Genomic DNA, 275,740 nt, shown 5'->3' on the forward strand with positions numbered 1-275,740 from the left:
TGTTTGATTTAGGGAATTCATGGAAACAGAAATAAAAAGCAACCAACTCACGACCACATTTCTTTTCATTAAAGTGTCAACAAGTCTTCAAAGCTGATGTCTCCTGTTTCATATAAATGAAAAAAAAGTCTGATGACACAAGGTCAGGAAAGTAAACACTATGTTTATAATTAGAAGTTCTTCCAGTGATCTGTTCATGTCCCTGTGTGATCAAATATAGTCAGAACACTGCCTGATGCACCTGGTGACAAAAAGTCCTCCCTGCAAGGAAAAAGCCCCCCACACATAAGAAAAATGTGCACATTACCCGGCCACCCTTCCACCCAGCTGTGCTGCTGTGGGTAGCATAGAATGGCGGGAAGCATCTCTGGGAATATTTGTCCTACTGCCTTCTCTCCAGTTCTTTAAACTATATCTCTTTCTGTTCAACTAATTAGAGACTTATTAAAAATTATCAGGACATTTACTTTTCCCCTTACCCCAGTAAGGGTAAGCCTATTCCTATTGTATTGTGTATGCAGATTACCATTGGTTATTTCCATTAGGTTTTGTGCAATTTGATTATCTAAAGGCAAAGATTCTGATTGGAACCAAAGTAAGTTGCTGGCTTGAGCTAGCTGCCACGATGAAAGGAGGGCCACAGGTGCCGTTGCAATTGTCACAATGTCTAGTTTTGGGACAACAAAGAGCAGAATGCTAACTGGTACAGAGGGGGCATACTTAGAAGACTGCCAGGGAACCTGAGAGTGGAGAGAAGATTTGTGAAGAGGAAGTGTGTATTATTTTTATCAAGTGCCCTCCTGCAGGCAATTGTTGGGTGTTTTAATTCCTGATAGCTGAAATTCTGCAATGGATGGTCCACTCCCTAATATTCATTTGAAAAAAGTATAGGGCACAATCCCCCAAAAATTTTGTCCAGGCAAAGTTTTGAATGGAGAAAGGGGTTACTACAAGGCTGGAGTAATCAGGGAAGGCTTCCTGGAATAGGTAGTATTTGGCCTTGAGGTCTGGGTAGAGTTGACCAATAGCATAGAAAAGGGAATGGCATCCCAAATAAGAGGCGGAAAAAAAGCAAAGCCACAGAGATAGAAAAGTTCAAGATTTTTTCAATGAAAACTAAGAAAAGTGGCCTGGCTGAAGGGGAGAACTTCAGGAATATAGCTTATTAAATGCACTTAACAGTAATTGAGACAGAGATGCTTTCCAATGACTCACTTCTTAATCAAAAACTTGCTTTTTAACCAGAAGTAATGATAATATCAGAAGCACAAGGGTAAATCTAAGACACCAGAAAAGGCTGGTTTGAGTACAAACCTAATAATAAAGACAATATCCATGTGACTGACAAAAAGCTCCAACCCTAGCTCAACCCATCATCCACCTTCTCCAGGCAGATAGCTGAGCAGATGAGGACTGAGGAGGACATTTTACCCCATAGAACAACAGCTGCCCACTCATCTTTCTATGTTTCTCCAGTCAGCCCATGATTAAATTTCTGTATTATTTCACGTCTTTTCCATTCTCTTCAAACCTTCGATTCAATGAACTTCCACTCCTGAGACAGGCCTGTGAAAAGAAGTTTTAGAAATTAGGTTAATGGATGAATCCAAGTCACTCCCAAGAGCTTGGAACATGTTATCTCTAGTAGCAGTTTTTTTTTTTTTTTTTTTTTGGAGACAAGGTGTCACCCAGTGTCACATGGGCTGGAGTGCAGTGGCACAATCTTGGTTCACCGCAGCCTCCACTTCCCAGGCTTAAGCAATCCTCCCATCTTAGCCTCCCAAGTGGCTGGGGCCACAGGTGTGTGCCATCACACTTGGCTAATTTTATTTTTGATTTTTTTTTTTTTTTTTTGTAGAGACAAGGTTTCACTATATTGCCCAAGTTGTCTAATAGCATCTTTTCTAAGACTTCTCTTGTCCCTTCCTTCCTTTCCTGAATTTCTGCTTCCATACTTTATACACACTAACTCCAAGGCTTTCCTCTGACTTGTCTAGTTTTCCACAGTTGCGTGCTGGTAAGCTGGCTCTCTGAAAAAAATAAAGCCTTCATTGGTATTGTTGGCTGATTTCTCTGGTGTACGTAATTCCACCATGGCCAATTTCAAGCTACTACCATCTTGAAATATGAAACAACTGATCCACAGGAGCAGGCTCTCTGGGTTACCTGTGCTGCATTGTGCAATCTTCTCATTTCTCAGACAACTGTTCCTACAGGCCTCCATTCCCTGGCCTTTATAGGGATTTTGAGCTTGAAAACAGGGTCAAGACAATCAGGATCAGCCAGCTGAAGTATCCTTAAATCACTCACGTTAGACCTTTAGGATGCTAACTACCTGTTCTATGGTTCCACGTGTTGGGGCTCACCTTTTATCGATTACGAAGTCCAATATTCTAGCAGGACCAGGTAATGTTAGGGAAGCACAAAAAGAAGCATTAAAGAGCCCCTTCTCTCCTCAGCAAACGTTTGTTTCCTTAGCATTCTGGGATATTTCTTGTGCTTGCTTAACAAGAGGCAAGAACTCATCTCTTTTGCATACTCCATCAGTGCTTGATAAACTTCAATGTATGTATAATTACCTGGGGACCTTGATAAAATGTAGATCCTAATTTAGGAGGGAGGTCAGGATGCTGAGAGATAGGCATTTTTAACAAGCTCTGAGATGATATGTGGGCTGCTGGTCCAAGGTCTACACTAGCAGTATCTTTAAAACATTCCTCCCATCTGCACCTTCTTTCCCGATAACCAACCGCAATTTCAAGCTCATACTCACTTCCCTGGCTAACGCCCCTGTCTCCAGGTCCTCAATCCAGTTTTAGCAATGCCCTTAGCCCTTATGCATTTTTAATTTGGTCTATTTATATAGTGTCACTTTTCCGTTTGTGTTTGCATGCACATAATAGCTATTTACATCTTCCCTTGAATCTTCAAGAACAGAGGCTATGACTCTTTTTTCCCTTTTCCCCTCTGCTTTGAGCCAGGTATGGAGCTCTACATAGGTCACCTCAGGGGAACAGCATTCATAAATGTCAATCAGTGCCATCTGGTGTCTCATTGTCCCTGTTGCTTTCTAAGTCCTTCCCTGATTGACCCTCTTTTCTCTATGCTATGTACTTCTCTTTCTTCCTCTCCAGTGTGTGTCATTGAAAAAGCCAGCAACTGTGGGTAAACCCAATCCATCCCGCTTCAGCATGTGAGGCAGAAGAGTGTTAAGAGCCCAGAATTTGGGTCTTTTGAGAAAGTCCTGAATGAGTTCAAATCCCACCTTCACCTCTTCTGTTTGAATCAGTTATTTTGCCTCTCTAAGACTCTTTCCTCGTAAAAGGGGAATAGTGGTGTCAAACTCAAGCAGTTATAGGGTTTGAAAAAATAGCTCATGGAAAGCACTTAATACAGTGCCTAGCACAGAGTAAAACTGCGTAGCTTTAAGAAAATTATGTAGGGCAGGGCGCAGTGGCTCACACCTGTAATCCCAGCACTTAGGGAGGCCGAGGCGGGCAGATCACCTGACGCCAGGAGGTTGAGACCAGCCTTGCCAACATGGCAAAACCCCATCTCTACTAAAAATAAAAAATAAATAAATAATAAATTAGCGGGAGCCTGTAATCCCAGCTACTTGGGAGGCTGAGGCAGCAGAATCACTTGAACCCAGGAGGCAGAAGTTGCGGTGAGCCAAGATCATGCCACTGGATTCCAGCCTGGGCAACAGAGCCAGACTCTGTCTCAAAAAAAAAAAACAAAAAATTATGTAAACTGTCTGCATCTTGATTCCCTCGTGGGCAAAATAGGAATAATAGTACCCATCTTACAGGGCATTTGTGAGGATGAAATGAAACACTGCATGTGGGGGGTGTCTCAAGACTCAACCCACACTATCTCCTCTTGATTATCCCCTCTGCCCAGTCCCCTCCGCCATGTGAGTGGAATTCCTGAGGTTGTTGGCAAATTTCCTGCTCTGGATGCATTTTCTCTCCTTCATGGGCCTCTGCTCCCATTCTCTTGGGCTTCCTTCCGTTTCTCCCTTCCCCTTGTGATTTAAGTAGATTGGTAAAGAAAGATAAAAGAGTCCAACTTTATGTGAGAGCAAGTTCTTACTCTTTTTCTGTCCTCCAGCCAAGGCCTCGTTTCAATTCCCAAAATGCATCAACTCTCCCACCCTTCACAAAGATCCTCTGCCTGGAATGATATTCTTCTCTCTTCTGTTTATTCCATTCTGTTCTACCCTAGTTCTAAGACTGAGCTCAAAGACAGCCTTTGCTAACCTAGGCGGTTGTACCCCTTGCTTCTCAAGATTTATTATAAATAATGTAATTTTTAATGATAATATAATATGTAATGAGTTATGTTTTACTTGTGTGCTCTGCCGAAGCAAGAGTTCTCAAAGTACATGGTACCTGGACCAAGAGCATCAGAATCTCCTGGGAAATTGTCAGGGATGTAACTCCTCCAGACCTACTGAATCCCACACTCTGGATGTGGGGCCCAGCATGGAGGGTTTTAAGCAGCCTTCATGTCATTCTGATGCATCCTGAAATTTGAGCACCACTCGGACAGAGTCTTAACTCCTTGAGGGGCAAGGAGCACATCTGCTTGTTTTATTGCCACATCCCCATTGTCTACCTCAGCATCCTGTGAGAGATATGCACCTGATAAATATTTGTTGGATAAATGAGTATATGGCCCATGAACCTGAGGCGGAGCTCTCTGCACCTAGAGGTAGGGGGCATGTTCATTTAGGTTAAAAATAAACTCTCTGTGACATAAAGGCATATGAATTCTGGGAATTTATTTATCCTCAGTCAATGCTGTTGGCCAGGGCCAGCTCACTTAGGGCCTCACAAGACCTCATTAAGGATGTTAGTATTTATCTTAAGAGAAATGGAAAGATATCAAAAGATTTAAACAGTGGAAGGTGGGTTTAAAGGCAGCACAGAAGGTGCTATAGCTAAGAGGCCTAAGCTTCAAAGGAGGAGCTTTGTTCTGAAAGGAAGGGGCAGCAATGGTGACAAGTGGAGAAAAAGGACTCTGGGGAGTGTGAGAGAAGGAGTATGTGCCCCTCAGAAGGGCTGGTGGGAAAAGACCTTGGGGAGACACCCGACTGAGCTAAGGCCAAGGGCAAGAGGAGGGAGAAGACATTGAAGAAGAGGGCAGAGGGAAACGGGGAGCTGGAGGATGCCCCTGGAGGTGCAGGAACACTCTGGAAAGAGGCAAGGGTGTGTCTGCAGGGAGAAAGGGTGGAGTTCCAGGAGGAAGAACGGCATGAATAATGCAATCCCAACGGTCTCTTGCAGGAAGGTGAGCACTGGGCCTAATGGCAGAGGTCAAGGCTTGTGATGGTATCTGCCAGGCAGCACAATCTCAATAAATTGGCTTACGGCTTGTTTAATTTCTAATCAGAAGGAGTTTAGAGTGGCTCAGCATCAAGAGGGTCCTTGTTCTATTAATAGTACTTGGATTCTGCCTTGATTCTTAGAACTTTATACCCCAGATCCAATACGGGTTCTTATCCTCCTAAGTTACTGGATACTTAGTTCAGAATACTGCTAGTATTCTGAAAACTGGGGTTTAAATCCTCCTCCTGAATCATATTCTCATGCCTGGGTCCCCTCTTTCTGAAGCCAGATTTCTTTGATGACAACTATCAAGCACATGACACCTGTTATCATTTCCAGACCTTCAGAGGAGGAGTGCACTCCACCAGGAGCAATGGTCCCAGGATGTCAGCCCATTCCATGGTTTGAGGTCACCAAAAACACCAGCCTCATGCAGGCACTGGATAGAACAATGCTTTGCTCACACAGAGAAGAGACAGAGCAAGATCAGTTTCAACAGTGGGCATCACTCCCCCATGGCCAGCAGCTGATGCGGGGTGAGTATCTGCACACACTCCCCTCATGCTGCAAGCAGAGGACTCAGCTCTCTCCATGTTGGGAATAGATATCGTAGTGTGGTCGGCCAGGTACCAAATGATACACCAGCTTAGGCAAACACAGGAGTCCGTATTGAGTGAAAAGGGAGGTGTTCCCACACAAGGTGATAAGTCCAGCACAGCTGTGATGGCTCTTTAAACTCTCAGTAAAGAAGTGCTCTAGGCCCAAAGCTCATGCTTATGTGTCCAGGCAGACATCTCAGGACTGCATGCACGTGATGGCCTTTCCCAACAATTATCTCACAGAATCTTGCAGGGCTTACAGTTGAAGGAAGTCTTTAGGGTCATTCCATCTACTTTCCTATCCATGTCATTTTGTCCATTGTCTATTTAGATTTGGCTGCCAGACATCAGGATGCTCAATTAGCTGGCCCAACTCTTATGCTGTGTGCCAGTGAATTTACCCAGTTCCCAGCCATCCCTGGGTCTGGTCCAAACAGCTATTACATCACATTTTTGACATTTGAGAGATTGAATATACAAATAAAAAATGGTCAGACCACATATGTCAATAGAACTCTGACGCTCAAGCTCTGCAGCAAGCAAAACCTCAACCTCTAGCAATCCTCCCAGAAAGGTCAGGACTTGGTCAATGACTGTCAGATTCCCTCCTCTTTTATCCCTGCTTCCAACTCAGGACCAGCCAGAGAAAGCCAAATATGCTTTCTGAACCAATCACATAAGAAGCCGTGCTTCTAGTTAGCCTACCTCTGGCTTCCTCATGCCAACAACCTCCAAGCAGAGCGTACCTGAAATTTCCTTTTTTCACTATAAAACTTTCCCACTCCCCTGCCTGCCTCCGAGTCTCTGCCAAACGCCAGTGATGGTGGCTGGCTCCCTTGTTATAGCCAGCTCTGAGTAACCTGTTTGTTCTCAAGTGGTATTCATTTACATCCAAATTCATGGACAATAAATTAAATGAATTTGGAATGATCTCTTAGACATCATGGACGTGGTGGGAGGAAACATGTTGAAAGTAGTCTGAGGTGAACAGCAGTGCATTTTTAAAAAGATATCTAAGTTGATATGGAAACCTGTGGTCAGGTGGATTCCCATACAACAAAGAACGTTTGGTTAGGGATAAAAGGAAAGAGAAAGACACACACTGTTTCTAGAGAATATGCTGTAAGCCACCAAGCCAGGTTAAAGATAAAGGAAATATATTCATAATACAGATTATAGTGCTGGCAAAAAGACAAATTTTGATAAAACATGTGACTTTGAATTATCTATTAGAAATCTATTTTTTTCCAAAATAATCAGATGTATTTCTGACTTTTTTTTAATATTTGAGGTATAAAACAAAACCACAAAACCACAAAACCAAAAAAATTATGGGGAAGTAGGGAAGAAATCAAAGCTAGTAGTTACCTCCTATTAGAAAGTTTGAATATGTGGGAGGAGCTGAGTGAATTGAATTGAACTGAACAGAACCGGAGAATTCACAACTTCGCAACCCACAGACTAGTTAAAATGGCTGTATCTAGTCAGTTAGCTCACTTTTGGAAATTTAACATCCCATTTTTTCTTCTATTTGTCATTACGGTAAAAAGCTCCCACATTTATATATAAAGCACTGAGGTCTCAAGTTATGTCATTTTAACATATGGTCTTATTTCTGATATGCTAATTTTGGTAGATATTTTGGGCAGTTAGTGCTAAAAATTGAGATAAGAAAAGCCACCACCTACGTTCTACTGGTTATATTTTCAATTTGGAGTTAACGTTTTCAAATTGCCTATACTTCATTTTAATCAGTTTTTATTTTCTATTGTCCTATTGTCACTTTACTGAATCAACTTATGAAGTTGGTATTAAAAAACGATGTGTGATCGCTTCTTGGCCTTTTGGCTAAGATCAAGTGTAAAAACAATGTGTGGCCAGGTACGGTGATTCATGCCTATAATCCCAACGCTCTAGGAAGCCAAGGCAGGAGGATCACTTGAGCCCAGAAGTTCAAGTCTGCAGTGAGCTAGAATCACGCCACTACTCTCCAATCTGGGCTGCAGAATGAGATCCTGTCTCTAAAACAAAAACAACATGTGGCATGGTGCATGATTTCAGCAGCTTAGTTATTAGCCTTTTCTAACTAGAGAGAAATTAATCTTGAGATAATGGATCAAGTCAGGTTTCACAAATACATCTCTCCACATGCATACATTTCCAAATTTTCGGCTATATCTCCACTTTAGTGTAGTGGCCAATAGCATGAAGGGAACATTTTAGGAAGCACATCTCATCATACCTGCATCAGACAAGTCATTAGCATTGCACATTGATTTTTTTTTCATGGAAAAACTGAAATTATTCTCGTCTGTTGACAGGTAAATACGCTTCACTAAGTAAATATTTGCAGGGGGTAGGGGTAAAGGGGAGGGAGAACACTAGGACAAATACCTAATGCAAGCAGAGCTTAAAACCTAGATGACAGGTTGATAGGTGCAGCAAACCACCATGGCACATGTATACCTATGTAACAAACCTGCACGTTCAGCACACGTATCCCAGAACTTAAAATAAAATAAAAAATAAAATAAATATTTGCAATCATAAAGTATTTGGATATCAGCTATGTGCAAGACACTGTATATGATACTTTGACAGACTGAATAAAAGATGGAAGATTTATTCTTCAAGTTTCCCAGGTTTTAAAATGTGTTTCCTTGTTTCTACCCTTCAATGTTTCTCTTAGGGACATTCAATTTATGTATCTTGGAATGCCATACAAATGGTCACATTTTTGTCTATTTAGCACATCTTTTTTTTTTTTTTTGACACTTTGGCCAAACCAATTCAGCTGTATTTAAGGTATGTTTTAATTAAAATAAATATTTCTCGTATTTGTATTTTCTGGTGTTGGATTATCTAAGCATGTTTAAAGTTGTCCCCAGAAAATACAACCTGACAAACAGAAAATGTTAATTCTGTGAATAATTCCCCACTTGTTTACTAGATAAAAACCTATGGGTCACTGATGAAATGCACACCAGTATGCCACTCATCCTCCAAAAGTCCCAATTCTCTATGTGACAACACAGTACTTCCATGATTTGGAGGTTATCATTTGTGAAACATACTGTTGATTCAATAACAGATATTTGGGGAAAAATAGGTCATTCTATAAAGCACATATATAGTTGTAAATGTTAAAATAGAGAGGAAAGGTACATCTTAGAATATAGGAAGTAAAACTTTCTCATAAAATACATATACATATACACCATTTTTTCTCATAAGTATACCTATATATATTTCAGTGTATGTCCCTCTCTCCTTCCCTTCCTTTCTCTTTCTCTCTCTCTCTCATTCTCTTCCTCCAACCAACACACATCATCATCATCATCAATGTGGGAAAACACAGTAAATATATTTCGATCTCACATCCTGATTAGCACATGCCATTAGTAGAAGCACACTTCTCACATAAGTGATATAATTCTCACGGTTTGGGTGCCATTTTCCCTTCTTTAAATATTTCAGTGCCAATGAGAATTTCAGCGTGACAATATCATGGGAAGTTTAAATTTACTTTAGGAAATTCCCAAAGTAGATAAAGAACTTCTAAACATCACATTTGCACAAGATAGCTACGTTTAAATAGCAGTGGCAATCCTAACTTTGATTTTCATTGTGGTTAGAGGCTTTTGAATCACATTACAAATGAAACTGGATTCTTTTTATGTTGATTCATCTAATTTTAATTATTTAGGATCAGTCACTTTCTAGAACTCAATAAAGTAAACAGGTTAGATGTGACATTTTGAGGAAAGTTAAACATGGCTCCTAACCACAGGAGAAAAATATAAGGCAGAAGATAGAAGATAAACAAGAATAGAAGATGACATAGCCATCTGTCAGCCTCCCAAAGGATATGTTGTTTTTCATGACAGTGTTTCCTGCTTTCTTTTTCAATTCTATACTGGGCAGCATGTTAGCAACATTCAGGTATAGGATTGAGAGAGACTCAACTGATAATAGTTAACTATCTTTAGGTATTCCTGATATATAGCCCGGCTTGTCCACTAACAGATTTTGGATGGTGGTTTTAAAGCACAGGTTTTAACCCAAGACAGAAATCTTAAAGCTGCTGAAGAAAAATGGACTTTTTTACATGTATGTGTGTGTATACTTTTCAAGTACAAGGCAAGAGATACCATGGACAAAATCATTAGAGAAGGTAAAGACTTCTGGTTTACTAGAATAATCTTAAACTATCTCATGATAAACAACTAAAAAGTCCAGATCAAATAAAGCAGTACATGTTTTTTATAAGTTTATGGAAGTCTCTGTAAGAAAAAGAAATTTGCAGATGCTAGGAAGAAAGAGGGAACTGAAAATCTGAGAGGGAAGAATGTGTTCTGATGGAGCAGCTGTTCTAGAAAATACTTATATAATAACCTAAGGGATTGAGTAATTTTTTTCCCTTTGTGTTGGCTTAAAATTCTGTAAATTTTACCTTAGAATTACAAATCTGATATGCACAGATTTTAAGTATGTAAATTGATGATTTTTGAAAAATGTACACACCCATATAACTCATACCCCCAATCATGATATGGAACATCTCCATCACCCCCAGAAATCTCCCTCAGATCCCCTTCCAGTCCATTTCTACACCCACAGGCAATTATTGTTCTGATTCCTACCACTATATATTCTTATCATTGTCTTCCCCAATTTTATGTAAATAGCATCACAATGTATGTATTCTGTCAGGCACGGAGGTTCACACCTATAATCCCAGCTACTTGGTGAGGTTGAGGTGAGAGGATTACTTGAGGCCAGGAGTTCAAGACCTGCCTGGGCAACATACCAAGATTCCCATTTCTAAAAAATTTTCTTAAATGTATTTTTGTATTCTTTAGTGTATGACTTCTTTCACTCAACATAATGTATTTTTGGAAATTCAAACACGGGGTTGTGCTTCGGTAATTCATTCTTATTTACTGCTGAGTAATGATGCCTTGTATATAAATGGAATACTTGGTCCACTGGATAGACATTTGGTTATTTCTTATTTTTTACTATTACGAATAAAAATGCTATACACATTCTTGCACAAGTCTTTTTTGTTTTCATTTCTTTTGGGTAAATGCCTAAAAGTAGAATTGTTGGGTAACAGAGTAGGTATATGTTTAACTTTTTAAAAAAATTATATATTTTTTTAATGTTTAACTTTTTAAGAAACTACCAAAATGTTTTCCAAAGTTTTTGAAGCAATCTACAGTCTCATCAGCGACGTGTGATAGTTCTAGTTGATCCACAACTTCACCAATATTTGATGTTATCTTATAATAAATATGTAATTTTAGCTGTTCTATGGGGTATAAAATTTTCTCATTTTTAATTGTATTTCCTTAATGACTAATAATTCTGAGAATTTTTTTCTGTTCTCAGAATATGCTCAAGTGACTACTGTATGTCTTCCTTTGTGTGGTGTCTATTCAAGTCTTTCATCCATTTAAAAAATTGGATTGTCTTTTTGTTATTGATTTGTAAGAATTTTTTTTAAGAGATAGGGTCTCACTCCATTGCCCGGGCTAGAGTGCAGTGGCACAGTCAAAGCTCACTGCAGCCTCCAACTCCTGGGCTCAAGTGATCCTCCTGCCTCAGCCTCCTGAGTAAGTGGGACTACAGGCATGATCCACCATGCCTGGCTAATTTTTTGTTTAAGAGATGGGGTCTCACTGTGTTGCCCAGGCTTGTCTTGAACTCCCGGCCTCAAGCTGTCCTCCTGTCATGGCCTCCCAAATTGCTGAGATAACAGGAGTAAGCCACCTTGCCCAGCCTGATTTGTAAGAATTCTTTGTATATTTCAACTGTACACCCTTTAGCAAATATAAATACTTCAAATGTTTTCTCCTATTCTTGGCTTGGCTTTTTATTTTCTTAATGGTGTCTTTTAGTAAGTAGTTTTTAATTTGATGAAAGACAATGTATCATTTTTCTCTACTTCATGCTTTTTGTGTCTTGTCTAAGAAATCTGTGATTACCTCAAGGACATGAAAATATTCTTTCATTTTCTTCTAAAAGCTTTATGGCTTTAGATTTTATGTTTAGGTCTATGATCAATCTCAAACTAATTTTTCTGTTAGGTATAAAGTGAAGAATCAAGGTTTATAGATTTATCCAGTTATTCTGTTGGCTAAAAAGACTTATTCTTTTAATTGAATTGAATTGCCATTGAATTGCCTTGGTCCTATTGCCAAAAATCACTTGGCTATATATATCTGGGTTTATTCTGGACTCTAGTCTGTTGTATTAACGTACTTTGCTGTAATTTTGCCAATATTCTAGTCTTGATTAGTGCAGCTTTGCAGAAAGTATTGAAATCAAGTAATATGTCACCCAACTTTGTTTATTTCAAAATTTTTTGGCTATTTTAGATTCTTTGGATCTCTAATAGCTTTTGGACCAGTTTTCCAATTTCTTACAAAGAAACAGTCTGGGATGGGTGCAGTGGCTCATGCCTGTAATCCCAGCACTTTGGGAGGCTGAGGTAGGAGGATCCCTTGAGCCCATGAGTTTGAGACTCACCTGGGCAACATAGGGAGATCGCGTCTCTATTAAAATATTTTTTAAGAAAAAAATTTTTAAAGTGTGATTGGATTTTATTTGGATTTGCACTGAATATTTGAATAGACTTGGGGTGAACTGGCATCTCAACAATTATGAAGTCTTTCAATCCACGAACACGGTATGTCATTCAATTTATTTAGGTATTTGTTCATTTTTCTCAGCAATGTTTTATAGTGTTAGGTTAGTAGAGATCTTGCTTACCTTTTATTACCCTTATTCTTCTCTTTTTATAATTTTGATGGTGTTGTAAATGTAAATTTTAACATAATTTTTGACTACTAGTTTATGGAAATAAATTTTAATTTTGTATATTGAGTTTTATCCTAAAAATGTGCTAAATTATTTTGATTGCATAGACTTTTTGTAGATTCTTCATGATTTTCTATGTAGATGATCATGTCATCTGCAAATAAAGACAGTTTTACTTACGTTTTTCTGATAAATATGCCTTTTATTTCCTCCTCTCCCATTGCACTGGCTATGACTGTCCTGACATTGTTGAATAGAAATTGTGAGCACAGACATTCTTGCCTTTTTTCTCATCTTATGGGTAAAGCATTCATTATTTTATAATTAAGCATGATATTACCTGTAATTTTTTTTGTAGCTGCTTTTTATTAGATTGAGGAAGTTTTCTTTTATTCCTAGACTGCTGAGAGTTTTTAACCAAAAATGGGCATTGAAATTTGATAAACATTTTTCTGCATTTGTCGAGATGATCACATATTTTTTCTCCTTTTTTCTGTTAATGTGGGGAACTATGTTGATGATAATTGGTTCATTTTTGAATGTTAAGCCAACTTGAATTGGTTTAAACCCCACTTAGTAATGGCCTAACCTAGAGTTTCAGTATGGGAAACACTATCACTGGGTTTAAAACATCCAGTTCACCAATATCACAGGGTACAAGAGAATTTTTGTGTCCTTAAAAAAAGATTCACCTAAGGCTGGGAGCGGTGGCTCACGCCTGTAATCCCAGCACTTTGGGAGGCCAAGGCGGGCGGATTACGAGGTCAGGAGATCGAGACCATCCTGGCTAACATGGTGAAACCCCGTCTCTACTAAAAAATAGAAAAAATTAGCCAGGCGTGGTGGCAGGCGCCTGTAGTCCCAGCTACTCAGGAGGCTGAGGCAGAAGAATGGCGTGAACCCAGGAGGTGGAGCTTGCAGTGAGCCGAGATCGTGCCACTGCACTCCAGCCTGGGCGACAGAGCAAGACTCTGTCTCAAAAAAAAAAAAAAAAAAAAAAAATGCTTCACCTATTACGGAGTGGAGAACATTGCTGTGCAGGAGAATTATATGGGAACAACAGATACTGATAAAAATGGGTCCTGTTAAGGCAGAATTCTGTAAGAGGATAAGGGAGGAGAAGGGGATGGCTGTTTTCTGTGTTTTGTTGATTTTTTTTGCAAATTTTTCAACAATAGGGTATGTTTCAGCCCGTTCAGGCTGCTATAACAAAGTGCTGTACACTGAGTAATTTATAAATGATAGAAATATATTTCTCACATTTCTGGAGGTTGGGAAGTCCAAGATGAAGACACCAGCTGATTCAGTGTCTATAGAAGACTCACTCATAGATTCATAGATGATGCCCCTTGCTGCATTCTTGGCTGAAGGGGCTAGGGTGCTCTCTTCAACCTAAATTATAAGGGCACTAGTCCCATTCATGACAGCAGAGCCCTCATGACCTAATCACCTACCTAAGGCCCCATGTCTTAATATTACTTCATTGAGGATTAAGTTTCAATATATGAATTTGGTGGAGGGAACGCTAATATTCTGACCATAGTGGGGTGGAAAGATTTAGATATCTATATATAAATAAGCCTGAAAGGGTTGTTCAATTCTGATGAAATTTAAAGATAATGAGAAAAAGATTTTTCTGAGCATGGCAACTCCCATTATACTGTACTTTAAAGGGAATGGAGAGGATTCTGGTATTGGTCCCATCTTCTGCCTCTTTAAAAAGCTATTGGTACGCACTCAACACTGGAGTACCCAGATATATAAAGCAAATATTATTAGAGTTAAAGAGAGAGATAGATCCAAATATAATAAGAGTTGGAGATTTCAGCACCCCACTTCTCAGCATTGGACAGATGTCCCAGACAGAAAATCAACAAAGAAACGTTGGACTTAATCTTCACTATAGAACAAATGAACCTAGTAGATATTTACAGAACATTTTATCTAATGGCTGCAGAATACATATTTTTCTCCTCAGTATATGGACCATTCTCAAGAATAGGCCATATGTTAGGTCACAAAGCTAACAAAGTATGTTAGGTCACATACTTCCAAACTCATTCTTGGAGGCTAGTATTATCCTCATGCCACAACCAGACAGAGATACCTCAAAAAAGAAAACTACAGACCAGTCTTCCCGATGAATAGTAATGGAAAAATTCTCAACAAAATACTAGCAAACCAAATTCAACAACACATTAAAAAGATCATTCATCATGACCAAGTGAGATTTATCCCAGGGATGCAAGAACAGTTCAACAAATGCAAATCAAACAATGTGATACATCATTATCAACAGAATGGAGGGCAAAACCAGATGATAATTTCAATTGATGCTGAAAAAGCATTTGATAAAGTCCAACATCCCTTCATGATAAAAACCCTCAAAAAAGGTATAGAAGGAACATACCTCAACATAGTTAAGGCCATATATGACAGACTCACAGTTAGTATCATACTGAATAGGGAAAAATGGAAAGCCTCTTCGATCTGGAACACGATAAGGATGCCCACTCTCACCGTTGTTATTTAACATACTACTGGAAGTCTTAGCTAGAGCAATCAGGCAAGAGAAGAAATAAAGTGCATCCAAATTGGAAAGAAAGAACTCAAATTATCCTTTTTTGCAGATGACATGATCTTATATTTGGAAAAGCCTAAAAATCAACATACAAAAATCAGTAGCATTTCTATATGCCAACAGAGAACAATCTGAAAAAGAAATTTAAAAAGCTATCCCATTTACAATCGCTACAAACAAAATTAAATACCTAGGAATTAACCAAAGAAGTGGAAAGATCTCTACAATTAAAACTATAAAACACTGATGAAAGAAATTGAAGAGGGCACAAAGAAATGGAAAGATATTCCATGTTCATGGATAGGAAGAATCACTATTGTTTAGATATCCATACTACATAAAGCAATATACAGTCTCAATGTAATCTCTATCAAAATACCAATGACACTCTGCATAGAAATAGAAAAAAGTCCTAAAACATATATGGAATCAAAAAAAAAAAACAAAACAAAACTAGAATAGCCAAAGCTATCCTGAGTAAAAGGAAGAAAACTGGAGGAATCATGTTACCTGACTTCAAAGTATACTGCAGATGATGGTAACCAAAACAGCATGGTACTGACATAAATACAGACACATAGACCAATGGAACAGAATAGAGAACCCAGAAACAAATCCACATACCTACAGTGAACTCATTTTTGACAAAGTTGCCAAGAATGTACATTGGGGAAAAGACAGTCTCTTCAATAATTGATGCTGGGAAAACTGGATATCCATATTCAGAAGAATGAAACTGGATCCCTATCTCTCACCTTATACAAAAATCAAATAAATTTAGATTAAAGACTTAAATCTAATACCTCAAACTATGGGCAAAAGTATCTTGAGCAATACCCCCCAAGCACAGGCAACCCTTAGATTTGTTTCCTCTTACCTTTTCTAGAGATGGTGGTGATGACAGCAGTCTACCAACGTTTTTGCATTTCTCTGGCTCTCCAGATATGGTAATGAATGAATGAATAAATAAATAATTTTAAATGCCTGGGAAAAGCAAAGATACCCAAGCATAAATTTCCTATCTTTAAGATTTTGGGCCAAGCATAGTGGCTCACGCCTGTAATCCCAGCACTGTGGGAGGCCGAGGTGGGTGGATTACCTGAAATCAGGAGTTTGAGACCAGCCTGGCTAACATGGCGAAACCCTGTCTCCACTAAAAGTACAAAAATTAGCTGGGCATGGTGGCATGTGCCTATAGTCCCAGCTACTCGGGAAGCTGAGGCAGGAGAATCACTTGAACCTGGGAGGCAGAGGTTGCAGTGAGCCAAGATCGCTCTAACGCACTCCAGTCTGGATGACAGAGCGAGACTCAAAAAAAAAAAAAAAAAAAAAGAAAAAAAATGGATTTGTCTGTGCACATTGCCACATTCAGGTGAGTGAGAGTTTGGCGCTCACTAGGTAATGATTAATGCCAACCCCAAGCAACATATACAGCTGCAGGATGGCCAGCATCCTTCAGATGCTCCACACAAATGGATACATGATTGGTAAACTTCCCCTGCTGAGTTGTTAAGTGGGGCCATGCTAGCTTCCCAGGCTTGAAAAGAAATGAAAAGGACAACCTCCTAGGACAGTTAGGCCACCACACCAAGAAGGTGGCCTTAGCTCAAAAGCTTTCTTATGGCTCCCCACCACATGTAAACATTTCTGTCAATATCCACACTTCCTTCCTCCAAGTGGTCAGATTTTAGATGTCTTAGTGACCCCACAGTGGCAAAGTTTTTCTTTGTTCAGTGCTCCAGGCAAGATTTAATCACAGCATCTTGGAGCTGGCATGGCCCTTAAAAATCTGATCAAATCAAGGCTGCTGGGATTCAGACTTTGTGCCTCCTGGCTTCTCAGTCTACAATGCTATTGAATACCTTCTCTACTCAAGAAGAAGGAGGAAAACATTTCATCTGGGCCTCGGTGAAAGTGAAAAGGAAAAGAGAGGTGAGAATTGACTCTCTACCCCATTGAGTAATGGTAAGTGGAGGAGAAAACAGGCCAGTGAAGACAAGGGGACTGGAATGGATTTGGGGAGGGCAGGGAGAAGCTTAAAACCTATGACTAGGGAAGGTTGCAGTGAACGTTGATAAGAAGCAGACAGGAACCCATGGAAGAGTCCAGGCCATGAGTCAGAAGCAAGAGAGGCTTTTGAGCAGTCACAGTCCAGCAAGCACTACCTTAACGGTAGGCAGCTACTGTGCAGATGCCTGCCTGAGCCTCCCTCTTGGCCAGAGGCAGTCACAGCTGAGTGGTGAGTCAGCACCAAGCAGTCATTCATCCTTTTTTGAAGCCAAGACTCTAGTCATTTCTGAAAAAATAATAAATACAAAAGGATCAAGGAGAAATTATTTTTATTTTTCCTTCATAACGCATGTAAGTGGACCCATTATATGTTTTACTAATAAAAGCAGCCACGTCTTAAGACACCATGGATGCTACATTAATAAATTTCGTCCATCATTGATGCTGCCAGTGGTGCCAAAGGATAGATGTTGTTTGCCCAGCAGTGACATTTGAGGATCTGTCAATGCACCACTGTCCACCAGAAAAACATTTCCAAAACCCAAGTGAGGGCTTTCACTCATTTAAGAGGCCAGAATGAGCCAGCTCACCATCACATGTATTTCAGTAATAGACAAAAATAAATTCTGTGCAACCGATGGTCTCAGCAGGTCCTTCTCCACATCCCCAGAGCCTCTGTCTTATTTCCTAGTGGCACATACCAGCCTCTCCTGTTCCACTAAACCCAGAGTCCACCCTTCTGGGCAGCACTTCCATGCATGAGCCAGTCACAGTACAGGCCCTGTACTCAAATATCCCAGTACAAATCCTGCTTCCACCACTTACCAGCTATGTAAAACTTGGGCATGTTTCTTAATTTCCTTAAGAAAGTTAAGCTTCAATTTCCTCATTTGCATAACAGAAAATATTATAGTACCATGGGGTTTGCATCAAATGTAATCATTTGTATAAAACACATATCACAGTATCTGATGCATCAGTGCTCAGTAAATATCATCACCATTACAATCGTCAACATCACCACCACCACCATCACCATAATCATCACCATCACCATCACCATCACCATCATTACATCATTGTCACAACCACCATCATCATCACTACCACAATCACCATCATAATCACAACTACCAACACCATCACTGTCATCATCACCCTCACCATCATCACCATCTCCATCATTACCATCTCCATCACCATCATCATCATCACCATCACCCTCACCACCACCCTCATCCTCATCATTATCACCACCCTCACCCTCACCTTCACCACCGTCATCACCATCACGATTACCTTCAGCATCATTATCAGCAGCAATAGCAACAGCGGCATCTCAGGTCTTTTCCCCACTCAGGCTATGCCTGTTCTGTATCTTCCTCCCTCAGCGTGCTGTTCTCCAGCACTGGTCTGCTAAATCAATGTGTGCCAAAAGCAGAGGATTTGGACAATGCCGGGACTGAGAAGGAACATGTTTGACCAGACCTTTTAGAACATTTCAAACCACACAAAGCAGGTGAAAGGCTGGTCCCTATTTATTATACTATGGTTCTATCCAATGGAAGGGTGCGATGCCTGGCAAGGGCATCCTAAAAATTTTCGGCCAAATAAATAATATCTGAAACTTTTTGGACAAGCAAACCAAGGCATATGCCTCTTGTTCATATCAAGTGGTTTCTAAGCTGCTTCAAACAGGAAAGCTACTCTTGAATGCAGTCTTGTGTGGGAGACAAGAACATCCACAAGCAACTAACTGTACCATCATGCGATAATGCTACCAGCCAGATGATAACAGTAATAAAAATGGTAATGACAGCTACTATTTATTGAGTCCAACTATATGTCTTGCATTATACTGGTCAATTCCCATATCTCAACATATTTAGTCTTTATAACAACTCTTCACAGATGCTATCATGACCCCAATCATGCAGATGAGGGAACTATAGCAATGTGGTCAACGATCACCCAGTTAGCAAGTGGCAGAGCTACTTCAGTTATTTTTGAGTTAGGTCCATCTGACTCCAAAACTACTAATCCACACTGGGCGGCTGGAAGGCTGAGAGAGGCAGCCATGGGAGAGCACAGCTGAGGAGTGACTGATTTCATAAGAAAGGGAGGTGGGAAAATCTTCACAGAGGGGATGAATTTGACCTTGTAGAAGGAGTTTGCTAGGCCAGCAAGAAAGGACTTTTTAGCAAAAGAAGCCATGTGAACAACCATATGGAAACATCCTGGATTTGGGGACCAGGGAGGGATGTGCACAGCATGATGGCAGCACAGAGCACATGAAATGAGGCCAACATCTTCCAGCCTGATCCCTCTGGGTTGACTATTGTGTCCCAGCACCGGCACAACCACCTCGCTTCTTTTGCAGCTGGTAGGGCATACGATGTTGCCTTGCCCCATTACATTTTCCAATCTCTTCTTGCTCTCCTTGACTCCAGATGCTGTGCAACCTGACATGTAATACTGCCCTGCTGGGACTGGTCCCTGTCTTCCTTTCCTGATCATCATTAATTCCTCCAAATAGTCTGCTTCCTGTCACTCAGAACAATCAGCTCATAGAATCTAGCTTAAGACAGAGGACATTTTCCAAGTGCCGTCTTGAGCCCCCAAAATGGGCTTAGACATTACCTTCTAGGCCAGAGGTTCCTAACTGCAGATACAGAGATGGGCTCCATAGATTCACAAACCATTAGAATACATGCAAAAGTATTGTAGCTGAAGTTTTAAGGGAAAATGAACCTCTCATTAGAGTCTCGAAAGGAAACCTGGCTTTTCCAAAAGATTAAAAATGATATCAGTGCTGGGCTGTTCAATGCCATATGTAGCCACTAGCTACGTGCAACCATTTAAATTATCTAAAATTAAAATAAAATTTAAAATTTAATTTCTCAGTCTCGCTAGCCACATTTCAAATGCGCATGTGGACACTGAACCGCACAGATTCCAGAACATTTCCGTCTTTGCAGAAAGTCCGATTGGAAAGTGCTAGCATAGATAACGGGGAGCCGTTGAGGATGCTGAAGAGGGGAATAACATGATGAGCTACGTGATTGGAGAGGCTAACTGTAGCAGCAAAATGGAGGACAGATTTGGGAGGGAAAAGCCAAAGTCAGGGAAAGCGGCTGGGAGGAACTGATTGTGGTAGCAGTGGGAATGGAGAGGAGGTCACAATTTTGAGGAATGTTTCAGAGCACTTGAGGAAAGACTGAGTGAGGGGATAGAGGCAGAGAAAGAAGACAAGGACAACTCGAAGTTTTCTTATTTGAACAGTAGAAAATGCTGTCTACAGAGCTCCTGTCTGGCCTCCTCTCTTGCCACTGCTCCCTTCATTCACCTTGAACACCCTGGGCCAGGTCCTGTGTCAGGGCCCTCAAGGTGCCATTCCCTCTGCCTGGAATACTCTTGCTCTAGGTCTCCAAATGTCTCCCTCCCTCACCTCCTGCAATGTTCGTTCATTCGTGCCTTTCCTCGTAAGCATGAATAGTAGGAGGTGAGGAGACAGTGAGCGTTGCAAAGCAGATGTGAGGGGTGAGGAAGATGATGAGTCCTTCTGAGTGTGCTGAGTTTGAAGGGGTCCAATAAAATGCTGGTTGTAGGTCAGCTGATCAATATCAGTGACACGTGTTCATCGAAGAAGGGAAGACTGTGTGCTGACAGGCCTGGCCCGGAGCAGACTTGGGAAACAGTCAACGCTGCTCTCTCACCCTGGGTACCCAAGGCCTTCTAGTACCTTCTATCTTTTCAAATCTTCTCCCAGGAAGTGTCCTGATACACTTATTAATACTAAGTCCTAAAACACTAATATGTGCAATGTTAGCCAACCCAAGTAATTTTCATTTTAATGTGGAACAGGGTCCTAAGCTATAAGACTGAATCTTTCATGGTGGGTATTTAAGTATCAATGACGAATCTGTCGAGAACACACTTCCCTACTTCTCCCACTCAGAATACCTCATAGCTGGCTTTCTAATCTCCTCTGAGCTGACTAAAGCAATTTTTGAAAGGCATTCACTAGTGAGTGGACAAAAAAATTCTTTGTGACTAACTCCTCATTACTCAGAAAATTTAAGCGGATCAAACATCCCATCCCCTCACCCTTTGAGTATGTTGGTAATCACAATGTTACTGTATAATGTGAAATTTTCCAAATAGAACTAAACTCAGGTCTATAAATACACATGATTAAGGCTTCAAATATAGCACTGCTTTATTTTCATGGGGGCTATTTCTGTGTGGTGATTGCCTGGCTGATTTGCAATTTCAGAATACAAATGGCTTTTCTCCATAACTAATAGGAAACTTGGCAGGGTGCTGCACACCCAGGCCCTCTGTGAAGAAGTCTGTTCAACAGTGGCAAGTGCTCTTCTTCTGAATTATATAAGCAGGGCTAACAAGAGGCAATGGTACAACTCTATATCCTGCTAAGTTGAAATAGTGTCTGTTTGGTTTTTCTTCTTGTGCGAGAGGAGAACAGACTCTTCCTGCAATAAATGATAACATGATCATGAGCATGTATCCTTATTATGTTCTAAATTAAATACACAAATTAGGTACAAATTAGGAATAAATGCAAATGAAGATTTCTCTGACCTTGGATCCGCAAGGAACTAAAAAATGTTTAAATAAAAATGATGTAACTAAATATTACATCATTCTTAAATAAATTTAAATAATAATGATGTAAATAAATTAACAACCATGGTGACTAAACCAAAGAGGAACTGCATGAAACAACTTATGGCTTTATTAGCAAAACACTGACTAAAGAGTTTATCATCTCCATCTCCATTTAATAGAGAGGAAAGTAGGTTTATGATCTTACTGTACTCTCAATATCATAAAGCAACTTTTCTAATATCATCATAGACAATAAAACCCAACTCTGAGCCAGACCCTTCTAGGTAAACACAACAAAATGGCTATATTTTGAAGTAGCCGAGATAATGACAGACTTTGGAGTCAAAGCTCTAATCCCAGTTCTCTCACTTACTAATTTTGTGGCTTTGGACAAATGTGGCTTAGTGAAGTTTTCTCATAAGTATAATGGTGATTTTAAAGCAGTTTTAGACAATTTGATGTGTCTAAGAAGATAAAAATTAAAGTTGGAAATTGCCAAGGCAATTAGGACTTGTAGAAAATCAAGAAGCCAGAGAGAAGAGGGGTGCAAAAATGTGAGGCCAACATCAGCATCAGTTTTCAAGTTATTTTCTGATTAAATTGTACAAGAGGCTCGAAAGTCAAACAGAAAGTGGGTGCAAGGCAAAGTAGGGTTTCAGGCAGTCTCATAATGTTATGGAGACAAAACCTGAGTTCAGAACTTGTCAAGGAGGACCTGAAAAATATCCCAGGCCCCTAGCTGGGATCTTTACAAGGCTACATCTTAGGAAGAGGGTGAGCCAGAGCTAGATGGACCTTCTCAAAGACAGCAAACCAGCCAGGGAGGGAGCATGGTCCCAAATGGATTGGCATGATCTGCCTCTGGCTCCTTGCAAAAGAAGAAGGTAAATCCTGTCTGGAGGGAGAAAACATCATCCAGAGCCTGTGCAATGATTCAGATAGAATGTCAGGTATTCATTAAAGAATTGTCAGGCATAGCAAGATACAGGACTGAAAGAAAAATCTGACAACAGACAACTCCAGATACTGGAGTAATTGGGCACACTAAAATAACTGTAATCAATATGCTCAAGAAAATTGGTGACAAGAGTTTGCTCAAAGAATTGGAATTTGTTAAAAGAGAATAGAATGAAAATTACGAAGATGAAAAGTACAACTAAAATTAGAACTCAGTAGATGGGTTTAATAGCAAGCAGAGCAGAGCTGAAGAGGGGATTGGTGTGCTGGAAGAAAAGTGAGACGAAAATACACAGACTGCATCTAGGCACCTTCTAGGCAAACTGAGGAAAATCAAAGACAGGCCGGGCATAGTGGTTCACACCTGTAATCCCAGCACTTTAGGAGGCCGAGGCAGGCAGATCACTTGAGGCCAGGAATTTGAGACCAGCCTGGCAACATGGCGGAATCCCATCTCTACTAAAAAATAAAAAGTTAGCCAGATGTGGTGGCACAGGCCTGTAATCCCAGCTATTTGTTGGGAGGCTGAGGCAGGAGAACCGCTTGAACTGGGGAGGCAGAGGTTGCAGTGAGCTGAGATTGTGCCACTGCACTCCAGCCTGCAAGACAGAGTGAGACTCTGTAAAAAAAAAAAAAAAAAAAAAAATTCAAACACAAACATTTTAAAGAGCTGCAAGAGAAAAGAGACATTATCTTCAAAGGAGCAGAAAAAGACTGAGAGCTGACTTTTCCAATGAGAGACAGAGGCATAAGACAATAAACTGACAATTTTTTAAGTGCTTAAATAATTGACAATCTAGACTTCTATACATAGTGAATATACCCTTCAAAATTAAAGGTGAAAAAAAGACATCTCCAGACAGAGAATTTGTCAGCAGCACATTTGCACGAAAGGAAACATTTAAAAGCTTTAATTCTTCATAAAGAAAGAAAAATTATCCAGAAGGAAGCACAAAATGGTAGGAAGGAATGAAGAGCACTGGAAAGGGTGAATCTAAATGAATATTAGCTTATAAAACAATAATAATGTTTTGATTGCAAGGTAGAAAAATTACAGCCATGAGCCAGGTGTAGTGGCTCATGCCTGTAATCCCAGCACTTTGGGAGGCTGAGGTGGGTGGATCACCTGAGGTCAGGAGTTCCAGACCAGCCTGACCAACATGGTGAAACCCTGTCTCTACTAAATACAAAAAATTAGCTGGGCTTGGTGGTGAGTGCCTGTAATCCCAGCTACTTGGGAGGCTAAGGCAGGAGAATCACTTGAACTGGAGAGGCGGAGGTTGCGGCCAGCCGAGATCGTGCCACTGCACTCCAGCCTGGGCAACAAGAGCAAAACTTTGTCTAAAAAAAAAAAAAGGTAGAAAAATCTCTATACAACAATTGCACAAAGCAGTGGCCAAGGTAGTTGTTTTATAAGGTCTTAGCATCGGCAGCATCATCTGGGAAGTGAAATAAGTATCCATTCTTAGTAGACTGCAATAAGCCACAATGCCTGCTGTAATCTTCAGGCTCACTGGTGAAAGAATGAATTACTAACAAACTAATAGAATGGAGAAAATGGAATAATTAAAATTCCTTTATATATCCAAAAGAAGGCAAGAAAGATGAGAAAAAGGAACATAAAACATGGAGAAATAAAACAGTTAAAGTAAATCAAAATACACCAGTAATTACATAAAATTCAAACATACTCTAATTAAAAGACAAAGATAGCTTGACTAATTATATATGTTGCTTACAAAAAATCCTTAAATATAAAGAAACAGAAAGATCAAGCAAGAGGATGAGAATACCTATGCCATGAAAAATCTAACCAAAAGACAAGTGGGGTAGTTATATTGTCATGTAAGACAAGGTACACTTTAAGTCAAAAACCATTACTAGAGTTAAGGACATTTGCTATTGATGAAAAGGCCCATCTACCAGGAATATAATTCTAAATTTGTATATATCGAATAACATAGTCTTGAAATACATCAAGCAAAATATGACAGAATGTCAAAGTGGAAGAAATCAGCTCAACATCATAGAGTACCCCTCCAGGCTCCTGTAGGGTGTGCCAACACAAGGCTGCTCTTTTCTCAGGCCATTTCTCCATAGGGTTGAGTTTGCAGCAAGTAACCTTGAGGGATGAGGTTACGTCTCCTTCTGGGACAAAGAGCAGGCTTGTTTGATGCTTGCTATAAAAGTGGTGCATTGCCCATTATTTCTCTCCTGTAACACAATCCACTGAGCACTCAGGCCTTCAGCTGGACCCTCCACATTGCCTCTGTAGGGCTTGGGGAGGAGGAACTGACAGAGGCAAACATGCTGACACTCATGCTACTTACTGTGCTCAGTGAGCCTTCTGCTTATCACCCAGGAGTCTTATGCCTTCTGCCAGCAATGCATAACTTATTAGCTTGTAAGTAGGTACAATCAAATCCCAAGCCCAACAATATGTTGCTTACAACAGAAAAATCCTAAATACAAAGACACAAGAAGGTTATGTAAGAGTGGAAAAAGTATGCCATTCAAAAAGCAACCAAAAGAAGGCTGGTGAAGCTATACTAATATAAGACAAAGTAGATCTTAAAATGAGAAGCATATTGAGAGTTAAAGACAGACAGTTGTAAATAATAATAATAATAAAGACTATCCATCAGGAAGGTATAATTTTGTTTGTATGCTTTTAATAACACAGCCTCAAAATACACAAGGCAAATTTGATGGAACTAAAAATAGAAATAAACCTGTAATTACACTGAATTTTTTTAAAAACACACATTTCACAGTAACTGATAGAACAAGCAGACAGAAAAAAAACCCATGAAACAATAACCGATAGAACAAGCAGACAGAAAAAAAACCCACGAAACATGAGGGGGTATAAGGGATTTGAACAAAATGATTAACAAACTCGGCCAAATTTTTATATATACCTAAGTACTATAGAATATACAGCACAATCTTTTCAAGTGTACGTGGAACAGGTACTGGAAAAGTCATGAAAAATTTAAAAGGATTATCGTAATACAGGCTAGGTTCTCTGACTGCAGCAGAGAAGCTAGAATTTTTTTTTTTTTTTTTAGAGACAGGGTCTCTCCCTCTGTCGCCTAGGCTAGAGTGCAGTGGCACCATCATGGCTCACAGCAGCCTCGACCTTCCTGGATTCAGGTGATCCTCCTACCTCAGCCTCCCAAGTAGCTGGGACTACAGGTATGTGCCACCATGCCTGGCTAATTTCTTTCATTTTTTGCAGAGACAAACTTTTGCCATGTTGCCCAGGCTGGTTTCAAACTCCTGGGCTCAGTCTGCCCACCTCAGCCTCCCAAAGTGCTAGGATTATAAGCATGAGCCACTGCATGCAGCCGAAGCTAGAAATTAATAACAAAAAGAAGAAAAATGCCCAAATGCTTAGAAATTAAATAATCCACTTTTTTTTTTTTTTTTTTTTTTTTTTTTGAGACAGAGCCTTGCTCTGTCACCTAGGCTGGAGTGCAATGGCGTGATCTTGGCTCACTGCAACCTCCGCCTCCCGGGTTCAAGCGATTCTCCTGCCTCAGCCTCCCAACTAGCTGGGATTACAGGCATGTGCCACCACGCCCAACAAATTTTTGTATTTTTAGTAGAGATGGGGTTTCACCATGTTGGCTGGGCTGGTCTCGAACTCTTGACCTCAGGTGATGCACCCACCTCAGCCTCCCGGAGTGCTGGGATTACAGGCATGAGCCACTGCACGCAGCCCACTTCTTAAAAAGTATTTTTTGTTGAGGTGAAACTCACATAAAACTAACCAATTTAAAGTGAATAATAACATGAAATTTAAAATTTTTCATTTTAAGTGAACAATTTAGTGGCATTTAGTGCATTCCCGATGTTGTGCAACCATCATCTCCATTAATGTTCTAAAACATTTTCAGTGAAAATGAAAAAACATGGGTTAAAAACGAAATCACAATGGAAATTAGAAAACATTTTGAACAGAATGTTAATGAAAATGTGATACAGCATGTGTGGGATATAGCTAAAGCTGTGCTATGAACATATTATATATTACTTTTCCCAATATAAATCTGAAAATTCAGCTTTATAATGGACAAATTCCTAAGATAACACAACTTACCAAAACCAACACAAGAAGAAATAGTGTAGTCTTACATTGATAAATACATTGAATCTGAAATTTAAAATCTTCCCACAAAGAAATCTAGCCTTAGATTGTTTCACTGTTGAATTTTTCCAAGTGTTTAAATAAGAAATAATATCAGTTACAAAAAACACTTCCAGTAAATAAAAATAGAGTACTCAAAAAACAAAAAACAAAAACAAAAACACCCTGCTGCCTGTAATCCTAGCACTTTGGGAGGCCAAGGTAGGCAGACTTCTTGAGTCCAGGAGTTTGAGACCAGCCTGGGCAACATGGTGAAACTCTGTCTCTACAAAAAATACAAAAATTAGCCAGGCATGGTGGTGTGCACCTGTAGTCCCAGCTACTGGGGAGGCTGATGTGGGAGGATCACTTGATCCCAGGAGGTGGAGGTTGCAGTGAGCCAAAATTGCACCATTGCTCTCCAGCCTGGACCACAGAATGAGACCTCGTCTCAAAAAAAAAAAAAAAAAAGTACATCCCAATTCAGTTTATGAAGTCACTCTAATCTTGATATTTAACCTAACAAGTATGGTACAATAATAATAATTATTATTCTGATAGACCAATCTTTCTCATAAACATAAATGCAAGAATGCTAAATAAAATACTAGCAAACGTAATATAGTACTTATAAAAAAAGATTTGGATTGTAAGTTTAATTTAATATTTGAAAAAAAAAACAAAGTCAACTTCTACTTCTGCTCATCCCGTTACATCCCACTATAATCAAGTAAAAGTAGACAAAATATATGAAATATATGAAGCAACTATTTTCAGACATTGACCAACAGGCAGCATACTTTCGTCATCCTGGAGAGGAAGAAAAGGAAAAAGGTTAGCCCTGCGATTGCCCTGGATTTCGCCTACAGGCAATTTTTGAAGAGCAGCACAGTTTGCCTTTACCTAGGGGGAACCTAAGTAGAAGCCCATCAGTCTCACTGAATTTAAGAGACAGAAACTCGGGAAGACTGTGCTGGCTAGAATTTGTAAGGCAGAGTAACAAAAAGGAGGAAGTTACACAAAGAAAGGGCTCCAGAAATCTAAAGAGGGGTCCCCTTGAGTCTTGGCTGAATACTAATCTGTACATGCATGGGGTGAAACTTCATGAGGTCAAAGGACAACTGCCTGCGAGCTCTACTAAACAATTCCTAGAGCTCATACAATAGAAAAGGTTTTAATTTATATCAACCCAAGTAGAAATACTTCATTGAAAACCTGGGGCATCCAACAGGGGCCAGAGAAGGGTCATAGCTTGGTAATAGAGCTAAGTTAGCCCTAGAGTAAAGGTACTCTACACCTGTGTAACAAAGCTTAAAAACAAACATCAGAAAGGTAGATCTAATCCACCTGTAACTGCCTGCCAAAACAAACCTCAACACTCTTTAAAGGAAGACAACAAAATCCAAACATCCAACAACACAGCATTTGTAATGTCTAACATCCAATGAAAAATTACCAGGCATGTGAAGAGTAGCAACTTATGGCCCTAATTAGAAAAAATTCAATCAATAGAAAAAATAAATCAATGTAATCCACCACATTAGCAAAATAAAGAAAAGCATATGATTGGAGAGAGACAGCATCAGGACAAATACCTAATGCATGTGGAGCTTAAAACCTAGATGACGGGTTGATGGGTGCAACAAACCACTATGGCACATGTATACCTACGTAACAAACCTGCACGTTCAGCACAGGTATCCCAGAACTTAAAGGAAAATAAAAATAAATAAATAAAGGAAAGTATATGATCATTTTGATAGATATAGAAAAAGCATTTGTTAGAATTCAGCATACATTAATGATTAAAAAAGAAACACCTAGCAAGCTAGGAATAGAAAGAAATTCTTAAAACCTGATACAGAGTATATGCAAAAACCTATAGCAAACACTATACTTAGTCGTGAAATATTGAAAGCTTACCCCTAAAACTGGGAAGAAACAAAGATACTTGTTCTGACTACCTCTATTCAACATTGTACAGGAGGCCTTCAAAAGGACAATAAGGGCAAAAAAGAAAATGAAAGGCATATAGGTAGAAAAGGAAATTAAAAGTATAAAGATTGAAGAAAAAAACTTTTGTATTCACAGATGACATAATTATGTATGTAGAGAACGAAAATAATCCATTGTCAAATTATAAGAAATAGATGAATTCACTGAGATTGCTAAATACCAGTGCAACATACAAAGATGTATTTCTATATATTAGTAACACACAACTAGAAATGTAATTTTAGAAAGTATCACTTACACTAGTATAAATAAATACCTAGGAATAAATTCAACAAAAAATGACCATGATCTTTATACAAAAAACTATAAAATAATTATTGAATTTAAGAAGGCCTAAGTAAATGGAAAGAGTTACCATATTCCTAGGTTGTAAGATGCCAATTTTCCCAAAATTGATCTATAGATTTAGTGTAATCCCAATAAAAGTCTAGTAAGTTTTTTTGTGGAATTGACAAAATAATTCTAGAATTTATGCAAGGACTAAAAATTGCCAATAATCTTGAAGAATATAGCTAGAGGATATACAAAAGTTAATCAAAACTTATTATAAGTTACAGTAATTAAAACAGTGAAATGTTGGCACAAGAGATGAAATATATATGAAAGAAACAAAGAAATTACAGAAACAGACCCACACATATATAATCACTTGATTTATGACAAAGATGTTACTACATTGTAGTGCAGTGCACTGTAGGATGGTCTTTTGAATAAATAGTACTCAGTTAATCTGCTGAACCCTACCTCACATCATTCAGAGAAGTGTATTTGAGAAGGCAAACACAAATGATTCAACTTATATAAAGATCAAAAACAGGCAAAACTAATTGTGATAGAAGATGGGACCTTAAAGATCAGCCAGTCTGACTTCTGGTTTCAAAGTGGCAGTGTCGAAGCAAGCTGTTCTTATTCCTTCTTGTAGAAAACCAAAAACAAATATACAGCACCAAGATTATCACGAGAAGTATTTTAGAACTCAAGTATGAAGATAGATGGTTCTTGGGGTCACAGAGGAGTGGAAAAACACTGATAAGACTGTAAGAAAATAAGACTCCCCTTTCTACTGGGCACCAAGTCCACAGAAAATTTTCCCCCAACTCACTTGGTCACTCGTTTCTTTTTTCTTTTCTCTTTTTTTTTTTTTTTTTTTTTTTTGAGATGGAGTCTTGCTCTGTCGCCAGGATGGAGTGCAGTGGCAGGATCTCAGCTCACTGCAACCTCTGCCTCCCAGGTTCAAGCAATTCTCCTGCCTCAGCCTCCCGAGTAGCTGGGACTACAGACGCCCGCCACCACATCCAGCTAACTTTTGTATTTTTAGTAGAGACGGGGTTTCACCGTGTTAGCCAGGATGGTCTCGATCTCTGACCTTGTGATCTGCCAACCTCAGCCTCCCACAGTGCTGGGATTACAGGCGTGAGCCACCGCGCCCGGCCTCACTTGTTTCCATATTGGAGAAAGTGAGATTGATGTGGACAATCAGTTTTCCCATGATGCTGAGTTTCCTGGCGGGAGACCTGTCCCTCTCTTAACCTGTAGAAAGTATCTTGAGTGCCTGAAGAGAGAAATATCCCTGAGGACAGGCAGAGACAAAAGGGGAAGATGGGATTACAATCCCCAGCCCTGGAAGCTCTGCTCCATAACTCTGCCAAAGGAGATGCCAAATCAGAGTGGCTGTTCAGCAGCACCATGCTGTAGGAGATCCATCCCACAGATCCCCTGAGCAAAAACCCCTAGCCGGCCTTCCTGCAATGCCAGGACATTCCCTTTGGAACCTCTCCTATTCAGGAAGAGCTGTGCTCGGAGTGTAAGGTGAAACCTGGGCTTAAGGCACCACCTAGAGCTGAAAAGGAGGCAGTGACCTAGCAGTAAAGAACCTCTAACCAAATATATGCAATAAAAACCAAAACAAGTTAGGCAGAGAAGGCCGGAATAGAAACTAATCTTTCAATGCAAAGACATAGATATACATCCACAAGAAACAGCAGCAAACAGGGAACCATGATCTCCCCAAACAAACAAAGCAAGGAATCAGTGACTGACCCTAGCAAGAAGGCATTAGGACAAATGCCTAATGCATGCAGAGAGAGCATTAGGACAGATACCTAATGCATGCAGAGCTTAAAACCTAGATGGCGGGTTGATAGGTGCAGCAAACCACCATGGCACATGTATATCTATGTAACAAACCTGCACGTTCAGCACACATATCCCAGAACTTAAAGTAAAAGAAAAAAAGAAAAGCAAGGCAAGAAGGCGATATATGAACTTTTTAACCAAGAACTCAAAATAGTGGCTTAAGGAAACTCAGTGATTTCTAAGCTAACACAGAAAAGCAATTCAGAAATTTATCAGAAATATTTAATAAAGAGATTGAAATAACACAAAAAAAGAATAGAAATTTTTCAAACTGAGAAATTTATTTGCTAAACTGAACAATTTGTTATAAGCTCTCAACAGTAGAATGGATTAAGTGGAGGAAAGAATCAGAGATTGAAGATAGGCTATTTGAAAATACTCAGAGAAGACAAAAGAAAAATGAATGAAAAGTAATAAAGATCACCTACAAAATAAGGAAAATTACCTCAAAAGATCAAATCTAAGAATTTTGATATTCAAGAGGGAGTTGAGCAAGAGCAAAGGGTAGAAAGTTTATTCAAAGAAATAACAAAACTTGTAAAAACTTGAGAAAGACATAAATATTCAAGGACAGGAAGGTCAGAGAACATCAAACATATTTGACCCAAATAAGAGTACCCCAAGGCATATAATAATCAAACTCTCAAAGGTCAAGGACAAAGAGAGAATCATAAAAGAAGAAAGAGAAAGGAAACAAGTAACATATCAAGGAGCTCCAATTCATCTGGCAACAAACTTCTCAACGGAAAGCATACAGGCCAGGAGTCACAAAACAATCAGAAAATAGGCAACAGTAGTAAGTCCTTATATATCAATAATGATAATGAATGTTAATGGACAAAATTCTTCAATTAAAAGTCAAAGAGTGGCTGAATGGACAAAGAAGCCCCAACTATATGCTGTTTACAAGAAAACCATTTCACCTACAAAGACACATATAGATTGAAAGTAAAAGAGTGGAAAAAGATATTTCATGCAACTAGAAACAACAAAAAAAGGGAGTAGCTATACTTGTATCAGACAAAATAGACTACAAATCAAGACTGTAAAAAGAGACAAAGAAGGTCACTAACTATTAAAGGGTCAATTCAGCAAGAGGATATAACAATTATAAATATCTATGCATCAAACACAAAAGCTCCCAAGCATATAAAGCAAACATTAATAGATTTGAAGGCAGAAATAGACTCCAATACAATAATAATATAGGGAATTTAACACTCCACTCTCAGTGATGGACAGATTATCTAGACAGAAAATCAATAAAGAAACACCAGGGTTAAACTATATATGAGATCTAATAGGTCTAACTGACATTTACAGACATTTCACCCAATTGCTGCAGGATGTACCTTCTTTTCATGGAACATGATTTAGAATAGATTACATCTTATGGCACGAAACAACTTTGAACAAATTCAAAAAAGTAGAAGTCGTATCAAGTATCTGGGTATATACCCAAAGGACTATAAATCATGCTGCTATAAAGACACATGCACATGTATGTTTATTGCAGCACTATTCACAATAGCAAAGACTTGGAACCAACCCAAATGTCCAACAATGATAGATTGGATTAAGAAAATGTAGCACATATACACCATGGAATACTATGCAGCCATAAAAAATGATGAGTTCATGTCCTTTATAGGGACATGGATGAAATTGGAAATCATCATTCTCAGTAAACTATCACAAGGACAAAAAACCAAACACCGCATGTTCTCACTCATAGATGGGAATTGAACAATGAGAACACATGGACACAGGAAGGAGAACATCACACTCTGGGGACCGTTGTGGGGTGGGGGGAGCGGGGAGGGATAGCATTAGGAGATATACCTAAGGCTAAATGGCGAGTTAATGGGTGCAGCACACCAGCATGGCACATGTATACATATGTAACTAACCTGCACATTGTGCACATGTACCCTAAAACTTAAAGTATAATAATAATAATAATAATAATAAAGAAATCATATCAAGTATCTTTTCTGACCACAATGGAATAAAACTAGACATCAATAACAAGAGGAACTTCAGAAACTTCACAAACACATGGAAACTAAACAACATGCCCTTGAACAACCCATGGGTCAATAAAGACTTTAAGAAGGAAATTTAAAACGTCTTGAAACAAATGGAAATGGAAATACAACACACCAAAATCTATGGGATACAGCAGAAGTAGTACTAAGAGGGAAGTTTATAGCAACAAACACCTGTATCAAAAAGGTGGATAACCCAATTATGCACCTCAAGGAACTAGAAAAGCAAGAACAAGCCAAAGCCAAATCCAAAATTAGTAGAAGAAACAATAAAGGTTAGAGCAGAAATAAATGAAATTGAGACTAAAAAACAATAAACAATACAGACCAACAAAATGAAAAGTTGGTTTTTTGGGAAAGATAAATAAAATTGACAAACCTTTGGCTAGACTAGAAAAAAGACACTCTCCTATTGTCATTGTTTTCAAAAAATAAACGTATATGTGTCACAAAACATATTAAATATATCCTTCAGGATCCCAGAATGCCTACTGATATATAGCATGTCCTGCTTCATGCCAGGTCCTGCTAATTAAGGAACTCCTCATAGCTGATACCTTTAATCAGTTATCAGAGCACTGAGGCTGATGTCAGAGATCTTTGCATTCATTTGACTTGCAATCTATCTTTCAGACTAGCCAGAGCAAGAGAAGTTGATTCTAGTCATTGTTAACTCTAGACAAGAACCAACAATTTCACTTAATAATGCCCATTATTAATAGTACATTGGCAAGTTAAGAGATCCACCTGACCAATTTAATTCCTGAGATATCACAGTTGACATTCATGACTTTTTCCCCAAGGTAGGACTGTATTTCTGCAGACCCATTCTCCACTTGCTCAAATGAACCCATTCCTTTAATAAGAGTTAAACTAGATCAAGATTTACAATGATAGCCTTGAAAAAACTTACCACAATTTATTTCTGTAATTACACAAGACTATCTTGGTTTATTTTACAAATAGACTTTTACTCCTGGGAACTTTAACTCACATGGATGTTATTTTCAGCTCCCAAATGCATTAATGCTGGTTTTGTGATAGGAAGTGTAATCAGAAGGCTGACCCAGCTGATGTATAATGATTTAAAATGTAAGTCTTGGTAAATCCTATTTTCCCTTTATTTGAAATCTCCTTTTTTTTTTTTTTTAAATCTTAAAGCCTTTACTTTCAGACATGATGGAAAAATCTTACAGGTACATATGGAACATTGATCTCCACTGAGTGTAAACAATCTAACCAGAAAACTCTGATGCCTGTCAATTAATGTTGAAGCTTAAATTCTGGGAGTAAGACATGTTGCAGGGCTGGAAGGAATGGATAATTAATATTTCTCTCCTCTTTCTCTCCCTCTCCTTTAACAGAATCTATACGAACCTCCTCATAAACTTTCTCAATGGCAGCCATGTCCTCATTGGGCCTCAGAAAACCCTTCTTCTATGCCCCCTCACGAATGTACCAGTGAACAAAGGCATGGTTGGCATACACCAGGTCAAAACTTGTGGTCCAGGTGAGCCCAGGCCTCAGCAAAGCCTGTGGTATTGCTCAGCATGCACACAGCTCTCTGTATCTTGGCCAGGTCTCCACCAGGTACTACCATGGGAAGCTGGTAATAAATGCCAACCTTGAAACCAGTGGGACACCAATCCACAAACTGGATATTGTGCTTGGTCTTTATGGTGGTAACAGCAGCATTGACATCTTTATGGTGTCACCACAGTGCAACAGGCAGGAAGCCATCATTTGCCATGGCGAAGGTCACATTTCATCATGTGGCTGGCTGGCTCAAATCAAGCATTGATGATGTCTGCTACAGAAAGCTGTTCATGATAGACTTTCTCAGCAGAGATAACAGGGGCATATGTGGCCAGAAAAAAGTGGACGTGGGGATAGGCACCAAGTTGGTCTGGAATTCTGTCACATCAGCATTCAGGGAGCCATCAGCTCTAAGGGAAGCAGTGATAGAGGGCATAATCTGATGAATAAGGCAGTTAAAGTTAGTGTAGGTTGAGCAATCAATATTGAGGTTTCTATGACAGATGTCTACCACAAAGGCACACTCAGAGTGCTCCAGGGTAGTGTGGGTGGTGAGAATGGAGTTACAGGGCTCAACTACAGCTGTGGAAACCTGGGACACTGAGTAAATGAACTCCAACTTTGACTTCTCGCCATAATGAACACAGAGACATTCTATCAGCAGGGAAGTGAACCCAGAACCATTTCTCCAACCAAAGCTATGGAAAACGAAGAAGCCCTGAAGACTTGTGCACTGGTTGGCCAGCTTGAGAATTTGGTCCAACATGAAGACAGTGATCTCCTTGCCAATAGTATAGTGCCCTTGGGCATAGTTATTGGCAGCATCTTCCTTGCCTGTGATGAGCTGCTCAGGGTGGAAGAGCTAGTGGTAGATGGCAACGTGAACTTTGTCAATGAATGTGGGCTGCAGGTCTACAAACACTGCCCTGGGCTTATGCTTGCCAGCACCTGTCTCACCAAAGATGTCAAAGGAGTCATCTCCCCCAGTGCTCTTGTCACTTGGCATTTGGCCATCAGGCTGCATGCCGTGTTCCAGGCCGCAGAGCTCTGAGCAGGGATTATCAATCTGGCCATCAACCCGGCCAACGTGGATGGAGATGTGCTCACACATAGTGGCTAGGGATTAAGAGGCAAAGGCAACAGGAGCAGACACCAGGTCCCGGTCACTTTTCCTGAGAAGCTAAGAGTCAAGGTAACACACTCAGAAATCACACTTTTAAAACTATTATTACTTAACATGTTCTGCTTCTGCTTAAATATATAATGACTTTAGGATAATTAGCATTTTGAGGCATACAGTATTACTTACTAGAGTCCCTTTCTATTATGTGTTTCTCATTCCTTTTTCAAAACAAAACAAATACTAATTTGTCTTTCTCCTGTAAGAATAAATATTGTAAACATTGGGACATTCTTTTATTTTCTGCCCTGATTTTGGCAAACCAGTCTTTTTGGTATATTGACCATAAGAGAAATTATTTAGTAGGCTTGTCTTACTCATGCACAGTTGGTGTTGTTCTGTTCTTTAACGTGTCTCAAGCAAAGAAGTTTAAAGAGCAGCACGGTAAGAAATTTGCCTAAGTTATATGATGGTTCTAGTCCCTGTTCAATTAATTGTGGTGTCCCAGGCAAATCACCCAACGCCTTGGTGTTCTCATCTATAAAGTACTAGAGTTGCTTTTGGCATTGCTGCCTGGCACAGAGTTGGCATTCAATAGTCTGTTAATATAAAAATATTAGTTTCATAAATATCTTCAAAAGTTTTATTATATTGAATTCAATTCATTTCTGTGAAAAGTAGTCAACCAACGAAATCGCATGCAAATTAACAAGGTCTACTCCTATTGCAAGCTATTCTCGTGGCAGTCTGAGATTAGAAGAAACTAGCACTGGAAGCAAAAGGGTAATAAAAATACAGTAACAGTGAACACTTTTAGTTCACTTTGTGGACAACTGAACTAGAAACCAGATGGAAAAAACCAACCAACCAACCAACCAATCAAAAATGACCCAAATGAACCAGTGAACTAAAGTAGAAAAGGATCACTTCCCATCCAGAACTGTTTTTTGAAAAATGTCAATAAATTCAGCTTCTTAAAAGAGCTTTTTATATTAAACCAGGCATTTTTCAAAGAGAAGCAGCTACCTTTGAGGTTCTTGAACTTAGATTGCAACACAGAGATAAGTATAATAGAGAGAGTGCACAATGTTAAGTCAAAAGTGGAGGGGAAGAGAATTGTGGGGACAGTTATTCTGGAGATCAAGAAAGAATTCAATATGCTTAATGCAAGGCAACTGCTGGGGTCCTTGTGTGTTAAACATTCTTATGAGAGGAAACTGTCTTCATGTTTTATATTTGCCTTAATTTTCTTTTATTATTTCCAGACCACCTCTATTGGTTATGCTAAGTAATCCTTTTCTCTTTTTGGAATTTAAACTTTTTAAGGAAACAAAAACTAAAGAAGAGAAAGCAAGACACATTGGAAATATGAACTCTTCTTTTACTGCATAAGAAATGAGAAGAAAAACTTAGTGTGAAATTCTGGAGTCTAAAATTAAAATGTAAACAGAGAATGCTCAGTGACCTTTTCTTAGGAGGTTCACATGAAGGAATGTCATGGTACATTGACCAAACTTTTATTCATTTGCATTTTCAGGATGTTGCGATGAATACCACATGACACTCAATAAATTACACTATGACATTTTGTACAAATCACTTCACTTCTGGTTTCCTCTTCAGCTATGTTACTTCACCCTCTGGTTACCTGTAGGGAAAAAAAAAATGTATTTTGGGGCTTTATCTTTAAAGGGCGATTCACAGTTCTAGCCAATGTAAAGATATTGATTCCCAAACTGTGTTCTAAGGAAATAGCTACCTAAGGTATGTTTTTTTGTTTTTTTGTTTGATGGATGCTCGTAGCCCAGGCTGGAGTGCGGTGGCACCATCTCAGCTCACTGCAACCTCCCCATCCCGAGTTCAAGTGATTCTCCTGCCTCAGCCTCCAGAGTAGCTAGGACTACAGGCGTCTGCCACCACACCTGGCTAAGTTTTGTATTTTTAGTAGAGACGGGGTTTCACCATGTTGGGCAGGATGGTCTCGATCTCCTGACCTCAGGTGATCCGCCCACCTGGGCCTCCCAAAGTGCTGGGATTACAGGCGTGAGCCACCGCACCCAGCTCGTGTTCTAAGGAAATAGCTACCTAAGGTATCTTATTAAAACAAAACAAAACAAGTTTCCCAAACTGTGTTCTAACGAAATAGCTACCTATTTAAAAAAAAAAAAAAAAAAAAGTTTTATGCTCTAATAAGTTTGGGAAACGCTAGGTTAAACAAAGCTAAACATGATTCTTTCCAGTGGGACATCTGAGAGTCTTTAATTAGCTAACAGTGCATTGTGATTCTGCAAAGGAGGAACAATAATTCAGTTTCCCAAACTTATCTGACCATAGAACATATTTCTCAGAGTATTTTTCAAGAGTAGTATTTTCTGTAATATATGTTGAAAAATAATGGTATCGGCCATCTTTGTACATAAGCTCAAAATGTCAGCCAGCCCTGAAATAAATGTAAGCCGAAAGGTAGAGAGATAAGTGAATAAAGCTGGCACACTGTCAGTCCGGAGTACCATGCTGCATTCTGAGTGAAGCTCCAGGAAACTGAGCTAGGGTTTCTCTAAGAAGAAAAACTGGAGCGTCCAAAGCTTCTGGATTCCATTTAATTAAAACCCTTTTAAATTAAATCCTTGTAACTGAAGAGTATCGGTGGATGAAGAAAAAATAGTCTCACATGTCTTCATTTCCATCCTTGGCTCAGTACAGCTCCAGTTCCATTATTCTTAAACATCTATTAACATGATTGCTAAATAATTACACAGGCTAACTGCCAAGCATTTTTCACAGGAAGCAAGGCACTGCTCTTCTGGCTTATGCAAAAGGGTCACTGTTTTTGTTTTTTTTTTTTAATCTTTATCTTGTTTTGATTGAAGAAACATCTCTAAAAATACCATGTGAGTGCAAGATAAAAAGGAAATAGCAATTCAAGGCACAAAGCTAAGTACATGCAACAATATAGATGATTTGGGGGTGGGACAGTACAGAATTCAGAACTGATAGCAGTTATCAGCTCCATATTTCAGAAAGACCTAGTGTCTTCCTTCTGCTTATACTGTTCTGCCAGAATTTTAATTTTGGCAGAGATCACTCTCGATGTTATGATGTACTGATTCAGAGGTCCCAAATCAGTAACCTGATCCTAGATAGATCCTCAAAGGTCAGCTGCCACTAGGTGTCCCCTTCTTGATCATCCTTCATGCTCCCTGGATTGGGGCATGGCTAAGCACTCAAGTCAAAGGATTAGTTGGCAATATCCTACATTGTCAACAAAGCTTTGAAGAAAAACAGAGACACAAACTGGTATTTACTAAGTACCTAGGTGATAGATTATTTTCATAAACATTACCCCATAAAACAGACAACTCTCCTGCCCCAAATCCAAACAGATCTTTTTCCTTTATTTACAGATAAAGAAAATGGGGTTAGAGAGGTTATAAAATTTGTCTAAGGTCAAACCAAATGCTGATAAGCAAATTAGGTACAATTCTGAGCCAGGTCTGCATGAGTCCAAAGTGTGTTTTACAATATCATGCTGTCTCTTCATCATTACAAAATTTCATTTGTTTACAGGAGCACAAATGGCCTATTTATGCCTTTTCTCTCAGCATCTAGCAAAACATCTCAACTTTTATTACACCAACTTCAGGAGTCTTGATAATGTTTAAATCTTCTCATTCATTTGCCTAATTCAATAGAGCTATTTATTCTCAACTGTTGGCAATGAACTTTCTTAACTCAGCATTTTGGAAAAAAAAAAAAGAAATTCTAAATACTTGAATTGCTTCATTTCATGCTCATTCTTTTGGGCATGCCTCTTTTTGGTTTTCTTTAAAAAGATTCTAAAATCATGACACATTTAGATATGAAAAATAGGATGGAGAGCAATGGGAACACTAATCTGAAATAGTCACATGGCTAGAGTACCTGTGTCTGTAGTAATCCCAAAACTATATAGAAAACTCTTGAATTTATTAAGCAATCCCTCATGTGTGCTTGATTGAAAAAATAAAACAATGCAGTGCTGTAGAACTGTAGACTTGGATTCTACCCCACTCTTCCATAGTTGCCACCCTGGTTAAGTCTCTCTGATTGTTTCCTCATTATTTAAAATAAGTAGAGCTCTTAAATTCCTTCAAAAATTCCCAAGATTCTACAGTCAACTGCCACTCACTTGCCTTTCCAATGAATAAACAGTTTAAAAGAATTCAAATCCCACCGCCTTTTTTCAAATCCCACCACCTTTACCCTTTTTAAATTCTTTTGACAAGGACAAAGGACTTACCCATCCATCTTCCACCTAACTTTGCTTTTTAGTGACAGAAAAACCAAGCAGCAAAGAAAAAAGTATGGTCACTCATCTAGGCAAGAGTGATGTACATTGCTTGGAAAATAGTTAAGGAGAGAGCGCTTAACAGCCAGCTTATTTTGGTTGCAGGTATCATACCTCATATCCCCTAAGGGAGAGAGAAAAATCAATCTTTTCCAGGAAAGATGGTAATGCAGTAAAGCTTCTTTCCCTTGCTTGGCCTGATACCATATATTTACAAATGAAAATAATTCTATGAGTGCGATTCCCCATACAGATGCCCACAGCACCTGCTTTCAGAATCTTTTATCAGAGAAATTACATAACAGGCTATCTGGCTTGATCCTTACTCTGATAACAAACAGACCTGGGTTTCCTAGTATCGCGTCCTTGGTATTTCACTCCTCTCATCGTCTCATCACTTTCATTTCCCCTCGTCACCTGACATTGACACAAATATCCTGATGCAGTAGGATACATCATAAAATGAGAGTCTGGACCATATTCAACACAGCCTGGTAGAGTTGAGCAAACACTAGTTACTCAAAAATATAACTGACTTGACTTTCTGGGTTTAATTTCCTTATGAAGCAATCATTCCTTCACAATGTCAGGACCAGAAGGATTTCAATGGTAGTGTGCAGTTCTTGCTTGTTTCTTCAAAGATTCCTTGGACGTGGCCAGGCCCATAGGTGGATGCACTAGAGGAGACACTCTGGGGGAAATGCTCCCCTTTAGATACTCTAGCAGATGATCAAAATGGGAAATAGAGAACTAGTGGGCAATTTTCCCCTCTACACATACATATAAACATTTCCTTTCTTTTTTTTTTTTTTTTTTTTTTCCAGTTCTGGGCACCATGCCCAGGGACCTTATAAGCAGAGGTCCCTTGTCAGAAAACATTAGTCACATTCACTGGTAATTCTACCATTATAACCTCATTCATGTGAAGACAACACAGTAATCTTAGTACAGTGCTTCTCAAACTACAAAGTGCCTGTGAATCACCTGGGGACTTCGTTGCAATGTAGATTTAGATTTAATAGGTTTGGAGCAGAGCCCAAACTTCTGCATTTCTATAAATAACAAACTTCAATATGATGTTGATGCTGTTGGTTCACAAATCATACTTCAGTAGCAAGGTCCCAGGTACCTCTGCCTTCCCATATTTGAACCACATTTTACCTGAAGGTCTCCTTGTAGCTGGTTATCCCAAGAAAAATAAGGCAGAAAACTCAGAATTTCTGCCATGGGAAAATTCTATCCTGCACACAGGAGTTCAGTTCTCTGACTCTCGTTGCCCAGACTCAGGATCCTGCTTCTTGCCCAGATCGATTTGGCAGAGTCTTCCTATTTAGCTGATGACAAATCCTGGCTCAGCCTCACCAGCCTTGGCTGATGCCACTCTGCCAGCAACCCAAACATTAGTGGTGTGGAGAACCTCCTAAAATATAGATTCCTGGGCTCTAATCCTGAGATTCTGACTCATTCAGTCTGAGGTGTGCCTCAAGAATAAACAGACATCTTAGGTGATTCTAAGGCATTCTAAGATTTGAGAGAAGGAAATGCATGTAACCAGTTTGATAGACTGGAGAAACCTGTATCTTACTGCTAATAATATCTTGACATAAAGACAGCAAAGAAAGGTTAAGAAAAAAGGAAACAGAATTTAAGCATTTGATAGTATAACAAAAGAAACAAGTTCCTTCCCAATTTGGACACTCAAGGGTATTCATGGTTAAGTCCGGTATATTCTGTCCTCTTCTTTAGAGAAGTTCACTAAAAATATGAAGTATATATTATATATTCTATAGAAAATGATTTTAATGTAGGTATGATTACAGACACACTCGGTGATCAAAACATGAAAGGAATGGTTATTTGCTCTTCTGATTGAACAAATGAAACTAGAATTGTTCATACACATAATTTAAAAAAAATATTCAAGACACTGAAATCAGTTAACAAATGTAAGAACTGAACATTAATTAGTGACAGTAAAATGGCAGAAGCAAATATAAAATACAAAAAATAACTTTACTCAGACTTTTTGAATGCCATGTCCTCCTTTAGAAGGACTACAGTTTGGCTACTTGGTCTCTTGTGGGGCAGATGTGGCATCCTGAGGTGTGTTAGCCTCTGCTGGTGCAGATACAACTCCTGCCATAGTAGGGGTGGTCTCAGATAAAGCAGGGATGGCTTCTGGATTGGAACTGGCTTCTGTCTCACTAGGGGGGGTGTCAGTTTGAAAGGCTGGAGTTTCTTGACTGCAGCTGGTGTCTGTTGGACTGGGTATGATGTCAGCTTGAATAGTCATGGCCTCTTCTTCTGTTTCCAATTCTGTTTCTTGATTTTGAACTTCCTCACCTTCTTCTACCATAGCAGGTGGTAGTTGTAATAAAGTCTAATTAAAAAAAAAAAAAAAAGACAATACCAATATGAAAAACAGCTTATAAAGCTAAGCTCTCACATTACCATTCTAGAGTTCTCCAAAACAGTGCTGACCATTTTATATTACAGATTTAACACCTCTGATGACAATGGTCTAGGTTCTGCTAACACCAAGGAATATGCCTACACAGATGTCATATACTGATAATCAAAATACATATAAAATCCTCAGAGAGGAAAACAACCATGAAAAGCTATTAGATTTTTAAGCAACAGACTTTGCTGTCAACATTTCTGCAAAAAACAGTGACTGATCAGGACTGATTATAAAACTAACTCAAGAAAGGGTCAACTTTAATCAAAGAGCCCTGTGAGCTGGGTGCGGTGGCTCATGGTGGCATTCCCAGCACTTTGGGAGGCCAAGGCAGGCGGATCACTTGAGGCCAGGAGTTCGAGACCAGCCTGGCCAACATGGTGAAACCCCGTCTCTACTAAAAACACAAAAACTAGCTGAGCGTGGTGGCAGGAGCCTGTAATCCCATCTACTCAGGATGCTGAGGCAGGAGAATCACTTGACCCTGAGAGTTGGAGGTTGCAGTGAGTTGAGACTGTGTCACTGCACTCCAGCCTGGGCGACAGAGAGAGATTCCATCTCAAAAAAAAGAAAAAGAAAAGAAAAAGAGCCCTGTGAGAGGTAGAGGGGAGCCTGGCCTTAAGGCAAAGCCATGGGAGAAGGGAGCAGCAAGGAACAAGGTTTCTGTTCCATTCAACCAGAAAACTGGAGCAACTCTATATGCTGCTTAGCTTGCCCTTTGCCCCATGGCAGTCTAGTGGCTTTCTCATCAGGGACTCTGCTTACAATGCTGGAAATTGAATGAATGAATTGATTGATTGATTGATTGATTGATTGAGACAGAGTCTCACTCTGTCGCCCAGGCTGGAGTGCAGTGGTGCCATCTCGGCTCACTGCAACCTCCGTCTCCCAGGTTCAAGCGATTCTCCTGCCTCAGCCTCCCAACTAGCTGGGATTACAGACATGTACCACCATGCCTTGCTAATTTTTGTATTTTTAGTAGAGATGGGGTTTCACCATGTTGGCCAGGCTGGGCTCGAACTCCTGACCGCAGGTGATCCACCCACCTCAGCCTCCCAAAGTGCTGGGATTACAGGCATGAGCCATTGCACCTGGACTTTAAGATTTTTAAAAAGTACCGTGCACGATAGCAGCAAAAAAAAAAGAAAGAAAAAGAAAAAGAAAAATACTTAGCAAAATGTTAACAAAATATGTGTAAGGTTTGTATGTTGAAAACTACAAAATCCTGATGAGAATTTAAAGAAGATCTAAATAAACGAGAGATCTTATTCATGGATAGGAAGACTTAATATGTGAAGATGTTAATCTCCCCAAATGGATTCTAAACAATCCTCCTCTTCAAAATATCCTTTTAAAAACTGCAGCATGCTTTTGGGGGTAGAAACTGACCTGCTGATTCTAAAATGTATATAGAAAAGCAAAGGAACTGGGATAGCTAAGACAATTTCTAAAATGAAGAACAAAGCTAAAGGACTTAATGTTATCTAATTTCCAGACTGACTGTAAAGCTACTATAATCAAGGTAGTACAGTCATGGCAAAGGGACGGATATACAGAACAATGGAACAGAATAGAAAGCCCAGAATTAGACTCTCACATATATAGTCAATTGATATTTTGACTAAGATGACAAGCAAATCAACAAAGAAAAAAATTGCCTATTAGGGAAGTGGTGCTGAAACAACTGCATATCCACAGACAAATGAATAAAACTCAGTCCTACCTGTATCATATAAAAATTAACTCAAAATGCATCATACCTAAGTATCCAACCTAAAACTATGCAACTTCTAGAAAAAATCTTTGTAACTCTGAGTTAGGCTATGTATTTTTAGGATATAAAAAGCATGAATCATAAAAGAACACTTTGATACATTGAACTTCATCATAATTTAAAACTTTTGCTCTTTGAAAGACACTTACAAAATAAATAAACAAGCCAGAATGGGAGAAAATATTTGTAAAATACATATCAGATAAAGGACTTGTAGCAAGAATAAATAAAAACCTCTCGAAACTTAATAAAATATACAACCTAATAAAAAAATGAGCAGGAAACCTGAGCAGACACATCCCCAAAGATATACAGATGGCAAATGACCACATGAAAAGATGCTCATCATCAGTCCTTAGGGAAATGAAAACTAAAACCAGATTGAGATCACTGTATATCTATTAGAACTGCCAAAATTTTAAAAAGACATACCATATCAAGTGAGGGTGAGGAGGTGTAGCAACTAGAACTCTCACACTGCTGCTGAGAGTGTAAAGTGGTTCAACCACTTTGAAAAACAGGTTGGTAGCTTCTTAAAAAGTTAAACACATTCTTAACATAAATTCAGCCATTCCACTCTTAGGTATCTACCCAAGATAAAGTACAAAGACTTGTATAAGCAACAGTAGCCAGAAAAAATAAGAATACATACTGTATGCTTCCATTTATATAAAAATCTAGAAAACAGAAGCAAACCTATCATGACAGAAAGCAGATCCTTGGCTGCCTGGGAAGGTAAAAAGGGGACTGGTGAAGGGCAAGGAGGGATTACAAATGGGCACAAGGGAAAACTCTTGGGCTAATGGATATGCTCTTTATCTTGGCTGTGCTGATGGCTTCACAGGTAAATGCCTATGCCAGAACATATAAAATTTCACACTTTAAGTTTGTGGACTTTATTGTATGTGGAATTCTAACTATATAAAGATGTTTTAAAAATACGAATGTTACATAAATAATAATAGCCTGCTTTAGTTTAGCTGATTTCCCACAAGGAATTAGGTACTAAAGATTTATTCTGAAGAAAAGAAAATTATTTCTACAGCAAGAAAAATAAAAGTCAATTTTGAGAAACTCACCTGATGATAATGATGTGTAGTCTGTATCAAATGCATGTACATGTTGTATACAAAGTTTGCCATCTGGAGCATATTTTTTATTATTTGTACTTCGTGAGATGGTCTCTCTCCATTCTAGAAGAAGGAAAAAAGAACGTTAAGTATCTAGTAAAACAACCCTAGACGGTAACACTTCAACATAAACCCATTTCTTAATCTTATGAATAAGCACAATTAGGGTCTGGAAGACCTAATAGTAAGAGGACATAAAATGCAAGTGTGAAGAGTCCAATGAAGACTTCATGAATGTTAAAAAAAAAGACTTAAATAGAATTAATAAAAAGGGGGCCCAGGTCAGCACGCTCTGCCTGCTGGCCACGTGACTCCCATTAAAAAAAGATTATTTAAAAAAAAAAAAAATTCATGAAGAATAGTGATTCCATTGAAATTTAGAAAGGTTAGAGACTAGAAGAGCTAAGAGTTGCCAGCTTTTAATATAATTTTGGGCTGGTAAGTGAAGTATGGGTTTTAGTCTACTATCTAATATAAAAGAATTAGTACGAGATAAGTAATTATTTGACTAGAGAGAAAAGTCAACACGGTCTGAAACAGCAGTTTCTAAGACCGTGTATGCTCCAAAGACAGTTCATAAGATAATTCAGAATGAAAATATTAACATTCTTTGTCCTACTTACATTTTTCTAAAAAATAAGAGGCCAACATTTACTTTTTATTTAACACATATACTATGAGTCAAGAGGGTGAATATTCAAACGCTCTTTTTAAAATTTTGGTGTCTATCAGAATCATCTGGGGTAGACTGTTAGATTGCAGGTACCTAGGCTCCAGCCCCTATAGATTCGGATTCAGAAGGTCTGGGTGGAATGAGCTGATTCTTCTGTAGCTTCTGACAACAATCTAAGAAACACTGCTCTGTAAGTGTAGGTAAGGCGGTAAAGCAAATCAAGAAAATACAGAATTTGTACTTCTTTTTAAACCACCCTAAAATAGAGATTAATGACTTTCCTATTTATAGTTATTAATAAAATGTTTATAAAGTCTTATCCTTTCTTATGATAGGAACAATTTAGAAAACCATTAAGGTAAAAAACATACCCCAAAAAAGGAGCATTCAATCTTAAAGTGACAAATTATTTAAAGAGTATGAAGTTAGAAATAATTTAGTAAATTAAACAACATTTCTCAGAAGTAAGCAGGATGGCAGCATTCCATCTAAGCAGGTATTCTTTTGATTAATGGTCATTTTCTGCAATGGTCAGAACTCGTATGTACAAATACTGCCATGCTATTATGACTAGGAACATGGAAGAGTTTTTGTTTGTTAGCTTCTTTTCTGGAGTCTTGCCAAGAGCTGCCTTTCCTTGAGATGCAGCACTCTCCGCCCCTCACTATCTCTTGAGGAGAAGATGGGGAGATGTTCTCAGCCCTAACCTCCCCAGGGCCTTGAACTCATGAGTGTTATCTAAAGCATGGGTTTCCGAAATACCTTCTGTTCAGTGATATTGTCTGACCTGCACTCCAGATTTCTTCAGGTGTGATGTGTAGCCCTTACATAGAAAGCACCTGGGGAGCTTGTTACACATGATGACACCTAGGCTCTGTCCCAGACCTCTTGTCAGGAATGTGCCTGTTTACTAGCCCACAAAAGATTGAGAAACTCAGATATAATAGGATTGTGTCTAGACTTGGGCCTGACACTTGAGGCTTTATGTGACCCTACCACCCCATGATCTCTCGCCACCATTTTCCTATTTCTCCACAGCAGCATTTCTTCAAAAATAAGTAAATAAAAAGGCAGTTTTTAAAAAAGTACCTATTATTATTAAACACACAAGACTTAAGTTTTTTTTTAGAGGGGTGGAGGGAAGATGCATACTGTGAACATCTAAAATAATGTTATTTAAAATCCAATGGACCCCCATCCAGGACAATTCATTAAATAAAAAAGCAAAGCCCAAAAGTCTATAGTATAATAACCTTCACGTAAGAAGGAAAATAATATAAAAATAAACATATCTCTTCTCCTTTATACAAAAGGAATATAAGGATAAATGAGAAACTAAAGAGACTGGTTATCTATGGAGGGAAGGTGCTAGGAAAAGGGGAGAAAGAAGGGGGGATAAGAGGGAGTAGTATTTCTCTATCTTTTCTTTAAATATATGTGCTCTCTCCTCCCCCATTTCCCCAAAATGTAAGCTTCTTAAGAACTCAACTATTTATTGCTCTATTTCCAAGTAAGTAGTTAAGTTCTCCTTACAAAACTGAAGACAAACAGTACAGTATAATGATAAATAACATGAACTCTGGGATGTTATTCGAAAAGACCTCCTGGCTTTTCAGATCTTGGATCCTCTATCTGCTAGATGCATGGCCAAACTACTTAGCTTCTCTGACCCTAAGTTTCTCCATTTGTAAAATGGGGTTAATAAAATAATCTAATAACCTAATAGGCTGTTTTTACTGAGATGAAAATGAGATACTGTATGTAAAGAACTGCCTGCCTAATACATGGTAGCTACTAAATGTTGTCTGACATTATTATTTTTAATTTTTAGTTATTTATTTTTTATAGAGATGAGGTCTCGCTATGTTGCCCAGGCTGGTCTCAAACTCCTGGGCTCAAGCAATCCTCCTACCTCGGCCTCCCAAAGTGCTGGGATTACAGGCATAAGCCACTGCGCCCTACCGATATCATTTTTATATAGAAAATCTAACTCATTTCCTCAGTGCAGCACACTCTAAAACAGGGACTAAATTATCTATAATAATGTTCCAAGCTAATGTAGTCACCTATAAGAAAATTCCAATTTCCCACTCTGAGGAATGCTGTTTTATAAAATGAAGAAAGAAATCCTACCTTTCTAGTAGTTGGGAAAGGTTCTGTTGGAATTATATGCAAATGAAGGGGGCGAGCTGTGAGCTGACTGAAAGCTGGAGTCAGTTCAAAACAGTTTTGGAAGAGGGATACTCTGGCAAAGATATAAAGTCCAAGTCTGGCTCTAGACATGGCCACTACCAAGCGACGGACATCCCTTTGGGAAATAAACAAAATAATTAGCACACTTCAAGATTATTAACATTTAAGCAGCTTTTTTTTTTTTTTCACATATTTCATTAGATAGTCCTGTTAAGCCCCGGCAATAAAAAGTTAAGCTTCTTAAAAACTTAATAGAAGTTAATCAATGTTACGTGACTAATAAACCAAACAAAAGTTAAGGCTTTATTACTAACCTCTCGTTGGTTTTTTGAGGAGGAGGATCACAAAATAACCAATGCACTTATTAAAAAGGTCTAAGTAATATATTAATATTACTGTATAGTTCAATTGTCAGTTACTGATTTATTGTATCACTGTCATTGAGTCAATCCGAACTAGCTCTTCTTCCACTTCACCTACCAAAATCCCAGGCTCCATCAAGGTAAAATTTTACTTCCTAGATAACTCTTACCACACTGTTTTATACTTATTTACAATAATAAGTACATATGGAAATATAGGATGATGTTACAAAACAATACAAGTTGAGCATCCCTAATGTGAAAATTCAAAATCTGAAACTTCAGATAAGGGACAGTCAGCCTATAACATGTCTTATCCACGAATTTATTTTACTATTTAGATTCAATGCCTGGCCTATAATAGGTACTCAATATTCATATCAACAGTGATAAAAACGGTTAAACTGAATGATCAAACTACACATGTAGCTGGCTATCTGATGAATGATGTCATTTTTCTTTAATCTATTTTTTTAAAAGAATCTAAGTTTTTTAAAAAAAGGTTTGAATCAAATAAATGTAAACAGGGCTAATGTAATTTCATCTCACTATTAGATAAAATGTGTTTTAGTGAGAAAAAATAATTTTGGTTTCAAATGCAGAGGACAGATTTTTTACTTGAGATGTTTTTAGATGGCTATTTAAATTTTTGAGTACTCTGAAAAAGAGAAGACTTTCATGAAGAATAATAAAGCCTGGGAGAATCACCTCCAATTTCTGAAAGAAAGTGTGAAAGAGTGTGAAAGAGATCTAATGTTACAGAGATTGTTCTCTGTAACATTCAGAGAGACAGAGAGAACCAGGAATTGGAATATTTATCTAATAGCTTTTCTTTGTGTAATGCAAGGTATTTGGGGAGTATCTCTAATTCGGCCTCATTTTCTATGGTGTTTTTTTATGGTCTAGTCTATGGTTTTAAGGAGGTACACAGGTCTAGTCTATGTACCTTAAGGAGGTACAGTGTGACACCAGCATATACTATCACTTATATTCTTGTGTTATGTGTATGTGTGTGAGGGGACAGAGCAGGGATAGGTACCCTTCCCCCAGCAACAAACAAAATTAAGACATGCTCATTTAGGTAGAAGGAAAAGACATACTCCTTTACAGAAACTTTGAGGAATCTCTACATTTGTGACACACTGGATTCATGAAGGAAATATTATTTTCTAAGTTACTGTCAGCCAAATTATTATTTTCACCACATTTCCTTAGAACCCCAAGGGGTCATGCTACAGTTGGGTGGTTCCAACACTGGTAACTGAAGGTACACTGCTAGAAATACCTAGCATAAGTTCTCACACAAATATTATAAATAAAATTATAGTGGAATTTAATGTTGTTAGGCAGAAAAAGGGTTAGTAGTGGAAGCAGGTGACAAACTGTTGCATGGTGACCTCTTACATCCAGAAGGCCCTATCTCTAGACAGGGCACAGATACAGCACTATTGCAATGACCACCGTATGGTCTCTGAGAAAACTTTTCCCCAGCCTTCAGTGCTATAGTACAGTAAAGTGGCTTTTGTAAGTATGATCTCCATTGTACATGAGGAGATTTGAACTAAAAATTTTCTGCAGATTCAAATGTAGGTATCTTCCAAAGATATATTAATGAATCTGTCACTAGACTCTAAACTCCTCAAGGGCAGAGATCATGGATGTTAGATCTATTACTAAATATTAAGAATCTAGCACACTGACAAACAATGGATGGATCTGAAAATGTTTGTTAAATGAATGACCAAATACTATGAACATAACAAACTACCAGGCAAAAAAACAAAGGATAGTAACATGAGTAGGCAGAGTTCCTTGGAATTATGTCTTGAAAGCAGGGCAATGTGGACTAAACATTCTTTCTTAGTCCCCAGAAGATGGCTGGATAGGAAAAGCACTGTTAAACAACAATGCCAACACTCTGATAGAACCCCTATGAGGAAACAACAGAGGAAAGCTGCAGCCTCATTACTTGGCTCAGAACAGGTTACACGCATTTCTATTGGTAGCTAGGCTGTCCAAATCAGTTCGGTACAAGAACAATGAATGCTGGAAAAGGGACCAGAACTGTCCCACTACTCTGGCTACTAAACAACTCCACATTGTCCTAAAACAGGCCTCTGGAACTGAAGCTGGCTCCAACCCAATCACCCAATTAGTCCACCCTGGCTGAAAAAAAGGTGTGAGCAAAAGAAATAAGGCAGGCACTTGGAAAACGGTCTAACAGTTCCCTAAAATGCTAAATACAGAGTTACCATATGACCCAGAAATTCTACTCTTAGGTCTATATCCAAGTGAAAGAAAAACAAGTGTTCACATAAAAATTGTATATGCATATTCATAGCAGCATTATTCATTCTAATAGCCACAAAGTGGAAAAAACCCAATGTCCAATTGATGAATGGATAAATAAAATGTGACACAGCCACACAATGGAATACTATTCGGCAATGAAAAGGAATGAAGCACTGATACATTCTACAACAATGAACCTTGAACATATGTTAAGTGACAGAAGCCAGTAACAAAAGACCACATATTATATGATTCCATTTATATTAAGTGTCCAAAATAGGCAAATCTACAGAGATAAAAAGTAAATTAGTGGTTGCCAAGGGTTTGGGGGAGAGGGGAGGGAAGTAATTGCTAAGTACAGGGTTTCCTGCTACAGTGATGAAAATGTTCTCAAATTGATTGTAGAGATAACTGCATAGCTGTTAATATATAAAAAAATCATTGAATTGTACACTTTAAATAGATAAATTGTATACGCAAATTACAACTCAATAATGTTATTGAAAAAAATGAGATATGGCAGGAAGTAGGTTTCCTTGGTATCCTGAAACAGAAATAGTTTCTTGCCTATATATAAAAGGAAGGATATGAAAGATTAGCTTTCTAAAAATCACAAATTTTTATTAAAAGTTTGATGAAATTCTAGCTAAGATACCTAGGCTAAGCTACCTGGGTAACTGGAATCATAAATAATGAACTGACATATCCCCTCTATGCACAACCACCACCAACACTATCCCCCATGAAGAAGTTGGAGTTTCAAAGGAAAATTTTGGCAAATACAAATAAATTTAACTTATTGGGATAAAGGTATTTTTGCTAGAAAATTTTGATGTTCAAGACAATACTGAAATCAGGTTTTCTTTTAACCCTTCATTCATAAGCATTTTATCCTCAAAATCTTTCTTTTTTTTCTAAGTTTACAGAAAAATTAGGCATAGGGCAGCAAAGAACTAAAGTCACTGGAATTTGAAGACCAAGTACCACAGAGTTAAGAAAAAAGGTAGGGAGAGGAAGGGGGCAGAAGGAGTATTCATATATTCATACTGTAAGTTTTTGAGATGTTAATTATGTAAACCATAGTGACAGCCCATTCAGATGGTAGTTATACATCTCAATGAGAAGAAGGAATTGCTTTTTTAAAAAGTTAAGTCTGTAAATATTGGCTTGACACTTAATATGCAAAAACAAACTATTTTAGAACGCGAAACAATTTTTTAAAACATTACATCTTTACTCACCCTTACATAAAAGTTATCAATTTCATGAAACCTGATCACTGGGTTAGGCTCCAAATAGATCTTAATGACAATATTATGAGAGCTTGGAGAATTTTCTTTTTATGTCTATCCAATAAAGTAATAAAATAAACTCTCTTTAGTTTTGTTAGTATGTCATATGAGATGAAGGTTTACATAAAACTAAATGGATGCTTTATAATAAGAAGATATTATTTCCATAAATCTCTAGCACATAAATACATCATAATAAATGATAAAAGTAGATTACTGTTTGTTTTGACAATTCTTAATCCAGGGAGAACAAATGGCTCCTTTATCCTCTAACACTAAGGCTGCAAGATTGTGTATGACAAAAAATGAGAAAACATATTATACAATGAAAATTTATTCTGAAGACTTTTTACTTCTTTATCTCCTTTAATTTCTGATATTAAGTTTCTAACAGATACAGGACAGATTAAGATTTTATGATAAAACGCTATCTCTGAGTGTTACTAAAGAGTAAAACTGTTAAAATTACTAAAACATTTAAGAGTAAAAAAATCCAGCAGCAATGACAATAGTTACTACAAGGAATTTGATGTTACATTCCAACAAAAAGCAGCAAAAGTTGCCTAGTAATTATAGTTTAAACTTAAAAAATATTTAGAACACTTAGCCACAGAATTTCAAAATTGAAGTACATAGAAAAGTTCAATAAATATTATGGAAGTTTTTTCCTACGTACCTCAGATGGCCCACTGCCCTGGTTCGTACCAGAGAAAGAAGAATATAATCATTCTGTTGACCTTGAAATCTATCAACAGTTGTCACCTAGAAATAAAAAATGGAAAATATGGTGCATTTGCAAAAGCCAAAAAACGCTAGAGATCATTTAAATAATGTGCTAGAAGCAAACATCTTATCCTTAAAATAATCCCAAAAGAAACATGATCATAGGCTTGAAATTCCAAGAACAAGTTAATGAACATTATTAAATAAACCATACTAACCACATCAAACTACATCCTTACGTTATTCACACTTACAGCACTTGTCTTTACCTTTGCTGATAACTAAATAACTATTTTTGGAATTAACAGTCTTCTCCCATTAGACTGCAAAACTTCATGAAAGCAAGGACTGTGTCTAGCTTATTAACTGGTATCCCAGTTTGATGCTCAGCAATATAACTTAGTATGCTTATTTATTACTTAACATATCACTAGTAAATGTCTACAGCATTCCTCCATCAAAGAAAAAAACAAATAATCTTCATTGTACTTTCTGTTCAGTTTGAAAATATATGTACATGGGAGGCCAAGGTGGGCAGATCGCTTGAGCCCAGGAGTTAAAGACCAGCCTGGGCAATGTGGTGAAATCCCATCTCTACAAATCATACAAAAATTAGCTGAGCATGGTGGCATGTGCCTGTAGTTCCAGCTACTCAGAAGGCTAAGTTGGGAGGACTGCTTGAGCCCAGGAGGTGGAGGTTGCAGTGAGTTGAGATCATGACACTACACTCCAGCCTGGGTAACAGAGTAAGACCCTGTTTCTTAAAAAAAAGGAAAAGAAAAAGTGTATGTACAAACAGGGAAGTTCAGAAAGGTTTCGGTCACTAATACTGGCAACTCAGGCATTTATCTTTTCATCAACTCAACAAAAAGTTTATTGCTTACCCTGCAGATACTGTAATTTATAGTCTATCTTTAGGAAGTTTACAAAACACTTTTTAAGTCAACTACATGGAGGTATAGTTTATACACAATAAAATGTGTTCAAGTGTACAATTTGATAAATTTTGACAACACATTTTCCCATGTGACCACTACCACAATAAAAATGTCCATCACCTCAGGCCCCATTTTGGTCAAATCTGCACACCCCAGTCCCAGGCAACCACTGATTTACTTTCTGTCACTACAGATTATTTTTTGCCAGTTCTAGAATTACATAAAAATAGCATAAAAGGGATATATTCTTTTGTGTCCTGTTTCTTTCAATCAGCATGTTTCTGAGATATATTCATGTATGTGTACATGAGAAATTCATACCTTTCTGAGTATTCTTTCACTGAATGAATATACCACAGTTTATCCACTCACCTTTTAATGAAAATTTGGCCTGTTTCTAGTTTGAAGCTATCTTGCATAAAGCTGCAATAAATATTCATGTACAAATATTTTTGTGGACATGTTTACATTGCTCTTGAATAAATACGTAGGAGTGAAATTGCTGAGCTGTACAGGAAGTGCATACTTTATAAGAAACTGTCAAACTTTTCCAAAACTGCTATCCCACTTCACACATTCACCAGCAATGTTCCAGTTCTAGAGTTTCAGTTGTACATCTTTGCCAACACGTGTCATAATGTCAATCTTCATCATTTTACCCATTCTTTTGGGTAGGTAGTGGTATATCATTGTAGTTTTAATTTCTATTTCCTTGACAACTAATGATGGTAAGCACTTTTTCATGACGTATTGGCTACCTGTAGATCTTCCTACGTTAATTGTCTGTTCAAGTCATTTGCCCATTTTGTATTGGTCTGCCTTATTTAGTAATAACTTTTATAGGAGTTCATATATTCTGGATATAAGTCCTTTGTTGTTATGTGTGGATATTATACCTGGGAATTCTGTTGCCACTCCGACCATGTGGAGAACTGGGCTCACACACTGACATTGGCAGGGCAGAATAACATCATTGAGCTACCCTGTAACCCAACCTTGGAACCATCCTATTTCCATCTTGTTATGAGAGAAAGTAACTTTCCTTATTATTTGAGTAAGACTTTCTGTAAAAGGACTCAAATATTGAGGTCTTTCTATTTCTAAACTTGCAAAATTATTAGTTTCTCAGTTTCACTCTATTCCTTATGAAGTATTCTGCACAGTGTCTATTCTTCCCTGTATTCCTTTTGATTTTGTTTTGATTCCTCTGATTTTATTTTCTTCCAGCTTACATTTCATCTCTTTCTGAGTTCTTACATTTCTCTGCTTTGTAGCTTTTCCTCAAAGATATGGGTACTTCATTAAGTATTTTCCAATTTACAGCAAAATGTATATTTGAAAATTTCATCTTTTCCAGGCCAACATGTTTTCTGGAGCATGTATCCTATCTATGTTTTGCTGTTCTTCATTTTTTCCTATAAATTGAGCTTGTGCTAGTTCCCTTTATACTATTCATCACTGAATAAGTAAGTTTCTTAGATTAGCTATGTGGGAGACATGAAGATGGGGTGAGCAAGGCTGTTTTCTGAAGGCTGGATGGTTTTCATAACAAAAGGCCCTCTTTTCTTCTGCTACTGCCCAGATAGTCTATAAAAATAGTTTGTCCCCTCTTTCTCTCATTTTCCTGTTACTTTTGCATAATTTCCAAAAAAGGTGAGCTTTTACATAGCCATGTTCACAGCTAAAATCCTAATTTTATCATTAGTATTATCTTTATGTTTTTTCTAATGTATTCAACCCTTCATTAATGAAAGAATCATTTTATTTGATATTATGCATTTTTCATTATATAAAAAAATATATATTTTTTAAATCCCAAGGTCTGAATACATTTTACAATCTTCCCTTATTCCCAAGACAACTTCCTCCTATACACAGTAAAAAGCAGTCTAAATTATACCTCTGCAAAGCAAAACAAACATACTCCTTGTAACAGTACACATATTATAATGTAATTTTGTTATATATCATTTTATGAACAAAAAGTTTCAGAAACATTTCTGTTACCATCAATAAATATCTTTTATGCGGGTGAAATAGAAAGTCACATCAAACCAGCAAGACTGTCAGTTATTTATAGTTCCCATTATTTCATTTTCTCAAATATCTTAAAAGGAGATAGCAAAGAGACAAAGTAGAACAATATAAACCTTTCCATCTTGCCAAAATGATGAATAAGAGAACATATTATAATTATAAAAGTACCTTGTTTGGTCTTCCAATCAATGGATTGTTTCCACATCGTCTATTGATGATGTCGCGAATAAGATGCTTTTGGCCATTATATGTTGTTAGAATACTGATTTTGTCAGCAGGGTAACCAAGTAAACACATGTACATAAAAAGTGCTACTACATATTCTGCCTCTCCAAGATTCTGTAATGCAAACATAATCAAATTGTGCATTTATTTGCTTTTGTTTCAATTTTATAGAGAAAATATCTCATCTAGATAAGCACAACTTGTTCACTTTGCACACTGCAAGAAGTGAAGACTTAGTAACTTGGATAAATGAGTACCTTTCATAAAACTGAGGGATAATTTTATGCTACATTAACAGTGATAAAAACTTTTAATTTGCAATACATCGAACAATCCTAAAATAAAACTTACCAACTTAAAGGCTTAATATTCCTAAGACCATAACAATCACATTATAGATTAATACTACTCTGGCCAGGCATGGTAGCTCACATCTGTAATCCCAGCACTTTGGGAGGCCTAGGCAGACAGATCGCTTGAGTCCAGGAGTTTGAGACCAGCCTGGACAACATGGTGAAATCCTGTCTCTAATAAAAATACAAAAATTAGCTGGGCATGGTGGTGCATGCCTATAGTCTCAGCTACTCTGGAGACTGAGGTGGGGGAATCGCTCAAGCTTGGGAGGCGGAGGTTGTGGCGAGCTGCAATCGCGCCTCTGCACTCCAGCCTGGTGACAAAAGTGAGACCTCATCTCCAAAAAAAAAAAAAAAAAAAAAAAAAATTCTATACAATGTACCACAACTGTAGTTACACAGAGACACAAAACTATAAAGGAACAAAGTAACTAGAAGCCAATACAATACCCAGTTTAATAGCATATACACCTAGCAGTATTATAATTGACTCAATTTTTGCACAATGCTTTTCCTCCTTCCTCATGTTTCTTAATGTTTTTTGTATGCTTTGTTTCTGTTCTCTGCATAATGGTTGTCACTTCTACTAGATCACTTTAGGTGGGATGAGGATGTGACCTCAAATTGGTCAGTCTGGTTTACTGTTAAATTACAGACTAGTAAGGAGCTTAAAACTAAGGCTTATTCAACTTAAAGGTGAGGAACCACACACAAAGCTGTTTGGTCCAGTTCAGTAGAGACTAAATCCAAAGTACTAGATGAAAGAAGAAAGTAAAATAAGAATATAAACACAATATTAAAAAAAAAAAAGGAAAGCTGGATTTCATGCAAAGGCAACAGAAAGATTACTGGAAGACTTCTAGAAATATCATTTATATTCTGGTTCTTTGTGACACACAGCTTGAGTTACAAGCTCATTTAAGTTTTCTAGTTCTTTAACATTGCCCAATTTGGTACTTTGCCCAAAGGTTAGACATGAAGCATTAACAATAAAACAACATGAACTGTATTGTGACCAAACATTTTAGAACTCGCTCCAAATGAGTCAAGTCACCTTCAAATTAGTGACTTTTATTAATTTATCCACCTAGTCTTTCCCTCTCAACACTAACTCTTCAAATGTTATCACTTAAATGCACAGTACTCTTATTTTGGGGGACAGTGTTTTCAACTCTTCAGAAATATATTTAATAGTGGCAAATCATCATCTGAAAATATATTTATTTCTTGAATCGCTAAAAACTCATCTAGAGTTAGGCTTAATTAGTAAGAAAAACAGGTAACAAATCTGGATAAAAATGTTTCAATCAATACTACACTATGACTCAGGCAATGAAATTGACTCAAAGAAGAAATTCCAAAAAAAATTATGTAATGAAAACATCAGTTGATTACTGATAGAATAATTAATTTCTAAGGTGGCTATTAGGAAACATCACTGATTTGAACTGGGTTCTAATATTTTTAAAGTTATCATTTAAAGGTCACATCTGTTCTCAGGCATTAAGTACACAAATAGAGTAACTTGATTTAATATAACCAAATATTTGGAGGGACAATAAGATCTGCATGAGTTAGATCTACGCATACACATTTAAGCTGATGATAAATGATGCTTTTTCATGAATAACTCAAGATCTCTAATTTATATAACAACCTATATTGGATATTTTGCTGTAAAGAGAGACAGAAAAAAAGAAAAAAATTTAAATAACCCTAAATGCTATCAACCAAAGACTATATTTTGATGTATATGCTGCCAGGTCATTCTGTATAGATTATCTGCACGTACTTCTATATGTATGTATTGCAGCTCCTTTTTAAAATGAGATACTATAGATATACTTTGCAACTTTTTTCCACTTAATATAGCATAAACATTCTTCCTGTTAGTAAATACAATGTTATCATTATTAGTGGCTATCTAGTATTTCTTTTATATGGAATATGTAATAATGCAATTAATCCCTACGGACAGATATTTAGGTTGTTTCTCATTTCCAAAATAATTTGCAGTGATGAACATGAAGCATACAACTCTTTGCAAACTTGCCCAATTATTTTTTTAGGATAAATTCCTAGAAGTGAGAACATTGCTTTTAATACATGCTGACAATTTGTCCACCAAATTATTTTCCTACTAGCATTGTATGAGAATAAAGTTTCCCCAAACCTATCCCAACACTGAGCATTGTTAAAGAAGTGAAAATGTGATTCAGTGATTTATACTTGTTATAAAATATGAATTGCAGATTCATATTTTCCTATTAGTCTTGTTTTTTAAAACAATTTATGAGTTCTATAAATATATTCAGAATTCAACTTGTTTGTTAAATATTGAAATAAATTTTAAATACTGAAAATAAATCTTTTCTCCAATCAATATTTTTCTTTATGATTTCTGCTTTTGTAACAAGCTTAGGAAGACCTTTCTTACTCCAACACTATATATTCATTAATATTTTCTTCTAGTAGTTTCTAGTTTGTTTATAGTTTCTTTAGTGCATGTATTTTTAATCAATCTGAAATCGATTTTTCGTATGCTATGTGTAAGGTGGAGTTCCAACTTTCCTTTTCTCAATGGCCAAATGGTTAAGTATCACTGATTTAGGCATATGTCAGCCAGCAAATGCAAAATAAACTTACAAGCTTCCTATTTTTTCTTACCTGATAGAAGTAAGGATTAGGTTCAGATTCTCCCACTCCTTGAAAATCTTCAACATTAATGAGCTGGAAGTCATACAGTAAGCCAGCATTTGCTGTACTAAACTCTGGCAAGAGCTGCACATGGGGTAAGTTTCCTAGATTCTTGTATCGCCAGTTGTAGAGGTTGCACAAGCTTTCCAAAGACAAATCCCCCACAAACAGAAAATATTAGCAGTGTAAAATCTCTTTTAATATACGTAAGGAGGTTTCTGTTTCTGTGCTTCTTTTAAATTTTCATGTAAGCCATTTTGGCTCATCTTTTAAGCAATAATGCTCTTTCAACCTTAACTTCCCTACTTCAAGTAACCAAGGGTCAGAAGACTGAAGGTACTACGAAAATGAGAGTTCTATTACGCTTTCTGAGGTCAATGCTATCTTTATCCCTTAAATTAAAAAATCAAGGAAGACTAAAAATTGAGGACATTTGGGGGTAACTATGAGATGGGGCCTGCATCCTTTATGAAGTAAGAATTGGTGTGTTCTCCTCTTGTTCACTTTTTTTTTTTAGATTTTAAAATTATATTAACTGTATATCTTTTAGGGACACGAAGAAAGGAGAAGGGACAATGAAAATAAGCCATTAGATTGTAAGTTACTTAAATTAATCTTAATGAATGAAATGAAGGAAATAAATTATTTGGTCTATTCATATCTCTTGCAGAAGTCGACAAAAGTGCTTTTGGATTTATGGATACCCAAGTTCCTGGATAGCCAGGAATGCTAATAGTCTACACAAAAGCTATTCACAAACACTTGGATCATGGAACAAATGTCCTTAAATGGGAATGATTTTTTTTCCTGTCTCTTACCTTGCTCTGGCTCTCCCTTGAGCATCAAGGTCAACAGTTGGAACTCCAACGCGAACAAAGCGAGTGAAGAGAGACTGCTCCATGTTTGAGTACTTTTGAAAGGCCATGTTCTTAATAACTGGAGGTAACTGGTGATGATCCCCAATCATAATCCATCGTTTTAGTCGGCTAAATCCATCCTGAGGATTCTAGAAATGAAAAGTAAGGAAATGGCAAAATACTCTATTATCCTCTCGTCTCCAATTTATTACCCGAGAGACTCACTCTTCATCAAACAGCTTCCTTATCTTACAAATTACTAATCTTTACCAGCTCCACAAAGAGGAGTCTAGCAAATTTACAGAACAATTTGTGAACCAATTTGGACGTTATTATTCCTGGGTGACAGTGGGTGAGGGAGAATGGAGGTATTTACAAGGCAAGCATGGAATTACCCTACTTTAATAGGCAGGGTAATCCAAAGAGGGCTGGAAGGATTAGGTCAGCATTAGGTAACGAGCACACAGAAGGAAACAGAAGCCCAAGAAAAGAAATGGAAAGATGCGAAATAAACATGTTTCGCAATTAGCTGAGGACCAATTCTGAACCCACCAAAGCAGTAAAAACTACCTTCTTTAATTATCTACACTACTACTTCAATTTCCTACTCTATATGTCTCCTAGTTCCTTGAAACATATCTGATAGAATACATTCCAAGTTCCAAGTAGCTTCACTTATAAAAACAACTTTTGGAACTCAATTTATCTGCATATTAGAGTGGTCTCTATCCTTAAGTTGGGAATTTCACATTTTGTTTTTAATGCTTCAATAGTAAAGAATATTGTACAGTAAAAAACATTCTTAAATAGCACAATTTAGCTCAAAAACTTAGGCATAAAGAAAAGCAACGCATTCAGTGAATATGAAAAAATAATTCTACAAACAATTACAACAAAATAAACAAAGAAACAGCTCATCTTCCCACCAAACTGCACAACAATGTAATTTTCTTGATTAAAATTACTAAATCTTTTCAAAACTACAGAAATAAACTATGAATTTTTACATAGTACTTCTGGAAGCAAAACAAGTACTAAATAGCCAGTGAATAGATTCAAGAAAGTTTACAGGCTTAAAATAGAATACCAAACATAATGAAGTTAAGGAAAATACATAACTACGGCAATCAGCACACCCAAACTGTACAACTTTCTGATGCTGTCCTCAGCATTCTTAGAATTCTATTGTCTTTGCCTCAGATCTTTTATTTCTTACCTGTAGAAGAAGAGGGATAAAAGTTTCTATCTCCAGAATCTGAGCAGCCTCTTCCATCAAAATGTTGTCATACTGAGAAAGAAAGAGGAAAGCTTGTCATAAAGACAGCTTAAAAGCCAAACAACTACCATCATAAACATAATCATCAAAAAAACCCCAAATAATTTCAGATAAAAACGACATACAAATTATTCAGACAGATAAAAATAACAACATACACATTATTCAAACAGAAACTTCATGGTCTTATTTATCATTATGCCTCTGCATTTCCAGTTCAAGTATTTGACTTCAGGAAAGTCGCCTAAATATACAACTTTACATTGAAGAGATCCTGTATATCATTTCTTGAATTGCAAATGCCAATTTGGTTCTTTTCAATTTAGTTCTTTATTTCTACATCAGAAAGCATCAATTTATAATTATATATGAGGTCGTTCCCTCTGGTACTCTTACTCTGGTAGCATTTTGGGATAATTTTTTTTCCTACGTGAATCCTACCCATTACAACAATTCACTTCAGTCTCACCCCTGGGCATTCAATCCATCACCAGAGCACGTCAATTTTACCTTCAAAACTCTTGAGTCTATTCATTTTTCTTTATTTCTACCAGCACTACCACTCTAAAAATCCAAGCCACCACTATGACTATGGATAGCAAACTCCTTACTAGTTCCTCCTCTTCCTGTCTTGACTCCTCTAAGGCACTTATACAACTCCTTATTTCAAATCCTTCACACCACTGTTTTAGGGAAAAAAATCCCTTAATATTGCCAGCAAGGATGTATTTACCAAGAACCTATATTCAATCTAGTCCCTGACTTCCTCTTGTACTTTATCTTTCTCCTTACTCACTAAGCTTCAGCCACAATTACCTATTTCAGTTTGTCCGAAATGGCAAAACCTTTCCTGCCTCAGGCCCTTTGCACATGCTATTCTCTTCACTTTTACTCTAGTTGGTTCTTTCTCATCCTTAAAATATCAGCTTAAAAGCCACTTTATCTAGGCCTTCTCTGACCTCCCAATCTAAAACTGATCTCAAAGCACTGAAGTACTATTCTTTTGTCTTGCAGACCTTCACAATTTGTAATTATATCTGTATATTTACTTGTTTAATGTCTGTATCTTTTCCATAGCCCAGTTCCCAGTAATGTTAGATATTACACATCTGTAAAAGAATGAAAAATCAAGTCTTTCTAAAACATGAGAAAATTTCATTCTTTCTTTGATAATTACTACGCTTCTATCTGTCCAATTCTCATTTAGATCTATTCTCAATATGTTTTGTCTTTCCTCTTCACTTTTAATTCTGATCGCTACTTAGTATGACATCTTCCTGTTTTGGTACAAGACCTTCTTCTTGAATCTAAGTACACATTAGAGTTCTGTTGCTTTCTGTTTTTAAAGATTTCTCCCATTATTTTATTTTCCAGGGAGGTGGGAGATGGGGAGAGTGTATTTACTCTGAATGTTTGATTAACTCTCCTCTTTTAAAGTTATGGTTCAATTCTGGACTGTTATCGAAACTACTTGAAGGTGTAGGCATTTCCCTATTATAATGATTAGGTCATTTTTGTGGGAGCTGAACAGAAGGAGGAATTCAAACTCTCACACTTTCTAAGAAGTCCCTGTGTAGACTCTCAAGATAACACGTATAATATGCAAAACAGAGTGGGAGCAACTCAAAAGGAGATAGCTTAAAAAGACTGCTTTCTGAAAATAAATTCTGAAAATATAATGCAATTTTACTTATAAAAACATATTTATAGATTTTGCTTTTTAAAAGGGAGATTTTAATTCCAAAGCAAAATTATCACTACTTTAGCTACTTGCTCCATGCATCTATTAGTCAGATCATTCATTCAACCCTTACTAATTTCTACCAACATATTACATGTTGGGTTGGCACTTGATGCTCCAGGCCAGGGACCAGGCTAGGAGCTAGTCTTTGTGAACTTTCAAAGGATTCCTAAGTTCTACAGCCACCGTTACCAGTTCTATGGTTCTTTAGTGGATTATAGCTGCTAGGATAGGGTCAGGGCACAACAGACTTTAAATTCTTAGAAAACCATGTTTTAATACTAGCTCTGTAACTGATTACCTGTGACTCTAAGGTAATATCTCTCTTGACTCACACTTTCTCAACTATAAAATGGAGATATCTTGGCTGGGCGTGGTGGCTCACAGCTGTAATCCCAGAACTCTGGGAGGCCAAGGCAGGTGGATCCCTTGAGCTCAGGAGTTCGAGACCAGCCTGGCCAACATGGTGAAACCCCGTCTTTACTAAAAATACAGTAAGTTGGTTGGGTGTGGTGGCACATGCCTGTAATCTCAGCTACTCAGAAGATGAGGCACTAGAAGTGCTTGAACCCAAGAGGCAGAGGTTGCAGTGAGCCGAGATCACGCCACTGCACTCCAACCTGGGAAAAAGAATGAGACTGTCTCAAAAAAAAAAAAAAAAAAAGACAAAGCTCATAAAAAGATCTAGTTGTGAAGAAGAGAAATAAATCATTGTAAACACAGAACTTTGTAAACACAGAACTTGGTACATAGCTGACGCTCAACAAATGATGATTATTATCATTGTTCATTTTTGTTATCATTCTGATACATTTCCTTCTACAATTTCTACAACTCGAAACGGGTTTAAGATGATCAACATTGAATTAACAATCCCTGAAAACAGACAAGCAAATTAGAATTAATATTTAACTTCGTGTTTGTAAAAAATTGGGGCCAGGTACAGTGGCTCATGCCTGTAATCCCAGCACTTTGGGAGGCCGAGGCTGGATCACTTGAGGTCAGGAGTTTGAGACCAACCTGGCCAACGTGGTAAAACACTGTCTCTACTAAAAATACAAAAATTAGCTGGGCCTGGTGGTGGGCACCTGTAATCCTAGCTACTTGGGAGGCTGAGGCAGGAGAATCACTTGAACCCAGGAGATGGAGGTTGAAGTGAGCTGAGATGGCGCCACTGCACTCTAGCCTGGGCAACAGAGCAAAGCTCTGTCTCAAAAAAAAAAAAAAAAAAAAAAAAAAAAATAGGCTTCAACAAAATACAAATTGAAACAAGTGATAGACTTCTGTTAAAAGGTGATGAACTGAACACATAATGATCACCGGTATCTCTGGAAACCCCCTAAAATAACACTTGACATTATACAGTGAAATTGTATCCCAAAGAGTTAAAGAAACCAGCAACTAACAGAAATTCTTGAGTTTACAGGATGATAGATAAGAAAAGAAACAACTTGCTGCAAAGCTGAAACTTCCTTTGCTTCTAAGATAATAAAACTGGCTGAAACTGGCTGGAACCAATATAGCCAACTAGAGTGAGCACGGAATGAGCTTGCTTATATCACAACCCAAATTTCTACCATGTTTCATGTTAACTCCTCTAGAATCTACACATGCCATCCAAGAGGTAGCATGAAGAGAGAACTGCACATGCTTGAAGACTTTCCAGACCCCTTTCCTTCCACCAATCACTTACTAATCCCAGAATCCACCCCCTATACCTTTTCTAATAAAATTACTGCCTTAAAGCCAGCATAGGGACATAGATTTGAGCTTGACTATGTTCTTCTCATGAGTCAACTTGTAATAGAAGCTTTTTTTTCCTCAAAAACCTGGTGTTAGAGTATTGGCTTCTAGTGCACCGAGCAGTGAGCCCCTTTTGCTTGGTAACAATAGGAATGGTTTAAAGAGGCAATTAGACTTCCCCACTTCAAGGAACCAAACGAAATGTCCCTCCTCTCTCACCCCCAATAGACGACAGGTTTAGTGTCTGGAGAGGATCTTGGAACTTGGAGAAAGCAGGCAGAGTTAAGAGGGTGGGATCAGAAATGAGCACCATACAGAAAGTGGGAATTATGTCAAAAGTCTGTGTACAAAACTGAATGTGGAGAAGTCTGGCTCTCTTTCTCTATCCATCTCCCACAACCCAGGGACCCAGGAAAGCAAGAGTCCTCTTTCTGCCTTCGTATCCCTAAGACATATCACTGAAATTTCAGAACTCTAGGGACAAAGAAAAGATTGTAGGGCTTCCTGACAGAACAAAAATGTAAAACAAAATACATTTAAAATCACAGCTTTGGGCTTCTGAACAGCTACACTGGAAGACAGAGAAAACGGAACAATTCTTCAGAATTCTGAAGAAAAATTATTTCCAATCTAGAAATCTATACCTAGCCATAATAATTAAATGTGAGAGTAGATTAAAAATAGTTTTTGGACATGGAAAGTCTTAAAAATATTATCTCCTATGCATCCTTTCACATGAAAGATACTGGAGGATGTATTCTACTAAAATACGGAAGAGAAAGACACGGAATGCCCAAAACACAGAATCTGACATATGAGAAAGGCAAAGGCTCAGAATGGATGCAATGTGAACTGAAATAGGTCAGGAATATCTAGGAGAGAGATCTCCAAAAACATGTATGTGATGTGTCTAAAGGTACTAAGAAAATATTTAAAAACTAAACACAGTTTTGGGTTGAATTGGCGGTAAAAACAGAAAACTAAACAAACAAGGTGAAAATCATTAATTCCAGAAAGAAAAAAAAATTGTGCATGAAAGGAAAACTAATCATGGTGTATATTCCCCCTGCTTGGATGTGAAAGTGTTCATGTGTTAATAATGATGTAAACACCCCAAAGTGAGCAAACCAAAGTTATGACATAACTATATTGGGAGCATTAAGGAGGGAAAAGTGCATGCACACATGCATGAATGTGTGTCTATTTGTCCTTTGGGTCAGCACAGAATCAAAAGACAATGCCTAAAATGGAAATTTACCATTCTTGACTGATATAGATGAAAAGGACAAAATCTAAAAGAGTTGAAGGATTGGATAAATGGGACGGATGAGCGGAGTGGGGGACTGCCTTTTTTTGTTAAGTGGACCTACAAGGTTTTTAAAACTCTTAAGTGTGACAAAAATAAAACTTCAAAATCAAAAATATAGAAAACCTATTAGCACTCATGCTAACTATCCTTTGACATGTAGCACGATTTAAATGTAGAAAATGACTACTGAAAATTTGATAAGTAGTATTCTTTAGAACACAGGCAAAAGCTCCATGAAAGCAAAAAATGTTAATTATGGTTGCATTATTTTCCCTTTTTATTAAGCTATGATTTAATATCAAAGTATATTTTATATATCAGCCCCAAGAACAAAATATTTAGGTGAAAAATTCTCACTAATAATTTGCAAAAGGGTAAGTTCACACCACTAGGGTACGTTCACACTACCTTTTAATAAATTGTCGTATGTGTCCTACCTTGCAGCTGAGGAACCTTGCATCCAAGATAACAATTTCATCACCTTGAATTTATTTAGTGCCTATCTTTCAGTGAGCTCGCAACATTTTAAAATTGTCAGTTACTTTAATCAACAAGTGAATTACTAATTTTTAATTCAAACCCGTATACAGAACTCTGTTTTAAACAACAGACAAACCCAGTTGCAGGAAAGTTAAATGACTGTGTTAAAATCTAAGTTCAGATCAGTATCACTAGCAAAGTCACAAAAAATTTGCAAATTCAAATTTACTGCTCAATCATTACATTCCACTTCAAATAAGTCACAGATTAACAGGCTATTTTGTCCTCCTGTTTTCATCATATGATGAAACCATTTTAATATCTCATTTTGCAGTCTAAATAAGAGTATTCCATATCCTTATATGAAAGGCTTTTCATTTGCTAAGTACACAAATAACTGGAATTGTTATATGTTTAATATGTGAATAATCTAAGCATACAGATGTCTAATAGATGAAAACCACTTTGTTTTTTTGTTTGTTTTTGTTTTGAGATGGAGTCTTACTCTGTCACCCAGGCTGGAGGGCAGGGGCACAATCTCGGCTCACTGCAACCTCTGCCTCCTGGGTTCAAGCGATTCTCCTGCCTCAGCTTCCCAAGGAGCTGGGATTACAGGCGCATACCACCATGCTCGGCTAATTTTTGTATTTTTAATAGACAGAGGGTTTCACCATGCTGGCCAGGCTGGTCTCAAACTCCTGACCTCAAGTGGTCCACCCACCTTGGCCTCCCAAAGTGCTGGGATTACAGGAATGAGCCACCACACCTAGCTGAAAACCATTTTGAAACGTTCTTTTTATAGCTTTTACTTCTGTTTGGAGATATCTTTATTATTACTTTTTTTTAATTAGGTGAATTTTAGGTTTTTTTTCATAAGCTTTATTTGGAGATTTTTAAATAAGTGATACTCAGTAAAAACAAAACCTTAACAAGTATGAGAATTTGGTCAGACAACCATATGGTTATAACGTTACCTAATGGACATATTACTAATAAGTAGATTTAGAAAAATTAGATTCAGAGTTCACTAATCACATAAACATGGGATATTATTATCCACTTATAAAAGAAACATTTTAAGGTAATTATAAATATGAACTTCAATAAGAAGTGAGCCAATCTCTGATAATCTTAAAAAAAAAAAAAAAAAAAAAACTACCATAAGTCTTTACCTTGAAACCTAGCTTGACCAAGTCATGTCGTTTTAAGGCAGCATGAGTACAGGTCATAGCAATAATTTTGGCTTCTTTCACTAAAAGGTATTTAGATCTGTCCAGTCCACTTCGAAGCAATTCAGAGGCTCTGAATTCCTATGGAAATGAGGAGCAATGAAAGATAATTTTAGGAAAACGGAGTTTTGCACATAACCATACAATCCAATCAGACTTAATTCCTGAGAAATTAACATAAATATATTATAAACTAAGCCTAATGAATTATAATTCTGTCCATTATGATTTGGGTACTAATTGAGTTTAAATAATAGCTGATATAAAAGTTATAATTCAAGCTTTTTTGTATGTAAGGTAAAATATGTACAATATAAACAAGAATAATGAATAAAATTCAATGATCATTGTACCTGTATTACTCAACGTCCCTCCAGGAAAACAGAAACGATTTCAAGTATTCATATCAAAGGGAATTTTAGCAAGAAACTGGTTATACAAGTGATAGAGGAACTATAAAGGTAATGTAACATAGAAATTAGAGACAGCAGCAGTCACTATCATCCCTAGACTAGAAAGAATAAAGGTAGGAGGTGGTGTTATCAGAGCCCAGGGACTGTAGTCACACAAAAAAAGCTGGAACCACAAGTTTTTCCAGCAGAAACTGGAATCATGAAAGAGATGAAATCCAAGGCAGAGGGAACTGATGAAGAAATACCCTGGCACTCTCTCATCGGCTATACTAAGCAAGAAGTCAGCTGACATAGGAAGCTGGGAAATTAAACCTGCAAGGATAAGCCAGAACATCAACCATGGCAGAGGATCCCCAACAGAACAGAAAAGGGTATGGAAAAACAAAAAACATTTTGTTTTTTAAATAATTAAAATATTACAAATATAGGTGAGGTACCCTGTATAACCTTCTGCCTACGCCCTCCCAAGGCAGCTATTATTATGAATTGAGTATGTTTTTATCCTTTTACTTTGTGTTTATGTAACCATAAACATAATACTTTACATTTATTATTCTGTACCTACCATCCATCCACCTACCCATATACATTTCAATATTTACTGAACATATACTACATATCTGATACTGTTCTAATAAGTAGGTATGTAATCACATCTAAAAGATACAAAGACAAGAAACAATGTCCCTGACCTTTCTACCTTTCTACCTGAAAGTGTAATCTTAAATTTTCTTACTGAGGAGTCTGAGCCTGAATATGATCCCTTTATAGGACCGCTGTAATTTTTCAATGATATTTGCTATCTATTTTTGCAATGATGATCCTGCAATGATGTGGCAAAAACTAGGAGACATATCCAGGGGGCACTGGGTTCCAGACATATTCTCTGTTCCCATTGTGCAGCTATGACTCATTTCACTTTAATAATCAGAATCAATCATCCTGGCTACTACAGCAACCCCACTATTTTACTGATCAAGAGGCACACAGGACTTAGAATGGCCACATGGCAGTCTCAAATTCCAATTCAAAGAACCATTATTGAATTTCTTGATGGAAGCATTCCTTTCTCAAAAATACTAAGACCTTTACATCAGGAAAGCCAGAATAAAGATCCAATTTATATCTTACTTAAAATTAATCTAATTTCTAAGATTTGAATATTTTGGGCCAGGTGTGGTGGCTCACACCTGTAATCCCAGCACTTTGGGAGGCAGAGGCGAGCAGATAACTTGAGGTCAGGAGTTCGAGACTAGCCTGGCTAACATGGTGAAACCCTGTCTCTACTAAAAATACAAAAATTAGCTGGGCATGGTGGTGTGCACCTGTAATCCCAGCTGCTCAGAGGCTGAGGCAGGAGAATTGCCTGAACCTGGGAGGTGGAGGTTGCAGTGAGCCAAGATTGTGCCACTGTACTCCAGCCTGGGCGACAGGGCAAGACTCCGTCTCAAAAAAAAAAAAAAAGATTTGAATATTTCACATTTACTTCAAAAAGAAAAAAAAACTAAATTAAAAACCATTAAAGGGAAGTTCAAAGAACTTGAGAATCCTTACCTCAAGCTGAGTAAAGATTTTCTTAATATGCCTGAAACATCCTTCAGCAATTTCCATGTCTTCTTCATAAGATCTTCCTTTAAAAATGGGTTGAGGAGCATTTGCAAAGTATTCATGGAAAGGGAAGAAAGTGGAGACTTCCGTAACATCTGGCAATGTACTACCTTTATTTTTCACTTTGCTGATATACTCTTCCCAGCGAGACATTACCTGTAGAAAAAAGGAGGACTTGAGGTTAACTGCCAGCTAATTATGATGTTTTAAAGCATAAAATAAATAAATCTTATAAAAATAAGATCTGCTAGGTGAAAAAGAAGAAAAAGAAATTCAGTCTTTGATCCAATATAACTATTCTTCATTCCTGTAACTGACAGATGGCTCTTCTGTTATAAAAGTAACCTTGTCTTTGGAGAAAAAAAGGCTCTTTAATAACAAATCTCTACAAACTGGAAAGAGCCTTAACATCATCTCATGGAACTCTAACTCAGGCAGTTCAGATTCTCCACATAACTCAAGATAGTTTATTACTAACGCTTAAAAGAAACGTAAAGGAAAGAAAGCTCTCTGGACAAAGAAATTTCTCACTTTTTTCATCTCTGTTCCTCTCCATATATGGTAAGTTCAGTTTTAGCAGCTTTTTAATCAATTTAGCACTTGTCAACCCTTCTGTCAGATTTTTAGATCATTCATAAAGAACGTCTGATTAAGCTGCGTGTATATTTGAAAGCTTATCTTATGACTTTTGTGATTATAGTTCAATTATTTTGTATAATGTTAGCTATGCATCTACCAGCCAGTTACTATGTAACTTCAATTTCTATAACTCTCCCAGATCTTTTTTTGTTATAATTTCAGTGTTTCTCAAAAGTGTAGTCCTTAGGCAAAATATCTGAGGAGCTAAATAAAAATGTGGATTCCTGGATTCCACCTCTATTGAATGAGAAGCTATAGGAACAAGGGCTAGGGAATTTGACTTGTAAACAACTTTCCCGATATGATTCTTAAATGTTGAAAATTGCCAATTTACACTGTGAAGCCTCAAGTTCATTTTTCCCAAATTTATTACATAAACCTTCATAATTTGTATGTTATTTTTCCCAATTTTAAACATTATTTCACTGAAAGCCAAGTAATTTTGTGTCAAAAAAGCATTTAAGCATGATCTTTACTTCTTTATGCAAGTCCTAAACAGTCCTGAATCTAATGTACACTATATTATGTATTTTCCCTGCTTCACAAGAAACCATGACAGCTGCTCATTTTGAATGGACTTAACTGGTTTGTGATATCCACTTACAATGAGCTTACAATATTATAATTTAAAATACATAATTGGCATTAGAACAAAGAGAACAAATAAAGTTATACAAAAATCTTCATTAGCCAATTATGTCCTAGTCCATTTAAAATTATTAGTAATCCAACTGACTATTAAAGTTTAGTTTTATTCACTTTATCTGGCTATTTCTCACTGGTTTTCACACTTCCAAAATTAACCCTAACAAAAGTAAAAGTACATCTTTATATTGAAGTCAGAAGCCTTTAACTTCAAGACCCACTGTGCAATTAGTTGTAAGACATAATTTATTTCTGGAAATTTGAAAGAAGAATGTTTTCCTTCATTAGTTGATTAATGTATACAATAAAAGTTAACTGTACTTTGTTGCCACTGGCTAGCTAGAATATTTATTTAGTTGTATTTCTACAGTAAAAAAAGAAAAAAGAGTGACTAGAACTTTGTCAATAGAAAGAAAAAAATGTAAAAAGTAGCAACGCTGGTCTTTCACAGAATGAGTCATCAAGCAAAGTTATTTAGCAAAGAAAACTGAAGATAATACAAAATATACTTAACATTCATAAATATAGCATTTGCAATATCATATACTCTAAACTACTCAAAAAAATAAGCTTTCATGAAGGATCACAAGAACTCATTCCAGCTTCCGACTGGGGTTCATATTATGATGAAGTATGATTCAAAAACCCTTAATATCTTACCTGGTATAAGAAGAAATAGCCTGCAGTTTCACAGGTATATGAGGCATCTCCTGGAACCCCTAGACTCTTTTGCAATCGTTTGACTTCTTCTAAAAGTTCTATTCTTCGAGCCAGAACATAATTAACTCTTCCATACCTAGACATTTCAATTAGGCAAAATGACAAAACTGTAATAAAGAGACTTTGAAGGAAACAATCAGCAAAATTCAAGAAAATCATAATAGCAAAGAAAGGGAAAAAAAACTAGAAGATATGGCTTCTATTTAACTATTGGTGGTAGTTCTTGGGTTACTTTACACAAAAGCTATTTAGAGTAGGCGGGGCACGGAGGTTCACACCTGTAATCCCAACACTTCGAGAGGCTGAGGGGGGCGGATCATGAGGTTAGATAGAGGCCATCGTGGCTAACATGGTGAAACCCTGTCTCTAATAAAAATACAAAAAAATTAGCCGGGCATGGTAGCGGGCGCCTGTAGTCCCAGCTATTCAGGAGGCTGAGGCAAGAGAAGGGCGTGAACCCGGGAGGCGGAGCTTGCAGTGAGCCGAGATGGCACCGCTGCACTCCAGCCTGGGCAACAAAGCAAGACTCTGTCTCAAAAAAAAAAAAAAAAAAGAAAGAAAAAAAAGCTACTTAGAGTATACTCTATGGAACAGCATTGATCTGCAAGGGTGTTACTGGTCTAGGAGGAGGGAAAATCAACTACATCACTAAATACACCATTTAGTTCAGCTCTCAATCTTTCCTCTCACAACAAGACACTTTCACAAAGAAGAAAGCAGGACAGTGCATTCTGGTGCTAGTTCATTTCATCACAGACCAAGAACATGTAAGTTCAGAAATTGGCTGCTTCAAACAGCACTATTTTACACTACATAAAAGTAGATTAGATCTAAAGGCTCTGAAAAGTAATTTTTAAACGTTTTCGATATCTCTGTCATCTATATATCCCAATACATAGCTTGGCACCCAAACCTAGCAGGTTCATAATGTTTGCTGAATCAGTAAGAAAACTGAAGTTTGGAGAGTACCTTGTCCGAAAACCCACAGGGAAGAAAGTAGTGGAACCAGAATTAGATCGCAAATTCCATGCACATTCTTTTCACAACACCACAACAGCAAAGCGTCTCCCATAACTCTTTAATGCTTAAAATAAGACTAAAATAATTTAATTCGTCACTGTTGTTCCCATGTTTAAAGACTCAACATAAGAAGTCATGTTCCTAGCTGTCTGTAGTTCAGAGATTCACATTTGAGGTAACAAGGGATGATTAAGAATTAAAAAGAGATCTAAAACATGATCTATGTTTGAAGAATTTTTCAACTTGGAAGGATATAAACATATGGCAGATAACTTTTTTCTGCTTGCTTATCTATAAACTTTTATCTACAATGAACACTTTGTTAATGAGAAAAAAATCAGGAATGCTTACAGACTCTGTTAATAAAATGCCAAAGTTCTTGTGAAGTAATGTTAAACTTAAAAAGCAATAGACAGGCTGGGCACGATGGCTCACGCCTGTAATCCCAGCACTTTGGGAGGCCGAGGCAGGCAGATCACTTGAGGTCAGGAGTTCAAGACTAGCCTGGCCAACCTGGCAAAACCCCATCTCTACTAAAAATACAAAAATTAGCCGGGTGTGGTGGTGGGTGCCTGTAGTCCCAGCTACTCAGGAGGCTGAGGCATGAGAATCCCTTGAACCCAGGAGGCAGAGGTTACAGTGAACTGAGATCACACCACTACACTCCAGCCTGGGTGACACAGTGAGACTCTGTCTAAATAAATAAATAAATAAAAGAAATATACAGTACAATTAAATTCTATGTACTATCTGCTCAATTAGTACATTATTACATTTAAAAGATAAAGAATTATTTTTAAAAAGCAACATAAGGCTGGGCGCGGTGGCACACACCTGTAATCCTAGCACTTTGGGAGGCCAAGATGGATGGATTGCCTGAGCTCAGGAGTTTGAGACCAGCCTGGGCAACATGGTGAAACTCCATCTCTACTAAAATACAAAAAAATCAGCCAGGCATGGTGGCGGGTACCTGTAATCCCAGCTACTCAGAAGGCTGAGGCAGGAAAATTGCTTGAATCCAGGAAGCGGAGGTTGCAGTGAGCTGAGATGGTGCCACTGCACTCCAGCCTGGGCAACAAAGTGAAACTCTGTCTCAAAATAAACAAAAAAAGCAACATAAAAATTACAAATAACAGCATTACAGAAAAAACTAGCAAAAAGTTGTTTTAGGATAGTGTAATTATGGATAACCACTCCTTCTCTACAACTTCACCAGATTTTACAATTTTTTCTTCAGAGAAAGTGATATTACTTTTATTGTGAAACAAAAGTCGTTTTTCTTTTTAATTGTAAGAGAAAAAAAAAAGTCCAATCAAATATGCAAACTAACAGTATCTAAGTTATGTGTCAGAATAAAAAAGTCTGTTTTTTTCTAACAAATTTGGTGGTACCTGAAATCATCATAAAAATTCTACCCCATTCTAATATTCTTTAAAAACTATAAATTTTACTTCAATATAATTGTAATTATAGTCAAACATTCTATTAGCACTTTCGTGTTCACTGAATTCTGAATTATTAGATTTTAGAGTCTAACCTACCTTTGTAAGTTGGCTTTAAAATGAGGAAATACCTATGGGATGAATTCAAAAGTATTACTGGCTAATCTGAAATTAAGAATATAGAGCCCTAAATAACTTATGGCATGTTGTTCTTTGCCCCTCTGCAACATAGTGACTTTTTAGAAGCTAAGTGTTTGGTAAGCTCTATAATACAAGAACTCAAAATAGACGCACATAATAATTTAAAATTCTTTTAATGTCTACGATCAATTTGTCAAAGATCATGTTTAATAGCCAAAGGACATTAAATATGTCCAGCTGTTAATTGTGCTTATTATCTAAAATTGAGCTTTAAAAATGGATTTAAATATAAATAAAATGAGACATTATGAAGCAACTTTGAAGGAAAAAAATTAAAATACTAATGGCAGAAGAAATCCGACTTGTAAAGTTTTAGTCTTTACAGTATGTAATATCAAAGTCCAGCCAAACTGGCAAGAAGTATCTGAAGTTATACTTATAACCCCAAAGCTTATATTATCATTAATCACTAATTTGCATTTCCTTTTTTTTTTTTTTGAGACAGAGTCTGGCTCTGTCGCCAGGCTGGAGTGTAATGGCACAATCTCGGCTCACTGCAACCTCTGCCTCCCGGGTTCCAGCGATTCTCCTGCGTCAGCCTCCCATAATTTCTATTTCAATAAATAAATCAAACTCCTAATTGGTACCTAAAATATATGCAAATTAAATGCCTGAATAAGATGTGAAAAAGGAATCATTTAAAGTTGTACAGTTTATTGGCAGCATTAAAAATTACCTCAATAAATAGAAAGCAAAAGGCAACCTGCAATTTTAAAAAGATTAACAAGATCATTCTCTTCATTAATATAATTGTATATTTGAAGACAAAATGGCATAACCATACACAATTAGAACTGAGGGACATCATGACCAGATTTCTAGGTCAACATATAGTCTTAGTAAGTTAAGTTAGAACCTTTCAGAATTAAGTTTCAGTATTCATTGCTTTCTTCTTCTTTAATAAAAGAAATGAAAAGAAAATAAAAAATCCTTTTTTACACTGTTACTCACTCCCATTTGCTCACCTGCTGAAATCTTTCTCTGTCTCCAGCTCTTCTTCTCCATGACCAAGACGCAGTAGGTGGCGCTCATCAATGTCTAATGCCATGATTTTCTCAAACAACTGGTTTAGGGCCTAGAGAATAAACCAAGAAGGGTGATGGCACCTTTAAACGTAGCAAAAACTAACATTTAGAAAGAATCAAAGTTGAAACACAGAAGGAAATCAGCCTTATATTAGGCCATTTATAATTTAACCAAATAGTATTTATATTGATTTCTGATATTGCCATCTATGTCTATTTGGCTGTATGGATAACTAGAAACCATAAAACCATCCACCCATTAAACATCTGCTTTTAATTTATGAAACGAGAAAGGCATTGGCTCAGATACTATTTCTTCCAAGTTGTAACAATTCCTAAAATAAACAACCACACTGAGTTTCATTTCATTCAACAGCATTTCCTTGGGTTGCAGAGAACTGAAAAAGTTTTTGCAGTTGGAGAAAGACAATAAGAAGGCAGTGAGGGTGTAGGTAGAATACATTAAGAGGACCAGAAGGTGGAAACATAAATTGCATCTTTCAAATCTTAGTCTGAAAGTCTAATGTTCTCAATATAATAAAGAGCAGAGCACTCATTTATTGCAAACTATTCTGACGAAAGTCATTTAAAAGTCACTACTTTGTATCTATGAAATGTTCATAATTAGGGTTCCCTCAATTCCTAGTATTCATTATCTGAACTTCTGCAGTTACAAGGTTTTACAGAAAGGCAAAAGTTTCACAGTATGGAAAGACTCACTAATTAAGGTACTATTTAAAAATGAGCCGCCATTCAAACATCTCACTTTCACTAGTCCAACCCTGCCTGTGAAGTCAACATCCAGTCTTATAAACACCTAGGTTATATAATGTACATACAGATATCCTTTACCATCAAAACTCTAGCAATCCGAGCTCTGAAACTGAAGAGATTTAACACAAATTTTCAGAAAAATCCCCCACTATCCAAACTCTTGGTACTCATCATCCAAAACTCAGCATCCAACAGAGCAGATTATATGGTGTTACTCACTATCCAAACCTTCACTATTCAAACTCAAGAACCACATAGATTGAGTAAAAGTAAAAACAAAAAAACAAAAACCCCACAAACTTGCACACTATAATCCCAGAAAAAACTACATGATTTCATTGTGAATTAGAGTGATTTTGGAGAACTACTTGAATTATACATGCAAATGAAGATCTGGCAAACAAAACAGTTAACTGAAGGAAAACAATCAATTTGATGGGCATCAAGGGAAATGATTTGAATTTCAAAAAACCAAGGCAGGTGTTTAGCAAGCAGTGAATTATGTGTCTATTTTTGCAAATTAATCTTTTCAATGATTGTGCTATACAAATCAATCATAAAGTAGAGGATAACTGTAGAAAGCCCTATCAAGGTATGACAAAACAGAAAAAATATGTTAAAACAACAGATGAATTATTCTGTTCATTCTAAGAATTTACAATAGGTATATTACAAAACAAATTTTATAAACAGAAGAAAAAACCTTCTTTTCATAATTTGTTTATTTTATCAAGACAAAGTCCAAATTGATCCCCCTTCAACTCCCACAAATTCAGTATATTAGACATGTTATGTCCAATATATTATGTAATATGTTATTATGTAATTATGTATAACATATATTCAGTATATTGGATAAGTTTACTACTTATAAACTTCAAAATATATAAAAATATGTCAGGCAAATGAACTGAATAGTATTATTTTTAAAACTTTACAAATTAAAAGTTAATGATCACCAGAATAACTGATATTTGGCATTCCAAAAACACAGTGCTTCTGTGTATACCAACTCTTTTTAAGACTGGTCAACTGAAGTCACCACTGTTAACATAAACTCCGAGAAAAAACTTTCAGAGGTTTTGACCACCATGCAAATTTCATAATGTGCTTCAGGATGTTCTCAGAGTTGCCCGTCTCATTTTATACCAGATCTAATAAATGTTACTTGTTCTTCCCTCATTTCTGACAGCTGCAGAATGACTAACGTAGAATACAGTCCCTTCATGTAATACAGGTGTACATTTCACATGGATTTGAAATTTAATCCAGTATCAATGCACTTTAGACCTTAGTCTTTCAAGAATATTCATTCTACTAAACGAAGAAAAATACTCCCAGTAAGGGTTAATGCTTATAATCTCAAAGTAAAGTTCTAGTTTAGTGTAGAAGGAAAAAATGGCAATTTAATTTAATCCAAATATCTAACCATATATCCAAATAGTCTTAGCTTTTTCACATTATGACCCTCTCCAGTAGAAATAAAAGATTGCTTTTATATATCTCTCAATGTTATCTCATCATAAGCAGTGATAATCCAAGAGTAGCTCAATAGCAGATACTCCTCAACTTACTATGGGGTTACATTCCAATAAACCTATCATAAGTTGAAAATATCCTAAATTGAAAACACATTTAACACACCTAACCTACTGAACACCATAGCTTAGCCTAGCCTTTGTAAAACATGCTCAGAACACATATATTAGCCTATACCTGGGCAAAATCATCTAACACAATGTGCCTATTTTATACTGAAATGTTGACTATCTCATATAATTTATTGAATAGCGAAATAAGAGTGACAAACAGAATGGTTGTATGGGTACTTGAAGTACAATTTCTGCTGAATTCATATTGCTTTCACACCATCATAAAGTCAAAATATTACAGGTCAGAATAAAAGTCGAACCAAAAGTCAGGGACCATCTATACCAATTAGCCTTCCCTGATATTTTGTGGTACCTACGATCAGATTTTCATACAAGGAGAAATCATCTATTAATACATTCATTTCATGAATCCTCTGCTCCTTCCTTATGTTAGGAACAAGTGCTCAATGCTGCAAGGAAGAACAAGCACTCAGACAAAAAGTTTTCTCAGCAAGGCAATTTACTTCACAGGTGGGTGCTACCTGCATCAGTCACGTTCGCAAGAGCACACTGAACAAAGGAGAGAAGGGTTTTTATCCCTAATGCAGCCCCTATATCTGTGTCCTTTCCCCATTGGCTGGAGTAAGACCGCACAATATAAACTACTCCGACTGGCTAAAACTTAAGCTTTTCTAATTATGGTCACCGCGTCATGGGGAAGCAAGAGAGAGGAGGGGGTCCTCACGGGAAACCAGGAGCTAATGCATTCCCAAATAAGGAATGTGAGCCACAAACCAGCTGAGACTTAGGCATGCCAGAATATATTAGGGAACAGGTAGGCCAGGCTTGGAAAAATGGAGAACAAAGAATAATGAAACTAGATTTCTTGAAGAGGAACTTGTGTCCCACACTTACCTCCCCCACACTTACCTCCCCCTCAACCCCTAACCTGCATACCCACGTACACACACACACACACACACACACACACACACACACACACACACACACACACACACACACACACACACACACACACACACACACACACACACACACAGTCATTTACCTGATTGGAATGAGTAACAATTAGAGTTCTCTGTTCTGGGAAGTTGTGGTAGATGTTGGATATGATCTGAACTGCCACATCTGTTTTGCCTGTACCAGGTGGGCCCACAACCTAAAAGGAAGATGAACACATAGCAAACTACTAAGTCATCACAGTTATCACACATTGTTAGGAAACGTGAAGTACAGACCTGAAAGATAAAATTAACAAATTCAGTAGATGGGCCCAATAACAGAATGAACAGGATAGAAGAAGAGTTGGTGAACTTTGAGATAGATCAGTAAGCTACACAACCTGAATAACAGAAAAAAAGATTAAAAAAATAGAGACTCATGAATCTATAGAACAACATTAACAAGTCTAACACTCATGTCAACAAATTCTAAGAAGGAAAGGAAAAAGAGTATGGCATAGACAAAATTTTAGAAAAATCATGGCTGAAAATTTCCTAAATATGGCAAAAGACATAAATCTACAGATTCAAGCAGCTCAGTGAACCCCAACAGAATAACCCCAAAGAAACCCAAGCCCAGATATACCACAATTAAATGGTTAAAAACAAAAAGCAAAGAAAAAAAAAATCCTGATAGCAACCACAGAAAAATGATGCATTACATATTACAAAAAGACGTTTAAAATGACTTTGGATTTGTCATCAGAAAACATGGAAGTCAGAAGGAAGCGTAATAACATTTAAAGTGCTAAAAGGAAGAACTATCAACCCACAATTCTATGTCCAGGTAAAATATCTTTTAAGAAGATGAATTAGAGACATTCTTGCATGAAGAAAAACAAAACTAACTCATATCTAGTAGATATGTTATAAAAAGTGTTGTTGTTTTGTTTTTTTTTTTAAAGTTCTTCAGACAGAAAATGCTACCAGAGGAAACTTGGAATATCTGGAATGTGGAATAAATGGCAAATATAATAAGAGGCTATTTTTTTCCTCTAGAGTTCTTTAAAATACGTATACAGTTGAAAGCAAAAATTCTAATACTATCTGATGGTATCTTAATGTATTTAGATGTAGCACATGAAACAACTACAATATAAAAGGGGAAGGAAAGTAAAGGAAACTTTATGGGAGTATTTGCCAATCAACCTGAAGTGACATAATACTGATTGTAAGTAGGCTATGAAAAGTTAAATATATTGCAAATCCCTAAAGCAGCCACTAAGAAAATACTACGCCCAAAAATACAATGAAAGAATATGATAGGCCAGGCGCAGTGGCTCACACCTGTAATCTCAGCACTTTGGGAGGCTGAGGCAGGCAGATCACTTGAGGCCAGGAGTTCAAGACCAGCCTGGCCAACATAGTGAAACCCAATTCTCTACTAAAAATACAAAAATATCAGCTGGCCGTGGTGGTGCACACTTGTAATCCCAGCTACTCAGGTGGCTGAGGCACAAGAATCACTTGGAAAGCAGAGGTTGCAGTGAGCTAAGATGGTGCCACTACACTTCAGCCTGGGCTACAAAGTAAGACTGTCTCAAAAAAAAAAAAAAAAAAAAAAATATATATATATATATATATATATAAAACAAATAAAAACATAATACTCAAAACTATTCAAATAACACAACGGAAGGCATGAAAAGGGAAACAGAAGAATACAAAATAAAGGGAACAAATAGAAAATAAATAAAAAATGATAGGCCTAAATCCAAATGTGTCCTTTAATTTGCATTAAATGTGAATAGTCTAAACATGCAAGTTAAAAGACAGAGACTCTCAGAATGGATAAAGCAACATACCTAAAGTATATGCTGTTTATAAGAAACTCACCTCAAATATAACGACAAGTAGAAGTAAAATGACAGAAAAAGAAATATTGTGCAAACACAACTTAAAAGAAAGCTGCAGTAACAATATTAATATCAGATAAAGTAGAGTTCAGAGCAAAGAAAACTTCCATCAATGAAGACAGACATTACATAATAATAAATGGGGCCAATTCACCAAGACAACATAACAACCCTAAAGGTGTGAAGCACTTATCCATGAAGCTTCAAAATACATTAAGCAAAAATTGACAGAACTAAAGGAGAAACAGACAAATTCATAATTATAGTGAGAGACTTCAACAGTCTGCTTTCAGTAATCAACAAAACAGAAAATCAACAATGATAGAGAAAAATTAAATAATAACATCAACAAAATGGATCTAATTGACATTTATAGGACAACCTACTCCAAAACAACAGAACACAAATTCTTTTCAAGTGCACATGAAATAGTCACCAAGAGAGATCATATGCTGGGCCATAAAACAAATTTTAACAAATTTAAAAAGCAAAAACCAAAAAATTAAAATCATACAATACATTCTCTGACCAAAATAGACTTTGACCAGAAATCAATAACTGGAAGATTACAGGGAAACCTCCAAATACTTAAAAATTAAACACACTTCTAAATCAGTTGTCAGCAGACTCTTTCTGTAAAGAGCCAGACAGGAAGCATTTTCGGCTTTGCAGGCTAAGCAATCTCTGTTGCAAGTACTAATCTCTGCCATTGCAGCGCAAAAGTGGCCATAAGCAATGCAGAAAACGAGTGGATGATATATTTGCTAATTACCCTGATTTGATCATTACACAATGTATACAGTCATCAAAACATCACATCATACCCCATAAATATGTACAATCATGTCAATTAAAAAAAAAACAAAACTTTTAAAAAATGGGCAGTCATGTTCTAATAAACCTTTATGAACACTGAAGCAAGCAGCAAGATCTCTAAATGTATAAGAACCTACACTTACTTGTAAACACTTAAATTCAGCAGGGTTGCTGTACTTGAAATAGAACACATTCTAAAATCTGTTACTTACTTCTAGTCTTAATCTATGTTTAAAAAAAAAAAAAAAAAAGGTGTGGCTCAGTGCGGTGGCTCACGCCTGTAATCCCAACACATTGGGAGGCCGAGGCAGGTGGATCACCTGCGGTCAAGAGTTCGAGACCAGACTGGCCAACATGGCAAAACCCTGTCTCTACTAAAAATACAAAAAATTAGCCAGGCATGGTGGCGGGTACCTGTAATCTCAGCTACTTGGGAGGCTGAGGCAGAAGAATCACTTGAACCTGGGAGGTGGAGGCTGCAGTGAGCTGAGATCGCGCCACTGCACTCCGGCGTGGGCAACAAGAGCGAAACTCCGTCTCAGAAAACAAACAAACAAACAAACAGGTGTAACAATTCTCTTACCATAGTCAGCCCAGGCTGCATTCCAGCACGGATGGCTTCTATCTGTGTATGAGTGAACTGAATCGTATTACTGCAAATAAGAGTAAATAAAAAGTTGGTAGAGATAAATGATGCTTTGTATAATACAAATTTAGACAACAATCACCAGTGGTCTAAATATCTGCTCTGTATTTACCCCAGTTCTCTCAATCTCTTCTGAATGATTCCCTTCACCTCTACCCAACACAGACAATTAAAATGGAATTATAGTTATTTTTCAGTACTTAGCCCATCCTAGACCTCATTTGGAGTCCCAAAGTTCTAGTTCCCATTCTAATACTAAATATAATGCCAATTTACTAGTTATGGCACACACGCATTAGGGCTACTGCTATACGTAACACAGGCTCACGAAGTAAGAACCCTTTGCTCAAATTAAGGTAGCCTCTAACATTTATTTCTCATAGTACCTGAAAATGTTTCTTTTTGAAATATTATGACTACAGAATGGCCTAAAATGTCAGTTATTCAGCTGACTGACAGAATAGAAAGAAAGAGGGTTCAGAAACAGGAGTTTTGTGGAGTTTTAAAAGAAACAGAAAATTTAAAAACATTCCTAATCCAGTTGAAATGGCAAACTATTATTTATTATTACAATTATAATAGGTAGTAAAATTACCGTTTGGGTTGATTATAAGGATAAGGACCCCTATTAGGAATAACATGGGGCTCAACAATTAAGGTTTTTGCCTCCTCGGTGTCTTCATCGTCCACATCCACATCTTTCCTTTTCTTCCCTTTTCCACTTCTTACTGGAAAAGTTATCCTACAAGACCAAAACTTCTGTTCATTTTTACAATTAACAAGTATTTACTGAGTACCTATCTGGTGCATGACATTGTATGCACGATAATCAGAGGAGTAAGAAACATTTCTGGCTTAAAGGAACTCACTATCTGTATGTAAACTCTGAAAATGGTCGAGTTACAAGCACTAACGTGTGTTGGGAGTTTTCAAATTTAAAAAAGTCACCCAGTTAACGGAGAATTAAGGGAGAATTTAAAGAAACATTAAATACTATGTCATGTGCATTGTAAAGTGTTTTATTCATTGTCTGTCCTTCATTTAATCAGAAAAAAATTTCATGGGACAGATGGCATCTAAGATGAGTCTCAAAGAATTTAGACATTCAAAGATGGGAAGAGAAGACATTCCTGGAAGAAAGAAGCAACAGCAGAGGCCAAGTATAAGCAGCGTATTTCGCCTGGGCGTAGGGTAGAGAAAAATAAGGCTGAAGAGACAGAAGCCTTGTTATGACAGGAACCTTGTAATGACACATATAGAATATGAAGCTTTTAAGGCAGAGGGTCATAACCTGGGATTAGGAGGTAACTCCCCACAGATACCTCAGGGAAGTCAATGAACTCCCTAAAATTGAACTAAAAAATTCATTCTCTATGTGTACTTTTTCCAGTTGTCTTTCACAGTCTAAAAAAATAGATAACACCAAAGAATGCTAAGAGCCAATGAGGCTAGGTGGTCAGCACTTATTTTGGTAAGAAATAGGAGCAACCAGCTTTTTAGCTAGGCAGTGAATAGCTCTAGCAGTAAACCATGTAGTGGATTCTAGTGAGGTGAGATAGGGAGGAAAGATTTTGCTATCATAAAGAGTGCTGAGGGCCTAAAGAGGGAGCAGTACAAATGGCACATGAAAAAACTATGCTCGGCTAGGCGCGTTGGCTCACGCCTGTGATCCCAGCACTTTGGGAGGCCGAGGCGGGTGGATCACGAGGTCAGGAGATCGAGACCATCCTGGCTAACACGGTGAAACCCCATCTCTACTAAAAACACAAAAAATTAGCCAGGCGTGGTGGCGGGCGCCTGTAGTCTCAGCTACTAAGGAGGCTGAGGCAGGAGAATGGCGTGAAGCCGGGAGGCAGTTTGCAGTGAGCCAAGATGGCGCCACCGCACTCCAGCCTGGGCGACAGAGCAAAAAAACTATCCTTGGCCGGGCGCAGTGGCTCACGCCTGTAATCCCAGCACTTTGGGAGGCCGAGGTGGGTGGATCACAAGGTCAGGAGATCGAGACCATCCTGGCTAACACGGTGAAACCCCGTCTCTACTAAAAATACAAAAAAAAAAATTGCCAGGCGTGGTGGCGGGCGCCTGCAGTCCCAGCTACTCCGGAGGCTGAGGCAGGAGAATGGCGTGAACCCGGGAGTCGGAGCTTGCAGTGAGCAGAGACCGCACCACTGCACTCCAGCCTGGGCGACAGAGCGAGACTCCATCTCAAAAAAAAAAAACAAAACAAAACAAACAAACAAAAAACTATCCTCAAGGCAGAATCTCTGAGATATAGCAGGAGTTTTATGGGAGTAAAAAGATTCAAAAATAATGCTGAGATTTCAAGATGGAGGAGTAGAAAAATGTCTTTGCCATAAATAGGATTAGGAAAGTATGGAGGAAGACTAGGTTTGGGTGTATAAAGGATATGTATATTTAAAATGTAGAATTAATTATTATTTTGGGATACAGTCTCGCTCTGTCACCCAGGCTAGAGTGCAGTGGTGTGATCATAGCTCACCGCAGCCTCACACTCCTGGGTTCACGTGATCCTCCCACCTCAGCTTCCTGAATAGCTGGGACTGTAGGCACATACCAAATCTTGCTAGTTTTTTTTTTTTTAATAGAGATGAGGTCTCAGTTGCCCAGGGTGGTCTGGAATTCCTGGCCTCAAGCAATCCTCCCAACTTCGCCTCCCAAAGTGTTGGGATTACAGGCATGAGCCACCACACCTGGCCTATTATTTTATATATAGATATACAGTTGAAAGCTGTGTGTTTTCTAATTTCTAGCTAAGAAAGTAATCTGTGGGCTACCACCCATAGGTATACTCAGTGCCTTACCACTAATCCATATGAAGGAATTCAGGGAATAACAACCAATTATTTCAGGTACTTTGTTCTGTTTTCACTTAAATTTTAAGACCAGACCTAATTTAAGATTAAATATGACTACTGTATTTATTTTATTTATTTAGAGATGAGGTCTTCCTCTGTCACCCAGGCTGGAGTACAGTGGCACAACCATAGCTTACTGCAGCCTTAAACTCCTGGGTTCACGCAATCCTCCTGCCTCAGCCTCCTGAGTTCCTGAAATTACAGGTGTGTGCCACCATGCCCAGCTACTTTTTTGAATTTTTTTAGAGATGGGGTCTCACTATGTTGCCCAGGCTGGTTTTGAATTCCTGGCCTCAAGCAGTCCTCCCGCCTTAGCCTCTGAAGTCACTGGGATTACATGCATGAGCCATTGTACCCAGCTATATTGTGAACATTTCAAATTTGTGAAAGCACGCAAAGTTAAAAGAAAAAAAGATTTTTTCCCTAAAAACAAAGTTCAACATCACACAGCTGCATTAGTTGAAAAACATACCAGATTATGCATAACTGCAAAGACATATTTTAGTCAAATGCTATAAATATATTTAGATAGTTCTCTTCAGTCAATAAGTATTTATTGATCCCTTATTAGGTATTAGACTACTTTTATTGTGGTCTTAAAACAGCTTCTGCACTAAGAAATAGATTCAAATATAATAAAGTTATCCCAGTGATTGTATGGTGAAGGTAGAGACTGCAAAAACAAAATCCAAATATAGTACTCAAAACTCACTTTAGCTAGTAATCCTGATGGCATAACGTACATTGACTACAGAATGCTGGAGAGGAGCGTACCCAGTTCTGACTTTACCTGAAAGGGGGTATTTGTAGAGCAGGGTCTTCTACAGTTACTTTAACATTATGACCAGGGAAGCTGGCTTTTAAATGCTCAATGGAGAGAAATGTATCATTGAAATCAAGGGTGGCAATCTGATTGGGCATTTTCGAATAATGTGCGCTACTTGGGTCCCCATAACCTAAAATGATATCGTGCAGCCAGTCAGGTACCACACAATCAGTATTCATCAGGTTCCGAATAGTCTCCAGCACAGCCTGTCAGTAAAAGGACAAAAAAAGATTGTGTCAGTAAGACATCTCAAACATTTGCACTTACTGGAATGCAGAGCTGGCTGCACTAATCCAGAATTCCCGAGTGTTTCAGAGCAAGAAGCTATTTTCCGCTGGCTGACAGGTGCTTGGCTAGACTGAATCAACAGCTATATTTTCAGCTGATACCACACACTGAGTTAAACAAAAGACCAAACTTAGCAAGAACAGTTTATCCGTTAAGAGTTCGCTTAGACAGAATGACATAAATAAATTTACCATTTGACTCCTATTGAATAGGATGAAAACCAGACTCAGGTCGACACAGCAGCAAAAAAACAATATAGAACAAACCCTTAAAGAAAATACTTCCTCTCAGAAACTCCTGGAATTTTTCCCTCTTTATATTCCATAGTTCTTTAATGCTAAAATCACGCACAACCAGAAGCACATTAATGTATACTTCAATTGTGATGAAACATCACAACTTAGAAATATTAAAATTAGGACTGTGAGAAGAAATAAAAAATAAAGTGAACAAAATGATAAAAATAAAGGAAATAGCAAATAAAAATTCAGAAGGAAAGAATCAGGACTACAACAAAAGGTCATTATAGTAGTTAGCATATATGCTGTCAAAAGTAATTACAAAAAGCCAAGGGAAATTCTTAGACTTTCCAAAAATCATTTCAACAAAGTGATCTATCTCACATATAGAAATTTGGAGGCTAGGCTATTAATTTCAAAGACTAAAATAACCAAACTGACAATTTTTAAATCATAACTGTTATACAACTTTTGAAAACAATAAGATAGTATATGTTAATCATACCCTTAATCACGTTGCCTTGCTTTATGTTCTTACACTTATCAGTACCTGAAATTCTCTTGTTCAGGTACTTGGTTATTTGTTTTATCCCTACTATCCCTACTATCATTTGTTTAATCCCTACTAAAGTATAATTCCGACAAGAGTAGGGATCTAGAACAGTTTAAATACGGAACGGGTGAATGAATGAATACCCAAATGAGTATATTCACGTAACAATGATGAATAAAATCAGGGCTCTGCCCTCTAAGGAAATTACAGTTTTAGTAGCAAGATAAAATATGTCCTTAACTGTAACACAAAGCAGCAGAATGTGGTAAATAGTAAAGAATGTTACAAAATACAGTGGGAACAAAGTTCACAGTAAATGAGAGAGATGGATGCAGGGGACACTTAACATTAGGAAAGGTTTCATGGAGGAAAGTGGCATTTTTATTGAACTCAAGTAAAAGATTTGTGAAGGAGCTTTGATTTATTTCATCATGAATAGAAAGTCAAAGAAATGTTCTGAGAAGGAGAGTAAAATGATCAGTGTCACACAGTAGGAGGAAACATGAAAAACAGGTGACTGGCTATGAGGAGACTCAAGGGTAGACAAAGAGGAGGCTATTATAACTGTCTAGGCAAAAAATAAAGTATCCAGATTAGGATAGGTTGTACAAACTGGAAAAGAGAAAAGGCAGTAAGTGAGAGATGCTACACAGGTACATAATGAAACACGAAAGAAACCAAGAGAGCATTCTTTTTTTCCTAAACATAGGCAAGTTAATCATTCCCCCTCTTTCTTGGATCAGAAACTAAATGCCTCCTTTGAACTTTCAGGACACTTTTATCCACAGCCTTTTTATGGCTTTTGGCACCTTCTAACTGTTCATGGTAGGCATCTGTCTATATTTCTAGCTTCTCTAAAGGTATAAGTTGTGTCTGATTCATCTTCATAAGCTTCATCTTAGCACAATATCAGACTTACAGTAGGCACTAAACAGTCAAACAAATGAATATAAGAAAACAGTGTTTTAGTTTGCAGTGAAGTAACTGAGATTTATTTACTGAAAACTGACCAACTGTGACAGTCATAGGTACTATAAAACTTGGAAACTCTTAGATTTCTCCATCCTTCGATCACTCAATAGATGTTTATTAAGAACATACTATATAACAGGCACAGTTCTAGGTGCTAAGGATACGCTGGCAGACAAAACAAAAACCCTGTCCTCATAGACTTGCTTGCTTCATTGCTTTCTAATGAAGAATTCAGATATGTAACAAATGTATAATCATCAGTTATGATAAAGGCTCTGATGAAAAATAAAGGTAATAGGGTAGAGAATGATGAGAAGGGAAGATGCTACTTTAGGTAAGGTTGCCAGGGAAGGCTTCTCTTAGGAGGTGACATTGAAAAAGAGTTGCCCATGTCAGGTGAGGAAATGAACTATGTAAACACCTGGGGATAATTACCTAAGTGAAAGGAACACCATGTGAAAAGTCTTGGATTATTTTAAAAAAACAGCAAAAAGGGCAGTGTGACTGACATGGAGTGAATAAGGAAAAAGTGTTAGAAAATGATGTTGGAGAGGAAGCCAGAAGACAGATAATGAGAGAGCCTTTTGGATTATGGTAGGAACTTTCTAATGTGATGGGAAACCATTAAAGAATGTTAAGTGGGGGTATCAAATGAAGGTATACTTCACATTTTAAAAGGATTATTCAGCCATTATGTGGATATGTGTAAGGGGAGGAATAGACAAGAAAGGAGGCAGGGATGTGAGAGACAAAGGTGTCTTGGACGTGGCATCGGCAGAGGTGATGAGCTAATCAGACTTACTGATAGATTAGAAGTAGAATATGAGACAAAGAGAAATCAAGGATATCTCCATTTGTGTTCAACAACAGGGAGAGATGAAGAACAAGTTCTGCTCTTCAAAAGATTTTAAAAAATCACAACAACAGGGTTACATAAAAGTAATAAAGTGATAGGAATGTCTAAGAAGTACTGCACTTCGGGAGAAAGAGAAAAGAAAGGCACTCTTTCTGCAAAAGCTACATATTATCAAATGCTAGAATTGTTCAATGTTTAAGTTTTATAATATAGTTTCAAATAATGGTTTTTAAAAACTATTCTTTACTAAAACTCTTCTCCCCACAGTTATTCTGAAAGTAGAACTTTGAGCCACCAAACCTCCCTTTCCTACTAATGAGTAAAAATATATTATATCATATAGTAATTCAGAGCCTTGAGGTTCCATATCTGTATTCTTAAAGTGACCTGGAAGTATACCTACTTTTGATTCAAAAAAGAAGCCCCAGTAAACAAGTAAGCAAGTTTTCTTCACTTCATAATAGGGCATTAACTGAGTACCTAATATAAAAAAAGCAGAAAAGGAGGTGGACCTTTAGCATAACACCTGGATTCATCTATATTTTCAGTTTTTAAACTCCTCAAAAGACAAAATAGATTTAACAAATCAATTTCTTTAAATTTTTATATTTCATCAATGTTAAAAGTTTAAGAGGACTGCTTACAGTAAAAATAAAAGCAGTCATTATTTTTTTCTTAACAAATCTTCCTCTAACCAAATATCTTTGTATTTATGTCATAAAAGTTACTTAAATTATGACATAGTACTTTTAGTTACATACACCCAAATTACCTTAAAGTTATTTTCCTTTGGTTTTCTCCTCATTATTATATTAAAAGTTTCATACACATCCTCTGCTCCATTTTGTATAGTATTGGTCATATCTTGTTGATACTGGTTTGGATCCAAAAACACTCTAAATGTCCTTGATTCTCCTCTAAGATTGGGTCTGGGTTCAGGTCCTGGACAATTTGAAAAAGTTTGTTAAATAAAATATATATTTTTTAAATATCAAAGTAAGTTAACAGTATTTCTTTTCTAGAAATGGTGAGCAGATGGTTCAGGCTTAACTCCAACCATTCTTCCCAAACTAGAATGCCCTCCACTCACCCACTTCAAATTCTAAGACGCTGAAAGTATTTTCTTCTTTCTCTAAATTCCCACTATTTCCTTCCATAGCAGTCATGTGATGTTTACAATGCAATGCCATGACTTGCAATAATTTGTACACACACTCAACTAAAATAGGAGCACTTAGAAGTCAAAGAACTTATCTTTACTTTTGTCACTCATAGCTCCCACTACTGCCTTACATATAGTAAGTATTCAATAAATATTTTCTAATTAAATATATGTATTTTAGAATTTAAGGCATAGTTTTCTACTCTTTAATTTGACAGAGGTTCATCACTTTTCTCATCCTTCCACATTCCATACCTAGTATAACCAGCATGAAAAGAAATTTCACATACACAGAAATGTAGGATACTAATGGTTGAAAGCCCAGAGCCTTTTCTTTCCTCTCTGACATATCTCCTCTTTTTTTGGGGGGGGTGGGGGGAAAGGGGGGTCTTAGGCCTCCAACTTTGGTTCCATTATGTGGCCTTATGCTTATTCCATCCATTTTCCACTCCCTTCTCCTATTTCCTCTTATTCTAGAGATAAATAATTTAATCATCAGCAGTTTAGCAATGATATAATCTCTAAACCACAGATGGCAGAAACTGAAGTTGCAAAAGAAGTTTAACAACCAAATTGTAAAATAAGCACTAGACATGTATGCAGTTATAATTTAATAATAAGTATTATAAAGGAAGTCAGGACAACAGAAGAAAGAATTTCAAAGGGGTAATAAGTGATACACATAAAAGATTAAATAACTGACTAATTTTGTAAAGCAGTATTTTTAAATGGGGTAAAGTTGGCATCTTATGCAAGATAATTCTTTCTTTTAGTTCTGTTCAGATGTTCAGCATCCTTGGCTTACAGTTACCTAATGCCAAGAGCCTGCCATTCCTCACCTCTATCCCAGTCATTTGAAAACCTAAATATCACTATGCATTTCCAAACGCAGGACAGTATTGTTCCCAGTTAAGAACCACCACTACAATTAATTAAAATAGTCAAATTTAAGAAGAAAAAATATATCATTGAACACAAAAAAGCTTGGACAACTGTAAGAAATATTTAGAGTGTTTCTTAAAAAAAAAAAAAATTATAAAGTATTATATATTTTAAAAAGCTTTGAATAAAGATGATTTCAAAAGATCCTGTCCCAGAGTTCGAGACCAGCCTGGCCAACATGGTGAAACCCTGTCTCTACTAAAAATACAAAAATTAGCCAGGCACGGTGGCAGGCACCTGTAATCCCAGCTACTCAGGTGGCTGAGGCAGAATTGCTTGAACTTGGGAGGCAGATGTTGCAGTGAGCCGAGATCGCGCCACTGCACTCCAGCCTGGTTGACAGAGCAAAACTCCATCCCGGGGGGAGAAAAAGAAAAAGATCCTGTCCTTTCCGATATCTAACACAGAAGTTTTGAAACTGGCTGGGTGTGGTGGTGGCTCATGTCTGTAAATCCCAGCACTTTGGGAGGCCGAGGCAGGTGGACTGCTTGATCTCAGGAGTTTGAGACCAGCCTGGGCAACATGGGGAAACCCCATCTCTACCAAAAACTACAAAAATTAACCGGGCATGGTCACATATGCCTATGGTCCCAGCTACTAGCAGGGCTGAGGCTGGAGAATCGCATGAACCCAGGAGGCAGAGGTTGCAGTGGGCCGAGATTGCCCACTGAACTCCAGCCTGTGTGACACAGTGAGAAACCATGTTACCTATATCTAAAACTGCATGGTAGGTACCCTACGCATATGTGATACAAAATCCTTTGTGTCAACTTAGTAGGTAAAACAACTAAAAAATATTACCTAAGAAGCAAAAAAGGGAAAAAGGCAAAGAAATTTATCCTTCTATACACATACTCTTTCAAAAATATAGGTCACCATACCATCTTCAATGACACGTCCTTTATCATCCAGCATGCCCTGAATTTCACAGCCTCTGACATAAACCAGGCCAACCTGCTCAATAAAAGGTCTCCTCCGGTCAAACTTAGTGCCATAAGGTTTTGTGGGACGTACGGTAATTAAAAAGCATACATCATGCTTACGAAGACCTGGTAAAATATAAAGACATTTTCATTTATTAGAATTTCATTGTTTTCAGTCTTTTTGTAGGCAAATTCTTATTTGCTTCTCTACCTCTTATCTTTGGTAGAGAGATACCATGAGTGACCAATGATTATTATCGCATTGTAACACAATTATGGGCTTTTCTATAATCTTTAATACTCAATATTTCATAGCATTAATTGAAATGAAAACCTCTTTATATTAAAATTAGAAACATTCATGCCAGAATATATTACTGAATAAGCCCTCCAAGTCATGCTACAGCTCCAAAATTGGATGTTCGTCATCATTCTTATTTTTAACATTCTTAATAAGTAACCAAAAATATGGCTGGCATATAATCCATCTATAGCATATTTAGCAGGTTTTTAATATCAGTTTAAACTATCTATCAGTGTCATTCCAAAGACAGCCTAATTGTATTTCACTAAAACAGGTCAACTCAAGAATAATTCATCAAGGCAAAAAAGTATTGTTTACAGATATGATCTTGAGAAAGATGGCTGAATATATACAGTTTCAGTTGGCAAATCGTGAACATTTTTATAAGTGAATGTCAAGAAATAGGAGACTTGTGCCAAAGTCCACAACTTCTTGGTCACTAGACCCAATAATGAACTCAAATGGCTTCCCAGCTCTATTAAAAGTAGAGAAACTGGAAGACAAGGATTATAAAATTAGACCTCACAGCATGTAATGCTACACCACTTAATCTTCATTCCATTTCTGATGTTTTTGTTAGCCATTATATGACATAAATGTAAATGTAAACAGTCTGCTTGCTCATAACCTTGTTAACAACAAACACAATGAAATCAAATCAACAATGTGGGTATATGGCTAATAGTACTGAAAATATTTTGGTTTGTTTTAATTGGGGGACTGGTTAGAGTATGGGTAAAGGTAGAAATAATAACTCTATTCATAATACTGACTTAATTATTTCCCAATAAATTCTATGCAAAGCAGCAAGAGAAGTAATGAGAATGAATGAGAACCATTCTACTCTCTGAGTTGTACTACCTGTGTGACGTCTGATCTGCACAGCTCATTAAAACTTCTAAGTCTTAAAGCCAAAGAAGTGGTCCTAAGAAGTCATTTATCCTCTCCCAAGATAGGAGTTACTTTTTGGCATCACTGAGGGATGACCTCTTGTTCCTTCCTAAAACAAACCACTTTACTCTGGGACATCTTAGATCCACATTTTTTTAAATCCTATATTTCAATGAGCTCAACTGTCTCTCTCCTTGCAACAATTTGTATCCACCCTATCCTAGCTGTGCTTTCTGGAGCAAATCTGGCATTTCCATTTCATGAATTCTGTTTCCTTAACTTTAAATGAGAATATTGAAGAAGAAAAGGGCTTGAGGTTCACACCTTTTCAAAGGGACAAAAGGAATGTTTTATGGTATTTAGTTTAATAATCTTTAAAATTTACTTGTATAAAACAATATTCGGCTGGGCACGGTGGCTCACACCTGCAATCCCAGCACTTTGGGAGGCTGAGGCCGGTGGATCACAAGAGCAGCCCGGCCTGGTGAAACCCCATCTCTACTAAAAATACAAAAAATTAGCCAGGCGTGGTGGCGGGTGCCTGTAATCCCAGCTACTCGGGAGGCTGAGGCAGAGAATTGTTTGAACCCGGGAGGTGGAGGCTGCAGTGAGCTGAGATTGTGCCATTGCACTCCAGCCTGGGCGACAGAGTGAGACTCTGTCTTAAAAAAAAAAAAAATATATATATATATATAATATATATATATATATAATTGTTTACAGAATCTCTCCTTTTTGCTCCCATTTTCTATTTGGCTACCCTATCTGTGATCAATATAGGGGCTGGTTTTTGGCCCAGGCCTCCCAGAAAACACTTTTCTCTTCATCATACCCCAGATTATCACTCATCCCAAAATACCCTATTGTGCCCTATCTTGCCCATCAAAATGTACCCATTCCAGTTCTCATTCTACCAGAGGCTGATGTTTAAAAGAAAAAAAGACTGTCTCATGTCCTTCTGAAAGCAGTCAGTGATGGGGGAAGTGGCCTGTTTTTAAACATCCTTTTGTTTTCCTTAACACCAAAATGCAGACCTCTCATCTATAAATTCCTATAGAGTCCTTTAAAATAAACAAAATTCCAACCATTTACTACTTCTGGGGGTACCCAGTAAGTTATCTCAGTTTATTACCCACAGTGTTTAATATCTCCTTAAGCTTCAAGGAATAATAAATATGAGACCTTCTCCAGCAACTTAATGGCTTTCTCGAGGTTCAGCAATAATAAAGGTGCACATTATTCTAGATGAGTAATATACCAGGATGGAACTCTTTTGAAGGATACAAGGGTTATAAAACAATCTGTCACAAACTATACCCACTATGGTAGGCATTTGTTAAACATTTGGCTAGCTTTGTTGCTGGATTCCTTCAGAATTCTTTGATAATGATATAGCTCCCATGATTATAAACAGCTACACTGGTAGTAATAATTTCTGAAAACAGATCCATTAAGGGACTATCCCTTTCTTTCTGGCATGCCAAGAAGGTAAAAAGAGGTAAAACCTACTGACTACTGTTTCTCAAAACAGGGCATCAAGTAAGACCTCTCACAGGACAGCTGGGAGAAAAATCTAAAACTGCCTATTAGAAATCAGTTCATATGTCACTTCTGGCAGAGGTCTTATTGATGTTTTAACTCTATTGGACTTAGTAATTTTGAACATATCTGCCTCCAAAACAAATTAATTTTGACATGGAACTCTAATCCTTAAACTCTTGCCTAGCAAAAAATAGGAGGAATAACTCCTTTAATTTCTTTGCAATTATTATATATCCTTGACTACATTTGATTTCACTGACTCTTTATCCTTTCTGCCTTAGGTGCAAACAAACTATTATTTATTTCTGAACTGTTTGACTATAGCCCTGCCCACCCCCACATATTCTTTTTAAGGCTTGCCTAATTTTTATTTTCCAAAAAGTGCATGCATTTCTATTTTTTTCACCCTTGGCTACTTTTATCTTTTGAAAAATAGCAATTTTCCTCACTGCTCTGCATGTTTGCATGTTATATGTGGGCTTTCTCCCTGCTCTTTGGTGAACACTAATATTTTTATTCTTTTATATTGATCCCACAAATCCGTAAATATTATTTTGCTAAATTTAAGACTTAAAATGCTCTCCTCTAGGTTTTGCAAACTTCAGTTTTCAAAACTTTGATATGTACACAATTTTATATTTTTTACTAAAATATTAAGATACCTAAATATTCTTGTATGATCCCTGGTATTTTTTAAACTAATAATTAGAAAAAAAGTTGCTATTCTTTAAATCAAATTTCAAGGATAAAGCTTAATAAAAGCTTAAAAGGATAACATTTAGTAAAAGTACTTTGTTAATGCTCTAAGTGAAAGTTCATAACAAGGCAAAAGGTAATGTCACTTTTTGAAATACAAACTTACCTTCCCATTCATCTTTGATGTGATCTCTGACATTCAGATTTATGGTAACATCTGCACGAACTCGGGTTGGCCAGTTTTCACCTATGTTGGGTTTGGCCACTTCAACAACAGTGAAAGCCACAATGGGCTGGGCCATTCGCGCCCAACCACCAAACACTACACCGCCATATTCAGATTGCCTGAAACCAAAGAAATGGATGATTACTCAAACAAAAAATAATCTATCCCCAACTTTTAGACAAGTTAAAACCAGTAAGTAGGAATACTGTTCAGTTAGTATTTAAGTCCTAATATTAGTAACCGTTATTTCTTAACTAAAAAAAAAAAAAAAAAAACCTTTAACTCTCCAAGTATACAAAGTATATATGATAGCATGAAACAGGGATATGATAGCATGAAACAGGCAAACATGGTCCAGAAAAGAAACAGAAGTAGAGGAACGTCTCCTCCCGTACATAAGAGCTAACCCTATGTACATAAGAGCATTCTGGGGCTAAGCCATTTTATCAAAGAAATAAATAATCCAGCACACTTAGTTTTATTTCAGCTTTATTAAGGTATATTTGATAAATAAAAATTGTATATAGTTAAGGAATACAATGTGATGTTTTAAACTATGTATACACTGTGATATCATTACCAACCCAGTTATCATTTTTTGTGTGTGTGGTAAGAATACTTAAGATCTATCCTGGCAAGTTTCAAGTACATAAAACATTAATTATAGTCACTATGCTTTACATTAGATCTCCAAACTTATGTATCTTGTAACTGAAAGTTTAGACCCTTTGACCAATATGACCCCATTTCCCCCACCCACAACCTGATAACTGCCCTTCTACTGCTTCTATGAATTTGCCTTTCTTAGATTCCATATGTAAAGTGAGATCATCAGTTTTTGTCTATCTGTATCTGGCTTAATACATTTAGCATAAGGTACTCTGGGTTTCTCCATGTTGTCAAAAAAAGGATTTCCTTCTTTTTAAAAGGTGAATCATATCCCATTGTGTGATTGTGTGTTTTTATGTATGTACACACACACCACATTTTCACATTTTATCCATTCAGCCCTTAAGTTGTTTCCACATCTTGGTTATTGTGAATAATGCTGCAATGAACACAAGAGTGCAGACATCTCTTTGGGATAGTGATTTTATTTCCTTTGGATAAACATTCAGAAGTGGGTTTGCTAGATCATGCGATAGCTCTGTTTTTTAATTTTTTGAGGAACCTTCATACTGCTTTCCATAATGGCTGTACTAATTGACATTCCCACCAATAGTGTATAAGAGTTCCCTTTTCTCCACATCCTTGTAAACACTTGTTATCTTTTGACTTTTGATAACAGCCATTCTAACAGGTGTGAGGTTTGAATATCTCATTGTGGTTTTGATATGCATTCCCTTGATGATTAGTGATGTTGAACACCTTTTCATCTATCTGTCTTTTGTATGTCTTCTTACAAAAAATAGTATTGAAGTCCTTCACCCATTTTTTATTGGGTTATTTGGTCTTCTGCTATTGAGTAATATGAGTTCCTTACATATTTTGGATATTAACTTCTAATCAGATACATGGTTTGCAAATATTTTCTTCCATTATGTAATGCTGCCTTTTCATTTTGTTGACTGTTTCCTTTGCTGTGCAGAAACTTTTCAGTTTGATGTGGTCACTACTTACTTAATTTTGCTTTTGTTCCCTGTGCTTTTGGTATCACCCAAAAATCATTGCCAAGACCAATGTTATGGAGCTTTTCCCCTATGTTTTCTTCTCAGAGTTTCATGGGTTCAGGTCTTACGTTAAAATCTTCAATCTACCTTCAGTTAACTTTTGTGTATCATGTAATATAGGGATCCTATTTAATTTTTTTACAAGTAGATATCCAGCTTTCCCAAGACCATTTTCCTTTCCCCATTGTATACTCTTGGCACATACATCGAAGATTAAATGATTGTACAAGTGTGGGTTTACTTCTGGGCTTTCTGTTCTCTTTTGTTGGTCTATGTGTTTTTATGCCAGTACCATACTGTTTTGACCACTGTAGCTTTGTAATATAATTTGAAATCAGGAAGTATGATGTCTCCAGCTTTGTTCTTCTTGATCAAGATTGCTTTAGCTATTCAGGGTCTCTTCATGTTACAAATTGGCAGCTTTTTATTTCAGCTTGGAGAACTTCCCTTAGCATTTATTGTAAAGCAGTCTAGTGGTGATAAACTCTCTCAGTTTTTGTTCTCTTCTGTTTTTCTGTCTTTATTTCTCTTTCATTTCTGAAGGACCTCTTTACTTAGTTTTATTTTATATTGTTATTCTTTTATCCTCTTCATAAAGACCGTTTCAATCGTTAATATTTTATTTTCTATATTTTAAGTACTTCTATAAGCTGTTTCAAATACATTTTAGGACAAGCTATAATTTCAAAAAAAATTAAAAACAAGCAAACAAATAATATCTATGCAAAAACCTCCTTTAGAGCATATTTAAATCATTTAAAAGATGCTGCTATGGATTGGAAGGAAAAAAAAACAAGCTAGTTGTAATAACCAGAACCACTAACATCCCAATGCCCATTCTTTCTTCTTATGTCAGTCTAACTAGTCTTTAGTTTTTATATTAAAAAGTTGTATTTGGGAAATATGTAACATAAAAACTGAAGCAACACTCCAAAGTTAGGAAGTACTGCAGAATACGACATATCTACAAAGATAAACTGCCTCCTATGTAAAGACTTTATGTCACAACAAAAAATTGTAGAACTTCATAACATCAAAAAGAGAAACTAATTAAAAACAAAGTTCTGCAATCAATGGCTTGGTTAGTATTGGGACAATGTCTAAAAGGAATTACTTAGTGGCTAAACCCTTGTGAAACAACTTGCTATCACCTCCTCCATTTTTTACAGCTTTAATGCAGTATAATTTACATTACCATAACATTTATCCACTATAAATATACAAGTCCATAGTTCTCAGTAAATTTACAGAGTTGTGCATCCATCACCACAAAATTCAGTTGTGGAACATTTCCATCATCTTTAAAAAGATCCCTCTTGTCCAGTTGCAGTCAATCCCTGTTACCAAACCCAAGCAACCACTAATCTACTCCCCTTACCCCTTTCTCTTCTTATAAAATCTACTTGAAGCATGAAAAAGTATAGATCTCCGGCCCTTAAGCACATCCTCTCTTACTGCTGGTTAGTGGGCTTCAGCACCCGGAAAACATAGTCATTGGAGCCACGTAATGAGTAAAAACGCCTCTGTTAGTTTTCATCTTCAAGATATATGAAACAGAAGCCTGGCCCTGTTTCAGGTTTCAACATTTTTAATAATTTTCAATGATGGGCATTAAAAATGTAAGTTTAGAAAAATCTATTATTACAAATGTGAATGAATTAACTCCAAAAAGTGACATTTTCTTCCCCAGCCAGAAAATGGTATAATTAAAAAAAATTTTTTTATTAATAGACCAAAAGAACTCAAAGTATTTTTGTTGCACTTGGCATTTAAGTAAAATATAAATGAATTCTATTTGTTGAACTGCCAGTTAATAAATCCCTAGTTTGCAAAATGGCCAAAATTAGGCCCAGAATCTGAGCATATAAACTCAAGGTAACCGTAAATTGTAAAGAAGTTTTCTGATCAATCCCTCCCCCAGGGTGCAAACAATGGGCAACAATTTCAGCAAAGCTGTGGGCAGGAATGATCAGCCAGTGGGTATACAAATTTCACAGTGTTTGCCTGCCTACTGACTCAACTGATTATTAAGTCAAAAATGCTTTGTGTTGTATTTTATAGTCTCACCCAGAATAACTTTTCACATAATAATTAAAAAATAGAACTCTCTATGAAATAAAACATAGAAGTGAAAAAATAGATCATAATCACAGTGTCTGTGGTAGCTCTCTATAATTAGTAAGCAGAAGCCTGGAAGATACCTGCATCAGTTCACATTCCAAAGCTGTTCAGCTTTTCACATAAAATGCAGTATAATCGTGTATGTATACATGGTGTCCTATTATATAATGTAATAAAAATCCATCTCATAGTATTTTACTCATTTATAATCACTTGTGATGTATAACTTACATCTATCAATTTCATACTTCGAATGAAATAGTGAATGAAGAGCATTTGCCTAAAGTCAGCCACATCTATAAAAGTAAATCAACCTTACAAATTCTTGTAATGCAGAGCTGCTACAATTACCAGAATGAAAGACTTTTCTTAGCTAAAGGAATTCCAGACATGAGCTAGCAGGTGGGAAGTGGAGTTTATGCAGAAGAATTCCTCAAATAACAAGACCAACTCAACTGGCCCTAAAAGTAAATCCTGGTGATTTACTTTCTTCCACAGAATCTATAGGTAGAGAGACAGAGAAGATTTTCTAATGTACAACCCCAGGCAATGTGAGGCAACAGCCCTAATCCTCTCTCCATTCCCCTAGAGAGGCTGCCTGAGAATACTGTGGCAACAGTGATGAGTAGCTGGATTAATGGAACACCCCTTTATCATAAGCTTCCTCCAGGACTTAAACTGTCCTGACCTAGTACGGGCCTGCTTGGCCAACCCCTAGCCTTCCAATCGGCCTTTAAGTAAGGTCTGACCTACTCCGTCTACATTTCCCCTTTCCCTTCTTGAGCATGATGACTTCTTCTCCCTTATCCCCAGTCTCCCATTCCCATTCCCAAGTACCCAGATATGTGATTTATATTTTAGCAATTTTGATGTATGTTAATTCACATTTAAAAATGTCTCAAAGAGTAAATATCTCCTATTTTAGAGGGCACTTTTGTGCCAGTATATTATTTCTAAATATACTTATAAGGTTTCTGACAGAAGTTTATCAGTCACTGTTTGCGTCTCTTCATTACAGGTGGAACCAATTTACTAACCATGGCTTCATTCTGCTGACACTATCTTCAATGTCCTGCCGAATTTCATAAGTTGATTCTAAGCGGAAGAGGTTAAAGTTCCTTAGCAGGTAGTCATGAAGAGTCAAAAACTGCAAATTCAATTTGGGAAGAGCAAGACAACCTGAAAAGGAAAAAAAGATCCATATTTGAACTCTTCTTTTTTTTTTTTTTTTTTTTTTTGAGACGGAGTTTCGCTCTGTCGCCCGCACAATCTCATCTCACTGCAACCTCTGCCTCCCAGGTTCAAGCCATTCTCCTGCCTCAGCCTCCTGAATAGCTGGGATTACAGGCACCTGCCATCACACCTGGCTAATTTTTTGTGTTTTTAGTAGAGACAGGGTTTCACTATGTTGGCCAGGCTGGTCTTGAACCCCTGACCTCGTGATCCGCCCACCTCGGCCTCCCAAAGTGCTGAGATTACAGGCGTGAGCCACTGCGCCCAGCCTGAATTATTCTTTTAATCAGACATTTGCTCTCTGTATTAAAAAACTGGCACCTCAAAACTAAGAATCTAACGAATGCCTGAAATGCAGCATATCTGGTAACAACTTATTTTTGTTTTCACACAGATGTTAAAACCAGATTAATAAATGTTGGCTCTTAAGAATTAGGGGTGAGGCCGGGCACGGTGGCTCACGCCTGTAATCCCAGCACTTTGGGAAGCCGAGGCCGGTGGATCACCTGAGGTCAGGAGTTTGAGACAGCCTGGCCAACATAGTGAAACCCCATCTCTACTAAAAATACAAAATATTAGCTGAGTGTCATGGTGGGTGCCTGTAATCCCAGCTACTCAGGAGGCTGAGGCAGGAGAATCACTTGAACCCAGGAGGCAGAGGTTGCAGTAAGCCAAGATCATGTCCTTGCACTCCAGCCTGGGCAACAAGAGCAAAACTCCGTCTCAAATTAAAAAAAGAGAGAGAATTGGGGTGAAGGATGAGTTTTATTAATACATGTAATCTGCATATGAGTGATCTGTATGTAAACAGTACTCCTTCAAAGTATTTAAAGATACTTGTACTAACAGTCTCAAGTAGTTTAAAACTTCTTCCCTTATCACCTAATTTATATTTGGCAAAATACTGAAGTGAATAATGTTACCATAAATTTAGCCCATGACAAAATTTAGCATGAACACCGAATTATTATGTTACATTGCATAAATCAATCTCCAATAATTATTATTGTGCTCTGAACTTGCCTTCCGGCTAAACTTTAAGGACAAGACATTGTTTGTCTGTTATTCCAGACTCCCCCTTTTCATTATTCTCACTTAACACTATTTCTCTTAGACAATAAGTGACTACTGAGCTGCAATATCAAAAAGGTTTTAAAAAATCCCAGAACACATTTTACTGATAAGTCATAGTCTCATCATTGTTGCCCATACTACCAAAAAAATAATAAACTTAAATACAACAAATATTGATGTACAAAATTTAACATTATTTATATTAGTAAATTCTGACTTGTAATCTAACTCAATTTCTTTCAGTAGCACATTTTTATTTAAAAAAATGACAATTAAAATGTCACCACTTTTCAACACTCACTGAATTAACAAATCTAAGTGTTAAGTATCAATAGCTACTAACAGCACAAAAAAAGAGACAAGTAGATAGTATGTGCCTCCTGATGAAAGAACACACCACCACCAAGAATCTTGCCAAGGATAACCTTAGCCTGATCAAGCCTTTGCAAAAGGTGGTACTAATTTGCAAGAAAAATAAAGAACAGAGGAACATGCTGCAACATACCATACCATGAATATTCAATCAGAAAAAATCTATAGACTATGGGAACTCTACAATTAAACAACTCAAGTTCTTCAGCAGGAAAAAAAAAAAAAAGAAAGAAAGAAAGAAAAAAAGGAATGTATAGAAGGTACCAGTAAAGTAAAAGACTTTTTTTTAATGAAACCTGTAACCACCTTGTCAGCTATCCCAGAATCCTCCCATGTGCCCTTTCCTGGTTACAGCTTCTTCCCTTTACCTGAAAGTAACTATTTTCTGACTTTTATAGCAATCACTATCTTGAATTTCTTTATAGCTTTATCATCCAGGTGTGCATCCCTAGACATGAGAAAGCAACATATTAACCACTGTAAGAACATAAAAAGATATGAAGACTGCCTTTGTTCTGAAATCTAGCACAATATTAGTGCACTGGGTCTATCGGAGTTATGGCTCTAGGATATGTCTTAGAGTAACCATTTTAAGTAAATATATCAATACTTATACTTGTGATGTCTTTAAAACAGTCACATTTCTTCTACTAATGATGCCATTGTTCAAAAAATGTCCTGAAATTTCTTTTGAAATATACCTTCAAAGTATATCTGAATGCACTTTTGCATATACTCAGTTGTGGCAAATTCTCATCCTCAGAGGATGAGTGAAAAGTGTTTAGATCCAAATCTGGGGAAATAAGTGAACAAACCAGGCAATACCATTTTGGATCAACACTAAGGGTTTACTATCAATACATGATAATGTCTTTTTTTTGGTGATCATTACCTGGCTTTACATAGAATTTAAAAGAGCCCCTAAAAAAAAGCCTTTGAAAAACAAAAGCTCTATCAAACACAGCCTATCATAGTGACAAAATGAAGGCTATACTTCATGCATTATCAGGTCTCCTTGAAAACAGTCTTATGGTCAGGTGCAGTGGTTCACACCTGTAATCCCAGCACTTTGGTAGGCTGAGGTGGGCAGATTGCTTGAGCTCAGGAGTTCGAGACCAGCCTGAGCAACATGGGGAGACCTTGTCTCTACTAAAAAAAAAAAAAAAAAAAAAGCTGGGTGTGGTGGTGCACGCCTGTGGTCCCAGGTACTCGGGAGGCTGAAGTGGGAGGATTACTTGAGCCCAGGGACAGAGGCTGCAGTGAGCTGAGACTGCACCACTGCACTCTAGCCTGGGTGACAGAGCAAGACCCTGTCTCACACTAACAAACAAAAAAACCAAAACAGTCTTAGGGCTTTATGGTCATATTTTTCACAGGGTGATATGTGTATAGTTAAATTTAATAAAAACCCTTAGTGCTAAAGCATTCAAAATACTAAATCTTTTCTAGCTTCTAAAGTTAACTTCTGGGCACCAGGAAATTATCCTAATGTACAGAGTGGACTGAACTACATTGTCTATAATTGCCAATTATATATGATAAATCTGAAATTGTTTGATTGTACAGCTGAATCCATATTTCTTTACCATACCTTCTCCAGAATAGTACTCAGTTGGGACAATATTTTCATCCCATATAATTTTCTCAGTTGGATACAAAGGCATCTGGTTCAACTGCTGAATCTGAGAAATTCGACGTTCATGACGAGATACCTAAAAGAAAGGAAACAAGTTCATGCAGAAGGTTAGAAGTATCTTTTTTCAATCAAAATAATTTATGGAAGAAGTTTCATGCCTAAAAGTTATTATAGCAGTTCAACAAGAGATTTTTTTTTTCTTTTCCTATTTTCTCCATAGATGAAAGATGAGAAACGAACCAATGGTGATGGTCTTTGGAATCAGGCAGACCTGAGCTCAAATCCCAGCTCCTCTACTTATGAGTACTGTAAAAGCTGGGCACGTTACTTTAACCTTCCTAACCTTAGTTTCCTTTTCACTAAAACAGATAAAGTGCCACACATCTCAAGTTTCCAATGAAATATTATGAAATAGTGTCAAAGTCCCTGGCACATGCCAAGGGTTTAAAAACCATGACACTTAGCATTAATCAATGTAGGAAAAAATAGGAGCTCTAGGTTTTGGACTATAGTTTTCATTCCTTATACTAACTAGCTATACCATCTGGGAAAGTTTATTAATCTATCACCCTAGTCTTCTCACTTTATGTTCCTTTCCATGATGACCTCTGTGTACCCTTAATATTAATAATCTATCTCAAATATGAAAACAAGTGTTACACCGGGTGCAGTGGCTCACGCCTTTAATCCCAGCACTTTGGGAGGCTGAAGTGGGTGGATCACCTGAGGTGAGGAGTTCAAGACTAGCCTGACCAACACGGTGAAACCCCGTCTCTACTAAAAATACAAAAATTAGCTGGGCGTGGTGGCGCACACCTGTAATCCCAGCTACTCAAGAGGCTGAGGCAAGAGAATTGCTTGAACCCAGGAGGCAGAAGTTGCAGTGAACCGAGATTGTGCCATTGCACTCCAGCCTGGGGGACAGAGTGAGACTCCATCTCAAAAAAAAGAAAAAGAAAAAGAAGTGTTTATCTAATAATGCTAAAATGACATATTCTTAAAACATATCACATTCTCTTCAATGAAGATAGTATAATTATAGAAAAAAAATCATGATATCTAAACAATATGTATGTTTTAACTTTTTAATCATAAATTGAATATTAGGAGAATCCAAAGCCTGGGGAAATCCTTTAGAAAAGGGAGGAAACAAAACATAATGTTGTAGCACTATACATTTTAAAAATTATTTTCTTTTGTTGGATCTATTTAAATTTTAGGAATAAAATTCTAGCCACGAGACCTTAATAGGCACAGGATCAACGTTATCCTCAAACTTATTTTCCATTAGAATTCCTGAAAACAGGTTGGGCATGGTGATTCATGCCTGTAACCCAACACTTTGGGAGGCTGAGGTGGGTCAATCACTTGAGGCCATGAGTTCAAGACCAGCCTGGCCAACGTGGCGAAACTATCTTCTACTCGAAATACAAAAATTAGCTGGGAGTGGTGGCACACGTCTGTAATACCAGCTACTTGGGAGGATGAGGCACGAGAATCACTTGAAGCTGGGAGGCAGAGGTTGCGGTGAGCTGAGATCACGCCACTGCACTCCAGCCTGGGCGACAGAGAGAGACTCGGTATCAAACAAACAAACAAAAAAAAAAACAAAAAAAGAAGAATTCCTGAAAAAAATCCTCATTTCTTTCTATTGCAGAGTTATTAATTCCAAAAACCTTACTCATGAGAGGTTTTACATTGTCAGAAAATAGCACAGGAATTTTTAGGAATTGAAAGAGACAATGAAAAGTGATTTTGCATATAAATACTTGCTAATAGAATTATTCATCCAGAAAGTAGTTTGAAGAGATAAAATACTTGAGTAAAGAAATTCAAAAGATGAGAAAACAAAAAATCAAATGATAATACAATTCCAAAAACAAAATGGGAATTATCCACCTAATCTTTGGCCCACAAAAAAATCTATATGAACCTACATCTTTAAGAATGACTTTAAAAGGCAGGGAAAACCACATGCAAAATTCAGAGAACATTAATATTTACCAGCAATTCTAGAAGAAATTCTTTATCAAAAGTTGTGTCTTCATTTTTAGGAAGAGTTGGCAACAAGCAGAGGTATGATGCCACCTGGTGGAGTGTGTTTGAACTGCAGAATAGAGAACAATATTTTATTCATAGTAACTCACTTCACTTCATTTTTGAAACATGTATTTTTACAAATAGCTTAAAAAACAAATATAATACTATGACATGGGCAGCAAATATCAAAAACCAGCAATGAAAATTAAGGCTTTAGTGCAGGGTTCTCAAAATATTCTGCAAACCTCTCATTGTACCCAAGATCCTTCTGGGCAGTCCCCAAGAACACTTTTAAATATTAATACTGGCCGGGCACGGTGGCTCAGGACTGTAATCTCAGCACTTTGGGAGGCCGAGGCAGGCGGATCCCGGAGTCAGGAGATCGAGACCATGCTGGCTAACATAGTGAAATCCCATCTCTACTAAAAATACGAAAAATTAGCCGGGCGTGGTAGTGGGCGCCTGTAGTCCCAGCTACTCGCGAGGCTGAGGCAGGAGAATGGCGTGAACCCGGGAGGCGGAGCTTGCAGTGAGCCGAGATCGCGCCACTATACTCCAGCCTGGGCGACAGAGCGAGACTCCGTCTCAAAAATAAAAATAATAATACTAAGACATTGTTTCACAGTTTTATTTAAGAATGTCCTTGATGAAGCAGTAAAAAAAATTAATACTATTAAATTTGGACTCGAGCACCCGTTTTATTTCAAATTCTGTGACAAAATGGAAAGTACATATTTTGCACACAACTTTTACTTTAAAAAACAACGAATTGTTGGACGGGGTGCAGTGTCTCACACCTGTAATCCCAGTACTTTGAGGCCGAGGTGGGCGGATCACAAGGTCAGGAGTTTGAGATCCATCTGGACAACATGGTGAAACCCCGTCTCTACTAAAAATACAAAAATTAGCCAGGCGTGGTGGTGAGCGCCTGTAGTCCCAGCTACTCAGGAGGCTGAGGCAGGAGAATCGCTTAAACCCAGGAGGCAGAGGTTGCGGTGAGCCGACATCGTGCCACTGCACTCCAGCCTGGGCAAAAGAGCAAGACTCCATCTCAAAAAAGAAAAAAAAAAATGACAAACTGTTTATACCAGCCTTGGACAAATGGCCAGTTTTTTTTTCAAATTTCAAATTTTGAATGAAATAAGACTATAATTTCAAGGAAAACAACTATCAGTATTTGCTGTCAATGATAAAATTTGAACTTCCGCGTGAACGTGAAAAATTAGAATTTTGGAAAACGTATTCGCCACCATGAGCTTCACAGCTTTCCACTATTTAACTGGTTTCAACACCTCCCCAAAATCCCTTATGCTAATTTATAGCAAATCCTCCTCTCCATCCCAGCCCAGCAACCATAATCAGTTTTCTATTTGTAATTTTGTCTTTTCCAGGAGGTCAAATAAATGGAATCACACATTAGGTAGTCTTTTTTCTTGTTTGTTTTTTGAGACAAGTCTCACTCTGTCGCCCAGACTGGAGTGCAGTGGCATGATCTCAGCTCACTGTCACCTCCACCTCCCAGGCTTAAGCAATCCTCCCACCTCAGCCTCCCGAATAGGTGGAACCACAGGTGCCCACCACCACATCCAGCTAAATTTTTGTATTTTTGGTAGAGACGAGGTTTCACCATGTTGCCCAGGCTGGTCTCAAACTCCTAAGCTCAAGTTATCTGCCTGCCTTGGCCTCCCAAAGTGCTGGGATTACATGTGTGAGCCACCATGCCTGGTCTTAGGTAGGTAGTCTTTTGAATGGCTGCTTTTACTTAGCATAATGCATTTGAGCATTTGAGATTCACCCACACTGCATATTTATCTGTAGTTGGTTCCTTTATGTTGCTGAGCAATATTTCATGATATGGCTGTATCACAGTATGTTTATTCATTCAACAGTTGAGGGATATTTGTGTAGTCCAGTTTTTGACAATTTTGAATAAAGCAACTATATTCATTTTTGTACATATTTTTGTGTAAACATAAGTTTTCAGTTTTCTTGAATATATCTGTAAGTGGAAAACACTGGATCATTATGTTAAGTTCATGTTTACCTTTATAAAAAACTCAAATTTTTCCAAAGTGGCTATCCCACTTTGAATTCCCACCAGCAATTATGAGAATTCCAACTGCTCCACATCCTTGCCAAGAGTCAATATTATCCGTTTTGGGGTTTTGTTTTTTTTTTTTTTTTTTTTTTTGGTTTTGTTGAGACAGGGTCTTGCTCTGTCGTCCAGGCCGAAGTACAGTGGCATGATCATAGCTCACTGCAGCCTCGATCTCCTGGGCTCAAGCAATCCTCCTATCTCAGCCTCCTGAGTAGCTGGGATTACAAGCATGTGCCGCCACGCCTGGCTAATTGTTTTGATTTTTTAGTAGACAAGTGATCCTTCCGCCTCAGCCTCCTAAAGTGCTGGAATCACAGACGTGAACCATTGTGCCTGGCCTTATCAATTAAAAAAAAAAAAAAAATTCTAATAGGTATGTAGTATCTTCTTATGGTTTAAATTTGTATTTCCCCAATGACTAAACATGTTAAGCACCTTTCCATGGGCTTATTGACATCTATCTACCTACTTTGGTCAAGTGTCTGTTCAAATCTTTTGTCACCTGTAAATTGTTTTATTATTATAGGAGTCCCCCCTTATCTGTGGTTTCACTTTCCATAATATCAGTTACTCATGGTTGACCAGAGTCTGGAAATAGTTAAGTAGAGTAGAGTAAGATATCTTGAGAGAGAGACCACATTAGCATAACTTTTATTATAGTATATTGTTATAACTGTTCTCTTATTATTATTGTTGTTAATCTCTTACTGTGCCTACTTCATAGCTTTATCACAGGTTTTTACATTACATGTAAAAACACAGTATATATAGGGTTCAGTACAATCTACAGTTTCAGGCATCCACTGGGGTTCTTGGAACACATCCCCTGCAGAAAGTAGGGGACTACTGTATTGAGTTCTGAGATTTCTGGATACCATTCCTTCATCAAATACCTATTTAGCCAATATTTTCTCCTAGGCTGTAGCCTGTTTTTTTATTCTCTTATCAATGTCTTTCAAAGAGCAGAAGTCTCTTAGTTTTAATCAAGTCCAATTCATCATTTTTTTTTCCATTATGGATTGTGCTTTGGTGTCTATAGAAATCTTTGCACAAACCACGATCACAAACATTTTCTCCCATATTTCCTAGAAGTTTTAATTTTGACATTTAGGTCTATAATCCATTTTGAGTTAATTTATGTATATGATGCAAGGTATGGGTCAAGGTTCATACTTTGCATATGGATATCTAATTGTTTCAGCACCATTGATGAAATCCTTTCTCTACTGAGTTGCCTTGACACATTAGTCAAAACTCAACTAACCATATAGGTATGGTCTATTTCTGGACTCTATTCTATTCCATTGATCTATACATCTATCCATTTATCAATACCATAATGTCTTGATTACTATAGCTTTATAGCAAGTCTTGAAATTAGTAGAAATCTTCCAACTTTGTTCTGTTACAAAATGGTTTGGGTTATTATAGTTCCTTTGCCTTTCCATGTTATTTTAAAAATAAGTTTGTCAATTTCTATAAAATATCCTGCTAGAATTATGATTGGAATTAAAATATATCTATAGATAAATTTGGGAAGGATTTACACCTTGGGTCCTCTTATCCATAAGCAAGACCTAGCTTCTAATTTTTCAAATTAATTCATTTTAATTGTACAGACTTCCTTACATGGTTTCAGATTCTACTCTGAAACTAATTTTTAAAGAAACTACCACTTGTCAAGTTTTCATAGAGTATCAAAGGAGAACATTCCCAAATTATTTGATAAAGCTTATCAAAATACACTTCCCTCTGTGTAAGGCCAAATTTTCTTAATTTACTTCAACCAAAACAATATCTCACAACAAACTGAATCCAGAAGCAGATCTGCAAATCTGTCTTCAATTAAATCAGTCACAAAAGTGTAAAACAATGACACTCTTTTAATGGTGCATTTTTTTCATTGTGGAGAATATGTTTTTCATTAGCAATACATATGGCTAACATATAATAGATTTCAACCAATATACTTTTTTTTTTTGAGACAGAGTCTCACTCTGTTGCCCAGGCTGGAGTGCAGTGGCATGATCTTGGCTCACTGCAACCTCCGCCTCCCATGTTCAAGCCATTCACTTGCCCCAGCCTCCCAAGTAGCTGGGATTACAGGCGTGCACCACCACACGTGGCTAATTTTTGTATTTTTAGTAAGATGTGGTTTCACCATGTTTGCCAGCCTGGTCTTGAACTCCCGACCTCAGGTGATCCGCCCACCTCAGCCTCCCAAAGTGCTGGGATTATAGACATGAGCCACCACAGCCGGCCTCAATTGATATTTTTAAATGAATTAATAAATGTTTAAAATCTTTCCAGTTTTTATTTCCACTATAGTGAATATAATGAATATAAGACACATAAATGTTCTTTGGGATCCTCAATAATTTTTAAGAGTGTAAAGGAGTTCTATGGGCAAAAATAAATTCCCTAGATGAATTATGCAGCTAAGCTAAATGTAAAAAAAAAAAAAAAAAAAAAAGGGAATAAAAGTATTTTTTAAATATAGGAAAACATTTTATAACCTTAGGGTGAAAAGGACTTCTACATAAAGCATCTAATATAGTTATTAAAAAGAATGACAGTTGTCATTAACAATTTAAAATATCTGTAATGACAAAAGATGTTACAAACAAAGTTAAACTGAGAGAAAATAAATGCAACACAAACTAGACAAAGGATTAGGATCAAAAATATTAAAAGTTCTTTAAAATCAGTAAGATGACAAGCAATGAAATGCAAAATAGCAAAGGAAAATAAGAAGGTTACAGAAGAAACGTAAATGGCCAAGAAAAAAACAGAAAAATGCTTAATTTCCCAAATAAGATCAGGGAAATGCAAAGTAAAATGAGATAAAAATAGCAAAAATTAAAGTCCAATTTACCCAGCATTAGTAAGGAGAAAAATAAATCCTCATGCACTGCTAGTTTAAGTGTAAATTGATACAGTCTTTTCTGAAGGAAATTTAGCAATATGTAACAAATTTTAAACACATGCCCGGTTTGAATCAGCCATTCTGCTTCTAGGAATCAGTACGAAAAGGATGCTCATTGCAGAACTGTTTGTAAAAGCCAAAACTTAAAAATTAAAGATTCACCAATAGGAGGCCAGGCGCGGTGGCTCATGCCTGTAATCCCAGCTCTTTGGGAGGCCAAGGCAGGATCACCTGAGGTGAGGAGTTTGAGACCAGCCTGGCCAACATGGTGAAACCCCATCTCTACTAAAAATGCAAAAATTAGCTGGGCATGGTGGCGTGTGCCTGTAGTCCCAGCTATTCGGGAGGCTGAGGCAGGAGAATCTCTTGAACCCAGGAGGCGGAGGTTGCCGTGAGCTGAGATCGCACCACTGCACTCCAGCCTGGGCAACAGAGCAAGACTCCGTCTCAAAAAAAACAACAACAAAAAAGATTCACCAATAGGAGATTAACTTTTAAAAAAATAAGGCCGGGTGCGGTGGCTCACGCCTGTAATCCCAGCACTTTGGGAGGCGGAAGCGGGCGCATCACGAGGTCAGGCGATCGAGACCATCTTGGCTAACACGGTGAAACCCCGTCTCTACTAAAAATACAAAAAATTAGCTGGGCGCGGTGGCGGGCGCCTGTAGTCCCAGCTACTCAGCAAGCTGAGGCAGGAGAATGGCGTGAACCCAGGAGGCGGAGCTTGCAGTGAGCCGAGATAGCGCCACTGCACTCCAGCCTGGGCGAAAGAGCAAGACTCCGTCTCAAAAAAAAATAAAATTAAATCAAATTAAATTAAAAAATAAAAAAATAGTATGCTGGTCCTGTTTAATGGAACTCTATGTAGTTATTTAAAAGAATGAAATGAATCTATGTGTTATTAATTACATTAAATCCTCATATGAGAATGAACAACCAAACCAACCTCAGTTTATTACATTTTAAACAGTCAAGGAACTAAATAAAATTTCTCCCAAGAGCTGGGAGATGATACAGTATAGTAGTTAAAAGTTAGGGCTTGGAAATCACACTATCTGGGTTTAAATTGTATCTCTGCCACTTACTTGCTGTGTAACCTAGGCAAATTACTTAACTATTCTATGCCTCAGATACCTTATATGTAAAATGGTACCTACTTCTAGCATGAATGTTTTCAGAGTTGTTTACACACTTAACAGAATGTCTATCACATAGTAAATAAATGTATGCCATTATTATTACTATTTCAAAAGGGTATATTAGCAGATAGCTAAGTGCCAGAGGATATTACTAATTTTATACATTTTAAACATGCAAAAATTTCCCTAAGTCACACCTCTAATATCAAACATAATGAATCCTTATTGGTTTTTGTCGTATGTCGTTTATGACTGATGAGATTGACCAGCTTTATATTCTACTCTAAGAAAAATTCAAGATCGAACAAAATTGTATACATCATAAAAAATAGAAACTTTACCAAACATGGATAAGTGACAAAGACACCAAACTGCTGGAGAGAAGCACTAGTTGTAGACGTCAATGAAGAGTGAAATAACAAGTAATATTACCTAAAGTACTGCAAAATGATTAAAAGCAATAAAGAAAAGTAAAATTGAGGGAGCATGATACAAAAAAAGAATATATACTTTTTTCACGTTGTCTTACCTAAGAGGTCCAAATAACTTGACCAAGGACTCCCGAGTATCTACTTCTGCCACATTTGAGAGGGCAAAATCATAGAGTTCAGGAAAATGTGCAAAAGCAGCTCTCTAGAAAATAATGGCAAAAAATATTAATAATTAATGTCTACATATTAATATAAACATCTACTATTTAAGAATGAAAATATTTTATAAAAATATTAACACATTTCTTTCTTATATGCTTCTTTTATGTGACCTCTACCTTAATCAGACAGAAGCATATAATAAAAAGAGAAAAAACAACAACTGTCATAGCAGAAATGTAAAAAACATAAAGTTGGCGTTCAGCTTTTGACATCTAAAAGGATTTTCAATATATACGAAAATAGCCACAAAGGCTAGCTTTATTGATAGAAGAGGAGCAAAAAACAAATACACACTTGATTATCAAGAACTGGTCTAACAAGACGAAAAGTAAGTCCCAAGGGAAACTCTGGCTGTAGAGAGAACTTGAAGGAGAGACCAAAAACCTTATGCTTGTGCCTTGCTTTTGTTTGGAACTCTGGGAAAAGACCTCACAGGGTAGCACTCTCAACCAACATAGGGTAAGCTGTAAGAAAATAGAAATAGTAGTATTGCAACAGAGTGACTGAGATAATATCCCTAGTCTTCCTTGGGATTTAACAACAGAGTGATTGAAATAATATCCTTCGTCTTCCTCGATGCCCATGTGGCACAGAAAAGATACGGAAGTTTTCATGTGTTCCAGGGTGGATGACACAGAAGGTTGCCAAGGTTGCCATGAGTGAGCTTGCCATGGGATTATGAGATTACTGCACACAATGGCAAAATGACTCCGCAACCCAAGCATGAGAATGAACTGTGTAAACAAGGAAATAAACAAGTCAGTCCTCAGGGGAATGCTAGTACCATCAAGCAAAGTTGGGGCCTCCTCAACAGGGGAAATAGCCAAGTTCCTTGGAAGCAATAATGATGCCTTGCCTATGTCAATACAATAGACCACATGCCACACCAGCTGTGGTTATTTCAAGGGCAGAGACGGGACAAAAACAATAATGCTCTGAAAAAAGCAGGAAAAGACATCTGAGTTAATCCCTCTTCCGAAACAATAAGGCTATTTTGGTGTCTCCACATACCTAGTAGGAAAGAAGAAAAACAGAGATTTTTTTTTTCGATTTTTACACCATTATTTATTTATTTTTTCTTCTAAAAAAAAAAAAAAAACGGGATACATGTGGAAATGTGCAGGTTTGTTACATAGGTATACATGTGCCATGGCGGTCTGCTGCACCTATTGACCTGTCCTCTAAGTTCCCTCCCCTCAACCCCCAACCCCAACAGGTCCTGGTGTGTGTTGTTCCCCTCTCTGTGTCCATGTGTTCTCAATGTTCAGCTCCTGCTTATGAGTGAGAACATGCGGTGTTTGGTTTTTTTGTTCCTGTGTTAGTTTGCTGAGGATGATGACTTCCAGCTTCATCCATGTCCCCACAAAGGACATGATCTCATTCCTTTTGATGGCTGCATAGTATTCCATAGTGTATATGTGCCACATTTTCTTTATCCAGTCTATCATTGATGGGGATTTGGGTTGGTTCCATGTCTTTAATATTATAAACAGTGCTGCAATAAACATACATGTGCATGTGTCTTTATAGTAGAATGATTTATATTCTTTTGGGTATATACCCAGTAATGGGATTGCTGGGTCAAATGGTATTTCTCATTCTAGATCCTTGAGGGATCACCATACTGTCTTCCACAATGGTTGAACTAATTGACATTCCCACCAACAGTGTAAAAGCATTCCTATTTCTCTGCAGCCTTGCCAGCATCTATTGTTTCCAGAGTTTTTAATAATTGCCATTCTGACTGGTGTGAGATGGTATGGTATCTCATTGTGGTTTTGATTTGCATTTTTCTGATGATCAGTGATGTTGAGTTTTTCTTCATATGTTCGTTGGCCACATAAATGTCTTCTTTTGAGAAGTGGCTGTTCAGATCCGTTGCCCACTTTTTGATGGGGTTGTTTTTTCTTGTAAACATGTTTAAGTTCCTTATAAATTCTGGATATTAGACCTTTGTTAGATGGGTAGATCGCAAAAATTTTCTCCCATTCTGTAGGTTGCCTGTTCACTCTGATGACAGTTTCTTCTGCTGTGCAGAAGCTCTTTAGTTTAATTAGATCCCATTTGTCAATTCTGGCTTTTGTTGCAATTGCTTTTGGCATTTTTGTCATAAAGTCTTTGCCCATGCCTATGTCCTGAATGGTATCGCCTAGGTTTTCCTCTAGCGTTTTTATGGTTTTGGGTTTTACTTTTAAGTCTTTAATCCACCTTGAGTTAATTTTTGTATATGCTATAAGGAAGGGGTCCAGTTTCACTTTTCTGCATGTGGCTAGCTAGTTTTCCCAGCACCATTTACTGAATAGGAGATCCTTTCCCCATTGCTTTTGTCAGGTTTGTCAAAGATCAGATGGTTGCAGATGTGTGGTGTTATTTTTGAGGTCTCTGTTCTGCTCCATTGGTCTATATGTCTGTTTTTGGTACCAGTACCAAGCTGTTTTGGTTACTGTAGCCTTGTAGTATAGTTTGAAGTCAGGTAGCATGATGCCTCCAGCTTTGGAGAAGAGAGATCTCTTAAGAGATAGCTAACTTGATTACAAAAGAGTTTGAACTGAATCTTTACCCCCAACAAAAGACTCTTTAAAACAGAAATAGCTGGATTACTTTAAACAGAAATAGCTGGATTACTTTAAACTGACAAATAAAACTTTTCTGCCATCAGAGAAACTGGAGCTCAAGAACAAGATAAGATCAGCAATAGAAAACAAGTGAAGATACTTTTTTGGGCGTATCTGAACTACATTGGTAAATTTCAGTCCCATCATATGTGTTCATCTTAAAAATGTGCAAAATGGTTACACACCCCCTGCCATATGTTGAAATACTCTTTAATAAAATAAAACTGACAGCAGAGCTAATATTTAAATCCACCAAACTGGCCCAGTAACTAACATTTCTGAGTAGCAAATATCAGTATATTGATTCACAGAATTTAGACAGGTTATAAAAGAAAGTCTTATTTTTCAAGAATTCATCGGAAAAAGAAATGTTAAAAATGTTGAATATAAAAACACTATTAAATTAACATCGTTTTCAATCTGTACCTATACAAAACCTACACTGTAGTATGATAAAACCTTATGGAGCATACATAAAGTCTATAATGTATTTTAATTACCTGTAGAGAAGTAATTCTATCATAGTGAATTGTGGTCATCTCATTCTCTGTCAGAGCATTTCCAGTTTGGTCATTAATTTCAAAACCAGTATAGAATTTAAGCATATCCAAAAGCTGAAGAAACACATTTAAATGTATAAATCATATGAACATAAGGGCAAGAAAGCACAATACTGTTTAAAATAATAAACAGGTTCATACAGTTTCTCAGAGGTGCTGAAAAACTCAGGAATGTAAACATGACAAAAAAGATTTTAGAACATATCCAACTAAAAATGTTTTAGTTACATGAAAATAAAGTATGTGAATAAATTGTTAAGTCTATTTCATATACATGGTCTACTTCTGCAAAGAAAAACTTATACTGCAATCCCAATACCTAAGAGAAATTAAGGAGGTAATCTAAAGAAGCCCGGCATTTTAATGAAACAAACAAACAAAATCTATCTTATCTATCTACATCACTGAAAACTTACAAAGCTATAGCACAAGAGGGAACTCCTGAGGTCTCTTACTACAGGTTTTGCAATTCATAATTGGAGATACTTTTTTATATGCCACTTCTTTTTTTTTTTTTTTTTTTTTTCCTGAGATGGAGTCTCGCTCTGTCACCCAGGCTGGAGTGCAGTGGTGCGATCTCGGCTCACTGCAAGCTCCACCTCCCGGGTTCACGCCATTCTCCTGCCTCAGCCTCCCGAGTAGCTGGGACCACAGGCGCCCGCCACCATGCCTGGCTAATTTTTTGTATTTTTAGTAGAGACGGGGTTTCACCATGTTAGCCAGAATGGTCTCGATCTCCTGACCTCATGATCCGCCCGCCTCGGCCTCCCAAAGTGCTGGGATTACAGGCGTGAGCCACCGCACCCAGCTGTGCTGCTTCTTTTACAGAAAAACACTAAGATAGGGAAAGCTAAGTTATTCTTTTTTCTCCATGGCCATCAAAGTCCTTTGGCTTAGTTTCTCTTGCTAACGAGGCTCTGATGTCTCCCCTGTAGCAGCAGCATCAAAGAGCCTACTGGCTGCACTCACCCCAAATCTTTATTATTTTTCGATCTAATCTATGGCAGATCAGATATTAAGATTTTAATATATTTTAATATATGTGGCAAATCACTAGATAGAAATTTAAAAAGAGAATAAGAGGAATGCTCCCAGATATAAAAGAACAAAGGGGATATGTAAACACATACCAAAATTGTATCTCTAACTATGATCTCATTGAAAGATAGCATTAGAAGTTTGTTAAAAATGATTTCTTCTGCTGGGTGCAGTGGTTTACGCCTGTAATCCTAGCATTTTGGGAGGTCGAGGTGGGCAAATTGCCTTAGTTCAGGAGTGTGAGACCACCTGGGCAACATGGTGAGACCCTGTCTCTACTAAAAATACAAAACATTACCCGGGCGTGGTGGTGCATGCCTGTAATTCCAGCTACTGGGGAGACTGAGGCAGGAGAATCACTTGAACCCAGGAGGCGGAGGTTGCAGTGAGCCAAGATCATGCCACTGCCACTGCACTCCAGCCCGGGTGACAGAGCGAACTGTGTCTCCATAAACAAAACAAAACAAAACAAAACAAAACAAAAAAAGAAATGCTTTCTTCTGCATGACATAACAGGAAATGTAAAATACTGTGTCTTCCTACCCAAGACAACAAAGTTAAGTGCATTTGCAGCTTCCTTATTCAAGGCAGCATGTATACTTCTACATGATCAACGATCTGTCACCATCATCTTATAGAAAGAGTCATAGTATTGGGGTCTAGTTCATTTAAAATTAATGCTCATCAGCTACTATATTTCACATAAAATCAAAACTTGTGAACATGTGTGACTGTATTCCCCAAATCATAATTTAGTCCAATAATAAAAATCATACATAATTAACAAAAAGTTATATAATTACTAGAGGCAACCTATATAAGAATACATTCATTTTATATATTAAGACATGACTTCAAAATAACTAGGAGTTTGTGTTATGCCCTGATACTCCTAGTTGTGTGGCAAAGAAAAGAGCAATTTAGAAAGTAAAACAATAAATACGTTCAGATACATCAATATTCACCTGGGAAAAAAGATGGCCATCCTCTTCTCTATGAACAAGATTGGAAAGGTAACAGTGAACCAGAAGGTGGGAGTCATCCAGGATGGTATTAAACCAGCGCCTTGTGGGTAGCAGGGCCTGGGAAAAACAAACATCATAACAGTAAGTTTGCATCTATTCTCCACAGCTAGAAGTGAAATCTACTGATATTTAACTCACAAGTATTAATCACATACAAGGTACCCTCCAACCTTCCAATAGACACACTGTATACAATGCAAGAGGTCCCGTTCATGCTGTAAACAAACCCAGTGGCAATGTTTTTGGTTTTAAAAACAAGAACGATGATAAAAGAACTTTTAAGATAAAATTGCTCATGCCTATAATCCCAGCACTTTGGGAGGCCGTGGCGTGGAGGGTGGATCACCTGAGGTCAGGAGTTCAAGATTAGCCTGGCCAACAGGGCAAAACCCTATCTCTACTAAGAATACAAAAACTAGCTGGGTGTGGTGACGGGTGCCTGTAATCCCAGCTACTCGGGAGGCTGAGGCAGGGAGAACTGCTTGAACCCAGGAGGCAGAGGTTGTCTTGAACCAAGATCGTGCCACTGCACTCAAGCCTGGACGACAGAGCAAGACTCTGTCTCAGAAAAAAAAAAAAAAAAAGAAAGAAAGAAAATCTAGCACTAAAGGAATCTCACAGATCATCGTGGCCAGTAGTTTTCCAATAAAATCCTACGTAAAATCCCAATATATACCGTGTGTAAGTTTAAAAGTGGAGTTGCTCTGAGAAAAAAGGAAGTACAAATCCCTACGTGGAGACTCCTGTCTTTGTTTCCTCTCCTCATGTTCCCCTACACTATAGCTTGAAAAACACTAATCTAATCAAATATCCTCATTTTATAGATGAAGTTATTGAGATCCTCAGAAGTTAGAAGTTAGTTACCGGCAGCGCTAGAATTTGAAAGATCTCATCAATGACTGCTAGTCCAATATGCTAATACTCATATCAAAAAACCACCTTACTTCTCCAGACAAAATAAGAAATCTTCATTTTAAAAAATTGAACACAGCAGCTATATTTTTCTTCACAAACATTGGGCACATTTAGAAAAGTGAGATTATTTAAAGAGACAATTATAAACCCATGACTTCATCCACTACAGAAAACTCTGTATGAGGGGTATTGAAGTATGACACAAAATGAATTGCCACTGCTGGACTCATGTTTAATAACTATACTATGTAATGTTTTTTCTACAAACTACGGCCCATGATAGATGAGTCAGTTATTTGAAAACCTGAAGGGCCAACTAACTACTCGTGACTTCCTTCTCTGAGTGACACTTTGAAACATGTACAAAGTAAAACCAGTTTGAGGTGATGAAGAAATACTTCATATAGACCAGGCACGGTGGCTCACACCTATAATCCCAAGCAATCCTCCCACTTAGGAGGCCAAGGTGGAAGGACTGCTTGAGCCCAGGAGTTCAAGACCAGCCTGGGAAATATGGTGAAACCCCGTCTCCACAAAACACACAAAAATTAGCCGGGCGTGGTGGTGCCCAACTGTAGTCTCAGCTGCTCAGGGGTCTGAGGTGGATCAGGAGGATCACTTGAGGCCTGGGAGGCAGAGGCTGCAGTGAGCCGAGACAGTGCCACTGCATTCTAGCCTTGGTGACAGAGAAAGACCCCATCTCAAAGAAAAGGAAAGAAAAGAAAAGGGAAAAGAAAAAGAATTTTTCTTTTCTTATTTATTAATGTATTTTTATGGTATTTTATTGTATTGTATATTAATTTTTTATTAATGCATAATCTATATTAATGTACATTAATAAATATTGTATACAATAATATATTATACAATACATGGGCGCCCAATATGTATTGTATTATTATACAGTACATATGTATATAATAAATATATACATATTTACCTTTAATATATTTTAATTAGAGAGAAAGGAAATATATACCTTTCCTTTCTCTCAATGTGAGAAATTGAAATATATAATAAATACATACATATGTATTGAAAAGAAAAGGAAAAGAAAAAAATACTTCATATATAGTCATATGCTTAATCTTAGACCCCCTAATGATTATATAACAAAAAAGTCACTGTAGATTTCTTACCTCTAGATCAATCATAAGTTCAATGAATCTTTCACAGTAATGAACTTTGTCCATAGTGACTGGTTCTAGACATAAGAGAGAAAGCATGATGGAATTTTCTTACTAGGCCATTTTGCATGCTGTTTCTCAAAACTGGCAGTTATTTAATAACTTAAATAAAGTCATTTGTCTTTTATTCATCAGAATTGGACTATGATTTAGAATGAGGATCTCACATATATATTTTTTTAAGGAAGGCCTTACCCTGATACTTAGCTCTACAAATATGAGAAACTAAAAAATCTAGCTTGGGTCAGAAGCACATTTTAAAAATCAGGTTTGCAAAGATATTTTAAAAGTATTAACCTTTAAAAATCTGTATTAAATTAGATTTTGAAAAAACTTAGAGATACAAAAACTAGAAGGCAGTTTTATATCAGTTTTTGCTCCACTTTCTTATTGTCTTTACATTCTAAACTTCTGAGAGTTTTCTCGTATGTATAAACACACACACATACGTATATGTACACACACATACCTTTAAAGTGCACTGAAAACTAATTAGAGAGGTAATTTTTATGATTTTTTTCCACTGTACATGTATTACTTTAACATTAGAATGCCAATGACACAAAGAACAATACAAATACCTTTTAAATCACTAGCTTATTACATACTATTTATGAGCATAATATACTATTTTTACAAACATTTATTTTTGTTTTTAAATAATTACAACCTTGGGGCATGAAATATTTTCAGAGTACAAGCTTTTTTTCTAATGCCAGGAAATGGTCTACCATTTTACCAACTAAAACCATCCTGTCAAGTTGGTTTCAATTAAAACAAAGATAATTTTAGGTTTCCTGTTGCTACTTAGTTTAAAGACTTGCAGCAGTGACTAACACCCAGTGCTAGACCTATAGAAGGCATCCTACAAATGCTTACATAAAAATCCATTTATTTATTTGTAGTGTACAGGAAAACAGAAAGCTTAATGTAAAGCAAGAAATGTGAATACTTTTGTGATTAATATATACAGAAATGTTAACTGAAACTTTTTCAGTTAGCATATGCCCATAATCCAAACCCTGAAATAACAGAAGTATAGAAATTATTAGCTGGAAAAGACCTTTGAGAGCATCTATTCTAGATCTTCATTTTCCAGGTAGAGAAACATGATCAGAGAAAATGACCTGATAAAGGTGTAAAGCTAGAATGGTTGGTCAGAACTGGAACCCAGGTTTTCTGAGACATACATATACAGTTATTTAAAATAACAATTTAAAGGAGCAATTTTTAAATTAAATCCATTCAAACCAACCTTTTGTTGCTATCTTTTGTTCTTGTAACTGTCAAAGGAAAACATTTTTTCCCAAACTAAAAGAATGAGCAAATTCTGAATTCTGTATCTTTATTTACATCTTGAGAAATTACTGGAAATGGCCTATTTAAAATTAGAAAATAATGAATGGTGCTCTGGTGACTAAAGTTGCATGTTTTTTTATGATAGCTGGTCCTACTGGGCATGTTGCCTGAGGTAGAAACCTTGCTTTCCCAATTTCAGACACAAATATATCCTTATCATTTGTCTCAGCTATACTGTTAACTTTTTTTCCCTTCTAACAGCAATCTTAACATCTCAGACTATCCTACACAGATTTCCAACAACTCATCTGGGCATTCCGTTTTTAATGACCCTATTTTAAAAAGGAAACTACAGTCCTTCTTAAAATCTTTAAAAAATTAGCCTTCTGTTTCCTAACTACATAATCCATCTATCTTCATACTCATTCTGAACTGGCAAATTACTGTCATCATCCTGTTAGTTCCTTTGCCAGCAAGCTGACAAATTTTGATAAAAACTCAAGATTAAGAAATGATGTTTTCTGGCCAGGCGCAGTGGCTCACACCTGAAATCCCAGCACTTTGGGAGGCCGAGGAGGGTGGATCACTTGAGGTCAGGAGTTCAAGACCAGCCTGGCCAACATGGTGAAACCCCATCTCTACTAAGAATACAAAAATTAGCCGAGCATGGTGGTGTGCACCTGTAGTACCAGCTACTTGGGAGGCTGAGGCAGGAGAATCACTTGGACCCAGGAGGCAGATGTTGCAGTGAGCTGAGATTGCACCACTGCACTCCAGCCTGGGAGACAAAATGAGACTCCATCTTTAAAAAAAAAAAAAAAGTTGTTTTCTGACAGTATATAAACAATAGTGTCAACAGCAAGTGGTTTATAGTCTGTTAAATTACTGCAGGCCCTATGTTCTTGTTTTTGAAACCTAGATGACCCTAGATAAACATTCCATAGTTAGAGATATCAATTTTTATTACAGACATTAGTTCTACAGACATTAGTAGCTCAAAGCGCTCAATGTTATTCTTTGTGCCAAGAAAACCCAATCTTAGTCCTCTTTCCAGGTTTGAAGGCACTTAGTGGAAAGATTTAGATATACTAACATTAAGAGACTTAAGATTATAAGCATAAAACGTTTTCTTTCTTTATTGTTTTTTTTTGAGACGGAGTCTCGTTCTGTCACCCAGGCTGGAGTGCAGTGGCGCGATCTCAGCTCACTGCAAGCTCCACCTCCTGGGTTCACACCATTCTCCTGCCTCAGCCTCCCGAGTAGCTGGGACTACAGGCACCCGCCACTGCGCCCGGCTAATTTTTTGTCTTTTTAGTAGAAACGGGGTTTCACTGTGGTCTCGATCTCCTGACCTCGTGATCCACCCGCCTCAGCCTCCCAAAGTGCTGGGATTACAGGCGTGAGCCACTGCACCCGGCCAAAACGTTTTCTTTATACTAATGCTAGTAGTAGTACTGAGCCCCAAATCAGATACAACTGATTTACTGCATTGGTCAACTCTTCACTGAATTGTAGCTATGATTTTCAATTCTAAAATATTACTTGGAGGGTCAGCATTTATAACTCATTCCATTGTATTTTTTTAAAAGCTGTACTTTCTGATGCAAAAATATAGATACGGTATACCTATAGAGCTGTTCTTAGATTATATTCCATTTAAAAATATTAAACAATTGGCCGAGCGTGGTGGCTCACGCCTGTAATCCCAGCGCTTTGGGAGGCCGAGGCAGGTGGATTACCTGAGGTCAGGAGTTCAAGACCAGCCTGGCCAACATGGTAAAACCCCGTCTCTACTAAAAATACAAAAATTAGCTGGGTGGGGTGGCACACGCCTATAACTCCAGCTACTCAGGAGGCTGAGGCAGGAGAATTGCTTGAGCCCAGGAGACGGAGGTTGCAGTGAGCCAAGATTGTGCCACTGCGCTCCAGCCTGGCTGACAGAGTGAGACACTGTCTCAAAATAATAATAATAATAATAATAATTAAACAATTATATTTTAATTATATTTTATAATTTAATATAGTATATACTCTATATAGTATATACTTACTTTTTAAATCAATAAATGGAGCTATGATGGAGGAAAATCCTTCTATTTAGTCTTTTAGCTCATATCTCAGTAATATTTCTCCTTTTTTCCTCCAACAGTATCAACAGGACTTAAAAACACTATTCAGCACCATATTATAAATAACATGCAAATATGGTCTGCAATTTTCCTCTTCACAACTGTATCTCAGCACCTTAGACAGGACCTAGATCTAGTAATTAGGTGATAAAAATATTTGCTACATAAAGGAATATTTCAATAACCACACTGGTGCCTTTAAAATAACCCTTAGGCCAGGTGCGGTGGCTCACGCCTGTAATCCCAGCACTTTGAGAGGCTGAGGTGGATGGATCACTTGAGGTCAGGAGTTCGAGACGAGCCTGGCCAACATGGAGAAACCCCATCTCTACCAAAAATACAAAACTAATTGGGCATGGTGGCGCATCCCTGTAATCCCAGCTACTTGGGAGGCTGAGGCAGGAGAATCACTGGAACCCTGGTGGGGGAGGTTGCAGTGAGCCGAGATCATGCCATTGCACTCCAGCCTGGGTGACAGAGCAAGACTCTGTCTCAAAAAATAAGTAAAATAAAATAAAATAACCCTTAAAGGCAGTCCCAATACTCACACTGGTAATATATTTAAAAAGGAGAGGACATACACTTTGCCAATACAATTTAAAATCATTCCAAGAACAGTTTTTAGATTAGAGATGAGTAAATACCATAGGGGCAGCTATACGATAATTTCACAAATGCACTGAGTAAAAAAGAAGATAGTTACCGGAAAGTGGGACTGATTTCAGCACAGAGATAAACTTCTGGATGAGTTGTGAAAGAAATCTCCTCTCTTGATATGCCCTAAAATCAGAAAGAACATTGACCAATTATTTTTGAAAACTAGTCATTTCAAAAGTAAATTTTAAATGTTGACCACGGCTTTCCAATGCTGTTCAACTGTTCATTTCTTTGTGAAGCTGGGACTATAACTTGAATATACAGCTTCTTTCTATGTAAATACAGTGCTATATGAAGAAAAGGAGAGTCACATTACTGACCTAATAAGCCACCTAAGCAAGCACCTCCTTCTCTCACCGTGAACGTTTTCTTTTTTCAGCATTTTTTTTTTTATTTTTTGAGGTGGAATCTCGCTCTGTTGCCCAGGCTGGAGTGCAGTGGCACGATTTCAGCTCACTGCAACCTCTGCCTCCTGGGTTCAAGCAATTCTCTTGCCTCAGCCTCTCGAGTAGCTGGGATGACAGGCGCCTGCCACCATGCCTGGCTAATTTTTGTATTTTCAGTAGAGATGGGGTTCCACCATCTTGGCCAGGCTGGTCTTGAGCTCCTGACCTTGTGATCCACCCGCCTCGGCCTCCCAAAGTGCTGGGATTACAGGCGTGAGCCATGGCGCCCAGCCTGAGCCACAGCTCCCAGCCAAACATTTTCATTTGTGATTTACAAGTCAGATGGAGAAAGAAGTTTCAAAATTCCATTTATAGTCTGCCCTTACCATTAAAAATCTCACATTTAATGTAGTTAAAATGAGATGAACAATACTATATTTTAACGTTTAAGTATTAAGTATAATAGAGTATTACAATAGCTAAAGATCAAATGTTTAAAAAATAATTTTCTATTCATTATTACTTTAAGATATATCCATTAATGAACAGACATGTATCAAGTATTGTATAGCTGTAAATGCGTGTAACCGTCCTGCTGGAAATACAAAGAAGGGGAATGGCTAAAATCTACTTGCAATAACAAGTCATATATTATAAACACAATGAGTAATACATGCCAGTATGCGATTAATAAAACTGCCTTACATTAATTAAGCACGCATTTTGCCAGGATCTGAGCTATGCTAAACACTTCACATCTTATTTAATATTGATAACAGTCCTCGGAAATGGGTACTATTGTCCAGATTTCACAATGAGGCTTAGAGGTGAAGTAACTTGCCCAAAGTCATACAGCAATTGAGTGTGGAATCTAGCTAAGTCTGATTGTAGAACCTACGTCCTCAACTACTATACATATCCCAATCATTACATAAACAGCTGGTGTTTCAAAAAAAATCGTAGAGCATGTGGTCTAGGAGTTCAGATGAAAGCACTATGATCTAAAGTAGTTGGTCTGGAAGAGTGTTTATATGGTTAATATTCAATTAAGTGTAGTGAAGAGGAAAGGGACTTAGGAAAGAAATGCTAAAGAAACGATGACTAGAGTAGTCCAGTGATTTGCAAGAGTCACAAGAAACAGCTGCAAGCTTCTGAAAGCCTTGTAAGAAGTTTAGAGTTAGGCTGGGCGCGGTGGCTCATGCCTGTAATCTCAGCACTTTAGGAGGCCGAGGCAGGAGGATCACCTGAGGTCGGGAGTTCGAGACCAGCCTGACAAACATGGAGAAACCCCGTCTCTACTAAAAATACAAAATTAGCCGGGCGTGGTGGCGCATGCCTGTAATCCCCGCTACTCAGAGGCTGTGGCAAGAGAAATCGCTTGAATCCGGGAGGTGGAGGTTGCGGTGAGCCACGGTCGCACTATTGCACTCCAGCCTGGGCAACCAGAGCGAAACTCCATCTCAAAAAAATAAAAAAAGAGTGAAGGAGTAAGAAAAAGAAAGAAAAGTTATATTAATAGCCTGAAGATAGTGCAGAAAATTGAGAACCATCCATGAGGGACACGGACAATAGGCAGGGAGAAAAACAGTGGGTCAACTATATATACTTAGCAGCACAGAAAGAAGGAAAAGAAGAAAAGCATGATGCTCTGGCTTCTGCTTTAGATCTCTGTGAAAAATATTCTTAATGACAGTCTAGGTAAAAGCACTTATTATAATAATTTATTTGTGCTCAGCACTATATAAAGGGAAACAACAAACCAGTCAACATCATCTAAGGTCCACAATCCAGCATAATAAGCCAACATGAAATGAAGCTCTGCCAACATACTGTTCTCTTGCTTCTGGATCCATCTTTTCATCATTCTTTTTAATCAAGTTCCAGAATTTTCTTAGCTTAGGTGTCTTTTTTAATTCTAATTCCAATCGTGCCTGAAGAAGAGATGTGTTATTAAGTTACCAGTAACCTCAAAGTTTACAAGGATAAAGATTAGATCAACTATTTGCTAGTTTTCTAATATATGAGTACAAAATAGAGCAATTCGATAAAACCTGAAAATAACATGACAAACCCTGAAAATTAAGAAGTGAATAACGATATTTTTAAAAATTATTCAACTCTAGCTCTTCTTAATAAAAATACAAATCAAGATTGTACGCTCAATAATCAATTAATTTTTTTATTTCAAAACTTAGAGCTAAGTCTGAAAAATACATGCATCAACACTTCGCATAATCACTGAGGTTTGAAAAATATGAGTCTGAAACAATACACAAAAAACAGCAATCACAAGTAAATAAGGAAATGTCCACATCAGCATATTCTCTCTTACGGCACTTGCCACTTTTTAACTTAGTATTAATTATTTATACGTGCCTTATGTTTTCATCCCCATCAACTGGTGCTTATGAATGAGTCTGCATATCTGAGTATATGCAGAAACACCCATGTGCAGGAAATGAAATTCTGAATAAAGCATTACACTGAAATCTGATAGTTTTAACTAAACTACCTAAGATGTATTAATTTGGCTTTGGTACCTGCACATATTACCTAATAAAGACTTTATGGAAAAATGGAAGTCATTAATATCAGGTATGATCCAGATCTTCTCCTACAGCTATATATATACTCTAATCAAGGAAAAAAAAAATTTAAGTCTACATTTAGTCTCATCAATACTTTGCTAAATTAACCCCCTTTCTCTATAAGCTCAATAGATACTACCTTATTCATTTTATATTACTAAAATTAAGTTAAACATCGAATGCACATAAAAACTTTAAAATAAAAACTATATCTATGAAAAGTTAATGCAAAGTGGCTTTTCTAAGAAAAGGGGTATTTAGCTACCAGTTGTATATCCAGATTAAGGCTATAGACTCTAAAACCACATGTTCTACTTATAACACATACATTCATAAGACTCTGAAATTAGAGACTTACCGGCTGTAAGCCCATCCACATTGGGAGGGAGATAAGCTGCTGTACTTGACTTCGTATCAAGTCTACCTCCTGTTTAGGGCATGAAGAAAACAAGTTTATAAACATACAAGCATTTCTACCTAAGTCTTTACATAAGAAGTATACTGCCTTTTTAAGTCCTGGAGGGAAAACATGCCACAAATATGTTCAAATTAATATTTTAATATTAAGAAGTTCGATGCTTTAAAAAAGTCTCCATCCTTATTATTTACAGATTTTGTATTTGCAAATTCATATACTAACAAAAATGTATTTGTAACCCCAAAATCAACACCCCATGTGCTTTCACAGTCATCCAGATGGCCCAAACAAAAATCTGAGTTGCCTGATGTGCACATTCTCAGGTGAGACTGAGCTGACGCTCTGCTTCATTCTCAGCTCTCATACTATAAGAAACAAGTATCCTTTTTGTGGTCTATCGAGTACTATTTTTTTTGGCATGTTTGTGCTTTTTGATGATTTTGCTGTTTAAAATGGCAACAAGCCCAAGGCTGAAGTGCTGTCTGATATTCATGGGTGCAAGAAGGCTGTGATATGTCTTACAGAGTAAATACGTATGTTAGATAAGCTTCGTTCAGGCATAATTACAGTGCTGTTGGCAGTGAGTTCATGGTTAATGAATCAACAATATACAATAAATAAGCTGTCTTTAAATAGAAACACTCATAAAATAAGGCTATGTATTGATAGTTTGTAAAATGTCATGACCAAGGCTTGCAGGAACCTAACCCTGTATTTACCCAAGAAGTAATGGTTCAGTATTAGCTCATTCAGTGTTCATAGCTACTTTATAAAATAAACATAACTACCTCAAATAGGAATTGACTGCATATTTTAAAAGATAAAGCATTTCAATAATAAACTAGTTTGGTAAGTTGGTTAAAACTATCACCAAATTACTAATACTAATAAAATCTTGTTTCTGTTTAGTTTCTGATTAAAAACACACATCTATTTATATTTCTATTTGTTCTGTTTAGTTTAATCAATGTTAAAGAGGCTTTCCGTGCTAATAACGCTCATGCAAGCATGGTTAACGTCCCTAAAACCCATCGGACTTTCTGTAAGAAGTGTGGCAAGCACCAACCCCATAAAGTGACACAGTACAAGAAGGGCAAGGATTCTCTGTATGCCCAGGGAAAGCGGCGTTATGACAGAAGCAGAGTGGCTATGGTGGGCAAACTAAGCCGATTTTCCGGAAAAAGGCTAAAACTACAAAGAAGATTGTGCTAAGGCTTGAGTGCACTGAGCCCAACTGTAGATCTAAGAGAATGCTGGCTATTAAAAGATGCAAGCATTTTGAACTGGGAGGAGATAAGAGAAAGGGCCAAGTGATCCAGTTCTAAGTGTCATCTTTTATTATGAAGACAATAAAATCTTGAGTTTATGTTCAAAAGAAAATAAATAAATAAATAAAATAAATGTTAAAGAGATAACAGTGGTATCCAGTGCAGACATCATAAATCTTTTTTTATGCCTTTAAAAGATCCATGTGAGACAGTACATGGAAACAGGTAATAACCATCCATCTATTAACACTCAGTCTTCAGAATAAGAAAGAACTCCATGCATTCTCCCGCATGGGTGTAAGTGAATTATCAATTCAGAGGCACTAAATAAATGTGTATTTATCAGCTAACCACATAGGAAAGCTCAAATAAAATATTACTGAAAATATTTAATTTTTTAGAAGATAATCTTATGAAGGATGAAAATGTATCACACACAAGACATTTTCAAAGATCATATACACTTGGCCTTTATCAGTCAATTCAAAATACAACTTTCCTGCTGACTAACCAGCCTATGCATGAGGCATGATGAAAAGTAATGAAACTACATTCCTGTATGTATATGCAGTTTGTGGCACAGATCTCATTACTCCAATTCCATATTAACCAGTCTCCTTGCTGTTTCTCATTTTTGTGCTCTCCCTTTGGAGTTTCAGTTCTTATAATCATTTTTCTTAAGAGTCTAGATAGAAAAAATTAAGTATCAAGTTCAAATCTATTAAAAAGTGAACACATAAAAACATATCTTATCTTAAAGACTTATAAAATGGTTTTACTGATAAGTGGCTGAAATCAAGCTTTTAGCATTATCCTTATTCCCCACTATTATGGATGAAAAGCTGGCTACAGAGGTAATTTCATCTAAACTCAACCTAAAAGAACAAGAAAACTTGAAAATTACCCCAAAATATAAAGTAAAAGTACCAAACTATTGAAGCAATGATCAAGAAAAAGTAGTAAGACTGTCTGTTCATGAAGTGAAAATTCACCATCAGTTTCAGCTAATGCCGCCTTCAAGATGTGTTTAAAAAAGAATGGGAAGTGGTCTGGCTTCTTCTTAAAAATCTGAAAAGAAACAGAATAAAAATTCATTTTGTATTCACTTGCTCACTTAAGCTTTAAAGAAGCCCTAGTAGGCTTTTTAGCAGTCTATTAAAAAAACCAAATAATTACAAAAGGGTTATTTGTATATCTATAAAAGAAGCATCACGTGCTTACTTACAATTAATGGCAAGTCAAATACAGGTTTCTGACAGGACTATGAGAGAGCTGCAGAAACCTTTAGCTAATAAAATAATGGCTTTAATTTCTTTAGTTTTTCCTCTGTGGATTATGCCTGTATTTAGCTTAGGCTTTGTTTTCTTATTAAGGATCTGAAGTGTTTTAATTTCTCTGATTTAAACAAAAGAAACTACATCTTTAGCAAAAATTGTAGTTTTCACACTGTAATTAATCTCAAGGACAGCCCCTCCTGCTTTATATTAGCTGTTTACTCTTAACTTGTAAAAAAATGTAAATATATTCAAGCCTCTTTGACCTACCTCTGTTTCTAGTTACTGCCACAGACAAGTGCTCCAAGCGTGTGGTCTACACTAGTTGTTTTCATTCACTTCTCTAATAAGACAAGCTCTCCGGAAGCAGTATGGCTGTCAAGTCCTATGGACCCTTATTAACCCTCAACTCCTTTTCACCATATTGAAGGCTCTTCTTCTTTTGTCTGTTATCTAAACCACAATATTCCTAGGGTTCTAGCCTCATTCTTCTCCCCCTATTACTTCAACCACTAAATACCAATGATTCCAAATATACATCTGCAGTCCAGATTTCCCTTCTGAGCTCTCAAACCTTAGATTCCTCTACTAGATGACTTAATCTAGATATTCCAAAGGCAATTTAAACTGAATATGTCCAAATTCAATTCAACAGTTTTGTATCCTCCAAATTATTCCTCACTCTCTATTACCTATCTTGGTAAATGGTATCATCATATATTATATTCATTTGCCCAAGCCTGGAAGGTTATTAAAAATAACACCCTTTCCTAATGCTACTTCAACTGATTATCAAATTCAATCAATTATACCTTCTACATCTCTGTATATCCTCTAAATCTGTATTATCATTTCTCTATTTCAAGGCCTAATCACCAAAGTGATCTTCATAACAGGCAAACTGACCGGGTTATTCCCTGGCTCAAAAAATTTTCCTTCTTCCTTTCTATATTTCTATAATACCTTGAAGCAACTTGAAGAAACCCCTAGGCTCTCTTGATAGCGACAAAAAACCCATAGTTTATCCTGAGCTCTAATGTGCCCTGAGATGGTAGTCATTTAATGAATATTTGAGATAAGTGTCCATGGTTTTATCTTAAAGACTCTATCACCTTTTCACTTTGGAGACCATTTACTCAAAACAGATGACAGGCATCCATTCCTTTTTTTCATTTAAAAAAGTCTGACTGGAAGAGAAGAAACTCTTGATGAAGTGACCATTATATGGCGGGCAAAGAAAACAAAGATTTTGGATCCCTACTGATCAAGCTTCTATTGCACCAGCAAAAAAAGGAAACATCAGTGCATTAGAAATTTCTAAAAGGAAAAATAGATCCCAAATCAAGGACAAAAAGAACAGGCCAGGCACAGTGACTCATGCCTGTAATCCCAGCACTTTGGGAGGCCAAGGCGGGTGGATCACCTAAGGTCAGGAGTTTGAGACCAGCCTCGCCAATATGGTGAAACCCCGTCTCTACTAAAAATACAACAATTAGCTGGGCATGGTGGCGGGCACCTGTAATCCCAGCTTCTTGGGAGGCAGAGGCAGGAGAATTGCTGGAACCTGGGAGGCAGAGGTTGCAGTGAGCTGAGATCACGCCATTTGCACTCCAGCCTGGATGACAAGAGCGAAATTCAGTCTCAAAAAAAAAACCAAAAGAACATTGAAATTATAATGTAAGCATCTGTCTTGACTTTGGTAACTTTTTTTATTCATGTAAAACTACAAATATAAACTCCCTCTTGTGAAAAAAGACACTGAAAAATATCTCATTTGAACATTATATACTTGAGCTTTTTTTTCTTCTTCTTAGAGACAGGCCTCGCTCTGTTACCCAGGCTGGAGTGTTATGGTGCAATCATAGTTCATTGCAGCCTCGAACTCCTGGGCTCAAGTGGTCCTCTTGCCTCAATCTCCCAAGTAGCTGGGACTACAGACTCATGCCACCATGCCTGGCTAATTTTTTTTTTTTTTAAAGAAACAAGTTTTTGCTTTGTTGCCCAGGCTGGTCTTGAACTCCTGGCTTCAAGCAATCCTCCCACTTCAGCTTTCCAAGTGCAGGATTACAGGCATGAGTGACAGCACTCAGCCTATTTGTACTTATTAATATAATTTCCATTTTGCCAGCTTCTGATGTAAGTTGTTATAACATATACCATTCTTTGTTTCAAATACAAAGCAGAAAAATAACTCACATTCATAAATTTTCAATTCATAGTAAATTATTAAATCATTTGAAGAAAGTATTGAAACCAAAAGAAAACATATCTTTCACATACCCATTCTTTTTCTCAATATTTGCTTTATTACTGGGTAAAGTTCTGCTCTAAAAGCACCACTATCAGTAAAAGTTCTGCCACTTTGTAATGGCTTATGTGGGTCAGCATGAAAGCTATGAAGTAATTTAAATCAGTTACCTCCCATGCAGGCACATTTTCTCTAAACTTCTCATTCACCATACAGCAGATTGACATTAAATAGGCCTTGCTGGATACCTCAGGAGAATAATTCATCCAGAGATAATTTTCAAGATACTGGCTGTAAAAAGCATAGAATACTTCATTAGTTACCACCACTCACTGTAATGCACAACTCACCCATAAAAGCATAATTATTTACAACTTTCTGAAAATATTTTGGAAATCTCTATTTATAACTTGGAATCCTTGGCTGGGTGTGGTAGCTCATGCCTGTAATCCCAGCACTTTGGGAGGCCGAGGCGGGTGGAGGTCAATTCCTGAGTTGAGGTCAGGAGTTGTGATATGGTGAAACCCCATCTCTACTAAAAATACAAAAATTAGCTAGGTATGGTGGCACATGCCTGTAATCCCAGCTACTCAGGGGGCTGAAGCAGGAGAATCACTTGAACCCGGGAAGAAGAGGATGCAGTGAGCTGAGATTGCGCCACTACACTCCAGCCTGGCCAACAGAGCTAGACTCTGTCTCAAAAAAACAAAAGAAAACTTGGAATCCTCCACAAATTTACCTGCAGTCTAGGTCACTGCTACCAGCTACAAATTTATATATAGAAAATACAGCTTTGGAGAATGACAGTCTTATAAATTCAAATAAAAAGGTATCAAACGTTGCCAACATACATAATTATCACCACCAAACCACTGGATATTCCCTTACTTAAGGCTTTTTTTTTGTTTTTTTGAGACAGAGTTTTGCTCTTGTGGCCCAGACTGGGGTGCAATGGCGTGATCTCGGCTCACAGCAACCTCCACCTCCCAGGTTCAAGCGATTCTCCTGCCTCTGCCTCCTGAATAGCTGGGATTACAAGAATGCGCTACCACGCCCAGCTAATTTTTTGTATTTTTAGTAGAGACCAGGTTTCTCCATGTTGGTCAGGCTGGTCTTGAACTCCCGACCTCAGGTGATCCACCCACCTCAGCCTCCCAAAGTGCTGGGATTACAGGCGTGAGCCACTGCACTGGGCCTTTAACTTTAAGGCTCTTCTTAAAGTAAAAGTTGGCCAGGCACAGTGGCTCACGCCTGCAATCCCAGCACTTTCGGAGGCCGAGGCAGGCAGATCATGAGGTCAAGAGATCAAGACCATCCTGGCCAACATGGTGAAACCCCATCTCTACTAAAAATACAAAAATTAACTGGGCATGGTGGCACGTGCCTATAGTCCCAGCTACTCAGGAGGCTGAGGCAGGAGAATCACTTGAACCCGGGAGGCGGAGATTGCAGTGAGCCGAGATCGCGCCACTGCACTACAGCCTAGCAACAGTGAGACTCCGTCTCAAAAAAAAAAAAAAAAAGGAAAACCCAAAAATACCTGACAAATACCAGTTCTAAAACAAAATAAGGCCAGGTGTGGTGGCTGACACCTGTAATCCCAGTACTTTGGGAGGTCAAATTGGGTGGACTGCTTGAGCCCAGGAGTTTGAGACCAGCCTGGGCAACATAGTGAGACCTTATCTCTATTAAAAAAAAAAAAAAAAAGCCACTAGCCAGGTGTGATGGTGCACACCTGTGGTCCCAACTACTCAGGAGGCTGAGGTAGGAGGATCACTTGAGCCTAGGGGGTTGAGGTTGTAGTGAGCCATGATTGTGCCACTGTACTCCAACGTGGGCAACAGAGTGAGACCCCATCTCCAAAACTTAAAAAAAAAAAAAATCTTCTGAAACTCCTACTAAGCCTCCTCATTCTAGCCTCCACATATCTTATTTTCCTTTTGTATTTTTCATTTTTACTTCTCTTTGCTATTTTCCTTTTTTTTTTTTTTTTGAGACGGAGTCTCACTCTGTTGCCAGGCTGGAGTGCAGTGGCATAATCCTGGCTCACTGCAACCTCTGCCTCCTGGGTTCAAGCAATTCTCCTGCCTCAGCCTCCTGAGTAGCTGAGATTACAGGCATGTGCCACCACGCCCACTAATTTTTGTATTTTTAGGAGAGACAGGGTTTCACCATGTTGGCCAGGATGGTCTCGATCTCTTGACCTTGTGATCCACCCGCCTTGGCCTCCCAAAGTGCTCCGATGACAGGTATAAGCCACCACTCCCAGCCCTCTTTGCTATTTTCTAGTTAATTCCCTCAGATCTATTTTCTAGTTCATTCCCTCAGATCTATTTTCTAGTTCATTAATTCCTTCTTTAGCTGCGTCTAACATGTTATTTATTTTGCTAATTGAGTTTTTAAATTTCAATGATTTTTTATCTCCATTTCCCTCCACCAAGTCTATCCATTTTTAGTGTCTTGTTTCTTTCTCACATATTATATTTCTTCTCTTATGCCAATAATAATTTTAAACATAATGACAGTATGTATCAATTATTTAATTATCTGAAGTTCTTGGTGGTGGGGGCAGGGGGAAAATATTTGTTCTCTGCTGTTCACTCTTGCTTACAGTAGAGAATATTACCCTAATGTGCTCTGTAATTTGGGAGTATAAACTCACCTTTACCAAGGTTTTATTTATAGAGTTTTCTGCAATATAGTTGGAATACATATGCTTCCAGAGCATCTTTATAACTGTTTCTGCCAGATGTCCCACAGATGTCACTGGCTTGCCACAGTTTTTAAGAGTAAAGTCTTATCTTGGGTGTTATCTGACTACACAGCAAATTCCAAACCTATCTTAAAACCTCTTAGATGAGAAAACTGAGGTAATGAGAGTCAATGATTTGCCTGATTACACAGGTATGGTGCTGACTCCAAACTACATCTCTTTTCTTCAAACTTAAGGATTTGTTCAATAACTTCCTGATCCTATTTCAGCAACTGCAGCAAATTCTATACAATACTGATATAAAATAATGCCTTCCTCTAATGATTTTCATCCACGGAAACCCTTTTCTCAGTTCACTTTCCTATATCCAGCTACCTTCTCCATGCCATCTTACTTTCCACTTTAGCAAGAAACCATCAATTACTCTCTACAACAAACTTTAGACTGGTTATGTTTGGAAGTTGGCCGAGGGAAAACAATATTGTCACATAAAATTAAATAAGAGTTCCTGAAAGGTAACAACCGACTTTTTCAGCTATTAAAAATTTTTCACTGTCAGCTGGGTGCGGTGGCTCACGCCTGTAATCCCAGCACTTTAGGAAGCTGAGGCAGGCAATCACAAGGTCAAGAAATCGAGAACATCCTGGCCAACATGGTGAAACCCTGTCTCTACTAAAAATACAAAAATTAGCCAGGCATGATGGCGCACACCTGTAATCCCAGGTACTCAGGAGGCTGAGGCAGGAGAATCACTTCTACCTGGGAAGTGGAGGTTGCAGTGAGCCGAGATCGTGCCACTGCACTCCAGCCTAGCAACAGAGTGAGACTGTCTAAAAAAAAAAAAAAAATTTCACTGTCATTGATGCTTTCGATCTGTTTTGTTGCTTTCTCCTTCAGTTCCTGCAATTCTCTTGGCTTCTGGACTCTAGAATTCTGGTTAATTCTAATTGCATATTGGTAGCCTCTTGATTTTAATCTGTCTTCTTGAAAGGAGGCACAATATGATGGAAAGAGCATATTTATCTCAGGGCCAGATGGGTCCAGTTTCTAGCCTCAGTTTTCTCCCCTACAAAATAAGGAAGATCTTACTGGCGTTGTTGTGAGGATTAAATAAGATCATTTAATAATAATACAGTCCTTAGGATACAGGAGGCACTCAACTTACTAGTTAATTCATAATAATAAATTTCAATTTCCCTCTATAAAAACGATAAGACCATCTACTTCATGTCATTTTTTTTGTAAGGATCAAATCTTGTATGTAGGAGTAACAATTATTAACACAGAGGCCCTGACCTCTGATGTAAACCAGATGTCAAGGAGGTGTAGAGAAGTGGAAAACCATGAGCTTTGGCATCAGACATTGGTATCCCAGCTCTGCCAATTACTTAGAGCAAAGTATTTAACCTCTATGATCTCAGCTTCTGTTTCCAGTAAATACAGAGGATAGTACTTACTTCACAGGATTGTTGTGAGTACTCTGTATGTAAAATGCTTAACACTGTGGTGAGCACAAAACTAGTGTTCTGTTTGAGAAATGGTCAATGTAACTATCATCAACAACAATCCTGGCTTTTATTTTCAGCATACTGGCTAGATCTGGTTGCAACATAATCTAATCTACCTTTGCAATCTAAAAATCATACATTATCTTTTGTCTGAAATATTTACATTACTAGTAGCTAGACTGGAACAATGCTACCTTGATGATAACATTTTAGCTTGGCAGGGAAAAAAAGTGGCTATAGAACACACTCTAATTTATTTCAACTGATCACTACAGAAACCAAGTTTGAGTTCAGAAATTATTCACCACATGCTAGCTTAACAAGTAAGAAACAAATCAAAATACAAGTTATTCTGACAATGGGCCATCATCTTTGAAAACAAAGGCTATCATACACATATTCCAAAATAAGCCAATCACAGAAATATAAATCTTCACAAATTTAGATTTTCTTAGTCACTCACAGAAATAACACAGAAAACTTAGCTAAAACTGAAATCACATTATCTTTTTCATCAACGGAATGCCTTATAACTTACCTAAATTCCAAGAGCATTATCTTTCTAATAGCAAACCTGAAAACATAAAAATAAATAAAATGTTTAAAATAGAGAATACAAACGTTTCAGAGTTATTAACACAAATGCATTTAGGGATGTTTTGTTTCCATATTTACCCACCTATCAAAATTCATAATAACAGATCACAACTTCCAATGTCAGTTCAACTTCTTAAGCACTGACCAACATGTTTTCATTTAATACTCAAATGGAAACACTTTGCTAGAGTCATGCCTTCCTAAAAGCACACAGGACACATCTATATTGCAAATGTGAAAATCAGATGTTTCACTTGCTTCTTAGTGTTGACAGTGAGCTTAAAACACCAAAATATTGTGGAGGAAATATCAGATATTTGTCTTTAATATACTGTCTTTTTAAAATAGAATTACTTTGTTTTATATGAATAAACAATGATATAGTCATGTTTGTCCAAAACATACTTACGTTGTCCCGAAGCAGACACAAATGGCCACTAATTTAGCTTTATCATTTTATAATATTGGAAATAGATCAGAACACTGTCACTAGATAACTGTTTCCAGCTTTGAAAATTAAAAGTACATGTATTATGAATTTATAATGCCCCAGGAAACCACTATTCTGTCAAAAATCCTATTCCACTGATTTCTGATCTCTTACCTAGTTTCACTGAGCATGCAATGTCACAAAACTTTAGTGAGAATGAAATGAAGGTTTTTACTATGCAAAAGACAGAATACTGCCAAAGTACTGGCTTCTACAGCCAGCCAAGATGCTGAGTGGATAGGCCATCTTGAGTGACACACTCTAAATCTCCAACTTCAGACATTTCACTTGAATTAACTGTATGTTAGACAACAGAATTCACTCACTGCCCACTATACACAAAACTCTACATTAAATTTCTTCAGTCACAAATAGGACCTCATGATAAAAGAGAGAAAATCCTGGCTCATAAGATAGAATACCAGTGTTCTAGTAATGACTCAGTGTTACTTTGACAATGTCTTTTAAACTTTTTTTTAATTTTTTTCTTTTTTATTGAGACAGAGTCTTGCTCCATCGCCCACACTAGAGTGCAGTGGCACGATCTTGGTACACTGCAACCTCCGCCTCCCAGGCTCAAGCAATTCTTGTGCCTCAGACTCTCGAGTAGCTGGGATTACAGTCACGTGCCACCACACCTGGCAAATGTTTTGTATTTTTAGTAGAGATAGGAGTTTCCCCATGTTGTCCAGGCTGGTCTCGAACTCCTGAGCTCAGGTGATCCACCCACCTCAGCCTCCAAAAATGCTAGGATTACAGACGTGAGCTACCACACCCGACGTCTTTTAAACATTCTGCAATTCAGTTTCCTCATGTATAAAAATGGTAGAGCAGCCAACTTTCCTTTATGATAACTAGACAAGTGAAAAATAAGTCTTTTTTTTTTTTTTTCTGAGGCAGAGCTTGCTCTATTGCCCAGGCTAGAGTACAGTGGCACAAACATAGCTCACTGTAGTCTCAATCTCCCAGGCTCAAGTGATCCTCCCACCTCCGCCTCTCAAGTAGCTGGGACTACAGGCACGTGCTACCACGTCCAGCTAATTTTTTTGATTTTTAGTAGAGATGAAGTCTCACTATGTTGCCCAGACTGGTTTCAAACTCCTAGGCTCAAGTAATACTCCCACCTCGGCCTCCCAAAGTGCTGGGATTACAGGCATGAGCCACCATGCCTGGCCTTGAAAAATAACTCTTGATATGTCAAAATAAAGCAAAAGCAGTCTGAAAAACATTCAATTCCACTTCTAGCAATCTCAGTGGTATTTATTAAATTTGGAGTTTTATACTTTTGCCAATGAACTCTCTGAGACAGATAAAGTGAACAGCTTAACTGAAAGTGTACTTATAAGATAAAAAAACAGATCTGTGAACTAGACACCATGTCAGAAGAATTTTAAAGATAAGTATGGAAGGCCGGGCACGGTGGCTCACGCCTGCAATCCTAACATTTTGGGAGGCCAAGGAGGGTGGATTGCCTGAGCTCAGGGGTTCGAGACCAGCATGGACAACACGGTGGAACCCCATCTCTACTAAAATACAAAAAATTAGCCAGGTGTGGCGGCGTGTGCCTGTAGTTCCAGGTACTCAGGAGGCTGAGACAGGAGAATTGCTTGAACCTGGGAGGCTGAGGTTGCAGTGGGCTGAGATTGCGCCACTGCACTCCAGCCCAGGCGACAGAGTGAGACTCTGTCTCAAAAAAATGAATAAATAAATAAATAAATAAATAAGTATGAAAAGTTACAAACAATAATCACAAATATAAATAATCTGAAGGATTTTTGGATGGTTATTTTTTTAAGTTACCAGTATTTACTGAGAGCATGCATTATGCTTGACACTGTGCCAAGGACTTAACGTGCATTTCATTAAATCCTTTCAAAGTTGGATAATTTATGTACGATAAACTGGATCTATTACTGTATCATTAAATATGATAAGAAAAAGAGAAGGGGCCACACAAATGAGAGTTCTTTTCTATTACATTACCCCCTGCCCCAACAACTTCCTCTTTTGAGACAACTGTGTGAAATATGAGGTCTGGAGCTGTGGCAGCCCCACAACCATACCGAAAAAATCAATAAAACCTTTTGACAAGATTGACAAGGGCCTTGACATTATTAACTTCTGAGCTACCTACTTCCAGATCTGTTAAGCAGATGATTAAAACAACAAGTAAAAACAGTGAACAAAAGAAGCCAGCTACGCCAGGCACAGTGGCTCACGTCTGTAATCCCAGCACTTTGGGAGGCCGAGGCATGCAGATTACCTGAGGTCAGGAGTTCAAGTCCAGCCTGGCCAACATGGCGAAACCCCATCTCTACTAAAAATACAAAAAATTAGCCAGGCGTGGTGGCAGGCACCTGTAATCCCAACTTCTCGGGAGGCTGAGACAGGAGAATCGTTTGAAGCTGGGAGACGGAGGTTGCAGTGAGCCGAGATCACGCCACTGCACTCCAGTCTGGCGACAACAGCAAAACTCCATCTCAAAAAAAAAAAAATGAAGCCAGCCACAAAAGAGTACATAGTGTGTGATTCTATTTATTTATTTAAAGTTGAAAAAGAACCAAAATTATAGTGTTCTTGTTTGCATACTTACATATTATAATGACAAAGAAAAGAAACAAGCAGAGAGCTTCTGGAATACTGACAATGTTCGTGGAGTTTTTCAGCCTAGGTGGTGGTTATGAATTATTACTATAATTCGTAAGGCTATACATTTGTTTTATGCTCTTTTCTGTGTTACATTTCATAATAAAAGAGTCCATACATTTCAAATAAAAATAAACACTTTGGAAAAAGTAAATTACTCTGTAAATCACCCTTTTTGAAAGCATAAAAACCACTTAGTTGGTTCATAACAGGATTAAACATCATACCAGAGTGTACTAGTTAAGAGGTTTCTAGAAGGCAAAGAACTCTTATTTAAGAACAGAGTATTCAAGGCCGGGCGCGGTGGCTCACACCTGTAATCCCGGCACTTTGGGAGGCCGAGGTGGGCGGATCACCCGAGGTCAGGAGTTCAAGACTAGCCTGGCCAACATGGTGAAACCCTGTCTCTACTAAAACTACAAAAAATTTGCAGGGCATGGTGGCACATGCTTGTAATCCCAGCTACTCAGGAGGCTGAGGCAGGAGAATTGCTTAAACCCAGGAGGTGGAGGTGGCAGTGAGCTGAGATTGCGCCACTGCACTCCAGCCTGGAGCAATAAGGGTGAAACTCCATCTCAAAAAAATAAAAGAACAGAGCAGAATATTCAGTAAGAACTCAGAAAAAAAAAAAAAAAAAAGAACCAGGGAACCAGGATTCAATACCTGGTGTGCCTCTAAATACTGGGAAACATCTTGGGTAAGTTATTTAACCTATCTACTTCAGTTTCCTCATCCATAAAATGAGGATAATAATAGTGTTACAGGGTTGTTGTGGGAATAAGTGAGCTAGATGCTTATAGCAGAATGCAAGGTGCTTACAGCAGAATCTGGCACATAGTAAGCACTTAACTATTATTTTAAAAATATTTTTAAAATCAAACTTGGATTAATAATTCATTAAGATAAGCCTGCCAAATCTGATAATGGCAAGAACAGCAAATATGAATCAATTGTGTAATGTACCATACAGTAACATGGCTGTTACATCAAGCCATTCCCCCAATACTGAAAATGCCATGAGCACATAGCTCAGCAAAATAATTTCCTCAGGACCTAGCCTAAAAAACTGGTCATTTAAATTTTTTTTTTTCTTTTTTCAGATGGAGTCTCGCTCTGTGCCCAGGCTGTAGTGCAGTGGCACAATTTCAGCTCACTGCAACCTCCACCTCCCAGGTTCAAGCGATTCTCCTGCCTCAGCCTCCCAGTAGCTGGGATTACAGATGCGTGCCACCACACCCAGCTGATTTTTGTATTTTTAGTAGAGATGGGGTTTCACCATGTTAAATTTTTAAATACATACTATAGTTTATGTGTTACAGAAGTGTACTTAGAAATAAAAAATGTAGGCCAGGCGTGGTGGCTCACACTTGTAATCCCAGCATTTTGGGAGGCCGAGGCAAGTGGATCACCTGAGTTTGGGAGTTCGAGACCAGCCTGACAAACATGGAGAAACCCCATCTCTACTAAAAATATAAAATTAGCCAGGCATGGTGGCACATGCCTGTAATCCCTGCTACTCGGGAGGCTGAGGCAGGAGAATCACTTGAACCTGGGAGGTGGAGGTTGTGGTGAGCCGAGACTGCACCACTGCACTCCAGCCTGGGCAACAAGATTGAAACTCCGTCTCAAAAAAACATAAAAAATAATAATAATAATAATAAACGTGTCCAAGATAAGAAAACGACTGTTAAAAGAGACAAGATAAATCTTAGCCATGCCAAAGACAGCTACTTCTTTCAGAACTAAGAATAACATAGGGGTGGCCGGGCGCAGTGGCTCATGCCTGTAATCCCAGCACTTTGGGAGGCTGAGGCGAGCGGATTACAAGGTCAGGAGATCGAGACCATCCTGGCTAACACGGTGAAACCTGTCTCTACTAAAAATACAAAAAATTAGCCGGGCATGGTGGTGGGCGCCTGTAGTCCCAGCTACTCGGGAGGCTGAGGCAGGGGAATGGCGTGGACCCGGGAGGCGGAGCTTGCAGTGAGCCGAGATCATGCCACTGCACTCCAGCCTGGCAACAGAGCGAGACTCCATCTCAAAAAAAAAAAAAAAGAATAACGTAGGGGCTGGGTGTGGTGGCTAATTCCTATAATCCCAGCACTTTGGGAGGTCAAAGTGGGCAGACTGCTTGAGCTCAGGAGTGAGACCAGTCTGGACAACATGGCGAAACCCTGTTTCTACCAAAAATACAAAAAGAATTAGCTGGGCATGGTGGTTTGTGCCTGTGGTGCCAGCTACTCGGGAGGCTAAGGTTGGGGGATCACTTGAGCCCAGGAGGCAGAGGTTGCAATGAGCTGAGATCACACCACTGCACTCAAACCTGGGTGAAACAGAGCAACCCTGTCTGTCACACATTGTGCAATGGCGCAATCTCGGCTACACACAAGAGAGCTACACACAAAAAGTAGCCAAATGTATATGGCTTAAAAATCATTAGCAGCTTTTGGTTGTTATAAAAAATCACCTCTGAAGAAGAAATATTAATAGCAAGGGTTTAAATGAAAAAATAAACAATCACTTTCTACTGGAGTGAAAATCTATTCTGAAGATTCAAAATAATTTTCAAATTAGTATAACCTTAATATAGAAGAAAAAATGATACTAGATTTAATCCACTCACTAGTCTTCAGTTTTCTCAAGAAATTTCATTCATACTCACCTTCAGACCAACAGGCCGTATGTTACAAATCTGCTCAAATGTCCTACTTTCAGAGAGAATTTGCCTAATTATTCTGAAATACCAGCTCTTGTCACTATCCTCTAACCACACTTTAATTCACAGCATTTACTATCTCCTGACATTACAGTACATACAGATATATAGACATAGATATATAGATATCTGTCTGTCCGTCTGTCTGACCTACTAGAATGTAAGCTCCAGGAGAGCAGGGACTGTATCTCCCCTCTTTTCTGTTGTACTGTTAGCATCGAAATGGTGGCTAACACAAAGTAGGCTCAACTCAGTCTCTTTTTGTTGTTTGTTTTGAGACAGGGTCTCACTCTGTCGCCCAGGCTAGAGTGCAGCGGCACAATTGTGGCTCACTGAACCCTTAACCTCCTGGGCTCAGGTGATCCTCCCACTTCATCCTCTTGAGTAACTGGGACTACAGCCATACGCCACCATGTCCAGCTAATTTTTTGTGTTTTTTCTGGACACAGGGTTTTGCCATGTTGCTCAGGCTGGTCCTGAACTACTTACTGGGCTTGAACGATCCACCCACGTCGGCCTCCCAAGGTGCTGGGATTACAGGCATGAGCCACCATGCCCAGCCAACCCAATCTCTTTTGAGCTATGCACCTGGATATCCAACTGCTTATTCCATATCTCCATCTTCATAGCTCTTAAGTAGCTAGAATTCAATATATCCAAAAGTGAAATAATGATCTACACCCAATCCTACCCCCAACAATGTGGCAAAAGTCAGTCATGGCGTCACTAATCACTCAGCACTTAAGCACAAAATTTTAGGATCATCTTTGATTCCTCCTTTTCCTACGTCTGCCACATCCAAACATCAAGTCTCTCCACCTCTTTCTCAAATGGACAATTCCTCTCCCAACTTTCCACGCAAGCCAAATCTATGACATCTTGAAGCTGACTACAATGCTCACCTAATTAATTCCCTGCCTCTTGCTCCCTCCAAATCCAAATTCTTGCTGGGTGCAGTGGCTAATGCCTGTAATCCCAGCACTTTGGAAGGCCAAGGCAGGTGGATCACTTGAGGCCAGGAGTTTGAGACTAGCCTGGCCAACATGGTGAAACCCTGTCTCAAAAAAAGAAAAAAAAAAAACAAACCCAAATTCTCTTTTTCAAATACCACTGTGCTTACAACTCTTCTTACTTCCTACTGTTTTTCAAATAAAGAACAAAATCCTGAAGATGGCCTTTGACCCATTTAGTCAAATACCCTTTTAAAATACTCACTGGACGTACATGTCTGCAGGTGCATTTACGAAAAGATGCCTAAGACGCATTGTTAAATTTTTTAAAAGAAGCATGATGAAAAATAGCATGTAGAGTACAAACCCTTTTGTGTTTGAAAAAACAGGTGAAGGGGTGGGGAATAGAACAGATGTATATGAACCATATACATGAACCAGGGATTGGGGGCAGAAAAGATGATTTATTGAAACTCACCCCTTACAGCATATTACTCAAAAATAATTTTTATCACTTCTGTGTTTATTATTATACATTTTATACATTACATATGTATACTATATTATTGTAAATTTAATAATGTCTTACTTTCATAACTTTTTAAGAATATTTTTAAAAGGTGAATCAGAAATAAGAAAATACTAGTAATAAAATCTTCATGTTTACTTTTTCTCAAATTCCATCTAAATCCAAATAAACCCTATGGGATTTGATACCTCTAATCTGAGCCAAAAGTTAGAAGGCAAAAAATAATTTATGACTCTTCAGCACCTAAAGTTTTTCTAGTCACCATTTCCCTGACGACCAATTTGAAACAGAAAAAAAGTTCAAGTTATGATCACATTTAGAAGTTCAGCCAAGATTCAACTTGGTCCACCCCAATCACATTGTATAAAATTTAAATTCATTCCTACCTTGATTTGACAATCTCTTTTTCATATATATCTTCAATAACCTGTTATCAAAAATATAAAAATGTTTAATATCTCAACAACTTTTTTCAACCCTAAATTGACAGTTTTTAATGAGTGAGATTATATAAAATAAGTTGGTTTAGGAAAGCCATCAAATATGACTGCTATTGAAATAATGAGATATTTAAAATAATCCCATTATATTTCTCAAAATATGAAATTAAATAATCCCATATTTCTCAAAATGTGAAAGCAAAGTAGAAAAAATAAATAATAAAACAGAGCCCTAGATTCATTAAAATGATGTGCTTATAAACATTTTTAGGGAAAATAAAAATTTACAAGATCAGGATTTTTTTTAAACTTAAAGTGTATAAATGCTATGAGACTCCATTTAAGAGTCATAACTGTGTGCCTTCAAAACCCAGAGAGAAAATAAGTTAAAAGTGTGAAGACATAACAGACACAAATTCTAATTGTTAAATCTCGTTATCCAAATGAGTATGATAGGGCTTCAGAATTTCCATTCATTTGAGTGAGGGTGGGCAGAATGGTCTACTACTTAAGAATTCAGACTCTGGCCAGGCACGGTGGCTCACGCCTGTAATCCGAGCACTTTGGGAGGCCAAAGAGGGTGGATCATGAGGTCAAGAGATCAAGACCATCCCGGCCAACATGGTGAAACCCTGTCTCTACTAAAAATACAAATATTAGCTGGGCGTGGTGGCACACGCCTGCAGTCCCAACTACTTTGGAGGCTGAGGCAGGAGAATCACTTGAACCCGGGAGGCAGAGGTTGCAGTGAGTCAAGATCACGCCACTGCACTCCATCCAGCCTGGCGACAGAGCGAGACTCCATCTCAAAAAAAAAAAAAAGGGAATTCTGACTCTGGAATTGTACATCTCAAAAAAAAAGAAAAAAAGAACTCAGACTCTGGAATTGGAAGCCTGGTTCAAAACATCTGCCTTCACTACTGATGGCTGGAACTCTTAGGCAAGTGCCTGACCTCTCCAAGGCTCAGTTCCCTTACCCACAAAACAGATCTAATAACACAAACTACCACACAGGGCTACTGAAAATAAAATAAGACAGGGCATATAAACAATTAGTACAAATACTGGCACACAGTGAGCCTTCAGTAACAGTTATCAATAGCAGCAGTAGTAGTGCTAGCATTAATAATAGCAAAAAAAAAATACTACTGTAAAATTATAAAGTGCTTTAACATGGTATAATATAATATTATTGTATGGTAACTATAATGTCTTTTTTTTTTTTTTTTTTGAGATGGGGTCTCACTCTGTCACCCAGGGTGGAGTGTAGCAGTGCAATCACAGCTCATTGCAACCTCCGCCTTCCAGGCTCAACTATCCTCCAGCCTCAGCCTCCCAAATAGCTGGGACCACAGGCATACACCACCATACCCAGCTAATTTTTTGTATTTTTGGTAGAGATGGGGTTTCACCATGTTGCCCAGGTTGGTCTTGAACTCCTGAAGTCAAGTGATCTACCGCCTCAGCCTCCCAAAGTGCTGGGATTACAGGCATGAGCCATGGTGCCTAGCCTATAATATCTTTTAACTGCTCCAAGTATATTTGTGAAGTAAGTATTTGTGAGCGGTAAAGGGAGGGAGGTGATGAGGAAAACAAGTCTTGTTCAATCTAGATGAAATGCTGTTATTGTTTTCATCAAATTTCAAATTAAATAATAAAATAAAGATTACTGGTTGGCCGGGTGCGGTGGCTCAAGCCTGTAATCCCACCACTTTGGGAGGACAAGGCGGGCAGATCACCTGAAGTTAGGAGTTTGAGACCAGCCTGGCCAACATAGCAAAACCCTGTCTCTACTAAAAATACAAAAATTAGCAGGGCGTGGTGGCGTGCGTCTGTAATCCCAGCTACTCAGGAGGCTGAGGCAGAAGAATCGCTTGAACCCAGGAGGTGGAGGCTGCAGTGAGCCAGGATCGTGCTATTACACTCCAGACTGGCCAACAAGAGCGAGACTCTATCTCAAAAAAAAAAAAAAAAAAAAAAGAAAAAGATTACTGGCAAAAACAAATATATATTCGTAAGAATTTAAGTTCAAATAAAGTAAGAAATTTTGGGTAAAAAGTTCAGTTTTACCAACAGTGCCTAAAGCATCACCATTAAATTTATAATGGCAGAGCTTAAGAGTCTCCATTACTTGTTGAATGGTATGCAATATGTCAACATCTATTTCATTTAAAGACCTCACTCTCTTCAAGGGACAGGGTCTCATTCTGTTGCCCAGGCTGGAGTGCAGTGGCCTGATTACAGCTCACTGCAGCCTCAAACTCCTGGGGTCAGTCAACCTCCCACTTCAGCTTCCAGAGCAATTGAGACTACATGTGTGAGCCACTGCACCAAGCCAATTTTTTAAATTGTTTTGTAGAGGCGAGATCTCACTACTGTCCAGTCTAGTCTCAAACTCCTGGCTTCAGGTGATCTTCCCTCCTTGGTCTCCCAAAGCACTAGGATAATAGGCATGAGCCACCACACCTGGCCTTAGACCTCTCTTTAAGAACCTATTCCAATGAGAATTAACCCGATATTTGGGAATTTGCCATATTATTTGTTCTAAATTGCTTCAGTTGGACTTATTCAATTGAATAAGTTCAATTCCCTTATTGAATATTACTGGACTTTAATTATTACACTATACAACTGCTGCTCCTTCCATCTTTATTATAGACCTTTACCTCATTCACCACTCTAAAAACAAGATAACACAACAGATTTAATCCTAAATGAACTATCAAAAACTTGTACAAAAATTTCTGTATATTTACAAAGATATTTATTACATGATCATTTATAATAATGATAAATTAAAAACAACCTAAGACTCTATAAACAGAAAAACAGTTAAGTAAATTATACACATACACTTTTTTTTTTTTTTTTTTTGAGACGGAGTCTCGCTCTGTCGTCCAGGCTGGAGTACAGTGGCGCAATCTCGGCTCACTGCACGCTCCGCCTCCCAGGTTCACGCCATTCTCCTGCCTCAGCCTCCCGAGTAGTTGGGACTACAGGCGCCCGCCACCATGCCAAGCTAATTTTTTTGTATTTTTAGTAGAGACGGGGTTTCACCATGTTGGCCAGGATGGTCTCGATCTCCTGACCTTGTGATCCACCAGCCTTGGCCTCCCAAAGTGCTGGGATTACAGCCGTGAGCCACTGCGCCCAGCCACATACACATTTTTTTAAGGCTTAAAGAAAATACAACAAAATGGTAAAAGAGGTTATCTCTAGGTAGTGATTATTTTCTTATGTGTAGTTTCTATGTCTTCCAAATTTCCTAACATAAATAATTGCTAAGTTTGATAAGCAAAAAATTGTATTTTTTGTAGATTCTTAGGTTGTTTTTAATTTTAAAAAAATTATGGAAAGCTTTTGTTGAAATAACCCTTTAAAAGGAGTGTAACTTCTCAAGAATTATGTTGAAGCCAAAAATACTTACCTTTATATCAAAAGGTGATTTCTTCTTGATGTGGGGAGCCCAGTATTTACATGCTAACTGCAAAAGTAAACAGTATAAACAGTAAGTCCCAGATTCTTGCCATTGTAGAGCTGGAAGACAGATCATTTAGTGAGAAGCTGTTTCTTAACAAGGGGTCAGCACTGGGGGACAGAGTAAATCTGAAGGGACTACACAGGCATGCAGGCCAGTTGGCATCCTTGACCCCAAACCACTAAATGCCAGTAGCGCTTTGCACTACAACATGCCATTGTGATATAAACAAACAAAAAAATCCTCTCCAACCACCCCTAGAGAAACAATACAGCTCAGTTAATAACCACAGAGCCAAACATCTTCAGCATAGCAATAAGGAAACCCTGGTCTAGAAAAAATAAGTGATCTGCCCAAGATTACAGTTAGTTAATAGTTGAGCAAGTATTACAAATGATACTCAAAATCTTCATGAATACTTTCTAAAATGATGAGCCTTTAAATGATTAGTTCACACCCATAACAAAACTTAAAAAAAAAAAATTGTAGTCTATCAGCTGCTTATTACAGAGAATATAAGAGCTGGCATATTTCAGCAGATTAGGCTTGACCTATAAATTGTGAAATTTAAACAAATATATAACTCTCTCTACATATTTAAAGAAACAGCATAGTCTTATTCATAGGGTTTTGTTTTAAAACCCAATTATAATCTCTTTAAAAATAGAAAACTGGCAAGCACAAAGACTCAATATATTTATAAAAAGGTGACTACTCTGCAGTGTCTGGCATATCAGAGGCACTAATAAAGTCTGATGGATGAATGGATGGACAAATGAAGCAAAATCTGAAATGTTACTTCTGTGAGGCTGTCCTCAACACTACCTGATGGTGACAATTGCTTTCTCCTTCTCTTCATTTTGCATATAACTCTTTGTAATCTTACCTTTCTATATTATAAATATTTGATTGCTTATCCATCTTTCCTTCTCACTTAATTGGAATACTTAGGAGATGGGACGTGTTTTCTTTGCTTTTACAGCTCAGTGATGAACACATACAACACACTTAAAGAGCCTCCCAGGCAGTTAGGACACTGGCCCTGAGGACTAGCCTCTAAAAATATTACAGTAACTTCCTACTTAAATGACACCTTCTGGCCAGGCGTGGTGGCTCATGCCTGTAATCTTAGCACTTTCGGAGGCCGAGGCAGGCAGATCACCTGAGGTCAGCAGTTCAAGACCAGCCTGGCCAAAATGGTGAAATCCCATCTCTACTAAAAACACAAAAATTAGCCAGGTGTGGTGGTGTGAACCTATAATCCCAGCTACTCAGGAAGCTGAGGCAGGAGAATCGCTTGAACCTGGGAGGTGGAGACTGCAGTGAGCCGACACCGAGCCACTGCACTCCAGCCTGGGTGACAGAGCAAGACTCTGTCTCAAAAATAAATAAATAAGGGGGGAGGGGGGAGGGATAGCATTAGGAGATATACCTAATGCTAAATGACGAGTTAATGGGTGCAGCACACCAGCATGGCACATGTATACATATGTAACTAACCTGCACATTGTGCACATGTACCCTAAAACTTAAAGTATAATAATAATAAAATAAATAAATAAATAAATAACACCTTCCCAAATTACCACTCTCCAACTCAATAGAAAATCTTCACCTCACCCCGTTATTCTGTGGTGTCCTCATTTCCTCATTCTGCTCCCTATGGGCATCATAAATTCAGCCATCTTCTTCTTACATCATACCATTGAGAGAATTGAGTCTAACCTGTTATGATGGACTCAGGAAATTACAAATAAAAATGTATATCCTATCTTCCGATGTAAACTGCTTACTGTACATCTGTACTTGATTAAAGATTAGCGAACATTTATTAAGCAACTATCACGTCTCTTCTCTGAGTTTCTCCTTTCCCTTGGGGTCTAACGTGTAATGTCTCAAATACCACAATCTTGCAGTATACACACACTGCCCTCCCTCAAACTCTCTAGTCTCATGTAAAATAAAGACTTTCCATTCTCGACTTAGTACAGCTATGACAGTATAAACTGTTTAAAGTAAACCTTACCGAAAGACAAAAAACGAAATAAAAATATAATGGTATAAAAAAGTGAGGTCACAAAGTTCAGATCTCTAAACTCCTTAAAACTAAATTTTAACCTCTTGATCTCATTCATTCAATAAATAATTTAAAAAGTACCTTTTCTGGCTAGGTATGCCAGACGCTCAGAAATTAAATTAAAAAGAAAAAAGAAGAAAACACCTAAGCCCAAGATATCCCCTCTACCTAAAAAACCAATTCCCCCACTTTCCTCTCTACATTTCAAAGTCCAACTCAAATGATACTTTCTCAATGAGAAAATTCTTGGACATTCTTTCCTTCAACAAAGTAATCATTTCATGCTCTTTTCTCAAAGCACTTCCCTCATACCCCAATCTGGCATTTCTCACATTAAACTACAGTGAGTTCTTTAAGTCTCCTAAAGTCTCCTTCCACAGACTGTGTGTTAGATTGTGAGAACATGTCTGTTTTATACCCCATGTACTCCCAGCACCTGGTATTGTACTAGGCACACACTATGTCATGAGTATTTGTCAAATGAATACATAAGTGAATTAATGAACAGATATGCCAGATCGTTAAGATGTAGTGCGAGAAAGGAAGGTTCTCAGCAATCTTGGGCCATGGGAACAAACATTAATGTCCAATATTTGCCAGATACGGTTTAGGCTCTTCTAGAGTGCAAAGAAAGGTAATCTTTGCCTTCAAGGTCACCCTGGCCTTTTTTTTTTTTTTTTTTTTTTTTTTGAGATGGAGTTTCGCTCTTGTTGCCCAGGCTGAAGTACAATGGCGTGATCTCAGCTCACTGCAACCTCTGCCTCCTGGGTTCAAGTGATTCTCCTGCCTCAGCCTCCTGAGTAGCCGGGATTACAGGCATGCACCACCACGTCTGGCTAAGTTTGTATTTTTAGTAGAGACAGGGTTTCTCCATGTTGGCCAGGCTGGTCTCGAACTCCCGACCTCAGGTGATCCGTCCACCTCGGCCTCCCAAAGTGCTGGGATTACAGGCGTAATCCCACTGCAAGCCACAAGCCACTGCACCCGGCCCACCCTGGCCTTCTTTACATTCACACCTTAAAGTGTGTGTACTTGCTATTTCCTTGCTCTTCTCAAAACTGGCTCCTTCTTTGCATTCAGGTGTTAGCTCAAATGTCACCTCAGAGAGGACTTTCCTGACTGTCTTTCATATACCTCAAACCGGTCTGTCACAGCCCTGTTTCATTTTCTTCATAGCATTTATCAGTGTATGAAACTATACTGTTCATCTGGTTCTTCCCTCTAAAATGTGAGTTCCATGACAGAAGTAAACTAATAAATGACTCCTGCAAAAATGCAGGTATATGGGGAAAGAGACCTCTAATCTCGTTTAAGTTGTCAGAAAAGCCTCTCTAAAGTAGTGTAGAAGGATGAGAATGAATAAAGGAAGGTGGGGAGAAAAAAAATGAGGATTCCTAGCAGAGGACACAATGTTGAAAGGCCAGGAGATGAAAGATAGCATGGCACATTCAAATAAATGAAGTTCTGTACAGCTAAGGCACAGAGTTAGAAAGGAAAAGGAAAAAGAGGAAACTGAAGATATAAGCACAGGTCAAATCACACAACACTATGAACGATTTCAGCCATTAACCTAAGGGTAATTAGAATTCTTTAAAGATTTTTTTTGTTTTCTTTTGTTTTGTTTTTAGACGGAGTTTTGCTCTTGTTGCCCAGGCTGGAGTGCAATGGTGCGATCTTGGCTCATTGCAACCTCCGCCTCCCGGGTTCAAGCAATTCTCCTGCCTCAGCCTCCCAAATAGCTGGGATTACAGGCATGTGCCACCAAGCCTGCCGACTTTTGTATTTTTAGTAGAGACAGGGTTTCTCCATGTTGGTCAGGCTGGTCTTGAACTCCCAACCTCAGGTGATCGACCTGCCACGGACTCCCAAAGTGCTGGAATTACAGGCATGAGCCATCGCACCCAGCTGAAGATTTTAAGGACAGCCAGCCTTAGTGTAGTCCCTGTGGTCCCAGCTACAAGGGAGGCTGAGGTGGAAGGATCACTTGAGCCCGGTCAACATAGTGAGACCCTATCTTGAAAGAAGAAAAGGAAGGAAACGAAGGAAGATATATTTTTTTTTTTTTTGAGACGGAGTCTCGCACTGCTGCCCAGGCTGGAGTGCAGTGGCGCGATCTCTGCTCACTGCAGGCTCCGCCTCCCGGGTTCACGCCATTCCCCTGCCTCAGCCTCCCGAGTAGCTGGGACCACAGGCACCCGCCACTATGCCCGGCTAATTTTTTTTTTTTTTTTAGTAGAGACGGGGTTTCACCTTGTTAGCCAGGATGGTCTGGATCTCCTGACCTCGTGATCGGCCCACCTCGGCCTCCCAAAGTGCTGGGATTACAGGCGTAAGCCACTGTGCCCGGCCGGAAGGAAGAGATTTTAAGAAGGCAAGTGATATGATGAGATTTGCACTTGTATGAAATCACTCGGAAAGCAACATGAAGAATGGGCTAGAGGAGAGCAAGAGGAAGGACAATATAACAGATTATGATACCTTGGTCCAGGCAGAAAACAATGGCAACCAGGCTTAGGGTGACAGAGATGTAGAACACCAGATAGATTCAAAAGATATTTAGAATGTAGAAATGTAGGGACTAAGGGAAAGGGAGGATTCAAAATCACTCCCTAGGCTTCTGCCCTGGCAAATCTGTTGAGACAAGGAATAAAGAATAAAGAAGCAGGTGGGCATGATAACTTCTACATTGAACTACTTAACACTCTTACGCAATTCGCAAATAATAAGAATGAGGAATGATGCTGACAACCACAGGACTGTGGTTCCCTATCCAAAGCCAACTGTGGCTCACAATGCAAGATAGTAAACAGATTCTAAATGAACGCTCTCAAACTACAGAATTACTCTCTTTTTAGATGGGTCTATTTGGAGGTGTCTTGTCAGTTTCTCATCACTGCTCAAAAACTCAGGACACTCTAAGGACCAGGAAAAAGCCTACTCCTACTTGAAGAGGCAGTCCAGCATCACTCTGCTGCGAAGCCTACTTGCCAGTCTCAGATAGATTGGGGTGTTCCCTCCTCTCTGAATCCATTGCTCCTGAGACAAACTCCAACACAGCAAAACTCATACAGTAGTTTTCATGTGTCTGTCTTCCTTGGACCATGAGCTCCTCAAGGCAGGGCAGCTTCTTTCACCAACGGTATGCGCAGCACCTAGCATAGTGGCCGGCACGGTGCTGATACTCAGTAAAAAGACGTGTGTGAATCAATTAACAAACGAATGCCTCCTCCGTGCTCCTAAATCCTGAAAAAAAAACCCACCACCAGACCTCGGGGCCACGACGTCCATACCCACTCACACACACCAGACTCGCCCGAGCTCACCTGGGTCACGAACTCGGCATTAATCTGGGACACCGTAGGGGCTACGATCTTCTTGGGCTGCGCAGCGGCTGCCATGGCAGCACTCTCCCCTCCACTCCAGTGGAAACGAAAGGACCGCTCTAGGCAGCGGCAACCCTGGTCCACTTCCCCTAAGTTACTGCCGGGGCGCTTAACTCCGCGCCGCACAAACGCTCTGGGCCGGATATCCTCAGTCTTCAGAGTCCCGTAGGGAACCCGTACAACAGCCCAAGCGTTCCCCGGGAAGCGGAATGGCGTGTAGCCGGAAGTTCATGCAGGCGTTGGGGCTGAGCTAGCGAGCCAAAAGTTTTGACCTCCTCTGTACGCGCTCTCTAGCGGGCGGCAGAGAGAAGACACCTCGCTGGCGGGATTAGGATGACAAGGGAGGGACCCGGTGGATGGTGTTGGGTGGGGTTTCTCGTGGTTAGTGAAGAGTGCCGTGTGCGGTGAATGGGGATTTAGTTTTTTTTCAACCCTAAAGAAAAAACAAAACAAAACAAACAAAAAAAAACAGCCTGGGAATATGGGCTGGGTTTTAACTGCCCTTAACAGTGTTTTAGTTTAGTTTTGTTTTTTTTGAGACGGAGTTTTGCTCTTGTTGCCCAGGCTGGAGTGCAATGGTGCAATCTCGGCTCACAGCAACCTCTGCCTCCCGGGTTCAAGCGATTCTCCTGCCTCAGCCTCCCGTGTTGCTGGGATTACAGGCATGCGCCACCATGCACAGCTAATTTTTGTATTTTTAGTAGAGACAGGGTTTCTCCGTGTTGGTCAGGCTGGTCTCGAACTCCCCGACTTTTAGGTAATCCGCCTGCCTCGGCCTCCCGAAGTGCTGGGATTACCGGCCTTAACAGTTTTATGGAAGTAAAAATTAACATACAATAACCCAGCCAGGCGCGGTGGCTCACGCCTGTAATCCCAGCATTTTGGGAGGCTGAAGCTGGCCGATTGCCTGAGGTCAGGGGTTCGAGACCAGCCTGGCTAACATGGTGAGACCCCGTCTCTACTAAAAAACAAAAAAATTAGCCAGGCGTGGTGGCGCGCGCCTGTAGTTCCAGCTACTCAGATTCAAGAGAATCGCTTGAAGCAGGGAGGCCAAGGTTGCAGTGAGCCGAGATTGCGCCATTGCACTCCAGCTTGGTGACAGAGCGAGACTCGTCTCAAAAAATAAAAATAAAATAATAATAAAAATAATTGACATACAATAACCCACACATTTAGGTTGTAAAATTCGATGCGTTTTGACACGAACGTACATTTGTGAAACTATTGCCAAAATCATGATAATGAGCATATCAAAGCCTCTAAAAGTTTCCTCGTGCACTTTTGCAATCTGTGCCTTTCACTATTTCCACCCACTTTTCAGGCAACCACTGATCTGCTTTCTGTCACTATAGTTTGCTTTTCATGGAATTTTATATAAATGAAATAATACAGTACATGCCTTCTTTCACTCAACGAAATGATTTTGAGATGGATTCATGTTGTTGCATGTATCAGTAGTTCATTCCTTTTATTGCTTAACATTCGTTCCATTTTACTGATATACCACAGTTTGATAAACTATTCATCTGCTGAGAGACATCTGAGTTGTTCCAAGTTCTTAGTTATTACAAATAAAGCCGCTATGAGCATTTGTGTATAAGTCTTCATGTGGACATATACTTCCTTTGCTCTTAAATACCTAGGAGTGAAATATTTGGGTTATACGATAGGTGTTTGTTGTTTGTTTTGAGACGGAGTCTTGCTCTTGTCGCCCAGGCTGGAGTGCAATGGCGTGATCTCGGCTCACTGCAACCTCTGCCTCCTGGGATCAAGAGATTCTCCTGCCTCAGGCTCCTGAGTAGCTGGGATTACAGGCAATGTGCCACCACACCTGGCTAATTTTTGTATTTTTAGTAGAGACGGGGTTTCACCATGTTGGTCAGGCTGGTCTTGAACTCCTAAGCTCGTGATCTGCCCACTTCGACCTCCCAAAGTGCTGGGATTACAGGCATGAGCCATTGCACCTGCCAAGTGTATGTTTAAGTTTTTAGAAACTGCCATCTTTCTAAAGTAGTACTATTTTACATTCACATCAAGAGCATATAATTCTAGTTTGTTCTCCACCTCACCAACACTTAATATGGACAATTTTTTTTTTAATTTTTAAGTTCAAAGGTACATGTGCAGGATGTGCAGGTTTGTTACATAGGTAAAGGTGTGTCATAGGGGTTCATTGTACAGATTATTTCATCACTCAGGTATTAAGCCCAGTATACATTAGTTATTTTTTCTGATCCTCTCCCTCCACCCACCCAACCCTCTGGAAGGCCCCAGTGTGCATTGGTCCCCTCTATGTGAATATGGACAGTCTTTTAATTTTAGTCTTTATTTATTTATTTATATATTTATTTTGAGATGGAGTCTCACTCTGTCTCCCAGGCTGGAGTGCAGTGGCCCAATCCCAGCACACTGCAACCTCCACCTCCCAAGTTCAAGCAATTCTCCTGTCTCAGCCTCCCGAGTAGCTGGGATTACAGGCGCACGCCACCACACCCGGCTAATTTTTGTATTTTTAGTAGAGACGGGCTTTCACCATGTTGGCCAGGCTGGTCTCGAACTCCTGACCTCAAGTGATCCGCCCGCCTCGGCCTCCCAAAGTGCTGGGATTACAGGCGTGAGCCACCGGGGGCGCCCAGCCCCTAATTTTAGTCATTTTAATAGGTGTGTGATATATTGCGTTGTGACTTTCATTTACATTTCCCTAATGACTAATTGAGCATCTCTTCATGTGCTTATTTGCTATTCATATATCTTCTTTGGGGAAGCCTCTATTCATATTTTTTGTCCTTTTTTAAATTGAATAACTTGGTTTCTTATTACTGAGTTTCAATGCACACCCCTACCATTCCCAAATCCATACATAAATTAAACATATGTCTCTAGTTAAACTCTCCCTGGATGAACACATGCAAGAAACTGGTAACACTGTTGTTTCCAAGAAGGAGGAACTGTGGGGAGGGAACAACAGGAAGGGGAGAAAAGTTATTTCATATTTTATACCCTTTTGTAACTTTAGAATTTTGTAATATATATGACATGTTCAAAAATAAACAGTGTAGGCCGGGTGCAGTGGCTCACGCCTGTAATCCCAGCACTTTGGGAGGCTGAGGCAGGCAGATCACGAGGTCAGGAGACTGAGAACATCCTGGCTAACAACCCTGTCTCTACTAAAAATACAAAAAATTAGCCGGGCGTGGTGGCGGGCAACTGTAGTCCCAACTGCTCAGAAGTCTGAGGCAGGAGAATTGCTCGAACCGGGGAGGCGGAGGTTGCGGTGAGCTGAGGCTGGGCCACTGCACTCCAGCCTGGGCAACAGAGCAAGACTCCATCTCAAAAAAATAAAAATAAAAATAAAAAAATAAACAGTAAAAAAATAAACAGTGTGGGCCAGGCACAGTGGCTCACGCCTGTAATCCCAGCACTTTGGGAGGCTGAGGCGGGTGGATCATCTTGAGGTCAAGAGTTCAAGACCAGCCTGGCCAACATGGTGAAACCCCATCTCTACTAAAAATACAAAAACTCGCTGGGCATGGTGGTGTGCACCTGTAATCCCAGCTACTCGGGAGGCTGAGGCAGCAGAATCACTTGAACCCAGAAGGCAGAGGTTGCAGTGAGCAGAGATTACACCATTGCACTCCAGCCTGGGCAACAAGAGTGAAACTCCATCTCAAAACAACAACAAAAAAACAATAAAAACAAAAATAGTATGAATGTGAAAGCAAAAGCCTGTAGGAATGGAGATTAAATGTGAAGTCCTTTTCCCCCATATGTTATTGTGTAAAGTTTGTTTAGAGTGCTAGCGATTAAAATTTGCATAATCACAATTTTAAATGTAACAGATTTTGAATGTATAATATCTATTGACATTTTATTTACAAACACAGTGTCTGTAAAACAGGAATAATAAGATTCTGATGGCTTTTATGATGAATCTTGACATATAACATTTTGACTAGCAAAAACCACAGGGACTGTATTTCTATACTATGCTATAGTTACAGCACAGATAAAGCCACCGAAGCAGGTCATGCAGGGCTATGTCAGGAGTCAGCAATAAGGCTTGATGTGTTGAAAGCCTTGAAAGCTAGGGAGGGGAAGCTCTCTTCCACAATAACGATTGTGGAAGACAATGGGAAACCACTGATTGTAAATCTATTTTTGGAAGATGACTTCTGAGTGGTATGTCAAATGGGTTGGTGCAGGTACTATGGGGATGGGAATATCAGCTAGGAGACTACTGCAAATCTAAAGCTAAAATAAAAAGGACTAAATGTGGGTTCTGACAGTCAAAATGAAAAGGAAGGAATAAATGTGGAAGACACTGAAAAGACAGAAAAAGAGAAATAATCTTTAGTAGTTGAAAGAATAGTGGAACCATAAAGCACAATAGAGAAGTCAGAAGGTAGAGTAGGTTTTTAAAAGGAAAAATTATTCCTTTATATAGAGAGTCTGAGGTAATAGGGAGACAGCCAGGTGATGATAAAGTTTATTTTCCAATTTATATGTTTATTAAATTCATAATGTATCTCATGATTTTGTGGCCAAGAGAATATTAGGGGCCGGGTGTGGTGGCTCACGCCTGTAATCCCAGCACTTTGGGAGATCAAGGTGGACGGCGCACCTGAGGTCAGAAGTTCGAGACCAGCCTGACCAACATGGTGAAACCCCGTCTCTACTAAAAATACAAAAATTAGCTGGGCATGGTGGCACACACCTGTAATCCCAGCTATTAGGGAGGCTGAGGCACGAGAATCGCTTGAACCTGGGAGGCAGAGATTGCAGTGAGCCAAGATCGCACCACTGCACCCTAGCCTGGGTGACAGAGTGCGACTCCATCTCCAAAAAAATTAAACCAATAAGCTACAGATCACATGTAGCTTTCTACTGATCTAACACGTAAATGGTTCTAATTTATAATACCTAGCAGATTTACGACAAAACGTAGTATCATAGTATCTCCCCTCCCCCTTGCTCTCATCTCTATCTACTTTTCTTATCAACTTCTCTTAGCTAAGTTTCTGACTGATGGTTTTGGACATTCTAAAATTATGTATATTTTATGGTTTTGTCTTTACAAGCTTTCTACAATGTGTTTTGTAGACAGAAAGCAAAGGAACCAGGGAGTCAAGAAAGAAGGGTTTCAAATGACAAGATTGTCACTAGTGTCAAATGCTTCAAAGAAATCTGAAAGGACAAGAATTTCAAAAAGACCATGAGCTTGGCAATTAGGAGACCATTGGTGACCATTATTAATTGGGATATGTTGTAAGAAAATCTACTTCCAAATTGGTTAACAGGAAGTAAAATCTATAGGGTTAATAAAATCTATAGGGGTGATAACTTAGGCTTCAGGCAGTTGAATCAGGTTTCCAGCTCCATTGCTCTGTGATTCTTTTCTTTGCCCCCCTACCCCATTCCCTCCGTTTTGATTTCATCACCAGATGAGTGTCCCTCATTGTACCAAAATGGAGGGAGCTTCTTCTATACACCCACTAATCCTTTCTGAATCACTAAAGTAAGTACATGGTTTTGCTCTGATAGAATTAACTTAGGTCAGTGCTCACCCCCAAGCCAATTACCCTGGCTTACACCTGGGTTACCTATTTCTGAACAGTCATCATGGCAAGGGAGATGTGAGTATTCTGACAGCCTTAGACTGATCACGACCCATGGCTGAGCTGCAACTAGGTCAGTCTAACCCTGACTACTTGGCTGATATACAGTGAAGGGAGAAGGAGATGTGGTTACAACCAACAATGACCACTACAATAGCCACTGGGAGAGCAACTCCCAAAGGATGGTGAAGAAAACATGTATTCAATAATAAAGGGCTAAGAAGTTAGTGAGTGAAAAGGCCATGAAGGAAGTAGATGGAAGATAAATTTGCGATAGTTCTTACCATAAAAGAAAAAAAGTCAATTGTGACAGTATCCAGAATAACAAAACTAAAGTTGTTTGTCCCCACAAACACACCTTTTTAAGCTAGGTACAGGGAACAACATAGATTGCTTATCCATTCATTTCTCTTTCTAAACACAACTTCAAATTTGACCAGTAGTCCATATCACTCCCTGGAAACCATGTACTTAAAAGGAAGGTGAATTCCAGCCCCAGTTCCAGGTTATCCTTGTCAGTGATTGGTCCAGAAATGTGGGCCGGGCACAGTGGCTCACACCTGTAATCCCAGCACTTTAGAAGGCTGAGACCGGTGGATCACTTGAGGTCAGGAGTTCAAGACCAGCCTGGCCAACATGATGAAACCCCATCTCTACTAAAAATACAAAAATTAGCTGGGTGTGCTGACACGCACCTGTAATCCCAGCTACTCAGGGAGGCTGAGGCAGGAGAATAGCTTGAACCCGGGTGGCAGAGGTTGCAGTGAGCCGAGATCGCACCACTGCACTCCAGCCTGCGAAACAGAGACTCCATCTTAAAAACAAAAAACAAAACAACAAACAAAAATGTGTTTTGTGAAGCAATTCTGACAGATGAGAGGAGAGTTTTGTTATAGGCTTTTGGGAAAGTTGTCCCTTGGTCTTGTGTGAGTTTCTAGCTCTCTCACTATCTGCCATCCCCTACCCCCTGTGAAGGGAGCATGAGGTATTGATTACAAAGCATCCTAAAACCACAGGAAAATAGCCGTGCCATTGTGAAAGGTAGAGCAGACAGAAGCACGCACAATCAGTTCAACAATGTGATTCAACAACTCTGAAGCTTATTTATTCACTAGACTTTCAAGTCATGTAAGCCAATTAAGATCCTTATTGCTAAAGCAGTTTGAGTCAGGTATTCTGTCACTTGCGGCCAAAAGCACCATTACTGAATAGGGAACACATGAAATTGTTTTTAGGCAGAGGGGAAAGAACAATTGGAGAGAGACAAACTAGATACCAGAAAAAGGGACTATTAAGTTCCCAGAAGTGGGCAAGAAAAAAAGCTAGCTTCAGAAAGGTGAAGGAACATTATTCTGAGACAGACGAAGAGAAACAGAAAAAAGATAAAGTTTTGAGTGAAGACAAGTTTAGAGAGGGCGTGTTGGACAGGCTTTGATCACAACACAGTAGAAGGCAAATTCATCCTCTGAAAGGATCTAAGTGAAATTGTGGATTTAAGGAAAACATAAAAGGTTCGTAATAATTGCTCCATTCATTAATTTCTTCCTTCATACATTCAACATATATTTGAGAACCTAATGTTTGCCACAGTATTAAGCCTTCACTATAAATGATATAGATTCATTGTTGCTTTCCACAAGCATGTAGTTCAGTGGATCTCAGAGTATAGTCTCACAACAGCTAACCTTAGTCACTAAATGCAAATTTTGGTGTCCTAAAAGACACTGAATCAGGAACTCTGAGCTTGCAGCCCAGCAATCTATGCTTTTAACAAGCCCAATTCACACTAAAGTTTGAAAACCACTAGTTTCTAGTGGAAGATCAACAGAGTTATAAACAAAAATTAAGGGGAATACAGGGGATGAAGAACTTGGGTAAATCAGAGAGGCTCCCGGAGGTAGTATTTAAGTTCAAACTTCAAAGAACAAATAGACTGCCAATTTAGATGCAAAATATTAATGTTCTATATTTCATGTAACATCATTATATTACTTTTCAGCTACATTTCCTTTTTTTTCTCTTACTGCTAATAGAATTCCCTTAATAGAATTAGCCCATAAATTCTAAGCCCTTCTAACTGGCAATAAGGAGAAATCTCAACAAGTTAGGGATTAAATGTTCCTTCCCTGTAGCTTCAAAAAAACAGACACCATTCTGCATCATAAAACAGTACTTGGCAAATGTTATTTCTAACAAAGATTCTTGTAAAAGATTTCAAAGACTGTTGCTGCATCCTAAAAATATAATTCTAATTGGTTGTCTTATATAACATGTACATTGAAATCCGTGTTCTCTGCAAGTCAGTTTTAAGCACTTTTGTTTTCCCCCATAATCATGAAAAAAAGGAAAAGGAATGAAACTTGACTCAGCTAAATTTCTTTGAACAGATTGTGAGTCTGTTTCTAATTTAAGTTGACACAAGATAGACACGATGGAAAGCAAAAAGAATAACAATACTAGTATGTATTGGAGAAACCAATTCTATGTAATTTTTTTTAAAGAGATGATCTTGCTCTGTCACCCAGGCGTGGAAGGCTGGAGTGCAGGGACATGATCATAGCTCACTTCAACTTCCAATTCATGGGCTCAAGCGATCCTCCCGCCTCTGTGTTCTGAGAGCAGCTGAGACCACAGGTGTGTGCCACCACCTCACCTGGCTTAAAAAAAATTTTTTTTTTAGAGACAGGGGTCTTGCTTTGTTGACTGTCTCAAACTCCTGGCTTCAAGCAATCCTCCCACCTCGGCCTCCCAAAGTGCTGTGATTACAGGCTTGAGCCACTGTGCCCGGCTAATTCTGTATTTCTTTAGTACAAATCTGAAGAGAAAGGCCAAAAAGGAGGATAAACAGATAAATAGGTAGATCATACAACACACAATGGAGTTAACATATTCTTTTGTAGGTGACAGGGAGCTGTCAAAGGATTTTTTTTTTCCACAGAAGGGAACAGCATGGAAATGTAACATGAACAAGAGGGTAAATGATCAAATATCCATGTAAATTTGGTGTAGAAGGTAGACTGGAGTGGACCTACAAAAGTATCCGACAATCAGTACCTTGGCTCCAATATTTTGTAATTCCCCCCCCCCCCCGAAAAAAAAGGCCAAACTGTGTAACTTGAAACTTTATTTTTAAAGTATTCTGAAAATTTTTCAAGAATTTTAACCACCACCTACTTCCCTTAAACACACACACATTTTTATCTTACAATTATAACCCCTATTGCAGTACAAAACAAGAAACAATAATTCTAAGTTAGCCAGCCAATCAAACTACTTCAGTAAATGATCATACTACAGCCTGGAATCTCTCAAGCAAAAAATTCTTCTAGTTCTCTTTAAAGATATTTATCGTTTATTTTTTCATGAAACCAAAGTAATTGATTCAACAATACTAGCAGTTCTAGCATGCAACAAACCATCTACTATCTAATGTTTAATCTTCTTAACATGTATATTTTCATTCCTATAAAGTTTCCATAAGAAGCTTGCAATGACAATAAAGGTAAATAAGTACAGTTGTCCCTTGGTATCCATGGGGTATTGGTTCCTGGACCATCCCCCCAACCCACAGATACCAAAAATCCAAGTATACTCAAGTCCCTTACATAAATGACATATTTGTATATAACCAACGCACATCCTCCTGTATACTTTATCCCTAGACTAATACCTAATGCAATGTAAATGCTATTTAAATAACTGCTATACTGTATTTTTATTTGTATTATTTTTATATTATTTTTTCTAATATTTTTGATCTGCAATTGGTTTAATCCACAGATGCAGAGTACATGGATACAGAGGGCCAACTGTGTTTTGTTACAGGTACTTCAAATAGCACTACAGTACATCTTTGACAAAATTTTTACAATATTCCAACTTTCAATATGAAACAGCTTAAAAAGGCATGGGTCAAAAATAAAGTATAGTAGTATCACGCAAATAAAGTCTCATAATCATACAAGCACAACACTGTTAGGACTCTCCCTGTTTAGGCTGGGAAAAACATTATATAAAACATTTTCTTCAAATAAAATTATATAAATTGCTCAGAAAAATGCCAAAATCAGTAATTTCAAACATATTAAGGAGAAAACCTTGAACACTATTGGAAAATATAAACTAGTTATTCCTTGCTTTTGTGTAACAGATGAGTTCTTGAAAAGTTTTGTGTAAAGCAAATTCTGTAAACCATTATCTTGCTTGCACTGGAGGAACATATCTCAAGGAAACCTAAGAGAGTGTTCTTTAAAGCATGTGATTCTCCTGTTTTTGCTGGATGTCTGTATCTACATAATAAACAGACACACTTCTACATCACTGGGTATTTTACTCAGACTGTCATGTTTCATCTCTGTAAATTAAACCCAAGTTACTTAAAAATCACCTGTGGTAAAAGAAGCAAGCAGATCACCCCCACTTATTATCCCTCCCGCCTCCCCACCGTCAAAAGAAAGTTCTCAAATTATGATGCAAAACTTACAATTGTTCATTTATCCACATTCTCAATAGAGGATTTTCCACTATATTTAAGTATGGTAGGATAATTACCCACCTGTTCCTCTTTTCAGCTTAGAAACATAACGGTTCATTCCTTTTATTGCTAGAGAATGTCATTCCTGAAGATTTTATAAACAAAGGCAAATGTGAAGGACAATTTGTCATTATGAAATAAGTCCTTTGTAGTAAAGAATATTTTCCAAATCATAACAGTTCTATTTGGAATGATACCCACAACTCTACAAGCATCTTATCCCTCTACAGGAATGACTACCTTACTAATTAAAATAAAAATTTAACAAGGATCAAAATGAAATTCTTTAGCAATAGACTCTTGCAAAAATAAAAACTAAAACTAGACCTAGTCATTGCCATTTGATCAAACTTAGAACAGCCTTAAATAACAGAACCACTCCATTAAAGAGGCATTAAAAAGAAAAGTTTACTAAAATAAATGTAAGTCTTATGGAGATGAAGATCTCTAGAATAGTCTTAAGTCTATGACTACTGCTATCATTAACGAGCAAATAAATGACTTGAAATTATTCCTCTGAAAAGATAAAACTCATACATATGAAAAAGACTATGGCACTTAGAAAATATTCCTGGTAAGTAAACATGGTAAATATAGGTACATCCTAGCCTCTTGCCTACTTTTAAATTATTTTGAGAAAGATAGCACTAGCTGGAAGAAAAAAAAAAATCCTTATCACCTGAAGGTGAAATTACCACATAGTCCTAAAAATAAATAGCTTTGAAAAGACCATTGGGTGCGGTGGCTCACGCCTGTAATCCCAGCACTTCGGGAGGCCGAGGCGGACGAATCACGAGGTCAAGAGATCGAGACCATCCTGGCCAACTTGGTGAAACCCCGTCTCTACTAAAAATACAAAAATTAGCCCGGCGTGATGGCAGGCACCTGTAATCCCAGCTACTCAGGAGGCTGAGGCAGGAGAATCGCTGGAATCCGGGATGCGGAAGTTGCAGTGAGCCTAGAGGGCGCCACTGCACTCTAGCCTGGCGAAAGAGTGAGACTATCTCAAAAAAAAAAGACCAGTGAAAATACTATAATTTTCTCATCTATTTTCACCTTTAGTGTCTCTGTAGTTTTTTAAATTTACAAAAAAAAAAAAAATTCCCAATGCAATTGGAGTCACATGTGGACAAAATTATGCTTTCATATGAAATGTAAAATAAATCAAATATAACAGGGCTATGTGCTGCAGCTAAAAGCCAAGTTTTGCCTCTCAGTCTTTTGAGTATATCTAAAAAGAGATGGCATGTCTTAAGGAATAATTCCTTTAAAAAATGAATGAGGCTAAATTATTTGTACAGCCATCATGGATTTATATTTTTCAATACAGCCAAAGCATATGTTTACAATATTAAAATGCCTACTTTATAGCATCAAATCATGTTCTTGCCTCTAAAAATTAACTTGGCTGTTTCTAAAACATTGTATTAATTTTCTGTATTCTACCTCCTTACTACGCAGGACAAGCAAATGCCTGTGAAACCATTCAATTTAATGCAGGCCTTTCAATAAAAACGCATTTTAAATAATACAGGCTTTAAAAATAAGATCACCAGAGACCACAATTGTTAGTGGTTGCGACAATTTACATAACCGAATCTAAGGCAACCACTTTCCCTTGTGGTCGTTCTTTAAAGTGAGTAAGTTGATGTCTCTTCCAGTGAGGAGCCTGTCTGAATGTTTTGCCACAAACTGAGCATTCAAATGGTTTCTGCCCTGCATGAATTAGGTAGTGTCTTTCCAGTTTAGATGGAGATCGGAAACTTTTAGCACAAACACTGCATCGGTACAGGAAGACATCATTTTTCTCCTGATGCTCTGAATAACTGCAAAAAGGATTGCTTTGCTCTGATTCCAAAAGTACATTAGGAAGACAGGGTTGCCCGGTGCTACCAGGAATAAAATCCTGTGACTCTGCCTTAACTCCTGACATTTGATCTGACTCTGAGACCTCGTATTTTTGAACACCAGGAGCCTGACATTGTTGAGAAGCATTATAGTTAACATTATTATCTGGATGATTAGAAAGATTGTTGAAGTTTCCAAATTCTACTTGGCAAAGAGATGCATAAGGACTCTTTTCATTATGAGTCTGTTCATGTCTTTTTAAGTGAGCTGACTGTCTAAAAGATTTCCCACAAATATTACAGCCAAAGGGCCTCTGTCCAGTATGAATTAAATAGTGTCTTTTTAGTTTGGATATAGAAGGAAATACCTTCTCACATTTGTCACAAGGACATATCTTATGTCTAGTACGTATGTTTTCCCTTGGAACTGAAAAACCACACTGAAGTACCTCACAGTTATTAAAGAATTCCTCACCTGATGAACCACAGATTGACAAGTCTTTCTTATTCACTGAATTGTCAATGCTTAATATGTTTTCTGTTGTAAGGATGCCTTTCAAATTTTTTCCCATATTTTGCCAAGAAAATGGCAAAGTCAATGTTTTCTTCTTTCTATTGCCAGTTGTTTTATATGTTCCATGTTTGCCAAGAGAACTCACAAATGTTCTCTGGGTTTGTTCAGAGCTCTGCTCACCAGAAATAAGATCATAATTTCTCAAGAAACTCTTTTTAAATACTTTTTTCTCAGATTGAAAGTTATCTAATTTTTTACTCCTAGCACGTTTAAGCTTGGCCAAGATTTTTTTAACAATGGTTTTATAGTTGTAGCTTCTTTTGAACCTGCTTGGAATTTTGCCACCTCTAGCAGGAAAACAGCTGTGTTCATTGAGAATCTGCTCTGATTCAAAACACTTTTCACACTTTGGACATTGAAAAGGGACAATATAAATTGAGTGGACATCGAGTGGATTATTTTCCTCAGATTCACCAATCTCACCATTTTCAAAACCACCCTGATTTGCATTTAACTTATTAGGCATGGGGCAAGATTCTGTACGCCTCTTCTTTAATAAAAGAGCCCGAAAAGCCTTATTCCTAGTATGGATTTGTTTATGCTTCAGAAGTTTGCTTTGAATCTTAAATCCTTTTTGACAAAAACAACATTGAAAAGGTCTTTCTTCTGAATGTGTAAGTTGGTGGATTTTTAAGTGAGTTGACTGTCGAAAAGATTTAGTACACAAGACACATTTAAAAGGCCTCTGACCAGTATGAATAAGTACATGCCTATCAAGTTTTGACTGTGATGGAAACATCTTGCCACAGATTGTACATGCATGAATATTCTTTCTTCTTTTCATGCTATACATGGGATCGGACTTAGAGCACGGGTGTAATGCCCATCTTTCCTCTGTGGTAAAAGTATTATACACTCCATACATTGACTTTTCTTGCTTGGCCTCCAGCAATCTTCTGACCTGTTTAACATTATTCTGATAGGTTTCATTGTGAAGTTGTTGGTGCTTCACAAATGTCTTCAGATTTTTAAAGTGGCGCTGACAAATACTACATTTAAAAGGCAGACTATGAGTTAGTTGATGCCTCTCCAAATGAACTAGTTGTCTAAAGGTTTTATGACACACATCACATTCAAATGGCTTTTGGCCAGTATGAATGAGATAGTGCCTAGCTAATTTTGATGGTGTTTCAAAGTGCTTAAAGCAAATATTGCAAACATATGGCCTGTTTCTAGGTAGTTTGTTGGCTACCACACACTGTTGAATCTTTAGCATTTTTAAATTGTTTTCAGCCATCATATTCTTCAATGATATACTCTGATGAGCTCCATACTGTTCTTAAATTCCACAGATGTCTAAAAATTAAAGGAAAAAAAGTATTAATTTTAAATTTATTCATTCATATGAAAAGTAACTTAAGTTGTTCTTTGGCTGAAGATATTAAAGGCAAAGGAGAATGTGGACTTAGTGTTTACAAGTTAATAATCATTTTAAGTAATACTTTAGAATAATAATACTAATTTTATACATACAGAGATATGGGTCTTTAAAAGAAATATCTAAAAATCAATACAATTTTAAGCTATTTTTCTAATTGAGATGCTACATTAAATGAGGACTAGGCTGAATTTCTTAACATGAAATAGATAATTTAATTCCAATTTTCCTATTTCATTATTAGGTAGATTTGCCAGTATTTAGTTGCCATCATTTTAAAAAATGGGCTAGAAAGGTAACAAATTAAAACATGATACTAAAAATAAGATATACTTGCATTCAATTATAGCACACTGTAAATATGCTCTTAGAACAGAACATTTCACTTATCATAGTTGGATTTCTTAGCCACAAATTTAACATGACTTATTCTCAATTACTTCTTTAGACCAACAAGGACAGTGTGGACTAGGAGAAAATTCACAGAAGACCTGGGTTCTAGTCCTGGATTTGCCACTATATGATCTTGGTGGTAGGAAGAAGGAAATACAGAGTTCTTATCTGTAAAATGGGGAAAAGGTCTCCTGGATTGTCTACCACCACATGCTGTTGTCAAAAATCAATGGAGATAATGCACATGAATGTGCTAAAAAACAGTGAAGCAATACATAAATCTAAGGAACTATTTGGCTCAATGCTAATCAAATTTTAAAATGTTATCCTTATCGTCTTAGTAACATTTTTAAGCGTTTCTCAATAAGAGATAAACCCACTGACTAAATTAACAGGTTTTAAAAATTTCTCGCCTGGCGCCGTGGCTCACGCCTGTAATCCCACACTTTGGGAGGCTGAGGCTGGTGGATCACCTGAGTTCAGGAATTTTGAGACCAGCCTGGCCAACATGGTGAAACCCCGTCTCTAGTAATAACACAAAAATTAGCCGGGTGTGGTAGTGCACACCTGTAATCCCAGCTACTCAGGAGGCTGAGGCAGGAGAATCACTTGAAACCAGGAGGCAAAGGTTACAGTGAGCCGAGATCGTGCCATTGCAACCCAGCCTGGGTGAGAATCCGTGTCAAAAAAAAAAAAATTCTCCTTTTCACTTTGTTGTGAAATTCCCAAAAGACAAGCATAGAGGTAATAAGATCGACAAACTGGTTACTTATATAGTTATCTATGACTAAGTAATTGAAAGTTGAGTGTGCTTTGCCCATCAGGCAATATAGTAAAAGGGTCATTTTGGTCTTAAGCATTAATATAAAGATTTAAAAAACTGGCCCAGTGCAGTGGCTCACACCTGTAATCCCAGCACTTTGGGAGGCCGAGGCAGGGAGATCACATGAGGCCAGGAGTTTAAGACCTGCCTGAACAACGTGGCGAAACCCTGTCTCGACTAAAAATACAAAAATTAGCCAGGCGTGGTAGTGCACATCTGTTAATTCCAGCTACTTAGGAGGCTGCAGCACGAGAATTGCTTGAACCGGGGAGGCGGAGGTTGCACTAAGCCAAGATTGCACCACTGCACTCCAGCTTGGGCAACAGAGTGAGACTCTGTCTCAAAAAAAAAAAAAAAAAAAAAAAAAAAATTTAGCAAGCACTTTCATAACTATCTTATACTCTATCTTCTATCAGAGAAGCCAATTTTCTTTTCATTATTACTTTACTATGGCATTGCCCTTAAATAAAGGAGTCAGATTTTTTCAAAAAAAAATTAAAAGCTGTGCTAGCTCTTTCAATATAATGTATCTTCTAGATCAGAGAGTTCTAAAGTCTGGAGTTCTTTTGTCAGCTGATCTGGCAAACATCCAACAAATACAGTGTTACTATTTTCTCCTAGAAGATACCTTCAACCCCAAATCACAAACATACCCACTGTGGTTCTTTAGCAATATGAATCAGAAACAGAAAAAAAAAAATTACTTAACAAATATCTTTAGTTACTTTATCACAGTGTTTTTCAAACTGCAGGATATTACTCATTAATGGATCGTGAATTCAACTTAGCAGATCATGATCAGCACTTTGTTATTTAAAATAAGAGCGGAGGCTGGCATAGTGGCTCATGCCTGTAATCCCAGCACTTTGTGAGGCCGAGGCGGGGATCACCTGAGGTCAGGAATTCGAGGCCAGCCTGGCCAACATGGTGAAACCCTGTCTCTACTAAAAATACAAAAATCAGCTGAGTGTGGTGGTACATGCCTGTAATCTCAGCTACTTGGGAGGCTGAGTCAGGAGAATTGCTTGAACCCAGGAGACAGAGGTTGCAGTGAGCCACCAAGATCGCACCACTGCACTCCAGCCTGGGAGACAGAGCAAGACTCTCAAAAAAAATTTAAAAATAAATAAATAAATAAAAATAGGGGACAAATAATAGTAGAATGTATCAGACTGCATACTATAATAGCAAGGATAAATATTGTTTTGTGAAACTTCTGTAGGAAGAAGTAAAAAAGTTTATGAAAGCTGCTCTTAACATGACTCTTCATACTAGACAAAGGAACCTACAACAAATCAACCACTTTATTCAAAGTGGCCAAGTGATCTATTAAGGTGAGAAAGATAGGGGCCCATAGTATGAGACAAGATTACTAAAGAAAGCAAGTGTCTGGTTTTCTTCACTTGACCCATATTATTTCAAAATATTTATTTTAAATAAAAATCATCTAATTACAGGCCAAATGGAAAATGCCACATAAATCCATGCAAAATAAAATAATCTGACTGTAGCCAGTATAGTAGTAAAATATATCATATAACCCAGATATCAATGTTAACCAACAATCAACTCTTGGTGCTATGAATATGCATTTTCAGTAGCTTGAATTAGAGAAATTACAGGTGAACAAGCTCCAAAATCTCTAAACATGCCGATACAGAGCAACAGTCATGATAATTAAAATTAAGTCATGAATCCAGTGAACTGCAAAGAACTTGGCAGCAATTAGGTGCCAAGGCAGTCAATCAGGACAATGAGTCAAACCAAAAGTAATCAAGCCTTTATTCATTTACTGTGACACTGCAAGCCAAGTGGTAAAAAGAGGCACTGGCTCCCCAGTGGTCTACTAAATACAAGGACACTGGGTGAGGGTCAGTTGATGCAGTGCATATGAGGTAATCCTCTCACTGAAAGGAGCCCCTAACAGAAATCTCCCGCCTCTTATGGAACTTTAGAATAGGAAAGGGAGGGGAAGGTACTAGGAGTGAAAGAAGCTGGGTCAAAAATGGAGAAAAGTGTCTTAGCCATGGTCCTTCCTAGGAGGGCCTCCAAATGGAGGTACCCCGGCTAGGAAAGAAGTTATGGGATTTGCATATCTAGCAGGAGGGGCAGGGCGAGTCCTTGACTGCAACCCCCTCCAGAAAACTGCAATGCACTGGCCCATATCGAGTATGGTGTGGGAGGGCAGCTTGGCCCTTGAGGCCAGTCAGGCAAAGCCTGGTAATTGTCCAATGTCAGGACTGAATGATCACACAGAGGATTTTGGTATAGAACCAGATTCAATTCCTTTTGTATGTTTCTTCTTCCCTTTAATAAATGCTTTCGTGGAACACGCCTAAAAGAAAAAATCACACACCACAACCACCTCTGATTAAAACAGGGATTGGCTACCTACAGCTCCTGTACCAAAAAGGAGCTATCGTTAATCATCCATTGTTAGCACTAAGATTGGATAACTGTTGTCACTTGCCTCCCACCACGTGGAAAAGCACTTACTGGGAGCCCTAGATTGTTAGAACCATTAGTGGCAAGTGGTGATCGTATCTCCTGTTTATGAGAGTCAGGTTAGGGATCCTCACCTCACGCACTCATGGAGCTCCAAATCCCATTTCAACCGATTTTTTTTTTTTGTTAACATAAAAATAAAAAAGACTGTAATTTTTCTTATCTTAAACTGAAATAAAAGAATAGTAAATCTGCTTAGTAGTTCAATCCAGAATTTATCCTGACAAGAAGATACTCTATGTGAAGACTGTAAAAACTGTAAAAACTGACCTCAGTAATATCCAATGTTGCCTCAAGGCTGAAAGCCTGTTGATTTTCTTGTCTTGACTAGTACCATTAAAACGATGTGAGGATTTCACGAAAGTAAGCGAACAAGAAATGAAAGACCTAAGAGAAACACACACAACTTTCAGTTGGGGAATAACCTCCGGCGGCTGCTTCTGCCCCACTCGCCCCGGGCCCATTCGCTTGGCCTTGAACCCTCACCTCTCCCTCCCAGTGGACTACACTGGACAAAGGACACTGACACACAGTCCTCGTTCTAAGGGCCCACAACCAATAATAAGCACGTAATGGTCGAGCCGAGTCCAGAAACCACAAAATCCCACGCCAGGAAAGGAAGGGCAAGGGTAAAAACTGCTTTGGCTGCAGCCAAGTTGAAAACGCCATATGTGATACAACCCACAGCAAGAAAAAAAAAAATCCCTTTACGCCTTCCTCTCAAATTTCTGCTCCGCGTGAGACGCACTCAATAGGTGGGGAAGTGAGAAAGCAAAAGGAGCTCAGGAACTGAGGTTGTGGAGCCCCCGTTCTTGGGTCCCCAGGCACCTTGGCGGTATTGAGGCAGGTCCGACGCTCCCTGGGGGTCGCGCCACTTCTCAGTCGGGTTTCTAAAGTCCTCCTCACGCATCTGGAGCTGGCGAGGGCGCGGGAGGCACGCACCTCAGGCCCAGGTGCCGCGAAGGCAACGCGCGCACGTCCGCAGGGCCGGCGCGGCAACGGGCGGAGCGCGCAGGCGCGGCGCTCTGGCGCGCCCAGGGACACGGTCCGGCTGGAAACAAGCTCCCCCCAATTTCAGGGCCGTTGTCGCCTCCGCGCGGCCCGCCGGCCCCGCGGGGACTGGGACTCTAGAGACGCGCCGCCAACCCCGCCGCCATTCACCCTGTCATTGCGGGGGAGAGAATAGAATAAAGACGCGTACATTTTCCATCTCACCTCTAAACCTCGGTTAGGAAAACGCGGTAGCCCGGACTAGTGGGTTCAAGGGCCGACTGGGAAAGGGCGAGTCAGCGTTCAAAGCCGATTCGGGGCAAGCCCTCTCTAATGCAGAGGGCCGGGGATAAGAAGACGACAATGTATTAGGGGCCCTCCGGGCTAGGACTGCCCTCACCACTTTGTACACTGCCAAAGTAAATATAACGTAGAGGTCAAGCGCAGGCGCTTTGTGGGCAGACATGACTGAGCTCCATTCGCGGCGACTCTAATGGCATGCCAGCTGCGGACCTCATTAGCCCCGCCTCAGTCATTCAGTATGTTTTGGTTGTCTACAGTGTACGAAGCCCTGTTCTCACAATTAGATAAAATGAGTGTGAAGTGCTCAACATAATTCCTAGTGTAATAGGCCTTCAAAGAACTATTATCGTTATTAATCACTCATATTGAATACAACTTTATGAAATGATAGGATCCCATTTTAAGATGAGGAAAATGAGGCTATCAGAGACGTTAAGGAACTTAATGTCACACAGTTAATAAACGATAGAGGTGCGATTTGAACACAGGTTGTCTGATACCAGACCTGCATTTATAACTGCTACTTCCCAAGTTATAGATATTTCAGCATTTTATGTAGTCACAGTTGAAGACCAAATATATAGTTACAGACTAAGGTGGCACGTTATTACTGAATAAGATGCTAAGGTATCTACTAAAGATTTTAAGTGCAAAAGGCATTAGAGAAGAATTTATTGTGGATTTTTTGCAGGTTCTGATTGTAGTTGTATCACCTTGAGAAAGGAGGAAATGAAAGCAGATTATCAGGCATACTTTTTAACTCTAAGCAACTTTTTGCATTACTTTCTGAGGACCATCAACAACAAAAATCAATGGTTTCTAATGTTAATATATTTTCCACTACCAAAAAAATAAAAGCAGTTGAGCCAACAAAAAGTCTCTGTTTGGGATGTGTTAGCATGAGGAAATGGCGAATAGGAAATGAGCTTTTGCTTCTCATGTAGGAACCCTGAAGGAATCAGATTTGGGAGGGGTTGAAGTCGGCTTCCAACAGAAGCAGGGGTGGAGAAGGGAAAGGAAAGACTTCTGGTGTCCTAAATGCTAATCCCAAAGTGGAGATGGTGTTTGTCCGGATAACCCTTGTAAATCTGCTCCATGCTGCAGCTATTCCTGGGAAACTTAGCTCAGACAAATAATGCAAACAATTGCATCCATCATCAGCCACATCAGCCTTAGGAGATACATCCATATCATGAGAAAACACTACCTGAAATTGGGGACCACTGGAGGGTGAGATTCGTTCTTTATCCATTACCTGCAAAACAAATTGGCCTTTGCATGGAGAGTCTGAATAGAGTGTGAAAGCAGTTAGGACGTGAATAGGCTATTCTCCAAGGCCACATGCACCATGTCATAACCTCCCCCATTTACCCTGAGAGCTATCTCAGGAGCCTTCTGGAAAAAAAGAGAAATTAACATGAATAAGAGTAATCAAGGAAGATTTCATTGAATATGTGAAATTTGAACTAGCAGTAGTGGGTAGACTATGAATAAATAAAAAATGTGGGGGCAGGACAGAGCATGGTAGGGCAGAGGTGGCAGGGTGAAGAAAAGATAGTATGAGAATGAAAAATAAAAGGGGTGCATGATATACGTTTGAGTTAGTATCTTAATGCTGCAGCTTACTAGTTAAAATAACTAGTTATTTAACCGGGCGCAGTGGCTCACACCTGTAATCCCAGCACTTAGGGAGGCCTAGGCGGGTAGATCATGAAGTCAGGAGTTCGAGACCAGCCTGGCCAACATTGTGGAACCCTGTCTCTACTAAAAATAGAAAAATTACCCGGGAGTGGTGGCACGTGCCTGTAGTCCCAGCTACTCAGGAGGCTGAGGTGGGAGGATTGCTTTAGCCCAGGAGGTCAAGGCTGCAGTGAGCCATGTTCATGCCACTGCACTCTAGCCTGGATGACAGAGCAAGACTCTGTCTTAAATAAATAAGTAATAATAAAAATAGAAAAGATGTGCCACTGCACTCTAGCCTGGATGACAGAGCAAGACTCTGTCTTAAATAAATAAGTAATAATAAAAATAGAAAAGATGTGCCACTGCACTCTAGCCTGGGCGACAGAGCGAGACTCTGTCTCAAAAAAAAAAAAAGAAGAAAAGAAACGACATATCATGTACCAAGCTCTAAATATTCACTTCTAATTATATAAAGATGAAGCAGTTAGGCCCTGAACCTTAAATTAGTTTCTAGCCCAGAGGGGAAAATAACATACAAACAAGTATTAATACAATATGATAAGAGCAGATATATATAGGAGGAAAGAACATCTAAATCTGCCTGGGAGTTCCAGGTGCCGATGGTCCCTGAGCTGCAGCTTCAATCAGCCATCTATCCATCCATCCATTCTGCATATATTAAGCACTTGCTGTGTATCAAATCCTGTTCTAGGCAAGGCGGATAGAGTGGCAGACAAAAAGTCAAAAATCCATGTCTTCATAGATTTTATATTCTACTGAGGGAGACAGACGACAAATCAAATAAGTTAAAATATATAATATGTTAAATATTAGTAAGAACTGAGGAGAAAAAGCACAGAAGAGGGCTGTGAAGATTTGGGGGTGTGGGTGGGGATGCTGGCATTTTAGTAGATGGCCAGAGATGGCCTTAATGAGAAGTTCTGTGATTTTTTTTTAATACAGAGTCTTGTTCTGTCACTCAGGCTGCAGTGCGTTGGCACGATCTCAGCTCACTGCAACCTCTGCATTCAAGTGATGCTCCTGCCTCAGCCTCCCAAGTAGCTGGGACTATAGGTGCCTGCCGTCATGCCCGGCTAATTTTCGCATTTTTAGTATTTCGCATTTTTAGCACCATGTTGGCCAGGCTGGTCTTGAGCTCCTGATCTCAGGTGATTCGCCCACCTCGGCCTCCCAAAGTGCTGGGATTACAGGCGTGAGCCACTGCACTCAGCCTAGTTCTGTGATTTTTGAATTGAAACCTGGTGGAAATGAGAGACTGTCTTGCCCATGGGAGACAGTAGGAGGCAGGGAGAAAAATGAGTAGCAACTTGCTTAGTGGACAAGGGAGTGTGCTTTTGGAGGAGGGTGGGGAAAGGAAAGATAGGCAGAGAATATTCCAACCACAAAAGACACAGAGTGAGAAAAGGCATGGCAAACAGGAAATACAAGTAGTTGCTGGAGTGTGAAGTACAGGTTGGGAAAAGGGGAGTGGCAGGAGAGTCACTCATGCAGGAAATAATTTGGAGCACCTACTGCTCACCAGGTTCTTAACAAGAAGCTCAGAAAGTTGTTATATGCAAATGTTTTCTTTTTAAAAATTTTCTTCTTCTTCTTTTATCCAAATAATTGTACTTGATTCTCTAGTTTCTCTTCAGATCCTATAAATCTTTCATCTTTTACCAAAATAATTGTACTTGAAAGGAGTCCATAATTTTAGGATATTTTGTATGTTTTTTGGAATATTTTAAAAATAGACTTTTTTTAAACTTTTTTTTTTTTTTTTTTTTTTTGAGACGGAGTTCTGCTCTTGTTGCCCAACCTGGAGCGCAATGGCATGATCTCGGCTCACTACACCCTCCGGCTCCTGGGTTCAAGCGATTCTCCTGCCTGGGCCTCCCGAGTAACTGGGATTATAGGCACGTGCCTCCACGCCTGGCTAATTTTTTTTTTTTTTTTTTTTTTTTTTTTTTTTTTTTGTATTTTTAGTAGAAACGTAGTTTCACCATGTTAGCCAGGCTGGTCTCAAACTCCTGACCTCAGGTGATCCGCCTGCCTCGGCCTCCCAAAGTGCTGGAATTACAGGCATGAGCCACCATACCCGGCTAAAAAACAGACATTTTTGAAATTGACTTTTAATGGTGTTAAAGCTGCCTCCTGCCCTAAGTGACAGGCTGGCAAGGAGCTCACATCTCCTGGTTCCATCCCATCTCTCTTATCTTTCCTTTCTCCTCCTCCCATTCCCTCTGTGGAACAACCTACAAAGTCATCTGCTTGCCTTCTGCAGATAGTCCACCCAAATCTGTACCCCTCAGGTGTCAGTTTCTACCCCCAAGCAACTGTCAAAGAATTTTTTCAACAAAGAAATCCTTCTTTCTTTCTTTTTTTTTTTTTGGAAATGGAGTTTTGCTCTTGTTGCCCAGGCTGGACTGCAATGGCGTGATCTCGACTCACCGCAACCTCTGCCTCCCAGGTTCAAGCGATTCTCCTCCCTCAGCCTCCGGATTAGCTGGGATTACAGGCATGCGCCATTATGCCCAGCTAATTTTGTATTTTTAGTAGAGACGGGGTTTCACCATGTTGGTCAGGCTGGTCTCGAACTCCGGACCTGAGGTTATCTGCCCACCTTGGCCTCCCAAAGTAGAAATCCTTATTTCTTAAGATGATTTTTGGTGAATAGAACCCTCTCCTTCCCATCATATACTGTACTTTCTTGAGAATAATACTTGCAACTTCTTGTACATTGTGCTACACAACTTCTGAGAGCATTGTGGCGTAGGAGTGGGGGCGCTGGGAGCAGGGAGAGGGTGGGGGATAAGTTGAGATCAAAAGATGAAGCACAATACGGCTGTACTGTATTTTACTTAGGGCAGTTGGACCATCTACAGCTCACAGGCTAGCCCCAGTCTCCTAAAGGATTGCTGGAAATCTCTAAAGCTCCATTGATGATAATACCTATTGGATTTCTGGGTCTGGTTAGGTATTGCATTGTTCCACACCCCGACTCCTGCCCCACTTCCTCACTTCCCATGTGTTAGTTCGAATTCAGTAGTACTGAGGTTCCAGAGTTACCTGGAAGCAGGCAGAAATCCCCCATAGGGTTTTGACCATACTTGTTCATCCTTAGAGTCAGGACCAACCTCTCGACCCCACTGAATGCACCCCTTGTAACCACTCAAAGGGTCCACCTTGCCCACTGCCTAGACAGAGCTAATTTATCAAGACAGGGGAATTGCAGTAGCGAAGAGTTTAATTCACACAGAACTGGTTGTACAGGAGACTGGAGTTTTATTATTACTCAAATCAACCTCCCCGAGAATTCGGGGATCAGAGTTTTTAAGGATAATTTGGTTGGGGCAGGGGCAGTGAATCGGGAGTGCTGACTGGTTGACTCACAGCTGAACTCATAGGGAGTTGAAGCTGTCCTCTTATACTGAGTCATTTCCTGGGTGGAGGCCACAAGACCAGATGAGCCAGTTTATTGATCTGGGTGGTGCCAGGTGATCCATCAAGTGTGGGGTCTGCAAAATACGTCAAGCACTGATCTTAGGTTCTACAATAGTGATGTTATTCCCAGGAACAATTTAAGGAGGTTCAGAATCTTGCCACCTCCAGCTGCATGACTCCTAAACCATAATTTCTAATCCTGTAGCTAATTTGTTAGTCCTTAAAAAAAAAAGCAGTCTAGCTCCCAGGCAGGAAGGGTGTTTATTTTGGGAAAGGGCTCTTATTGTCTTTGTTTCAAAGCTAAACTATAAACTAAGTTCCTTCCAAAGTTCGTTGGGCCGACACCCAAGAATCAACAAGCACAACTTGAAGGTTTAAAAGGAAGATGGAGTCGATTAGGTCAGTCACAATTTTCTCAGTTATAATTTTTGCAAAGGTGTTTTCACTCTGACTCTTAGGACAAGGGTCTGAGCCAACCAAGGAGGGTGGGAGAAACGATGGTTTTTGCTTATGGAGTCAAGTGAGCTTGACATTGTGACTTTCTCCTGTTTCTGGATCTTACTTTCTGGAGGGCGGTGATAAGAGTTCTCACAGGTAGAGTCTACCAAAAAAAAAAAAAAAATGCCCTTCTTCACAAAAGCCAGAACAGACTAAGCATCTCCTTTCTCAGTCCCCATCTGCAAGTAGTGTTGTGGGCTTTAAGTCTGTCTCTGGTGTCTGCCAGATTCTAGGAGTAAATATATGAGATGTTACTGATGTCTTCTGGCTTCCCAATTAGGTAAATACTTGGTAAGCATGATTTTTATTTAAGTTTCCGGGCTTTTTTGTTGTGTTCTCTGACCCAAAGTAAGAACTTACTTACCTTATGATCAAGGGTTTTAATAGTTAGAAATCTGAACTCAGGTGGCTAAAGGTAATCCTCCTCATTGACAGCTCTGTATGGCTGGACTGGTGCCTCTAACACTGAACAGTTTTGTTTTTTGTTTTTTTTGAGACAGTATCTCGCTGTGTCGCCCAGACTGGAGTGCAATGGTGCAATCTCGGCTCACTGCAACCTCTGCCTCCCGGGTTCAACCAATTCTCCTGCCTCAGCCTCCCGAGTAGCTGGGATTACAGGCACACGCCACCATGCCCGGCTAATTTCTGTGTTTTCAGTAGAGACGGGGTTTCATCGTGTTGGCGAGGCTGGTCTCCAACTCTTGACCTCGTGATCCACCTGCCTTGGCCTCCCAAAGTGCTGGGATTACAGGCGTGAGCCACTGCGCCCGGCCTGAACAGTTCTCTTAACATTCAGTCTTCTCTCTCCCTCCCCTTTAATGACTTCTTGAAGAACAAGAGGTGGGGAGGATATCTCAAGTTTTCACAGGAAGTTTTGAGCTTATCCAGCAATGCTTTGCTTTAAGTTCCTCCCATAGCAACTTGTTCCAACAAGCCTGATTTTTCCAAATGGCTTCCCAACAGCAATGTAGAATGGTTTGTTTCTAAAGCCTCTTAAATGTTAACACAAATGCAAAACAAAGGTCATTTCTCCTTCCAGCTGTTAACATTGTCAGAAACTTTACTTACAAATCCAGGCAATTTATCACATTGCCAAGTATTGTTAAGCATTCAGGTACTCAGCGTACCCTGAGAGGTGCATTGACAGGTTTGCAATCAAATAAATTCCTAATTCTGGAATTAATTAATTCAATTAATTATTAATTATTGTTCACACCCCCCAGTGACGCCCCTGTAATATTAATATTTTAGGGGAACAGAAAAATCTTCCTTTCTTCATTACCTAAAAATGTCTGTATTTCTTGTGGCATAAAGCATTCACTAGTAGTCTTAATAGGCAGTTTCAAGTTTAGAGTCTAATCTATAAGCCTTATAATATAAGGGACTCTGTCTCAGTTGAAGAAGCAAGCATGATAGAAACCTTTAATCGCCCTGTAATGAGTTGAAATCTGTCCTGTGTCCCTTAAAAAGATATGTTCCAGTTCTAACCCTGAGTAGCTTTGAATGTGGCTTTATTTGGATAAGAGACTTTGCAGATGTAATTAAGGATTTTCAGTGTGAAATCATCTAGGTTTTAGAATGAACCCTAAATCCAATGACTGTTGTCCTTATGTAAAGCAGGATATTTCCCTGACCCATTCATGGGCAGAAACTGGAGTACACAGGGACTAGAACCAGCTGGCCGCTTTGGTGCCAGCAGGGGCAGACTCAATTAACTTGGTCCCTCCGTGTTCTACCCCTTGCTGGAGGGGAAGCACAGATGCATAGTTTCAGGAGCTGGCGTGAGCATTTTTGGGCACCAGCAGGAGCAAAACTCCATGCAGCCCCCATGGCAGTGGCTGGGGGGTTGCCCGTGACCTATGGAGCTGCAGAAGGAGTGTTTCAGTGCCCTTTTAGCTTTGCAGTCTGTGGACAGCTTGAGTGTTAACAGGTCAGTGGAGGGTCAGTGTGACAGCCTTTTGCACCTGCACTCATGGCACCCAAATTCTTGTCTGACATCCAGGAGGAATGAGGTCGCATGAATGACTTGAAGATGGTAGATGTGGATTTTTTTTTTAAAGGAGTTTTGCTCTTGTTGTCTAGGTTGGAGTGCAATGGTGCGATCTCGGCTCACCACAACCTCAGCATCCCGGGTTCAAACAATTCTCTTGCCTCAGCCTCCGGAGTAGCTGGGATTACAGACATGTGCCACCATGCCTGGCTAATTTCGTAGTTTTAGTAAAGATGGGGTTTCTCCATGTTGGTCAGGTTGGTCCCGAACTCCCGACCTCAGGTGATCCGCTTGCCTCGGCCCCCAAAGTACCAAGATTACAGGTGTGAGCCACTGCACCTTGCCAATTTCTGTTATTTTATTTTAATTAATTAATTAATTTATTTATTTATTTTTTGAGACGGAGTCTCACTCTGTCGCCCAGGCTGGAGTGCAGTGGCGTGATCTCAGCTCACAGCAAGCTCCGCCTCCCGGGTTCACGCCATTCTGCTGCCTCGGCCTCCCGAGTAGCTGGGACTACAGGTGCCCACCACCACACCCGGCTAATTTTTTGTGTTTTTAGTAGAGACAAGGTTTCTCCATGTTAGCCAGAATGGTCTCGATCTCCTGACCTCGTGATCCGCCCGACTCGGCCTCCCAAAGTGCTGGGATTACAGGCGTGAGCCACTGCGCCTGGCCCTATTTTTTTTTTTTGAGACAGAGTCTTGCTCTGTCCCCCAGGCTGGAGTGCAGTGGTGCAGTCTCGGCTCACTACAACCTCTGCCTCCCAGGTTCAAGCAGTTCTCCTACCTCAGCCTACTGAGTAGCTGGTATTACTAGCATGAGCCACCACACCTGGCTTATTTTTTCGTTTGTTTGTTTTAGTAGAGATGGGGTTTCACCATGTTGGCCAGGCTGGCCTCAAGTGATCTACCCGCCTCAGCCTCCCAAAGTGCTGAGATTACAGGCATACGCCACCATGCCTGGCCCAATTTCTGTTATTTTAAACCACCCATTTTATGGTACTTTGTTATGGCAGCCATATAAACTCATATCAATCCAATTTTTTTTTCATTCTGCCAGTGAAAAGAGTCAAACTCTGTAAAATATTTGAAGAGATTCATCTTGAGCCCCAATATGACTGACAATGGCCCGAGATACAGTCTTAACAGGTCCTAAGAACATGTGCTCGAGATGGTCAGGCTACAGCTTGGTTTTTGTTTGTTTGTTTTTGAGACAGAGTCTCGCTCTGTCGCCCAGGCTGGAGTGCAGTGGCACCATCTCGGCTCACTGCAACCTCCACCTCCCAGGTTCAAGCAGTTCTCCTGCCTCAGCCTCCCGAGTAACTGGGACTACAGGCACCCGCCACCATGCCTGGCTAATTTTTTGTATTTTTAGTAGAGACGAGGTTTCTCTGTGTTAGCCAGGCTGGTCTCGAACTCCTGACCTCAGGTGATCCGCCCATCTCGGCCTCCCAAAGTGCTGGGATTACAGGTGTGAGCCACCATGCCTAGCATGTTTTATATGTTTTAGGGAGACATAAGACATCAAGCAATACATGTCAGGTGCACATTGTTCTGGTTCTGTCTGGAAAGGTGGGACAACTCGGAGTGGGGGTTTCCAGGTTATAGGTGAATTCAAATATTTTCTGATTGGCAGTTGGTTGAAAGAGTTAAGCTATTATCTAAAGACCTGGAATTAATAGAAGGGAGTATCTTGGTTAGAATTAGGGATTGTGGAGACCGAGGTTCTTACTATGTGGATGAAGCCTCCAGGTAAGCAGGCTTTAGCGAGAATACATTGTAGATCAGGGGTGTTCAATCTTTTGGGTTCCCTGGGCCACAATGGAAGAAGAATTGCCTTGGGTCATACATAGAATATACAAAAAAAAAATTGCAAGGCCCAGCACAGTGGCTCATGCCTGTAATCCCAGCACTTTGGGAGGCCGAGATGGACAGATTGCTTGAGGTCAGGAGTTCAAGACCAGCCTGGTTGACACAGTGAAACCTCGTCTCTACTAAAAATACAAAATTAGCTGGGCATGGTGGTGCATGCCTGTAGTCCTAGCTACTCGGGAGGCTGAGGCAGGAGAATCGCTTGAACCCGGGAGGCGGAGGTTGCAGTGAACCGAGATCGCGCCACTGCACTCTAGCCTAGGCAATAGAGCCAGACTCCTTCTCAAAAAAAACAAAAATAAAAATAAAAATTGCAAAGAAATCTCATAATGTTTTAAGAAAGTTTACAAATTTGTGTTGGACCACATTCATAGCTGTTTTGGTGCGTGGATTGAACAAGCTTGTTGTAGATGTTCCTTATCAGACTTAGAAAGGTGTCATGCTCTTAGTTAATCGTCTCCTGGATCAGGGAAAAGACCTAGAAAAGGAAGTAGATTCTCTACAGAATGTAGATTTCCCCCACAAGAGACAACTTTGTAGGGCCATTTCAAAATACATCAATGAAATATATTTGGGGGTAAAATACTTCTATTTTCTTCAGGACCTACCATCTGTCATGTTGGTATCTTATTGCTACAGTCTGTTTTGTCAGTCTTAAAGCCTCTGTTTTAATGTTAATGCTGGTCAGCTGTGCCTGAATTCCAGGGGGAGAAGAGTATGATGAGGCATGTCCAACTCCCCCTTCCTATCATAGCCTTAACTAGTTTAGAGGTTAACTTTGGAATGCCCTTGGCTAAGAGATGAAGGATCCAGTCAGTTGGTTGGGGGGCTTAGAATTTCGTTTTTGGTTTACAGTTGCCTCAACAAACATTTATTGAGCACTATCATGTGCCAAGCAGAGAAACAAGAAAATCCTTGTTCTTATAGAGCCTACATTCTGATAGTGATGGTGGTGGGAAAGAGAAAATAAACAAGCAAACAGTAAATAAGATAATTTCTAATGGTGAAAACGACTATTAAGACAGAGTGATGTGACAGAGAATATTGAGGTATGGTGGGCTTCTTTAGATTAAGTGATCAGGGAGGAAGGTCTCTGAGGAGATGATGTTTAAGCTGAAATCTGAATAAAAAGAAAGAGCTGGTGACCTGAAGATCAATCAATGGGAAGAATGTTGCAGGCAGATGTTACAGCTGGTGCAAAGGCTCTCAGGCAGGAATCACCTCAGTGACTGAAGAACAGGTAGAAGGCCAATGGCGGCCAGGCGTGGTGGCTCAAGCCTGTAATCCCAGCACTTTGGGAGGCCAAGGCGTGCAATCACCTGAGGTCAGGAGTTCAAGACCAGCCTGGTCTCTACAAAAATACAAAACAAAAAAAAATTAGCTGAGCATGATGGCGGGTGCCTGTAATCCCAGCTACTCGGGAGGTTGAGGCAGGAGAATCACTTGAACCCGAGAGGCAGAGGTTGCAGTGAGCCAAGATCGTGCTATTGCACTCCAGCCTGAGCAACAGAGCGAGACTCCCTCTCCAAAAAAAAAAAAAAAAAAAAAAAAAAAAGAAGGCCAATGGCTCAGGAATGGTGGGCAAGGAGAAAGTGGTACAAAATGCAAGGAGCTCTGAGAAGTGGTAGGGGTCAGATCCTATGCAGTGTTGTAAACTACAGTAAAGAGTTTAGATTTTATTCTAAATGCAATGGGAAGCATTTGGAAGACTTTAGGAAAGAAAAGTGGTCTGATTTATGTGTGTGGGTATATATACATGTAAAATATATATATATTTTTTTCTAGAAACAAGGTCTTGCTATGTTGTTCAGGGTGGAATACAGTGGCGTGATTATAGCTCACTGCAGCCTCCAACTTCTGAGCTCGAGTGATCCTCCTGCCTCAGCCTCCGAGTTTCTAAGACTATAGGCACATGTCACCCACCACACATGGCTAGTTTTTAAATTTTTTTGTAGAGATGGGGTTTTGCTGTGTGGCACAGGCTGATCTTGAACTCCTGGCCTCAAGTGATCCTCCCTCCTTGGCCTCCCAGAATTACAGGCTAGAGTCATCTTTCCCAGCCTGATTCGTATTTTTAAATGAACCCTACTGCTGCCATGTTGGAGTTAGTTGAAGGAGTGTGGGGTTGTATTGTATCAGTTTAGCTAAACCGAGATTTTTTTGTTTTTTTGTTTTTTTGTGTGTTTTTTTTTTGAGATGGAGTCTCGCTCTGTCACCAGGCTGGAATGCAGTGGTGTGATCTCGGCTCACTGCAACCTCCACCTCCCTGGTTCAAGCGATTCTCCTGCCTCAGCCTCCTGAGTAGCTGGGACTACAAGCGCCCACCAGAATGCCCAGCTAATTTTTGTATTTTTAGTAGAGACAGAGTTTCACCATGTTGGCCAGGATGGTCTTGATCTCTTGACCTCCAGATCCACGTGCCTTGGCCTCCCAAAATGCTGGGATTACAAGCATGAGCCACGGCGCCCGGCCTTTTATTTTTTTTCAAGAATTTCCTTTGCTACCTGACTCAGGATTAGCAAGCCTCATGGGAGGCATTTTGCATGGTATTTGAAAGGTGGGAAGGAAGCAGTAGCTTGTTTTTACACTTGAAACTTCTGCGCAGGGCACAGGCACCCATCCCAGCTCACCTATGTTGTTGTAATCTGCTGACTCACCTTGCTGGCCTTGGGCAACATCCAGCCCACAGTTCCTTCAACTCCTGCCAGATGTTCTCCTTTAGCTTCTCTAAGTCCCGGGCCAGAAACATGTTTAGCTCCATGACTAAGGGCAGAGCATTAGAGTATCTGTGGAAGCTTGGAGGTACTGAGAGGTCTGCCTTGTAGGATCATGTTTCTCTTTCCAGATGCTAGTTGATCCTTATGTCCTCACTTTGCATTCATCATCCCTTCTAAGTACCAGCCCCAACCTCTGGCACCAGGCACATATAGTGTTTAATCAGCTCCCACAGTTTCCTAAGATCAAAGTCCTACAATAAGTGTATATATATATCAATTTATTTATATTTTATATAAGTGTATTTATATATAATTTACAGTTAAAATTTTATCAATATTTGTATTTTAAATATATTTATATACATAAATAGATTTTCTATAAAATGTTATATATTATATATTTACATTTTTATGCATAAAACGTGATTTTTATATATTTGTTTTGTTACATATGTATGTATATGTGTGTGTATGTATATATCTATCTATCTCCATCCTTGTGGCTTTTTTTTTTTTTTGGTGAGACAGAGATTTACTCTTGTTGCCCAGGCTGGAGTGCAATGGCGCAATCTCGGCTCACCACATCCTCTGCCTCCCAGGTTCAAGCGATTCTCCTGCTTCAGCCTCCAGAGTAGCTGGGATTATAGGCACGTGTCACCACGCCCGGCTAATTTTGTATTTTTAGTAGAGACTGGGTTTCACCGTGTTGCCCAGGCCGATCTTGATCTTACCTGACCTCAGGTAATCCGCCCGCCTCGGCCTCCCAAAGTGCTGGGATTACAGGTGTGAGCCACTGCGCCCGGCCTATCCTTGTGGTTTTCTTCTCTCATTGAACACCATTGAAGAAGAGGCAAAAGTGAAAGCAGGTACTGGGAACTTAGTCCAGAACCAGAGATCCAGAGACATTGTCATGGAGATGGGGAGAAGTGTACCAATTTAAGAAATGTTTTGGAGGTTGTATTAGAGTTTTCCAGAGAAATAAACCAATAGGATGTTTTATATATATATATATATACACACATATATACACACACATATATATACACACACATATATACACACACATATATATACACACATATATACATATATATACACACATATATATGTATGTATAAAATGGATGTATTTGATCTATCTATATATATTTATATCTATATATAGGTATATGCGAAGAGAGAGAAAGAAAGAAAAGAAAGAAAGAACGAACAAAAGAAAGAAAGAAAGGAAGGGCTGGGCACGGTGGCTCACGCCTGTAATCCCAGCACTTTGGGAGGCCGAGTCGGGTGGATCACCTTAGGTCGGGAGTTCGAGACCAGCCTGACCAACATAGAGAAACCCCTTCTCTACTAAAAATACAAAAGTAGCCAGGCGTGGTGGCAGATGCCTGTAGTCCCAGCTACTCAGGAGGCTGAGGCAGGAGAATCACTTGAACCTGGGAGGCAGAGGTTGCGGTGAGCCGAGATTGCAACATTGCACTCCAGCCTGGAGGTTTTTTTTGAAACTCCGTCTCAAAAAAAAAAAAGAAGAAGAAAAGGAATGAAGGAAGGAAGGAGAGAGAGAAAGAGTATTATAAGGAATTGATTCATGCAATTATGGAGGCTAAGAAGGCTCAAGATCTGCAGTTGGCAAGCTGAAGACCCAGGATAGCTGATGGTGCAGTTCTAGCCTGAGTCTGAAGGCTTGAGAACCAAGAGAACAGACAGTGAAAGTCCCAGTCTGAATGCCGCCTGGCTCAAGACTCAAAAAGAGCTGATGTTTCAGTTTGAGTCTGCAAGTAGGAAAAGACTAATGACCCAGCACGGTCAGGCAGAAGGGGTTCCTTCTGTTTCACAGGAAGGTCAGCCTTTTGTTCTATTCAGGCCTTCAAATGATTGGATGGGACTGACACACATTAAGGGAACACAATTTGCTTTACTTTGTCTCTACCTATTCCCATGTTAATCTCATCCAGAACCACCTTCACAGACACATCCAGAATGATATTTGATCAAAAGTCTAGGCACACCATGGCCCAGTCAAGTGGACACACAAAATTTACCGTCACAGAGGTAGAACTTGCAAAACATATGGATATATATATTGGATGCAGGGCTGCCTTCCTATGTAGTTGCACTGGGCCTCACACTTAGAAGGACCCCACAGTTGGTTTAATGCTCTACTATTGCTGTCTTGAAATTCTTAATAATTTTTTAACAAGGAGCTCTGTGTTTTTTCATTTTTCACTGGACCTGCAAATTATGTAACTGGTCCAGATTGAATATAAGGAGTGAAGGAAAAGAGGCTAAAGTTGTTACACTTAAATTCTTGGCTTAAACAACTGGGTGGGTGGTAGGGCACTTTGAGGTACAATTTGGAAGAGAAATGAAGAATTCTGATTTGAACATGTTAACTAAGAGCTGCCTCTTAGACATTGTGATATTTGTTGATGGCTTCCGCAGCATTCGTTTTTCTCTTCCTGATTCCTAACTAGACCTTGTTTTCCAGGCTCATGGTTACGGTTTAATTGGTTCCAGCTCCAGCCATCCACAAACTGTCCTGACATGGCAGGCTGTGCCCTACAGGGGCAAAGTGTCAAGTAAACATAGAAGACTAATTCTTTTTGTAATTCTCTTTACCCCTAGATTAAAGAACAAGGAGATGGCTGGCTATTTAAGAAGGAAAGGCAAAGGCTGCAGAAATTGAGCCTAATGGCTTATCAGATGGGATGGATAATTCTTTAAGTTTAAAAGAACTACTCATTTTCTCCAATATCTGTCTTTGCCATCTTCCTATCTAAGGAACCTTTCACTTTTTAGCCAGGGACATAGATTTCTGGTATGAGAACTACACTGCTCAACCTTCCATTCAGGTAAGCTCTGCCATTTGATTATATTCTGTTTAATGCGCTGTCAGAGGAAGTGGAGTATGGGATTTCCTAGACACATCTTTAAAGGAAGGGGAAATTCCATTTATCCTCCCCTTTCCTTTCCATTGGCTAGATTTTCTATGTATTGACCGAAATCCTAGTAGTCTGCAGCAGAAAAGGATCCTGGTCCATTGACGTGGAGCCAGGCCAGTTCCGGACTGCCTATCTCTGGAGTTTTACAAGAAAGATAAGTACTATCTAATTTAAGCCACCACTGTTTTGGATGTCTGTCACATATAGCCAATGTTAATCCTAAATGATATGATACTCATATAATTAACACCTTTTCTTAAGGACATCTAAATGAGTATCTACTTGCTAGAACCAAGAGTCTAATTAGAACTTTTTTTTCTTATTCAGGCCATGTACGATTTAGTTTTCATACAAACCACAAAACCTTACTTAACCCATATTTTGCTTTGTCTATTTTTTAAGTCCTAAAAGAAATATAGACACTTTATTACGATCTATTATTAAAAGACCGCTATTTCCTCTAGGGAAGCAACAATTCATCCATGTTTTCCTGGCACCAGCTCACATTTCATAAATCCTTGTTTAAAATTAACCCAGATCATTAAAAAACATAAAAAAATTATTTTTAAATTACACAATAAAAGCTGCCTTCAGAGAGACTTAAAAAAAGTGAGTTTATGTGTAATCTCAGATAAGGTGACCAAATATTCAAAATCGACGAAGACAGTTCCAGTTCCCAGATTGCCAGCTGCTCTGGTTTCTGTCGCAGCACACATCTTATGGTTCCAGCCAGATGTCATCCAACTTTAGGACAGGAATTCCTGTCCCTGCTCAGGAGAGCAAGCCACTGAAAATGGGAAGAAACAGTAAGAAAAGTGGAAATGGCAAAAAACGAATGAAGCTGCATTTAAAATTTTAGTTAACAATTTGGTTCATTGTTCAACAAAGTTTGAAAACATTTGTCAATGAATCTTGTTTAGTTTTATGTATTCCACACTGTGCATGGTAACCCATTTCTGGGGTGTGATTATAATATTCTTTTTTTTTTTTTTTTCTAAACAGAGTCTCACTCTGTCGCCCAGGCTGGAGTGCAGTGGCACAATCTCGGCTCACTGCAACCTCTGCCTCCTGGGTGTAAGTGATTCTCCTGTCTCAGTCCCCCAGTAGCCGGGATTACAAGTGCATGCCACCAGGCCCAGCTAATTTTTGTACTTTTAGTAGAGATGGGATTTCACCATGTTGGCCAGATTGGTCTCGAACTCCTGACCTCATGATCCACCCGCCTCGGCCTCCCAAAATGCTGGGATTACAGGCATGAGCCACCGCACCCAGCCAATATTCTTAAAAAGTGATGTGGGCCTGGTGCAGTGGCTGATGCCTGTAATGCCAGCACTTTGGGAGGCTGAGGTAGGCGGATCTCTTGAGGTCAAAAGTTTGAGACCAGCTTGGCCAACATGGTGAAACCCCGTCTCCACTAAAAATACAAGAATGAGCTGGGTGCGGTGGCTCACGCCTGTAATCCCAGCACTTTGGGAGGTCGAGGCAGGTGGATCACAAGGTCAGGAGTTCGAGACCAGCCTGGCCAATATGGTGAAACCCCGTCTCTACTAAAAAGAAAATGCAAAAAAAAATTAGCCGGGCGTGGTGGCACATGCCTGTAATCTCAGCTACTCTGGAGGCTGAGGCAGGAGAATTGCTTGAATCTGGGAGACAGAGGTTGCAATGAGCTGAGATAGCACCACTGCACTCCAGCCTGGGTGACAGAGTCAGACTCTGTCCCAAAAAAAAAAAAAAAAAGAATTAGCGGGACTTGGTGTGGTGGTGCATGACTGTAAATCCCAGCTACTTGGGAGGCTGAGGCAGGAGAATCGCTTGAACCGAGAGGTGGAGGCTCCAAGCCCCATTCTCACACAAGTTTTCCAAGGCTGTTGCATTTACACATGCCCAGGACTGTTGGATGGTGGGTTGTCTACAGAGGATTGGTCCGTGGTAATTTACCCTTGATGTTCATTGGACAGATGATGTTTAAAGGCTAAATAAAAGTTAGCCAGGTGGACAAGAAAAGGAAGGACATTCCAAGTGGAGAGAACAGTGTGTGTAAACAGAAGAAAAAGACAGTATAGTGTATGGATTCATAATATCTTATCTTTCATTCTGAAATCCCAAAAGTTCAAAAAGCTGAAAGCTTTTCTTAACCTATTTGTCAGGAAAACCAGACCCGACTCAATTTGAACTCATGGGTGTGCTGCATTTGTCGGGGACCCATCAGGACACAGTGGCATTCTCAAATTGGGATCACTTGAAGAAGACTTAATAAAGAGATTTTGTATACAGGTGTGGGTGAGGTGCAGAAAAACCACAGGAAGGGTGGCGGGCGCTCACACCTGTAATCCCAGCTCTTTGGGAGGCTGAGGTGGGTGGATCACTTGAGATCAGGAGTTCAAGACTAGCCTGGCCAATATGGTGAGACCCCGTCCCTACTGAAAATACAAAAATTAGTCAGGCATGGTGACAGGGGCCTTAGCTACATGGGAGGCTGAGGCAGGAGAATTGCTTGAACCAGGGAGGCAGAGGTTGCAGTGAGCGGAGATTGTGCCACTGTACTCCAGCCTGGGTGACAGACAGCGCAAGACTCTGTCTCAAAAAAGAAAAAAAAAAAAAACCACGGGGGATAGTGTTGGCACAAGGGATAGTGGTGTGAAAGTGAGACAGTACCCTAGCACTAGAAAGAACAGAACTGTTATGACTCCTAGATGCAATGAGATGAGAAGAGAGAGTGCTTCTTAGAACTCAGAAGGAAAGAGTCATGGGAAGATGACTGCCTAAGAGCAACAGTGAGTCTCAGAAAGTTCTTCAGGCAAGGGAAATACCCCAACCTTCCTGGGGAGCTTGATGGGCTCCTCGTTGGTTATACTCCAACAGTAGCCTGAGGGCAACAGAGGGTGAAGCTGAAGTCCAGATAGGTCAGTTTCCCATGGCACAGAGCAGGTGGAAAAGGATAGAAAATAGATCTAGAGGGGCCAAAGGAAGATACCTGGCTAAGTGCAAAACCAGACCTGAACTGACCCAAGGTCATTTGCAAATGTGTCACACTTAATGTGAATATTTAGGTTTCTGGCAGAGATATTTATATTTGTAATGACGAATTGATGTCTTAGACCATGCTGGGTGTTGTGTACTATATGATATAAGCATGGGGTTACTTGTCAAAAACCTGAAAAAAATTATGAATTTGGAAATACCTCTGGCCTCTGGGAGTTTTGCTAAGAGAATATGTGCCTGCATATAGTAAACTGGAGACATTTTTATATGTCTCAAAGATTTTGCACATGGGGAATGGGGTAGGCAGTTGGCAGCAGTTCAATATCGAAGGCAAGAGAGGAGGTGAAAAGGTGTACTGGAGCCACAGCATTAAGGCTTTTATGCCAAGCAAAGAGGATGGACTTGGCTGTAAATGGTGAGGAATTGTAATAAGGGATTTTAAACTGGGATGACATGATTAGACACATGTTTTAGGAAGATCATGCTGGCTGTAATGTGCAGGTTGGACTCTCCTGGGCAACAGAGCCCAGGAAGTCCTGGGTTTGGGATTTCTCTCATTCCTGAGCGTGGAGAAAGAGGAGGGGAGGCGGAGAGGTATGAGAGACTGGCCCTAGTGATTCCCATGACTGCACAGTGTGACACTTGAATGGATCATGGAGGAAGCAGAGGCAACACATACTAGAGGCAGGGAGAGGACACTCTTTCAGATGTCATCTTCAGCTCTGCTTGGTAAGCTGATTAACAAAGCTTTTGCCAGCATCTGAGATGCATGTCCACCAAGAGATACTGTTCTCTTGCTTCTTGAATCATAGATTTTATTTTTAAGATTAAATAGGATTAAATAGGAACCTGCAGATATTAAGCAGCAGGAGTTACCCAGAGACTCAGCAAAAGAATCTGGACTGGTCCCCTAACGCTATGTCATGTTGTTTTCACCATACCACACTGCCATTCGATCAGTGATGTTAAATTAAATAAGCAGGAGCCACTAGCTTGAGGCTGTCTCCGTACTTTGAGTTCCTATATACTTAACAAACTGTAACCTAACTTGGTGCAAAACAAATGGAAGGCCTAACTTAGGAGTATATTTTGTAACAGCCAAGCTTCAGCCAATGACAGGCAGCCAAGTGATCAGACCATCCCCAAATAAGGCAGCCACTTAACTGTAGCCAGTCAGGTGATTTTTCTACTTTGCTTCTATGTTTGGCCTATAAAAGCTTGTTGCTCACACTGCTTTGCTCAAATAAACTCTGCTAAATTTAATTTGTCTCCTTTTTTTTTGTTCGAGACAGAGTCTCACTCTGTTGCCAGGCTGGAGTACAATGGTGTGATCTTGGCTCGCTGCAACCTCTGCCTCCCTCCCGGGTTCAGGTGATTCTCCTTCCTCAGCCTTCTGAGTAGCTGGGATTACAGGTGCCTACACCACCACGCCTGGCTAATGTTTGTATTTTTAGTAGAGATGGGGTTTCACCATACTGCCCAAGCTGGTCTCGAACTCCTGGCCTCAAGTGATCTGCCTGCTTCAGCCTCCCAAAGTGCTGGGATTACAGGTGTGAACCACCATGCCTGGACTAAAGTTGTTGTTGTTGTTGTTTTTAATGGTGTGAAATATGGTGATAGTTCATATGAATATCTGTGTCAGTTCCTAAAAAGAATATAGAGGAATAAAAGACCAATGCAGTGACTATTGACTTAACAGTCCTTGCAAGGCATTTTTCTCCCTTCTTCAAGTTTTAATAAAAATAAAACCCTAAAATTCATAGCATCATGGAATAGAAGTCTGGTAAAGCGAGCAGAATAATTTATGCATAATTATAAAATAACTGGTGCGTTAAGTGGTTATATGATCTGTCTCATGAGTTAGTTGGTCAAATTTTATACACAGCTTATTTATAATTAATTATTTCTTAATCTCCCTCCAATTGTTTAATGGTTTCCATATGCTTGCTTGTGCTTTAGCTTGTATGCACTTGGTGAATCTTACCTACCACAAACAGGAAGTCTGGAAAGTGAAAATTTATTTCCTTTTCACCATCACCAGCCTTGTTCAGGTAATTCTCCAGAGATAACTACTCTTAAGAGGTTTGTATGTACTCTTTTAGACTTTTTCTATTTATATCCACATGCCTGTGTGTTATAGACCTTCAAAAACAAATGTTATTGGGTGCTTTTTCTGTAAAAATGGTGTAATGCTATGATAATTTTTTTTTTTTAAAGATAGACTCTCACTCTGTGGCCCAGGCTGGAGTGCAGTGGCACAACCTAGGCTCACTGCAACCTCTGCCTCCCGAGTTCAAGTGATTCTCCTGCCTCAGCCTCCCAAGTAGCTGGAATTACAGGCACCCACCACCACACCTGGTTAATTTTTGTATTTTTAGTGGAGACAGGGTTTCACCATGTTGGCCAGGCTGTTCTCGAACTCCTGACTTCAAGTGATCCACTCACCTCGGCCTCCCAAAGTGCTGAAATTACAGGCGTGAGCCACCACGCCTGGCCGTTCTTTTTTATTTTTATTTATTTATTTATTTTTGAGACAGAGTTTCACTCTTGTTGCCCAGGCTGGAGTGCAATGGTGAGATCTCGGCTCACTGCAACCTTCGCCTCCTGGGTTCAAGTGATTCTCCTGTCTCAGCATCCCAAGTAGCTGGGATTACAGGCGGGCACCACCATGCCCTGCTAATTTTGTATTTTTAGGAGAGATGGGGTTTCACCATGTTGGTCAGGCTGCTCTTGAACTCCCGACCTCAGATGATATGCCCACCTTGGCCTCCCAAAGTGCTGGGATTACAGGTGTGAGCCACCGCACCTGGCCTTGTTTTTTTTTTTTTTTTTTTTTTTTGAGATGGAGTTTCACTCTGTCACCCAGGCTGGAGTGCAGTGGCACGATCTCAGCTCACTGCAACCTCCACCCTCCGGGTTCAAATGATTCTCCTTCCTCAGCCTCCTGAGTAGCTGGGACTACAGGCACCTGCCACCACGCCCGGCTAATTTTTTGTATTTTTAGTAGAGATGGGGTTTCGCCATCTTGACCAGGCTGGTCTTGAACTCCTGACCTCATGATCCACCCACCTCAGCCTCCCAAAGTGCTGGGATTACAGGTGTGAGCCACCACACCCAGCCCGGTTTTTTTTTTAATTTTTTAATTTTTTAAAATTTAAGCCATCAGTTATTAATTTTTTAAATTTAAGGAGAATGTTCTTTTTCACTTAATAATATGTTACATACATATTTTTCGGGTAAGTATGTTACATACATATTTTAATGTGTATGCATGTATACAATTTTAATATGTATGTATGTATTACATACAATAATGTGTTACATACATACATTTACATATTTTTCAGGTAAGTATGTATAGATTGATCTTATTTATTTTTATTTTTTATTTTTTAGAGACAGGGTCTTGCTCTGTCACCTAACTCAGAGTCTGGTGACACAGTCATAGCTCACTGTAACCTCAAACTCCTGGGTCCTTCTGCCTTGGCCTCCCAAGCACTAGGATTACAGATGTGAGATGCTGTGCTCAGCCCTTATTTGTTTTAATGATTGGGTTCCATTGATTGCATGGATGTTCTTTAATTTTAGCCATTCCCTTACTGATGGGTAAATAGATTCCTTTTACATTTTTTTTTAATGGCAAATGATCATTCAAATTAACCTTCTTGTGCTACTTTCTTTTTTTTTCTTTTTTTTTTTTGAGACGGAGTCTTGCTTTGTCACCCAGGCTGGAGTGCAGTGGCGCCGTCTCGGCTCACTGCAACCTCTGCCTCCCCGGTTCATGCCATTCTCCTGCCTCAGCCTCCCAAGCAGCTGGGACTACAGGTGCCCACCACCATGCCCGGCTAATTTTTTGTATTTTTAGTAGAGATGGGGTTTCACCGTGTTAACCAGGATGGTCTCGATCTCCTGACCTCGTGATCCGCCTGCCTCGGCCTCCAAAAGTGCTGGGATTACAGGCATGAGCCACTGCGCCCGGCTCTTGTGCTACTTTCTATTAGTACTTACAGAACCTTACTCTCTAAGGTCCTTGGCTAAGGTTACATTTTGTAGGAACGAATATCTTTTCTCACTTAAACCAAAAAGAAGTCATTCATGTTGACCTATAAATACAGCAACAAAAACATTTTATTAATTTTTATGCAAATTATGAAAGTAACCAAGGGGATTCAGATCCAATCAAAACCACTAATATCTTGCTATTTTCACCTTTAGCTCACCAGTCTCAGTGTCTTAAGCTAGGTCATTCTGGTGATTACTTTTAAATTTCTTTGATCTTCATTGGATCATATCTTTTCTCCTAAGAACATCTGAGAGGCACAGACCTGAGAAACAATCCCCAGGTTGAAGAGGTAGAAGTTGGCGGAAGTTAAAAGCAATGTCTCCACAATGGAGAAGTGACATGCTAAAGGAACCTGGCATCCAGACATTTCCTAACCCCCAACCCCTCCTTACATATGACCTACTCTTAGAGGAGTACAGCGTGGTGGTTAGGAGTATGGACTCGGCAGCCAGATATCCTGGGATCTGTTGCTTGTTAGCTGTGGGCCTTAAGCTAAGAACTTAACCTCTCTGTGCCTCAGTTGCTCCATCTGTTAAAATGAAGATAACGATAATGAAGATGATATCACCTGCTGTGTAGGATTGTTATGAAAAATCAAGAGTTAATATTTGTAAATCACTTACAGGGTCTGGCACATAATAAGTGCTGTGTGGGTGTTTGTTAAATAAAATAACATACAATGGCATAGGCACTGTGGTTGTTCTTCCTAGTCTCCTAAAGAAGCAGTTGTTTCTGAAACCTTCCCAAACTCAAATATAGCTGAAGTTGCTCAAAATATCATGGGAAAATCCCTCCTCTTCACCAGCCCCTCCACTGTAGAGGCTTCTTTGTGCTCACAGAAGCCCTATATTTCAGTGGTCTGTTCTGGATGTCTAAACTTCTCATAACAAGTGATATTTTATGGGGCCCGGCGCAGTGGCTCACGCCTGTAATCTTAGCACTTTGGGAAGCCGAGGCAGGTGGATCATTTGAGGTCAGGAGTTAGAGACCAGTCTGACCAAGATGGTGAAACCCCGTCTCTACTAAATACAAAAAAAACTTAGCCGGGAGTGGTGGCACATGCCTGTAATCCCAGCTATTTGGGAGGCTGAGGCAGGAGAATCGCTTGAATCCTGGAGGTGGAGGTTGCAATGAGCCAAGATCGCACCATTGCACTCCAGCCTGGGCTGGAGCAAAACTCTGTCTCAAAAAAAAAAAAAAAAAAAAAAAGATGAAGAAGAGGTGATATTTTATTTACATTAAAAAAAAATGGACAGATACTGGGTGTCTGATTCCCAGACAGTTGTTAGCACATTCTTTGTGTTCAACAAAACATTCTAATAAGAAGAGAAGATTTGTAAAAACACATAGAAGAAATTGATTAAGACACATAAGTACAGTGAAAATTATCTGGATTCTGGCCGGGCATGGTGGCCCGCACCTGTAATCCCAGCACTTTGGGAGGCTAAGGTGAGTGGATCACTTGAGGTCAGGAGACCAGCCTGACCAACATGGTGAAACCCCATCTCTACTAAAAATACAAAATTAGCCGGGCATGGTAGTGCATACCTGCAATCCCAGCTACTTGGGAGGCTGAGGCAGGAGAATCACTTGAACCTAGGCGGTGGAGGTTGCAATGAGGCAAGATTGCACCACTGCACTCCAGCCTGGGCATCAAGAGAGAAACTCTGTCAAAAAAAAAAAAGAAAGAAAGAAATTGATTAGGAACCACAAGTACAATGAAAATTATCTGGATTCTGGCCAGACATGTGGCTCATGCCTGTAATCCCAGCACTTTGGGAGGCCAAGGTGGGTGGATCACCTGAGGTCAGGAGCTCAAGACCAGCCTGGGCAACATGGCAAAACCCCGTCTCTACTAAAAATACAAAAATTGGCCAGGTGTGGTGGCAGGTGCCTGTAATATGGGAGGCTGAGACCCAAGAATCGTTCGAACCCGGGAGGCAGAAGTTGCAGTGAGCCAACCAAGATCGCGCCATTGCACTTCAGCCTGGGTGACAGAGCAAGACTCCATCTCAAAAAAAAAAAAAAAAAAAAAAAAGAAAAGAAAAAAAAGAAAATTATCTGGATTCTCAGGAAATGTTTGATTTTCTGAACATAACAGAAAATTTTAGGAATAGAAAATAAGAGAAAATTCATTGACAAGATATATTTATATCCTATATTTTCAAATGTTAATATTATAACTGTCAGAAATAATGCCACATTTTATTTATTGAAGAGCTGATTATCCAGATCTGAGATTTTATATATTTCTTTTTCTTTTTTCTTATTTTTATTTGATACGGAATCTTGCTCTGCTGCCAGGCTGGAGTGCAGTGGCACAATCTCAGCTCACTGCAACCTCTGCCTCCTGGGTTCAAGCGATTCTCCTGCCTCAGACTCCCGAGTAGCTGGGATTACAGGTGCGTGCCACCACGCCCAGCTAATTTTTGAATTTTTAGTAGAGACAGTGTTTCACAATGTTGGTCAGGCTGGTCTCAAACTCCTGACCTTGTGATCCACCTGCCTTGGCCTCCCAAAGTGCTGGGATTACAGGCGTGGCCATTGCACCTGGCCTTACATATCTTTTATTATTATTTTCTTCCTACACCATCCCTGCAATCTCCTGTATTTTCATCAATTACAAAGCATGTGGAGTCAGGTGTGAAATTTTTTTCTCTCAATATGGTTAGACTTCTAAGGCAAACTGTACGGTACCTGACTTCCTCTAAAGGAGGACTAATGGGTCACTCCATCTGGGGGGCATCCACATTCTCTGGAGTATTTTGACTATAGTCTTGAGTTAAACACGTGGTTTGGTTGGCTGTACATCATGATTTAATTTCACAAGAATCTTGAATGTCTCATTTCCTCATATCATCACTAAAAAGATTTGAGGGCTTGACACTGGCTTTCAACCTCGTTGAATCCAAATTGTAGGACTTAGGGAGTATGTTATGGTCTAAATGTTTGTGTTACCCCCTTCCTCATTCATATGTTGAAATCCCAACCTTCAAGGTGATGGTGTTGGGAAGTGGAGCGTTTGGGAAGCTATTAGGACATGAGGACAGAGTTTAGTGTCCTTATAAAAGAGGCCCAAGAGAGACAGGTCCTTGCCTCTTCTACCATGTGAAGACTTAGCCAGATGGTACCCTCTATGAACCAGAAAACAGGTGCTCACCGGAAACAGCACCTGCTGGTATGTTGATCTTGGACTTCTCTGCCTCTGGAATTGTGAGAAATACATTTCTTTTGTTTATAAGCCACCCAGTTTATGGTATTTTATTACAGCAGCCCAAACCATCTAAGATGGGGAATTTCGATGCTGAAAGAGGGAGGGAAAATTAGAATGCTGTGGGTAGCCACTGATGTACCCATGGACAGTTAGCTTTCAAACTTTTAGACTATGATTAATATACTAAGAAAAGATACTACAGCAGATACAACTGTAGCCAACTTACAGTTGGGTATTTTATGTATTTGTTTGTTTCTTTTATTTCTCACCTTGTTCCAGAAAGTGAAGCAAAGCTATCTTATTATTTCTCTTCCAAGACAGCATCAGGAAAATATGAAGCTCTTGTTTCTTTTCTTTCTCCTTGGCCTGCAAACGCCTGTGTTTAGCTCTGTAATAATTTCTTTTCAAACTTGAGTTGCTCAGGCAACTACACTCTTTGCTCTCTAACTTGACCCCATTTCCTGATGAATGGTCTTTTCATTTATTTGCTAAGACCTAAAGGTTTTTACATTCTGCAATTTTCTCTGCTAAATAGCTCTAGGCATTACTGCTTATAAAATCATAGACAATCATAAAACCTTAGATTTGGAAGGAACCTTAGAGACCATCTAATCTTACCCCCTCATTTTACAGTTAAAGAAATTGAGTTCTCAAGAGGGTAAATAACTTGTTCAGAGTCATCCAGCTAATTTGTAGACTGGGTAGTATTTTCCCAAGCTAATTTTTTGACTTGAACAGAACTACAAATGAAACCATTTTAAAGAGCACATACTTTTCCATCTTGATCCTTTTGAAATATAATAATATAATTTAGAACCAAATTTATAAAATCACCACTTTTAATCCTGAAAAACACTGTGATGTAAGAAATGGCTAAATGAGGTTTGTGATTTACATGCTTTTTAATAGGCCATGTATTAAAACTCTGGTCTCAGATTTACTAGTTAACTGAAGGTTGGCTAAATCAACCTAAAGAGATTGCTTTGCTTTACCTAATGACCTTTATGGTGGAGGGCAGGGGCAGTTGAAAGAAAATGGACCAACACAAACAGAGAGACATAATGTCAGCATGGGAATGACGTTAGGGCTCAATAATCTATTGTCATTATTATTACTGTTAATATAATATCATACTTTGTGTGCATAACATCATGACTCTAGCTTGGCAGTATGAAGTCCAGATAAGAAATTATAAATTACCTTTGTGTCCAGAATTTTAATCTAGCTAGAGCCAAAGATGAGCCATCCTCTTTTTACTGCCCACTCACTTCAGACAGAGGGGTCCTCCTATGTGGCCACAAGTAACTCACAGAATCTTTGAAGAGCCACTTTTCTTGACTGCTCTATATCTCTCTTTGCAAAATTGTGTATCTCACAAGTAGGCTCATTCTCAACATTTGTGAGCTTAATGGGAATGTGCCAATGGATGTTTCTCACCCTGCTCCAATGCTACCGACCCTTCTGTCCATACTGACCTCACAGAGACTTGTAAGTGCTCAGACTCTACCCCACATATCCAGGCTCTATCCACAACTCCAACCACCATACGCAGCTGCCCCTTGACCACACTTTGGGCAGTATAATCCACCTCTAAAAAGACAAGAGAGGGGCAGAAGCTCAAGCAACCCCTGGAAGCAGGTTCAGACTTCACAGCAAGGGAATTGTGGGTTTCCTGAGTAAGGGGAACTTTATTTAGAAGAGGGAAGAAGGTTCCAGGTGGAACAATTCCCTTGGCCATACAGACCTATTACTCTGTGGGGAGAGTGGGTACCAGAGGGGATCCAGAGTAGGGTCCTCTAAAGCACAGAACCCAGGAAAGAAATCCCAGTCAAGTTGACTGGATCAAAAGCAGTGCTGGTGACAAGAAAACTGTGGGACGAGGCCCTCCTACAGGTGTTGTCTCTTGGGTTGGACCTATATAAGGAATGGAAGCAAAGATGTTTGATGAACAGAGAGAAGCCACCTCAAACAAGTTATTTTTTTAAATTGAGAAGGTTCAGAGATGTTCTAAAAGAGCATCTGAGGAACAAGTCTGTTTAAAAGTATTTCATGTCAGAAATAAAAGTAATCCTCAAAATCCTCTAATAAAGATGGAATGTGATCACAAAGACAAGAAACTTGTCCAAGATCAGACTGAAGTGAGTAACAGAGCTCAGCCCCAAAACTTGGAAATTGGGCTTCTAGGTCCTCAGGCCTGGGTCTTTCCTTAACGTGGTGCTGCATTCCTTTGAAGTATAGCTTTAAGCAACATGAAAGAAGGATGGTCATAGGGTAGTTCTTATTCTGTAAGTGTATCTTTTCACCTATGTGATCAAGCACAGCTACAAATACCAACAATTTCTACTGAAAATCAAAGACCAATCAGCTTGCGTGTGTGTGTGTGTGTGAGAGAGAGACAGAGAGAGAGAGAGAGAGACAGAGGGGGAGAGACAGACTGGAAATCAAGTAAAGAAACGGAGGGAAGCACTAAAATGTAAATGCTGGGGCTGATGTCTTGATGAATATGCCAAGCACTGGAGAAACTTTATTTTGTTTTATGAATCAAACCAGGAAAGGATATTATCAGTCTAAGGTGTTTCAGTTGGGGAAGTTGGTGCAATGAGAAGAGGCAGAAATGAAGATGGGAGTTACAGGGGTTCCTCCCTCCCACTTACCCCCCGCTTTGGGACCACATATATACTCCACTCATATTCTCCCACATTCTTGGTAATGCTTGCTTTTATTATTTATTTATTTATTTGAGACAGAGTTTCACTCTTGTTGCCCAGGCTGGAGTGCAGTGGTGCAATCTCAGCTCACTGCAGCCTCCACCTCCCAGGTTCAAGCGATTTTCCTGCCTCAGCCTCCCAGGTAGCTGAGATTACAGGTACACGCCACCATGCCTGGCTTTTTTTTGTAGTTTATTTATTTATTTATTTATTTTTTTTAGTAGAGATGGGGTTTCACCATGTTGGTCAGGCTAGTCTCAAATGCCTGACCTCAGGTGATCCACCTGCCTCTGCCTCCCAAAGTGTTGGGATTACAGGCATGAGCCACTGCGCCCAGCCAATGCTTACTTTTAAAATAAAGGCCAGGGTCAGGTGTGGTGGCTCATGCCTGTAATCCCAGCACTTTGGGAGGCTGAGGCAGGTGGATCACCTGAGGTCAGGCATTTGAGACTGGACTGGCCAACATGGTGAAACCCCATCTCTACTAAAAATACAAAAATTAGCTGGGCATGGTGGTGCAGCCTGTAATTCCAGCTATGTGGGAGGCTGAGGCAAGAGAATTGCTTGAACCCAGGAGGCGGATGTTGCAGTGAATTGAGATCGTGCCACTGCATTCCTGCCTGGGTGACAGAGCGAGACTCCATCTCAAAAAAATGAATAAAAAAAAAATAAAATAAAGGCCAGGAAACAAAATGTATTGAAGTGGCAAATATGCTCTAAGCATTGATTAATAGTGTTACAACAAATTAATATTGTGGTCTATGAAAAAGGGAATTAGACTGTAGTATAGAATTTGTATTCCAGTTCCAGCCCTGCAGCAAGCCATTTAACCTCTTTAAGTCAGTTTTCCCAAAGATAAAGTGTAAACAAGAAACTTAGCTCTTAATATTTATGGCAGAAAAAATGAAAAAAAAAAAACACCCTCAAAAGTCCAACAACGGGGAAATAAATTATAGAATATTTATATGCTAGAGTACTGTTAACATTAAAAATTTAGTTTTGAAAATTGTTAGCAATATATTAAAGATTCACAATATAATACTGTGAAAAAACATGATTTAGAAACTGTCTATTGAATTATGCTAATTTTACTAAATATTCTTTCAAGCATATAAAATACTTGAAAGAAATAAATCAAAATGTTAATTTTATTATTTCATGGTGGAGATTAGAGATGGTTTAAGTTTTCTTCTTTACATAGTGTATTTGTTATTTTCTCAATTGTGTTTAATGAACACATACCAATTTTACCATCAGAAAACATGTTGTTTTTAATAAAACAATGTGCTTTAGCTTAGGTTATAAGGATGTTTAGAGGAAAATGGAAACAAGTTTGAATACTCTCTATTCTGACAAAAATGTGCTAAGCAATCCCAGTACTTATGTTAAACGGAATTTTTTGTTTTATTTTTAATTTTTTTTTTTTTTGAGATTACTCTGTCGCCCAGGCTAGAGTGCAGGAGCGTGATCTCGGCTCACTGCAACCTCTGCCTCCCGGGTTCAAGTGATTCTCCTGCCTCAGCCTCCCAAGTAGCTGGGATTACAGGCATGCACCACCATGCCCAGCTAATTTTTGTATTTTTAGTAGAGACAGGGTTTCACCACGTTCTCCAGGCTGGTCATGAACTCCTGAGCTCAGGCAATCCACCCGCCTCAGCCTCCCAAAGTGCTGGGATTACAGGCGTGAGCCACTGCACCCAGCCTTTAAAGGGAATTCTGATGTTTGTTTCCATAGACAGTTTTTTTCTTAGTAAGGAATGGATGTAGGCCCGGCGCTGTAGCTCACGCGTGTAATCCCAGCGCTTTGGAAGGCAGAGGTGGGCGGATCCCGAGGTCAGGAGATCGAGACCATCCTGGCTAACACGATGAAACCCCGTCTCTACTAAAAGTACAAAAAAATTAGCCGGGCGTGGTGGTGGGAGCCTGTAGTCGCAGCTACTCGGGAGGCTGAGGCAGGAGAATGGCATGAACCCGGGAGGTGGAGCTTGCAGTGAGCCGAGATCGCGCCACTGCACTCCAGCCTGGGCGACAGCGCGAGACTCCGTCTCAAAAATAAATAAATAAAATAAATAAATAAATAAATAGATAAATAAAGAATGGATGTGCTTGGAAGTGATTCCCCCAATCATTAGGGGAACACAGTGTATGTGCCACCACTACCTCAGAACTATTTCTGTGTGCTGAGCCTGGTGTTCAAGAAAAAGTCAAATTGACCCTCATCAGCCTACAGCAACTTTAGCCATTCACTAGGAGGGATGACCAGCTCTTTGGGAAGATTTTCGTGCCTGAGGTGGGGCCTCAGACAGGGGTGGGAAATGTTTAAACAGACTCCTTTTCCCATGGCTTCAATTTCAGTCCCTCTTCTCAGCAGGCAGTGACCACTGTCTGTGTCATTCCCCACAGAAGCTGCTTATAAGATGAAAAAAGGTTAAAATACAAGTTCTTGGGAAATAAAAGCAGAGGGCAAGTAGGGCTGCAGGAGGAGCTAGTGCCAAAATTGAGCTTGGCATCCTGGGAAGGTGAGGTCAGGTAAGATAGGGACTACTACTATTATAGACTACTGGGTCAAGTACTAGCTATTAATGATCTCATTTAACCCTTTAATAATATGAAGTTAGCCATGTTATATCTTCCTTCCCCCCCGCCACCCTTTCTCCTCCTCCTCCAACTGGAGTAACTGAAGCTCAGGTAAAACAAAACAAAATGAAATAAAAAAACACTTGCCAGGTTATTTCTTCCTCCCCTTCCTCCTCCTCCTCCTTTTTCTCCTCCTCCTCCTTCTTCTCCTCCTCCTCCTGCTCCTCCTCCTCCTCCAACTGGAGTAACTGAAGCTCAGGCAAAACAAAACAAAATGAAACAAAAAACCGCTTGCCAAGATCACACAGGTAAATGCTGGAGCCAGAGTTTGAATTGAGGTTTTAGTGACTCTGAAATGTGTACTTTTTACAACAGAGTCTGGTGAGCTCCAGAGTTGTTTAATACCAGATTCACCCAGAAAGAAATTTGAAAATACAAATTCCAAATTCCATCCCTAGAAATTCTGATTTTAATTATGTCAGGAATGGGACCAAGGATCTGTATGGCATTAAGGAGGTTCGAGGACTGCAGCTGTTTTCCACATTGCTGCTCCCACATCAGCAATTAGTCAAGAGGTGTTCTTGTGCATGGGCCTGAAGACTCAGCCCAGTGAGTGAGCTATGTGTGAACTTCACACTCTTGGCCCCTGCCAGTTCCTCAGCCTCATATCTCCCTCCCACCAAGTCAGAATTTGGGAAAGCCAGCCAGTCAGGAAGAGTGCTAAAACAAAAAATATAAATACAATGAGATAGAAATAATGAAGCTTCGACCAGGTGAGGTGGCTCACACCTGTAATCCCAACACTTTGGGAGGCCGAGGTGGGCAGATCACGAGGTCAGGAGTTCAAGACCAGCCTGGCCAACATAGTGAAACCCCATCTCTACTAAAAATACAAAAAAATTAGCCAGGGGTGGTGGCAGGCTCCTGTAATCTCAGCTACTTGGGAGGTTAAGGCAAAGAGAATCGCTTGAACCTGGGAGGCAGAGGTTGCAGTGAGCCGAGATTGCGCCACTGCACTCCAGCCCGGGCAACAGTGTGAGACTCTATCTCAGAAAAAAAAAAAAAGAAAGAAGCTTCTTAGGGTGGTGACTGGGAGGAGGGGACAAGCACCCCATGGAGTTGCTTCAGTCACAATCAATGGTCATTTAACTGCTTCTAAGGAGGGCAGGTCTTCTTAGGTGCAGGCCTTTTGTTTGGCTGATTTGCTTTACAGATTTAGGTCCAAGGCATGCAAATGCCACTGTTTAGGATCACAAAGGAGTCACTGGGGAGCCACCAGCACTCTCTCCGCTACATTTCACATCTTCTCCAGACTTAATAAACCTTTCCTTTAAATAAATATTTTTAAGATATGTCAAAAAGAGCCGGGCACAGTGGCTCGCACCTGTAATCCCAGCACTTTGGGAGGCTGAGGCGGGTGGATCACAAGGTCAGGAGATCGAGACCATCCTGGCTAATACGGTGAAGCCCCGTCTCTACTAAAAAAATACAAAAAATTAGCCAGGCGTGGTGGCAGGCGCCTGTAGTCCCAGCTACTCGGGAGGCTGAGGCAGGAGAATGGCTTGAACCTGGGAGGTGGGAGGCGGAGCTTGCAGTGAGCGGAGATCCTGCCACTGCGCTCCAGCCTGGGTGTTAGAGCGAGACTCCATCACACACACACACACACACACAAAGATATGTCAAAAAGAGGCACAAAATTACTGACCTGTCTCATGCATCCCTGCATTTTAGTTCTGCTCTGTCTCATCCCATGCCTGCATTACCTCTGTTCTCCTCCAGGCCTTTGCACACCATTCCCACTACCTGGAACACTCTTCTGCCTGCTCACTCTCTCTACACCTATCTCATTCTTATTCATCTTTGAGGTCTAGGCTTAAACTTTGCTTTCTCTGGGAGCCCTCAACATAGAGGTTAGAGACTCTTAGTGTATGTTCTGACACCTATCACCACACTCATCACATTTCGTCGTTATTACATATTCAATTATCTGTTTCCCCCTAAACTGTGAGCTCTCTGAAGACAGGACTTTTGTTGTTTTGTCCATCTCTGTTTCTTCATAGCTAGTCCAACGTTCATGAAATCTGTACTGAGTGATTGAATGAGCCGAGAGTCTGAGGCTATGTACATAGTGAGCCCCTTACTTAGAAGGATTAAAAGCTGGGACTGGAACTGTGGTCAGTTCACAGGAACTCCAGTGTATAGATTCTCTAACTTTACCAAAGCTCAACCTTATCCAAATTATGGTGCCAAGAATCCTGGGAAGCAAATCAGAAATATAAGATCCAGCCAGGTGTGTAAACTTTTGCCAGTTGTTTAACCTCTTCAACCTCTCCTAGCTTTTCTGAGTAGCAAACTGTAGGAAAGTACAGTGCTTTGAAACAATACAAATATGAGTCCCCTTTTGTGGAGACATAGAAGAGATGTGTCATCTTTAAAGGGACTACTTTCTGGTTTCCATTTTTCCCACCTCAAGCCATACCTCTGGGAGGGTAAGCACAGTCAGTACAGTGGAGACTCTCCTCAACTCCACTCACCACTGCCATTATCTGGCTGATTAATACAGTTTGTGTTATTGCAAAGGAAAGGGGAGGAGGAGAGAGAACAACGTGGCAGCATTTGTGGTATAAGAATGTGGTAGATCTGTCAAAAACACTTTCCAGATTCCTCATTCTCTAGGGGATAATTTTTCTGCTGGTATTTTGAGATCTCAAAAGTAAATACCTGTGCCAGAACTGCCATCTCTAAGGTGACAATACTAGAAATCTCCCTCGGCTTCTTAACATGAGAGGTTTTAAATATTAGCTGCCTTAATGAAGGACCATATGGATAACATTTTAGGGCAGGCAGTCAAATTGTGATAAAAAAAACAAAAAATGATTAACTACAAAAACAAGAAAAAGAATTTGAAGTAGGGTTGCCAGATTTAGCAAGTAAAAATATTTGAGAAATAATTGCACTAAAAAATTATTAATTGTTGGCCAGGCATGATGGCTCACACCTGTAATCCCAGCACTTTAGGAGGCCGAGGCAGGCGGATCACCTGAGGCCAGGAGTTCAACACCAGCCTGGCCAACATGGTGAAACCCCATCTGTACTAAAAATACAAAATTAGCTGGATGTGGTGGCAGGCGCCTGTAATCCCAGCTACTTGGGAGGCTGAGGCAGGAGAATCGCTTGAACCATGCGCGGCTGGTATTTCTTTAATATTATCAAATACCTAATGAGGGGTCAAATTTCTGATTGTCTAAAAAATTTTTAATAGTTTTTGCTTTTTAAAAAAATCACAAACCAAATAAAGTCCCTTTGTTTGTAATTTGTTCATAGGTTTCTCCTTCCCTCCTTTCTCTTTTCCCTTGCAAGCTATATGTTGAAGAAATTTGGTTGTCCAGTTGAGTCTCTTATATTCTGGATTTTTCTGATTGTATCCTCTGCATATTTGTGTCTCTTATAAACTCTTAGCTGGATTTAGAGATTTAGTCTGATTGAGGTTAAAATTTTTTGCAAGAATACCTTCTAGGTGGTGGTGTGTAGTTCCATCAGAAGGCACATAATATCCAGCTGTCTCTCTTTTTGTGATATTAGCAGCCACTGATGATCATTGCCTAGAGTATGTAATTAGAAATTTGCAAAGTAGTGTTATTCTTTTTTTTTTTTTTTTTTTGACACGGAGTCTCGCTCTGTCGCCCAGGTTGGAGTGCAGTGGCATGATCTCAGCTCATTGCAACCTCTGCCTCCTGGGTTCAAATGATTCTCCTGCCTCAGCCTCCTGAGTAGCTGGGACTACAGGTGCATGTCACCACTCCTAGCTAATTTTTTGTAGTTTTAGTAGAGACGGGATTTCACTGTGTTAGCCAGGATGGTCTTGATCTGCTGACCTCGTGATCCACCCACCTCAGCCTCCGAAAGTGCTGGGATTACAGGTGTGAGCCAGCCACCACACCTGGCCAGTGGTGTTATTCTTATATCGTTGTTTCTCTATTTATTCTTTTTCTTTCGTGTGTGTGTGTATGTGTGTGTGTGTGTGTGTGTGTGTGTTTAGTAGAGACAGGGTTTTGCTATGTTGCCAGGCTGGTCTTGAACTCCTGGACTCAACTGATCCGCCAGCCTTGGCCTCCAAAGTGCTGGGATTACAGGCATGAGCCTCCGTGCTCTGCCATTATTGATTCTTTTTTCATTACAAATTTATTTTTTAATTATTATTTTCCTTTTTGATATTGCTCCTTGTGGAGCAGGGATAACCCATAGGCAGTGTGCCCAGAGTAGTCTCTATTTATTCTTGAGAGAATCTTCCCTCATCAACTATTTTGTTACCCTGAGGTGTATTTCATGTGGGAAAGTATCATAGCTCAGTTTCCAGGGGAACAGACTCTGAGATGAAAATTGCATGTCAGAGGTTTAAAGCAGGAAGCCCTAGGGAACAACACCTGTAAGAAAGTGAGGAAAGTGGGGGACAGAGTGAGAAAGAAGTTGAACTGTGATGGAATTTTAAAGAACCCAGACAATCCTACAGTGAGCTTTAAAGCCGGGATAGCTCCTCAAAGTTAAGGCTGTGCCTTTATACCCTCCACCCCGCCCATGCATTGACTAATCACTGTGGGTTGCCCTTGGGTTGAGGGTGTAATCTTGAGTAAGACAGCTCCCTTTACCCAATAACAATTCCTGGGAGTGGCTCAGCTGAGGAACTTTAGCAGTGGAGGCTCCTGGGGACTGAACGAGCATCTCAGTTGCGAAGGGGCCTATCTGAGTGGTGCACTTAAGTATCAAATACAAAAGGACAAGTTAAATGGTTGATTACTTCTCTTTTTTACCAGATTCAAGAATCATGGGCCAGGCACGGTGGCTTATGCCTGTAATCCCAGCACTTTGGGAGGCCGAGGCGGGTGGATCACCTGAGATTGGGAGTTTGAGACCAGCCTGACTAAAGTGGAAAAACCCCATCTCTACTAAAAATACAAAATTAGCCAAGCGCAGTGGTACATGCCTGTAATCCCAGCTACTCGGGAGGCTGAGACAGGAGAAGTGCTTGAACCCAGGAGGCGAGGGTTTCGGTGAGCTGAGATCACGCCATTGCACTCCAGCGTGGGCAACAAGAGTGAAACTCCGTCTCAAAAAAAAAAAAAAAGAAAGAAAGGAATCATGAGTTGAGTTGATGAGTTGATTCTGAAGGGGATCAGAACACGCTAGCTCAAAATATGCCACTTTGGTGTGAGGATGATTTTGAGCTGAAGGCAATTGAGAAAGAGCACATACAGGAAAAGCTCTCTACCCTTCTCTTTTCTGTCTAAAAGCAGGGAATAAATTTTCTCTTCATGAAGGTTTCCCCCAACCCCTCTCTCATACCAGAAGGAGGTGACTCTTATCACTAGAGATGGCACCAGCTTGAATCTGCATAAACAAACCTCACTAAAATAGCTGTTATCTTCCACTTACTTTCCTGCGTATATTTACCACCCCTAGAAACCCGAGCTCTTTTTCTTTGTCTTGTCACTTTTCCACAAATTTGTTGTTCATTGTTAAAATGGCATATAAGCTCTCAGGCCTCACTGCTTCTTTGGGTTACTTCCTTTTCCATGAGACTCTCATATGCATGTAAAACATTAATATATTAACATCAAATAACATCTTTTTTTTTTTTTTTTGAGTCGGAGTCTTGCTTTGTTGCCCAGGCTGGAGTGCAGTGGCATGATCTCGGCTCACTGCAACCTCTGCCTTCCAGGTTCACGTGATTCTCCTGCCTCAGCCTCCCAAGTAGCTGGGATTACAGGTGCGTGCCACCACACCCAGCTGATTTTTTGTATTTTTGATAGAGATGGGGTTTCAGTATGCTTGCCAGACTGGTCTTGAACTCCTGACCTCATGATCCGCCCACCTCGGCCTGCCAAAGTGCTGGGATTACAGGTGTGAGCCACCACGCCAGGCCTAGATTTTTAAAAAATATTTTTTGTTGCCTGAATTGCCTTTCTACTTTAGAAAGGTAGAGTGATATCTTGAAAGTTGTGGGATTTTTTTTATTGGGACAAAAACCAGATGCTATTCTTACATATTTTGCTTTTATGGAAGTGGGAAAAGAGATCCAACCTGCCTTATTTTTCTGAAAAAAATTTTTTAATTAATGGCCTTGATTAGTGTCTGAAAGCTCAATTTTGATGTCCAAATTAGGTCTTCTCCAGAGCTTGCTAGGAAAGTTCTTTCCTTACCTTTTGGTGATTTGGGCTATAGATTTTCTGTTTTCTCCATTAGTCTCCATTAGTCTTATCCTTTTTTCTCTATTTCTTTCAACTTTCTTGTCAGTTACTAGTTCATTTTTCTTGTTTTTTTAGCACAATGTATATTAATAAATAGGAATTTTAGTGACATTGGGATAAAAATTGTGGTGGTGGTACTGTGCTTGGTCTGTCATTTCGAAATGGATGCTTCCTAATGTCTTTTTTTTTTTTTTTTTTGAGATGAGGTCTCGCTCTGTCTCCCAGGCTGGAGTGCAGTGGTGTGCTCTCGGCTCACTGCAACCTCTGCCTCCCAGGTTCAAGCAGATTGCCTCAGCCTCCCAAGTAGCTGGGATTACAGGCATGAACCACCACGCCCGGGGGTTTCACCATGTTGGCCAGGCTGGTCTTGCACTCCTGACCTCAGGTGATCTATCTGCCTCAGCCTCCCAAAGTCCTGGGATTACAGGCATGAGCCATCGCGCCCAGCCCTTAAAGTCAAAAATAAAAATCTAATTTCTTAAAAAAAATTTTTTTTTTTCAGAGATTGGGTCTTGCTATGTTGACCAGGCTGGTCTCTAACTCCTGCTCTCAAGCAATCCTCTCATCACGACCTCCCAAAGTGCTAGGATTACAGGAATGAGCCACTACACCTGGCCAAAATCTAATTTCTTATATAAGACATCAGGGTGGCCGGGCAAGGTGGCTCACACCTGTAATCCCAGAACTTTGGGAGGCTGAGGCGGGTGCATCACGAGGTCAGGAGTTTGAGACCAGCCTGACCAACATGGTGAAACCCTGTCTCTACTAAAAACACAAAAATTATCTGGGTGTGGTGGTGTGTGCCTGTAATCCCAGGTACTCAGGAGGCTGAGGCAGGAGAATCGCTTGAACCCAGGAGGTGGAGGTTGCAGTGAGCAAAGATCACGCCACTGCACTCCAGCCTGGGCGACAGAGCGAGACTCCGTCTGAAAAAAAAAAAAAAAAAAGACATCAGGCATTCACAACTGTTTTATACTGGAAGTCCTTAGTTAAGAAGTAGATTTACAAATGTCAGAGCTCGGCTGGGCACAGTGGCTCATGCCTGTAATCCCAGCACTTTGGGAGGCTGAGGTGGGTGGATCACTTGAGTTCAGGAGTTCAAGACCAACCTGGCTAACGTGGTGAAACCCTGTCTCTACTAAAAATACAAAAACAAAAACAAAAAAACCCAGCCAGGCATGATGGTGTGCACCTATAATCTCAGCTACTTGGGAGGCTGAGGCAGGAGAATGGCTTGAACCCAGAAGGTTACAGTGAGCCATGATTGCTCCACTGCAATCCAGCCTGAGCAATAGAGTGAGACTTTGTCTCAAGAAAAATAAAAAATAAAATAAAATAAATAAAAATTAGGCCGGACGCGGTGGCTCAGGCCTGTAATTCCAGCACATTGGGAGGCCCAGGCGGGCAGATCACGAGATCAAGAGATGGAGACTATCCTGGCCAACATAATGAAACCTGCCTCTACTAAAAATACAAAAATCAGCCGGGCGTGGTGGCGGGCACCTGTAATCCCAGCTACTCCGGAGGCTAAGGCAGGAGAATTGCTTGAATCCGGGAGGCAGAGGTTGCAGTGAGCCAAGATCGTGCCACTGCACTCCAACCTGGCGACAGAGCGAGACTCCAACTCAAAAAAAAAAAAAAAAAAAAAAAAAAATGCTGGGCGCCGTGGTTCACGCCTGTAATCTTAGCACTTTAGGAGGCCGAGGCAGGCGGATCACGAGGTCAGGTGACCGAGACCATCCTGACTAACACGGTGAAACCCTGTCTTTACTAAAAATACAAAAAATTAGTCGGGCCTGCTGGCTGGCACCTGTAGTCCCAGGAGACTACCTGTAGTCCCAGGCAGGAGAATGGCGTGAACAGGAAGGCGGAGCTTGCAGTGAGCTGACATTGCGCCACTGCACTCGGGCCTGGGCGACAGAGCGAGACTCCGTCTCAAGAAAAAAATAAATAAATAAAATAAAAAATGAAATAAAAAAAAGTAAAAACCAGCGCTTGTATTTGAGTGTAATTCATACACTTATTTGTTATTTTATTATTGTTTTAAAACAGTTTTTAATTCTATATTTATTAGGATCTACAATATGTCATGAACTGTACTATGATTTGCTGGTGGTCTTCTGGCTCATATTCTTAGTTTTGGCTAAATAGCCTAACCTACCATTGGCAATAACAATAGAGAAGTGTCTAACTTCGGGGCTATTCTTTTTCCTTAACCCTTATTTGACTGATGGGTATTTTAGAAGGCTGGAGAAGGCATATCTGGACTGCAAAGCTCAACTGATTATTCCTGTGTTTTCTGAAAGGGCATAGGATATTCTTTTCTTTTCTTCTTTTTTTTTTTTTGGTGACGGAGTCTCGCTCTGTCGCGCAGGCTGGAGTGCAGTGGTGCGATCTCGGCTCACTGCAACCTCCGCCTCCTGTGTTCAAGCGATTCTCCTGCCTCAGCCTCATGAGTGGCTGGGACTACAGGTGTTGGCCACCACGGCCGTCTAAGTTTTTGTATTTTCAGTAGAGACGGGGTTTCACCCTGTTAGCTGGGATGGTCTCCATCTCCCGACCTCGTGATCCGCCCGTCTCAGCCTCCCAAAGCGCTGGGATTACAGGCATGAGCCACCACACCCAGTCAGGATATTCTTAATTTAATCTCATATGGAAAAACAGGTTATGGAATAAGTGGATGACTTTCAAATAAATCTGTCTGCTTAAAACTGGGAAATATAAGTCTGGGACTAAGACGATAATTCAAGGAATGCTGCATGGGGCAGAAAGTTCACCAGCTGTTTTCATTTCATCAAATGACAGCACAAATGCACATGTACTTAAGCTGAAGCCAGAATACCTTAAAAAGAATTTCCTGGAAGACTGAGGAGCTTAATGCAGAGGATAGTTTAATAGCTTTCTTCAGAATTTGGAAAGGTTTGCCTTTATTCGGGCCATAGATTCTTATCGAGGGGTGGGTTCAATAGCTAATAGCTTCTTAGTGTATTTTCCAGCCCCAGGAGTCAGTAATTTAGTGTACTTAAGTAGGAATCTCCCTGACATTTTTGCACGGAATATCAGAATAAATAGGTAATAGCATATCCATATAACTTGCTAACATGTCATTTAGGCTGCCTGAGGGCTGCAGTAAATTGCTCTGTCACATTTTTAAGTGAATATACAAATGCTGAGCATTAGTGATAAGATGATCCTGTGTTTTATTATATTATTACTTTTCCCCTCTGGTGCTGAGAAATGAATTGCTTATGAGACGGAAAGGGGTATGGCTTAATAACTTGTAACCAGATATTCCATGCAGCGATGTGAACTTCCCATGTCCTTATTTTAGCCCTCTTTCTTCCCAAGAACAGTAGAATCTCGTAATGTGGGAAAGGGTGGTATAGTCACCCTTGAATATAAAATGCTTATAGGAATTAGGTACAAGTGAGAATAAAACAATAAAATGAACTTGTAATTGGTGACAATCTTATCCTTCTTTCTAAAAATAGTGCCAAGAGACAACTAATAATAATGATATTAACATGAGGCTTATTACAAGGCAGTCACTGTTCTAAATGTTTTACTAATATGAACTTAGTGCTTACAACAACTTGTGAAGTAGATATAGTTATTATCTCCATTTTATGGATGAGAGAACTGAAACACAGACATTAAGTCATTCACCCATGGTCACACAGAGTACTAGCTACTATGCTAAACTGCCTCTAATGAAATACTGATTTCCTGACTGTATTTCAGTTTGTTCAATACTGTGTTTCTAGGGAAGACTTAATCAGTTTTTGAGAAAACATGGCATTCAGTCCAATTTCAAATTAGGAAGATTCTTTGGCTCAATTCCTCTAGTCTCTAAAAAGTCCCTCAGAGCCCTTTCTTGGATAATTAGTTGCGAACAATATCAATTATATCTAAGTGGACAAATTTAATTACTACAGAAGACCAATTGATTTTTTAAATTATCATTGATTGCTCAGTAGTTATCTCGGTGTAAAGATTTGTACATTCTAAATCTTTAATTTAATTGGTTTATTAAGTAGCCTAAAGGTTGGCACCAAAGTGAGACAGGTGAATTTTTCCCCTGCTCTCTTATCTTCTCAATGAAAGTAAACACCTTCCTTGGAAGCCTAAGATAGTCAACAACAAAAACAGCAACAACAAAACAACAGCAATTAATATTAAATTATGTGTAGGATTTCAGGAGATTTTCTCTTTTTTGATTTTAGGGGGTTTATTGGAGGAGTGATACCCTAGTTTTCCTAGTGGTAGGGACAGAGCTTGCTTTATTAGCTATCTCAGTACCAGGATGCAGATTTTTTGTTTGTTTTTGAGACGGAATCTTGCTCTGTCAGCCAGGCTGGAGTGCAGTGGCACAATCTTGGCTGACTGCAACCTCCGCCTCCTGGGTTCAAGTGATTCTCCTGCCTCAGTCTCCCAAGTAGCTTGGATTACAGGCACCCGCCACCATGCCTGGCTAATTTTTGTATTTTTAGTAGAGATGGGGTTTCACCATGTTGGCCAGGCTGGTCTTGAACTCCTGATCTTGTAATCCGCCCACCTCAGCCTCCCAAAGTGCTGGGATCACAGGCGTCAGCCACTGCGTCTGGCCAGGATGCAGATTTTTTTTCTTTTCTTTTTTTTTTTTTTTGAGACGGAGTCTTGCTCTGTTGCCAGGCTGGAGTGCAGTGGCGCGATCTCGGCTCACTGCAAGCTCCACCTCCTGGATTCAAGCGATTCTCCTGCCTCAGCCTCCTGAGTAGCTGGGACTACAGGTGCGCGGCACCACGCCAAGTTAATTTTTGTATTTTTAATAGAGACGGGGTTTCACCATGTTGGCCAGGATGGTCTCGATCTCTTGACCTCGTGAGCCACCTGCCTCGACCTCCCAAAGTGCTGAGATTACAGGCGTGAGCCACTGCGCCTGGCCTATCTCATCTTTAAAATGAGGATAATCACATTTGTCTTGCCTACAGGCCAAGTCTGTGACAGTACATTAAAAAATATTAAATGTATGTAAATTCAAGGATCATTAATATTAGAGATAACTGTGATATTTTCATTATTTTGCTATAAAAATATTGTCTGACACTAAATGTATCAGTAATCTATTGTGGCATAAGAAACTACCCTCTAAACTTATTGACTTAAAGCAACCATTTATTATTTCTCTCTTATAAGCCTACAAGTCAGCCAGATGAGTTCATTGGTCTGCGTCAGGCTCAGATATTGTTAGTTGGTCTTGCTTATGTTTCTGTGATCAGCTGGTGGGTCAGCGGGGGGTGGGGTGGTGCTGGCTGGTCTAGGATGGCCCCAGCTGGGATGATTTGGCCCTCTTTCATGTGGTCTCTCATTCTTTAGCAGCTAGCCCAGAGCTGTTCTCGTGGCAAAGGAAGAGAAGCAAGTGAGTGAGTGCGTATAACACCTCTTGAGGCCTTGGCTATGAATGGGATCCCATCATGTCCACCACATTGTAGTGACCAAAGCAATCTACAAGACAGCCTGATTCAAGGGGTGGGCATGAGGACTAATGAATTTCACATCTTGATGGGAAGAGCTGCATATACACATTGTAAGGAGTAGGAAAAAGAGGAGCCATTTTGCCATGATCTGCTACACTAATTGAGTCACTTATATTCAATTTAAGCCCTTGATTTTTAAAAATCTATTTTACTATGCAGTGAGTTTTTTTTTGAAATTTGCAATTTTTAGGTCGCTGAGTTATATATGTTTTAACATATATGCACATATTCATATCCATAGCTTACTGCTTACACATAAACCTAAAATAAAACATTTGAATATATTTGCAATTATTGTGACCAACTCTTACCTGGAAAAGCTATTAGATGTATTCTCATTTATGTATTAACTCGCATTTGCTATATTAGCATTTACATAGGGAAATAAAACAAGCAGGAGGTCCAATCAAAATAAGTGTTGGAATTCTGAGGGCTAACGCGTTTTCCACTAGTAGATTCTCTGTTGCACTGAAACGATTAGTGCATTTCATTTCACTACTGATCCTATAAGCAGTCAGATTAAATAGAGAGACAATATAAATAGAAAATCCAGGTCTTCAGCCCTGCCCTTGAAAATGAAGAGAATGAGGTCAGGAGATCGAGATCATCCTGGCTAACATGGTGAAATCCCGTCTCTACTAAAAATACAAAAAATTAGCCGGGCATGGTGGTGGGCACCTGTAGTCCCAGCTACTTGGGAGGCTGAGGCAGAAGAATGGCGTGAACGTGGGAGGCGGAGCTTGCAGTGAGCCGAGATAGAGCCACTGCACTCTGGCCTGGGTGAAAGAGCGAGACTCTGTCTCAAAAAAAAAAAAAAAAAAAAAAGAAAATGAAGAGAAGAATTTTGGCTTTGTTTTATTTTGTTTGAGCTAGAATAAACCCAACTGGATGACTACATTGATTAAATTCCATGACTGTGTGTTTAACTCATGATTTCACTTGGATTTAGGCATTTAGTCGTATAATGCCAAACATCTGGATGCTTTTTCTCTAGTGCCAAATATATAACTGTGTGGAGGAATGTTCCAGTTTTGGCATTTACTTGGCATCCTTATATACACTCTTCAACCGGACGTACCATGTCACCTGAGGAACTCCAGAAATTTGGGTCAAAAAGGATGTGTATTTCTGATTAGGTTTAATTCTAAAAACTGTAAATATAAGCTATCTGAATACATAAGCATTTGGCAATATTCTGTAGATTCTAACAGCCCCTCTCTCTATGTTGGCATCATGTTCAGGAACATTTAAAACATACTACCATAACATTTTCTAAATGACTGTATTATAATTTAATGTTATATTTGGCAAACACAACCTAAAATACAGTAGCTAATAGTGCAAGCTCATTTTACTTGCATATCATTGTTAATCACTTTCATGTAGTACTTACCAAATGTGTCAGGTTATTACAATCTATTTAATGACTTAATGGGTAAGATGCTTTGTTCTTAAACTCAATTATACCCTTTGCACCTCTGGAATTAAGGTCATGTCAGCATTTCTATTATATAAGTGCTTGGGTTTAGCAGTTTTTAACTGAGTTATAAAAGTTGGCTTCCAGGCCGGGCGCGGTGGCTCACGCCTGTAATCCCAGCACTTTGGGAGGCCGAGGCGGGCAGATCACGAGGTCAGGAGATTGAGACCATCCTGGCTAACACGGTGAAACCCCGTCTCTACTAAAAATACAAAAAATTAGCCGGGCGAGGTGGCGAGCGCCTGTAGTCCCAGCTACTCCGGAGGCTGAGGCAGGAGAATGGCGTGAACCCCGTGGGGCGGAGCGTGCAGTGAGCTGAAATCGCGCCACTGCACCCCAGCCTGGGCGACAGCGAGACTCCGTCTCAAAAAAAAAAAAAAGTTGATTTCCAAATCAAGCCTTAGTAATAAAGGTCACTGCCTGAAGGAATTCCCCTCCCTTCCAAATTTAGTACTTATAATGTTTTGGTGCAACTCCTGCTTTCTAAAATAATTTTTCAGGAAAAAATTCATTATAGTCTTCATTTGGCAGAAAGGAAGCGCTTTCATTTTCTGTTTGCTTTATAAGACTAAGCTTTTCTTCCTTGCGAAGTGACAGTCATCTCTCTATCTGGCTTTTAATATATTCTCCATCTCCATTTTTTATTGGTTATGTAACCTCAAGCTGTCATTTAGCCGCTTTGTGTCTCAATCTACTCATCCGTAGAATGAATTATTGACAGTACCTACCTCACAGAGTAGTAGTGAGGATTAGATGAGATACTATACACATGTGTTTGTGAAAGTACATATTAATTGCTCAACAAAAGTTAGGTTTTATTATTATTAGATAAGAGATTTAGGCCAGGCGCGGTGGCTGACGCCTGTAATCCCAGCACTTTGGGAGGCCGAGGTGGGCAGATCACCTGAGGTCAGGAGTTGGAGACCAACCTGACCAACATGGAGAAACCCTGTCACTACTAAAAATACAAAATTAGCCAGGCATGGTGGTGCATGCCTGTAATCCCAGCTACTTGGGAGGCTGAGGCAGGAGAATCGTTTGAACCCAGGAGGCAGAGGTTGCAGCGAGCCAAGATCTTGCCATTGCGCTCCAGCCTGGGCAACAAGAGCAAAACTCCATCTCAAAAAAAAAAGAGATTAGTATGAGTCTATTCCTTATTAGAGGAACATTTGAAAAAACAGGCTACTGAGGTAAGATTTGGCATTTACTGAGAGGTATGGAAGAAGTTATGGCTATCAGACAATCATTACCCTAATGTCAATAAATAGATTTTTTTTAATTTTAGAAATTAATATTAATATTTTTATTATTCATCTTCAGGTTTGCTTAGGAAGAAAACAAGATTTCCCTGAAGCAGTTGAATTAGACAGGCAATTAGCCCTGTGGTGTTGAAACACTACTGTATGTGTTGCTAATGAAACACTCTAGGCAACTCCACTCAGCTGCATGTTAATCACAAGAAGGTGGACACATTTTCCTGGGTGCAGGAAAAAGCCACTCCCTTACCAACTCATTCTTTTTAAAAAAAAAAAAAAATGTAATTCACGGACAGATACAGTTTTGGGCCTGGCGCAGGGGCTCACGCCTGTAATCCCAGCACTTTGGGAGGCCAAGGTGGGCGGATCACAAGGTCAGGAGATGGAGACCATCCTGGCTAACACAGTGAAACCCCGTCTCTACTAAAAATACAAAAAATTAGCCAGGTGTGGTGGTGGGCACCTGTAGTCCCAGCTACTTGGGAGGCTGAGGCAGGAGAATGGTGTGAATCCGGGAGGCGGAGCTTGCAGTGAGCTGAGATCACGCCACTGCACTCCAGCCTGGGCGACAGAGCGAGACTCTGTCTCAAAAAAAAAAAAAAAGAAAAAGATTCAGTTTTGCATTGATCAAATGCCTAATTTGTTCCTGAATAACCTGCAGAGAAATTCTCCTGCAAAAATTGGAAAGAGACAGATCCACTGACAAAAAATAATTTGTTTTCCTCTCTCTGTACTAACAGTAGAATCTCTGCTTTCTTAGTTGTCATGACCTCCTGTTTCTGCAGGGAACAGATCACTGTGTCGGGGACCGCACACAGAAGCATCATAGTGTGATTATACATGCCTGCACAGATGCTCCAGCACTGATGATGCAAAAGAGTCCAAGAAATAAAAAACATGTGATGGAATCCAAAAGCCCTTAGAGGGATTTTAATCAATATTTTTTAGAAACTTTTATTTCAATATATACTATCTAAACACTGGAAATTATAATTCCCAATTCTATTAATTGACTTTTTCACATCGATTAAAATCTTTGGAGTTTTCTATTTGATCTAATTCAGGATAAATTTGATGTTTCTTTGCCTGACATAATCCAGATGACATTCATGCAACTACAATCTGTTGTTTCCACCCTGCCATTACACAAATAGAATCCTAGAACTGGAAAGTCCAACAGAATTCATTTTTACAAGTGAATATCAAATATTTAAACTACTCTGTTCACAAGGTTTCCTTTTCTTAGAGAAAGTTCACAGCCTTTGATGGACAAAAGTCTAAATCAGGGACAATGACAGCGTTTAAAGCCCTTACCAGGCAGACACATCAAAGTTAAAGAAGCCTCCTGATATAGAGAAGATCCAGAATAAAACTTTGTGAAAGGAAATAAGGCTATACAGAAAAACCATCTAAGTATTGGTCTGTTTATTATTATTATTATTAATTATTATTATTATTGAGACAAGGTTTTGTTCTGTTGTCCAGGATAGAGTGCAATGGCACAATCATAGCTCATTGCAACCTCCAACCACTGGTCTCAAGCAATCACCTCATCCTCCTGCTTAGTTGGGACTACTGGCATGCACCACCACACTCAGCTTGGTCTATTATTTATTTGATTCAAATATGTAAGAAAATGCAAGCATAGCTTAAAATAACCTGAAATATTTACTAGCAAAAAATAAGCTAGGTAGATGCCATTCAGGATTCTAGACAATAGGCCATTTATGATTTGCTTGATCATCAGAAATAAGTTATAGTAATATAAAATTCCTTTTCAAAATTCAATTAATGTTTAAAAGAGAACACACAACATAGTTGATTGGGAACCTCTCAGTCGATATGATTTCTGAGTAAATCGCATATATCAGTTGACTAGAAACCATTACTCTCAACTATAAAATGGAGATTACGTTGTTCAGTGATCCATGTTTCATCAACACCAATAAGAGAGGAAGACAGGGTGATGATACAGTATCTTAGAAAGTCATTACTACCATTTTATAAATTCCATTTAAACAAATTAACTGGGAAAGTAGCCAGCATCATGTAGATAAGAGGCAGTATTTTTTTTTTCTTAAAATTCTACCAAAATTCAACTATATTTCTTGAACTGTAGTTCAACCAGAAAGGAAAATGCAGTAGTTATAATAGAACAGTTTACAACAGAGTTGGAGCTAAATGCCTCAAATCAAACAGATTTGCGTAAGACTGCCTAGAGTCCACATGGATGGTTCCATGAGAATGGCTCACCACGCAGCTGAGCATCCTGACACTACTAATGCAGGGGTAAATTAATCAAGGAGCTTATTAATTAAGCTTAATGTTTATTGATCAACAGTGCATTGTTACCAATCCACTTAATGGCAGGTAGAGTGGAATTAGACAGTTTGGCCAATTTAAGAGAATTGTAGCCGGGCTCGGTGGCTCACGCCTGTAATCCCAGCACTTTGGGAGGCTGAGGCGGGTGGATCATGAGGTCAGGAGATCGAGACCATCCTGGCTAACACAATGAAAACCCATCTCTACTAAAAATAGAAAAAATTAGCTGGGCGTGGTGGCGGGCGCCTGTAGTCCCAGCTACTCAGGAGGCTGAGGCAGGAGAATGGCGTGAACCTGGGAGGCGGAGGTTGCAGTGAGCTGAGATCGCATCACTGCACTCCAGCCTGGGTGACAGAGCAAGACTCCATCTCAAAAAAAAAAAAAAGAAAAAGAAAAAAAAGAGAATGTAGACTCTATGAAAGAATAATGAACTGACTATGAAATCTAAAGAGGTTTTCAATGTTACATTCAGAGCATCTGATATTACATGGCTCCCTACTATTAACTGAAGAAAATTATCTAATCTTAAAGCAAGCGACGGAGTAAAAAATGTGCATACACCTTCCCATCCCTTTCCTTGTGAAGTGTTTTCATCGTCTAAGTCTGAAGTCAGATGATTCTTCCTCTGTGAAGCTATCTTTTTTTTTTTTTTTTTGAGACAGAGTCTCACTCTGTCGCCAGGCTGGAGTGCAGTGGCGCAATCTTGGCTCACTGCAACCTCTGCCTCCTGGGTTCAAGCAATTCGCCTACCTTAGCCTTTCCAGTAGCTGGGACTACAGGCACGTGCCACCATGCCCGGCAAATTTTTGTATTTTTAGTAGAGACGGGTTTTCACCGTGTTGGCTAGGTCTTGATCTCTTGACCTAGTGATCTGCCTGCCTCGGCCTCCCAAAGTGCTGGGATTACAGGCGTGAGCCACTGTGCCCAGCCAAAGCTATCTTTCATTTATCGAGAGAAAGACGGCTTCTGTGACCCCAGATTATGTACATAGACTTCTAGTATTGTATTCATCCCATTGCATTCTAAAAATTTGTATATGTGTTAATTTCTCTGCTTATTAATATGATGAGAATTCCTTAGGAGCATGTCTAATTTTTATAGTACTTGGCATGTAGCAGGCCTATAATAAATGTGTATTGAGTGCATGTGGTTAGTCAATATATGAGAATAAGAAATGTTCATGTCTATGATGCTTGTAATTCCAAAGATAAATTGGCTGACAGGCAAAACAAATCTCACAGACCAGATTTCTGTTTACCAAAACCACCTGCTTGTCAGATCAAATCATTTGCATATCATCCAAAGACAAAACTCTAAGAGATCTTAAAAAGTTGCAGAAATCTATTGCAATTCAAGATATTTAATAAAAATTATAGCCAATACCAACTTCTTAATCTTTGATCAAATGTGTCCAAGAAAACTTGGCAAAAGAGAAAATCTACATTTAAAACATCCAGTTTTATTCTAATATTTAATTTGAAAACGCATAGCTTTTCTTTTTGTATCTTTTTTTTTTTTTTTTTGAGACAGAGTTTTACTCTTATTGCCCAGGCTGGAGTGCAATGGCACGATCTCGGTACACTGCAAACTCCACCTCCCGGGTTCAAGTGATTCTCCTGCCTTAGCCTCCCAACTAGCTGGGATTACAGGCATGCGCCACCAAGTCTGGCTAATTTTGTATTTTTAGTAGAGACGGGGTTTCTCCATGTTGGTCAGGCTGGTCTTGAACTCCTGACCTCAGGTGATCTGCCCGCCTTGGCCTCCCAAAGTGCTGGGATTACAGGCATAAGCCACTGCTCCCGGCCTTCTTTTTGTATCTTAATGGGATAAGTGACTGTGTAAAGGATTTTTAATGTTTAGAGACTGACAATTCTAAATTGTTAGAAGTTTCCTCAGTTCCTCACCCTACACCTTGACTGGCCATGCTGATAACATCATATATATCCCCCTTTAGGATGGTAAATGTGTTATTGAAGGAGATTTTAAAAATTTAAACTAGTATCCGCAAGTGTAAAAAACACAGAATAAGGATGCAAAAAAGTGGGGTGTTGTTAATATTAATAAAATTAATATTTTATTAAACTATTTAAAGCTACTACCAAAAGAACTAGGTTTTCTTTTCTTTTTTTTTTTTTTTTTGAGAGAGTCTCACTCTGTCGCCTAGGCTGGAGTATGGTGGTGAGATCTCACCTCACTGCAATCTCCATCTCCCGGGTTCAAGCGATTCTCCTGCATCAGCCTCCCGAGTAGCTGGGATCACAGGTGCCCGCCACCATGCCCGGCTAATTTTTGTATTTCTTTTTCTTTTTTTTATTTTTAGTAGAGACAGGTTTCTCCATGTTGGCCAGGCTGGTCTTGAACTCCTGACCTCAGGTGATCAGCCCGCCTTGGCCTCCCAAAGTGCTGCGATTACAAGCGTGAGCCACTGCGCCTGGCCAGAAGTAGATTTTCTAAGTTAAAGATTTTCTTTGAACACAATTTAAATATATTTGTCCTTGTCAGTTTATATACGAAACATTTGACTTTTCAAGTGAAAACATCTGATGGTTTTGCCAGCATAAGAGTTTCACTGCTGACATGGGAGTATATTTCATAGAAGATGGTTGTGGCAAGAGTTAGGGCCCTGGAATGATGTCTTGCTTCTGCTCTTTGCCAGCTATATCACCTTGGGAAGTTATTTGACCTTAGTCTCAGAGTTCTCATATACAAAGTGAAGATAATTAACTCTTTCAACTATTTCACAAGGTTATTATGCCAATGATATTATGTGTACAAAAGCACTTGTAAACTGTAACTCATGCCATATAAATGTTAATTATGATTATGGCTTCACCTACTATAGCATCGCAACATCATGGAATATGGCGAGCCCATCCTTTTTTTCTTTTTTGCCTGAAGGATAAAAACAATTTCTTATTTCTAAATGTTCTCCTCTGCAACACAAATAGTGAAGACTTTTTCCATTTGCTTTCTCGTTTTTCCAGTTCCCCATGTTTTTATTGTTGTGAAATATACGTAACATAAAATTTACTACCTTAACCATTTTTAAATATACAATTCATTGGTATTAAGTACATTCATATTGTTGGGCAACCATCACCACCATCCATCTCCAGGACTCCTTTCATCTTGCAAAACGAAAACTTTACACCCATTAAACAGTAACTCCCCATTTCCTCCTCCCTACTTCCTTTTATTTTGAGGTAATTTAGAATTTGAATGCTGCTCTCACCTTATCTGTTACACAAAATTCACGGCCAAGCAGAAGTGTAATAGTGGTAATCTCGATTCCATCTGCTACTTCCGTTGTTTTTGGTCTTGGCAAGATAAACAGATATAGTGAAGAAGTACTGTAATGTAGAAATTGCATAAGAGAAATGTGCAATTCAGCTACATGTAAAAGCCTGATTATTTTGCAAACTTTGGGGCACAGTGACTCGTCTGGAAATATATCCTAAATAGCTAGGGATGTTTACAAAGAGTTATCTGATAATGGCTTTAAAAAATGTAACTAGGTCTCCTAAATTCCCATAAACTGCAGATTGTTATTATTATTATTATTATTATTATTTGAGATGGAGTCTCCCTCTGTCACCCAGGCTGGAGTGCAGTGGCATGATCTCGGCTCACTGCAACCTCCGCCCCTCCAGGTTTAAGCAATTCTCTGCCTCAGCCTTCGGAGTAGCTAGGATTACAGGCGCGTGCCACCACGCCTGGCTAATTTTTTGTATTTTTAGTAGAGACGGGGTTTCACCATCTTGGCCAGGCTGGTCTTGAACTCCTGACCTCGTGATCCAACCGCCAAGGCCTCCCAAAGTGCTGGGATTACAGGCGTGAGCCACCACGCCTGGCCACAACTGTAGATTATTTTAAAAATTGACGTTACATACACACAATGAATAATATATAACCACTAAATATCTCATTATAGAATAATACCTAAATATATGGGAATATGGTCTGCTATAGTATTAAGATTAAAAAAATTACAAAACAGTACATATTACTGTTTTGGTATTACTTTTTTGATATTACTTAATTGATAATTATGCCCAATTAAATAATAAAAATAAAAGAGCTATACCTGTATGTATGTATGTATATATATGTGTGCGTATTGTATATATATATACATATATATGAAAAGGCTAGAAGGTATACAAGAAAATATTAGTGGCAATCTCTGGGTAGCAGAATTATTAGTGAGTTTTAATTTCTTCTTTGCAATTTTTTATGTTTTGCATTTTTTTCAATGGCCATATATTGCTTTTATAATCAGGACCAAAATTTAATTAAGTAAAAACTCAAGCATAGACCACCTCCAAAGCAAACCCAGCAATGAACTCTGAAGTATTTCTGCTATGAACACTTAAGTAATTGGAAATGGGGAGGACCATAAAAAATAGTCACTTGGGGCTAGTATTTGAATGAAAAACCCAAAGAGCTTGTTTCGAATCACGTCAGCTTTTGCATTACTAATATAATTAAAGCAAATAAATCAGTTGGCTAACATGCCACTCACCCTTCAGACACACGTCACAGCTGTCTGCATGCTCACTATCTCCACCTTGCTCAATTTGTACAGTTTTTAATATGAATATCAATTCCCTTTTTCATAAACCTAACCTATAAATGCCACAACCCTCTGAGGGATTTCCCCAGGCTTCATTTTAGGCTCCACAAGAAAGGATGTAAAAGAGACTTTTCTTTTGTGAAGTGATTCTATAATTCTGTCCAATATCCATCATTTTCAAGGCCAAGTAATCATATTTAATAGATCCTAAATTACATTCTGTCAGGCAAGGATTCCCTTGATGATATTAACCAGAGCAGAGGACTGACAGTCAGACGCCTGAAAGCAAGATATTGTTCTACAAAGGCTTACAAGCTTTGCTTCGTAGGGGTCAACCCCACGAAGTTTGAAGTGGTGTAGGATCTGTGCCTTCATCACAATCCTCAGCCCTCCCTGAGTTACCCACAAACAATCCCTGATTTCCTGTCCTAAAATCACTTTCAAAATTAAATTACTTGGCCCTCTTTTGACCCTTTCCTTTGAGGAAATTGCCATTGTGAATTTGTTTTTACAACACTACTTTAGCAAGACAGCTAGATGTATAAGAATCTACCTATGCTATCTCCATTCTATCCCCTTGTAGGAAAACTGAAAAGGGAAAAGCTGAATGAGACAAGGAAGCTGGAGCGATTCTGTCATGGCTTGTACTGTTTATATGAATGGTACAAGGTATCAGGTTGGAAATCTTTTCCTGACAGGAAAGACTGTAAGGTCATGATGCCAGAAAAGGAGTGCAAGGACCGGTTTTCCTTTGAAAAAGGAGGACATCTTATGCTAGATTTTCATTAGGAGGGAAGTTCTTGTCATTCCTTCTTTGAGCACCTCTATTGAAGCGGCTTTTATTCGAGGTGGGCGGATCACAAGGTCAGGAGTTTGAGACCAGCCAGGCCAATATGGTGAAACCCAGTCTCTACTAAAAATACAAAAATTAGCCGGGTATGGTGGCAGGCGCCTGTAGTCCCAGCTACTCAGGAGGCTGAGGCAGGAGAATCTCTTGAACCAGGGAGGCAGAGGTTGCAGTGAGCCAAGACCATGCCACTGCACTCCAGCCTGGGCGACAGAGCAAGACTCTGTCTCCAAAAAAAAAAAAAAAAAGAATAAGAATAAGGGCCAGGCTAGGTGGCTCAGGCCTGTAATCCCAGCATTTTGGGAGGCCAAGGTGGGGGGATCACTTGAGGTCAGGAGTTCGAGACCAGCCTAGCCAACATGGTGAAACTCTCTCTCTGCTAAAAATACAAAAAAATCAGCCCAGCGTGGTGACCCACTCCTGTAGTCCCAGCTACACGGGAGGCTGAGGCGGAAGAATCGTTTGAACTTAGGAGGCTGAGGTTACAGTGAGTCGAGATGGTGCATTCCAGCCTGGGTGACAGAGTGAGACTCCATCTCAAAAAAAGAAAAAAAAAGAGGATATTAAAAATAGCATGTTTAAGTTTTTTATGCTTTAGTTATTAAAACAATTCAAGCACAAATATTTATTTAAATCTGAATCTTCATTCAAAATCCAACTATAGAGCTCTTGCTATGTGCCTCACTCTTGTTGCTTTATATACATGAACTGATTTCCTTCTTATAAAGACTCTGTAACCTGTAGATATAGTTATCCCAATCTTAGAGATGATGCTTACAATACAGCCATTTTGGCCGGGTACGGTGGCTCACGCCTGTAATCTCCCCACTTTGGGAGGCCGAGGCAGGCGGATCACCTGAAGTCGGGAGTTCGAGACCAGCCTGACCAACATGGAGAAACCCCATCTTTACTAAAAATACAAAATTAGTGGGGCGTGGTGGCGCATGCCTGTAATCCCAGCTACTCGGGAGGTTGAGGCAGGAGAACCGCTTGAATCCGGGAGGCGGAGGTTGCAGTGAGCCGAGATTGCTCCATTGCATTCCAGCCTGGGCAACAAGAGCGAAACTCTGTCTCAAAACAAACAAACAAACAAAAAAACCAATACGGCCATTTCGTTTTCATTTCTAAAGTTTTAGAAGGGCTTGGAGTCCGACAGTTTGAACCACTATTAATGTTTTGATGATCTATCTAACCGCTGAGAATTTGTTTTTATTGTTCTGGAAAAAATAATCTCAATGCAGTTGCTCCAAACTTCAAGATATATGGATCTTGAAATTCTGGCCTAAAGAAAAACTGTTAAAATACTGAAGGGTAGGCCAGGCGCGGTGGCTCATGTCTGCAATCCTAGCACTCCGGGTGGCCGAGGTGGTCAGATTGCCTGAGCTCAGGAGTTCGCCAGCAGCCTGGGCAATATGGTGAAACCCCGTCTCTACTAAAATACAAAAAAATTAGCTGGGCATGGTGGCGGGCGCCTACAGTCCCAGCTACTTGGGAGGCTGAGGCAGAAGAATTGCTTGAACCTGGGAGGTGGAGCTTGCAGTGAGCCGAGATCGTGCCACTGCACTCCTGGGCGACAGAGCAAGACTCAGTCTCAAACAAAACAAAACAAAAAAACTTAAGGGTAGAGTGAGAAAGAGGGGCTACTTGTCATCAATGTTTACCATTTTAGAATAAGAAGTAGGATGATGAGCCTAAAGCTGCGGCAGCAGAAGAAAATAAATATTAAACCATTATCAAGATACTTGTTTTATACTTTTGAGTGACAAAAATACTTTACACAAAGGGAGCAACACTGCCCGCTCTTCCTCCTATTTTTTCTTGGGTTTCCATGTCTTTCCTTTGCTCTTTTATACCAACTATTTTATTGTTACTCACAACTCTTCTTTCTCATTTCTACTTTATCATAGTTCTTTCTTTTATCCCTTAATTTTTTCCTTATGCCTAAAAAAGAGAAAAAATAAAATTAATTCAACTTCGATGCTTTCCCTTTAAATTTAATAAAACACGGGTGCAAAAACTGAAGGAATTGGCTGCTTTCATGCTCATTTCTTCCATCTTTCATCATCATTAACTCCTTTTGCTACTCTCTTCTTTACTTCCTCCTTTCCAATAAGTCACTTCCTTCTTTTCAATAAATCACCAAGGCTAAGATTTAAAAGTGCTTTGCCATATTCTGATACACTACAGTAGTTTAATTTTCATATCAGTCTAACCCAAATTGATTTCTCATTGACAGAGCTCAGCTGCCACCTCCTTGCCTGCTGAGTTCACCAAATGGAAAATCTCAGTAAAACCTGTATTATCATTTATTTCCACTGTGGAAATATTAAGCAAGCTAGAATGTGGCAATTTCTTTAGATTTTTAAAATCATAACACAATTATTAGAATAATGAAAATTTCCCAATTTCCCTGGGAATGAGTTAGAGTTTCAAAGAAAGTGTTCATTTAAAGTCTGACCATCAGGTCTCCAGGGAACTGTGGTATTCATTTTGCCTGCACATGTCAGTATACTACTTACCTTCTTCTCAGTGCTATTATTTTCTTTTTAAAGAGTCAGCGCTGTTTTATCTTTTAAAGCATTTATTTTTAAATAGATTTCTTCATTTTAAACTTTATTGAATAAACAATGACAGCTGCCTGTATTTGTGTCACATTTTATAATTTTTTTTTTTTTTTGAGACAGAATCTCGCTCTGTCGCCAGGCTGGAGTGCGGTGGCAGGATCTCGGCTCACTGCAACCTCCACCTCCTGGGTTCAAGCAATTCTCCTGCCTCAGCCTCCAGAGTAGCTGGGACTACAGGTGCGCACCACCACACCTAGCTAATTTTTGTACCTAGTAGAGATGGGGTTTCACCATGTTGGCCAGGATGGTCTTGATTTCTTCACCTTGTCATCCGCCAACCCTGGCCTCCCAAAGTGCTGAGATTAGAGGCGTGAGCCATGGCACCTGGCCCACATTTTATAATTTGTAGAGAGTTTTTACAGCATTATCTATTTAATCCTCATTAAAACACCAGACACTTGCCATGGACTGTGGGGGGCCTTGTGGTTCAGATGAAAACATTGCATAGTTCCTTCCTTGAGAGACTGGAGTAGAGACTATGGGGAAAATGTAATAATTCCAGACAGAACAACGTATTATTGAGAGATAGGACTAGCTGAATTTCCTAGGCTGACTAAGAATCCCTAAGCCTAGCTGGGAAGGTGACCACATAAACACGGGGCTTGAAACTTAGCTCACACTACCAATTTACTACCAATCAGGTAGTAAAGAACTCATCATTTTTTATGGCTGCATAGTATTCCATGGTGTATATGTGCCACATTTTCTTAATCCCGTCTATCATTGTTGGACATTTGGGTTGGTTCCAAGTCTTTGCTATTGTGAATAGTGCCACAATAAACATACGTGTGCATGTGTCTTTACAGCAGCATGATTTATAGTCCTTTGGGTATATACCCAGTAATGGGATGGCTGGGTCAAATGGTATTTCTAGTTCTAGATCCTTTGTAGGGACATGGATGAAATTGGAAATCATCATTCTCAGTAAACTATCGCAAGGACAAAAAACCAAACACCGCATGTTCTCACTCATAGATGGGAATTGAACAATGAGAACACATGGGCACAGGAAGGGGAACATCACACTCTGGGGACTGTTGTGGGGTGGGGGGAGGGGGGAGGGATAGCATTGGGAGATACACCTAATGCTAAATGACGAGTTAATGGGTGCAGCACACCAGCATGGCACATGTATACGTATGTAACTAACCTGCACATTGTGCACATGTACCCTAAAACTTAAAGTATAATTTAAAAAAAAAAAGAGAGAGTTCATTAAAATGCTAATTAGGCAAAAACAGAAGATAAAGAAATAGCCAATCATCTACGGGCTGAGAGCACAGGGGGAGGGACAATGATCGGGATATAAACCCAGGCATTAGAGCCAGCAACGGCTACCCTCTTTGGGTCCCCTCCGTTTGTATGGGAGTTCTGTTTTCACTCTATTAAATCTTGCAACTGCACACTCTTCTGGTCCATGATTGTTACGGCTGGAGCTGAGTTTTGGCCTCCGGATCCAGCAGGTTGTCCACTGTGCTCCTGATCCAGCGATGCGCCCATTGCCACTCTGATTGCGCTAAAGGCTTGCCATTGTTCCTGCATGGCTAAGTGCCTGGGTTCGTCCTAATTGAGCTGAACACTAGTCGCTGGGTTTCACGGTTCTGTTTGTAGGGCCAGGCGTGGTGGCTCACGTCTGTAATCCCAGCACTTTGGGAGGCTGAGGCGGGTGGATCACGTGAGGTCAGGAGTTCAAGACCAGCCTGGCCAACATGGTGAAACTCCGTCTCTACTAAAAATACAAAACATTAGCCAGTTGTGGTGGTGGATGCCTGTAATCCCAGCTACTCGGGAGCCTGAGGCAGGAGAATCACTTGAACCCAGGAGGCGGAGGTAGCAGTGAGCCAAGATTATGCCACTGTACTCTAGCCTGGGCAACAAGAGCAAAACTCCGTCTCAAAAAAACAAAAACAGCCAGGCGCGGTGGCTCACGCCTGTAATCCCAGCACTTTGGGAGGCAGAGGTGGGCAGATCACAAGGTCAGGAGTTCAAGACTAGCCTGACCAACATGGTGAAACCCCGTCTCTACTAAAAAAATACAAAAATTAACAGGGCATGGTGGTGTGCGCCTGTAATCCCAGGTACTGGGGAGGCTGAGGCAGGAGAATCGCTTGAACCCGGGAGGTGGAGGTTGCAGTGAGCTGAGCTCATGCCACTGCACTCCAGCCTGGGTGACAGAGCAAGACTCCATCTCAAAAAAAAAAAAAAAAACCCCAAAAAACCCCACAAATTTTTGTAGATTATTAAGCACTACACAAACATCATTACTTCAGTTACCTTAGGTTTTCTTCATTAACAGCCCCTGACCTTGAGTATGTGTGGATCTTCTGACTTTGGGAAAAAGAAGGAGCTTATAAATATTATTAATTTAATATGTCTTGGCTGTGCGCGGTGGCTCACGCCTGTAATCCCAACACTTTGGGAGGCTGAGGCAGGCAGATCACTTGAGGTGAGGAGTTCAAGACCAGCCTGGCCAACATGGTAAAACCCTATCTCTACTAAAAATACAAAAATTAGCCAGACTTGGTGGCGTGCACCTGTAGTCCCAGCTACTCAGGAGGCTGAGGCAGGAGAATCGCTTGAACCTGGGAGGTGGAGGTTGCAGTGAGCCGAGATGGCACCATTGCACTCCACCCTGGGAGACAGAGCAAGACTCCATCCAAAAAAAAAATTAACACATCACAATATATAAATAATATATTATATATTATCTATAAGTAGTATATTAAATAATAACACTATATTAAAATAATATAAGTACCTTATGTATACAATGAACACTGTGCTTTGTGCTTTATATATCTATCAATTTTAATCCTTTGAAAAAGCCTGTGAGATCATATTATTCCCAGTTACCCCTAGATTCCATTTTCTTAATTTGAGAGTCCTGTTCTCTTTTGGTATAGACTGATGAAAACAGATGACCCAGTATGAATTACCTGGTGTGGCTTTCTAGAATGGGCCTGCTGTTTTTCATATCAACATAAATTCTGTGTGAAGATTTTTAGCTGGCTAATCATTTGAGATAGAGTGAGGGGCTTCAAAATTATGTAGTCAAGGCCGGAAATTGTTCTTTTTTTTTGAGACAGGGTCTCGCTCTGTCATCCAGGCTGGAGTGCAGTGGCGTGATCTCGGGTCACTGAAACCTCTGCCTCCTGGGCTCAAGCCATCCATTTCTACCTCAACCTCCTGAGTAGCTAGGACTACAGATGTGTGCCCCCGTGCCCAGCGAATTTTTTGGTATTTTTTTGTATAGGTTGGGTTTCACCATGTTGCCCAGGCTGGTCTTGAACTTCTAAGCTCAAATGATCTGCCCGCCTTGGCCTCCCAAAGTGCTGGGATTACAGACATGAGCCATTGCACGTGGCCAATTTTTATTTCTTTATGATCAAGTTTAAAATGTTTTCCAATGACTCATCTGTTACTTCCTATTGAGTTAAATGTATTTTTTTAAATGCAGAAGTAAAGTTCACTTCTTACCAACTCAACCTCACCTATTAGATTCATTAAATCCCATAGATTATCCATAATGCATTTGATATGATTAAATCATGATTTAATTTCCACTTATCAAGAGAGGTTCTCTCAAAGCATTCAAAGCCTATGTCCAAGGCACAATTTGCTTATAGAAAGAATCTGAAGGGGCTGGGCGCCATGGCTTACACCTGTAATCCCAGCACTTTGGGAGGCTGAGGCAGGGGGATCACCTGAGTTTGGGAGTTCGAGACCAGCCTGACCAACATGGAGAAACTCCATTTCTACTAAAAATACAAAATTAGCCGGGTGTGGTGATGCATGCCTGTAATCCCAGTTGTTTGGGAGGCTGAGGCAAGAGAATCACTTGAACCCGGGAGGTGGAGGTTGTGGTGAGCCGAGATCACGCCATTGCACTCCAGCCTGGGCAACAAGAACAAAACTCCATCTCAAAAAAAAAAAAAAAAAAAAAAAGAAAAGAATAAGAAAAAGAAAGAGTCTGAAGGAAGATCTTTTACTCCATGATAGTGGCTAAGTATGAATTACATTACCCAAAGAAGAAAAATTTATTTCCATTAGTGAAATAAAAGTGCTGAGAGAATTCAAATAAACCGATTTTCCATATATTTAAGGGCTCCTGCATATATATTTAATACCTTTCGATGATCTGTTTTAGCCACATGAAGTAGTAAAAACATACAGTATTTCTTCCTAAGTGTTGTTAAAACAACTTCTTAGACAAATGGATTATAAACCTGGGTCAAAGCTTTATTTCTAGCTAGCCACAAGGGTAAAACCTTTAAATGTGCCAATTTAAGATTCCCTTTAGGAATTGTATAGGAAAAGTGAATGGTTAATCATTGTTAAACTGGATACAAGAAAAAATAATGTCTGGTTAAAGATTATTAGGCTAGCCAGTCAGCTGGGTGGGCAACCCTGGCTTCCCAGAAGTCCTTAATCTCATTTAGGTCTATCAGAAAAGTGTTCAAGCATTTTAACAGCAATGCCAATTACTTCCCAGAGGAGGTTGTGAATTATATCACATAAAAAGTTCTGCCTCCAGACAAGGTTTAGGACAATCTTTGTTCTCAATGTGAATAAAACTTTTGTGCCAAAAAGCTATCATTGAATTTTTGGTTCTAAAATAATAATTTTTCCCTAATATTTGATTTAAGGTGGCTAGCCCTTTTGGAATAAACCTATGAAATGTTTCTTACCTTAAAAGAATGTTGCAAGATTTGAGACATTGATAGTTAGACAAATGTAACACTTCTGAGAAATTGTAAGATGACATAATGGAAATAGTAATAAAGTAAGTGGCAAATGTGATTTTAAAACAAGCCAGCAGTGTCTGGATTTGTCTACCGATTTATAGGAAATACATGATAAATTACACCACAGATGGGCAGTGAGGAGTATCTAGACTATGGGAAATTCTACAGGACCCAAAACCTGGTTTCTTCAACAAACAAATTGCAAGGAAGGGGTGGGGGAACCTATATAAAATACATAAAAGACTTACCAATCAATTACATGTGGACTTCATTTGGATCCCTAGTGAAATAAACACATTATAAAATAAAATTATGCCATTCTTGAAGCAGTTGAGAATTTGAACTCTCTTACTGAATATTTAATATTAATGAATTATTGTTGATTTATTGAGTTTATATGTTAAACTCATATGTTTATATGTATTGAGTTTACTTGTTAAAAAATCCACTTTATTCTTTTTTTTTCTTTGAGACGGAGTCTCATTCTGCTACCCAGGCTGGAGTGCAGTGGCGTAGTAGAGATGGGGTTTCACCATGTTAGTCAGGATGGTCTCAATCTCCTGACCTGGGGATACACCTGCCTCGGCCTCCCGAAGTGCTGAGATTACAGGCATGAGCCACCATGCCCAGCCCACCTTATTCTTTAGAGATAACACAGTGAAAATCTGCAGATGAAATGATATGAAGTCTAGAATTTGCTTCAAAATAATGCAAGAGAAAGAGAAGAGGGTGTGGATACAGACTAAATACGACTAGCTGTATTGATAACGGTTGAAGTTGGGTGATGGGTGTTAGGAAGTTTTTTGTACAAGTCTGCCTATTTTTTGCATATGTTAGAAACTCTCTTTAATAGAGAGTTTAAGTAAAATGATGTCGGCAAGATTGGTCCTTTGAGCTGTTGGTGCTTTTTGTTACTGTCCTGGCCAAACTCCTATTCTAGAGCCCACCACCAGTGGAGCCCTGTACACAAAAAACAGGTGAAGGGCAGGAACGCCAATTACAGCACATGTGCAGAAGTCAGACCACAATATGATGTAAGGGAAAGCTTTCCTTTAGAGCATAACATTATGGGCAAAAAAAATCCTGGCTAGACAAAGAAATGGCTATTACTTTGAAGCATTGTAGTGAAGGGGTGGTACTCATCTCTCTTTGGAAAATATGAAACTTGGATGGGTTTATTGGTTGTGGATAGAGAGGAGGGGAACAATGTGAAAGAATATGGTCCCAAGTCTGGCAAGGGGCAGAACTGTTCTCCCATAGTTTAAAAGGTACTGGGCCTCTTCTGGGAAGTAATTAGCATTCCTAATCAAAGGCTTGATAGATGTCGCTGTGATGAGGACCTCTTCTGGAAAGTTGGTTACACATAGTCTTCATCCATCCTTTATTTATTCATCTTCCTTGTCTTCTTTCTTGTAACACCTCCTCTTTCTTTCTCTTTTGCATTCTATTTTTCCTCTTGTCTTCTTTCTTCCTTTTCTTCTTCTTCACAGATGTTTCTCTCAAGAGAGAATTACTTGTGTATGACTTTCTCAGAGGGCTCTGTCCTGGCAGCAAACTTGAAATGAGACTCTAGACATTTCTTGTAATCAGTTTGTCTGAGAACTTGCTTTCTTCAGTTTTTTTCATCACATAGATTGTTCATTGGCACATAATAAATAATAAAAATCTTGGAGTTTCTAGTTTAGTAGCTCAAGGAAGGTGGTTGGAAGCCTGGAAGAGGTGGCAGAGAAAAAAGAATGTGGAGAGAGAGGAGGCCAGCAATAAGACCAGAGGTTGGGGTCTGGGCGCGGTAGGTCACACCTGTAATCCCAGCACTTTGGGAGCCCGAGGTGGGCGGATCATCTGAGGTCAGGAGTTTGAGACCAGTCCGGCCAACATGGTGGAACCCTGTCTCTACTAAAAATACAAAAATTAGTAGAGCTTTGCGGGGTCCTGAGGCAGGAGCATCACTTGAACCCGGGAGGCGGAGGTTGCAGTGAGCTGAGATTGTGCCACTGCACTCCAGCCTGGGCAACAGAGCAAGACCCTGTCTCAAAAAAAGAAAGAAAGAAAGAAAGAAAGAAAAAAAAAACCAGAGGTTAGGACTCTGCAGGGACACAGCCCAGAGAAATTGCTGTGCCTGACATTCAACTTGACCTGTGTTGAATGTTCTTTCCTGATCTGTGTTGTTATTACTCCTTTTCTCTCCCATCTTAGTAGATGACAACGCCATCCCTAGGCTGAAACCTAGTCTAAAAACCTAAGTTTCATCCTCGGTTCCTCTCATTCTTTCACATCTGCAAGTCCTGTTGGCAGACCTTCAACATGTATCATAACCCAACCACTCCTCCCAGTGCCATCGCCTGAACACTGGTTCCAGCCGCCAGCTCTAGCCTGGGTTACTGTAATGGCTACCCAAGTCATCTTTCAGCTTCCACCTTTGCCTGTTTCATCCTCTTCTCAACGTAGGAGCCAGATGATCCTTCTAAAATGTAAATTAGATTGTATCACCCCTCTACTCCAGAGCCTGCAATAGTCATGTAAAAGCTAATGGTCACACTGGCCTACTGGCCCATGCAATGCACTTCCCACCTACCCCTGGCCTGTTACCCCTATGATCACATCTCGGCTCTGCCCTCACTCATTCCCAGTGCGGCCACACTGGCTTTCTGATGTTGTCCCTAGGGACTGCACCTGCTGCTCCCTCTACCTGGGTCATCCTTCCCCCAGACCTAGGTATGGCTGTCTCCAGTGCTGCCTTCATGACTTTATGTAACTTTTTTTTTGAGACAGAGTCTCACTCTGTTGCCCAGGCTGGAGTGCAGTGGAGCGATCTCTGCTCACTGCAAGCTCCGCCTCCCAGGTTCACGCCATTCTCCTGCCTCAGCCTCCCGAGTAGCTGGGACTACAGGCGCCCGCCACCACGCCCGGCTAATCTTTTTGTATTTTTAGTAGAGACGGGGTTTCACCGTGTTGGCCAGGATGGTCTCGATCTCCTGACCTCGTGATCCGCCCGCCTCGGCCTCCCAAAGTGCTGGGATTACAGGCGTGAGCCACTGCGCCTGGCCTACTTTATCTAATGTTAAGTCTCCTCAGTGAAGCCTTTTTGACTCATCTGTTTAAACAATCAAACTCCTATGTAGATAGTAAAACCCAAAAGAAAAAAGAAAAATAACGAAAAGAATCACTCTCCTCCCAGCACTCTGCATCCCGTCTACTTTATTTTTCTCTATGTACATATTATTACCAGACACAGTATATAGCATGTCATTTGTTGTATTTATTGGCTGAGAGTTTCCCCTGGAATGTAAGCTCAATGAGGGCAGAGATTTTTGTCTCTTTTGTTTGCTGCTGAATCCCGAAGGCCTAAACAGGGCCTAGTCTATACTAGCTGCTCAATAAATATTTGTTCAATGACTGAATGAATGCCCCAAATTGATAAAACCTTGGGTGAGTAGTGCTTTGGGTGAATGAAGCAAAGCTGAGTGCAGGGGCGATGTACTCACTTCAAGCAAAGAGATGGTAAGCTAATGATACCAAGAGTTTAGTGGAAATGGACAGTTTGAGTGAGAGTATGGAAGTTGAGCCTCTGGGAAGCCTCAAGGAACTTTTTGGACCTTTCTACAATAGCCTGAGTCATTTTATTTGAGGTTTTTTTTTTTTCCTGAGACAGAGTTTGGCCAGGCTGGAGTGTAGTGGCATGATCTCCACTCACTGCAACCTTCGCCTCCTGCCTCAGACTCAGCCTCCTGAGTAGTTGGGACTACAGGCATGTGACACCACACCTAGCTAATTCTTTTATTTTTAGTAGAGACAGGGTTTCATCATGTTGGCCAGGCTGGTCTCGAACTGCTGACCTCAGGTGATCCACCCATCTTGGCCTCCCAAAGTGCTGGGATTACAGGCATGAGCCACTGGGCCCAGCCATTTTATTTGAGTATTAAAACAAGGGCAGTCACAGAAGGTTGGAAATACTTGGGAATATTTACTTTAAAAGAATTTAAAGTGGCTGGGTGTGGTGGCTCACGTCTGTAATCCCAGCACTTTGGGAGGCCGAGGCAGGCGGATCACAAGGTCAGGAGTTCGAGACAAGCCTGCGCAAAATGAAGAAACCCTGTCTCTACTAAAAATACAAAAATTAGCTGGGCATGGTGGCACACGCCTGTAATCCCAGCTACTCAGGAGGTTGAGGCAGGAGAATCTCTTGAACCCGGGAAGTGGAGGTTGCAGTGAGCTGAGATTGTGCCACCGCACTCCAGCCTGGGCGACAGAGCGAGCGAGACTCCGTCTCAAAAAAAAAAAAAAAAAAAACGAAATTTAAAAAGAAATTTAAAGTTACATTTTGAGAAAAGACATATTTTCTAATTCTGGACATTTATACATCTGGTGTTTTGTTCTTTCTCAGAAAAAGGTTTAAATATTTGAAATTAGACATCTGGCAACCCTAGTAGCTAGCTTAAATAGGGCAGAGACAATCAATACTTTATTCCAGATCTGCCCAACAGAAAATACAAACTCCAATGTTGAAGTTTTGAGAGTGAGGGCGGGAGTAGGAAGTGTGGATGCCTGCCCTGTACATTGGCCACTTCTTTGGGGGCTCTGAGAGCGGATGGAGCAGGTGAGGAGATGCTGGTGAGGAAGATAGAGGAGACTGTGGTGGGAGGATCAGGTCATCCCTGGAATAAGGCTCATTTCTAGGTTGGCCCAGTTGGCCTGCAGTGACCAGACTATAGCAGGATTCATAGAAGGAAGTGGCTATGTTAGCTGGCACTAAGTAAAAGACAAAAATTTAATTAGGAAGGAAAAGCAGCTCTAATGCGTAAGTAGAAATAATGCACGTCCGTGCCCTGCCTCCAGCCCCTTTTGCGAATCTCCCCATGGTCAAGGTAAGATCAGCAGGCCCCTCTCTCTCCCCTTCCAGTAATCTTTCAGTCCACAGATTGCGCATTTGAGGCTGTTCTCACTCTCACTCCCCAAATTACCTTTTAAGGTTTTTCTTGATGTTCATTTTTGTCTTACGTAAAAATATTGAGGCCCACATTTTCTAGGCATAGTTGTGTTGCTGACTAAACCTAAAAGTGGGTGCATAAGACCAAAAAATTGATTGATACTCTATGCTAATGTTGGAGAAGGAGTGGCACAACCTGGTAGGCAGAGTTCGGGCCTCCAGGGTCTTTCCCAGCTTCCACGATGCCCTGAAGGTATCCAGGAGGAACACTGACCATGCTGAGGGTGTTGATGGGAAAGCTTGCCCGAGGGCTAATTGAGGTCTGTGCCCATGTGTGTCTGTGGTGTCAGTGTATGTGTCTAGGGGAGGCAGGATGAGCAAAGAAGAAAAATCGTACTTTAGCTGATGGCAGTGCTGGTCTGCAGCCCAAATGAGATTTGTAGGAAGACCCCCTCAGAGACTCCAGCAAGAACCCCAACAAGAGGAAAGTGAGGCTGCTAAGTAGCCGGGAGGCACCACCCGGCTCTGGCCAAGCCTAAAGAAATCAGAGGACAAGGTACAAACAACAGAAGCAGCAGACCTTAGCAGGGCAGCAGCACCCGGGTGGACAAATGACAAGAATGTGCAGATCAGGGGGCTAGAGGACATCATGCTTGAGGTCTCTGACCCCATCCATCATGAAATTGCAAAGTTTCTGGACAAACAACCCAACTCTACATGCATTCATGTAGTCTAATGCCATCTTAGAGAGGAGCCGGTAGAAGACCAATAAATCACCAAATACTTTTATCTAGAGAGATGGAGCATTAAACAAAGGGATCCTAAATGGTAACATTAGACCAAGGTTTAAACCAGATTGGACCTTTAGTTATTTTTCTCCTTGCTACTTACTTAGTGGTTAGGTGTCCAAAAGGATATTTGTCCTATTTGTGTAAAAATACCAATTTTTCATTTTTATCCATCTGAGTAAATTGCAACTACATAATATGCACATAACTGTGTACGTTTTACCTCTGGGTATAATTAGCTCAGATATTTAAAGGTCCTGGCTATTCTGGTACAAGGGAAAGAGGGTAGGCACTAGCCTCAAATAGACCTAGGCTTGAACCCATCTCTTCTACTCTATTTCCTCCCTGTGGGAACTTGGGCAAGTTACCTAACACCTCTGAGTCATGGTTGTCTGTAAATGGATTTAACAAGGCCCATCTCAGAGGGCTGTCCTGAAATTAAAAGGTATTCTTGGCTGGGCACGGTGGCTCCCGCCTATAATCCCAGCACTTTGGCAGGCCAAGGAGGGCCGATCACTTGAGCCCAGGAGTTTGAGATCAGTCTGGGCAACATGGCGAAACTCTGTCTCTGCTAAAAATACAAAAATTAGCCTGGTGTGCCGGTACATGCCTGCAGTCCCAGCTACTCAGGTGGCTGAGGCATGATAATCTCTTGAACTTGGGAGGCAGAGGTTGCAGTGAGCCCAGATCGCCCTACTGCACTCCAGCCTGGGCGACAGGGAGAGACCCTGTCTCAAAAAAAAATTAAAGTATCTGAGTGTAGAGTGCCCAGTTCAGGACTTGTCCCGCAGTAAATGCTCAACAAAAGTCACTTCTCTTTTCTTCCCATTCTAGATAACTTGTACATCAATAAACAAATGACAAATTGCTTCTTAGTTAACTTAGTCCAATTAACTTTCTTTTTTTTTTTTTTTTTTTTTAAACGGAGTCACGCTCTGTCGCCCAGGCTGGAGTACAGTGGCGCGATCTTGGCTCACTGCAAGCTCCGCCTCACGGGTTCACGCCATTCTCCTGCCTCAGCCTCCCGAGTAGCTGGGACTACAGGTGCCCTCCACCACACCCGGCTAATTTTTTTTTTTGTATTTTTTAGTAGAGACGGGGTTTCACCGTGTTAGCCAGGATGGTCTCAATCTCCTTACCTTGTGATCCGCCCGCCTCGGCCTCCCAAAGTGCTGGGATTACAGGCTGAGCCACCGTGCCCGGCCCAATTAACTTTCAATAAATTGACTTAAGTATTTGGTGGGATAATCCAAATTAAAGCATTGGCACATTAAGAAGACACCATTTTTTCTTTTATGCCAGTTTCAACTGTGACCTGTAGATGTCTTTGTGAATCTTCCTCTGTATCCAGTTATGGCTAAAGGTACAGAAAACAGCTCAGTCATTGGTGTTAATGATTGGTCATAAAAGAGTCTGTGCATGAGAAGAGAGCTCAATTCACTCTGCCCATCCATGTAGCCATCTCCATCCCCCACCACAGGACGAGGAAAGATTTTCCTCTTTTGGACCCTTTAGACTGCATCTACTCTTGGCCTTAGAGTGGGGGTATAACCCCAGCACAGGGGACTCTGCAGGTGGAGCATCCAAGTCTGCAGGGTCTTTCTGATACCCCTGAGGCCTCAGCCAGGATGGTAGCCCAGGCAAACACCTGTTTGGAGCTGTCCTGGGGGGGCATTTTCCATGGGAAGCTGGTTTTTTTCCAGGAGACATGATTTGACTTGCATGACTGATCTGGGTAAGAATTAGCTGAGTAAGGGAGGGTTTCTACCAGATCTTGCATTGGGACAAAATAGTGAGCATTTGTTTCAACTGACCCCAACAGCTGAAAGCAGAATAAATGGACATTGAAAAGGTGAGGGAAATGAACTTAATAAATCTTGGGTTTTTTGTTTGTTTGGTTTTTTTTTGTTTTTTTTTAGAGAGTTTCGCTCTTGTCACCCGGGCTGGAGTGCAGTAGCGTGATCTTGGCTCACTGAAACCTCTGCTTCCTGGGTTCAAGCCATTCTCCTGCCTCAGCCTCCCGAGTAGCTGGGACTACAGGCACCCGCCGCCATGCCCAGCTAATTTTTGTATTTTTAGTAGAGATGGGGTTTTGCCATATCAGCAAGGCTGGTCTCGAACTCCTGTCCTCAGGTGATCAACCCGCCTCAGCCTCCCAAAGTGCTAGGATTACGGGCATGAGCCACCACACCCGGCCTGTGTGTGATATTTTTAAACAACATTTTCTATTCCATGAAAATAGGATTCCTTAGAATTCCATAAAACAGATACAAATATATGTCCATGAATTGATGGGTCTGGCCTCTCCTGGGCTATACTTTATGTGGCATAAAAGGCTTCTGGGGCTGGGTGCAGTGGCTCACGCCTGTAATCCCAGCACTTTGGGAGACCAAGACGGATAGATCACCTGAGGTCAGGAGTTCGAGACCAGCCTGACCAACATGGTGAAACCCTGTCTCTACTAAAAAAAATACAAAAATTAGCCAGGCATGGTGGCAAATACCTGTAATCCCAGCTACTCGGGAGGCTGAGGCAGGAGAATCCCTTGAACCTGGGAGGCAGAGGTTTCAGTAAGCCGAGACTGTACCATTGCACTCCAGCCTGGGAAACAAGACCAAAACTCCGTCTCAAAAAAAAAAAAAAGGCTTCTGGTGAATAATGTGATATGGGGTGGCAGGGGGTGAGCAAGGAGAGAAGATGAATTTCCCATCTGCAGTCCATTTCTTTTTTTTTTTCTTTTAAGACAGAGTCTCGCTCTGTCACCCAGGCTGGAGTGCAGTGGCACAATCTTGGCTCATTGCAACCTTCGCCTCCTGGGTTCAAGTGATCCTCCTGCCTCAGCCCCCTGACTACCCAGGATTATGTACATGGGCCACCACAGCCGGCTAACTTTTGTATTATTGTTATTATTATTATTATTTTTTGAGATGAAGTCTTACTCTTGTCACCCAGGCCGGAGTTCAATGGCATGATCTTGGCTCACTGCAACCTCTGCCTCCCGGGTTCAAGTGACCCTCTTGCCTCAGCCTCCCGAGTAGCTGGGATTACAGGCACCCGCCAACATGCCCAGCTAATTTTTCTATTTTTAGTAGAGATGGGGTTTCACCATGTTGGCCAGGCTGGTCTTGAACTCCTGACCTCAGGCAATCAGCCCGCCTCGGCCTCCCAAAGTGCTGGGATTACAGGCGTGAGCCACTGCGCCCAGCACTTTTGTAATCTTAGTAGAGACAGGGTTTCACCATGTTGGCCAGGTTGGTCTTGAACTTCTGACCTCAAGTGATCTGCCCGCCTCGTCCTCCCAAAGTGCTGGGATTACAGGCGTGAGCCACCGCACCCAGCCAGCAGTCCATTTCATTTTGAAGAGGACAAAATGAGGATTTGCTTTATTTTGGGGTCAGGGCTCTGTACTTTCTTCCTAACAAATGACTGAGATAATTTGAGTGGTATATAGTCTGACATTCTACTTTTTGGATTTCCTCTGCCTTTTTGTCTTCTCTTCAGTCCACTGGAGCTTAGACTGCCCAGTCTCCTTGAGCATCCCTGAGTAGATGGTGATCAAGGCTGCTTCTCCGCTTGGAGTTCCCGTACATCTGTTTTGTTCTGTCCTGCTGCTGGTCTTCGGCAGACGGCAGTGATCATGCAGCAATTTATCAAGGATGAGACTGAGACAGTGTCTGTGTATTCTATTATCCTTGGCGGAGGACAGTCTCTTTCCCTTGGAGACACGAGTGGAGGCTATTAACCTCAGGGAGTCTGTTGGGGCAGAGATACCTGAAATCAGTCAGAGGATAAGCAGAAAAAAGACATGACATTTGAAAACAGAGATGAAGTAACAGGATGTTAGATCACGAAGGAGTCCTGGAGCCAAGGGAGGGCAGAACCTGGATCCGAGTCACAGCTGTATTTGGGATTGTGTGGAGCTTGCTCTCCGTAGGGTCTCCTGTTAATAGGCAAACCACATGTCCTAGTCTGCTCAGGATGCTCCTGGTTCATACCTGTTGCCTGGGGCAATTAACAGTAGCAACCCCATTCATTCTTAAAAGTGTTCTGATTTGTATGATAGATTACACTGTCACCCTACCTATTCACTGCACTAGATAGTCTATCAATATCCCAAGAGGATGCTATGCTTGACAGTCCAGTAAACCATATACTTAAAGCAGGACCAAGAAACTAGTCTAAATGGGTCAGGGGTTTTATTGGAGAAACTGTGGGTTTCCTAGTTCTTACTTTGTGTTAAATTTTAATAATATCCAAATTTCTTTTGACCTTTATTTCTCCTTTCCTTCTAGCTAAGAAAGGGTTTTGTTTTGTTTTGTTTGAGCTGGAGTCTTGCTTTGTCACCCAGGCTGGAGTGCAGTGGCGCGATCTCGGCTCACTGCAACCTTTGTCTCCTAGGTTCAAGCGATTCTCCTGCCTCAGCCTCCTGAGTAGCTGAGATTACAGGCGCATGCCACTTCACCCGGCTAATTTTTTTGTATTTTTTAGTGGAGATGGGGTTTCACCATGTTGGCCAGTCTGGTCTCCAACTCCTGACCTCAAGTGATCCACCTGCCTCGGCCTCCCAAAATGCTGGGATTACAGGCATGAGCTACCGCGCCCAGCCTTGTAAATTGCTTTTTTTTTTACTAAAAAATGTATTTAAGTATTCCTCTGTTAACAGGTTGTTACCAATGTTTGGCCACTACAAATCACGCATATACATACTTGTTTCCGATATACTGCATTTATTTGTTTTCTTCTCTGCCAATGAAGAAATCACAGGGGGAAAAAATCATAAGATCAGTGGGATGATTAAGTGAGATAATGCTTATAAAAGCATGTAACACAGCACCTGGTACAGAGTAAATGTTCAATCAAGCCCCTATTATTATCACTTAAATATTACTGGTTCCATAAATTACTTTTTCTTGTCTCAGAAAGCCCTCACCTTAGGGGCTTCTGACTAGTGGAAATAGAGCCCTATGTCCTCAAGGTCATGGGCAAGAGCAGGGCATGTCTATATAAAACGCCTTCCTAACCAGGTGTGGTGGCCCACATCTGTAATCCCAGCACTTTGGGAGGCCGAGGTGGGCAGATCACCTGAGGTAAGGAGTTCAAGACCCGCCTGGTCAGCATGGTGAAACCCCATCTTTACTAAAAATACAAAAATTAGCTGGGCATGGTGGCGGGCACCTGTAGTCCCAGCTACTCGGGAGGCTGAGGCAGGAGAATTGCTTGAACTCGGGAGGCAGAGGTTGCAGTGAGCCGAGATCGTGCCACTGCACTCCAGCCTGGGCGACAAGAGAGAAACTCCGTCTCAAAAAAAAAAAAAAGAAAAAAAAAAAAGCCTTCCTAAAGCAGGGTTCCAAATGAGGATCCTGAAGTTCTTGTGGTCTATAATCTCTTTCAGTTCCCAAATGAAAAGTGAATCTGATGATTTTTTCATTTCTGTAGGGGCTAAAATGCCATTTGAAGTTGTCATTAAGGCATTAAATTTTCCTCATCTCCAAAGCATAAGGTTCCAAATACCTAGAGAGGTGAGGCTGTGAGAGATGGGAGGATGAGAGAGGTCGTTCAAAGGCTGCAAAGGAGAATGAGATAGAAGAAGTGGGCCTGCCACTCGGAACATGAGCTTTGTTTGGAGGAACTCCTGTAGAGACTGGAGTGGGAAGTGGCAAGGTAAAGAGCTGCCTCCACTTTTATGTTTCATAATACGTTTTTTAGATGTTTCTTCCCAGCCAGAAATTGTCAATATGATTAAGAGTCAGCTGTCTGACCTCAAAAGAAGGTGGCCAGCTGCCCTTTAAATATGTCTCTGCAGTTGAGGGCATCCAATAAAAGCCATCTTGGTATGAAAAATCAATTTTTTTCTTTGCTGTTTATGTTTTTTTTTCTTAAAAAGCTTTGAAAAACATAGCAAAAAATAAGAAAGGAGGGCTGTGCTCCAGATGTGCAAGCTTTCCTAGAAGAAAAAAAGATCTAAAAAGCTTCTTCACCACCTGTCCTGGTGAGGCAAACAGAGGACTTGACTTCACATGAGAAAGCTAATCAAAGAAAAAACTCTACTTGTCAGAATTTTCTCTCTAGTTTTCATCCTACAGAGGCACATCCTGACAAGCTGTAGAGTTCCTCCACTGACCAAAAGCAAAAAACAACCAGACAAAGTAACTTAAAATAGGGCTGAGTAGGACTGAAAGTTTAAGGAACTATTAAAAACAAAGGAAACACGCTAATTCTACCCAACAAAGAAATAGGAAACACGTCAGGAGACAGAAGGGAAAGAAATAAAATCTGCTATCCATGTTTAATCTTTGTCTACTTCCAGAAGACTCACAAAATTTAAAACAAGTACAAATGAAAATACAGAACACACTTTAACAAAAACAGATCAGTAGGTGGTCACCATGTGCCTACTTAGAGCAGCCCCTATTTCTCAGGGCCACGAGAATGATAGCACAGATGAATTAAGCCCACATGCCCGAAGCAAAAATTTCATTTTGGTCTTTAGTCTTATTCTCTTCTCGACTAGAGACTAACAACAGTAAGTCAAACCACTTCGAGTTTCAGCAGTTTTCCTTCCTATTTCTGTACTAAAGAGTTATGAAAATGGCTCTTGGCAAATATGAGGAAAAGGAAAAGCAACAAGCCTTATTTGACTGCACTGAGGCTGTCTGTGCAGAATCTGTGCAGACTCTTCAGAGGTGGGGGTGTCAGTGCAAGAGACGAACAGCACACAGGGCTCTTAGCCTTGCCATTTTGTTTGAAAGGCTATAGAAACTGACTGGTAGGTGCCAGGCATTGTGATAGTTACTATATATATATATATATATATATATATATTTGCATTTAATCCTTCAGTAGCCCAGTGAAGTGGAAATTTGTATTTCTGTCTTTTGTTTGTTTGTTTGTTTGTTTGTTTTTTTGAGACGGAGTCTCACTCTGTCGCCCAGGCTAGAGTGCAGTGGCACGACCTTGGCTCACTGCAAGCTCCGCCTCCCAGGTTCACGCCATTCTCCTGCCTCAGCCTCCCGAGTAGCTGGGACTACAGTCGCCCACCACCACGCCTGGCTAATTTTTTGTATTTTTAGTAGAGATGGGGTTTCACCTTGTTAGCCAGGATGGTCTCAATCTCCTGACCTCGTGATCTGCCCGCCTTGGCCTCCCAAAGTGCTGGGATTACAGGCGTGAGCCACTGCGCCCGGCTTGTATTTCTGTTTTACACAGAGTTTAAGAACTCAGAGTTTAAGTATCATGGTCAAAGTCATATATTCTAAATGGGGGTGGGCCAATATTTGAACAAAGATCAGAGAAGAAGCAATGTATTTTCTGTGCTGTGAGCAGGCATATTTGCTCTGAAATTTGAACTGAGAGGCAGTTCTGAGATGTTCTGCAGACTGGGGCCCAGAATTGGTGCCCTGACAAACCACAGCCACAGGCATGATGGTATAGTAGCTAAGGAATCAGCTCTCTATGGCAGGAATAAAGCACAGGCAGAGAGAAGGAGAGACCAGGAGCCACTGAGGGACAGGTGTATGTGCAACATTTAAAGCTACAGATAGGCCAGGTGCAGTGGCTCACACCTATAATCCCAGCACTCTGGGAGGCCAAAGCAGGCAGATTGCTTGAGCTCAGGAGTCAGAGACCAGCCTAGGCAACATGGCCAAACCCTGTCTCTACAAAAAATACCAAAATTAGCTGGGTGTGGTGGTGTATGCTTGTACATCCAGTTACTTGGGAGGCTGAAGCGGGAGGATTGCTTGAGCCAGGGAGGTGGACGCTGCAGTGAGCCAAGATCACACCACTGCACTCCTGCCTGGGGCACAGAGGGAGACCCTGTCTCAAAAAAATTTAAAAATTAAAAAAAAAAAAAAAAAGCTACAGATGATGCCTGGACCCTCTCCCAGGCCCACTGGATGGAAATCACCAGGAACTCAGACCAGAGCTGAGAACACTGATCTAGCTTGAGTAGATTCTGTTCCTTGAAATCTTAAAATGACTTTGACCTACCCCAGACCCTTTGTCCTTTCTACTACAGCTCATTGCCCTTATCTAAGCATAGAAATAGTGATTAATTCAGGAAAAAGGTAACAAAAAGAAGGAGAATACAAAAAGAAGGAATCTGATGGCTAGAAGCCTCCTCTCAGCTCAGCTAATGACCACTTTTGTGGTTATTTTTGTTTAACATTGTCAGAGTTTGCTGAAAGAATGTGGAATCTCATTTCTTGAATATTTGTAAAGAGGACATGTAGCCACCTACCAGAATGATTCCAGTGTCAATGCTTCTGCCTGAAAATCAATGAGTGTGTTTTTCTGTTTTTTTTTTTTTTTCTCCAGACAGAGTCTTGTTCTGTCACCCAGGTTGGAGTGCAGTGGCACAATCTCGACTCACTGCAACCTCTGCCCCCGGGTTCAAGCGATTCTCCTGCCTCAGCCTCCCAAGTAGCTGGGACTAGATGCACGTGTCACCATGCCCAGCTAATTTTTGTATTCTTAATAGAGACGGGGTTTCACCATGTTGGCTAGGCTGGCCTCGAACTCTTGACCTCATGATCTGCCCACCTTGGCCTCCCAAAGTGCTGCGATTACAGGTGTGAGCCACCGCACCCGGCCAAGTGTGTCTTTCAAGTCCCAGTCCCAGGATGTTACTGAAACCGCCTTTGCAAAAATTATAAATGAGAAAATTATGACTGATCTAACTGACTCCATCTTGCTTCTAACCTCCAAGCTGTCTTTGTTCATTCCTGGGCATGGGCCCAACTAACTTTGGAAGAAATTTAGTTTACAGTTTAGCTTTCAAACAAAGACAATAACAGCCCTTTTGCAAAACAAACCCCCTTCCTGCCTGGAGATGAGACTGCTTTTTTAGAACTAGCAAATTAGCTACAGGATTAGAAATTGTGGTCTAGGAGTCATGCAGCTGGAGATTCTGAACCTCCTCAAATTGTTCCTGGGGATAACATCACTATTGTAAAACCTAAGATCAGTGCTTAACATACTTTGCAGACCCTACACTTGACGGATCAGCTGGCACCACCCAGACGGATAAACTGGCTCATCCTGTCTTGTGGCCCCCACCCAAGAACTGACTCAGCGCAAGAGGACGGTTTCGACTCGCTGTGATCTCATCTCTGACCTGACCAATCAGCAGCTCCCCACTCTCCAACCCCCTACCCACCAAATTATCCTTAAAAACCCTGATTCCCGAGTTTTCAGGGAGACTGATTTGAGTACTAATAAAATTCCAGTCTCCCATACAGCCGGCTCTGCGTGAATTAAACTCTTTCTTTATTGCAATTCCCCTGTCTTGATAAATCGGCTCTGTCTCAGCAGCGGGCAAGGTGAACCCGTTGGGCAGTTACCTTATTTGTTAAATGCCATACCAAGTTCCTTGCAGTATGTGCATATTCAGCGTCCTCGCTCCGATAAAAGGAGACATATACATGGGTTATTCTAAAAGATACTAATTCCACACATCACCAGAAGAAAATTATTTGTGATGGCATCACTTTTCTACTTACCTATAACCTTCTAAGGAGGATGTACCTTAATGAGAAACCTTGTTTTGCTGAGTGAGGTAAAGGGAAGGAGGATATAATTTTGGAGCAAGGAGAGAACTAAATTGTTTTGCATTAGAAAAGAGATGCGGGGGAGGAGAAAGGCTAGAGGGGTTTTCAACCTTAATTTCCCATTAGAATCTCCTGGGGAGTTTTTAAAACTAGGAAACCTGAGTTTCACTTTCAGCAATTCAGATTCTATTAGTCTGGATGGGCCCCACCTGGGTATTTTTGAGAACCAGTGGTAAACAGAGAAGAGGACTTGGTGGTTGGTGTTTTCTAGTGAAACTGCTGTGCCATATAACATCTGTCTTTCTGAAATATGCCTCAGAAATCTAGACTAATCATTAACACTTTGGAAATTTGATTTCTTTCTTTCTTTTTTTTTTTTTTTTTTTAAATGGAGTGAAGTATCATGTTTGGCCTCAAAGTGGCTGTGGAGGGCAGAGTGTGCTCATGGTCTTGGTGGCACTGGGGGCAAAACATATTTTACAGCTGCAAAGAAGAAAGAAGCAAAGGGTGGAGAAGGTTCAGAAGCTCACAAGTGAATATATTAGCAGATTTGTACGTTTTATTGCTTCTATCAAAAAAATTTTTTGAGATACAGAAGGTTTCTTCTTGGTGGCATATAAGAAGCATACACTCACATTCTAAACAAGGCATTCTAAATAAAATGAAGTAAAATAAAACACAGCAAAGCCAACATCAACAGAAGATTACCCTTTCTCTTTGACTCATACTTTGTCTTAGACATTATATGATTCAAGAGATGCATGCGTGGTTTGTAAATTTCCCAGACCTTTGTTTCTCTGGCCTTGAGATATGTCACTGCCCTTCTGCAGAAAGTGAAGATGTAGTGACAAGCAGTGGAAGAAAAAAGGATTCCTAGGCTAGTATAAGACAGCCCTCCTCTACTCCCATTGGTCTTACAGGTGAGGGATCCTTCAGCTTTTGTGTGTGTGTGTGTGACGGAGTTTCTCTCTTGTTGCCCAAGCTGGAGTGCAATGGCATGATCTCTGCCCACCGCAACCTCTGCCTCCTGGATTCAAGCGATTCTCCTGCCTCAGCCTCCCGAGTAGCTGGGACCGCAGCCCGGCTAATTTTTTGTATTTTTAGTAGAGACAGGGTTTCACCATGTTGTTCAGGCTGGTCTCGAACTCCTGACCTCAGGTGATCCACCCGCCTCAGCCTCCCAAAGTGCTAGGATTACAGATGTGAGCCACCGTGCCCCGCTGATCCATCAGCTTTTAATTTTTTTTAATTTTTTTTTTCTTGAGATGGAGTTTCTCTCTTGTTGTCCAGGCTGGAGTGCAATGGCGCAATCTAGGCTCACTGCAATCTCCACCTCCTGGGTTCAAGCAATTCTCCTGCCTCAGCCTCCCAAGTAGTTGGGATTACAGGCATGCGCCACCACTTCTGGCTAATTTTTTGTATTTAGTAGAGATGAGGTTTCACCAGGTTGGTCAGGCTGGTCTGGAACTCCTGACCTTGTGATCCACCTGCTTCGGTCTCTCAAAGTTCTGGGATTACAGGCATGAGCCACCGCACCCGGCCATCTTTCAGCTTTTAAAGATAAAGAGGCCAGGCCACGAAGGGTAAGTCAGTTCATTCTGCCATCCACCTGGAATGCTGACAAAGTATTGTTAGTAGGGCAAGTTGAAAACTTCGAATACAGTGGTGATTGATCTCAATCAATTTTTGGTGTTTTGTTAGATGCTTTATAAATACACTAATGGAGGATAATGGCACATCCATTCATTAAAAATGTTATTTAGGCTGGGCACGGTGGCTCATGCCTGTAATCCCAGCTCTCAGGAGGCTGAGGCAGAAGAATTGCTGAACCCGGGAGGCAGAGGTTGCAGTGAGCCAAGATCACCCCACTGCACTCCAGCCTGGGTGACAGAGTGAGACTCTGTCTCAAAAAATAAAATAAAATAAAAAAAATATATAATTTATACAACACTTTTTTCAATGCCAGGCACTGTATTAACCACTGAAGAGAAAATAGTTCTCACCCTTCTGGTCTATTTGATTGTTCCCAGGCTTCATTCCTTAAGAAAATACTCAGTTGCATTTTTCAGAACAAACCATTTACAAATGAGTTTGTTCTGTTACTTAAGAACTGCTATAGAGATGCTGATCTAGAGGAATAGTTGCGTTCAAGACCCTTACTCCTCCCTGCTGCCCCCTTCTCTCCCCTCATTTGTCCAGGAATATATCACTTCACTGAGTATCCAAAATAAAGCTGTTTGAAGTACTGAATCTAGGGTTCATAATAGAATTTTTTATCTTGAAGAATTTAAGTCATAATCAGTTCTCCTTAGCAGTCAAAACAAAATTAAAATCACCTCATAGGGTTACCAAAGTTCATACTAATAATATTATAGAATGTAAAATTTGTATTAGTCACATTACTGTTCTTATTTGTGGCCTATTATGATATATGTAAATTAAAAAAAAAGAAAAACAGATTCTACCACTTAAAGCAAAGGAATAGTAACAAATCAAACCAAGGCATATCCAGAAAATCCAATTTACGAATTCCTAGGCTCCACAACTAACACTGAGCTAAAGAGGCCAACGACATAAGTCAACATGCTACAGAGGTAGTCACATTGATCTCTGGGAAGGGTCCATGGGTGTGTGTGCCAGGAGGGGAGGACCTGAGGTTAGAGAGAACAGCAATTATAGTCCTTTATTAAAGCAAACAGAATCCAGGTCTGCTTTTCCAACGTCAACCTATCAACTTAAGGCGAATTTGTCTCCTGTCCTTTTTTTCAAGAACATTGTCTAAGATGGTGGCTTGTTTATTTATGTCTTAGAATTATGGATTGACTTTCCTCCAGAAGGCCTCTCTGCTAAAATTTAAACATGTTTTAGATGTCTTCTTCCTGTCGTTGTCACCCAGCTCAAAAGAGAGAGTAAGAGAGCCGTGTGGTCCTGCTGTGCAATAATAATTGAGTGTTTGCAAATAACCCCATTTGACATATGCATTTATTCTTACATATTAAAACATCTTTTTTTTTTTTTTTTTGGAGAGGAAAGATTGACAACAATTTTCAATTACACATAATGTGCTCTTATTCCGTATTGTCTTTTTCGGTTTGCTCCCTACTCAGCCTGGGGGTAGATTATTTTCCTTTCCCATCACCTGTGTTTCTTCCTGAGCCTTTCCAGCTTCTCATCTGGCTGCTTTTCATTTCTTTAAACGACTTGCAAATTCAGCCTTCTCTGGTCACAATTTTGAAGTCACAATCTAAATGTTTTTGTCAGCTCAATAAGCTTTCTTCACTTAAATAATAAAATAAAATAAAAGAGGATTAGCAGGCACTGGGAAGACAGTGCTGTATCTTGGCAAGAAAGATCAGGCTTTTCTCAACGGTATCATGAAATTCAGAAAGGAAAAGACACTACAGAACTGGCCAATTTTTCGGTGGCTCACACCTGTAATCCCAGCACTTTGGGAGGCCAAGGTGGGCGCATCATGAAGTCAGGAGTTGGAGATCAGCCTGACCAACATCGTGAAACTCCATCTCTACTAAAAAAAATACAAAAATTAGCCGGGCGTGGTGGTGCATGCCTGTAATTCCAGCTACTCAGGAGGCTAAGGCAGGAGAATTGCTTGAACCTGGGAGGCGGAGGTTGCAGCGAGCTGAGATTGCGCCACTGCACTCCAGCCTGGGTGACAGAGTGAGACTCTCTCTCAGGAAAAAATACATAAATAAATAAAATAAAAGAACTGGCCTTTTTTTTTTAGTATTGATAATAAGATGGCTAAGGCCATTCTAATTATGTGTATGTGTCTATGCGTGGTTGAAAGTCCAGAGAGAGCCAGCGGTAAGGTGCCCTATATGGCAGTGACAGGATTTTTTCCTACTCTGTGGAAATTGCAGCAAGTAGGACTCTTCCTCTATGACAATTTCCTACTCCTCTTTACAGAGGTCAGACTTAGACTTCTAGAATGTTCTGTTGTTGGGTCACCCAGCCACAGATGAAACAGTATAGTATGTGTGCTCATGACTGGGAGAGAATCAGTCACTACACTACCTTATGATGAGCTCCCGTTGTCATTACTAATTCAGCGTGAGATTCTAGGGTGATGGGAAACTCCAGCATGGAGCTACCTGCCTTGTGAAAATGTCACATCTTACTGATCCTAGATTGGAAGCCTGGGCCATCCAGGCTCTGCGAGCCTTTTGGCACAGAGCCTTTTATGGCTCTCCTGGCAGGAGATACATTCAGGCTGCATCTGAAAGTGGGCAAAATTGGCAGAAGATAGAACAAATAGAGTCGGTAGAAGCTGATTTTTAATGAAAGGGTTATTGGGCCTCTGGAGTATGTTTTGTCTTCATATCCCTAGGGCCTAGCATAGTGCCTGCATGTAACAGATACTTAAGAACTGTTGTCTGGGCTGGGCGCGGTGGCTCACTCTTGTAATTCCAGCACTTTGGGAGGCCGAGGTGGGCAGATCATGAGGTCAGGAGTTCGAGACCAGCCTGGCCAACACAGGGAAACCCCATCTCTACTAAAAATACAAAAATTAGCTGGGCGTGGTTGTGGGTGCCTGTAATCCCAGCTACTTGGGAGGCTGAGGCAGGAGAATTGCTTGAACCCAGGAGGTGGAGGTTGCAGTGAGCCGAGATTGTGCCACTGCACTCCAGCCTGGGCAACAGAGCTAGACTCCGTCTCGAAAAAAAAAAAATAAATAAAATAAAATAAAAACTGTTGAATGATTAAATGAATTTGAATGAATGTATTAAATGGCATTCCCAATGAAGACAGGTGGCTTGAATTCCTCATTGTACGAAGATGGTATTTCGAGAGAATCCTAAGCCTCACTTATCCATCCATCCGTTTAAGAAATGTTACTGAGCATCTCCTATGTATTCCTTAGCACTTTCTGTGAAATTATCTGCTTCATTTAGACTTCTTACCCCCACCCAGCTGGGTCCTAGAATGTAAGCTCCTTGAGGGTAGTGAGCTTCTCGTCCTTATTGCTATGTCTTTAGCACTTAGACCAGAGCTTTAGTAATGGGGAGAAGTCCTCAAAATGCGATAGACTGAATTTTCTTCCAGCTAGTATTGTCTGACTTGCCAATGGCTCCAAATTGTTCCCTGTATTAAAACCCACTGGTGGCTGGGGGAGGTGGCTCTTGTGTTGGGCTTGAGATCTTCCCCTGTCAAGGGCCACTTGCTCATCTACTGATCAGCCTCTGCTGTTATTCCAGACCATGTCCCATGGCCACCTTGCATCTTTCCCCATCTCATTTGATTAGAGCTGATATACAAACTCCAGTTTTTCCATATTTTCTAAAAGTTCAGTTTTTTAAGTGTAGTGTTTGGTATTCCTTTGTTTTGGCCATTTCTGTTCTCAGTGTATTTCATAAAATTCAAAAAATGCTGGAGGTTAAAAGTGCAACTTTCCTCCTGTAGGAAAATGTTTAATGCCTTTGGCAAAACAGTTTTTTCTCTGTGCTGCTGAGATAGGATGGGTCTCATAAACCTCCCAGAGTTCAGGCTAGAGAAGAGTAACTCCTAGACTAAAGACTGCCTGCAAGAATTCCTCCAGCTTCCTGGAGCATCCTTTATTCTGCATTTGCTTCTTGAGTCCCTATTCTGAAATCTACTTTCTGTTACAGAGGGGAAGAAGCCAAGAGGAAGAAAGATATTTGCATAGAACTCCACAGTTTACAAAGCCTTTTCACATGTTATCTTTTAAAAATCCTTGCCATTAAACTGTGAAATGTGTGCTGTCTCCGTTTAGAGATGAGGAAATAGAGGCTTAGAGAGGTTAAATAACACGCTAACAAGGAATGAAAGTGTCATTCCAACCCAAATCTCCCAAATATGAACCTTACATGTTTTTCTACTCCCAAACGATGTCACAAATGAGCTTCTTAAGTTTGCTAGATTTTTGTTTCCTGGTTACTTCTCTGTGGATGTTATGGTTCCCCAAACTTGCCCTCTCCTCTATGTGTTTACTGTCACTTATATTCATCCCTATTCACATCTCAGCTCACACAAGATAGTGGAAGACAGTGGTAAGAGTGGGATCTGGAGTCACACTGCCTGAGTCTAAATCTTGGTCCTGCCATTTACTCTCTGTCAGACCTTGAATGGTTTTTGTTTTTTTTTTTGAGATGGAGTCTAGCTCTGTCGCCCAGGCTGCAGTGCAGTGGCGCGATCTCGGCTCACTGCAACCTCTGCCTCCTGGGTTCAAGTGATTCTCCTGCCTCAGCCTCCCTAGTAGCTGAGACTACAGGCGTGCGCCACCATGCCCAGCTAATTTTTGTACTTTTAGTAGAGATGGGGTTTCACAATGTTGGCCAGGATGGTCTCAATCTCCTGACCTCATCATCCGCCCACCTCGGCCTCCCAAAGTGCTGGGATTTTAGGCGTGAGCCACTGCGCCCAGCTGGATGGTTGTTTAACCTCTTAGTGCTTAGTTATTCCTTCTGTATGATGGGATAATTACAATGCTTATTTTCAAGGGCTGGCAAAGAAAGAATACAAATATCTAATTGTTTAAAGAGTATTCCATTTGCTGTGATTCCCTCCCGATTTTGCACATTACCCGTCTCCCCTGTTTCTCAAAAATCACCTTTTGATCATCGTGGGAATTCCAACCAACCACCCCTACCAGAGAGAGGAAAATGAAAGGGAGAAAAAAGAGAGAGGAGAAAAAAGGAAAATCATGGAGCAAATGGATAGAAGTGTCAGATGTAGAGAAAACGTTAAGACAGCCAGCTGAATTGAAAGAAGAAGGAATATTAAAATAAATGTACAAATGTTGTTCTGTGGAAGGTTGAGGAGAAGAGAGGAGAGAAATAGCTAAAAATGGCACTGCCTGTCCTGGCAGACATGTCCTGGCTCAGAAGGATCTGCTCTGAATCCAGGAACCAGCAGAGGAGCGTGGAACCCAACTCAGCAACTCTGCGGGAGGAGAGGAAATGATGAGAAGAGCTGGCTTGGGAAGGAAGGAGGAAGGATGACAGGAATTGTCTCTGTATAAATCCAAGTGGCAGTTGGGATGTATTTACGTTTTAAGAAATTAATTTTTTTAAAAAAAAGGACAACAAGCTTTTTATACACTTTTTTGCTTAGCAACAAGAGCCACCAAAGGCATGTGTTCAGTCAAAATGTCAGTTGCTCAGCTCATTAAAATATTAAGTGAAACACTGATGACAATTACACAGCACTGAGCCTTTTTGTCTGCCAAAGTGTGCCTTTCAATGCACAACAAAGTGGGTCAAAAGTTTGTTTTGTTATTTTATCATTTCTTTTTATCTTAGACTTTTGATGGAGTTTCTTTTCAGTAGGTAAAATGGTTGCCAAGTTTGGCAGGGATAATTTGAGGACATGGGCACTTCAATAACTCAGACATCTATTTCTGGATGGCCAAGGAAAAGAAAGACTCCCCTGAATTTCTTTCTGTCATAGAAATTCACTCACTCAACAAATATTTTCTAAGCTTCTGCTATGTGCTAGACCTTGTGCTAGATGTCAGGAATAAAGTTGTGAGCAAGACAAATACTGACCGTGTTCTCATGATGAGATTCTTGGGTCCTACTCAAATTTGTTTACCTGGACAACAACTCATGTTCAAAATCTCTCTTCCAATCACATAAAATGTACACCTCCTAAGATTTCCCCTGCCAGGCTCTGCTATGAGAAATGAACATTGATTACCAGGGGATGTTGATAGATTATGAGGTGTCCATAGCAAAGAACAGCTATGTAAGTAATATGGGCCCTTGTACCCGGAATATATAAAAGTATACACTTTAAAATATAAAGCCTTAACCCACAGGACTAAATTCCTGCTTGGGGGATTTCAAGCATACACATACACTTTTATTTACGTGGCTCTCCCAGTGGCATACCTATATTTTGATGGTTATAATGTAAGTAGAGCGAGCATTTATTGAATGTTTACCAAGTACCAAGAATTGTGCTAAGCATTTTTTTTTTTTTTTTTTTTTGAGACAGAGTCCTTCCTGTTGCCCAAGCTGGAGTGCAGTAGTGTGATCTTGGCTCACTGCAGCCTCTGCCTCCCAGGTTCAAGCAATTCTCTGGCCTCAGCCTCCCGTGTAGCTGGGACTACAGGAATGCACCACCACGCCTGGCTAATTTTGTATTTTTAGTACAGATGGGGTTTCACCATGTTGGCCGGGATGGTCTCCATCTCCCGACTTGTGATCCACCTGCCTTGGCCTCCCAAAGTATTGGGATTACAGGCGTGAGCCACTGCGCCTGGCTGTGCTAAGCATTTTAAATGAAGAAAATCGTGGCCGGGCTTGGTGGCTCACACCTGTAATCCTAGCACTTTGGGAGGCAGAGGCGGGTGGATTGCCTGAGCTCAGGAGTTCATGACCAGCCTGGGCAACACGGTGAAACCCCGTCTCTACTAAAATAAAAAAACTTGGCTGGGTGTGGTGGTGGGTGCCTGTAATCTCAGTTATCCTGGAGGGTGAGACAGGAGAATCGCTTGAACCTGGGAGGCGGAGGTTGCAGTGAGCCCAGATCACGCCACTGCACTCCAGCCTGGGCGACAGAGTGAGACTCCATCTCAATAAATAAATAAATAAATAAATAAACAAACAAACAAACAAATTCATTTAATCTTTAAATCGTATAAGGTTTGAAGACCTGTAATAGATCTGAGATTTTGCTCTATTTCCAAGCTTCTGGATGCTGGCAGAAGACATTAGACTTCTGGGTCAGAGGCGAAGGACATTATTACTCATGGCTCAGCCAGCAGCATGAGCATGAGTACATTTGTACAGCTCCCCTGGCCTGAAGTTTCAAGGGGTGCCAGCAAATGGTGGATTGTGCTCTAGGAGAAGAACTCTAAGCTTAAAAAACCTGAATCTTTTATAATGGGCAGTAAGCATGCCTGCCCTTTGCTCTGGAGGGAGACATTATTTCTATATTTCTTTTTTTTTTTTTTTTTTGAGACGGAGTGTCGCTCTGTTGCCCAGGCTGGAGTGCAGGGGTGTGATCTCGGCTTACTACAAGCTCCGCCCCCTGGATTCAAGCGAGTCTCACCCCTCAGCCTCCCCGGTAGCTGGGATTACAGGCGCACGGCACCACGCCTGGCTAATTTACAGGGTTTCGCCTTGTTGGCCAGACTGGTCTCAAACTCCTGACCTCAGGTCATCCGCCCGCCTCGGCCTCCCAAAGTGCGGGGATTACAGGCGTGAGCCACTTCACCTGCCTACAGCTTTCATTTTCAAAACTTCCTTCAATTATGCAATCTGCAGTTACTCAACTTTTTGGTAAACCATACAAGAAGTGCAAAAATGATATATTCATTTCCCTGAGGAAAATTTTGACAATAATTACACATTTGTTTAACCAAGTCACAGACACTGAGACTGAGTTGAAAAACTGCCGATTTGTTAATTTTTACTAGAACTATAACATAGGCTTAGTATATACCGTCACAACTCTACTTTAAATAAGTAGAATTTACATGTTAGCATGCTGAGCAGTTTTTAGACCACCTTGGGCTCACAAAGAGTGACATGGATTTTTTTTCTCTCTTTTTATTTTATCAGCTTTTTATTACAATTTTTTTTTTTTTTTGAGACGGAGTCTTGCTCTGTCGTCTAGGCTGGAGTGCAGTGGTGCGATCTCGGCTCACTGCAAGCTCCACCTCCCGGGTTCACGCCATTCTCCTGCCTCAGCCTCGCGAGTAGCTGGGACTATAGGCGCCCGCCACCACTACCAGCTAATTTTTTGTACGTTTTTTTTTAGTAGAGACGGAGTTTCACTGTGTTAGCCAGGATGGTCGCGATCACCTGACCTCGTGATCCGCCCGCCTCAGCCTCCCAAAGTGCTGGGATTACAGGCGTGAGCCACCGCGCCCGGCCTTTATTACAGTTTTTATTGAGATAATTTTGATATGCAGTTGTAAGAAACAATACAAAAATGTCCCTTGTACACTTTGCCCAGTATCCTCCAATGCTACCATTTTGCTAAACTATGGTATATTGCAACTAAGATATTGACATCAATACAATCCACTGATATTATTTGCATTTCCATAATTTTACTTTTATTCGTTTGTGTGTGTATTAAGCTCTATACAATTTTATCACCCATGTAGATTCGTGTATCAACCAATACGATCAAGATATTGAACAGTTCTTGCCCTTTTATAACCACATCTACTTTCCTCCCAATTCCCCATCTCAATACCACCCGTGGCAACCACTAATCTGCTGTCTATCTCTATAAGTTTGTCATTTTATGTAAATGGAATCATATACCATGTAATCTTTTGGAATGGGCTTTCTTTTTCACCCAGCAAAATTCCCTGGACATACATCCAACTTGTGTGTATCAATTGTTTGCTCCTTTTGATTACAGAGTAGTATTTCATGGTATGTATGCACCACCGATTATTTAACCATTCACCTGTTGAAGGACATTGATGCTGATTACTTTTTTTGCTGTTACAAATACAGCCACTATGAGCGTTCATGTTTTGTGTGAATGTGTTTTCTTTTCTCTGGCATAAATGTCCAGGAGTGCAATTGCTGGGTTAGATTTTAGTTGCATATTTTCATTAGTGTTTACATGTACTGTAAGTGTGGGAGTATGTGTGAGAAATACCATAAAATTTTATCCCATGTGTAGATTAAAAACTTTTTAAAAATATGATATCAACTTTTATTTTAGATTTAGGGGGTATGTGTGCAGGTTTGTTACATGAGTTTATTACATGTCACTGAGGTTTGAGGTATGAAAGACCCCATCACCCTGGATCTTTAACTTCTACTCTTATTACTTCCACTGCCTATTGGGTACTGAGCATAGTACCCAATAGGTAGTGTTTCAGCCCCTGTCCCCCTTCCTCTCTCCTGCTTCTAGTAGTCCCCAGTGTCTGTTTTTCTCTCTCTTCTTTTTTTTGACACGGAGTTTCGCTCTTGTTGCCCAGGCTGGAGTTCAATGGCATGATCTTAGCTCACTGCAACCTCTGCCTCCTGGGTTCAAGCATTCTCCTAGCTCATCCTCCCAAGTAGCTGGGATTACAGGCATGTGCCACCACACCAGACTAATTTTTGTATTTTTAGTAGAGACAAGGGTTTCCCCATGTTGGCAAGGCTGGTCTTGAACTCCTGACCTCACGTGATCTGTCTGCCTTTGCCTCCCAAAGTGCTGGGATTACAGGCGGGAGCCACCGCGCCCAGCTGAGATGATATCTCGTTGTGGTTTTGATTTGCATTTCTCTGATGATTAGTGATGTTGAATGTTTTTTCATATGTTTGTTGGCTTCTTGGATGTCTTTTGAAAAGTTTCTGTTTATGTCTTTTGCCCACTTTTTAATAGTATTATGTGGTTTTTGCTTGTTGAGTTGTTTAAGTTCCTTATAGATTCTGCATACTAAACCTTTGTTGGCTGCATAGTTTGCAAATATTTTCTCCCATTCTGTAGGTTGTCTGTTTACTCTGTTGGCAGTTTCCCTTGCTGTGATACAGACATGTATATGGCAAATCTAAATAGCTTAATCCAATCAGTTTTTATACTAAGATACTTTATGCTTTGTTCTCCAACTCCAAATTGGTTCCTTAACCAAGCAGAAATGCTATGAAAGGTAGAATATAAGAAGACTAAGAGCAGTGAACGCCCCTGGACCTGATTTGCCAATAGTGAGCTGTGTAAGCTTAAGCCAGATGCTTACTTTTAGCTTCAGTTTCTTGGTCTCTTAATAGGGCTGAAAACATGATATATATATATATTTTCTACTAGTGCTAATTGGAATATGATTCTGATCTAGTGAATTCGATTGAGAAGCCAGTACTTAGAGCCAAGTTGTACACTCTTTATGTTTGTATTTACTTTAGTCAGACAGACCTGGGTTTGCATCCTAACTCTGCTGGTTGTGTGACTTTAGGGGAAGCTGCTTAACCTCTTTGAGGTTCTGTAAAATTATTATGACAACACTCTCTTTTCCATAAATATTTCTACACACTCAAGTCTCTTGAATTAAAAAAACAAAGAACAAAAAACCCTATTTTGACCTCAAGTTTCTGTTCTTTTATCACCACCTCTCTCTCTTTTTTTTTTTGAGACAGAGTCTCGCTCTTTCACCCAGGCTGGAGTGAAGTGGCGTGATCTTGGCTCACTGCAACCTCCGTGCTCCCCCCACCCCAGGGTTCAAGCAATCCTCCTACTTCAGCCTCCCAAGTAGCTGGGATTATAGGCACCCACTACCACATCCAGCTAATTTGTGTATTTTTAGTAGAGATGGGGTTTCGCCATGTTGGCCAGGATGATCTCAAACTCCTGACCTCAGGTGATGCACCCACCTCAGCCTCCCAAAGTACTGGGATTATAGGCGTGAGCCACTGCGCCCAGCCGACCATCTCTCTTGCTTTCCTTTCAGAGCAAGCTTCCTAAGAACTGTTGGCAGTATTGTTTCTACGTTCCCCCTTTCCTTTGACCCTATAGCAATGTGATTTCTACTCTTATTACTTCCACTGAGACTATTTTCACCAAGGTCACTAATGACTGCCTTTTTCCTAAATCCAAAGAACAGTTCTCCATTGTTTCTCAGCAAAATTCAACATAGTCAACAACTATCTCCTTGAAACACCCTTTTCCTTTGACTTCCAAGAATTTATTTTCTACCTCTGTTCTTTTTTTCTCTGTTTCCTTTGGGGCCTGTCTTCTGTTTACCCCTTACATATGTGGTTGTCCTATAGGGTTCTATTCTAGATCCTCTATTTCTCTACAAAATCTTCTGGATATCTTATATATTTTCATGTCTTCAAGTACCACCTACCATGTATGCTAATGACTCCTGAATCTTTATCTTTAGCCAATAGTTTTTCTGATCTTCATATCCTTATACACAACTGCACTCTATTTCCACTTAATTGTCTTATAGACATGTCCCACAACATGTCCAAAATAAAACTCATTATCTTTCTACCCATATTAATGCCCTTATGTTGGTGAAGGAATCACCATCCACTCAGTGGCTCAAGTCAGAAACTTGGGCATTATCCTTTCCTTTCCCCTACCCTCATGCCCCATATTCAATCAAGGGCGTCTTGCTGATTCCAGCTTTTACATATCTCTTGAATCCATCCATCTTCTCCATCTCAATGGCCATTTTCTGATTCAGACCACCATCGTCTCTCATCTCGATGACTACAACATTCTCCACATTGATCTCATTGATCAGTCTTGCTGCTATTCTTCACATTACAGCTGAATTGATCACATCATTTCCCTGATTACAATCTTGCAACAGCTTTACATTGCCCTCTAGCTAAAGTTCAGACTCTTGGCAATGACTTACAAGACCCTTTGTGATGCAGACTCTGCTCACCTCCGTAGCTTCATCTTTCTCTCCTCTCACTGTTCTGACACCATACATTTCATGCTCCATTGAAACAGAGCTCCTTCCAGTCCCTCAGATGAGCCATGGGGCCTGTGGGTACGTGTTATCCTCTTAGCTAGAAAACTCCTCTTCAAGCTCTCCGCAGGTCTATATCTACTATATCACCACCTCCAACAAGCATCCCTGATCCACCACGCTCCTGCTGGGTGGATCAGGACATATTCTATGTTCCCCTCTGTGTTCACCCTATCATCATATTTGGTACATTGTACTATCGGTATCTCTTACTGCACTGACCTCTGTGAAGGCAAAGGCCCTGTCCATTTCACAGGTATTCCTTGTACTTAGCAGAGCCTGACACATAGTGAGAACATACTCCACAAATGTCTATTGACTGAGCACAGGTACAGAAGTCACATATTAGCTTGTTTAATAAGCTAATTTCTGCTCTGTCACCAGAATAATAGAATAGCAGAGTATTTCAAATATTGGGATTTTAATAGGACAGTAGAATAGGACAGTAAGCCAGTTGGTTTCCATCTGTATTCAGAAGTCCTGTGGCTTGACAGAGGGAACTTGGGGGTTCTCATGATGAGAGGGGGGTAGAAGGGGAGAGGAGAATGGTAAAGGAAGCCCACTGGGCAGGTTTTGGGGTCCCTAACATGGCTTTAACCAGAACAGCTCAAAATTGTTTTGTTTTATCCACTAGAATGCCATTTTATATTTCATATGGGAAAAGAAGGAATGATAAAGGAGACAAAAAGAAAATGAAGCCCTGATCTAAGTAGGCTATCAAAACAGGTCTTCTAAAATGGTTCTGCGACTAAGTCAAAAACACTGAGAAATGGAGGCAGATATTGTGGTCACTATCACATAGTATCTACTGATATTACCCAAAAAATGTACAGTAAAACTTTCCTGGTACAACGATATGTACTCATAAGTTTATGTCGTTTATTAAATCAATTAAGTTAAATGAAACTACCAGTTGGCATTTTATTATGCACAACGCTGTGAGAATTTTTTTTTTTTTTATCATCCTGTGCCTTTCTATTTCTCTTCTGTATATTCCTATTGTTTTAGAAGATTGTACCTACATACACTAGGACTTTTTTCTGAGTAGACGAGGAGAAGCATATATAATCAGATTTTTTTTTTTTTTGAGACAGAGTTTCCTTCTTGTTCCCCAGGCTGGGATGCAATGGCATGATCTCGGCTTACCGCAAACTCCACCTCCCGGGTTTAAGTGATTCTCCTGCCTCAGCCTCCCGAGTAGCTGGGATTACAGGCATGCACCACCATGCCTGGCTAATTTTGTATTTTTAGTAGAGATAGGGTTTCTCCATGTTGGTCAGGGCTGGTCTCAAACTTCTGACTTCAGGTGATCCACTCACTTCAGCCTCCCAAAGTGCCGGGATGACAGGCATGAGCCACTGGGCCAGGGCCTAATTAGACTTTTAAAAATTAAATTAAACCCAGTACTGGGAATTTACAGTGCTAGTGTGCTGCCTCTACTGATGCATGGGCAGAGATTTCACGCCTTATAGTTCCCTAGTGGAATGCTTCCCATAGTGTCATGTCCCACCTTTCTAACGCTGGAGATGGTAAGGTGTTAGACAAAAAGATTGCTATCGGAAGAGAAAGCTCAGAAGTTAAATATTCTCTATCATTTATTCAAAAATATTTATTTAGAGCCTACTGTGTGCGAAGAACATGCCAAATTTCTAGTGTTTGGAGACATATAAGTGAAAAAAGTAGACAAGCTCTCTGCCGTTAGACAAGCTCTCTGCCGTTACAAAACTTATATTGTGATGGGGTAGGGGGAGAGAAAGACATTAAATGAGAGAGAGACATTAAATGAGTAAATAAGCAAAAAGATACTTTTGAAGTGTGGTGAGCTGTATGAAGCTGATAGAATGGATGTGGATACTCAGGGAGGGTGTCAGTGGAGTGGGACTGCTCTAGCCACGTGGCCTCTGGGCTGAGCAACCTGGGGAGGAACCAGCCTCCTGAGGGAGTGAGGGAAGGGCAACTTTTCATCTTGTGCCTTTCCCACTGGGTCCTCAAGTAGCCACAGCCTGAGGTGTAAGGCAAGTTCTAAGCTTCCCCAGGTGACTCCAAGACCCGTAGCCGGGTGGTTTATTAGGAAGGCCCAAAAGAGTGTGCCTATGTATAAGGGGACATCAAGGAAAAATCAGTGAGGAAGGGGAGAGAAGAGTCACATGCATGCTTTTAGAAGAAGTTATGCACTTGGGTAAAATGACTATTTTGTTTCTTCTTAAGATTTAAAAGAAGGTACTGTTAAAACTGGACGTGAAATCCAAAATAACAAAAATGGCCCTGAATTTTAAGGGGATTTAATTGAAGCTTGCGCTCATCCTGCTTGGCCACTAGAGAGCAGTATTGCCTATCAAATGCACCACATGGTCCATGCTGCAGGCTGACATTTAGAGGGAGAAAATCGGTGCCACAGGTAAATCTCTTCTCTCATCTTGATTTCCCGCTCCTCCCCTAACCTCCCCATAATTCCACCCCTTAACTCCCTACTGTTTACCTATCACACACATAATCTCAGTGTTCCGGATAAGCCTTAGGTTTAGAGAAAAATCTCTGTTTCTTTGTTTTTGTTTTTGTTTCCGGAGTCTCGCTCTGTTGCCAGGCTGGAGTGCAGTGGCGCGATCTCAGCTCACTGCAACCTCTGCCTCCCGGGTTCAAGCGATTCTCCTGCCTCAGCCTCCCGAGTAGCTGGGACTACAGGTGTGCGCCACCAAGCCCAGCTAAGTTTTGTGTTTTTAGTAGAGACGAGGTTTCACCATATTAGCCAGGATGGTCTCGATCCCTTGACCTCGTGATCCGCCCGCCTTGGCCTCCCAAAGTGCTGGGATTACAGGCGTGAGGCACCGCGCCCGGCCTAAATCTCTGATTTTTCAGCTAAGAATAAGATCAGCACATTTAACCATGTTGGAAGTATTTTGACTTTTCCCTCAGCTGGAGACTCTCAGTGGCCAACAACCCCGGGTCTAGGTAGCCTTTGGAGCAGTAGTGGGTTCCTTTTTCCCAGTTCTTTAGAATTAGACCCCTTATTTGGGGGAACGGGTTCACATTTTTAGCCTAGAGAGCAAGGAGTGTTGTTCCTTCCATGTGTTGTTAGATTGACTCTCTGCTGGTAGGTTGGTGGCCAGCAGAGACCTACTCTGCCTGACCTGGCCTCAGTGGACACCAGGACCTTGCTTCCTTCTTCCTCAGCAGCCCAAGCTCCCGCTTCCTGAGTAGAAGTCTTGTGTTCTATGTGTTGGGGCCTTTTATGAAAGAGTATGCAAGATAATGGGTTCACCAAGAGAAAAAGGAGGAGAAAGGGATGACAGAATTTTAGCCATAGCCACACAGGCAGAACAAATGAAAGAATTTCAAATATGGTGTAAGAATATATTCCAAAAGAAGTAGGAATTTATAATATGGACCCTGCTTTCTTCCATAGAAAGATTTGAGGCATGCTACAGCAAAAATACACATCAAAAACACACATCGCTTGGAACATAATTTATTCATCCAAATTATATTTACTGCCCTACTTTCATGTGCTAGGAGCTAGGCCTACACCTGAACAAGATGGACATAGACCCTGTTCCTATGCAGCTTCTATTGGAATTGAGTAACGTTACAAATGAAATCAGAAATCACACAAGAAAGTCTGTGTCTGTTGGGGTGGTTCAGAGCTGGAAGGAAACAAAATGATCATCTCCAATATTCTTTATCTTATAGATGAGGAAATAGTGGCTCAGAAATATTGTAACTGATCCAAAGATGAAACAATTTTTTCATTTGAGCAGGAAAATTTGCTCTGAGGAAATAGGAAAATATCTATTACCTGGGTTTCCTGGCTTTCAGTACTTGATTAAGAAAGAATAGTTAAGGAAAGGAGACTTCTTTGGGGGGATGCTAATTTATGAAAAAAATGATCATGTGGATCCTTATATCACAGACATGAAGAGACAATGAAACATTCTTAATATGACTATATAAAATCATTAACCCTTCATGAAACTGAGCCATATAGTATTGTGTTGTATTTTAGTGAAGAGATTTCTGTATGGGTTTAAACTACTGCACAGTTCAAGACTGTAACTTTGTTTAATCTAACTTGACATAAGAATGTAACCAAAAAAATCTGGAAAAATGTTTAACTCTTTTAAAGTCCAGCATTGAGCAGCCACTCAGCCAATATGATGACTGAAGCTCTTCAGACAAAACCACTGCCCCCACCCAGCTGTCTGGTCCAGTCAGGTCCTTTTTTAATAGCATGTGTTGGGGTCCTAAATTATCCGTGTAGTTGTCTCAGTAGAAGGGAAACTGACAAGAAAAAGAAACAGGGATGTTCGAATATGTTGTTCTTACTTTTATTAGAACATAAACTCCTAGAGCTGGAATTGTATCTTGGATTTTTGGTTCCGCTGGTAGCACACTGTGCTCAATAAAAATTAATCCATCAATCAACAGGACAGAAAATCCCATCCTGCCAGAAGCAATACCTCCTGTTTGTCCCATACAAAGCCAATTAGAGTGTTAGGATGTTGTAATGGAGACAGAAACTAAGGAAAGCAGCAAAAATAAAAAAAATCCCCCAAAACATCAAATAGAAAATGTAACTGGAAAAAAACAGGTTAACGGTGGAAAGCCACTACCCAATTCCATTTTCCCCTTGACACTCTTTTTCAACTTATCCTCAATGTAATAAAAGTTTGACTGCAGAGTGGCATCTTGGACTGCCCCCATTTCCTGGTCAGGGTTGGGCAGGGAAAGCCGTTTGCCTTCCTAACAGCTCACCCAGAGGGCACTCACTGAGGCGCTCCCAGCAGTCTTGCCATCTACCTGACGCCCCCACCAGGGCACCAGCTCCTGAGTTCTCCTTGCTCAGCTTTGCTCGGTCAGAAAACAAGAAGGACAATTCATCTGGGAAGGGATAAATAGGCAGCTGGCAAGAGAGAGCAAGCTAGTTACTACTGATAAGGGAGGGTGGGTGTGGGAAGGAAAGCGAGACAGGCAAATTGGGAATTCTTTGTGTCATGAACCCTCTTGAGAATTGATTAAAAGCTACCAAGGCTTTCTCCAGAACACAACCATATGCATATGTGCACACAATTTTGCATTCATTTCATGAGTTCCCATCTCACTTTCACACAAACATACCTCTTGTTCTAAAAACATAAACTCTAGAAGCTATAAGCTTCCAAATCTTACTAACCAAGAAATTCTGAAGAATTTTTTAATCATGGCAACTTTTTAATATTAAGGATTCTCCAATTGTAGCCTTATATGTTTCAAATATAATCAGTTTCAAAAGCAATTCCTAAAACACTAAAAATGGTCAAAATGGACACTTACGGTAAAAAATACTTGCTACCAATGTTTCTTCTCATGTTGCAAAGCACACTGTATTTCGAGTTTCTACATATGCATTTACATAAAATTATTATTTTTTTTGAGATAGAGTTTTGCTCTTGTTGCACATGCTGGAGTGCAATGAGGTGACCTCAGCTCACTGCAACCTCTGCCTTCTGGGTTCAAGTGATTCTCCTGCCTCAGGCTCCCGAGTAGCTGGTATTACAGGCGTCCACCACCACAAGTGGCTGATTTTTTGTATTTTTAGTAGAGATGGGGTTTTGCCATGTTGACCAAGCTGGTCTCAAACTCCTGACTTCAGGTGGTCCACCCACTTTGGCCTCCTAAAGTGCTGGGATTACAGGTGTGAGCCACCACGGCCGGCCTATTAATTTTGTTTAAAGAAAAAGGACTTCCAAATCTTGGATGGCGGTTGGGCGGTGGGGGTGTCAAATCACCTGGTATTTGACTATTCAGGGCTCTTTTAAGGAAATAAAAAGCACAAAAGTAAACAAAACAGTTTTGTCCATCTACCAGGCTCATACACTCTGTGTCCTGAAAGGAGGGGGAACATCTCCAAGTTCAACTAAAAATATGCTAACTGCAATCTGGGTGTGGTGGCCCACACCTGTAATCCTAGCCCTTTGGGAGGCTGAGGAGGGCAGATTGCTTGAGCTCAGGAGTTTGAGACCAGCCTGGGCAACATAGCAAGACCCGTCTCTAAAAAAAAAAAAATGCTGACTGCAAATTGCACATTCTGCAAATGGTTCAGTGTAGGAACAGAAGGCTCTTTCTGATCTCTTCTTGAAGGTAGGTCCAGGGCCTTTGCCTTATCTTCTTTTCGAAGACCATACAGGAAGAGGTTTTCAAACAAGGATGGAGCAAGAAGGCAGCGGCGCTTGGACCACCTGCAGGCAAAGACACAGGAGAAACTCCACCTACCCTCACAGCATGTGGGAGAGCAGAAGGGGCAGAGATAACTGCTGGCAAAGGGAACATGTGGGAGAAAGTAAGGGGAAATCAATAAAACAGAGATTAAAAAAATAATGTGCTTTCCATGCCATGAAGGAAAGTCATGATGAAGCCCCAAGTTAACTCCCCAAATGCTTTCAGGGATCACAGAAATGACACTGTCAAATACAACATTAGTTTTCTGAAGCCTACGGGCTGAATTTTATTTATGTTAACTCCCATTTAAAAAGATAGCATATTCTACATCAAAGGGAAAAAAAACTTTTCCTAATGTATCCATTTCTCTTCTGAAGCACACGAGCTGTCGCTATATAATGCTTTGTGGTGTTTTCTCAACTGTACTTGCTTTTCTCTGTATCAGGAAATGCACAGAAAACATGCTCAAGCCTGGGTCTGCTGCTTCTCAATGGCAAATTGGCAATCGTTTGATTGTGTGTGTGTGTTTTTAAATGCATTGTTAGTTTTAACTAAGATTTATATATGTTCCATGAATGATATTTCAAAGCAGGAGAGAAAAAGAGGATCACACATCGCTATAAAATCAGTTCCTGGTAAATTGTGTAAAAGTGCAAACCATAAGCTGTCAAGAGGATTGGACTGGGGTGGCCTTTGGGGAAGGATTCAGGTTTCTGCGGTGACTATTTTGTTCTCCCTGGAAGTTCAGCTGGTGGTTTCCTGGGTCTGATCAAAGCTTCGCCACCTGGTGAAGATAAGCACTAGCTGTCTACCAGCTTTCTGGATATGGTTTTCCTGGCTGTGAGAAGAGACTAAAATTACCATCTTTCTGAATTGCTGGCCTTCTCGTTGTTCTCCAAATACACTTTGCTCATTTCTGAGTCTGAGTGCTAGTTAGTTTGAACTAGTTAGCTAGTTCTTTTCCGAGTGTCGAGAAGTCAATTTTAGTGTAAATGCAGTGGATAAGACCATGGACTTGGCAGTGGGATGGCCTGGATTAACTCCCTGGTCTGCCATTTACTGGCCCATGTCTCAGTTTCCCCATCTGAAAATGGGGATAATATGATTTTCTACCTCACAGGGGTATTAGGAGCAAATAAGTAATATGTAAAAGTTATTTAGAATAGTACCTGGTACATAGTGAGTTCTTTATTTTAGAGTGTTTGCAATGACGATAATTGTTGTAGTTGTTATTTTTCTGGTGACCTCATTACAGTTTTTTTCTCTGGGGAGCTGATCTTGTTCTGACATGGCTTAGATGGAGCTGACCTCACCTGCCTCTGTTCTATGGGTGGACACATAGCCCAGACCTGGCCAATCAATGAATTATATCCTCCCAGCTACAGTGATTGCCTCAGGGATAGGAAATGATATAAATTGGTCCAATCAGGGGATCACAGGAGTGTGTTTAGAACTGTTGAGAAAGAGAGCTTATCTTATGTGTTGGGGTAGTTAGGGAGTAGGATGTAAGCCAGAAGATGTGAGGGGCTACTGTGTGCAGTCAGGCTTAGACTGAAACCAGTGTAAAGGAAAGCAGAGCCAGGTGATGAAGGGAGAAAGAGGAATCAACTGAAATTGTAGGACCCCATGGCTCTAGCCATGCCTGAAGCCCTAGGACCACTCTTTCTGCACAAGTCAGTTTGCGTTGGGTTTCTCTCCTTGGCTGTCACTAACTCAGGCTCCCCTATGACACAATCTATCTCCTCTATCCATTCATATGCAACCCATCCTTCGAGGCACTGTACAAAGCCCACTCCTTCAGGAAGTGACGCTTCCTTTTCTAAGTTCCCATAGCACCTACCCTCTGGGCCATCAATCTAGTACTTATTATTCACTTTAGAAAGTATACCTTTGGCAGTGCAGCTATGGCATCTCTTCAGTGCTACAGATTGACTCCGTGTTTTACTGTTTGGTGATTTCCATAACCGTTTGCACATCTGGCATTTTACAGCAAGCTTGCCAGTATTTATTATTTTAATTCCTTCTATCCTCTTATATCCATCAGAAGTGGATTAAATACTTCGGTACGCAAAGATATGTAAGCATAGGAGTACATGAAGTAAACTGAAGATGGGGCAAAGAAAGTTATATTGTTCACATAGGTAACTTTCAAGTGAAAAGCCCAGCTCCTTGTCACATGTGAGAAGCAGCAGTAGGATGTGGACTTGTTTATATTTGTCCCATCAGGTTGTAGGCTTCATAAGAGCAAGGACTAGCTCTATTTTTTCAACACTGTCCTTAGTGCTTGGCTCAGTATGTGGCACATTGTATATGCTCAGTAAATACTTGTTGAGTGAATGCTGCATGTTGTAGTACAGGGGGCTTCCATTAATAACTAACCCTTACCAACATGTAAAGGAAATGAACTAAGGAACTAAGAAAGGAATTGCTAGTTCCGTGAAGCCAACACCTTCTTTCCATTATTCTGAGCTCTTTCTACCATCACCTCATTTCTCCAAATTACAAGGATAAATTAAGGCATTCCCTAGGATGACAGATGAGGTGTAACGACAATAGTATGTTTGGAATTTCCAGGTCTGTAAGAAAATTGGTATGAATTCCAGATCCAACAAGGAAAGGCTTACGATCTTCAGAATGAGTGGAGGAATGTGAAAGTTGAATCACAGGTTTATAAAAAGGCACTGTATTGATATGTTCATTATATACACAAAAAATTCTGGGTTTGGATCAGTCTTATTTTCTTGGTATCATTATACAGCATCAGTTCTATAGAAGCTTTATGTACTATAAATTGAAGAAAATACACGCCCCTTTTCCTTTAAACTAGTTGATTTTCTCCCATAGAAAGTATGAATATATTAGTTATTCCCTTTCCCAGCACAATATTTTTTATTCATCCTTTATTATTCACATGTCAAAATTACCATCCTTAAAGCTCATTTTATTAGGTCAATAGTCTTGAAAACATTGTTGCTCCTTCACCATAAAATGCAAGCTAAATCAGACAGCCAAGGCCTTCAGTAATTTGACCCCAATCTACCTTTCCATAGCTGAACTTTTCCCCTGTCCCCCATACAAGCCTCTAATCCATTTACCTTTGTCTATTTACTGTCTCTCTCACTTGATTCATACCTTTGTTCCTCTGAATCTTTCTGCCTATTCAAACATGTGTTTTCTTTTAAGTAACATTCTTTAATCACTCCAACTGGAGGTAGGCTGTAGCGTTTATGGCCTGCATCACTAGTTCCTTGTGTTGTCTCAGCATTTCATGTGAATGTGGTCTATGTCTTTTACTATAAACTTTTTAAAGGCAGGGATCACACCTTAGATTTACTGATATTTTTCTTTCTTTCTTTTCTTTTGAGATGGAGTCTCACTCTGTTGCCCAGGCTGGAGTGCAATGGTGCAATCATGGCTCACTGCAGCCTCAACCTCCCTGGGCTCAGGTGATCCTCCCAACTCAGCCTCCTGAGTAGCTGGGACTACAGCCACCATGCCCAGCTAATTTTTCTGTATTTTTGGTAGAGATGGGTTTTCAACATGTGGCCCAGGCTGGTCTCAAACTCCTGGACTGAAGCACTCCACCTGCCTCGGCTTCCCAAAGTGCTTGGATTACAGGCGTGAGCCACTGTGCCTGGCCCCTCTTTGCATTTTTCTTTACATATAATATAAATTACTTCAATGATTATTATGGTAATAACTCTGGTAATACATAGCTAAGGATTTTCACTGTTCATGTCTGGGGAGGGTTTGCTCTTTCTCAGGCAGTAATGCCAAGTGCAATAAAGTTTTCAAATTTATAAATATCCTTCATGATTGAAGTTAATCAAAATTGCTTTCCAAATTTTCTGTTTCACAAAGATCTTAATAACTGAGAGCTTTGCAAACCAATAAGCAAAAGACAAAATACCTAACGGAAAATTGGGAATGGGATCTTTATAACTTAATAAATAGCTACTAAAATATGAAAATATGCCAATCTTTACTTAAAATTAAAGGTGAGAAAATAAAAAATGAGATTCTGTCTTTCCACAATGAGACTGATGAAAAATTTTAAAAATTAAAATTGCCAGTTAACAGAGTGGGGAAAGGTATAGGGAACTAGGAACCTATATACACTGCTGGTGGGAGTACAAATCTGGTATAATGACTTTGGAGGGCTATTTAGCAATATATATGAAAATTTAAAATTCACCTAATCTGGCCAGGTGTGGTGGTGCACACTTGTAATCCCAGCATTTTGAGAGGCCTAGGTGGGTGGATACCTGAGGTAAGGAGTTCAAGACCATCCTGGCCAACATGGTGAAAACCCATCTCTACTAAAAAATACAAAAATCAGCTACGCGTGATGACAGGTGCCTGTAATCCCAGCTACTCGGAAGGCTGAGGCAGGGAGAATTGCTTGAACCCTGGAGGTGGAGTTGCAGTGAGCTGAGCTCATGCCGCTGCATTCCAGCCTGGGCAACAGAGCGAGACACTATCTCGAAATAAACATAAATAAAATAAAATAAAATAAAATTTACCTAATCTTAGATCGAAGAAGTCTACTTTTGGGAATATATATATATATATATGTATGTGTGTATATATATACATATATATTTAAAATTATTTAAATGCATAAATATATGCATATGTAAAAAGTTGTTCATTATAGTATTATATATAATAGCAAAAGACCACCTAATGCTCTTCAGTAGGGGATTAACCCGAGGTTAAGTAGCAAGCTGTGGTGGGACCAGGATTTGAATCCAAGCTAACTCCACATTTATAAATGCAATGCTTTACTGCTGTCAACCGAAATAGGGCCATTTTCTTAGAAGCTCAAAATGCTCTATTAAACGTTGTTCTGGGTTTTGGCCAGAAGGAAGAGTAGTTAGAAATATGTCATAAACATTACTAAAGTCATTAAACCAGTCAGTAACAAGATTAGAATTCCCATGTTCTTGAATCTCAATCTATGAAGCACCCTGCCATTTCTCATCTCAGTTTTGAGTTGACACACATTTATTTAACTTAGTTGCATGTCTGTAAAAAAAAAAATGTTCTAATGAATCTTTCAAGGTGTTCTGCTAGCTGCTCTGTTTTGAAGTATATCTGATGCATGATTCATATATTAGATTGATTAAAAACACGTCCATTACTTCGGGGCCTTTGGGGGATTTTTAAAGGAAGAATAGGACATATTCAACCCAGCAGTTAAGATTCGCCACAGGTCTCCCGCGAGCGTCAGCGGGGGCGGCAGCGGCTGGGAAATGGCGGGGTATCCGGCCTCCATCTTTGGCACCGAGAAAGTCAACTCTTCATTTTATTTCAAAATTGGAGCATGTCTTCATGGAGACAGGTGCTCTTGGTTGCACCATAAACCGACGTTTAGCCAGACCATTGCCCTCTTGAACATTTCCTGTAACCCTCAAAACGCTTCCCAGTCGGCCGACGGTTTGCGCCGTGTCGTGAGCGATGTTGAGATGCGGGAACACTATGATGAATTTTTTGAGGAGGTTTTTATAGAACTGGGGGAGAAGGATGGGGAAGTTGAGGAGATGAACGTCTGTGACAACCTGGGAGACCACCTGGTGGGGAACGTGTACGTCAAGCTTCCCGGTGAGAAAGATGCGGAAAAGGCTGTGATTGACTTGAACAAACCGTTGGTTTAACGGACAGCCGATCCACGCCGAGTTGTTACCTGTGACGGACTTCAGGGGAGCCTGCTGCCGTCAGTATGAGATGGGAGAATGCACACGAGGCGGCTTCTGCAACTTCATGCATTTGAAGCCCATTTCCAGAGAGCTGCGGCGGGAGCTGTGTGGGCAGCGTCGCAAGAAGCGTAGATGAAGATCCCGATCCCGGGAGCGTCGTCCTCGGTCTAGAGACCGTGGTCGTGGCGGCGGCAGACGGGAGCGTGACAGGAGGCGGTTGAGAGATCGTGAAAGATCTGGGCGATTCTGAGCCATGCCATTTTTACCTTTTGTCTGCTAGAAAGTGTTGTAGTTGATTGACCAAACCAGTTCATAAGGGGATTTTTTTAAACAACAACAACAACAACAACAACAACAACACAAAGATCGGTTTCTGAATAAAATTTGTAGTGATAACAGTTAAAAAAAAAAAAAAGATTCTCCATAAACAGGCCGGGCGCGGTGCCTCACGCCTGTAATCCTAGCACTTTGGGAGGCCGAGGCGGGCAGATCACAAGGTCAGGAGATGGAGACTATTCTGGCTAACACGGTGAAACCCCGTCTCTACTAAAAATACAAAAAATTAGCTGGGCGTAGTGGCACACGCCTGTAGTCCCAGCTACTCAAGAGGCTGAGGCGGGAGAATCGCTTGAACCTGGGAGGCGGAGGTTGCAGTGAGCCGAGATCACACCACTGCACTCCAGCCTGGGTGACAAAGAGACTCTGTCTCAAAAAACAAAAAACAAAAAAAACCCTCCATAAATAGTGGAGGGATGGCTCACCTTTTGATGCCAGATCAAAAAGATGCTCTGAGTGGTGGGAGGGTGGGAGGAGAGTGAGGGACCAGAAATTGCTTAGTATGTACAAGGTACACTATTCGGATGATGGCTATGCTAAAAGCCCAGACCTCACCACTATGCAATATATCCATGTAACAAAACTGTCTTTATACCCACTAAATCTAGAATTTAAAAAAAGCTCTGAGGAGATGAGTAGACTTGACCTCTCTAACTCAAGATGCAGAAACAGAGCTACCACAGTCTTGCTTCCATTCCTTATGGCTCAAACCTTCAAACTTCTTTGGCAAAGGCAAGCAACTGATTCTTCTCCTGCCCGGCTTGAGTTATTAAACTCCCATTACATTTAGACAAAATGCAATTCTCAAAATAGGATGCAAACACAAGCGCCAATGTGCCTAGTTAAACTGAAGGAAGGAAGAATGATTTAAAGTACAAAGATCTTTCAAAATCAACATTGGGTGCAACAGATTCATAATTCCTTTTAGAAGTTAGCTCTGGAAGGGGCACTAGATGGATAGAACATAAGGGTTTATTTGTGTCTCCCTGCCTCTGTTTTTCAATTAAGTTTTAGGACTTGCCAAAAATATTCTAGGGTTTGGAAGAGAAAAAGGTAAAAAGGTTGCAAGAGTGCAAGATTTCAAGATTCATCTTTGAAAGCTAGGCTAATGTATCAACCTGGATTAGTCTGCCAAAAATATGAAAATATAAAAACATTATAAATTAGTCAGATGTCCATGGCTGTAATCTGTTTGCCTGATGCCAGATGTACTTATGATAGGAAAAACAGGTGGCTTAAAAATAGCTAGAAAATGTTAAGTACTTATATAACACATTTTTTTTTTAAGTATCAAATGGGTTGTTATCTTATTAGGGTTTCCAGTAAAAGAAGTGCCTATGATTTAACGTGGACCAATGGTAAGTTTTCCCATTTTAGGATTTTAGTGTTCATTTAGGGAACTATATAATACCATGTAGTACAAATCTTTTATTAAATCAATGCATTCATTATCTGAAATAGAAGTTTTATTCAATCACTGTGTTTTGATAGACTAGACTATCGCACACAGGCAGGAGATAATGGATTGAAGAGAGTGTCCTTGAAGGAGAGGAGCTCACACCTCCTTTCTTATACATTCCCAGGAGACAGTCCATTTCTGAAACCATCAAGATTTCAGAAGGCTGGCAAGGACTGTGAGCCAGCCCTATGTGGTATAACAAATCAGCACATGAAGGAGCTAACCATGTAACTAGTGAGAGGAAAAAAATGAAATCACTTCTGCTTAA

General features: G+C 39.7%; 2 protein-coding genes, 1 long non-coding RNA gene and 3 pseudogenes across 4 annotated transcripts; 3 read left to right on the forward strand and 3 right to left on the reverse strand.

Annotated features, from left to right (window-relative positions):
- Positions 1-34,758: 34,758 nt before the first annotated feature.
- On the reverse strand, positions 34,759-35,913 carry LOC129013839 (tubulin alpha chain-like; annotated as a pseudogene).
- A 6,114-nt stretch (positions 35,914-42,027) lies between these two features.
- AQR (aquarius intron-binding spliceosomal factor) lies at positions 42,028-154,062 on the reverse strand. Its single transcript, XM_054450651.2, has 35 exons — positions 153,786-154,062; positions 148,335-148,391; positions 144,854-144,894; positions 137,078-137,113; positions 132,489-132,609; positions 129,724-129,864; positions 127,469-127,537; positions 126,353-126,453; positions 124,183-124,259; positions 120,004-120,068; positions 117,890-118,006; positions 115,827-115,940; positions 112,588-112,691; positions 105,860-105,962; positions 103,811-103,931; positions 100,578-100,719; positions 95,690-95,868; positions 92,049-92,216; positions 89,836-90,005; positions 86,120-86,361; positions 83,049-83,195; positions 82,391-82,460; positions 79,183-79,293; positions 75,688-75,797; positions 72,000-72,135; positions 70,002-70,211; positions 67,978-68,115; positions 61,473-61,544; positions 60,218-60,405; positions 59,370-59,541; positions 56,293-56,463; positions 53,103-53,188; positions 48,421-48,595; positions 45,564-45,677; positions 42,028-42,629 (listed from the first exon to the last, which is right to left on the reverse strand). Exons 1-35 carry the CDS (start codon positions 153,858-153,860, stop codon positions 42,315-42,317), a joined length of 4,458 nt encoding a protein of 1,485 aa, XP_054306626.1. The 5' UTR covers positions 153,861-154,062; the 3' UTR covers positions 42,028-42,314.
- On the forward strand, positions 128,523-128,868 carry LOC129013925 (large ribosomal subunit protein eL42-like; annotated as a pseudogene).
- An 8,507-nt stretch (positions 154,063-162,569) lies between the features above and the next one.
- Positions 162,570-173,023, reverse strand: ZNF770 (zinc finger protein 770). 2 transcript variants are annotated; one of them, XM_054450652.2, is made up of 3 exons: positions 172,343-173,023; positions 171,785-171,901; positions 162,570-167,711 (listed from the first exon to the last, which is right to left on the reverse strand). In XM_054450652.2, exon 3 carries the CDS (start codon positions 167,653-167,655, stop codon positions 165,580-165,582), a length of 2,076 nt encoding a protein of 691 aa, XP_054306627.1. In that variant the 5' UTR covers positions 167,656-167,711; positions 171,785-171,901; positions 172,343-173,023; the 3' UTR covers positions 162,570-165,579. The 2 variants fall into 2 exon arrangements, with proteins under 2 accessions (XP_054306627.1, XP_063508631.1); XM_063652561.1 differs by having other exon boundaries at positions 172,730-172,876.
- LOC134738278 (uncharacterized) lies at positions 172,585-195,684 on the forward strand. The gene is made up of 5 exons (XR_010123936.1): positions 172,585-172,711; positions 173,912-174,037; positions 187,638-187,864; positions 192,896-192,987; positions 195,242-195,684. It is a non-coding gene; the product is annotated as an uncharacterized LOC134738278 (long non-coding RNA).
- A 75,662-nt stretch (positions 195,685-271,346) lies between these two features.
- On the forward strand, positions 271,347-273,999 carry LOC134738279 (splicing factor U2AF 35 kDa subunit-like; annotated as a pseudogene).
- Positions 274,000-275,740: the final 1,741 nt, after the last annotated feature.

This window comes from Pongo pygmaeus, chromosome 16 (genome assembly GCF_028885625.2).
Source record: "Pongo pygmaeus isolate AG05252 chromosome 16, NHGRI_mPonPyg2-v2.0_pri, whole genome shotgun sequence".
NCBI classification, from domain to species: domain Eukaryota; kingdom Metazoa; phylum Chordata; class Mammalia; order Primates; family Hominidae; genus Pongo; species Pongo pygmaeus.

Bases quoted from the DNA above. Each gene is read 5' to 3' on its own strand.
- AQR (XM_054450651.2), bottom strand. From the start codon at position 153,860: ATGGCAGCCGCTGCGCAGCCCAAGAAGATCGTAGCCCCTACGGTGTCC. The intron at 144,895-148,334 runs GTAAGTATTTTT...TTTTGATAACAG, and splicing joins AATCACCTTTTGATATAAAG to GTTATTGAAGATATATATGA. The intron at 112,692-115,826 runs GTAATTAAAATA...ATTATTTTCTAG, and splicing joins ATAGAATTACTTCTCTACAG to AGAGCTGCTTTTGCACATTT.
- ZNF770 (XM_054450652.2), bottom strand. From the start codon at position 167,655: ATGATGGCTGAAAACAATTTAAAAATGCTAAAGATTCAACAGTGTGTG.